This window comes from Cyprinus carpio, chromosome A11 (assembly GCF_018340385.1).
Source record: "Cyprinus carpio isolate SPL01 chromosome A11, ASM1834038v1, whole genome shotgun sequence".
In the NCBI taxonomy this organism is placed as follows: Eukaryota; Metazoa; Chordata; class Actinopteri; order Cypriniformes; family Cyprinidae; genus Cyprinus; species Cyprinus carpio.
This window is the reverse complement of record NC_056582.1, coordinates 7,510,624-7,784,281: the sequence shown is the minus strand read 5'-3', so window position 1 is coordinate 7,784,281 and position 273,658 is coordinate 7,510,624. Positions and strand designations below refer to the sequence as shown.

The following is a 273,658-nucleotide window of genomic DNA, read 5'->3' as shown; positions in this document are numbered from 1 at the left end:
CTTTTGGAAAATACTGTGAACTGACTTTCCTTCACCCAGCACATCGCCCAAGGTTTCAAACAAAAGGAACTGCAGCAGCAGCTGTTGGACCCTAAACTCCAGGGGGGCGGCTGAGCTGATGCGAGAGGTGGAGGAGAAGCAGCAGAGAAAAAGAAGTTTGTGGTGTCCTTGTCATAATCCTAATCCTAATCCTGAGATTGGCACCTGCACCAAGGAGATCTTTAGTATTTGGATTAAGCTATCCTATCCACTAGTGTTCCCATTCATCACAATAGAAGTTGCTTGCTGGTGTGAGAGCTTCTTTGCTCTCTGGCACTCAGTTTCTGCACCAGTTGATTTGAGCCTAAACCTCCTGGGCTGCAGGAAGATGATGCCATTTAGATGTTGATCTGTATTCTCTGTTCAGCTTCTGAAGAAGCGACTGAGTCCAGACATAAATTGAGCTGATGAAGGACAGGAGCATCAGTTAAAGCAGCAGCTCACTCTGTACATGGACAAGTTCGAAGAGTTTCAGACCACCCTCGCCAAGAGCAACGAGGTCTTCACCCACCTTCCGACAGGAAATGGAAAAAGTTAGTGTTTAACACAGGTCTCTCAAGCTCACCAAGGCTGCATTTATTTGATCAAAAATGTGTAAATTGGGAAATATTATTACAAATAAAAATAACGTTTTCTATTTAATACATTTTAAAATCGATTTTATTCCTGTGATGCAAAGCTGAATTTTCAGCATCATTACTCCAGTGTCACATGATCCTTTTATTAGTAAAATAATATTTTATAGGTAAGGATTTTAATATTAGTTGTTCACCTTCACAAAATTTTCCAAATATAAGCTTTCTGACAATAAAATGATCGTTCCTGATGGTTTTGAAAGACAATTAAAGTCAAATGAATATGGTCTTGTAGGCCCATGGAATGACCATCTTTGTTTTTGACTTAATCAGATGACAAAGAAGATCAAAGCTTGAGAAGGAGACCACGCTATGGAGGCCCAAAATGGGAGCCAACAACCAAGACTCGCCCTGCGATTTCAGAAGAGGTTGTAGGAGTATAGAGCTCAGTTTTTAGACATGACAGTATTTTCTAATTCAGGGTACAGCTGTGAGGAATTATGTTGTAGAGCAATGTGTAGATGAAGGGGAATAAACATTCACAACAGTGTTATTTATAATTATCAGAAATATTATTTAAAATGGGAAATTCTTTTCCTTGCAACAGTTGCAAAATTTTGGTTAATGTTTATTTTATTTCAAGTAACTTAAAAATGCTTGTTTTTTTGTATGCTTGTAGTTTTAGTTTCAGTTAAAGTGTAATAACCCTGATTCACACAAGTCATTTTTAAATCAGAAACTGGAGCAGAACGCCTGAGGCGGCTCAGAAATCGCGTTGCTTCTCTCTTCCGGTTTTAGGACTACAAACCGAACAACGTAGCACTCATTAACTACAATATCGTTCAGCTTAGCCGCGGTACAGCTCAGCTTTTGGTTGAGGCAAATTCTTATAAATAAGAGATGGGTCAGGACTTTGTAGATCTTTACACTACTGTTTCGGGGGTTTAGTAGGGGTTTTTAATCTCGTTGGAAAGACAATCTCTTTGCTCACCAATTGTTTGCATTTATTTGATCAAAAATACTGGTAAAAACCGTGAAATTGTGGAAATATTACTTACCAATTCAATACTGTTTTCCATTTCAATACATTTTAAAATTAATTACTCCTGTGATGCAAAGTCGGAATTTTCACAGTCATTACTAACTCCAGTCTTCAGTGTCACCTGCATCATTCAGAACATTTCTAATATGCGAGATTTTCCTGCTCAATAAACATTTCTGATTATATCCCTTGTTGAAAAACAGTTTGCACAAACTGACTACATTTTTTTTTCAGGTTATTCTTAAAGACTGGTGAATTCTAAAAGACCAGATTTATAAAAAACATAAATCTCTCTCTATACAAATAACTTCTTATAAGTTATTTGCTAAAACTGATCATTTGTTTTAATAAATTATCAATTCTGCTTAGCGATCCGTTTTAAAATTCTAGTGTGGTTAAAATTAAATTTTTTCAAACTTTAGATATCAAACATATTTATTCTGTCTCTTTTTGCAAAACATTTAGTTGCAACTGAATACCTTGAACAAAAATCATCAGGCAACATAAAACTGACTCGATTAAAAGCTGTTTGTGTGCAAAATAGAGTTGCACAATTCTAGATAAATTGAGAGATTTGTATATTTTTTTTTTTTTTTTTTTTTTTTTTTTATTCCGATGAATTACATGTTTTTTTTTTAAATTAAGTTATTTATGAATTGTTTGTTGAATGACTTAATTTTTATTTGTTTCATTATTGGATAATTCAGTGTTTTTGAATGAATCTCTTGAATGAATGATTCAAAGACAAATTAATTTTTAGCAACTCCTTTTCGCCACCTACTACTGGCACCAACACAAAGTATCGTAATCGATATTTGAAGCATCAAATTACTTTCAAAAGTTGATTTACTCTATTTTAATCGCTACCAAATTTACATCAGTGTTTATATCCAACCCAAACTTTTATTGCAATTAAATTAAAAGTTTAAAAAAAATTAAGGCTTTGTCATGCTGGTGGTGACACCTCTCTTGCAACAACATGTTAGCTTATCACAAACATTATATCTAGCAGGTTTCTGCTGATGATCGCAAGTGTAGCCAACACTGGAGTGCTTAGAATAGCGAGGAAGGTCCTGGCAGATCCCAGAGTCGGGTCCTCACAGATGCAAATAAGAAAAGATGCACACAGGAACGAACGGCGGAATCAAAATTTTTTAATTTTACAAAAAGTATCCCAAATTCTGGATGGAATCGATTTTCGCTCCCAACTAGTCAACTTTTGATCAGTTTTAAAAAAAAATTTATACTGACCCAAATTTTCGATTATTTCAGAATCTGTTTTGAAGTTGCTATTTTTGTTTGTCTCTAAAAAACGTGCGAACAAAAATTACCGGGCCCCCCAAAGGGGGAAATGGGCGGGGAGAATTTTGCGGGGCCGCGAAACCCCCGACCTGAACCAGAAACCCAGCCTTCGGGGCCCACAAAAGATCCTGGGAAGAATGGGTCCTCCCGCCCTCAGCCGCGGGGTAAACCCAAGAATGGAGAGAGAGGTGGAGGGTTTGGAGCTTCAGCCTGAGGAAGCGGGCACCACAACATCCAGACAACTCATTGGCGACTGAGCCTGGCCTTTCTTTCTTTCTTTCTTTCTTTCTTTCTTTTTTTGTGGAGGTATATATTTTTGTCTAACAATTATCATAAAATTTAGTGAGGACATTAGTGAAGACGCTAACTGCTCTATACGTTGGTGGAAAGCACTTTTTACTCCCTGTTTTCTATAATATTGTATTTTCGTAGGAAATGGTCATGTGGTCCCGGACGGCCTCCATGCAGCTTTGTTTTCGTATGTTTTTCTTTTTTCTCCCCCATTCTCTGCTCAGCTGTGCTGTGCTTGCCCGTTTCCGTTTCTCTTTAAAAAATTGTAGCTCTTCCCGGGACCTCTAGAATCTGTAAATCATTTTGGATGCATATAGTGTTAATATGCTATTTTAAAATAACCGAACTAGCCCGACAAGCCACCCCTAGATGACCAGATAACCTTGGAGACTTGAGAACAGGGCATTAAAAACAGAGACGATCATTACCCACTCAACTACCATTGGCACTTTAAATCCACCCAAAGACTGGTCCATACAAGGATGCTTAATTTTAATGGCTTTAAGGGAAAGATACATGTCTATAAATAAAAAGAGGGGTCAAACTCCTCGCTGCCTGGGACTGGTTTCAAAGGGGAAATCTGTTTTAAGGGCTATTTTTGACTTTGAAAAAGGGCCCTTTACAGTCTCGAACAGTTATGTGAAATACAAAGACAGGGTCGAACAGTCTCACACCACTGAAGTTTAAGAACTTTCTACGGGAGGGACTTTTTTTTTTGTTGCATGACAGAGAAAACTCTCATTATGCCACATGCATTTAAAATTTCTGTTAAAAGTTCATATCAGCTTTGCAACCCCTTTTATTTAAGAGACAGGGTATTGTTTTTGTTGGATCGGGGGTTTCCAAGCCACCTCAAGCCAGTCAACCGTTGGATTACGAACTGAACCTGATCAAACTGTAAATCAATCTGCTTTTTACCAAAATCATATCCATCAATTTTAAAAAACCCCATTTTTATTGATTTTTAAAACTTCTCTATGGGATTTTTTGGGAAAAAGGACATATTGTTTGCTGAAAGGGCGAAGATTTGTTTTAATTGTGCCTGCTGCTGACTGTTTAATTAGTCCGAAGAGCAGCATGTTGTGTCATTGAATTTGTTTGTGTTGGGGTGGTGGTGGTTGTTTTTTTTTCTTTTTTTAATGGTAGTTTCCACCCAAAAAAATTCGTGTCACGCGCTCATGGTCGGTACCAAACGCGGTGATGGTCCTTTTTCTCTTTTCTTAGGAGCACAAAATATATCGCAAAGACTATTTTCTACTGTCTCTATTGAAAGCCAAGTTAGGGTCAAAACACATTGGAGCCCCATTGACGTTTCATAGTAATGACAGACGCACAGCCTATTTGCATTTCTTATGGCATAGGTTTGGAGCACGTGAAGGTTTTTATAGGTACTTCCCCTATTTTTGATCTTGTTTTCTTTTTTGTCTGCTAAACGTTGGACGCAGGTTGCATTTTCCTCTCTTTAACGAACACAACTGACTCAATTCTATATCTTTTGAACAAGGGCGCCTTGACGTATTTGATACGGAAATATGCTGAATTGGGAGTTTCTTTCTTTTAGACTTTGTAAGTAACAGGATAAATGTCTGTAATTCAATGCTTTAATGTTTCGAAAGCGCAACATTTCTCATACTGCTAAGTAACGTATGTCGTGAGAACTGAACTGATGATCTTGTAGAAGTAGTCTTGTCCAGGCTCTAATCATGGCCACACAGGGCTCTTCTCAGAAAACCCTCAGCCGTGCCTCAGTTCCATCTACAACTCGTGGCTCTGTCTCATGTCCTGATTCTGACCCTTCTTCTCGCTCCCCCTGACCCCGATAACCTGTGCATAGCGTTCCTCAACGGCTGTAAATAAACCAACAAAACGCATACCAGCTTTTTTCAATTCAGACGATGGGCAATGACATGACATAAGTTTTTTTGTAAAACTTATCCAATCACCATTAATCTTACATTAGTGATAGAAGGACCAGAAGCCGGTGCTGTTCATTAAAACATGGCTGAATGTGTGGGGTGTAACTTGCCAAACTGGTAAACTGTAGCAGAATTGAAAGGTAGACCTTCACCACAGCTTCCCCAGAATTTTGGAATATCAATGTTGATGTTTTTTAAGGACATCTTTGCACTTGATTTGTGTGATTCCCGTAACATTTCACCTCACGTTAAATATTTTTATGATCTCTGCAGAAGTTAAACGTTTGTGAGCATTTTATTTTGACAAATACTCTGTGATTGGTGTTGAAGGGTTTGTTTGTTGCAATGCCCCAGTTTGAGTCTCAGGTTACTGCAAAGGAATCTACCTGCTTCATGTAAGACGTACTGTGAAAGACGCTCAGAGACCCGTTTCTTTCTCCCCCAGCTCCCAGGTCAACCCTCAACCTGAGATTGTCACAAACCTCTTGTAGTTCTGTCGTTGCTTTTCAATAAAACATTTGTCGGTAGAATTTTTCCCTAACGTGTCATACCTTGTTTCATCACAGCGTCTCACACTCCAGATACAAAAGCATTATGCACCGAAATTTCAGCAACTGCAACATTTCTCTAAGTCAAACATTTGAAGTGGGTCAAAAAAGTTTTTCAAAGTGTTTCCGAAGACAGAAGCGCAGTTTGGTTTAGAGGCAACATTTTGATGAAAGGGTTTGTGATCCACTTCAAATTGTTCCACTTCTGTAAAAAAAAAAAATATTATGTTAGATTTTTTAAATTGAACTGTATGACCTTTGAGAATTGCAAACAGAACGCAACATAATTAAACCAAGGAGGAATAAAAAGTAAAGGGCATCGATAAAGCGTAAGTTCTTATTCACAAGTGAATTAATTTTAGGCGGGTAGGAATCCGTTTCCTTTTGTGGCTTTCTGAATGTCTATATTTTTTTTTTCATCAACTATAGATTCTAAACAAACTTTAAGGAATTTGAAAGATGGGAAAAAAGGCTTTAGTAACGTCCATTTGGTTCTAATGAATATAACATTATCTACAAAAGCAATCAGATCCATAAATAATCCATATTCTTCTTATGGATACGTCCTTGGTAAATGACTAAACTGATGATCCTTAGGACAGTTGCAATTCAGTTACACTTATGTTACAACTCATTACCAAATAGAAGACGAACAGGGACATAAATGCACATAGACTCTCTTTCACATGACAAAAAAATAATTTATAATCTGTATCCAAATGCAAATTCCCTAATGTGCTTTCACAGGAATTATTCTGTGAACAAGTTCGAATTGAACACTTTATTTTGTTGTACAATAACCATAGAACTTTCCAAAAATGAACCCCACCCAAACAAATGAGAGGAATACAAATTATACCCAAACAATTTTGATGGAGGGAAAAGATAGTAAAACAATGAAATGGTATTAACTGTAACAATTTATCTAAAACCAAAATATTTGGAGACTTTCCTTCCTAAGTGTTACAACAATTGCCCCTGATTGTCTGAACCAGAGAAAGATGAGGCCTGAAATCATTTTTTGATTGCCTCGTGTCTGTTTTGCAGACTGCAAACTGACATGTCACGTGTGTGATGGTGACCCTAGTGCTATGGACAGCCTGGTTTCCACCACTTAATAAAAAGTTTAAAAAGGCAATTGTGACTTTGTTTTTCTCACAATTGTTAGTTATAAAGTCAGGATTGCAGAAAAAAACTCACAATTCCCTTTTTTTATTTTTATGGCTTTCCATACTAGTGCGGGATTAACATATGGATTTACCCTCGTTTTAATTACTGAGATGCATTCTTAAAATCACAGATCAGTCTTTTATATGTCTGTTCCTGTTTTCCTGTGATGCAATGGAATTTCACAACAGTTATTGTTTTGGCCTGCCACTATCGAAATAAGTTTTGTGCGTTGCTTTTAACCATAAAACAAAAGTCTCTCTTTAAAATTCTGTCAATTTAAAATGAAGCACAAACAACAATCAAGGGCACTTTAAAACACAATCACTACGACCTTTACTGCTAGTTTAGCATGAATAAAACATGAATGAAACATCAGAATGTTCGATTGTCAGCTAAAAAATTGTGTTTTCCAGAAGAGCATTTTGCTAATATAAGATTATATACAGAAGCGTTATATTTACTTACCTTTTGTCTTTATTCTTTAATGTCTGTTTTGAAATCATGTCAAAGTTTTTATTACAGCTGTTAATACGTGATATGCGAACAACAAAGGTGTAGAAACATTCAATCTTCAATGTTTCCAATAAACAAACGGCCTCCCTTTTGGTGGTTGGATTATTATATTTTCAGTTATTGGGCGTTCCGGCTGAGGGCATCCTGACATTTTGGTTTTCGACCGCAGGATTTCATTTCGTGCCAATCACTAACAGACTATTTGATGAACTTTATTAAAGCTCTTTTTGTCAGAGACAAAAAAAATCTAACAGTTGATCTGTAATTTATTTTCAACAACTGAAGTACAGACCGTTATCAACAAGTAGGAATACAAATCATTTAAAAAGTTTTTTTTTTTTTTTTTTTTTTTTTAATTGTTTTTTATTACAACGATTTATTGGCAAATTGACCCAGGTTTACGGCCAAAAACGAAAACTGTGATAAGCCCCCCTACCAGGCCGGTAGACGTCTCAGAATGTGATTGAATCAGTGGGCAGTCTTTCTCCAAACCATCTAGGCCAAACTTCTCTCCGCAATGGATGAGGGGTGAACCTTTTAGAAAAGAGTCTACAGAGCCCCTGGTGATGGTAAAGGATCTGGTATGTGTGGAGCAGTGTAATGTAAGAGTTACATAATTTTAACTGAATAGACTGCAAATCAAAAGCTGAGAAGTACGAGCCATGCAAGTGGTTTAGATCTTTAATAAGATCAGTTTACGACGCCGCCCCTCAGCTCATGACGCAGGTGTCCTGCTCTTCATCTTGTAGATGTTCTCATCCTACACAGAGAAATTTCAGTCGGAATGATGAATTAATACAAGTCGCTACATAGGCGGATAGACTGAATCAAAAACTACAATCAATCCGACTGTCGATTATACTTTCAGTCCCAAAGAGTAAAATCTTTAAAGTGGTTGCTGCACTTCCCACTTCCATAGAACTCATATTATGGTTGTCTTCTGACACAGAAGACAGATTACCCAAGGGTCATGTTGTGTTCCATAGAATCAGAGATCTTAGCTGTGTGCGGCCCATGAAGGCAACGGTCAAAAACAAATAATTCAAGTAATCATCCCCGTATCATCTATTCTGTTATTATATACCTACGTTTTTTGGAAAATATTTGATTGGATGTTCAGTAAAGAATTTTATAAAGTGTAATCCTTAAAACAGGAGTGTTTCTAACAGGTATCAGAATAGTACCATGCGTATTCACATTGTGCTGACGTACCAACTTACATGTTGCAACGATATTGATATTTATGAATCATTCAAAATATGTTAAGAATTTTTGTTTTTTTAAGTTAGTTTGTTTTGTTTGTCGGTGTTGAAAGACATTTAATACATATCCAGCAACGAACACATTCAACTGAACTGAAACGTGACAGTATACTGTTACTAAAGATATTTCAAATAAATGCTATCATTAAAGCAGCCCGACCAAATATATTACTCAGCCAACGGAAATCTTTAAGGCGGCAGAACCACTCTTTTAACATTATTAATGAATAATATGAAACTGTTTGTGGACACCGAGAATCAACAATAAGGGAACTGTATTAAGTTGCTGGAAACTTCAGAGCTTGCATCAGCAGAAGAAATAACACATGTTTGAACGATGCTCGGGTCAAATAGAAACAGCTATATTTAATTTGAAATAATATGAATAACTTAGTACTTTTTCACTGTATGTTGAGTGGAATAATGCAACCTTGGTGGGCATAAGAGATACCGTTCCACAAACAAAAAAAAAAACTTACCATTAACAAAATATTATTGAACAACCCTATTACTAGAAGAAGATAACGTTTAACCTCTTAAATAACCACTGGCAACGAGCGTGTTTTTGCTGTATGAATTTGAACGGTAACAAATCATGTCATTTGAACGGCTCTGTATGGCAGTGAAGATTTCAGGCAGGTCCTTCTTTACTCAGCCACACGCGTGGCCCGTCCTCGCGTCCTCAACAGCAGACTGCTCTTGCTTCGCGCTTGATTACTACGACGACAGTAACATACGTCAATATACGTTTAGGCATTTGTGGATTCTAAACACGTTAACACAATAATATTCACCCCTAAGCATCCGGAATGTCGAGTAAAGGGATACGGTGCACCCAAAAGATGAATGACCCCCATGATTTCTGCCCCTCCAGGCCAACCTAGTTGGGAATGACGTGCTTCGGTCAGACTATACAGTCGGGGGTAGAGGACGATATCTGATCGCTGGCTCCTTCGATATAGGCTTTACAGGAGGTGGACAGGTGAGCATGGGGCGTGGTTGTGGCGAGTGATTGGAATCAAATAAGTGCATCAATCCTTCAAAATACGTCCCCACGGCTCCGGGTTATAAAGGCCTTCTGAGTGATCGAGTGTTGCTTTGGAAACTTTATAAACTGTAATCCTAGCTTCCACTAACGTCGTTACGTGCGTGCACGAGAGATTGTCCGTTCCAGTGGATGCTTAGGCGCAGAGGAAGAGCAAAGGAGAGACAAAACAAAACATCCTGTCACAAATTGGTACAAGCAAGGTTTTATAAAGAAAAATGGGGGTGGTGGGAGTAAGTCATGGCGGATTTTGATTTTTTGTTGGTGAACTATCCCTGAAACAAAAAAAAAAAAAAAGATCAATTTCCAGGAATTATCCCAAATCAATTGAACAAAACAACAGAGAGAGTATAATCCGATCTCCTCAGATCCCAAACATTGAGGCGTCTGGCTGTGCCACTGGGAGGCCCAGGATGTCTCCGTTATGGGAGGACCACTGACCTGTCCAGAGTCATCATTATTATTTGCACTATTACTGTAAACATCCTTATGTGGATGATATTGGTACGAATGTAACGAAGTTTAGAGTGTATATTTTGAGTGCTACCTGGAAGATGTCACAATCCTTGTGTGCTCAAAAGAGTGAAAGCTTTAGCGACAGGTTACGCAGAATCCCGCACAATGCAACCGTCTACAACCAAAACAAAGATCCAACCCATGAGCGTCAAACTGATAGAGGAGTTCTCTTCCGCCCAAGAGAAGGATCTCCAAATCATAACTTTCCAACAGAATTGTGTGCATGTGTAGACACGTTCAGATCACATGCATGTACAGACCTTGTCTGCGAGCAGTTGCCAGAATGAACTCGCTGTAGGGTTTGAAGGACAGGCAGTTTGACTTCAGCCGTGGCCGTCCACAGAATGACTGGGCTGTTGCTGTGTTATATTGGATCGTGGTGTCCGCACGTGGGAAGACAGACGTTTATTTAATTGTGCCCCTCTTAGTTAAAAGGTCTCTTCTGCGATATTTAAAGTTCTATAGCATTTCGGCTTCTCATCATATTTATGAAAAACTGATTGTCTGATCAACCTGGCAACCAAACACATGGTCCTCTGTACATTAGGAAAAAAAAGCAATATTGACGAACACCACCCGCATAACATTAAGCTGAGTTTAAACGACTCTCTCTGAGATATTCTGCTCAAATAAAGGTGTATACAACTTCCAGCAGTCTCCGCAACTATTTGGCTATTAGCAACCCATGTAAAGCTACGTTTCCCTGAGGTCAATGAGTTGGCTTAATGCGGCAATGCATTATGTCAAAGAAAACACATGACTAACAGGATATATGTTGCGTTAAAGCATGTCACACCACAACATTGAGCTTCACATCAGAGTAACACATTGTCATCACTGCGCGGGCGCCAACATACAACAAAAGTATACTTATACAAAGGACACCTATAAAGTGGTTTTGATAAGTTGATCATGGCCAACGGGTCAGAACACTCGCCGCCTCAGGTCCATTACAACATCTGGCTCTGTTCTGTCCTGATCTGAACCTCTGACGATAACCTGTGCTTTCCCTCAACGCTGAATAAAACAAAAACATCCAGCGTTTTCATTCAACGTGCAATGAACAGATCATAGTTTTTTGTAAAACTTATCACATTAATCATGTCTTGTAATGGACGGACGGCGAAGTGACATAGTGTAAAGGACAACCCCTGTGCTGTTCATTAGAAACATGGGCTGAATGTGTTTAAACTTGCCAAACTGTAAAACTCAGCAGAATTGAAAGGTAGACCTTCACCAGCTTCCCCAAATTTTGGATATCAATGTTGATGTTTATTACAGGAACATCTTTGCACTTGATTTGTGTGGATTTCCTCGTAACAGTTTCACCTCACTGTTAAATATTTTATGATCTCTGCAGAAGTTAAACGTTTGTGAGCATTTATTTTGACAAATACATCTGTGATTGGGGTTAAGGTTTGTTTTTTGGCAATGCCCCAGTTTGATTCTCAGGTTATGCAAGAAATCTACCTCTTCAGGAAGAGTACTGTGAAAACGCTCAAGAGACCTTTTCTTTCCCCCAGCTCAGCCCGTGACCCTCTGAATTGTACAACGCTCTTGTAGTTCTGTTTTGCTTTTCAATAAAACATTTGTAGAATTTTCCTAACTGTGTCATACCTTGTTTCACAGCGTCTTCACACGTCCAATACAAAAAGCAGTTATGCACCGAAATTTCAGCAACTGAAATTTATATAGTCAACATTTAAAGTGGATCAAAAAAGTTTATCAAAGTTGTCCTAAGACAAAAAACGCTTTTTGGGTTTTAGGGCAACTTTGATGAAAGGGTTTGATCCACTTCAAATTGATCCACTTCGTATATTTTAATTTTTTAATTGAAATTTTGACCTTTAAGACATTGCAAACAGAAACAGCAAATAAATTTAAACAAAGGATGAAATAAAAATTAAAGTGCATCATAAGCGTAAGTTCATTATTCACAAGTGAATTAATTAGCATAAAATTCAGTTTTTTTGGGCTTTCTGATGTCTAATTTTTTTTTAATAAACTTAGATTCTAAAAACTTTAAAGGTTTGAAAAGGGAAAAAATAGGCTTTCAGTACTCCATTTGGTCTAATGAAATAACATTTTCTACAAAAGCAAATCCATATCCATAAATAATACATATTCTTCTTATGGATAAGTCACTTGAATGAACTAAACTGATGATACTTAGGACTAGGTTGCAATTCAGTTTAACACTTATTGTGACAACTCATACCAAAATAAAGACGAACAGGGACATAAATGCACAATAGACTCTCTTTCACAATTACAAAAAGAATATTTATAATCTGTATCCAAATGAAAATGCTAATGTGTCTTTCACAGGATATATTCTGTGAACAATTTCGAATGATACTACTTTAGTTTTGTTGTACAATAACAACTAAGAACTTTCCAAAAAGACCCCACACAAATGAGGAAGACATATTTACCCAAACAAATTTTGATGAGGAGAAGAGATAGTAACAAATAGAAAAGTAATTAACTGGTAACAAATTATCTTAAACAAATATTTGGAGACTTTACTTCCTAAAGTGTTACAACAAGTGCCCTGATTTCTGAACAGAGAAAGAATAGAGGGCTGAAATCATGTTTTGATTGCCTCGGTGTCTATTTTGTGCAGACTGCCAAACATGACATGTCACTGTGTGATGGACACTAGTGCTATGGAATCCTGTTTCCACCACTTAATAAAAAATTAAAAAGGCAATTGTGACTTTTTTTCTCACAATTGTTAGTTATAAAGTCAGGATTGCCAGAAAAAAACTCACAATTCCCTTTTTTTTATTTTTTTATGGCTTCCATACTAGTGCTGGATTAACAATATGGATTTCTCGTTTTTAATTACTGATATGCATTCTTAATCACAAGATCAGTCTTTTAATAGTCTGTTCTGTTTTCTGTTGACGCATGAATTTCACAACATTATTGTTGCGCCTGCCATCTAATCGAAATAAGGTTTTGTGCTTTGCTTTTACATGAAACAAAGTCTCAGCTTTAAAATTCTGTCAATTTTAAAATGAAGCACAAACAAACAATCAAGCGGCACTTTAACCAATCACTACCCTTTACTGCTAGTTATAGCATGAAATAAACATGAATGAACATCAGAATGTTCGATTGTCAGCTAAAAAATTTTTTTTCCAGAAGAGCATTTTGCTAAATATATGAATTATATAACAGAAGCGTTATATTTTTACTTAACCTTTTGTCTTTATTATTTAATGTATGTTTGAATAATGTCAAAGGTTTTTATTACAGCTGTTTAAATACTTATATTCTAACAACAAATTGTAGAAACAATTCAATTATTCAAGGTTTACATAAAAACGGCCTCCTTTTGGTGTTGATTATTAAATATTTTCGGTTTTGGCTTTCGACTGAGTGCATCCTGAATTTTTGGTTTTCGACCCAGGATTTTCATTTTCGGTGCATCACTAATAAAAAGTACTATTTGATGAACTTTTAAAGCTCTTTTGTCAGAGAAACAAAAAAAAATCTAACAGTTGATCTGTACTTTATTTTCAACAACTGAAGTACAGACCGTTATCAACAATTTAGGAATACAAAATCATTTAAAAAGTTATTACAAAAGATTTATTGCAAAATTGACACCAGGTTTATGCACAAAACTAAAACTGTGATAAGCCACACCAGGCCGTAACTTCTCAGAAGGATTGAATAAGTGGTGCAGTCTTTCTCCAACCATCTGAGGCCAAACTTCTCTACCGCAATGGATGAGGGGTGAACCTTTTAGAAAAGAGTCTACAGAAGGACCCTGTGATGGATAAAGTATCTGGTATGTGTGGAGCAGGAAGTAAGAGGATAGATTTTACTGAATAATACTGCAAAGCAAAAGCTGAGAAGTAAGAAGCCATGAAAGGGTTGTAGATCTTTAATAAGATCAGTTACGACGCCGGCCCCTCCAGCTCTGACGCAGGGGTGTCTGGCTCTTCATCATTGTAGATGTTCTCAGCCTACACAAGAGAAGTTCAGTCGGAGATATGAATTAATACAAAGTCCTAATATCAAACTGAATCAAAAACTACAAATCAATCCACTTCATTAGTGACTTTCATTCCCAAAGGAAGGTAAATCTTTAAAGTGTTGCTGCACTTACCATCTGCCATACTTGCATAATGTTGTCTTCTGACACAGAACAGATTACCCAAGGTTCATTTGGGTTCCAGGAGAAATCAGAGATCTTAGCTGTGTGCCCACCATGAATGAACTGTCAAAACAAATAAATCAAGTAATCATCCCAGTATCCTCTATTCTGTTATTATATCCATACTTTTTTTGTAAAATATGTGAGTGGATGTCAGTAAAGATGTTATAAAGTTAATACTTAAAACATGAGTGTTTCTACAGGATCAGTATAGTACCCATGTATTCAGTTGTGCTGACTTACAACTTAACATGTCAAAATATTTAATATTATAATACATACAATACTGTTTTTTTTTTTTTTAGTTTTTTTTTTGTCGTTGTTGAAAGACATTAATACATTTATCCAGCAAGAACACATTCAACTGAACTGAAACGTGACAGTATACTGTTACTAAAGATATTTCAAATAAATGCTATTCATTAAAGCATCCCGAACAAAAATATATTACCACAAAATATTAAGCAGCACAACTCTTTTTAACATTATTAATGATTATAAATGTTTGTTGAGCACCGAATCAACATATGAAGACTGGAGTAATGTTGCTGAAAATTCAGCTTTGCATCACAGGAATAAATTACATTTTAACAATATTCAAATAGAAACAGCTATTTTAATTTGAAATAATATTTTAAATTATTACGGTTTTCACTGTATTTTTGATTGAATAAATGCAACCTTGGTGAGCATAAGAGATCTCTTTCAAAAAAAAAAAAAAAAACTTACCAATTAATAAAATATTATTGATCAATTAATATATATTAACATTTAACCTCTTAAATAAACACTGCAATCTTAGCATGTGTTTTTGCTGTAGTATTGAAACGGTTAACAAGAATCATGTCATTACGGCTCTGTCTGGCAAGTGAAATATTTTCAGCAGGTCCTTCTTTACTCACCAGCAGCTCAGGTGGCCCGTCCTCTGCGTCCTCCGCAGACTGCTCTTCTCCGATTTTACTACAGGACATACATGTAACAATACAGTCAATATACGTTTAAGGCATTTGTGGATCTAAACACAGTTAGCACAATAAATAGTTCACAATAACATCAGGAATGTGCATTAAATGGTTAGTTTGCTAGTTAATGGAAATTTTTAAATGATTTACTCACCCTCAAGCCAACCTAGGTGTGAATGACTTTCTTCTTTCAGACGAATACAGTCGGAGTTATATTAAAAAAATATCCTGGCTCTTCTAAGCTTTAAAATGACAGTGAATGCTGGTCGAGATTTTGAAGCAAAATAAAGTGCATCCATCCATCATCAAAAAATACTCCACACGGCTCCGGAGTTAATAAAGGCCTTCTGAAGTGAATCGATGTGTTTGTGTAAAACTTTATAAACTGTAATCTCTAGCTTCCACTAACTGTCGTACGTGCGTTCACGAGAGATTGTCGTTCCAGTGGATGACTTAGGGCGCAGAGGAAGAGCAAAGGAGAGAGCAAAACAAAACACCGTCACACAAATTGAAGTACAAAGCAAGGTTTTATAAAGAAAAATGGGGTGGGGGTGAGTAAATCATGGCGTATTTTTTATTTTTGGGTGAACTATCCCTTTAAGAAAAAAAAAAAAAAAAGAGTCAATTTTCAGGAATGTCCTCAAATCAATTGAACACAACAGAGAGAGTAATAATGCCATACCTCAGATCCCAAACATTGAGGCGTCTGTCTGTGCCACTGGAGGCCAGGATGGTCTCGTTATGGGGAGACCACTGGACCTGTCAAGAACATCAGTATTATATTTCAATATTCTGTTTACATTCTTTGTGGATATTGAATATTGATACGACTGTAACAGAAGTTTGAGTTATATATTTGAGTGGCTTACCGGGTGTCGGGCGGGATAAAGTGTCAATCCTTGTGTGACTCCAAGAGTATAAGCTTTACAGCTTCAAGGTTCTGCATAGATCCCACAATGCAAACCGTCTACAACCAAAAACCAAAAAGCTCACCCAGTGAGCGTCAAAACTTAAGAGGGTATTCTCTCCCGCACAGGGAACGGATCATCCAAATCCTTACGCGTTCCACAGACATTGTGTGCCTGGGTAGCGACAATGCAGATCCACACGCATGTACAGACGCTTGTCTACTTGGATCCAGTGGCCAGAGTATATGAACTCGCTTCTTAGGGCTGTTGAAAGGTCAGGCAGTTGACTCAAGCCGTGTGGTGACGATCCTAATAAATGACTTGGCTTTGCTGTGTTGTGCTTGGATTGCGTGTGTCCCCAACTGTGGAAGACAAGACATTTAGTTAATTGGGCAATCCAGCTTAGGTAAAAGACTCTCTTGCTATTTAAAGTTCCTATATTCCATTTCCTGCGTCTCTCGCGATTTATTAAAAACATGATTGTCTGTGATAACCTGGCAACCATGACACAACACTGGTCTCTGTACATTAGGCAAAAAAGCATAATGAGCTGAAAACAAATCGCAAACATTGTAAGCTGGAGTTTAACGATCTCTACTGCGATTCTGCTCAAATAAAAGTGTAATACAAACTTCCAAGCAGGTCGTCCGCACTATTGCTAATAAATTAGCAACCATGTAAAGCTGACTATCTCTGATTTGTGCTTGGGACAGTGCAAGTACATAATTAAAAAATAATGGACTAATCATGATTAATAATTGCGATTAAAGGCATTTCACACCACAGGAGCATGCGCTTCACTCAGAGTAACTACATCATCACTGCAGCGGCTCCATACGCTACTATTCGATACTCTTTACCACAGACAACTAGCAAATTTGTTTTATATAAGTCTGCATCCAGTGTCATAAACTTGAATAGTCTTGAAAGTCTGATCACATCTGTGAACGGGTGTACCATACCTGTCACATGTGAACAGCTTTGGACATGTAATTTCAGTCATACTATAGACTCATATGGAATGTGCTGTATCAGCATAACACACCATTCGTAGAATGCCCCAAAGCGGAATAATTCAAAACACAAGAATTTTAGGTAAACTGGGGTAATCTTCTACCGAAGATACTTTTCCTTGGACTTACTTCTTCTTTTCCACTTTTCAGAGCATCTCCAATTCCTTGTTAAAAAGACACCAGACATCTTAGTTCTTTGTGGCATTAGTTAAGCATCTTTTTCTTTTTTGCAACTCACATATTTGCTACATAGGTTTGTGCCTCGCTTCCTTCAAAGGGTGCTTTCTCTGTATTGGGCGTGAGCACCCGGTGTGAATCACTCATTGTTAACAGGCACACCATTAATCATTTGATCCATTCCCTCTCTGCTCAGCTAACTCCACATCATGAGTTTCCTGGTCATCAGCCAAAGCCGAGTATCCGAGAGACCAGCATTCTGTAGAAGGTTCCAGGCACACGTCCATCCACCCACAGCTGTGTGCCCTGTGAAGATTGTCTTGGCATCCTACTATCCTTCCCCTCCTTTGGCAACAGCACTGATGCTCCACAGACCCAGAATCGTCTGATAGTTGAACAACAACACATGATCGGTGCAGACATACAAGTTTCAAATACACGATCTTATTATTGTTAAACTACACAAAAAGTAAACATTTTCAATTACTTTGAAATAAATGTTAAGGTGAAAATGTACAAAAAAATCCTTACATTTCTTTTATTTCGGCTTATCATTCACAAGGCAACATTTCGTCATTTTCATTTAGTTTATCTTATAGACCAAAATACATCAATAAAAAAGTCAAAAAAACAAACAGTAAAACGAACACTAATATGTGAAACATAAAAATTGAATTCAAATATAAAATAACAGAAACTAATAAAGAGTGGCTCTATGATAATAAAATAGCACTGGCTTTGGATGTGAATTCCCTCACATGGTCCTTCTTATGCACGGATGAGCAAGTTTCCAACTCCCAGGTTGGTTGGGGCCAGGACAACGCGTTTCCCCTGTACCTCCTTCGAATGCGCCTCTGCGATCTCAGGGCTGGACTAGTACACTCTCCACTGGTGGTGCTGCAAATCGACCACTCACGTTTTATGTATAGCCCCCCACCCACCAAAGAGTGCTTCAGCGCATCGTTTAATAGAAGGTCTTTCCAACAAGTTATCAATAATACATCTACACAATCTGTCACTTTAACAGTCGTGAATCATGGACATTACTATGGACAAAACACATCTGAAAGAGATTCCAGAACAGTGAGCTTCTGTGGGCTCCTAATCTGTCCCTAGACCTAAGTTTCATATTAACTTTGAAAAACAACGATATTTAAATAACAATGTACGTAGTTAACAGCGGTCTTGGCCCTGATTAGGTGTGCATGTCATACCCACGTGTCCCAAATCTCTCCATTAAACTTCCATACTTGTTTGGAACTGTTTAATTGTTTGGAGTTATAAATGCATAATAATGATTACAACATAGACCAGTGAAAATTTTAGCATTTTTTGTCTTTCCTTATCTTTAAGGCAAAGTTTTTTTGGCACAATGTTTGGGATAGTCACACATACATTCCCAAAACTAGAGTAGGTTCTTACTAAGCTGTCATTTGCTATATTTTTGTGTAGGACCAACATTAAGACAGAATACCGTTTTACTTTTTAAAGAAAATGGTAGGGACACTACGCCCAAGTTGGATTTTGTGTAAATGAAAGGAATCAAGAGGACATAACTCAGGGCCAAACTGCAATGATAATCCAAATTAATCGTATAATTTGCCTGGCTCTTCTTTGGATGTCAATCGTGAAAACACTGGGTTCGGCTCGTCCATGGCACTAAAGCAGTTGTTGTAAGCATTCGCCAGCAATAATATAAAAAACAGTGTCAGTATTTCAATACAGAATCATTGTTCACACAATGAAACGTTTCCTGTTTTAATGTCACAAAAAAAGAAAACCCCATGGTGGTACATAAACATGCACATTACTTGTGGGTGGCCTTCATATCGCCCGTACTTAAAATGCGTAACATATTTTAATGACACCATGGGACCATGGTCTTAAGTGTAAATTTCTTTAAAATTTAGACTTATACATCATCTGAAAGTTGAACTGAAATAAGCTTTCCCATTGATGTATGGCTTATTCATGAATTAGGCCGAGATTACAACAATTGGAATCTGAGGGTGCAAAAAAAATCAAAATACTATGAAAATCACCATTTAAAGTTGTCCAAATGAATTCTTAACTAATGTCATATTATTCTAATCAAAAATGAAGTTTTGATATATTTTAAGTTACATAAATTCTTAAACAAAAAATATCTTCATGGAACATGATCTTTAACTTATATCACTAATGATTATTTTGGCATATATAAAAGAAAATCGATAATTTTGACCCATACAATATTTTGTTTGGCTATTTGCTACAAAATATACGCCAATGACTTAAGATCAAATACTTAAGGTTTTCTGGTCCATGGTCACTTATATCATTTGCCAGTGAATGAGATTAGAAAAGCACTGTTATAGCTTGCTCTGAGAGGTTACTCTCTGGTCTGTTTGAGTATATTGCATCTTTCGGAAGAGAGCATCATGTGTTTTCTGAGATGGTGACGAATGGCTGTAAAGGAAAGGTTGTTGCTCTAAAGCCAAAAGAGATGGTTGAGGACTTGATTTCTACGCTCCAACAGCAAACCTCACGCACAATCGGTTACTCATATTCCAAATTCACTAGCATTAGGATATGTTTTTTTTTGTGCGGAAGATCTTCTGCTGTGTAGAAGTACAAATAATCCAGAAAACAGTTTTTATTAGTGAATGAGCCCCCTAGACCTGGTTGGATGGGTGTTTGGTGTTAGTCCGAACACCAGCACGTCAGACGTGGGGGTCTTGGGTGGCGATTATGATGCAGGGGTTTTGTGGCATGTATCTGGCTCTGTTCATACTTCTCCATTCATGGTTGCCTCTCTTAATTTCAATCCTCAATCTTTCCGCTCAACCTATTCCAAACCCTCCAAAACTCTGGGAATAAATTATAACACAGTCATTAATATGCCCTCCAAGTCTGGATCTCTACTCCTTCAGTTCCTATCAGCTTACTTAAGAACTCAGCAGTTTGTAGTCATTCAACTGAATAAAAAAAAAGTTTAATTTACAGTTACACTTTGGTATTAAAGGGATAGTTCAGTGCTCCAGCCGAAAGTCTCATCAGTTTTTCCACCCTCGGTACATTTTTGAAAACAACTAATGAAGATATTTTTAATGAAACGGGGGAGAGATTTCTGCCCCCTCCACAAAAAACCATCTAGCACCAAAATAGTCGTGATGCTTCCATACGTTAATAAAGAATCCATAGGAATTAAACGGTTCAATATAAAGTCTTCTTGAAGAGACACAGCTGTTTTCACATGTTCATGAACAAGATATAATACAAGCTTTTATTCAAACCGAACATGTAAACGTTGATCAGTGCATAAAAGCACATTAAAAAAACATTAAAACCGAAGTTTGAACATGGGCTTGCTTTTTTCATATACGGATTACTTTTATGAACTATCCCTTTACATGCATCTCGGGTTATAAATGCTTAATATACCGGCATAAACAAGATCCAGTCCACAGTCTGATGTGTGAAAATGCTCATATTTGTGAAATGATTCCCCTCTCATTCATCAAACTGAAGTCCTGATCATTACCTGCTGAAGAAACACACACATAATTACAATTTTAGTATAATGACTTCAGCTGTGGAACAAGAAATATGCAAGATCGTCATCTGGTTTCAGGGTCCGATCAGCTCCTTACCCGTACACTTCGTTTCTCGCTGTCGTAGTGGGACGCGTCAAACTGCAGCGTCATCATTAGTGATCTGAACACTGGCGATAAACAAGTGGTTCTGCTCACTCTGAAGTGTGGTGTGCCCAGCGCCAGCCGATGAACCACGGTAGTTCCTTTCCCTCAGGCCTGCACAAGACAGAACAATCATATAAAGTCATCTGTTGTGTTCAGAAGGTGTCCATGGTTATTTACATGGATTACCTGTTCACATCAAGGAAGCCACTGCACTGTCAGACTCGGCCACTCGAGGGCATGTGTCATGACTAGATCGTACAGGAATGGTGTGTTTTTTCTTCCAGATCTTGTATTCCTCATTTATGACTCTCTCCTCCACTAGAGCCATCGTCGTACGGGGTACTGACAAAAAAAAAGCGAGGTGTGGCATTAAATTCAGGACAAAACGCATCAGGCCAAATGACTACACATTCACAATAACTGCAATTATGGGGAGCGCACTTGATTTAAAAAAAAAAAAAAAAAGTTGCTGTATATGTCATGTAAAGCAGAAACTGAAATGTAACATGTTATACTGCCGCCTATGATATGATGGAGGGAAGTCAAGAACAACAAAAGTATCAAACTCCTTTGAAAAGTCATTTAATAATATCAGTAGTTTTAACTTCAGTGAACTGTGAGCATTTGACAAAAAAACAAAGACTTCGATGTGGTGACGCTCAAAATTCATTCTACAATGTCGATATGTGGGTCACAATCCATTAGCACTTTAGGCTAAAAGCTAACAAACTCTGCCAAAACAAAAAATCGTGCACGGAATTCACTAACGCGGAAACTTTACCTTTCTTTGTCTGCCATTTCGGCGTGCTTTTTCTGCGGGGTAGCCATCTGAATGAACATGGGGTTTACAGCCCGAAGCAGAAACAACAGCGTAGTTTGTCAGGGGGTTACTGTCCGTATTCACAGCGAGTCGTGCTCCTGAACCGACTCTTTTTATGATTCGGTCCAACCGCTTCATCAAATACACTGACGTGTGACGCGACTGGCGTGAGCAGCAGCAGCTCGATGGTTTCGACGGGCCGAGTCTTCAAATTAAGTGACAGCACACCTTTTGATGGACCAAATTTCAAAATAAATAGATGAATTTCACACAAAAATGTGCGTGTCTAGTGTGTGTGTCTTTTAACAAGGATTGCAGTATGCAGAAAGACTAAAATTAAGAATTATGCCTAGAATTATCTAGATGAAAAGCTAATAATTTCTTATAATGAATATTATAATGAATAAAAAATAATTTTAACAGCCATCCAAATAAAGCACTTCTCTAAAAAAAAATTAAAAATTATGTTACCAGTAACCCAGGTCAGGGAACCGTAATAGAGATCTGCATTTATACTCCATTATGGGCTGTTCACATGAATCAACTACTGTATTAGGGATGAAAAGAGAAATCCTGGAAGTTCCTTTGCATTATATGTACAACCTGATTTATGAAAATTATCCACGCCTGACTGGTGGGTTCACCTCTATTGTCTTGGTGCTTGACTTTCTAGAATTTTATCACCGCATATTTACCATTAAGACATGCGACAGCCACTATCAATGGATTCTTGGTACCATTAATTCATTGTTCTTCCCCATAGTGTCAGCTACTTTTAATTCCTCTTTTTCACCATAACTACCTTGATGCCCTTCCATTCTTACCGTGTGTCTTTTCACTTTGTGCACGGCGTAGTTGATCAACAGTTGTTTGAAGAATTCTTGCGATACCATGTATTTGTAACATCTTACAAATTGTTCATTATTGTAAATTTCCATATGGCTTCAAAATACCTGTGAAGCCACTCCCCGATAACATTGATGGGTCTGTGTTTCAATGTGCCACATTAAACGGACAAGTCTTCTTACTGAATTTGTATAAGCTGGGTAGACTCATTTTAAGAACATGAATATATTGAAAGCTGAAAAAGTTAGAAATTAGGGAGTAGTCAATAAATTAATGAATCATTTATGGGCTATTGTTCTATGTAATATGCTATTGTGGTGGAATTAATCATGTAATCAGATAAAAAAGTATTTTTTATAGTAATTTCATTTTATTACAAGAATTACATTTTTTGGAATCCTTGATTTATGTAATCCTGCTTACTACCAGCTCTTTTACATAATTATAAGAATCGTGAATTCAGGCTCATTTCACATAAAATCAAGAATGGAAATGCCTATGAGTGGAATAATATTAAATGGACATGAAAACAGTAGGCCTATTTGACAATATCTAAAATTAAAAGCAATACAAATCTATGCAACTGGTAAAATATGTGCAAATGCTTTTTTTTTTCCTCCATTTTTTTCTTTCCTTTTTGCATTTTTACATACCCCTGTCAAGTTTTGGTTATGAACTCGACAAGCCTAGATGTATTCTTGGTTTTTTTTTTTTTTTTCAATTTGTTTGAAACAAGCAAGCAATGCAAACAATACAACCAAACCAAACAAACAAACAAAACAAAAAACAGATGACTTTAGCAAGAAGACAATTTTTTATCATCAGCAAGCCATCATAGGCATAAGATTACGGGGAAAACAACAGTGAACAACGATGAAACAGTAATAAAGAGCACTACAATGAATGGTTCAGTTGTACTGATTTATTCAATATCTTTCGTGATACCATGGACGGGGTTCATAGAAACGAGTCATCAAACTGAACCGATTCGCGAGCGTGAATCGACTTCCTCATGCGAATCTGAACATGCGCGGCGTTCACACGCTTTTAGAGCACTACGATAATAGTGACGTCATCTTTGCGCGCGTGTCGAATGATGGGTAATGTTTTTTCCTTTAGCCAGAGCTTTTGTCGTTGGCTGTCTGCTTGCGCAAATGTGAAATAATGTTTTAAAATGACGGACCGATAATTGTTGCTCGTTTGAGACGCATAGACTCTGAATCGGTTAGATGAGTGTGAAGACTGCTTCTGTTGTGCTCAGGTGCTGTATGATGTTTTTTTCTGGAGCTTGCATAAAATCAATCAGCAGACTTAAAATAAATCCTATTCATTTATCACTCTTTATTTATCTCTTTTAGCAAAAACAACGACGGGCTGTTCTTACACCAGAGAGAAGAAGGAAAATGACACGTCAAGCTATTCTAAATTAAGATAGCTGGTAACCTTATATTTTTAATTATAGCTACAGTGTATACATGTTATTTATGTGTGTTATAATTTGTTCATGTGTTTGTGTATACATACACTTTCTATGCATGCATGTATACACACACACACACATATATATATTTATATTATATATATATATATATATATATATATATATTATTATATATATATATATATATATATATATATATATATATATATATATATATATATAATATGTGTATCTTTCACGTATGATAAACACATATTTTTTCAGCTCTAGATCATTCACAACACGGGGAGCACCAAACTGAAGATGAGGAAGAACAGCGGCTGATGAGCAGAGGTTTGTCCTTTAAAGTTCAGTATTATAAGATATTATTAATAGGACAAATTATTATTAATCAGACAAAATGCAGATATGTCACACTGTTAATCTACACATAATCTAGTGAGCGATTACACCAGGAATGGCTGGAGAGAGAGAGAATTGCACAGGAAGAATTCGGGCTGAAGAGAGAGAGAGAAGAGGCAGCGCAAAGAGAAAGGAGGAAGAAGAGGTGAGCGATCACTGTAACATTAAATCCATGACACTCAGGCAGTCATTCTCAATTTTAATATACATATAATGCTCAATATCTGCCTTTGTGGTCCACAGAGGAGGATCAGAGAGGAATGGGAGGAGCAGCAAAGGAAAGAAAAAGAGGAGCGGGAGCAGAAGGAACAGGAGAAGAGAGAGAGAGAGGTGATCCCTGCACTGGGAGGATAAAGATGCAGATGTCTACATATATCCTCTATTGCTCTTACACCTTATATCAACAACAGACATCAAAATATCTCATGCTCCCTGAGACAAATCAGCCTTTAAGGCTTTCAGTTTGTCGGTCATGGTTTTACACACATGCCTTGTGCCATAAGTCTGTGTTCATGTGTACAGTGTGTGATATTGTTTGTTTAGCAGAATATTATTGTCTTTATTTCCTTAACTAAGATACACAAAAATGATTAAGAATGCAGCAAGTGTCCACTTCCCGTGAAGAAACGTATCTTTCATGTCACTTGGGTGTTATAGTGATAATGTTGCTTATTGATGCTACAGAAGAGAATATAATTATTATGTGCTGTAAACCAGAGATTCTCAGTTATTACAACTTTATTTTTAAAGGAATGATCACACTATTATTTTCACTTGTGCAGCACTTTTCCAAAAAACATAAACAAAAAAACAATTGGGAATTGTTCAGTTTTCATTGAAATCACAAATCCAGAAATATTAAAGCATAGAAGTCAATAAATAAATAATACAACATTTCATGTTATTGTAATATTAAGTGGTTAATGTTTTACTAATTTATTAGATTAGACATGCTGTACATTATTAAAATGTAATTAAAAAATCGAAAAGATTTAATAGGGCCCTAAATATACAACTTTTGTTAAACTTTAATTAATTGTTGTTAAATTGTATATGTTTGTGATCTCAATCGAATAGACATGCTTTTTATTACTACTATTTAATTTAACCATGCATGTGCATAATCCTGTTATAATTATGAGGGTGTCCCCTATAAGGCCCCCCAAAAAGTTTGAGAACCCCTGCTATAAACAGTCAGATTTGAATTATAAAAATACCCATAACTTTAGTCTAAAATGTACAAATTATCTGACAGATTGTCTTAACTAATTCTAACAGACATGTGCTTGCACACCACAGAATTTCACCCGCCATACGTGTATGTTTGCACCATTTATAGAAGCTGTACAGAAAATGCTGGATCAAGCAGAGAGTCAGGTAACCTCTTGCTTTCCATGTCAAATGTAAGCTGGAAAATGCAGTTTTTATAAAAATGAAATCATGCAACGTCTCCATTATTTTATTGCAATTAGCTGGAAAATGGTGGTCCTTGGAAAAACCCTGATGCCCCAAAGGATTTTGGAACTGAAAAGGACAAGGCAAACTGCCCCTTCTTTCTTAAAACGGGTGCTTGTAGGTTTGGAGACCGGTACGTATTTATTAAGCTGCTGTTTCCAAGGAGTCTGTCACAGGGTTTTGACAGTCGAAATTAAATTTCTGATCAGGTTTTTGTTTTTAATAATTTTGTATTTTTTTTAACAGGTGCTCCCGAAAGCATGAGCACCTAACATCCAGCACCACTCTGATGGTGAGGGGATGTTTGTGACATTGGGATGGAGCAGAGCAGACGGGATGACTACGACACTGATGCCAGTCTGGAGTACAGCGAGGAGGAAATGCACCAGCAGTTCCTGGATTTCTATGAAGATGCTCTGCAGAGTTCAAGAACGCAGGGAAGAGTGGTGCAGTTCAAGGTCATTTTAATGAAAGACCCTCAAAATCATCAACATAAGGGGAAACAATAAATTAAAATAAAATATAATGTTTAAATCAGTGTTATTATAGCAACTAAAACTGAAACTAAAATTAAAACCATAAAACCTAATTTAAATTTGTTGATATTTTTCTTTAATAATTTATTTTTCGAAAATGGAAAAAAATATTTAGGTTAGTTGCCAAGGCAACATTTCTCATTTTCACATAGTTTAACTTAAATTGGTGTAAAATAACTCAAACTAAAACTGAAATAAAATGTAATAAAAATTATATAGACATAGACAAAACACAAAATTACTTAAATTTTAACTAAAAGGAAATTAAATGAACTGACTCAAAATTATAGCATCTCAGTGGTGCTTACCCTGGTAAATGAATTTAGGTTATATTAAATTAAATAAATGTAATATAGTTTCTAATTGCATGCTGAAATCAAATTCATAAATAAACAAAAATTTAATTAACAATCATTATTTTCCCATATTTTAATAGGTGAGCTGCAACTTTGAACCTCACTTGAGAGGATAAGTTTACGTTCAGTATGACCGTAAGTCCGGTGTTATTATATTAAAACATTGCTGCAGAGGAGAAATTACAATTGTTGTATTTTATTTTGATATGTCTGTTTATATGCCTGCAGAGAGGAGCAATGTAAAAAGCGTTCATGATGTTTAATGGCGCTGGGGCAGCTGGAAGACAACTGCAATGTAATTCTCCCCAGTAACTAGATGGAAAACAGCCATATGTGGTAAGGAAATCTAAATAGTCAGTCTAAATAAAAAACTATATTTCTCAATGTTTAAATAGTAGAACTTTCTTCATTTTATCATTATTTTTTGGCCTTTCTTTATATATGACTTATACGGTTATATTCTTTTTTTTTACGTTCTCAGGTCTTTTCGACGGCGGAAATGTCCAAGGGGAAACACTGCAAGTCAATGGAGACCACAACTGAAGGTGAACTATCCCTTTATGAAATACGTAATTACTACAATGAATTCACATTCAAAGGGTAACAGTATGGATATTTTAAATGCTGAGTACGTTGAGAAGGCTACTAGTCTATAGCCATAGACTGTATAAAACTCTAATGGGGACAGACCAGGTTCAACATTAGGGGGTGGATACAACCTATTTAAGGTGTTTAAACACTAGCTACACCACTTGTCCTTATTGGGTTGTCAGATAACAGTTTATCAGACATATAGGAATATGTCTCAAAACCACACGCACAAAATAAAGCATGGGATTGTGCCTATCCCTTTTTTTTTTTTTTTTTTTATTAAAGTCTGGGAACACCAAGTCTACCATATTTTATGGAAAGTGCGACCAATGGATCTGTAGTTCCTCCATGCATAGCTACACATCATTTAGTATGGTTTTCTAACCTTTTGTACACTAATTTCATAGCCTACCCAATCCAGGAAATCTCTGCACATCTGGGTTTTGCGAGCCAGCAACCATCTGAATGAACCTCCCGGAAGAATCTACTCTTCTTCTGTTGGTCCGACAGAGGCACGTACCATTTCTGCACCGCAGCTTTTCCCTGCCTGCTGAAGAGCAGCATCAACTGCATCTGAATAGAGCGTAGAAACAGAAAAAGACTTACACCTAACTCGCCGTGGTTTGTGCATCATATGCGCCTTCAAGTCCAACAAACATGTTCAGCATTTCCAGTCCATAAAGCATGGAAAAGTTCGTCATGTCGGCTATTAAAAAAACCAGTCCGTTCATACCAAACGGGCGCGTTGTCGTTTTGGGTAACTGCTCTGGATTTGTTGCCACAAAGAGGAGGTCCGTTAGCTAGAACCTGCGACCCGTGTAACGTTCATGTTAAAGATATGACTATCCCACTATTCAACCACGAGTGATTGCTCGAGCGAGTCCAAATAACCATAAATGCGTGAGATAAAGTTTCCGCTTTGTACCTGAAGTTTTATATTACACTCGATTCCGGTGAGCATGGACTATGTGTTCCTGATTGCAGTACCGCAGATGTGAGGATCCCGTTACTGTATCGTCCTATCCTTTCGCAAAATCCAAGAGACCTCCTGTCCTCTCTTGGCTCCGATTCCTCACCGATGAAACGCGTATTGTTCAGACTAGAACAGGTGGGTGAAGCTCCCATTCGCCAAAAAACAATAAAAAAAATTATAATAACACTTCCACACACATCTGCATACATACATACATACAACATACATACATACATTTAGTATATACACAAATATATTTAGGTCAATATTTCTGCCAAACGGATTTTTGTATATTTTAAAATGTTAGTGTTAAAAGCTTTAAAACGTAAATTTTACCCTGCATAATTTCATCCAAGAAATACTTCACGTCACATGGTAAAGACACCTCATTTTTGTCTTAACGTGTGTCAAGTACACATTTGACTAAAAATCAGCCATGAACAATATGATACATACTGTAGTGGCCAAAAGTGATGCCAGGAGAGGATATTGCACAATATTTGCTTTTACTGACACTTCAATGTGTCGGTTAAACAATCAAAATATGAGATTATGTTATATTGGGAAGAACACACTAATAAAACAGTTTTGACAAGTTAAAAAAACAAGTTTTTTAAACGGACAAAATTATTTGGCCAGAAAGGCAAACCACAACCTGTCATGGATAGATTGTATAGATTATGCAAAAATAGATATAAAGAAAATGAATAAAATAATAATAATAATATAAAGCTCACAGAAGATAAAGCATACACTGACTGCATGTATCAGTATTTGTTGTTCTCTTCTCTTCCACTTATCCAGACCGGTCGCGGGGGCACGTCAGTCTAAGCAGAGACGCCCAGACCTTCCCTCATCCCTAGACACTTTCCTCCAGCTCTTCCGCGGTATACCTTCCCTGGTAAAGGCTTCCAGGAGCATCTGGACCCAGATGCCGACCCCCTCAGCTGGCTCCTCTCGCGGTGGAGCTCTTCCCGATTGGCTGCGCTCCTCACCCTATCTCTAAGGAGCGCCCACCACCTAGGAGAATCCATTTTGGCCTCCTTATCTGTATCTTGTCCTGTCTGGCAGTGACCCACAGCTCATACCATAGTGATAAGAGTAGGAACGTATATCTGCCCGGTAAATCGGAGCTTCGCCTTGCAGCTTCAGCTCCTTCGTTACCATGACAGACCGTCCAAAGTAGGCCTATCGCACCCGGTGTCGAGAGCAATCACTGCAGAAGCTGCACCGATTCCTCCCGTCACTTCCCCCGCATCCATCCTTCCCTCTATCGTGAACAAGAGCCCAAGACACTTCGAACTCTTCCACTTGAGGCCGGAGCTCTCCACCAACCTGAAGGGGGCAAACCACCCTTTTTTTTGGCTGAGAACGATGGGCCTCGGACTTAGAGGTGCTGATTCTCATCCCAGCCGCTTCACACATCGGCTGCAAAACCGTCCCAGCACACACTGAAGGTCCTGGCTTGATGTAATCATCATCCTGCAAAAAGCAGAGAGCGAAAATCAGGTGGTACCCAAAACCCATAATGAACAGGACCGGTGATGAGGGCAGCAATGCCGTGAGGCCACCATGCACAAGGTCTGACTTACTGCCGGCAATGCGAACCAAGCTCCTGCTCCGGTTGTGTACAGGGATGGGACAGCGCCCTTAGCAGAGGGCCCTGGACCCGACTACCTCTTTCCCACGAGCAACCCCCCACCAGGATGCGGGCGAGGGACATTGCTCGGTCGAATTGCCCTTTTCCAAATCCCGACAAAGCATCATGTGGATTTGTTGGGCAAACTCCCATGAACCCTCCAGCACCCTTGGAGATGGTAATAGAGCTGACCAGTGTCCATTACCGGGACAAAAACTGCATTGTTCCACCTGAATCCAATGGGTTCGACATATCGGATGATATTCTCCTCTCCCATTACCCTGGCATAGTACTTGCCCGGGGAGGCTGAGGAGTGTGATCCCCCTGTGTATTGGAACACACCCTCCGTTCCCCCTTCTTGAAAGAGGGACCACCAACCCCGGTCTGCCATTCCATGCAGGCACATGTCGATGCTACGGAGGCTATTCAACTAAGACAGCCCCACAACCTCCAGGGACCTGATGTGCTCCAGGGCGGATCTCATCCACCCACCGTGCCTTGCCGCGAGAAGCTTTTTTACATACCGTCTGTGACTTCAGCTTGGTGATGGACGAATCCCACTAACTCCACACTCCGAGCCCCTCTACCTCTGCATTCTCAAAGGATGACATGTCAGGTGGGATTGAGGAGATCCTCAAAGTATTCCTTCCAACGTCTTTTCTTTTTGAAAAGAACCAAAACATAATCAATTTCTAGTTTCAGTTCCGAAAAACGGGTCTGGTGTGACACGAACCAAACGCTGTGGGCAGCCTTGCACCGCCGTGTTCCCATAAGGATGTCACAAACCAAATAACAGAATGCCTCTTTAATTACTGTGCACATTGTTTCCAATGATGCACAGTCCACAGACGGCTGCTGAACATACGTTTTTGCACGACTGTACACACACAACTGTGCCTGTTATAACTGTGCCGTTGTTTTTTGTCTGACTGTACATGTACTGGCAGCGCTTAGTACCTGCCGCCAATAAATTACATTATACACTCACCTAAAGGATTATTAGGACCACCATACTAATACTGTGTTTGACCCCCTTTCGCCTTCAGAAGTGCCTTAATTCTACGTGGCATTGATTCAACAAGGTGCTGAAAGCATTTTTTAGAAATCGTGTTGGCCCATATTGAGAGGATAGCATCTTGCAGTTGATGGAGATTTGTGGGATGCACATCTAGGGCACGAAGCTCCCATTCCACCACATCCCAAAGATGCTCTATTGCAGGGGTAGGCAAGTTCGGTCCTGGAGAGCCGCAGTCCTGCAGAGTTCAGCTCTAACGGGAAAAAAAAAACCTCACTTGCCTGTAGCCTTAGTCCCAATCCTGAAGACATTTGAGAGCTTGTTCAGGTGTGTTTGATTAGGGTTGAAGCTAAACTCTGCAGGACTGTGGCTCTCTAGGACCGAACCTGCCTACCCCTGCTCTATTGGGTTGAGATCTGGTGACTGTGGGGGCCATTTTAGTACAGCAAACTCATTGTCATGTTCCAGAAACCAATTTGAAATGATTCGAGCTTTGTGACGGTGCATTATCCTGCTGGACGAGTAAGCCATCAAAGGATGGGTACATGGTGGTCATAAAGGGATGGACATGGTCAGAAACAATGCTCAGGTAGGCCGTGGCATTTAAACGATGCCCAGGACTGCCGCATACTGGATGTTTTTCCCTTTTCACACCATTCTTTGTAAACCCTAGAAATGTTTGTGCGTGAAAATCCCAGTAACTGAGCAGATTGTGAAATACTCAGACCGGCCTGTCTGGCACCAACAACCATGCCATGCTCAAAATTGCTTAAAGCTTTCTTTTCCCATTCTGACATTCAGTTTTTTGGAGTTCAGGAGATTGTCTTGACCAGGACCACACCCCTAAAGCATTGAAGCAAACTGCCATTGGTTGATTAGATAATTGCATTAGTGAGAAATTGAACAGGTGTTCCTAATAATCCTTTATTGAGAGTATTTGTCCCATATTGTCATTAATATACATACTGACTTCAACTTGGACCACTAAATAAATAGACTGCTATTGTTATGCAAGTATGAGGGTTAGATTATTTAGTGTACAGGTGGAAAAATGTGGAAACTACTCATTGCATCACACCATCTCCTGACTACATTATTATTTGTAAAATAGGGGCTTTATGGAGTGTGTGTATACATGGCCCTCTCTGAGCTTGATGTAGGAACAGGAGCCTTCTCTGGGCTAGGATTGGGGACAGGAGCCCTCTCTGGGCTTGACGTGGGAAGCCCAGAAGTCCTCCTGTGACTCCCTCCTTTGGGCAGAGGTGAAAAGGAGTGCTGCGGTGTTATTAGTAGTTTCAGAGTTTGTTCCACGCTTTTGGGCAGGCTCATAGACTGAAGCAGACTTGGAATCAGCGGCCATGATAGGTGTTGACTTCAACAAAGGACTGGATGGAGTGGCTATCAGGACAGAAATAATCTTTAGAGGGGAGTCTAAGGATGTGGAGGATTCAGGTGGGGGCTTTGAGTCAGCTGGAGCAATCCATCTGCCACAGGATGGAACTGGAGAGACATCATGTGAGTTCTCGTCCGCTGCACGCTCTTTCAACAAACAACACAGAAACTTGAACCCATTACTTCGAGGACACGATTAATGAAATCCACCAGAGACCACTCATAAACATCCTGAAGCATAAGGATGATTAGCAGATCGTCATTCATCCCATTCAGCAAAATGTGATTCAGAAAGGAATCACTCCAACTCACCTGATGGACATGTTCCACAAAGTCCTTCACATAACTCTCCAGAGAATGGCCATCTTGACAGAGATGGAGGAGTAGATACTCCACGGGAGAGTCATTATTATAATCCATATTGGTGGTCTGGTCTTCTGTCAGCAACACATACAAACAGGGAACACATAGGTGAGTGGCAAAATAACAATTGGCTTTATTTCTGAAGAAGCAATAGAATAAAGTCAACAGGAGAAGGTGAGTATCAACAGTCCAGAAATGCAGGTAATATAACTTAGCTTAGTGAACGATCAGAGTCCTTATATTTCAGATGGCGATAGAGCAATGGAATCGTAGGAGCACTGGATAACAATGACTGGAGTGCAGGTAGGTAAAAGAGTCTGGTAAGAGTCCTGTTGTAACCTTAAGACCAGATAAAGATACTGGGGAGTGTGAGTGGCTTTATGGCAGGGATAGGCAACTTCGGTCCTGGAGGGCCACTGTCCTGCAGAGTTTAGCTCCAACCCTAATTAAACACACCTGAACAAGGCAATCAGTGTTTCTCATGTACTGGTCCATTTTCAAAGGGCTTTATAGATCTTTCCAACACCTGCTGCAGACATGCATCCCCAGTTCCATTATGTTTTTCCTGCCGTCCTTAATTGGGCCATACATGCATTTGTTATTAAAACACTTCAGTCATCTCCTACGAACATACCTGACACCAGGTTGTAAAATTTTAACTTGTCGGACTGCAGAACAGTCTCTGATCTTTCATACTCCAATGCTTATTTTCATTGGCTAATGCAAAGTGTCTTTAACAGTAGATAAAATTAATAAATGGTTTCTTTACTGGTACATCACCTCTTAATCCAGCCTCTTGTAGCTGTTGGCTTGCAGTTCAAGATGAAATTGGAAGTTCCTCGCAATTGCATGTCTCATGCAGGTCCTTAGAAGCTGTTTTGATGTGGTTCCACATTCAGATGATTTTCATCCTTCTGTCAAAAGTCTCACTAGTCTTCCTTGACCAGCCACAGCACTTTACATTCTGCATTATGGTCATACTGTGCTTTGAAATGATTATGTGGCCCTTGATACCATTCACATCCTTCATTTGAGCAAAATCAGTCCAAATGCAAAACTGACAGAATTAGCTATTTTAACAATAAACTCCTTGATTGAGGATAGTGGCTACAATCTGGCCATTTTCACTAAAAGCCACAAAATATCATCTAATAATAGTAGTTGTGTGCACACTAAAGTGCCCTGTCGGTCCAATAGGTGCCCCCGGACCACGATTTGTACTAAGGGGAGAATAATAGAGCTGTTACATGCCACTTAGTGGTTTATTGAATTTTAGGCTGGAAACGATGACTGAAAGCTTGGTATGACTGCTTGGCCAAAAACGGCATCCACCCAATTTGGTATGTTTCAGTGTATTTCAGTGAATTCCTTGCATTCTTAAGAAGACATCATTTCTTTACAAAAGTTTTTCTTCATTCAGTCTGACTTTCTATATGAATTTAACCATTACATGTTGCACTAGGCAAACATCACATAAAGAACAGCCTTCAAATACAAAACATTTATTAATTATGGTACAACATATATTGATTAGTCTAGTCACATCAGAGCGGTTGGTTGACTGGGACTTGGGTTCAAATTCAGGATAATTTGCTGACCCCCTTTTCCCTTGCTTTCCTGTTTGTCTCTACTGTCCTACCCAAAGACAAGGCCAAAAAATAGGTGAGGTAAGTGAACAGGTAAGTATAATTTTAGAATTTCAATTGAATAATTTTTTTTATTGTGTTTTGTGTTTGTTCTTTGACTGATGGCGTAATAATATCAAAGCTGTTGGCTGACAGGGACTGATCCCATTCCCCTTTCTGTCTCTACTGTCCTATCCAAAAACAAAGCCAAAAAAGGTGAAGAACTGAGCGATCAGGTAAATATAATTTCAGCATTCCATAACTGATAAATGAAAGATGTGTTTATTGTGATATCTGTTTGTCATTCATTATAGTATGGTGAGTTTACTAATCTTCAAAATTCTCTCTGATGCAGAGAGAGAAAGGAGTGCAGCTCCTCAAAGAGACAATAAAGAGACTAAACATAAACTGAGTGGTTTTTGCTGAGGAGGAATAAGTATTGAATAAGCCTATAAATTGGATGTAGTGTCCTCATGTTGAATCGGACAGGCTGGCATTATTTTTTTTTTTCTTTTTGACACCATAATAATCATTAGAGTATAAATATACACAGTCTCTTATGCTCACCAAGGCTGCATTTATTTGATCAAAAATAGAGTAATACTGTGTAATTTTATTACATTTTAAAATTTATGTTATCTATATAAATGTTTTCAAATGTAATTCATTCTTGTGATGCAAAGCTGCATTTTCTCAGTTTTTCTTCTGATTTTTTTTAATACTCCACTCTTCAGTGTCATGATCATTCAGAAACATTCTAATATTGTTATATTCATAAAATGTTCTGTGTTTATATTCGTTATTTTTCTGTATATCATAGTAAAGTAGTGTTTGAGATAAAGTGCTTTAATGTATACATTTGTAATCATTTTTCTCTTACTTTAGTGAAGTGAATGAACATGTAGCTGTGATGATGGACTGGAATAAAACTATTTAACCCTATGTAACTTGCACATTCTCCAAACAGTTTTTTTTTTAATCATTAAAGGGATAGTTCACTCAAAAATGAAAATCTTGTCATCTACTCACCCTCTGGGTTTTTGAAACCTGTCTCTGCCCTCTGAATAGCGGCAAGCTCTTCGCTCTTCAGATGGGGTTACATGATTCATACACCAGAGGGCGCTGTGAGCAAACTAGATTCAATGTTAGATGTTAAAATAAATCAATGATTTTATGCAAGGCAGTTGCTTTACATGAATGGCGTATCTAGTGAAACAACTAATAGGTGTGGTGGTAAAAAAAAGTACTTTGTGAGTCAATTAAAATTATGTTCAAACATTTATAAAAGTTCAGTTTTGATGATCTGTTTGGAGAGTAAAGCATTGTAAACGTTCCAGTGACTTGTGAAAATGTAACAAGTTTAAAAACTAATTTCTGCTGTGCTGCACTAGAGGGCGCAGTGAGCACTAGATCGAGTAGCAGCGCTGATGCTCGCAGCTCTCGCCGGGTGCAGTGGCGTGCGCCTGTAATCCAAGCTGCTGGGAGGCTGAGGCTGGAGGATCGCTTGAGTTCAGGGGTTCTGGGCTGCAGTGGACTATGTCGATCGGGTGTCCGCGCTAAGTTCGGTATCGATATGGTGTTCCTGGGGGAGCTCGGGACCACCAAGTCGTCTAAGGAGGGGTGAACCGGCCCAGGTCGGAGACGGAGCAGGTCAAAGCCCCCGTGCCGATCAGTAGTGGGGTCGCACCTGTGAATAGACACTGCAGTGCAGCCTGAGCGATACAGCGAGACTCAGACTTTTGCGCGTTTCATTTTAAGGCCAGACACATACAGGCAAAATCATGGTTTTTCATGCATTGATCAGTATTGTTTTTTTATTATTTATTTATTGTAGATAAAGTAGTTTTTTTTTTCAGACTAGACGATTCCAGAAAGAAAACATTCAAAATTCACCGTTAGGTGTTACTTTTCACTTCATCTCTTTGCATCTGTAGATTTCAGTTCCAGTGCATGTTCGTTTCACAACGATGATTATATTTTCTCACAAGTCAGAAATCTTCACTTCACCAAATTTTACAGTTTTATTCCTATATCAATACTCTGAAGGATTTACAGAGGGGTTTGGTCATATATAATTTGCCTGACTGATTTTACACAACATTTTAACCCTAAAGAGATTGTGAAAATGTATACATTTTTATTTTCTGGATATTCCCCGACTTTGTTAATGCTCTATTCTTCAGTGTCAAAATCATTATGAATCTTTATTGTTATATTCATTATTTTTTCTGTATTTATATTTGTTATTTTTCTAAACATCATAGTAAATTAGTAAGTTTGATGATGACTGGAGTGCTAGCTGACCCTATGTACACTTGCACAGGCTACAAATGTGTACAAACTGTGTTTTTTTAATTATTAAAGGGATAGTTCACTAAATATTTTAATATTTTGTCATCTTTAATATTTTTCAAAATTTTCTATGCCCTCTGAATAGCGGCAAGCTCTCCGCTGGTCAGATATGTTACATGATGCATACACTAGAGGGCGCTCTGAGCAAACTAGTGCAATGTTAAATGTTAAAATTATTAACGGTTTTTATGCAAGGCAGTTCATTTCAAAAATTAAGTTTAAAATCTAAATGTATAATAAGCTATTCACCCTGGAAGGGGGTTTTGTAAAATCTTACCTTGCAACAAAAAAAACTTTTACAATATCTTTGGATTGGAAAGATGCACAACATTCAAATGTCCGCAATCAAAGAGAACGCTAACACTCACGTGTGGAGCAAAAAACACTGCTCGGGTGCCGTTTCTGTCCACGCAAGTTAAGGTGTTTCAACTGCACATGTCCCAAATGTACTCAGTCTTTTAATTTGCAAGTGAAAAGGGTACTTCGTGATCAATAAAATTATCTTGTGGTGAAAAAAGTACTTTGTGAGTCGATTAAAATTATGTTCAAACATTTATAAAAGTGCAGTTTTGATGATCTGTTTGGAGAGTAAAGCATTGTAAACGTACCAGTGACTTGTGAAAATGTAACAAGTTTAAAAACTAATTTCTGCTGTGCTGCACTAGAGGGCGCAGTGAGCACTAGATTGAGTAGCAGCGCTGGTGCTCGCAGCTCTCGCCGGGTGCAGTGGCGCGCGCCTGTAATCCAAGCTGCTGGGAGGCTGAGGCTGGCGGATCGCTTGAGTTTAGGGGTTCTGGGCTGCAGTGGACTGTGTCGATCGGGTGTCCGCGCTAAGTTCGGTATCGATATGGTGCTCCTGGGGGAGCTCGGGACCACCAGGTCGTCTAAGGAGGGGTGAACCGGCCCAGGTCGGAGACGGAGCAGGTCAAAGCCCCCGTGCCGATCAGTAGTGGGGTCGCACCTGTGAATAGACACTGCAGTGCAGCCTGAGCGATACAGCGAGACTCAGACTTTTGCGTTTCATTTTAAGGCCAGACACTACAGGCAAAATCATGGTATTCATGCATGATCAGTTTTGATTTATTTTTTTTTTTTTATTTTTTTAAAGTGTTGTTTTTTTTTTTTTCAGACTAGACGATTCCAGAAAGAAAACATTCCAAAATACACCTTTAGGTGTTACTTTGCACTTCATCTGATTGCATCTGTAGATTTCAATTGCAGTGCATATCGTTTTCACAAAATGATTATATTTTCTCCAGAGTCAGAAATCTTCACTTCACCAAACTTTACAGTTTTATTCCTATATCAATAATCTGAAGGATTTACAGAGGGGTTTGGTCATATATAATTTTCCTGACTGATTTTACACAACATTTTAACCCTAAAGAGATTGTGAAAATGTATAAATTTTTATTTTCTGGATTTTCCCCGATTTTGTTAATGCTCTAGTCTTCAGTGTCAAAATCATTCTGAATCTTTATTGTTATATTCATTATTTTTTCTGTATTTATATTTGTTATTTTTCTAAACATCACAGTAAATTAGTGTTTGAGATGAAGTGCTTTAAATCTATACATTTGTAGGCCTAATCATTTTTCTCTCACTTCAGTAAAGTGAATGAACATGTAAGTGCGATGATGGACTGGAATAAAACTAGCTGACCGTATGTAACTTGCACATTCTCCAAACTGTGTTTTTTTAATTATTAAAGGGATAGTTCACTAAAAAATGGAAAATCTTGTCATCTTTACTCATCCTCTGGGTTTTCCAAACCTGTCTCTGCCCTCTGAATAGCGGCAAGCTCTTCGCTGGTCAGATGGGGTTACATGATTCATACACTAGAGGGCGCTGTGAGCAAACTAGATTCAATGTTAGATGTTAAAATAAATCAACGGTTTTATGCAAGGCCAGTTAATTTCAGCAATTAAGTTTGAAACAATCATAAAAATGTATAATAAGCTATTCATCGTGGAAGTTTATTTGTATAGCGCTTTTTAAAATACAAATCATTACTTGCAACACAAAAAAAACTTTTACAATATCTTTGGATTGGAAAGACTGTCAGCACAACATTCAAATTTCCGCAATAAAAAGAGAACGCTAACACTCATGTGTGGAGCAAAAAATCAAACTGCTCGGGTGCCGTAGTTCTGTATGTTGTCCACGCAAGTTAAGGTGTTTCAACTGCACATGTCTTCTCAAATGTACTCAGTCTATCTAATTTGTGGTGAACGGGGTACTTCGTGAGTCAATTAAAATTATTTGTGGTGAAAAAGTACTTTGTGAGTCGATTAAAATTATTGTTCCCAAAACATTTATAAAAGTGCAGTTTTGATGATCTGTTTGGAGAGTAAAGCATTGTAAACGTTCCACTGACTTGTGAAAATGTAACAAGTTTAAAAACGAATTTCTGTTGTGCTGCACTAGAGGGCGCAGTGAGCACTAGATCGAGTAGCAGCGCTGATGCTCGCAGCTCTCGCCGGGTGCAGTGGCGCGCGCCTGTAATCCAAGCTGCTGGGAGGCTGAGGCTGGCGGATCGCTTGAGTTCAGGGGTTCTGGGCTGCAGTGGACTAGGTCGATCGGGTGTCCGTGCTAAGTTCGGTATCGATATGGTGCTCCTGGGGGAGCTCGGGACCACCAGGTTGTCTAAGGAGGGGTGAACCGGCCCAGGTCGGAGACGGAGCAGGTCAAAGCCCCCGTGCCGATCAGTAGTGGGGTCGCACCTGTGAATAGACACTGCAGTGCAGCCTGAGCGATACAGCGAGACTCAGACTTTTGCGTTTAATTTTAAGGCCAGACACATACAGGTAAAAACATTGTATTTCATGCATTGATAAGTTTTTTTTTTTTGGAGCTAAAGTGTTGTTGTTTTTTTCAGACTAGACGATACCAGAAAGAAAATCTCCAAAATACACCTTTAGGTGTTGCTTTTCACTTCATCTCTTTGCATCTGTAGATTTCAATTGCAGTGCATATCGTTTTCACAAAATGATTATATTTTCTCCCGAGTCAGAAATCTTCACTTCACCAAACTTTACAGTTTTTTCCTATATCAATACTCTGAAGGACTTACAGAGGGGTTTGGTCATATATAATTTGCCTGACTGATTTTACACAACATTTTAACCCTAAAGAGATTGTGAAAATGTATACATTTTTATTTTCTGGATATTCCCCGATTTTGTTAATGCTCTAGTCTTCAGTGTCAAAATCATTTTGAATCTTTATTGTTATATTCATTATTTTTTCTGTATTTATATTTGTTATTTTTCTAAACATCACAGTAAATTAGTGTTTGAGATGAAGTGCTTTAATCTGTATATTTGTAGGCCTAATCATTTTTCTCTCACTTCAGTAAAGTGAATGAACATGTATGTGCGATGATGGACTGGGAATAAAACTAGCTGACCCTATGTAACTTGCACATTCTCCAAACTGTGCTTTTTTTAATTATTAAAGGGATAGTTCACTCAAAAATGAAAATCTTGTCATCTACTCACCCTCTGGGTTTTTTGAAACCTGTCTCTGCCCTCTGAATAGCGGCAAGCTCTGTCGCTCTTCAGATGGGGTTACATGATTCATACACTAGAGGGCGCTTTGACAGGTAAAACTAGATTTCAATGTTAGATGTTAAAATATATCAACGGTTTTAGGCAAGGCAATTACTTCACATGAATGGCGTATCTAGATGAAAATCGATTAGGTGTGGTCGATTAAAATTATGTTGAAACATTTATAAAAGCACAGTTTTGATGATCTTTGTAAACGTACCAGTGACTTGTGAAAATGTAACAAGTTTAAAAACTAATTTCTGTTGTGCTGCACTAGAGGGCGCAGTGAGCACTAGATTGAGTAGCAGCGCTGATGCTCGCAGCTCTCGCCGGGTGCAGTGGCGTGCGCCTGTAATCCAAGCTGCTGGGAGGCTGAGGCTGGCGGATCACTTGAGTTCAGGGGTTCTGGGCTGCAGTGCACTATGTCGATCGGGTGTCCGCGCTAAGTTCGGTATCGATATGGTGCTCCTGGGGGAGCTCGGGACCACCAGGTCGTCTAAGGAGGGGTGAACCGGCCCAGGTCGGAGACGGAGCAGGTCAAAGCCCCCGTGCCGATCAGTAGTGGGGTCGCACCTGTGAATAGACACTGCAGTGCAGCCTGAGCGATACAGCGAGACTCAGACTTTTGCGTTTGATTTTAAGGCCAGACACTACAGGCAAAATCATGTTTTTTCATGCATTGATCAGTTTTGATTTTATTTTTTTTTATTTATTTATTTTTTTTATTGTAGATAAAGTAGTTTTTTTTTTTTTTTCAGACTAGACGATTCCAGAAAGAAAACATTCAAAATTCACCGTTAGGTGTTACTTTTCACTTCATCTCTTTGCATCTGTAGATTTCAATTGCAGTGAATATTGTTTTCACAGAATGATTATAATTTTTTCCTCCCGAGTCAGAAATCTTCACTTCACCAAACTTTACAGTTTTATTCCTATATCAATACTCTGAAGGATTTACAGAGGGGTTTGTTCATATATAATTTGCCTGACCGATTTTACACAACATTTTAACCCTAAATAGATGGTGAAGGTGTGTATTTATTTTTATATTCTGGATATTCCCTGATTTTGTTATTGCTCCAGTCTTCAGTGTCATAATCATGCTGAATCATTATTGTTATATTCATTAATTTGTCTGTATTTATATCTGTTATTTTTCTAAACATCATAGTAAATTAGTGTTTTAGATGAAGTGCTTTAACGGAGGCTATACATTCGAAGGCCTTATCATTTTTCTCTTACTTTAGTGAAGTGAATGAACATGTAAGTGCGATGATGGACTGGAATAAAACTAGCTGACCCTATGTAACTTGCACATTCTCCAAACGGTGTTTTTTTAATTATTAAAGGGATAGTTCACTAAAAAATGGAAAATCTTGTCATCTTTACTCATCCTCAAAATTTTCCAAACCTGTCTCTGCCCTCTGAATAGCGGCAAGCTCTCCGCTGGTCAGATGGTGTTACATGATTCATACACTAGAGGGCGCTGTGAGCAAACTAGATTCAATGTTAAATGTTAAAATAAATCAACGGTTTTATGCAAGCCAGTTAATTTCAGCAATTAAGTTTAACAATCATAAATGTATAATAAGCTATTCATCGTGGAAGGGAGGTGGTGAAATGAAAATCTTACCTTGCAACAAAAAAAACTTTTACAATATCTTTGGATTGGAAAGATGCACAACATTCAAATTTCCGCAATCAAAGAGAACGCTAACACTCATGTGTGGAGCAAAAAACACTGCTCGGGTGCCGTTTCTGTCCACGCAAGTTAAGGTGTTTCAACTGCACATGTCCCAAATGTACTCAGTCTATCTAATTTGTGGTGAAAAGGGTACTTCGTGAGTCAATTAAAATTATTTGTGGTGAAAAAGTACTTTGTGAGTCGATTAAAATTATGTTCAAACATTTATAAAAGTGCAGTTTTGATGATCTGTTTGGAGAGTAAAGCATTGTAAACGTTCCACTGACTTGTGAAAATGTAACAAGTTTAAAAACTAATTTCTGTTGTGCTGCACTAGAGGGCGCAGTGAGCACTAGATCGAGTAGCAGCGCTGATGCTCGCAGCTCTCGCCGGGTGCAGTGGCGCGCGCCTGTAATCCAAGCTGCTGGGAGGCTGAGGCTGGCGGATCGCTTGAGTTCAGGGGTTCTGGGCTGCAGTGGACTATGTCGATCGGGTGTCCGTGCTAAGTTCGGTATCGATATGGTGCTCCTGGGGGAGCTCGGGACCACCAGGTCGTCTAAGGAGGGGTGAACCGGCCCAGGTCGGAGACGGAGCAGGTCAAAGCCCCCGTGCCGATCAGTAGTGGGGTCGCACCTGTGAATAGACACTGCAGTGCAGCCTGAGCGATACAGCGAGACTCAGACTTTTGCGTTTCATTTTAAGGCCAGACACATACAGGTAAAAACATGGTATTTCATGCATTGATAAGTTTTTTTTTTTTTTGGAGTTAAAGTGTTGTTGTTTTTTTCAGACTAGACGATACCAGAAAGAAAATCTCCAAAATACACCTTTAGGTGTTGCTTTTCACTTCATCTGATTGCATCTGTAGATTTCAATTGCAGTGCATATCGTTTTCACAAAATGATTATATTTTCTCCCGAGTCAGAAATCTTCACTTCACCAAACTTTACAGTTTTATTCCTATATCAATACTCTGAAGGACTTACAGAGGGGTTTGGTCATATATAATTTGCCTGACTGATTTTACACAACATTTTAACCCTAAAGAGATTGTGAAAATGTATACATTTTTATTTTCTGGATATTCCCCGATTTTGTTAATGCTCTAGTCTTCAGTGTCAAAATCATTTTGAATCTTTATTGTTATATTCATTATTTTTTCTGTATTTATATTTGTTATTTTTCTAAACATCACAGTAAATTAGTGTTTGAGATGAAGTGCTTTAATCTATACATTTGTAGGCCTAATCATTTTTCTCTCACTTCAGTAAAGTGAATGAACATGTATGTGCGATGATGGACTGGAATAAAACTAGCTGACCGTATGTAACTTGCACATTCTCCAAACTGTGCTTTTTTAATTATTAAAGGGATAGTTCACTCAAAAATGAAAATCTTGTCATCTACTCACCCTCTGGGTTTTTGAAACCTGTCTCTGCCCTCTGAATAGCGGCAAGCTCTTCGCTCTTCAGATGGGGTTACATGATTCATACACTAGAGGGCGCTGTGAGCAAACTAGATTCAATGTTAGATGTTAAAATATATCAACGGTTTTAGGCAAGGCAATTACTTGACATGAATGGCGTATCTAGATGAAAATCGATTAGGTGTGGTCGATTAAAATTATGTTGAAACATTTATAAAAGCACAGTTTTGATGATCTTTGTAAACGATTAGACGCTGTAGAATCTACATTTGTTATTGTAAACTAATTTCTGTTGTGCTGCACTAGAGGGCGCAGTGAGCACTAGATTGAGAGTAGCAGCGCTGATGCTCGCGGCTCTCGCCGGGTGCAGTGGCGCGCGCCTGTAATCCAAGCTGCTGGGAGGCTGAGGCTGGCGGATCACTTGAGTTCAGGGGTTCTGGGCTGCAGTGCACTATGTCGATCGGGTGTCCGCGCTAAGTTCGGTATCGATATGGTGCTCCTGGGGGAGCTCGGGACCACCAGGTCGTCTAAGGAGGGGTGAACCGGCCCAGGTCGGAGACGGAGCAGGTCAAAGTCCCCGTGCCGATCAGTAGTGGGGTCGCACCTGTGAATAGACACTGCAGTGCAGCCTGAGCGATACAGCGAGACTCAGACTTTTGCGTTTGATTTTAAGGCCAGACACTACAGGCAAAATCATGTTTTTTCATGCATTGATCAGTTTTGATTTTATTTTTTATTTTTTTATTTTTTTATTGTAGATAAAGTAGTTTTTTTTTTTTTTTCAGACTAGACGATTCCAGAAAGAAAACATTCAAAATTCACCGTTAGGTGTTACTTTTCACTTCATCTCTTTGCATCTGTAGATTTCAATTGCAGTGCATATTGTTTTCACAGAATGATTATATTTTCTCCCGAGTCAGAAATCTTCACTTCACCAAACTTTACAGTTTTATTCCTATATCAATACTCTGAAGGATTTACAGAGGGGTTTGTTCATATATAATTTGCCTGACCGATTTTACACAACATTTTAACCCTAAATAGATGGTGAAAATGTATTTATTTTTATATTCTGGATATTCCCTGATTTTGTTATTGCTCCAGTCTTCAGTGTCATAATCATGCTGAATCATTATTGTTATATTCATTAATTTGTCTGTATTTATATCTGTTATTTTTCTAAACATCATAGTAAATTAGTGTTTTAGATGAAGTGCTTTAACGGAGGCTATACATTCGAAGGGCCTTATCATTTTTCTCTTACTTTAGTGAAGTGAATGAACATGTAAGTGCGATGATGGACTGGAATAAAACTAGCTGACCCTATGTAACTTGCACATTCTCCAAACGGTGTTTTTTTTAATTATTAAAGGGATAGTTCACTAAAAAATTGAAAATCTTGTCATCTTTACTCATCCTCAAAATTTTCCAAACCTGTCTCTGCCCTCTGAATAGCGGCAAGCTCTCTGCTGGTCAGATGGTGTTACATGATTCATACACTAGAGGGCGCTGTGAGCAAACTAGATTCAATGTTAAATGTTAAAATAAACCAACGGTTTTATGCAAGGCAGTTAATTTCAGCAATTAAGTTTAACAATCATAAATGTATAATAAGCTATTCATCGTGGAAGGGAGGTGGTGAAATGAAAATCTTACCTTGCAACAAAAAAAACTTTTACAATATCTTTGGATTGGAAAGATGCACAACATTCAAATTTCCGCAATCAAAGAGAACGCTAACACTCATGTGTGGAGCAAAAAACACTGCTCGGGTGCCGTTTCTGTCCACGCAAGTTAAGGTGTTTCAACTGCACATGTCCCAAATGTACTCAGTACTCAGTCTATCTAATTTGTGGTGAAAAGGGTACTTCGTGAGTCAATTAAAATTATTTGTGGTGAAAAAGTACTTTGTGAGTCGATTAAAATTATGTTCAAACATTTATAAAAGTGCAGTTTTGATGATCTGTTTGGAGAGTAAAGCATTGTAAACGTTCCAGTGACTTGTGAAAATGTAACAAGTTTAAAAAACTAATTTCTGTTGTGCTGCACTAGAGGGCGCAGTGAGCACTAGATCGAGTAGCAGCGCTGATGCTCGCAGCTCTCGCCGGGTGCAGTGGCGCGCGCCTGTAATCCAAGCTGCTGGGAGGCTGAGGCTGGCGGATCGCTTGAGTTCAGGGGTTCTGGGCTGCAGTGGACTATGTCGATCGGGTGTCCGTGCTAAGTTCGGTATCGATATGGTGCTCCTGGGGGAGCTCGGGACCACCAGGTCGTCTAAGGAGGGGTGAACCGGCCCAGGTCGGAGACGGAGCAGGTCAAAGCCCCCGTGCCGATCAGTAGTGGGGTCGCACCTGTGAATAGACACTGCAGTGCAGCCTGAGCGATACAGCGAGACTCAGACTTTTGCGTTTCATTTTAAGGCCAGACACATACAGGTAAAAACATGGTATTTCATGCATTGATGAGTTTTTTTTTTTTTGGAGCTAAAGAGTTGTTGTTTTTTTCAGACTAGACGATACCAGAAAGAAAATCTCCAAAATACACCTTTAGGTGTTGCTTTTCACTTCATCTCTTTGCATCTGTAGATTTCAATTGCAGTGCATATCGTTTTCACAAAATGATTATATTTTCTCCCGAGTCAGAAATCTTCACTTCACCAAACTTTACAGTTTTATTCCTATATCAATAATCTGAAGGATTTACAGAGGGGTTTGGTCATATATAATTTTCCTGACTGATTTTACACAACATTTTAACCCTAAAGAGATTGTGAAAATGTATACATTTTTATTTTCTGGATATTCCCCGATTTTGTTAATGCTCTAGTCTTCAGTGTCAAAATCATTCTGAATCTTTATTGTTATATTCATTATTTTTTCTGTATTTATATTTTTTATTTTTCTAAACATCACAGTAAATTAGTGTTTGAGATGAAGTGCTTTAATCTATACATTTGTAGGCCTAATCATTATTTTTCTCTCACTTCAGTAAAGTGAATGAACATGTATGTGCGATGATGGACTGGAATAAAACTAGCTGACCCTATGTAACTTGCACATTCTACAAACTGTGTTTTTTTAATTATTAAAGGGATAGTTCACTCAAAAATTGAAAATCTTGTCATCTACTCACCCTCTGGGTTTTTGAAACCTGTCTCTGCCCTCTGAATAGCGGCAAGCTCTTCGCTCTTCAGATGGGGTTACATGATTCATGCACTAGAAGGCGCTGTGAGCAAACTAGATTCAATGTTAGATGTTAAAATATATCAAAGGTTTTATGCAAGCCAGTTAATTTCAGCAACCCCACGGTTATGAAAAGACCTTGCGTAGCACACTGTCAATTTTGTTTTCTATTTTTAGAGCACAGATTAACGTTCAATGGTATATGGCCCACGGTTATTGGAAAGATGCACAACATTCAAATTTCCGCGTATCTAACATTTATGAAAATCGATTAGGTGTGTTTCGATTACATGTCCCAAATGTACTCAGTCTATCTAATTTGTGGTGAAAAGGGTTGTCAATAAAAATTTGTATAAAAGCACAGTTTTGATGATCTGTGTAAACGTACCAGTGACTTGTGAAAATGTAACAAGTTTAAAAACTAATTTCTACTGTGCTGCACTAGAGGGCGCAGTGAGCACTAGATTGAGTAGCAGCGCTGATGCTCGCAGCTCTCGCCGGGTGCAGTGGCGCGCGCCTGTAATCCAAGCTGCTGGGAGGCTGAGGCTGGCGGATCGCTTGAGTTCAGGGGTTCTGGGCTGCAGTGGACTATGTCGATCGGGTGTCCGTGCTAAGTTCGGTATCGATATGGTGCTCCTGGGGGAGCTCGGGACCACCAGGTCGTCTAAGGAGGGGTGAACCGGCCCAGGTCGGAGACGGAGCAGGTCAAAGCCCCCGTGCCGATCAGTAGTGGGGTCGCACCTGTGAATAGACACTGCGGTGCAGCCTGAGCGATACAGCGAGACTCAGACTTTTGCGTTTCATTTTAAGGCCAGACACTACAGGCAAAATCATGGTTTTTTTTCATGCATTGATCAGTATTGATTTTATTTTTTTATTAATGTTTTTTTTATTGTAGATAAAGTAGTTTTTTTTTTTTTTTTTTCAGACTAGACGATTCCAGAAAGAAAACATTCAAAATTCACCGTTAGGTGTTACTTTTCACTTCATCTCTTTGCATCTGTAGATTTCAGTTCCAGTGCATGTTGTTTTCACGAAATGATTATATTTTCTCACAAGTCAGAAATCTTCACTTCACCAAATTTTACAGTTTTATTCCTATATCAATACTCTGAAGGATTTACAGAGGGGTTTGGTCATATATAATTTGCCTGACTGATTTTTTACACAACATTTTTAACCCTAAAGAGATGGTGAAAATGTATACATTTTTATTTTCTGGATATTCCATGATTTTGTTAATGCTCTAGTCTTCAGTGTCATAATCAAAATCATTATGAATCTTTAATTTGTTGTATTATATCATTATTTTTATCTGTAGTGTTGTTTTATATTTGTTATTTTTCTAAACATCATAGTAGTGAAGTGAATGAACATGTAAGTGCGATGATGGACTGGAATAAAACTAGCTGACCCTATGTAACTTGCACATTCTCCAAACGGTGTTTTTTTTAATTATTAAAGGGATAGTTCACTCAAAAATTGAAAATCTTGTCATCTTTACTCATCCTCAAAATTTTCCAAACCTGCCTCTGCCCTCTGAATAGCGGCAAGCTCTCTGCTGGTCAGATGGTGTTACATGATTCATACACTAGAGGGCGCTGTGAGCAAACTAGATTCAATGTTAAATGTTAAAATAAATCAACGGTTTTATGCAAGCCAGTTAATTTCAGCAATTAAGTTTAACAATCATAAATGTATAATAAGCTATTCATCGTGGAAGGGAGGTGGTGAAATGAAAATCTTACCTTGCAACAAAAAAAAACTTTTACAATATCTTTGGATTGGAAAGATGCACAACATTCAAATTTCCGCAATCAAAGAGAACGCTAACACTCATGTGTGGAGCAAAAAACACTGCTCGGGTGCCGTTTCTGTCCACGCAAGTTAAGGTGTTTCAACTGCACATGTCCCAAATGTACTCAGTCTTTCTAATTTGTGGTGAAAAGGGTACTTCGTGAGTCAATTAAAATTATTTGTGGTGAAAAAGTACTTTGTGAGTCGATTAAAATTATGTTCAAACATTTATAAAAGTGCAGTTTTGATGATCTGTTTGGAGAGTAAAGCATTGTAAACGTACCAGTGACTTGTGAAAATGTAACAAGTTTAAAAACTAATTTCTGTTGTGCTGCACTAGAGGGCGCAGTGAGCACTAGATTGAGTAGCAGCGCTGATGCTCGCGGCTCTCGCCGGGTGCAGTGGCGCGTGCCTGTAATCCAAGCTGCTGGGAGGCTGAGGTTGGCGGATCGCTTGAGTTCAGGGGTTCTGGGCTGCAGTGGACTATGTCGATCGGGTGTCTGCGCTAAGCTCGGTATCGATATGGTGCTCCTGGGGGAGCTCGGGACCACCAGGTCGTCTAAGGAAGGGTGAACCGGCCCAGGTCGGAGACGGAGCAGGTCAAAGCCCCCGTGCCGATCAGTAGTGGGGTCGCACCTGTGAATAGACACTGCAGTGCAGCCTGAGCGATACAGCGAGACTCAGTCTTTTGCGTTTCATTTTAAGGCCAGACACTACAGGCAAAATCATGGTTTTTCATGCATTGATCAGTATTGATTTTATTTTTTATTTATTTATTTATTTATTGAACTATCCCTTTAATAATTAAAAAAACACAGTTTGTAGAATGTGCAAGTTACATAGGGTCAGCTAGTTTTATTCCAGTCCATCATCGCACTTACTAATTTACTATGATGTTTAGAAAAATAACAAATATAAATACAGAAAAAATAATGAATATAACAATAAAGATTCATAATGATTTTGACACTGAAGACTAGAGCATTAACAAAATCATGGAATATCCAGAAAATAAAAATGTATACATTTTCACCATCTCTTTAGGGTTAAAATGTTGTGTAAAATCAGTCAGGCAAATTATATATGACCAAACCCCTCTGTAAATCCTTCAGAGTATTGATATAGGAATAAAACTGTAAAATTTGGTGAAGTGAAGATTTCTGACTTGTGAGAAAATATAATCATTTCGTGAAAACAACATGCACTGGAACTGAAATCTACAGATGCAATCAGATGAAGTGAAAAGTAACACCTAACGGTGAATTTTGAATGTTTTCTTTCTGGAATCGTCTAGTCTGAAAAAAAAACTACTTTATCTACAATAAATAAATAAATAAATAAAAAATAAAATCAATACTGATCAATGCATGAAAAACCATGATTTTGCCTGTAGTGTCTGGCCTTAAAATGAAACGCAAAAGTCTGAGTCTCGCTGTATCGCTGAGGCTGCACTGCAGTGTCTATTCACAGGTGCGATCCCACTACTGATCGGCACGGGGGCTTTGACCTGCTCCGTCTCCGACCTGGGCCGGTTCACCCCTCCTTAGACGACCTGGTGGTCCCGAGCTCCCCCAGGAGCACCATATCGATACCGAACTTAGCACGGACACCCGATCGACATAGTCCACTGCAGCCCAGAACCCCTGAACTCAAGTGATCCGCCAGCCTCAGCCTCCCAGCAGCTTGGATTACAGGCGCGCGCCACTGCACCCGGCGAGAGCTGCGAGCATCAGCGCTGCTACTCAATCTAGTGCTCACTGCGCCCTCTAGTGCAGCACTACAGAAATTAGTTTTTAAACTTGTTACATTTTCACAAGTCACTGGAACGTTTACAATGCTTTACTCTCCAAACAGATCATCAAAACTGCACTTTTATAAATGTTTGAACATAATTTTAATCGACTCACAAAGTACTTTTTCACCACAAATAATTTTAATTGACTCACGAAGTACCCTTTTCACCACAAATTAGATAGACTGAGTAAATTTGGGACATGTGCAGTTGAAACACCTTAACTTGCGTGGACAGAAACGGCACCCGAGCAGTGTTTTTTGCTCCACACATGAGTGTTAGCGTTCTCTTTGATTGCGGAAATTTGAATGTTGTGCATCTTTCCAATCCAAAGATATTGTAAAAGTTTTTTTTTTGTTGCAAGGTAAGATTTTTCATTTCACCACCTCCCTTCCACGATGAATAGCTTATTATACATTTATGATTGTTAAACTTAATTGCTGAAATTAACTGCCTTGCATAAAACCGTTGATTTATTTTAACATTTAACATTGAATCTAGTTTGCTCACAGCGCCCTCTAGTGTATGAATCATGTTTTTGTTGCAAGGTAAGATTTTCATTTCACCACCTCCCTTCCACGATGAATAGCTTATTATACATTTATGATTGTTAAACTTAATTGCTGAAATTAACTGGCTTGCATAAAACCTTTGATTTATTTTAACATTTAACATTGAATCTAGTTTGCTCACAGCGCCCTCTAGTGTATGAATCATGTAACACCATCTGACCATCAGGTCGTCTAAGGAGGGGTGAACCGGCCCAGGTCGGAGACGGAGCAGGTCAAAGCCCCCGTGCCGATCAGTAGTGGGGTCGCACCTGTGAATAGACACTGCAGTGCAGCCTGAGCGATACAGCGAGACTCAGTCTTTTGCGTTTCATTTTAAGGCCAGACACATACAGGTAAAAACATGGTTTTTCTTGCATTGATCAGTTTTGATTTTATTTTTTATTAATTTATTGTAGATAAAGTAGTTTTTTTTTTTTTCAGACTAGACGATTCCAGAAAGAAAACATTCAAAATTCACCGTTAGGTGTTACTTTTCACTTCATTTGTTCACTCAACTTACATTTTTTAATTATCTTTTTGCTTTGACTCAGTTAAGTTTTATTGACTTAATTTACTGAGTATGTTCAACTTAAAAAGTTTAGTTGACATAGTTAAAATAGTTGACCCAACAACTTATTTCAAGTAACCTGGACTTGTAAAGATTAGTTGAAATATGATAACTTACATTTTCAAGTTATCTGTACTAAAGTGTATGTTCATTGAACTCAATTTTTTCTCAACTTGCAATAGCACATTCAACCAAATAATTAACAGATTTTTCCATACAAACAATTTTATTTTCCCTTACAATTCAATAAATGTTAAGGGCAAACTCAGTTAACATATTCAAAGGATTACCATGATTTTTTTCTTTGTAACAACTTTTTAACTGTAAAATACAGCGAACACTTCTCTTAGTAGAAATTCTAAACAATTCGGAATATTTGTAAATACAAACTCAAAACTACATTATATAGTAATTACAGAAAAATAATTTCATTCCAAAATAAAACAATTAATTTGTCACATAAAATGGTATTGCAATTTCATAAAGTTTAATGGTGAAAATGTATTAAGAAAATGCATGGAAAGTGTATTCATTAGAATTATAGTTTGTTCACACAAAAATGTTAATACCATTGTTAATTGTTCACCTTTATGCCATCCAATACCCGTTAAGACTTGCCTTTGTTGGAAGACGAATTAATATATTTTTTTAATGAAATCTGTGAGTTTTCTGTCCCTCCTTTGACAGCCTGCACAACTAGCACTTTCAAGATCCAGAAAAGACATCCTTAAAGTAATCCAAGTGATTTCAGTGGTTTAAGCTCAGTTTTATGAATCATTGCTAGTGTTTCATACCATTTTATTTATTAAATAGTTTTCACCATCGCATGTTTACAAGAACATGACAGCACATGCTTCTTATTTGAACGCGAAAGCAGATACTGTTGCATGTAAACATATATAAACCATTGTAGTCACTTGGATTACTTTAAGAATGTCTTTTACTTCCTTTCTGGACCTTGAAAGTAGTTGAGTAGGCTGTCAAAGGAGGGACAGAAAGCTCACAGATTTCATCAAAAAATAACTTGTGTGTTCTAAAGACAAACAAAGGTCTTTTAGGTTTAGAGCAAAATGAGGTTGATTATCTAACAAAAGAATTTTCATTTTGGGTAAACTAACACTAAGACTTTTCACATTAATAATACCCCTTAAATTCTGAAATAACTTTAAAACACATGAAATCTTGTAGAAAATAGATGTCAGGCCATCGATGCAGAGAACTTAGAAAAGAAAAACTGTAAAATGTTCAACAAACACAGGCCTTTGGTAGTAATACACAACACCTTACCTCAACAACATCTTTAACAATGTATTTTTAAGGGAGTGCACTCTTGCACTGCAAGTATTCCGCTCCAGTGTTCATCAGCAGCCGCTGAATTTTTTGGGTAGTTTATGTTAAGAGCATAAAGCAATCCCATCATGTTCACATACGCATTTGGTATGTCACCAAGTCCTCGCAGAACAACTGCTTCCTCTATAACAAGGGCCACATCATTAGAGTCGCATGGAATGGGGTCTGTCACATCTTCCACCGCTGTGATGATTCCTAGAGTCATGCCCCCGATCATTTCTTCTTTGGAATCTGTGTGCTGTATTAAAAAAAAAAATGACAAACTTCAAAATGTGCTTTCACACATATAACACTGAAGCTCAAAGACTTAAACACAACATGAGTATTATTGTTAAGTGCTAGCTTCACGACAAGTGGTGCTCGAATACTCATTTCAATCACTTTGAGAATATCTCTAAATCATTCTCTAATATATCTCTAAATCAACTTTATTTGGATAGTAATTGTTTTTTCATGGGGTTGTAAGTAAATTTCAACATTTACAAGGGCTAGTATGTGATTTTTTTTTTCTCCAGTGTGAATAAATCATCATACAAAGGCATGGGTTTTGTCACTGAGAGTCCATGAAAATTAATTTTTAAGATGTTCCCAAGGGAAACAATTACAGTCCAAAGAATGCTATTGCTGATATTACATTGTCCTGTACCATAGCCTCTGCTATATTTAATCTTATACATACTCAATCCACATAGTTAGAAATGATACATTAAAGGGATAGTTCACTTTAAAATGAAAATTCTGTCATCATATACTCACCCTCATGTTGTTTCAAACCTGTATGAATTTATTTCTTCTGCTGAACACAAAGGAAGTTATTTTGAAGAATGTCAGTAACCAAACAGTTAATTGGTCCCATTGACTTCCATAGTAGGAAAAAAATATATACAATGGAAGTCAATGGTTACTGACATTCTTCAAAATATCTTCCTTTGTGTTCAGCAGAAGAAATAAATTCATACAGGTTTGAAACAACATGAGGGTGAGTATATGATGATAGAATTTCCATTTTAAAGTGAACTATTCCTTTAACTTCAACTATTCAACTGCCTCCTTACTTTCCACATACCTCACAGATCTTTATGAATTGCGATGGATTCTCATGCATGAACCATGGCAGCCCCTGCAGTACTGCAACCCTCTTTCGTTGGTTTGATGCCTTCCCCCAAAGAAAAGAAGAAAAAAAAGTTTAATGATACCGTTATTAGATGTTTATTTACTTGCCTGCTGCATTGAAGCGGTTTCACTTTTTACTTTAGTATTAGTTTTTTTCTTTCATCTTCGGAACACAAATTAAGATATTTTTTATGAAATCTAAGAGCTTTCTGACCCTGCATAGACAGCAAGGTGTTGTAAATGGTTGAGTGGATGCAAGTGGGTCGACTGAGCTGCAAGGAACATAGGGTTCTAGGAGATAGGGGCTCACAGTGGTGTTGAAAGAGAGAGATGTGCTTCAGATTCTTTTATGCACTGCTTCTGCTTTGTGACACAGAACATTGAGAGAACGCCTGAGGTTAGCAAAAGGTAGTACATTTGACACTGGACCTCCTTCAGGACTTGTTTGCAGTGTCCTTGCACTCTCCAATATCCTACCCGCAACCCCCCCCCAGGGGCCTCGTCTAACCGAATCGATACTGACCACGAGCTTTATGACTCCACCCCTTTGTTGCCAAGATACCCATAATTCTCTTTCCCTAGGGGTTCAGGAAAGCATCACACAGTCTTCTTTAAGTAAAGAGAGAGCAGTGAATAAGGCTTCTCGTACACACTGCTAACTGGTTTCGTAGACACACCATACGTACAAATTAAGATATTTTTTATGAAATCTAAGAGCTTTCTGACCCTGCATAGACAGCAAGGGAACTACTCATGTATGTTCAAGGTCCAGAAAGGTATAAAAGACATTGTTATGAACGACGTCTCCGTTATGGAGCATCCAGCTTGAACACCGGAGGATTCTGATAATTCTGCTGCACCACTCACACAGTTTTACATTAAATTACATTATATTTGTCAGCTCGTTGTAATCGTACTCACGCGTCGACACTGCTTTCTTTAAATGGTGATTAGACTCGCTGATTTAGGCGCAAAGAACATGAACACGAGTCGTTATTTTTTTTTGCCACAAATTTCCCGCTCAGTCTCTGGCGCACACACACACACACACACACACACACACACACACACACACACACACAAACTGAATTCGGTGCAGATATTTCAACATTACTTTGTCTATTGTGATAAATTATATTTTAAATACAAGAGGATCGATATATCCTGAAATTAAATCTAACGTTAGCAACCACCTCATTTTGTCAACTTAATGAAATAATGTAGCCTACGTTAAATAAACAAAAGAAAAAGAAGTAATAGTTGGCTAGTTTTATAGATTTTTAGCTTTAGTTTGCGGACTATAAACTAGCTCGGCTACATAACTGGACAAACTGGATTAGCAACGATCCAATGCGATCAATAAACATTGATAGTGTAAACAAATACATGGATGATAACTTCATAGATGTAATTTTACAAGTAATTACACAAATATGAACGAATATTTACTTACCAGATTTGATGATGATAAATCAGATTTAAAATCAGATTTTGATGAAGATAAATCTGCCGAGTGCCGCCAAACTCTCCATCTGCCAGCAATGCCGATGAACGAGACCTGTTTCGCGCTTCACGTGATCTCGCGATAAATAATGAGAACTTATACCTTGGGTTCAGCATATGTTTTTAAGTTGGGGCGACACATACTCTAGTTAAGTCAACTTACAGACTAGTCGAGATGGTGAAAACTTAACAAGTTAAGTTGAACGAACAAATTAAAAAACTACAAGTTGTATCAACTTAAAAAATTACATTGAACAAACGAAAATGTGGAATCATTTTTTGCAGTTTGTTTTCACAGAATGATTATATTTTCTCCCGAGTCAAAAATCTTCACTTCACCAAACTTTACAGTTTTATTCCTATATCAATACTCTGAAGGATTTACAGAGGGGTTTGTTCATATATAATTTGCCCGACTGATTTTACACAACATTTTAACCCTAAATAGATGGTGAAAATGTATTTATTTTTATATTCTGGATATTCCCTGATTTTGTTAATGCTCCAGTCTTCGGTGTCATAATCATGCTGAATCATTATTGTTATATTCATTAATTTTTCTGTATTTATATCTGTTATTTTTCTAAACATCATAGTAAATTAGTGTTTTAGATGAAGTGCTTTAACGGAGGCTATACATTCGAAGGCCTTATCATTTTTCTCTTACTTTAGTAAAGTGAATGAACATGTAAGTGCGATGATGGACTGGAATAAAACTAGCTGACCCTATGTAACTTGCACATTCTCCAAACTGTGCTTTTTTAATTATTAAATGGATAGTTCACTCAAAAATTGAAAATCTTGTCATCTTTACTCATCCTCAAAATTTTCCAAACCTGTCTCTGCCCTCTGAATAGCGGCAAGCTCTCCGCTGGTCAGATGGTGTTACATGATTCATACACTAGAGGGCGCTGTGAGCAAACTAGATTCAATGTTAAATGTTAAAATAAATCAACGGTTTTATGCAAGGCAGTTAATTTCATCAATTAAGTTTAACAATCATAAATGTATAATAAGCTAATCATCGTGGAAGGGAGGTGGTGAAATGAAAATCTTACCTTGCAACAAAAAAAACTTTTACAATATCTTTGGATTGGAAAGATGCACAACATTCAAATTTCCGCAATCAAAGAGAACACTAACATTTATGTGTGGAGCAAAAAACACTGCTCGGGTGCCGTTTCTGTCCACGCAAGTTAAGGTGTTTCAACTGCACATGTCCCAAATGTACTCAGTCTATCTAATTTGTGGTGAAAAGGGTACTTCGTGAGTCAATTAAAATTATTTGTGGTGAAAAAGTACTTTGTGAGTCGATTAAAATTATGTTCAAACATTTATAAAAGTGCAGTTTTGATGATCTGTTTGGAGAGTAAAGCATTGTAAACGTTCCAGTGACTTGTGAAAATGTAACAAGTTTAAAAACTAATTTCTGTTGTGCTGCACTAGAGGGCGCAGTGAGCACTAGATTGAGTAGCAGCGCTGATGCTCGCAGCTCTCGCCGGGTGCAGTGGCGTGCGCCTGTAATCCAAGCTGCTGGGAGGCTGAGGCTGGCGGATCGCTTGAGTTCAGGGGTTCTGGGCTGCAGTGGACTATGTCGATCGGGTGTCCGTGCTAAGTTCGGTATCGATATGGTGCTCCTGGGGGAGCTCGGGACCACCAGGTCGTCTAAGGAGGGGTGAACCGGCCCAGGTCGGAGACGGAGCAGGTCAAAGCCCCCGTGCCGATCAGTAGTGGGGTCGCACCTGTGAATAGACACTGCAGTGCAGCCTGAGCGATACAGCGAGACTCAGTCTTTTGCGTTTCATTTTAAGGCCAGACACATACAGGTAAAAACATGGTATTTCATGCATTGATAAGTTTTTTTTTTTTTTTTTTTTTTTTTTGGAGCTAAAGTGTTGTTGTTTTTTTCAGACTAGACGATACCAGAAAGAAAATCTCCAAAATACACCTTTAGGTGTTGCTTTTCACTTCATCTGATTGCATCTGTAGATTTCAATTGCAGTGCATATTGTTTTCACAAATACACCTTATTTTTTTCTCCAGAGTCAGAAATCTTCACTTCACTTTCACCAAACTTTACAGTTTTATTCCTATATCAAAGTTTTATTCGATTTACAGAGGGGTTTGGTCATATATAATTTGCCTGACTGATTTTACACAACATCATTTTAACCCTAAAGAGATGGTGAAAATGTATACATTTTTATTTTCTGGATATTCCCTGATTTTGTTAATGCTCTAGTCTTCAGTGTCAAAATCATTCTGAGTCTTTATTGTTATATTCATAATTTTTTCTGTATTTATATTTATTTTTCTAAACATCACAGTAAATTAGTGTTTGAGATGAAGTGCTTTAATCTATACATTTGTAGGCCTAATCATTTTTCTCTCACTTTAGTAAAGTGAATGAACATGTATGTGCGATGATGGACTGGAATAAAACTAGCTGACCCTATGTAACTTGCACATTCTCCAAACTGTGCTTTTTAATTATTAAAGGGATAGTTCACTCAAAAATGAAAATCTTGTCATCTACTCACCCTCTGGGTTTTTGAAACCTGTCTCTGCCCTCTGAATAGCGGCAAACTCTTCGCTCTTCAGATGGGGTTACATGATTCATACACTAGAGGGCGCTGTGAGCAAACTAGATTCAGTGTTAGATGTTAAAATATATCAACGGTTTTAGGCACTACAGGCAAAAACATGGTTTTTCATGCATTGATCAATTCAGAAAGTTTTTTCTTTTTTTTGCCTTTTTTAGCTAAAATGATATGTAGATTTTAATTGCAGTGCATATTGTTTTCACAAAATTATAATTTTTTCTCCCGAGTCAGAAATCTTCACTTCACCAAATTTTACAGATTTATTCCTATATCAATATCCTGAAGGATTTACAGAGGGGTCTGTTCATATATAATTTGCCTGACTTATTTTACACAACCGATCAGAGCAGTCCATGTCCCAGGTCACCTGAACTCAGGAGCCGATTTGCTCTCGAGACAGAGTCTGGACTCTGGAGGATGGAGAATGGAGATTGCACCTCCAGGTGGTGGATCTCATATGCAGAGGTTCGGCCGATCGGAAGTGGACTTGTTTGCTTCGAGTATGACTGCCCACTCAGGTTTTCCCTGTCTCCCCCATCGCTTCTGGGTCTAGATGCTCTGGCCCACGAATGGCCTAGGACCAATCTTCATGCTTTCCCCCAATCCGGTTGCTCACAGTAATTCTGTTCAGGGTACGATCAGACAGAGTGGAGTGCTTACTGCTGGTGGCCCACTCAGTCGTGGTTCTCGGTCGGACCTGGTCAGTCTGCTAGCCAGCCCTCCATGGGAGGTTCCCGTCAGACACGATCTGTTGACACAAGCCCGGTGCATGATTTGGCATCCTTTACCAGAATTATGGAGGTTATGGGTGTGGCCCCTGAGCGGAGCATGCTAATGTCTTTACCAACACTATTATAAAATCTAGGGCTCCCTCCACAAGACGCTTATATGCTTTCAATTTGAGACTTTTTGCCTCTTGGTGTAGACATTGCATTCTAGATCCAGTATATTGCCCCATCGGTTGAGTACTGGAATTTCTTCAAAGTCCTCTTTCTGAGGGAGTTACCCCCGCCACTCTTAAGGTGCATGCACTCGTGGGAGGTGTTTCAGTTGGTCGACACCCCCTGGTCTCCTGTTTTATGCAGGGTTTGAAATGGCTTAGGCCTTTCCGCCCAGCATGAGTGCCTTCTTGGGACTTATTGATTGTTTTGGAAGGCCTGACAGGCAATCCTTTTTAGCCATTGGAGTCTGTGTCAAAGAAGCTGTTGACCCTCAAGATGGTTCTTTTGGTGGCTTTATCCTCCCCTTAGAAAGTACGGGATTTGCAGGCTCTCTCCATCAGCCCTTCGTGTATGGACTTTGCCCCAGGACTGGTTAAAGACTTTTTGTGACCTAGGCCTGATTATGTTCCTAAGGTCGCGTCGACTCTGTTTCGCTTTCAGTGGTCTTGGAGGCCTTCTCCCCTGCTGATGCGGGGTCAGATAATCTGAGTCTCTGCCCAGTGAGGGCACTTAAGATCTATGTCAACCGCACAGCTCAGTGGTGTGGACCAGTTGTTTGTGTGTTTTGGTGGTAAGAGCAGAGGCTCTGCTGTCACTAAACAGCGAATGTCACACAGGATAGTGTAGGCTATTTCTCCGGTCTATGAGGCGTGTGGCTTGACTTCGCCTCTAGGGGTGCGTGTTCATTCTACAAGAGCAGTGGCTTCTTCTCAGGCCTTCTTCAAAGGGTCCTCGTTGGAAGATGTTAGTGCTGCGGCAGGAGGGTCCTCTCCTAGCACCTTCATCAAGTTCTGCAGTCTGGACGTGAGATCGGCTCCTGGCTCCCGGGTCTTATCCGCTTGAGCAGACGCTTTCCTTGGTCTTCCAGCTATCTAAAGGTACATCAGGCCTTATTGTATAGTGTTCCCATAGCGATGATGTCATCGCAGCATCGATGTGAACCTATGAAAGGGAACATCTCAGTTACGTATGTAACCTTGGTTCCTTGAATAGGGAACGAGATGCTGCGATGCCGGCTGTTCCGAACCTTTTTAGCTATTCTTTAGTAAACAAGCGGAAATCTGATGAAATAGGGTGCAGCACGCTGATATAGCTCATCTACATGAGCGCTGGTGCTAAGTGCTATTTGGCCAATAAATTGGTGTGATGGTATAAAGGCTTCAGACATTCGTCACACTGAAGATGTTCCTATAGCGATGATGTCATCACAGCATCTTGTTCCCTATTCAGGGAACCAAGGTTACATATGTAACCGAGATGTTTTATGCAAGGCAATTACTTTACATGAATGACATATCTAAATGAAACAAGTGTTAGCTCATTTGCATATTTAAACACATTGTATCCGAAATCAGAAAACTTAAAACACAAATGTAATTTACGCTAATACAAAAAGTTTTGCGATGCTTATAATGTCAAAGTGATATCTCTTAGTTAATTAGTTATTTTTTTAACCTGTTCACCTGGGGTCTTGCCTTCATTAACCCGCAGGCTGAGCGTTTCAGTGTGTCCTTCACGACAAAAAATTGTTAGACCTATAACCAAAATGTTAATCTTAATCAAAATCAACATTTAATCTCCTGCTGCTTTTGGATTTGCCGAATTTTTGAAGTTTGTACCAGGGGCGGTTCTATGTGTGAATGGATATCTGGGGATTAGACATTAATGTATCTGTCAGAATACACGGGATACACTTCAACCAAAATAGGCAATGTTAATGGCTTAGTGGCTTATTTTTTTTTTAAAGAGACAGTTATAATTAATTATAATTTGCACTAACAAATTGCATAAATAATATTATGAGATTAATGTTTTAAATATAAAATTTAGAAGACAGAAATATTAAATGATAGAAAAAATAGAATGGTACTTTAAAAACATGAGACCAAAATTACCAGTAGGTGGCAGCAAGCCACCGTCTAAACGAATGAGTCGTTGAGTCATTTATTCATTGGATTCATTCAAAACGGCTGATTCATTCAGGAACGAAGTAAGAAACCTTTTATGACCTCCTCTATGACTTTTATTTATATTTATCATTGATTCAATGCGTTCAAAAAAGGCAAATTCATTTACTAAAGAATTGACGCTGTGCAGAGATGCACAACATGGCATTGTTTAGAATAATTTTCACGAAAAATATCACAAAAAGGCAATATATTCTCTATGAATTAAATCACTTAATATTAACTTATTGTTTATTATGTGTGTGTGTGTGTGTGTGTGTGTGTGTGTGTGTGTGTGTGTGTGTGTGTGTGTCAAAATCTGCGCATATAGTACCATGATTAAAAATCTATACTTGTTACAGTAACAATAATCTAATTTTAACAGATGGTGAGATCTGTATTATGAAATTATAGGCCACAGAAAGTTTACAGATACCTGAAGCAGCTGCATTTTGCTGTTTAAGTGCTGGTTTAATAGATTTTTTTTTAATCCGCTAGAAAACTCAATCTTGATGCGCTCAAGACATTGTAATAAAACAGCCCCCTTAACCCACCCCTAGCACTGCCCCTGGTTTGCATCATTGAAACGATCTCTATTGTATTGAACTTGAACACGTGTGGATCATTATATCATTTTTTTTATTGCAGCATAAGCACATAAGCAATACTTACTTGACAGCAAATATCAAATTAACTGATATGTTCTTAAAAATGAATGAATCTTGAAGAATATATTAAAAACTTTATTAATAATGATTGTAGTTTTCCATGTAGTTTTTAAATAAGCCTACAGGACTTGATTGGTTGGATCAGGTGCGTTTAATTATGGTTGAATCTAAACTCTGCAGGGCTTTGGCCTACAGGAATTGAGTTTGACACCCCTGATCTAAGATGTCTAAGGATTGTCCAGAACTGTGAGGAGAGAGGTTTTCTTTCTTCAGCGGACGAGAACGAAGGAATGTCATTTCTTTTGGGGGGGCTGGAGGAGGCAGTGGAGGACCTCAGAGGTGAATTATTCCACAAAGCAAGCATATAATTCTTCCTTCTTGTTCTTTGTTTCCACTGGTTCCTCGCTCTTTCTAAGTTCTTCAGAGGCTGGCTCTGTGGCATCAGCTTTTTTCCAGTCTGCAATAAAGATGTGACTTAGCTTAGTATCACATTGTTGATCCATGTTAAAAGTATGGGATATGTAGTGCTGCTTCTGTGTGTGACTTACAGGTTTCGCTGAAGGAGAAAGCGCTCTCGCTAGTCTTTTCTTCCTTTTTTCTTCCAGCAAAGCTTCACACCCCTTACGAAAAAGAAGTTTATTCAAGTGTGCTATTAGTATACTTCTTTTAAACTAAAAATAGGAAAGTATGCTTTTAGTTTACTTTTTATGTACTTCTTAGAAATGGGCTTTATGTACTCCTCAGAAATATACTTAAAATGACATTTAAGTATACTTAACTTATACTTACAAAAAGTCTAAATATACTTGAACTTTACTTAAGTATACTTAATAAAATAAACTTGAAGTATACTACTTTTTGGTAAGGGACCTAATACATTTCTGTTCCTGCTCACTGTGGAAGAGAGAAAGCAAGAGTTTAGCAAGAGATTATCAAGAGGTTTTAAAGGGCCACTCAATCATGCAGTTGGCCATTATACTGACAGCACTGCAGTTTTAATAAAATTATAACTGCTGATGATCATCACTTCATGTCATAAAGATTTTTATATCTCACCTGATTTCATAATGTTTGAAACTCTGCTTCTGTAATTTGCAGAGCTTCTCAACTGGGATGTTTTCGATCAAATCAAGAGAGTCTAAAATCCAGTCCTTGAATTGGAGCATTATCATCAATGGATATGAAGGGCTGTAGGCTTGCTCCCCATAGCTCTCTGTGACCATCGCAACCTCCTCACACAAATGTTAATTACTTGTGCTCATTCTTCAGGGGATTCAAATCATGTAAAGAGGCTTCAGTTGACCCAGTCTTGTTTTGCCCTGAGCTCTGTTTGGGACAAGTCTCTTTCCTCCTGAGAAATTTGTTGGGTCTGAGCATGCAGGATCTCTGTTTTATTCAACGTATCAATCTGAGAATGGAGCAGAGAGAGAAGTTAGAGAGTACATAAGCCACACAGATGAAAAACCAGATCCACACAATTCTCATGTAGTAGATATTTCATATAACATATACAATTATATATTTATTTTAAAGTGCCCCTATTATGCCATTTTTAAGGTTGCTAATATTGTTTTATGAGTCTTCTAAAACAAGTTTACATGCATGCAAGGTCAAAAAACATGTTAGTTTTCTCAGAAAATAGATTTAATTTTACCTCTTATCTAAATGATTCATAAACGGCTCATGCGAAGCAGTTCAAAGAATCAGTCTCTCTAAACCCCCCCTATGGCTCTGGATTGGTCTACCGTGTACAGTGCGTATCGGAAACGAAACGCCAATTGCCTTGACAGAATGACAGCTCTGGAGACTTGTCAATACATAGAAAAGATAGTATCGATTGTACCTTACCAACTCAAGCTGGAGTCTGATGATGAAACGGTTGAAGTGGTTGATTGACAAGAGACTGATTCACAAGCATGACTGGAGCAGGACATTTCTCAGTGGTAAGTGTCAAGTGTTGACAAGTTTGTGGTAATTATGAGATGTGATCAAACTAATTTACTCTCACAGTGTAGGATACAGCATCTTCTCGAAATGATGTTAACCACATAGAAACTTTACTTTGTTTATGGGCAGGCAAGTTGGCAACCTAAAACGTGGGCGGACATTATGCAAATGTGTTACTTCGTGACGTAGAGCCGTAATAGAATAAGATTCAAATTCCTGATGACGTATTTCCACAATTGCTAGTCGACTCTTTTTTTTTTTTTTTTTTTGACAGATAATAACTTAATCTATCGTGCACTGTGATTGCACGTCTGATGGCAGATGGAGTATTCTGATGATGACTTTCATATCTTTTATGGACCTTGACACTGTTATTTACTTGGCAGTCTATGGGATGGTTAAAAGCCTCCCGGTTTTCATCCAAAATATCTTAAATTGTGTTCCGAGGACAAACTGAGCTTCTACGGATTTGGAACGATATGGGGGTAAGTGATTAATGACAAAATTTTCATTTTGGGGTGGAGTATCCCTTTAAGGAAGAAACAAATATAGTTTCATTAGTTTGACAGGATATTACTGGATCTATTAAGCATCCTTTATGATATGGTAAGGACGTTTTGGCTCGAGCAGCAGGTGTTAAAAAAGCATGCAGTGTGACAGCGGAACAACCTGGTATTGTTCATTTGGGAGTCACACTTGTGTTGTTCGCGATCAAAAGTGACCGGACACCTGAAATGAAACTTTTTTTTTTTTATTTTCAGTGAAATCACTGACCTTAGACTGTTTATTGACTCCTGTTTGCTCGTCTGCCGCCTGACCACCGCCTGGTAACCATTTCTGATTCTGGATATCCTGTTACATTCCTGACACTGTTGTTTGATTTCTGCCTGTCTGACCTTCCACTAATAAATAAACTGAAAATGGATCCGAACTTTTCTGATCTGCATCACATTTTCTACAATGGCAGTATTTCGTTAAAATAGAGACAATGCCTTTAAAATCCAGTTTTTGGAGGCAGATTAGTTCCATTTGGTGGGAGTTAAAAAAAAAAAAAAAAACATCTGAAATTCTATTAGCCACTAGATTCCTACAGAGCTCTATATAAAAGGCTTATAAACCTCTAGTTGTTTTTAGACATAAATACTTTTTTTTAAAGTTTTGGATTTATATTTAGACATTCTCAAAGACAACTTTTTGTAAAGGTTGAAACTTTTTTTGTTGAAATGTTAGTTTGAAATGTCAGTTTTTGTATTAATTTTACTACAGTCAAACCTGAAGACAAAGAAAGACATTTTATTATGCATAACATCAAAGTTCAACAAAAATATAACAAATATGAACAGTAATGCTTTCTCAGAGGTTGATCAATCTGATTTCAACCTCTTATTTGAGTCTTCGGGCTGTTTTGCACTCTTCTGATTATGCAATAAGCATTAAAAGAAGCTATTGGGGCATGCTATCACAACATATAGATTATGTTTTTACAATGGGGTTCTGCCAGTAGACTAGCTACATTCACATTTAAAAAATAATCTGTACTTGTTCTTGAAAAGTATTTAATTTACCTTCATAAACCCTGAGTTCAGCTTTTCAGTTGTAATTTTCTTTCACTATACAGTATAGTTTACTCTTGCCTCAGTGTTCTGTGTTAAATGTAAGGCCAGCCAATGTGGGTTGAATATTTACTTTTTACCAAGCAGCTATTAGAAAAATAAGATGATACTGAAATTTTAATCTGGAGGACATAACCTGATTTACTGTAGAATAGATGTGAACTAGGTGTGTTTGAGTTGTTCTTGAAGTATCATCATGTTAATGCTAAATTTTAAGCCAATTAGATTTTACATGAAGCATCTTTGAAAGTAATTAGTGATCTCTGTAATTGAAGACAGATGATTTGTGAACACACATTTGTTTGCTTGCCTTGGAAACCTCCATCCTTTGACCCACTGCTGACCTTTAACCTCGGCCCCAGAATAGATGAGCTCATGACCCAGGAACAATGACCACTTTATTTCTGTACATGAGGTTTTAGATAAAAAATTTACATTTTAAATGGACACCCTTACATAAAATACATTTCAATAAAACCCTGAGAATCCATTTAATTCTCAGAACATTAAGTGCATTTTCCTGTAAATGGAATGATTCAAAAACAAAAGACCTTCTGAGGAAAATGTTTAGCTGTTTAGTTTTCTTTCCTGTGTAATTCCCCAAAATGCTGAAAACCGCTAGACTTAAACTTCTGTGTTTGTTTTTCCAGAAGAGCTCATGGTGAGAGAGGCGAGTTTCGCAGAACAGCACAAGACCTCAAGGTGCGCCACATGGAGCTCTGGTCTCTGCAAGCTGGAATTCAACCCACGTCTGTGAATGCAATTATCGGCAAACAAGACTTACCACATTAAACACACCAACCTAAATGTGTGCAGAACATCTATGATGTAAGAGTCCGGGACTGAATACCAAAATAACAGAATAAATCAGCTTTTTAAAAATATGTAGATTTTTTTTAAATATTTGGTTATGCAAGACATAACATTGTATAGTTCACCTGTAATATTAAAAATAAATGTGATTTGTTTTTAATGGGGGAAAACAAAGCAAAATCTTTTTTTTTTTTTTTTTTTGGAAACACTAAGACTTTTTATAATAAAAACACTTCTATCATTTGATTACTGGATAAAAGTAAAAAGTTGAGCCAAAAGTGTGGACTGAATTTATGTTTCTTGTGACCTTAAAAATATGACCTAAAGGACTGTGCTTTTAAACCTGTTTGGCAGACAAATATACACATATGAATTTCTTTTCAAACTTTTTTTTTAAAACAAATGGGTTTAGTGAAAGATAAGCAGCCAAAAAGTGTTCAGCATGCATGGAAACTCCTTCAGTGTTGTTTAAAAAGCATCCAGGATGAACCTCATGAAGCTGGTTGAGAGAACTGAGCATCTACACAAAAAGTTGAAGAAGTTAAAATATAATACACATTTCTATACATAACTGTATTATCATTTTTATGAGTCCACTATTATTCTAAAACGTGTAAAATAGTAATAATCAAGAATATTACATACCTTCCCCTGCTAACAAAGGTGTTTTATTGGAGTTGTAATGTTGTTATTATCATTTTTATGGTCATTTTAGGTGTTATGTTGTCAAAATCTTATGCAGAAGTATTAATTAAGAGATTTTCACACTGAGATCATGTTAACAAACCCATTGAATATGCCTTTCACATATACTTTTGAAATGTTTGGCCCTATTGTTTGTGTCTCACTGTTGTTTTTTGTTGTTGTTGATGATGCTGTTGATTGAGATTCAGAATATTCCTATAAGATTTTGAAGCAAAAACCTATATAATCACACATATTGGTGAAAACTCAAACTGTACTTTTTCATAAGACTCAGAAAACAAGCACCTCTTGATCATTGGTTTGTGTTATTTTTTTTATTTGTGTGTGACTCAAATTCAATAATTCTTTCCTGACTTCTACACATGAAACTTGGAATGGAATGAACGGTGTGATCTGTGAAGAACCAGACTGCAGATGACGTCAGTGACGTGGTATAAAAGCAGAAGCGACAGAGACAGGTCACTGCAGACACGGCCGCTCAACATGCTGTGGACTCTCTTGTTCAGCTGCAGCTTTTATCTGCACAGCGCTCTGGTTTCTGCTCAAGGAATATCCAGAGGTGAGTTGACTTCTGCACGTTTGCATTTTCTTTCAGTGAAAGAATAACATTCATGTATTCAAGGTTTGCACACTTTTTGACCAATGCACTTCTATGACTTCTCCTGAGAGTCCATAAAATGCATACTTTTTCCATGACTTGTACATATTCATATATATAATAGAAGACTAAGTTTGACATGTTCACGTTAATGAAAGAATAAACTGTATTACAATTTACATTCAAACAGATTTTCATTGGTTGAACTCAGAACTCGAACTAAAAAAGTCCTATAAGACGAAATTCAAACATCTTTGTAGGGGATGATCTAAAGTCCACTGCAAGACTGTTCCAGAGAGAATATTCATATTATATTTTCTGGATTATATATAATGTCCTGTTTTCCCCTCCTAAATGAATAACTTTATTGTTATTATAATTATTTTTACAAAGCTCTAAGCTAAGAATCTTTTAACAGATACTGTTTGACGAGTAAAATGAGAACTTGTCATGTTGGCAGATTTTGGTATGTATTATAATATAATACTGCTGAAAGAACATTTACATTCTATGCAGCTACACGATAAAGATCAACATTTTAAGTGGCCGACCAGGCAAGATGAATAACAGATAGGTTGAGCTTATTGAAGCCTGGAATGCATATGGAAAACACTGATGCTGCTAATGGAAAGAGCACACTTCCCTTTTGTTTGCCTGCATTGCCCTCTGGGAGGGGAACCTCTGACAGAAGCCCCTCCTATTAAGTTTGATCTTAGATATTTTTTTTAATTAAATTTACCACAGTCATCAGTGGAGAAATGCTAAACCTAACCCTCACTGGGACCCTAACCCCAGCTCTTAAGCTGAGAAAGAAACGCTCTCGAGTTGATTTAATCATTCTAGTGTTGCTGCTCCTGTGGCTCATAAAAACCAGCCTCATAAATCACAACTGCAACAGTTAATCTACTGTCATAACAGCATGTTCACCCAGGAGATTAATCATGAATGAAGCATGATTTTTGGATTACATGTTATGGTCATGCCTAAACACAGAAAACAGGATCCAACATTAGCCCCTGCCAAGGCAACAGACTTGGACTGGGCTTTGCTCTTCACAAACACACAGCATAAACAGTCGAAGTGAGTGAGTTCTTGGCAAATTACTGTAATACATTTCCTGACTGCTATAATGTCAGATGCTGAAAAATCATCCACATGGCCTGCGCCCTGCGGGAAAGTCACTATATTTTGAGCGAAGCTTTATATGCATTAATCATGAAACCGTCCTGTTGTTCGTATGTAGTTGATACAGTCTTAAAGGGGCAGTTCACCCAAAAATTAATTTTCACCCTCATGTCATTCCAAATCTGTATGACTGTCTTTCTTCTGCAAAAGAAAGATATTTATCAGATAACATAACCATAAAAGTATTATAAAAGTGCTCTACAGGTGCATATCAATAAATTAGAATGTTGTGGAAAAGTTCATTTCAACTCAAATTGTGAAACTCGTGTATTAAATACATTTAATGCACACAGACTGAAGTAGTTTAAGTCTTTGGTTCTTTTAATTGTGACGATTTTGGCTCACATTTAACAAAAACCCACCAATTCACAACAAATCGCAAATCTCAACAAATTAGAATACTTAATAATACCAATAAAAACATTTTTAGTGAATTGTTGGCCTTCTGGAAAGTATGTTCATTTACTGTACATGAACTCAATACTTGGTAGGGGCTCCTTCTGCTTTAATTACTGTCTCAATTCAGCGTGGCATGGAGGTGATCAGTTGGTGGCACTGCTGAGGTGGTATGGAAGCCCAGGGTTCTTTAACAGTGGCCTTCAGCTCATCTGCATTCTTTGGTCTCTTGTTTCTCATTTTCCTCTTGACAATATCCCTTAGATTCTCTATGAGGTTCAGGTCTGGTGAGTTTACTGGCCGGTCAAGCACACCGACACCATGGTCATTTAACCAACTTTTGGTGCTTTTGGCAGTTTGAGCAGGTGCCAAATCCTGCTGGAAAATGAAATCAGCATCTTCAAAAAGCTGGTCAGCAGAAGGAAGCATGAAGTGCTCCAAAATTTCTTGGTAAACAGGTGCAGTGACTTTGTTTTTCAAAAAACACAATGGACCAACACCAGAAGATGACATTGCACCCCAAATTATTAAAGACTGTGGAAACTTAACACTGGACTTCAAGCAACTTGGGCTATGAGCTTCTCCACCCTTCCTCCAGAATCTAGGACCTTGGTTTCCAAATGAAATACAAAACTTGCTCTCATCTGAAAAGAGGACTTTGGACCACTGGGTTACAGTCCAGTTCTTCTTCTCCTAAGCCCAGGTAAGACGCCTCAGGAGTGGCTTAACAAGAGGAATATGACAACTGTAGCCAAATTCCTTGACACGTCTGTGTGTGGTGGCTCTTGATGCCTTGACCCCAGCCTCAGTCCATTCCTTCTGAAGTTCACTCAAATTCTTGAATCGATTTTGCTTGACAATCCTCATTCTCTCGGTTGGTTGTGCATCTTTTTCTTCCACACTTTTTCCTTCCACTCAACTTTCTGTTAACATGCTTGGATACAGCACTCTGTGAACAGCAAGCTTCTTTGGCAATGAATGTTTGTGGCTTACCCTCCTTGTGCAGGGTATCAATGATTGTCTTCTGGACAACTGTCAGATCAGCAGTCTTCCCCATGATTGTGTAGCCTAGTGGAACCAAACTGAGAGACCATTTTGAAGGCTCAGGAAACCTTTGCAGGTGTTTTGAGTTGATTGGCATGTCACTATATTCTAATTTGTTGAGATAGTGAATTGGTGGGTTTTTGTTAAATGTGAGCCAAAATCAACACAATTAAAAGGACCAAAGACTTAAACTACTTCAGTCTGTGTGCACTGAATTTATTTAATACATGAGTTTCACAATTTGAGTTGAATTACTGAAATAAATGAACATTTTCATGACTTTCTAATTTTTTGAGATGCACCTGTATTTTGTATTCCAAGCCATGAGATAGCTTTAAACAGAATGATCTTAATACATTATTGCTGAAATTCTTGACCCGAAGTTGAGTAAATTTGAGATTGTTTACTACAGATGGAGAGATTATCAAACAGATTAAAGGCACAAACCAGGAGCTTGCTGAAATCAAAGAACTACTGAAACAACAGGTAAATCATAAACCTCTGCTATTCACTCACACAGAAATATATTGTCATAACATTCTGGCCCATTAAAAACCTAAATCACATAGTAGTTCTTATACATTTTACCTAATTCTGAAATCTTTGTTTTACAGATACAGGAAATTGTTTTCCTGAAGAACACGGTTATGGAATGTGAAGCCTGTGGTGAGGAATTGTAAGCTTTTGATTGCATTAAATTCATAATTGAGAGTGTTTCTGCTAAAACTTGCATGCTCTTTCTCTCATGTCCCGCTGTAGGTATGAGACCAGTAGATCCACAGTCTTCATGTGTTCCCAACCCCTGCCACCCTGGTGTTGAATGCATAACGACACCCAGCGGAATGAAGTGTGGTCCGTGTCCAGAGGGCATGACAGGAAGTGGAACTCACTGCACAGATGTTGATGAAGTGAGTGGACTGTTAAGGTGATTTCCAATTGGAAGTGAGCATCCCTTTGCCCTACTCACTCTGAAGGGAACAGGGCGATAGTGTCTCATATTGAAGCTGTTTGGAATGCTCTTGGCAAAAGCATCCAGTCCACTTTACTCTGGACTAAGATTTTTGTTCTCTACTGATTTTTGTTGTTTACAGTGTGCTGTAATGCCATGTCACATGGGGGTGAGATGCATTAACACATCACCTGGTTTCCGCTGTGGCCCCTGTCCTGCTGGGTACATGGGCCCCCAGGTGCAGGGGGTGGGACTCGCCTATGCATCTGCCAATAAACAGGTATAATTTTTCTATGGCAATCTTTCAGTTCAAATGCAGGCAATCAATGGATAAAAATGCTTGAAATTAAATGTAAATTCTTATATGCAGGTCTGCACAGACATTAATGAGTGTGAGAACTCAAATGGCGGCTGCGTGGGGAACTCCAACTGTATCAACACACCAGTGAGTGATGCAATATGTTCAGTTAGTCACAGAGCCAGAGCACCATCTGTTCTGGTTCACAAACCCCCCGAATAAGTTCTGTTCTGATACACTGTAAAGAGGGACTTCCAGTATTTACCTTAAGGAGTGATTTCTACCTGATCTGTCCCTAGAAATGCCCTTTATAACTGAATGAGGTGAAATTGGTTTAGTCATATTAAGGAATATTTTGGCTTCAATAAAACCAGTTAATTTAGATCAAGTAAAGCATTATTTTAGGTTACCTAATCATTTTTACAGTGAGAGGGTCATAGATATGGGGAAAACATCGAAGCTATATGCAATAAACCATATAATCATGCATTTAGGATAGCGAAAGTTAAAGCAGCTCTGTCATTATTGCTAAATCGTGGTCAAGTTGTACTAGTCATGGCCACATTAGTACACATTAGTAGTAGTATCAGTAAAAAATCAAGGGAACAAATGAATAAGTTGTGGAAAGTAATTCCTAATTCATGACCAAAATATCCGCATGTATTGAGTACTGAAGACACACAGTGAAAAATTAGTAATGAAAAGGCGTGGACAGTTATTTTTGAGGTTAATCTTATTGCATATGCATTAAGGAGTTTCCCTTTCAGATGCCAAATTTATGGGAGGAGAGTAAATGAATCATGAATCATGCAACATGATTTACTAAGATTTGCAGTAGTCAAGTGGCTGGTATTTGCACCTTTATTTAATGGCAAAAAAAGCATATATTAACACATTTTGCGCTTGACATGGTTGCGGTAATTGCTAATTTACGCTGCTCTTGCTAGATTGTGTTGGTCATTATGGAAATGTGCTGACTGCATCTGTGATCCTTAATTTGTGCATTGTTAGTAGATCACCTACAGAACTTTTCACTCCCATCTGAGCTTCTATGGTATTGCAGTTTTACACTAATTTGCCCTCTTTATTAAATCTGTCCTGTTTCCCTTGTCTTGCGTTCATGTCAAAGTATATTCAACCAAACTACACTCACTGACCACGTAATTATTATTATTCTATGGTATTGCAGTCTTACGCTAATTTAGCAGTTTTACGTTAATACTGTATCAGGTTGGACCCCCCTTTGTCTTCAGAATTGCCTTAATTTTTCATGGCATAGATTCAGCTAGGTGCTAGAAACATTCCTCAGAGATTTTGTGAATCTTTTGTTCCTTCACATCCCAAATGTGTTCTTTCAGATTGAGATCCTGTGACTGTAGAGTCCGTTTGAGTATAGTGAACTCATTGTCATGTTCAAGAAACAAGTTTGAGGTGATCTGAGCTTTATCACATGATCCTGCTGGAAATAACTGTCATAAGATGGGTACACTGTGGATGGACATGGTCAGCAACAGTACTCAGGTAGACTGTGGCGTTTAAATGAAGCTCAATTGGTACTAAGGGCACAAAGTGTGCAAAGAAAATATCCATTACACCATTACTCCACCACCAGCAACCTGAACCGTTGAGGATGGCAGGATGGATGCATGCTTTCATGTTGCTTTATGCCAAATTCTGACCCTACCATCTGAATGTTGCAGAAGAAATCGAGACTCATCAGACCAGGCAAACTTTTTCCAATCGTCTGTTGTCCAATTTTGGTGAGCCTGTGCGAATTGTAGCCTCAGTCTCCTGTTCTTAGATGACAGGAGTACCACCTGGTATGGTCTTCTGCTGCTGTAGCCCATCTGCTTCAAGGTTTGATGTGTTGTGTTTTTGCAACTAGTGGTTATTTGAGCTTCTATTGCATTCCTGCCAGCTCAAACCAGTCTGGCCATTCTCCTCTGATCTTTATATCAACAAACCATTTTTGCACACAATGGATATTTTCTCTTTTTTGGATCATTCTCTGGAGATAGTTGTGTGTGAAAATCCCTGTAGATCAGCAGTTCTCAGGCCAGCCCGTTGGGCACCAACAACCATGCCTTGTTCAAAGTCACTTAAATCACCTTCCTTTACCATTTTAATGCTTGGTTTGAACTACAGCAAAGCTTCTTGAGCATGTCTACATGCCTAAATGCATTGAGATGCTGCCATGTGATTAGCTGATAAATATTTACATTAACTAGGAGTTGCTAACATGGGCAGGTTGCGATACATGACCTTATCCTTAAAACTGTGAACATAATTGTGTAAGATAACAAAAAAAAGGACCCAGACTGCATGAAATACCAGTTACAGATTTGGTATTGTGTTGGGCCAACAAAACATAAAAACTAACCAAACCACTGACTGGTCTTTAAAGTTTGAAAAATGGATTCAAATCAGTTGGATCATCATTCTTTTCAGTCTCCTTGTTTATGTGAGTCATTGTGTGTTCATGGCAGGGCTCTTTTCGCTGTGGCCACTGCAAGGCTGGTTTTGTTGGGGATCAGGTGAAAGGCTGCAAACCTGAGCGGTCCTGTGGTAATGGTCAGCCCAATCCTTGCCATGCCAGTGCAGAATGCATTGTTCACCGTGATGGACAGATTGAATGTGCAGTAAGTCAATGATCTTGTGTCACACATGAAACACATAGTCTACAAGGTCTAACTGATATAATCTGCTCTAGTGTGGAGTTGGATGGGCTGGCAATGGATATTTATGTGGAACAGACACTGATATTGATGGCTTCCCAGATGAAAAGTTGGAATGTGTGGAAAGAAACTGTGCAAAGGTAAAAAATGAAAACAAGAATAAAAATGTATTGCACTACACATTAAGTAAAAGTAAAGTACTTGTTAACTAGAACTTTCTCTCAGTGGTGAGATGTAAGTTAAATGGTTTTCTAGGACAATTGCCTCACTGTTCCAAACTCTGGCCAAGAGGATGCAGACGAGGATAACATTGGTGATGCATGTGATGATGATGCAGATGGAGATGGGATCCTAAACACAGAGGTCAGAGATCACCACACCACCTTAAGTAAATGCAGTGTAATAATAGAACCAGATATATGTAATGAAAATGCTGCATGTAAAGTGTGTGGGAGACTAGTCTCCTCCTTTAATGCTTAAAAATAGAATTTGGCCAAAAGCTATCATAGAAGGTTGCTGCCTACCTTTTGGAACAGACTTCATGTTGGGATTATGGCCAATGCCGTCTAGGTAGGCAGCTCACTAAGATATGAGGGACTGTAATCTCCAACTACCACTTCTCATGAACTTCTTACTGTTTACTTCTCTGACAGGACAACTGTGTGCTCGTACCCAACGTCGATCAGAAAAACATTGATCAGGATGATTATGGAGATGCTTGTGATAATTGCCGTCTGGTAAAAAACAATGACCAGAAGGACACAGATGGTGATGGTCAGGGTGATGAATGTGATGATGACATTGATGGGGATGGTAAGACTTTAGATGTTAACTTCATTAAGATAATATGAACATTTGCATTGGTCAAACTGAAAAGTTTTGTTTTGCTTTCCAGGAATCAAAAACAATAAAGATAATTGCAAAAAGGTGCCAAACCGCGACCAGAAAGATAGAGACGGTGATAATGTTGGTGATGCTTGTGACAGCTGTCCCTATATCAGCAACCCTGATCAGGTCTGATTAACACCCTACACTCTCTAACTCTGAAGGTGATGGAGATGGAACCAAAGTGATTCCATGATATTGAGGCATTAAAAGAGCCTACATAACCCCCATTTCTCCTTCTTTTTTGCCAGACGGATGTGGATAATGACTTGATTGGTGATCCTTGTGACACGAACAAAGATAGGTATTACATCACTCCAGTTGTTGGTTGTCATAGGCCACACCCCTAATCATAATGTTGAATCCAATACTTTGGTCTCTATCATCAGTGATGGAGATGGGCATCAGGACTCTCGAGACAACTGTCCTGCAGTTATCAACAGTTCCCAGCTGGACACCGACAAGGATGGCATTGGAGATGAATGTGATGATGATGATGACAACGATGGCATTCCTGATCTCCTTCCACCCGGTCCGGACAACTGCCGTCTGGTTCCAAACCCACTGCAGGAGGACTCAGATGGTCAGACTTTAATGTTTGGAAGTCTCACTTTACATCAGAATGTTGATATTAATCCCATTATTCTGAATAAAATAATCTCCAGTTGAAAAAACAGCTTATGTTGTGTTTTGGATGATGGCCCTTAATATCTAATGCTGGTGTCTCCACCAGCTTTCTTAACTAGATTAACCAACAAGATTTCAAAGACCAGCTTGATCAACGCCTAACCAGCATTGAAATTCATTCTGATCTAATTTGTTACGACCCAGCTTGGAAATGGATCTTCAGTCATTGTCTGATCTTGGTGACTTGTGATGAATGTCAAATCACAATCATCCGTATGATTTTCTTGACATTTGATTTGCAGGTGATGGGATTGGCAATGTTTGTGAGAATGACTTTGACAATGATACATATAGCGACTTCATCGATGTTTGTCCTGAGAATGCTGAGGTCACTCTCACCGACTTCAGAACCTATCAGACTGTGGTTCTGGATCCAGAAGGAGATGCACAGATCGATCCAAACTGGGTGGTGCTCAATCAGGTCTGTCTGTCTCTTTTTGCCTCATGGATGGTTGCACTCAAAGTTCTCACAGTATAAACTTTACCAAGGAATGCTAATCTTTTTCAACAGGGAAGAGAGATTGTTCAGACCATGAACAGTGATCCTGGACTGGCTGTAGGTAAAGGACAATGACAAAAAAAACAAAAAATAGATGTGCTGTCAAAAGTTTGTTCCAAGCTTGTTTCCTTTTGGGTACTCTAACAGGCTACACAGCCTTCAATGGTGTGGACTTCGAAGGGACATTTCATGTGAATACTGAGACGGATGATGACTACGCAGGCTTTATCTTTGGCTATCAGGACAGCTCGAGCTTCTATGTGGTGATGTGGAAGCAAGTGGAGCAGATTTACTGGCAAGCCAATCCTTTCCGTGCTGTAGCTGAGCCTGGCATCCAACTGAAGGTGTGAGCTGGTTTCTTTAAATATAGAGCGACAACTTATTTAATTTCTTATATATGATATAATATTTGTTTCTGTATGTTGTTGGTAGGCAGTGAAATCAGACACGGGCCCTGGAGAAAACCTGCGGAATTCACTCTGGCACACAGGGGACTCGACAAACCAGGTGAGACTCTTGTGGAAAGATTCCAGAAATGTTGGCTGGAAAGACAAGACCTCCTACCGCTGGTTCCTGCAGCACAGACCCCAAGAAGGCTACATCAGGTATAATCAGATTGGACAATGTTTCATGTGCAAATCATCCTCTCATTCATCTGCAATATTCCTATGCATGTTTAGGTAAATACTCTGCATATATTGCATACAGGGTTCGGTTCTATGAAGGTCAGCAGATGGTAGCAGACACAGGAATTATCATCGACACAACCATGAGAGGAGGCAGACTGGGAGTTTTCTGCTTCTCCCAGGAGAACATCATCTGGGCCAACCTGCGCTACAGATGCAATGGTCAGTTCTTTTAACGAAATACCTTTTGCATACATTAAAAATGGAAACAAGTTTACACTCACTCAAAGAGCATAGTGCCAGGCCTACATATTAATTCCCAACACTGACAAAGTTCTACAGTACACAACCTCGGCCGCTTGTGTGTTCATTTATTTATTTTGGCTCATTTGAAAATACACTATATGGACTAAAGTATTGGGAGACACATCTCTTAGTTATTGAATTTAGGTGTTTCAATCAGACCCATTTCCACAGAAGTATAAAATCAATTACCTAGCTTTGCAGTCTGTATTTACAAACATTTGTGAAGAAATGGGTCATTCTGAAGAGCTCAGTGAATTCAAGTTTGGTATGCCACCTTTGTGATAAATCAGTTCATGAAATGTCACCCTTGCTAGATATTCCACGGTCAACTGTAAGAGATATTATTGGAATGTCGAAGCATTTGGGAACACCAGCAACTCAGCCATGAAGCAGAAGACCATGTGAGGTCACAGAGCAGGGTCAATGAGAGCAGAGGCACATTGTGCATAAAAGTTGCCAATGCTCTGCTAATTCCATAGCTGGAGAGTTTTACACTTCCACTGCCATTAATATCACCACAAAAACTGTATGGTGGGAGATTAATGGAATAGGTTTCCATGGCCGAGCAGCTGCATGCAAGCATCACATCCACTAGCATCAAATGGAGTGGTGTAAAACACACAACCACTGGACTCTAGAGCATAGGAATCCTGCTCTGCAGAGTGACGAATCATGCTTCTCTGTTCAGCAGTTTGATGGGCCAGGAGAACGTTATCTGCCTGATTGCATTGCGCCATCTGTAAAGACTGGTGGAGAGCGATAATTTGGTGGCTGTTTTTCAGGAGTTGGGCTAGGCTCCTTACATCCAGTGAAGGGAAATCTTTTTAGCATACTAAAACATTTTGGACAACGCTATGCTTCTGATCCAGCATGACTGTGCCCCAGTGCACAAAGCAAGGACCATAAAGACGTGATTGGATGAGTTTGGTCATCTTTGGTCATCGGCGGCCATCTTTGAGATGCCTTTCGGGCATTTAAGTGCAGCTCTTATCTCTTTGAATGTGGAAACATCAAATTCTCCAAAACTGTTCGCCAAGCTTACGATTAAATTTCATATCTGAAATCACCACTGAAATCTGATGACATCTGTCTCATAATTGTTTATCCTTTTGCTCAAATAGTGTTAAAAAGCTTATTTTTCAGGCTAGACCAGCCAGTGCACATGCGCAGTCCTAAGCATGTGTCTTGGAATGCTCAATGTTTCTATAGCAACCGGGACTTCTAACGGCAGCTGCAGTGACTCAATTATTTTACCGATTGGCTCTTTTACTCAGAAGGCGGGGCTTCCATTGATGGAGTGGCCATATTGAGCGTAGCATTTTTTTTTCCCATTCAGAACTATATGCGACATGTTTTGGGTATTCTATAGTCTTTGGTTTGGTGTTGAAGACCTTGACTGGCCTCAACCCCATTGAACACCATATAGTGAACTTCAAGCTGCCAAAAGGAGTATAGTGCTCCCAGCTCTGCTGAACACATTTTTCTATTTTTAAAGTTATCATAAAATGAAAATTCAATCTATTTATGTTCTACTTTATTGATAAACATTTCATGTCTTTTTAGCATTATTCGTTGGAGCATGTTTATGACAGAAAGTAATAATTTCACAATCAGTCTTATTTAGGTGGCCTCACTTTTCATGATCCAGTTCCCAATTTATTTTCTTTGAATTTAATATAGAATCCAGCAGATTTTCTCTAGAAGTCATCTGGGCCTGCTCAGTTTAGTCTGTTATCTAAATGAAATCTGTTACTAGGATACAAAATTCACAGTCACATCTGAGGAGACAATGAATAAATCAGCTGTACTGTACTTCTTCTTTTTTTTAGATACAATCCCTGAGGACTTTGAGACATTCAGAAACCAGCAAATCCAGCTTTTTTAAAGCCAAACTCAACATCATCACTCAAGTTCGTTTTTCTTTCTTTTTTTTTACACGATTAATGAATGTGAGTTGTATATTTCCATAATGTGTGTCATATTTTATACACCATTTTTTATACTTTGCGAACCTTAATAAACAAGCTTTCCTCATAACCCCCTAATGACAGACATTAATTGACAACACTGCATTAGCACTGAGGTCACAAATGCCAGAATTCAAATATATATATGTATATATGTATTTTAAAAACATGTACAGAAATACAGGTTACAAAATATAAATGATATAACAAGAAGGCTCTGATATATGCAGCTGGGACATCATGCACATCCATATTTAGCATATTTTTTTTTTCTGAGAAAGGAAAAGGTCCAGCAAAACGACGAAAAGACGAAAATCAGTTCCTTCTACAATCAGTTACCACAAATAGGGGACAAAGATGACCACACCAGCACAGCGACTATAGAACCGGACGTCTGGATATATCCAACCCAATAAAAGCTCTAGACAACCACAAATTATATGCCCTAATATACTGTTAACTCCAATAAAGAGCGAGCACTGTTTATGCTCACAAAACGAGAGATCACAAAGATTTGATGCGCATTCTGTAACAATACTCTCATGAGTGGGTTGTTTACATTAATAATGTCTTCTAATACTTATTAAACCTGCCTTAAGTGAGATGACGGTTGACAAAATAAAGAAAATAGATCATCTTCACAGAAAGAAATCAATGTAGATGGCACTTAGTTTATGCTAATGTTGTGATTTAAGGGGAAGGGTTGTTACTGCTCGGCTCTATCCTATGGGTGACTATCATTATGTTTATCAAGAATACATCTCATCTAGTCAGCTACGTCCTTATTAGTCTTAATGGTACGGACATGGTAATCATGGTAACTAACTGCTCAGCAGTTCTATTAAGGCTTAAAGGGGAATTTACTCTAAAGGGGGTTTGCTCTCACACAAATAATCAGGACACAAATGAACGATTCCAACATTCACATAAGTGCTGTTAGCTAAAACCGCTCCAGTCTGGCTGCATGCTGCATGTGCATCAACAACAGATTATTTGACCAATAAACACATGCAGTCTGCCCACATCTCCTAATGTTTCACATGTTAAAGCAACAAACAGACTGAGCCCTTTTTTTCGGTCTGCATTGGGATGTCACATATACGCTTCCAGAATTGTTTTCACTCTGAATTATCAGTGCAATACAGAAAACAGTTCACAAAGAACATCTTCACGATAAACTGGGAAGGAAATGCATGTACAGGGTTGAACAGTCGGCATTCACTGAAGGTAAAACAGTCCAAGTTTCATGAGCAAAGCCGCAGCTGAAGTTTCCAGGAGCAGCAGCCAGAAGATTTAGAAGAAATGCACATACATCAGTATGAAAGCTGCCATATCTTCGAGATTTCTGACAGGATTTCAAACAGAATCTCAAGATGCAAGGGCCGAGTGAATCGACAGGGCAAGGGAATGACCCAACTGAAGATATCAAACATGCTACAATCGTGATGAGCAGAAAAATGCTACCATGACCTAAAACAAAAAAACAGCAATATAACAGATCAGGAAAAAAAACAAACAAAAAAATAATAGTGCATTGGTCAAGCATTGTCAAGCAGGTCATTTGGTGTAATGCACTAATGCACTAACTGTATAGATCATAACATGGAGCCCCACAAATACATTCTGTTTCTAAATATGATCATAGATGTGGTAAAATGACACCACTAGCATTAACTAATACATGCACTGTGTCTCGGGGGTCTATATTGTTTTATGTGCAGTGAATCTTTTTACTGGAATCAGCCAAGCTATTGAAGACCTCATACCAAAAAGCTAACGAAGACCTCGTTCTAAAGGTTTTTTCTCATTTTGACATGCAGTCGTCATATTCCAGTGATAAGCTTTATGTACACTATTTTCAGGAAAGAAACACGCTCATGGAAAACATATGAAAACAACAGGAGAAATATTCTGAATGGCACAGTTTGAGGAATAAAAATTTAAGTGAGTATTGCGGTTTTTGTTACATCTAATAAACTACACTGTATGCACCATCTGAGCCAATCCCTGTTTCTCAGCCCTAAGAATACTATTCATATTCAACCAGAAATATTCCAGATTGTTTGGTTGATTAATGCTTTTAGTTTGCATAGGAATCACAAATTGGATTTGCACAGTTTTAAGAGTTATTATTTCCTTGAAGGACCCAGATGACCAAAATATATCTGGCTCAACCAAAATGACTAAAACTTTAGTAGGAAATATTTCGTTTAATTGCCAAAAACTGTACTTTGCTATTCATCCCCAGTATTATAAATATATTGTTTATTAGACTGACAAGTTAGATACAGTGGGGTCCAAAAGTCTGAAAATGACAATGCTTAACTTTAAATAAAAATCTAAACTGTTATCGATGGAAGTTTGTTTTTGACATGGGATAAAAAAAAAATTGTTGTTTTTTTAGCAACTAAATAAAAAAAATAAAGAAGTTAATTGCATCTTGTTATCTCATAATTTTAAAAGTATGAATTGTTTGATAAAAATTCAAATTTTATTTTTTATCCCATGGCAAGCTTCCATAATTATCAATATACCAGTTTGAACAAAAAACACCTAAATTTCTTAGCATTTCTTATCGTCCCCTTTGTTTCAATGACAGTATGTACACAATCAACATGTTACATCATAATTGTCTTTGTTTTTGATCATTTTCATTCCATAATGTGTTTTTTTTTTGGACCCCACTGCATATAAAGCTCACAACTGCATCACTAAATTGTAAATGAGTGATTCCTTAATTGCTTCCTATAGCACTCAGGAAAAACTTGATCACTTGATCAAGGTGCGACAGGGCATGAACATACGCATGAGAATGACAAACAGAATAAGGAGCATTACTCTCCCCAAGCCAGATGATGGACATCAGCTTCACAACAGAGCCTTGAGTTATGTTTGGCAGTACAAGTACAAACTATACAGCATTCAACACTAAACAAAATGGCATTGTTAAAACAAGAGTATCGTGAGGAAAACACTTTGGAGACGATTAGAAAAACATGTTAACAGTTAAAAACAGCATTTTTTTCATATAAGGCAAAATCAGGTCCTCTCACAGTGAAGTGTTCAGCAGGTTTCTGCAGCAGCTCTAGGGTCACATATTTACTGACCACCATTGAAGCATACATTACAGCCATAACAGATCTTCATTTTGAATAAATAACATATGCAAAACATACGGAAAGTCACATGACAGTTCACAAATCACCAAATTATGGGTTATATTCCTATCGAGAGACTGCTGTCCTTCTGCAAGGAAAATCACAGGCAAATATAAAAAAACAAAAAACAAGAATGATATCCATACACCAACTGTGACATCTTGAGATGTCTGGATGATACAAAATGCTAGCAAAACGAAATAATGGAAGCCATTTTGTAAAAGCCAATTTTATGCCTTCCAGTGTACAGTGAGCAACGCTCCCTTTTGTCTCAGCCCACGGACCGTGAAATATTTAAAGTTTGTGGCATAGAATCTTTAAAATACATCCGAGAGTTTTACACACTGGTCTGTTGTTGTGGCGACATTTCCACGCCCCGAAACGTGAACGAAGCGAACTGTGATTGGTTGTTTGACATGTCGGTCAAACGCCCTCATGGGTGGGCCTTGGCCAATGAAAGCTGCCATGAATTCCAGACCTTTAGCCGTCACTCTGAAGGTCTGGCTACGTGAGACTACACTCCCTTAAACACTGGATACACAATCTGGGGGAGTAGTGCTCCTTACATAAATATAATTAAATTTTATATATATATATAAAATAATATGTTGATAAATAATATGTTGATCACACACACATAATTACACAGATGAATATTTCTTCAAAGACATATGGCATAATTATGCAAACATTTAAAAAACAGATGAAACTTCACTTAATGTTACAAAAATAATATAAATATGAATCAATAAACATGATCCATAAAATCATCAGATTGAATAACATAAAAGGAATAAAAAAAATCACATTGGGAATGAACCAAGACAACAAAACATGAATACATGAAGAGAGTGGATGGTGGATGGTATTGCGCATTGGAAACTATCCAGTGTGGATACAGCACTTCCAACCTCCACCACCCCCGCCACACCCTCGCCGCCACCACCAGCCCCTTGCCATGAGCGGTTTGGCAGCCTGCTGTTACGTGGGTGGTTGGGGGGACGTGAATGGCCACTGACCAGATGGTAAACAGAGAGGCCATGCAGCGGAATGTCTCGCTTCGAATTGCATTCCAGGGTTCACAGTCGATCCATGCGGAACGTGTCCTCAGTGGCCGGGTCAGCCAGAACCATGTCTGGGTCGTTGAGCATGTGCAGTCCGTCCAGTGTTAAGGGGTCGATCTTCAGCTCGTCCAATGGAAACTGAGAGTCTGCATCAAAGCTGACGTCACCAACACTGGCCAACGAGCTGGTGAGGTCTTTGGAGAGATTGGGCGGAGATTCTCCCGTCACTAATGTGAGACAAATCAAATTGTCAGCTGAAATGGCTAGTCTACTTTTAAATCCACACCTGCCGTGGTGTTTCTATCTTAAAGGGATAGTTCACCCAAAAATGAAAATTTTATGTTTATCTGCTTACCCCCAGGGCATCCAAGATGTAGGTGACTTTGTTTCTTCAGTAGAACACAGAGATTTTTAACTCAAACCGTTGCAGTCTGTCAGTCATATAATGTAAGTGGATTGGAGTCACGGCTTTGAAAGTCATAAAACATACACAAACATAACCAAATTAAACCCTGTGGCTCATGACGATACATTGATGTGTAAAGACATAAAACGATCGGTCTGTGCATTAAAAACTGAACAGTATTTATATAATTTTTTTACCTCTGATTTTCACCAAAATGTCTGAACTGTCCTGAGCGGTGCCTGTCGCGTCTTCTTCTTCTTCTTGCTTTATGGCGGATTGCAGACTTATAACTGCATTACTGCCACCTATCTCTCAAGTGGACCATTGACACTCCCAGTTGAGATTGTAGATAGAGTGTCAATGGTCCATTTGAGAGATAGGTGGTGGTAATGCATTTATAAGTCTGCGATCCGGCATAAACCAAGAAGAAGATCGTTTCGTGTCTTTACACATCAATGTATCGTCTTGAGCCGCAAGGTTTAATTTGGTTTTGTTTGTGTTTGTCTTATGACTCTCAAAGCCACGATTCCTATTCACTTACATTATATGACCGATAGACTGCAACGGTTTGAGTTAAAAATCTTTTTTTGTGTGTTCTACTGAAGAAACAAAGTCACCTACATCTTGGATGCCCTGGGGGTAAGCAGATAAACACCAAATTTACATTAAAAAAAAAATTCAAATCATCCCTTTAAATGTCATCTCTGATAAGACAGATAGCACAAATGTACATCACCATCACCAGCACTCTGTTCCCCTCATAACTTATATTGCATAAGACCCTATGTAGCTCTGCCCCTATTCAGCACTGCACTCATTGTCTTGTCTTCTGGATTGTATTTCCACAGCATGAAGGTAAGGTCTTACAATCTTTTTTTTTTAATCTTCTCAGTCTACTGACATTTGTTATGACATCCGCTTTGAACATTACAGTGCCAATGATAACTTTTGTTAACTCTACAGTACAATAACTTAACCCACTTCACCAGCTAATTACTCTTCAACAGAGATGCTATAGAGCTACCGCTAACCTTAAGTTTAAAGACAACATTCTAAAGGTGTCTGTGCACTTGTTTCTCTGACGCATAAGGTGCATAGGTCAGCATTTCTCAAAGGGGGTTATATCGCCCCCCAGTGGGTATAGTGAGAACATCAGGGGCATTAGAAGTATTACTTTAGCCCCTTTCACACTGCGATTCCGGCAAATACACGGGTAATGTGTCCCGGCATTTGTACCCGGGTCGCTAGATTTTGCACTTTCACACTGCCAGTGATTACCCGGAATATGTGCGTGCGTTCACACACAACCCGTAAAGGTCCCGTGAAGACACGTGATATCAGGGTGTGACGTGTAATGTATGAGTCGAAAACGCTAGGCACGTTAACTTTCACTGAAGCTGATGAACGATCTCAGTTTCAGCGCGTAAAGTGAGGAACTAACTGATCTCTGCTTCGTTACACTTTGCGCATATTTTTTCGTCGCGAACGTTGATCTGCCTTCAAAACACGCTAAAAGAGTCACGCGATAACGCGCGTCATCACTACGACACGGCATTAGATCTGGCTTTTGTTCACACAGCGCTCGTTCTGGGACTGAAACCCGGCAATGTTACTAGGTCCCCGACCCGGGTTCAATCCCGGAATCAATCCCGGGATGTGTTTGCTTTCACACAGAAGTCGACCCGGCAATGTTCCGGCAATTTGCCGGGTTCGACGTGCAGTGTGAAAGGGGCTTTTGTTTTTTTATGGCCAGTTGACACCAGAGCTGTTGCCGCAGTGTGGTCTCATGGTTCATATAGCTCTCAATAGCTCCAAACGAACTAGTGCTGTCAACCTGTATAAATGGGTTTAAGTGGGACAGATGGCAGCAGCTACTATATTTGTAGCAGTTTATGATAAATATTAATGCATAATGTTGTTATGCTGACTACGTTTATAGTAGCATTAATTCTTTTTATTGTTTTGTTTCATTTTGGAGGGAAGGGGGACTACTCCCATAACACGGTATGCATTTACAGTATGCACACTTTAATATATTACTTTTTTGTGCTACTATGGCCATAATTACTAATATTCTAATGTTACCTTATGAAATTCACATAAATATGCACAATAAATGAATATTAGTACCAGTAACTGCTCAATATAACCTCAAAAAAGTTTTATCAGTAATAAAAATGCTAAATATACAATGCAACTAATATATTTATTATACAATATATCCAGGTTTTCCAAGTTTTTCATTGATTGGGCAGTCTTCATAAAAGCTTATTCAGGGTTTAATAGTAATAAAAATGCAAAAACTGCAATTAATTTGAACTAAATGACCACCTCCACGGAGGACTCTAGAATAGTTAGTTCGGCTGTCTCCTGCCGGTCCCCTGTTACAGGGCACCAAACTAGCTGCTCTGATTACACCAGAGGTCAGTCTCGAGAGGCTGATTCCCTTAGTAGACTATTTGGCAGCGTGGAAACTACTGCCAAATGTGTCTCAATGGGTCCTGCACAGTGTAGAGAGAGGCTACAGAATCCAGTTTTTCAATGGGGTTATTCCCACTCTGGTGGGTCCCGAGCAGGCTCTGGTCATGGAACAGGAAGTAGACACTCTCCTGAGGAAGGAGGCCATCGAGGTGGTCCCTCGAGTCCGGGTTCTACAGCCGGTACTTTATAGTTCCAAAGAAGGATGGAGGGTTGCGTCCAATTTTAGATCTGCATCAATTGAACCGCTCAGTCAAGCAACTGAAGTTCAGGATGCTCACTCTCAAACAGGTCGTGTCTCAGATCAGGTCTGAGGACTGGTTTGTCACGGTGGTCTAAAAGATGCAAACTTCCATGTCTCCATCCTTCCCACTCATAGGAAGTTCCTTGAGGTTTGCTTTTTGGGGCAAAGCGTACCAATATCGGGTTCTTCCCTTCGGCCTTGCACTCTCACCCCGCACTTTCATGAAGTGTGTGGATGCAGCTCTGGCTCCTCTGCGAGTCCAGGGCATCCACATACTGAACTATATTGACGATTGGTTGATTTTAGCTCAATCAGTACAGACGGTGGTTCGACACTGAGATGTCGTTCTCGCCCCCATGAGAGAGCTGGGGTTAAGACTAAATGGCAAAAAAGTGTGCTTAATTAATAATTAGAATAATTAATAAGAATGTTGCTTGTATGGGGGGCGAAAGGCCTCGGATAATGGATAGACTCAAAAAAGGTTGAGAACCACAGGTATAGATAAAGACCATCAGGGGCGAAAGGACCCGGATAATGGATAGAATCAAAAAAGGTTGAGAACCACAGGTATAGATAAAGACCATCAGGGGTGAAAGGACCCAGATAATGGATAGAATCAAAAAAGGTTGAGAACCACAGGTATAGATAAAGACCCTGAGTGCATTTATAACATACCTCTGTGACATTTCTTGGAAAGACATTTGCATAAAGAAGTTGATGTTGAAGCAAAAGACACAATACCTGTGAGAATGATGTTGGGGATGTTGCCATGGCTACTGTAACCGAGCTGCTGCATGTCCTGCTGACTGCTGTGGCTCCCGGTTAAACCCATCATAGCTGCCTGTGTGTAGTTCAGCGTTGAACAGTGACTAGAGCCGCCTGGATTCTCCATCATATTCATGTTGAACTGCTCCAGCTATAATCAGCATTACAAAGTTCTCAATTCAACAATAAATGAAATCAAATTTGTAATACAGCATTCTATCTATCTATCTTATTTGAATTTCTAAATAAAGAGTGATTTTAAATGGAGCTCATGTACCTGGTTGGATAGGGCATTCGTCTGTCTGGATGGAAGTTGCTGATCATAGAATGAATCCCCGAAGATGCTTCCAACCACCTGAATATGCTGTGAAGACACATTATTAGCACAATAATAATAATAATAATAATAATAATAATAATAATAATAATAATAATAATAATAATAATAGTCTCTTATACTTACCAAGGCTGCATTTATTTGATAAAAATATTATGAAATATTTTTACAATTTGAAATAACTGTTTTCTATGTTAATACATTTTAAAATCAAATGTATTCCTTTGATGACAAAGCTGAATTTTAGCATAATTACTTTAGTCTGTCACATGATCCTTCAGAAATCATTCTAATGTGCTGATTTGCTGCTCAAGAAACATTTCTTATTATTATCAGTGTAGAAAATAGCTGCACTGCTTAATATTTTATGGAAATGGTGATGGACTACTATTCAAAAGGCTATAGTAGGCTAATTAAAAAAAAATGAATACTTTTATTCAGCAATGACACATTAAATTGATCAAAAGTAACAACATTTATAATGTTACAAAAAAATTATATTTCAAATGAATGCTGTTCTTTTAAAATTTGTATTCATTAAACTTCCTTTATCATTATTTCAACAAAAATATATTTTAACATGGATAATAATAAGAAATGTTTCTTCAGCAGCAAATCAGCATAATATAATGATTTCTGAAGGATCATGAGACACTGAAGACTGGAGTAATGATGCTGAAAATTCAGCCTTGGTGAGAAATGAAGAATGAAGCCAAAGAAGTGTTATACTTACTTGTGGTGAACCGCCAGGCGAGAAGCCCTGATTGGACACAGGAGATGTTGGTGACTGATTGGCTGAAGAGCCTGTCTGACTGCGGTACTGTCGGGAGAAAGAAATATATTTGATTTCTTGCAAAATTGAAATGACCATATGAACCTAAAGCAAAATGTGTACAGCAGAAGAAAAACATACTGAGTTGGCAGCTCCGCTTGTGGCTGACTGTGATTGGGTGGCAAGAGAGGGCTGGGTGGTGTTGGGGGTGGAGCTTACAGTGAGAGGCGGGAGGCGTATGAGACGGATGTTCTGAGGGAAGGTGTGCGGCTGTTTCTGCAGGTCATTCAGTAAACTCAGCAGTGAGTACTGAGACAACTGCTGCTCCAGTGACAGGCTGTCCATCGTGATTGGCTATGATGACAACAGACATTATACAGGGTCACAAACTCAAACATTTATTATTACTTTGTTTACATTTATTTACTTTCATTGTCAATGATGCAGGGTTATTATAGTTGGCTAAAACAAAAACTAAAACCATGAAAAACCCATCTTCGTTACTTGAAATAAAGTAAACATTAACTGAAATAAAATAGAATGAAAAAAAATGTTTTATTTTAGCTAGTTGCCAAGGACTAAAACTTTAACCAAATTTAAAACAGAAAATGTAGAAAAAAATTCTAAACAAATAAAACTATAATAGTATCTCAATGATATTAAAATAACATGGCAATGATCACATAGTGTTCACATGTAAGTTTTTAAAAAGTACAAAAAGTGACTAAACATATAATAGAAAAAAATAAATAATCAATCAATGAAAATGCAATTATTAAGCCGATTATTCAGAGTGATTATTCAGAATGCCATCTCCCAAAACCAATAGTTTTTGGGGTTTTTTATGGTTAAAATAAATAAATAAATAAATAAATAAATCTCTCCCATTTTATCCTGCGAACTACACAGGGAAGCTTCTTATGTGGTACATTATTATGATATTGGAGGTTACAATTAACAACAAAGCCCAAACTATTATATTCAACGGCTATTTATTTTCAGATGTAATATTCACACCCAAACAAAAACTGAAATGTTTGTATACAACTCTATTGACCCTTTGCAAAAACCCATCCCCTTAGTTACTGTTGCTACGTCCAACAAGCCATAGCGCTCTCACGCCACAAATCACGCAACGACAAATGTATTGCGGTTCAAAGAGGACACTGATGACAAGCCGAGAGACAAGACAGAGCAGGTTACTTTTGGTATGAAACAAAGTCTCAGCTTTTAAATTTTGACATTTTTAAGAAATTCAAACAACAAATACAGTTTTGTGGCTCTTTGATGTGTCGTGACAGATCGCAGTTGCACCTCAGTTCAAGCGGCACATAAACTGATCATCTCTTCCTCTTTACTAGTTATAGCACGAAATAAACATGAATGAACATCAGAATATATTGTGTTTCGTGGAAAGACATCAGTAAACACCATTTTTAAAATTCAAATCCACTGATGTTAATCTACTCTCCTTTCTAGTTTGTTTCTCAGACAAAATGACAGATTCTGCATTATGATTGGTCAGATCACCTGTCAATCAAACTCCCGGCAAAGGGAACATGACATGAGGTAATTTCCAAAATTAACAGTAAATAAACTCATCTCTAATGATTTTTTTTATTGCTAACTAACTAACTAACTGTGAACTGATGTTCATTCATATTTATTTTGCACTATACCTTATAAGTGTAAGAGACTCGCGCTTCACGCTGCCGCTTGAACTGAGGCGCTACAGTGATCTGTCAATCCACATTAAAGAATGTCAAATTTATTGTTTGAATTTTGTGATAAAATGCAAAATCCTTGTGGTGTGGATGACACAGAAGAGCATACACAGCATACGGTGATATGAAGAGACACAGAGGAGACCGTTGACAAAGGAATTATTGAATAAAGACCTTTTTTTTAGTTTTCTTCACTTACAAAAAGTGTTCCCGTCGCTTCATATAACCCAGATTGCACGTCTGATGGCAGATGGAGTATTCTGATGACGACTTTCATACCTTTTATGGACCTTGAAACTGTTATTTACTTGGCAGTCTATGGGACAGTCTCAAGCTTCCAGGTTTTCATCCAAAATATCTAAAATTGTGTTCCGAAAACGAACGAAGCTTTTACGGGTTTGGAACGACATGGGGGTAAGTGATTAATGACAAAATTTTCATTTTGGGGTCGAGTATCCCTTTAAGGTTAAGGTGCAAATAATATTGGGGGAAGAAAAAATTAATTAACAAGCAAGAGAGCTGATTATTTTCCCTGAATATCTGCACAACTGCAAATGTGATATAACTTTTTCAATGAACAATAATTTAATATTGTTATATTTTAGACACAACATTTTTAACCTTGTCTGTTTTTGTGCAAGTTTGCCAATAAAAATAAAGCAGAACTGTTGTGTGTCTCTGATATTTACTGAATCAATCCACAGGTGCAGTCAGACATTTTTTCCCGCCCTCTTTTGATTGATAGAATAATATCAGCCCTAATCTATGGCTGTTTTTAAACAACGGCAGATAATTGCTTTTTTCTGAGATAGGCTATGATTAATGGTTGATACATGAGTGCAACACTAAATAGAATCAAACTTTCATGGGACCCCACTGCTAGAAATGAAATGATGACCCTTTAATCACACATATTATGAATTTAAACACATGCCGTGCTGTTTAGGGAGGCTGGAGGCTGGCTTACCTGTGTGATGGGTATTTGGGGTGAGATGGCAGGTGGTAGCGTGGTGGCAGGCGGCTGTGGGCTGATACTGGGTGAAGGGGCAGGCCCAGTGTGCTGGGCAGGAGGGGAGGGAGGCACATGACTGGCAGCACTGATGCCCAAGTGTGTCAGGTTGGTGGTACTGCTGGAGCTGGATGTAGGGAAGGTAATGGGGTCATCTGGATCCAGTGGGGTGGGGAGAGGAGGAGGGAACTGGATGTTTGTCAGATCAGGTAAAGAGCCGCCGGTGCTGTGAGCAGATGGCATCAAAGAACTATTCATTTCCTGATCAGGAGATGGAAATATGCTGGAAAAATCAAACATAATATATTAGAATAATATATACAAAAAATATTTAGCATTTGATTTTAAATTTAGGTAATAAGAATTTGGAGGGAAAATGCACACATTTTTCATAAAATGAATATCACAATGTAAACAACAACAAAAACAGGCTTCATTCTCTTGAAGCAAAACATAATTTCTATGTTCTATTTCTATATTCACTTTCTGTATTCTGTCTTAATACCAGCAATAAACATTTTGGTAGAACTTAATAATTAGGTTCCATTAGTTACAATGAGCAATGCATTTATTACACTATTATATAACTGTTCATTGTTAGTTCATTTTAGCTTAGGTCTATTAAATAATAAAATAGATCTAAGATTAATGAATGCTTGAAAATTATTGTTTGACTGTTAATTCATGTTAACTAATGTAGTTAAGTGTTTTTTCCTCTCTGTGAAACTGCAGCAAAACTTGCTTAAAACTTGCTTAATTAGATTTTTTTGTCACAGACGTTTTCTTTAGGATGAAATTTGTACAGTATTTTTTATATCAGCAAGTCAGAGTATCATGTAATGTTGCCGTTTCTAATAAAGTTACTTGCCCACTGGCAAATTATGTGCTCAAGCTATATATTTTTTTCATTTGATTTTTTTCATTCAGACCATTTTTACCTCAATTTGGCACATTGTGAGTGTTAATTTAAGATCTTGTATCTAAAGTTGCAGTCATTTGTAGCCAGCCTCATTTTCTCTATATTCATGCTAGGTCAAAGCTTATCTAAGTGTTGCATGTACACAGGAAAAATAATAAACTCACTTAATCCCAGGAACGTCACACGACTCTGTATGCAGAGATGCTTTGGGCTCATCTTTCTCCATCTCTGATTCAGTGTCCTCTGTATCTGGAGGGGTGAGCAACAGCACTGCAGAAAGAGAGGGAGAGGGAGAGAAGGATGAACTCCTACCAGGTCATTGTACATGAGGAAAAACAACACCTTACAAATACATGTGGGTCAATGACAAATAAAGATTCAACAAAAAATTGTATTTAAAAAATCATATTAAAACACATGCCAACTTCTTAGAAATGTTCTTTTTATATTCATGTTAGTTTTCTGTTTTTACTGCGTTTACACATATTCACAGTCTCAGTCATTTAAGTGTACTTGTGAGTATAAATCATCTTAATTATCATGTACAAAAACATATTTTTTTTCAATAATCTTTTTATTTATTAATTCATAGAGTAAATACTATTTATGTTTTGAGGAGTCACACTAATATGACATTTTACAACCTGAACTAACCAGCCTTGTCATAAAAAGGTCAAATTATCTGATATTTTATTGACTTTTATTGATTTCTTCATCAGAACAGATTTGGAGAAATTACATCAATTGCTCACCAGTGGAACCTCTGCAGTGAATGGGTGCCGTCAGAATGAGAGTCCAAACAGCTGATAAAAATATCAACATAATCCACAAATAATTGACACAACTCCAGTCCATCAATTAATGTCTTGTGAAGTAAAAGGCTTCGTGTTTGTAAAAAAAAAAAAAAAAAAAAAAAATCTATCATTAAGACATTTTTTTTACTTTAAACCGTTGCTTCCAAATATAAGTCCATGATCCATAATAGTGATACAGTCCATACACTGTTGTCCTCTCACATCACCATCTTCTCCACCAACATATTTGTTTAGAACTGTTCCGACTGTTTTCTCTTGTAAACAATGTTTGATCTGTGAATATTTCTCTCCTGATTCAGAGGAGATGACTTTTCCATAGGAGAAATCAATATGGATTATGGACTCATTTTAGCTGGAAGCAACGGTTTAAAGTTAAAAATGTCTTAATGATAGATTTTTTTCTTACAAACACAAAGCTTTTTACTTCACAAGACATTAATTGATGGACTGGAGTGGTGTGGATTACTTGTGGATTATTTCGTCTGACGGCACCCATTCACTGCAGAGAATCCACTGGTGATGAAAATGCAAGTGATGAAATGCTAAATTTCTCCAAATCTGTTCTGATGAAGAAACAAACTCATCTAAATCTTAAAGGCCTGAAGATGAATACATTTTCAAGGAATTTTAATTTTTGGATAAACCATTCCTTTAAAAATGCCATTTTTAATAAATAATAACAAAGTATGCCAAACTACTTAACTTTTTTTTAAAGAATTTTGTTATTCTAATGAGTTTTTTTAAATCATTATTATTAATGTTTTTGACTTTTTGCGCTACAAAAAAATATCCAAATTAATTAATTCCATGCAGCATAGAAACAGCTCATTAATTCTTACAAGTTTTTACTCCTTTTGACTGTAGTTCCTGAGATCCACCAACAAAAGTATCCTGTGGATCTGGATTCACAGCGCTCTGGTGTAGAGCTGAGTCAGAGTTGGTTCTGCAGCACACCAGCGGAGGTGGGAACATGTAAAAACACAATGATTTATGACCTTTGAGCATGTTTTGTTTATTAGGTTTTGAGAAAAGCTGCTTTACCTCCTCCAACTTGTGTCAGGTGGTGGTGACAGATATACGGAGCCGTAGGGGCAGCTGTCAATGTAATTAGGGTTAAGGACAATGTCTCACACAGGGACGGTTTCTCCATTATGGCAAAATAAACAATGCACCACCAAAGTGTGAAAGGGAGGGATTTTTTTTAAATCACATTCAACCACAGTGTTATGCTAGCTGTCACTGTTCTAGATTGTTTGTTCTGCCTCTGGATATATAGTCCAATTTTAGTATGGTTTTATTTTTTTTTGTTTTTTTTCATTTTTGGTGGTTTTTGGTTTTATGTTTAATCTCTATGAGCTCAGGGAGGGCTAGCACTAATGTGCTTTCGTCATCATACGTAAACTTAACTTGTACAATGATTGGTGGGCCCAAAACCATACCTCTATTAATAGGAGATATGAAGTCAGGACTAGTCTGTATGGGCTGAATAAAGCAAACCAGTGGTTTTGATGGATGACGATTGTAATGGAGGTAAAGACGATTGCAGTGACAAACAGGAGCCATACATTATTAGACACGCGCGAGTCTGTTATTATTAGTGTGCAAATAAATAAATGTGCTCTCTGACAGCTTTTTGCACAAGCACATTTCAGTATGATCGCATGTCTGGCAAGTGTTTTATAATGGACACTCGCTGAAGAAATGTTGCACTGTATACATAAATTGTGAATTATGGAAATTAACAAATGTTTTAATTTATTTTGAAAAAATCTTGCAGAAAATATAGTTTTGTGAGAATCATCCTTAAACTTAATCTTGAATTTGGTAAAACAATTATCTTTATTTAAAATGTTTCAAGTCTTAATATTTTTCCTTTGGGATACATCATACTAGGATGGATGCTAAAATTGTTGGACGTGGCGCGCTACCTTGAAATCTTTCCACCAGCCGCCACTGGTCTCTCACACTCACATACAAAACTTCACATCTGTTGAGTAAAACTTGTGTGTCTAGTAAAGTTAAAGGATATCTGACGTCCATGCTTGTCTACAGAAAGAGGTCTACGATGCGGAGAAGCGTTGCGGTTCCTGTCACGATACACGCGGTCCACCAGGCCATGATGTCGTGATGTCCGACTGGTGTCTAAAACCGTTGTCTGGAAAAGAACCTGATTGGTTTAAATGATGTTCAAATGTATTTTCGCAAGAAAAGGTATCAGAACTTTTTGCTGCAGTGTTGGGCAAATAAAAGCACAGAACAGGCTCCACACAGAAGATGGACCAGCAGTATGAAAGCTTAGAGCAATGAGAACCATCTCATACATACTTATGCTAATGTATCATAAATGAAGAGCAATGATAAAGAAGGAAATGACACTTGTGCAAATGCATGTTTCCATCGGCTTTGTTACATTTTACTAATTAATTAAAAAGGTTTTCTGGACACAGACAATGATATGAATCTTTGGTTAATACTTTGTTTTAGAAGGTGACACAGCGCATTTTCAAGTCCCCATCATATTTTAAAGTGTCCCCAAAAAGTATTTGGACCTTTAATCCACACTCAAAGATGTCTGAATGTTTTTGAATTAATTAACAGAATGTCAAGGCAAGTGGTTGCTCCAAAGTTTTTTTTTAATTTCTGTCACTGATGGAGATTTAAAGCAGCTTTAACACAATCTGTATTGCATTAAGCGCTAAACAAATAAAGGTAAAAAAAAAAAAATGTTTTTAGTACCTAGGAAAGCTCTTGAATTACTTTTTAAGTGTGACCTGGATCTCCAAAAGTGTGAATTACATTTTGGGACCACTGTATGTCCGAGTATTGAACTATACAGTACATTATATATATTTGCCTAATCTTTATTGAAGGTAAATATTAGTTTTTCTTTTATCAGTAATGAGTGTCCCAATAAACAAAATTTTAACATGATAAACTGGCCGTTTATTAAGAAACATTCCAGATGTTTGTTCATTGCTTTTCTATCTTTAATCCTAAAGCTTTCAAACTAAACATCAAATCCTTTGCTTTGATGATATTGCAAATATGATATTTTCCTGTGTCCTCAATATCAGTTTCCATTCTTTTAGACTTTTGTAACATCCCTTTAATTAAGTAAAGTCCTAATAACATCATCTTCCATGAAGTGACAACATTTTGGTGGCAAAGGAATACCACAGACATCTAAAACTATTAGCCTCAAACTAAAAGCTGTTTGTTTCTGATTACAGAACTTGTCTGACAATATAAGGAATAAAACAGCACACACTCATGCAAGCGAACTCTCAATTTTTCACTGAGTAATGACTAACCTGTCTATCCTGTTAGGTTCCATATGGTTAATTTTCTTGCTAGGTGTGTAAATAGTTATAATAACTAGAGTTATAATTACTTTTCTGGAATACAGAAATACATCACAAGCTTATTCTTTTCTTTTCATTTAAGTTGCACAGTTGAAAAGGTACTATATAAATTGCAGTAACATGGAAAATGGACCATCTTCTAAAAAACAGCCCATTCCATTGACAATAGTGTAGAGATGTATGGAGCACTGCTCACATAGACGTCACTTTCAAACCAAGCAGTTTTCTGTTGGACAGTGTGGCAAATTTGCGTGACCAACTTGAAGTTAAATTTATAAGGGGAACTTTTTCACCTTCACACAAAACTCCCAAACACATGGATTCCTCTTGAAATGAATGGAATTCACCCACAAAATTTCACAGAGAAACTATAAGCGTGACCGCACCTAATAAGAATGACCCATCTAATGCACTTTGAGTGTTATCCAGTTAGGATGTTTATGAAACTGTGATTAGATCATCTGAAGGGTAATTCATTCATAAAGTGACAGCATAGTGTGTACGACAGAATTTTCAAACTTATGAAGTTTCTAAGGTCTCACCTGAAAAGGGAGGTCAGTGTTGCTATTTCCAATCTGATTGACATTGGGCAGTGACCCTCCATAGCACTGAGCTCGATTCTGGCCTAGTTGCAAATACTGGGTCTTCTGTAACTGCAACTGTGCAAAATAACAGTGCGTGAAAAGCAGCAGTGAATGACTTAATGAATGCATGAATGAAACGTAAACCAGACACTGTGGAGTAAAAACACTTTATCAAGTGAAGAATGAAAAAAGCAGACCAGTGAGAGCTAATAAAAGTAGCAGAACATGGGTATTAACTTATGTGGCGCACACTAACATGTATCAAAGTTCAACACCAGGGGACTGGATCTGATATGTAGTAAGAGGGTGAATACAGAGACCGGTGCAAATTGCTCTAATATTTTACTCAAAGGAATATTTGTCGGGGTTAGTTTGTTTCTGAAAGTCAATTTCTGTTTAAGCACAAACCTTGACATCATGATTTTTTTTTTCAAGTTTCCCAGGAAAGTTCATTTTACACACATTGACCAATATGTTCATAAACAAAAATAAAAATGAGAAGTAGCATGCAAGAAAAAAAAAAAAATACCAAAACCATTATTTTAGTCAAATTATAATTTACTGAATTGTTTAAAATAATAATATTTGGCAACTTGCCCTGACCTGACAATCTATGACAAACAATACTACACTAACAATGATCAGTGGTATTTTAGTATCACTGATATACTATTCTGGATTTTGTTAATATATTGAATTAGGTTTTATATTTAGTTTTTCTGTGTTCACTTTAATTTTAAATACTTTTTTCATTTGATTTTCTAATTTTCAAGGTCACTGCTTAGTCCTATTTAAAGTTATCCTAACAGGAATAGAAGGTAAGTTTTTTTAAGCATATTTCATGAATTAATTGTATTATGAAGCACAGTATAAAAACTTAAATGAGATATTTGAAAAAAAGAACTCTGATCAAAATCAGAGAACACTCACTTACAGAAACCCCCAAGTTATTGGTGTTAATCTGGCACCTGGTGCTAATTTCCTTCATTATATGACAAACCCTTTAAACTGGCAGCATTCCTCCAATTTTCACTGAGATTGCAAGATGTCGGGCTGCTTTAAGGTGACTGAAAGCCTGCGACAGACCCTTTCAGCCAACGCAAAGAGAAGCTGGTCATTCCAAAACTGTTTATTTCTAGAATATTGCAGCTTTACAATGACATTAATTCATTAAAGTCCCCCAAAAAGCCTGGTCGTCCATGTAAGACAAATGCAGGAAAAGACAGGATAAAGCAGAGACCATCAATGAGGATTCGGTTCAACACTGCAGCTGGAATTGCTCGCCAGTTCAGTGATAACCAGGGTATGGATCTGTCTCGGCACGTTTAAGAGAAATCAGACTGAAAGTGCACTCTGCAGTGACAAAGCCACTCATCAGCAGAAAGAATCAGATGGGAAACATTTTGTTCGGCATTAAACTTCGGCATTAGTTCCTTGAAGCCAAGAACACTGAAATAATGAAATGGCCGGCCCAGAGTCCTGATCTAAACCCAACAGAAAATATCATGAAAATTCTTGGCGACAAAGTTATGGCAAACAAACCCACTACAGTCAACCAACTATGGAAGAGAGCGGAAGAAGAGTGGACCAAGATCACAGCAGCACAGTGTGAGAAACTAGTGATGTCCTGCGGACACAGATGTGCTGAAGACATTCAAAGCAAGAGCCTCTACACTTCCTACTAGTTTCTGACAACTGCAACCCTCCAAAATAAAGTTTTTTGTTGAAATGCCTTGGTTATTTTGTCAAATGTGTAAATATAACAGTGGCATACCCACAGCTAATATTCCTTCAAATTTTAAGCGATGAAGATGAACAATATTTCAGAAATTAAAGTGTTTTTAATTTTTGTTATATTATTTTGATTTTTGATTTATGTAGATGTCAAAAATAAGACAAAGATTATTGGAGAATGTTTTACAAGAAAATACTTTTTTTTTTTTGGTAATTGTTTAAATGAAACTTGTTTCTACAGCATTTTTTTTAAACTAGCTGAAATACAATAAGTTTACATTTTTTATATTTTATTTCAGTTATCATTTTTTTTTCTTTGCTTGTTTGTTTAAATGTTTTTAGGTTTTGGTTGGTTAGTAACAATAATAACCCTGACTCTATCTTCATTATAGTTACCACTGTATCCCAATGTGTTTGTACTGCATTTAGGCTCCTTGTTTTACCCCACAGCTTTTACAAAAACATAATACTGAAATCCTAGCTGGATAGACTACAAAAAATACAAAACTAGTGCAACAAAATATGTGTAATTAGACTTTTAATTTAAAATCCTATAGTTACATGGATACACATTTTGTGACAACTTGCCCCGGTCTCCTCTATTTGACATTTCATCATTCAATAAGTAGCTACTATGGCCTGTTACACGCAACGAGAACGAGAACTAAAAGACCGACAAGCAATCACAATCCATTAAAGGCCAGGACAGGTCCCTGTGCAGATGTGCATAACATCTGTCCGGCCAGTGGCCAGCATCTCTCTCTCTCCAGCAGCATCCTCAGCATCTCTGAGCGCATGCATCCGATCGGCCTCCCGTTACGCTCAACCACCGGGACACCATTATCGTCCTTCACCGATTTGTCACGGCTCTCGGGCGACAAACAGCTCTTAAATCAAATACAGGCTATATCCTACACAGCAGCGGTGCTATGCGCGCGTTTAGCCGCGACACACGTACCCGTCTCTGACACACGTACCCGTGCAGCTCGCGTGATGCTCAGGTCTTTCATGACCTCCTCAAACGCCGCGGTCTCCTCCGCCTGCTTCTGGTTGTGCAGGGCGATTTTCTCGCTGAATTTTCGCGGATTGTTTGAGCTCGCCATCTTCCGTTGTTCTCCAAAACACAGAGCGTTGCGTGAGACGCGTTGTGCGCTGCGGCGTCATCACGGGAAGAGTTGTGGGCATTGGAGTCCAGCGAGAGCTCTTTTAAGATACTCCCCCACTCTCCTACAGCTTGGCTTGACTCCACTGGAGGAGCGCACATTGATAACACACACACACACACACACACACACACACACACACACACACACACACACCTTCACTAGCTGAATGAAATGTCTTCATGTGCATCTCGTGATTGAAAACATTTATTTATCCTTAAAAACTATTATAAGTTGCACTAAAGGCGCTTATGAAAAGGCTGCTAATGTAAAATAAAGATTTATTTATTAGCTTAAAACATTTTTATAAAATTGTTGTGATTAGTGTGTTAAAACTGAAATCTTAAACATTTTTAACTAAACTTTATGATTATTTTTTTTTACTAAACTTAACATTTATATTGAGTTTTAATATTCTTCATTAAAAAAATAGCCTACATATAGATTCTTTATTCACATTTCATTATTCATCAGTCTTTTTTTATTTGTTCATACACTATCAAAATCTATCACTGGGCGATAACACTTTTGTACACTCAAAATTCTGGGTTATTTTTTCAACGCAAATGCTAGGTTGAGCTTACGGGTCTAATGACCTTTTAAAGACCGAGCAAAGAGAATCAAAGGAACACAATGTGCATTAGCAACTCTCTCTCTGTGTGTGTGTGTGTGTACACTATACTGTATGTGTGTGTGTGTGTGTGTGTGTGTGTGTGTGTGTGTGTGTGTGTGTATATATATATATATATATATTCAGATAACGCCACAAAAATGTGATGTTCTTCATCAGTATATATTTCTGTCTTGTTTGTTAGTGTAAATAAAGATACGTTTACTTGAGAAGCTGAATGAATACTTGTTTTCTGTGAGGCTGATCAAAATGAAGTGATTTCAAAGTGAGTTTATGATTAAAAGAAAAAATATCTGCCAATGGGCTCAGAAAAAAAAATCATAAGACAGTTTATACATTTATATACAAAAGGTACATGGTTATTGTAAATGTCAGGCAAAGATCACAAAAAAAAAGATTTTTTGTTTTGTTTGTAAATCCCACAAATTTTAAACTGCAGTAAAGATGAGTCCGTCATAATCTCATGCTGCAAGGGAAACATCATTTTTGTAATAGTACATCAATGAAAAAATGAGAACATATTTGTGTGTATTTTTATTTCGATCACATTGCAACAGACAAAACATAGCAGATGGATAAGAACACAAATGTAATTTCACAAATGGAAGACAAATGTGTAAATAATTGCAAAAAGTGCTACAAATACAAAAACATTAAGTGTTATTAACTATACCACACAATATTTTTTTTTTTTTACAAATTTCTACATCAAAAATTTGAACGGGATTTGTCAAAAAACGATTGAATTTTTTTAAATATATAACCACATGCTATAAATTTCAGACATTCATAAATGCACGTAAACAAAGAATTTTATTGAAATCAAAAATTGGCAAAAAAAAATAAAAATAAAAAGAGTTGTTAAAGCTTGTGTTGAAATCCCAAACTTAAGGAAATGGTTACGTTTACACAGAATCAAACAGCTCTTTAAGTGCTTTAAACAGACTGATTAAGGCTGATCTGTGACAGAAGTACTAGACTGAAGGCCATTTGTTCATAAGACCCAGCTGACTTGCTCAGTACCAGATACTGTCCAGATTTATGTTTCCATCTTACATCAGCATGTAAATGAACCCTTAGTTAATGGTGACAGTCATTTACTGCTGTAATCATGGTAAATTACACATCTATATACATACACCAAATGTGATTGTGTTGTTGTAAAAAAACTAATGTTTCTAACACCTTAAAGAATCTAAAAAAATCCATTAACACACGTAATAATCAAATAAATGCACAAAAAGCACCTTAGGTAGTTTCTAGAATGTAGTGTTTTTGACATTCATATTCTGATAGAAAAACATGCAAACACAATATCATTACAAAAAATCTGTATAATACTGTATATACTGCGTAGATTACATGTTCAGAGAACACAATGCACCTTTTATTTGTTTAGTTTTTAAATCACTGATTCACCATGTTGAATATTAAAGTGCATACGAAATGTGCTTGCTTAGTTTGAAAAAAATTCAAAACTGTATATAGGTTAAAAACACTGGTAAATATAACTGTATATGCAATGATAGTAATGTCTTTCCAAAAAGGAAAAAAAAAATAACAATATTTTTTACCTCCACTGCTAAGTTGCAGGTGGTGTATATTGTTTTGTACAAATTATCACAAAACAAACATGGATTCGCATGAAAAAGTGCAAGATATATATCATTTTATATGAATCTATAAGAAGATCCAGAGCCAGCTTTACTGCTTTACAGTTACAACATGCTAATTAGGAAAACAGGTTCAATATTTTCAACCTAGACGCTCTTCAGGAAGTGCTGGCAAAGAGGACAATGTTGTCCAAATTGTAGCTAGCAGACCAAATTAAAAATATCATAATTCAAAGTTCTGCCAACACTTTTCCAGAGACAATTTTTTCCCAACCAATTCATTCCTATATCCAAAATTTCAGAAAATGACAGAAATTTGGATAAAGTTTAGTTGTAAAAATCTCTTGTAAATAGTTTTTGTTTTCATGTAATTTAGCCATACCAGTGAGAACAGGCCATAAATCCTTCATGAAGTCATGTGTTGCTGGCCCATTCAAGTCTGTCATCAACGCAAAACCCACAGGCACTTGTATGAATCCCTTATTACTATGAAACGGGACAATCTAGACAACATTGCTGCTTGACAAGTGTGTAGAAAGATGCCTCACATTCTCAAAAACCTAAGCAAAAAACAGCAAATGTAAGACAGTATGTGCTTAGCATTCGGTGATTTTTTGTGGAAGTATGATACAAGCTACATCCGCAAAAGATTCTGGAAAATGAAGATCTCTTTCACATTCATCAGTCTCTGTAAACTTGCAGTTTAGGATGTATTGTGAATACATGTAAGATATTCACAAAGATGAATATGTGATGACATTGCCCCAGCGCTGCTGGTCCATTCAAATCTGTCATCAATGCTAATCCCACAGGGACTTGAATGAAACTCTCATTAGTATGAAACAATGCAATCTACATGAAGGGCCAAAGACTACATTACTGCTTAAGAAGTGTACAGAAAGATGCTTCACATTCTCAAAAAGCTCAGTAGAGAGTGTGCTTTCATATTCCCTCACACAGATGTGTTCAGGCCTTCAATCATGCATACTTCAAAACTGAAGACATAACAGTCCCTTTTCAATGAGAGACAGCCAATTATACCATTACTTTTACTACTGCTTACTGGTGCACACTAAACCTTAATCCTAAAACAGCAAATGTAAGACAGTATGTGCTTAGCGCTGGGTAGTTGTCTGGGGAAGTACGATAGGGGTACAAGCTATTCCTGCAAAAGATTCTGGAAAATGAAGATCTCTTTCCCACTCATCTGTCTCTGTGTTATAAACTTGCACAATACTTGTGACGTTATTGAGGTGCCAGTTGAATCCTCCAACTATATAGATCTTTTTATCCAGCAGGCAGCAGCCAGCCTCTGACTGACCAGCACGCATCGGACTGACTGTTGTCCATTGATCGGTCTCTGGAACGTAATACTCTACAGCTAGAACATCAAAGCAGCGGTCAACATGGTCCATTCTGCCACCAAGTGCATAAATACGGTTGTTTACACTGATCATAGCATGCAGGACTCTTGGCTCGTTCATGGGACACTTGAAGTCCCACTGATCCAAGGCTGGATCATAGCAATAGAGAGTTTTCTTATCCTCTATAGACACCCCATAACCTCCAGAGACGTAGAGTTTCTCTCTGCACGTCGCTCCGGCATGACCCCAGATTCTCCTCTTCAGGGAATCCACATAAGTCCATTCATTTTTCCTGGGACAATAGCACTCTACAGAGGACAAGCTGCCAGACCTGTTGCGCCCCCCAGTAGCGTAAAGTCGTCCATGCAGTACATTGAGCTGAAACTGAATGCGGCTTTCCTGCATGGGTTGGATTCGAAGCCACTGGTTCAGATGGGGGTCGTAGCGGAAGCAGATATCAACTGCGCCCTCTCCACTGCGATACTGTAAGTGCTGCCCACCCACGATGTACACAAAATTGTCAAGAACCGACACACATGCATGGCTGCATCCCATCTCCATTTCGGTCAACTCTTTGAACTGTCGCACTGTGATGTCGGGCAGAGAGTAAACTTTGGTGCTGACTGTCCGATCGTTGTCGGTGTAGGGTGTTCCACCGAAAGTAATTAGTGACGTGACGTCTGAGCGAATGGAAGTTCGCGGTGATTGCATTTCGTGCTGTCGGAATGGAAGGATTTGATAATTAAAGGCCTCTAGAAGAAAGTGTCGACACTGCACATCCTCCACCATGATGTCGACAGTTTGGACACAGTCCACAAGTTCATACGACTGCATTAGCGGGAAGCGGACGTGACAGAGCACTTCACTGGCTGCAGCTCGTCTGGATGCATCATGTTGAAGCCAGCGGATTGCCGCGTGGAACAAGTCGATCTCACTACAGTTCTTCAACTTGTTGCTCTGAAGAAAGAAAACCAGTCGTTCCTTTGGAATGTGAAGGAAGTCGTCCTCCTGAGCTATTTGCAGGAAGTGACGGAATGTGAATGCATCGACCGACTGCTTAAGGGATGAGAGGCTGAAAGTGGTGGCCATCTGGCCGATGTTTAGACAAGTTTCAACACTCATGGCTGATTTCAGGAACTCCTCACAAAGCTCCACCACAGGCACCATCTGCAGGAAGACGGCTGCACCAAGAACATCCTGAATGCAGTCCAAGTCCAGAGTGATTTCAGAACTGTAGGCAAAATCAATAATGTGCTTCAGTCCTCTGGCTGAAAGACCTTTTAGCTCTATGGTGTTCTGGTTTGACTCCTTCATTCCTCCAGTAAACATGGCTCTGTATGGATTAAGAAGACAAAATTTTATACCTTTATTCAAATGTGTGGCAAAAAGAGGGGATCTCTATAATTTTAAAATAAAACTTATAGTGCAACTGTGACCGCTCACTTTTTTAATTTTGTATTTTTAGCAGCTTTGGTTCTGGAAATATTTTCCCCATTCATTTTCTATTTTAATAAAGAGTTCTAAACCTTGAACCAAAACAAAACTACAAACTTCCATTTGTACATACAATCTCTGGCCGATTGAGTGCTTCTTGTTTTTAATGGGTAATACATTTCCTGAGATGTTAACAAATAGGGACTTAACAAATAAGCAACAGGTGCTGATGGAATGGTAAAACTGTTAACTGCCATAGCCAAGGTACATAAAAATCACTAAGAAACAACAGAGAGGATGGCAGAACAGACCATCATTTACCAAAGTTACAAAAAAAGGACAAACCTCACACCATTACCTAATCTGTTACTTAAATTCTCCTGAAGTAGACGTTTAGAGTTAGGGGTGGGCGATACGGCAAAAATATCATATAAATGTTTTTTTTTTTTTCAGGAAAATCATGATTTTATCACGATTCTTTGTCATTTGGTTTTACTATTTTGCAAATTGTCTGAACAGCACAGCCAAACTAATTTCCCTATTTTAAAAACAAAGGTAACAAAATATAAAATAAAAAACAATTGCAGATATTTAGGCCAAAGTGGGCGAAGGTAAAAATCTTTGTCATTATTTTATCTTTGTTATTTACTTTGTTTTTACTTTCACATTAGACATAACCAACTTTGTTCATATGTAAACCTTGTGTGTTTTTGAAGGTAATAGCGCAATCAGACACGAAAGATAACTTAGTACAGTAATCAGGCACTATTTGACAGGCTTTTTAGTGTGTGTGTGCTTCAGGTGTACATGCTCAGAAAAAGCGCATGTCAGATCAGCACACGGATGAACTGTTTAACTGGCAAGGCTTTAAAGCACATGCAATTAATGTACTTTTGTGATTGCAAAAAAGTGCCTGACCTCTGCAGAAGCATCCAATTGCACCAAGTCTGGCTTAATAGACGTGCCCAGATAGCTGGCTTGTTGCTACCATTCAGAATGCTAGAGGCTCTTCTACACACTCTCTTTATGATTGCAAGTGGTGTGGGTTTGAGGAGTGGTGCGAAGGGCACTAGCTGATATCAAATCAGTGCTCAGTCATTTATTTATTTATTTATTTTTGTAAGACCTTATTGATGGTGGAAAATCGTTTTCCACTACTAAAATCTACTTATTGGCTATCGCTGCATGTCATGTTGGGCACTACGGTGGGGCAACATCTCCTTATTCATAGATTTATGAAGGGTGCCCACCGTTTCCTTTCAGTCACTAGAAGAGGAGTTCCAGAATGGGACCTCTCCGTGGTGCTGGAGGCCTCGTCTCAACAGTCTTTTGAGCCCCTGGGAGATATACAAGACCTCCTGTCTTTAAAAACAGCTCTGCTCCTGGCCTTGGCATCGGCCAAACTTGTCAGTGATTTGCATGTACTCTCTGTTCATCCCTCATACACTAAATTCTCTCTCAGTGAAGATAAGGTTTTTCTCTGGCCTAACCAGGCCTTTATGCTAAAATGCTTCCTAGCATTCACTTGTGAGGTACTTGAGCTTTCTGCTTTTCACCCTCCCCCATTCTCCTCTGTGGAGGATCAGAGGCTAAATGCTTTTTGTCCTGTTCATGACCTGCGGGTTTACATCAACAGGACCATCCCTTTCAGGTGGAGTGATCAGGCCCCCCATCAATCTAATAGAGAGAGACTCAGAGCACACTCCACTAGGAGCATGGCAGCCTGGTGGGCTCTGTTTAAAGGGGTTTCCCTGCAGGACATTTGTTCCGCAGCAAGCTGGGCCTCTCCACATACATTTGTCAGACACTATTGGCTTGATGTTATCCATACCCCGGTAGCTCACTCTGTTTTAGGTATGGGCTCTTCGTAGCCTTGTGCTCTTAGACCCTCTACACCTTTTAAGCCTGGGTTATCCAGCTCAGCTTATTCATGTCATTAAGCAGGTCATTTATACCCTCCCGACACCATATTATAAATTTATATATGTGTGTGTGTGTGTATATGGTGTACAGGGCCTCACTCTGAGTCTACTGGACAACTGGAAGCTGTACATATCTCCCATAGGTGGATCTCAAACATGACATGATGAAAGAGAACAATAGGTTACTGTTCGAGAACCCCAGTTCTCTGAAACATTGAGTGGAGAGATCCACCAAGTTTATCCTGCTTTCTGGTAGCGCGAGCAGGGGTTTTATGCGCTAGATTAAGGGGCAGTCCCTTACTTGCCATTGGACATGCACTCATGTCTGTCAAGCCAGACTTGGTGCAATTGGATGCTTCTGCAGAGGTCTGGCATGTATGCCCTTCCCATATGTGGATCTCCCCACTCTATGTTTCAGAGAACCGGGGTTATGAACAGTATTGTTTACTGACACTGTCAGGGACTATTTTTTTACTATTTTTTTTTAAATGCCTGAAGGATGGCATTTAATGATTTAACATAATAAAAAGTAACATATTAATAAATCAATTTAGCGTTTAATATATGTATTGTGTGGTAACTATTTTATAAAAGCAATAAGCCCTGTTAAGCTGTGGTTTACAGTGAGTTAAGGTAACAATGCCCTTTAACTCTACAAAATTCACTGTAAACCATGGCTTCACGGGGCTTGTTGCTTTATCAAAAATTTTTGATCTCCTCCGACCAGATAGAATTATAGACTGAAGCTAATAAATTGGAGTCTGTGACCATCATACACTACGCCATTTCCTACGAAATCTGTCAAGTCTAATATGCAGACTGGCTCTGACTTTCGGCAACTCGTCCAGATTGTAAATCAATGTAAAATCCAGTAGCATATTCCATCCTATAGTAATGAAGACAGAACTTTCATCCAACATTTTCAGTGAAATATATCTTTAATTTTTCGTGGAACCAACTCACTAGTGGTTAAGCTTTTATCTTCTTTTTTTATTCAACAGAAGAAAGAAATTCATACAGGCTTGGAACAACTTGAGGGTGAGTAAATGACAATTTTCATTTCTGGGCGAACTATCCCTATTAGTTTATACACACAGTAGTCAAGTCAATATTCATTTGGTCTAAGAACATGGATTAACCTTGTAACTTATTTTATTAATCTCGTCATTTACATCTCAGTTGGCTGGTGCTAAAAAACAGTGTAATGTCTCACCTGAAGTAGTCACTGCAGGAGGCCAAAACCACTTTGTGAACCTCAAAGAGCTGGTTGTCAATGACCAGAACCACATCCAGCAACTGACCTTGATTGCGTAACGCAGACAGTCCCCTCAGGAGAGTGTTGCTGTGGCTGGGGGCTGAGAAAGTACAACAGAGCGTGCTGTTCTTGTTGTTAGCCATGCTGGAAGAAAGAGAGGATCAGTTTACAAGGAACTGTATCTCTCACCACTCCCTGATCATTGTCTCTGGCTACACAGTCAACAGAAATTCACAAGTAGCTTGATGAGTCTGCTGTATCCTGATGCTCCACCAATAGGTCTCGGTTGCTAAACTGGCGCAGCAACATGATCCCTGTAATGGCACCTATTTTTAAATTAATCAATAGAATGGATAAAGAACCTTTTTAAATACAGTACCCATAAGCCTCACAAATACCAAGTAACAAGTGACCCAAACAATTACCAATGTCAAATGGTTCTTATGATGACAGTGCATATGTTAAACAAACGTTAAACAAAAGAAAGTTAAATACCTGTATTGTCATTGATCCTAACCCTCACATTCTTTTGAGAAAGACTATACAGTGCACAACATAAATGAGTAAACCTCCTCTGAATAAATATAAATAAATTGTTTTCTTAATGATCACTAATATAATTCATGGAAAGATGGCAAAAATGAAACGTATTAAACATATACTTAATAAAAACAACAAAATACATGCCGATATTTTCTGTAAGATAAGTAAATTAGCCAATTTCGTTTAAATGAAGGAATGCAGAAATGAGTACACCCTAGATTTAATTTTAGAAAATGTATAATATTCTATTACTTAGTGTGTCCTCCAGAACTTAAAGTATACTGCTCTGACCCTTCTTGGCACTGAGTTTACAAATTCATGACACATTTTCACATCTGTCCTGTTTAACTCCTGGACGACCTCCTTAAATGCTCCGATCTTTAATGGGGAGTTTTGCTCAGATCATCTCTAAATAATCCCCCATAGCTGCTCAAGAGCATTAAGATTGAGTGAAATGCATGTCCACTGAAGGACTTTCACCTTGGGATAATGAATATCTTCCTGGTCATGCTGAAAAAATGCCCAATAATGCAGGGAATGAGGAGAGGGTAATATCTTCTGTTTCAAGATTTTGTATTACATCACAGAGTAGTGTGTGAATTCATGCCAGCATTGATAAAACACAACTCCCTCACACTTTCAGCACTCATTCATCCCTATATAAAAGCTTTACTACCACTGAACGTCACTGTGGGTACCAAGCACTTCTCACTGTACTCCTCCTCTAGCAACACCAGAACATTTTGGATGCTTTTGGATCCAAAATGACTGACTTGGTCTCTTGAGACCAGAGTATGGATTCCCAGAAGTCTATATTTTGTAAATATGGGCCTTGGAAGAGGTTAAATGAGTTTATTTTGCTTTAGCTACAGTAGGTAATTCTAGTTGTAGTCTCACGTAGCCAGACATGGCAGCTTTCATTGGTCAAGGCCCGCCCATGAGGCCGTTTGACCGACATGTCAAACAACCAATCACAGTTTGTTTCGTTGAGCGTCACGTTTCGGGGCGTGGGAATGTCGCCACAATAACAGACCAGTGTGTAAAACTATCGGACGTAGTTTAAAGATTCTATGCCACAAACTTTAAATATTTCACATACTTTTGAAACTCCAGTGTTTAGTTGATCCTGATAAGCACTCGTCGTCACACTACGGCATTCTTCTTTTGTGAGGGGGGTTTGGTGTCACGGCATCTTTGTTTCGTGGCGGAACGTTAAGGAACGCGACACACACGTCTCCCGAAAAATCCTGTAGAATTCAACCAATCCGATGACGACTTTGACACTACTGAAGTGTTTCCACTTTTGTGTCTCATATGCATCAGACGTTTACAACACTTTTAATTGCCAGGAAATTACTTTTCTTTAAATGTTTTGTTTCAATATACTTACCTGTTGCTAAAAAATAGCCTTAAACCTCTACATTTATTTTTATTTATTTTTTTTATTTAGTAATTTTCAGGAGGGTGTACTCATATTTGCAACATAAAATTGTATCACTTTGATAAGAAAATCTTATTTTGCTAAATAATTTTGGCAGTCTTCTTTGGTAATTGATCAAGTAGGCTTGTTGGAACATTATATCTTCAAAGAACCATAACATGACTTTTAAGTATAGAGTAATTACTGAATTTGTTACGTTTTAGAGAAGGTGTACTCATTTATGCTGTGCACTGTATATACTTTAATGTTTGGGGTCCTAGATAGTGCAGTGTTATATATACACATATAATGGTACGTTTATAGCCAAATAATAATAATAAACAATACATTTTGGAATGGAAAACAGGAATCACCATACAGTCTAGTGTGATTATTAAACTTTAAAAGGTGTTGATATCAATAAATAAATGTGAGCAATGTTCAAAATCAAAGTGCTGTACTGTTGCGCAGACAGTGGGCTCACAGGTTCAGAGCATTTATGCCAATAGATTGTCAAAAATAATCATCAGTATATCCTAAGCAATGTTTACTTTATGGTGTTTATATTGTAATAAATTGTAGATGGTTGTGAGAGTGCTTATTTTATCTCCCTCAGCATACAAATTTCAAAAGAGTCCCAGTGTATTTCAAAAACAGTGTAATGTCACATTATTTCATCAATTCTCATTGAACCTCTAACGTTTTTATGCATACCTAAATGTTTCAATTTAGGAGCACATGTGCTCCTTTGGAAAAAAGTAAGTGTTGAGCCCTGTATTGACATGTTAAAGTGCCCCTATTATGCCATTTTGATTATTGCCTTTCATGCGTAATCCAGCTGTATGTGAATGTAAACAATCTGAAAAGTGCATGATAAATAAAGTTATAGTCTCCCAAAATAAAGAATAGACTCTGAACTATGAAATGAAATGAGTCGACAGTAATTTTGTGATGCCTACATGTCACTGCAGACTATGCTACAGCCTATATGTTATCATATTATGACCTAAAATAATATAATAGTTCTATATAATTTGTCAAAATAAACTAAAAATAAAACATTAAGGGCCAGAATTATTTAACAGGGCAAATTAGAGACTGTAATCCCATAAAAGTGGTGATGGGAGTGGAAAATTCTGCGGGTCATCAAAATGGGTTAAGACATACTTTTTTTGGGTGCAATCAATGATGGCGCAAATACTAGTAAACTGACTACCGTAAACATGGCATTATTTACTGAAATACTCTCCTCCCGTACATTTTGGGTCTAAAAGGGAAACTCCTACATATGCAAATGCAATGAGTTCAGTCGCAAAAATGACTGTGTCCACACTTTTTCATTGCTAATTTTTCACTGTGCGTCTTTAGTAAATCCTGGCAGCAGTTTTTAACACCAAAAGAGGGTTTGCACTGTTAGTGAATCTGGCCATGTAACGAATATCAGTAATCTTGAATACTGCATGTGAATTTTTGACATTCCCAACATTCTGATGTAAAGTATGAATAACGGTTATTACATTAAATGTTAATAAATGATTGCTTTTTCAAAGATTAATTTTAAATGAGTGTTGGGAGGCAATCTAAACCCTCCTAAAACACAGGAAGAAAAAGTATGCACATCTACATATCCAAAATTAAGCGATATCAATAATTGTATAAATAAATAAATACATAAATTCTAATTTGTTGATAACCAATATGGTAGAGATTAAATGGCATTGCTACCCAGCTGGTCATGGGATGCCAACTTAGTAGTGCCCATGATGGCAAGACCCTCTATATGCAGAACAAAACAACATTTTCTAGAAAAATGACCTTGAGCCTCCATCTAAAGTTGAGGTAAATCATTGTAATAATATTTTTAAAAGCGCTTTTCATTACTTTAAATATAAAACATTAAAAATCATTGAGTGAACCTTTAATAATAATAGCACAAAGAAAGACTGCAGAATAAAACTTTTTTTTTTCCTTTCCTAATATTAGCACTTAACCCTGCTGCATTATGGGACAACCTCTCGCATGCAACATCTGATGCTACAAGCTTCCCTACCTGCTTTGAGCTCGATTCAGACAGAGTTCCACACCGTCTGACTCCGCCATGCTCAGCGAGGGTGAGGGTGAGGACGGTCATCGTGTGTGGTAGCCCAAATTACCGCTAATAAAATATTAAATACAAGACAAAGCATTAACAAAAAAAAAACAAAAAACAACCAAAGAACCCATATCATACATTACAGTTTCAAATGCATGGAGTGCTACGAGACAACGAGAGCATTAGAATGAAAAGTAATGATTTCTACCTCATTAATAGCTGTACTCGAGGACAGTCCAGGTGCTGCTGACAGAGTTCAGTTTACCTGCGCGCGCCTCACAACCTCTGCGCGACCCCGCGGTTGCTGCTGCGCGCTCACGAGCACACCACTCGCATTACGTCTGCCACCAAATGACACAGCTAATCAGAATAAAACACATGCATTCATCTTACGATGTTTTTATGTAGCCTGACGGTTTAGGTGCGTTATCATACATAACCTCAGTCGCTTATTTCGCTGTCAAAACCAAAACGCGCAGCTCTTCTTGACCGTAAGGGGCGTGGTCGCCACTGATATGTCAGTGGGCGTGGTCTTTCTCTTTTCCGCGCGTCATCACATGACGTGTAATTCACGCGGCCGGCCTTCACAGATTCGCACGAGGAATCTTGTTGTCGACTTTTAAAGGGCATTTAACGGCGCTCAAAGCAACGCTAAACCACTCATTTATGTTTTGGATATTTCGTTTTTAAACGACCTGGTGGGAAATGGCCACTTTTGAGTCTCTCGGGCTGTGTGAGTGGTTGATCCAGCAGTGTAAGCAGATGGGAATCAGCCGACCGACCCCGGTTCAGGAGAAATGCATCCCTGCCATATTAGAGGGTAAAGATCTGTAACTGCTTTAAATATTAACAGTAAAACTAATAGAGTGAAAGATTAGATAAATAGGCTTTACATAGATAGAACTCCGGATGGGTGAGTACATGTATTTTACTCGCTGGATAGCATGGCCATGGCATAATAAAACAAACTGCACGTCTCCTAAAGAAGCTGTTTGACTTGTTTTTTTTTTTTTTTTAAATCAGTGATGAGTTATTTATTCAGAATGAGGCTATTGTGCCTCAATCAATCAATTTATGTGACCCTGGACCCTCTTAATATTTACACTTAAGACTGGTTTTGTGGTCCAGGGTCACATATATATGTACCAGATGCATCTATATTATGATGGATTTTATAGACCTCTACACATTTAAAAAAATATTACATGAAATCAAGTCAGTCTTCACTTTTGAGTTATAGTACCCTCTGTGCAAAATGCTTCAGCAATTCTCTTTTTAGACCCTTTCAACAAATGTGCTGGTGAAATTACATCTTAATAATAAAGTATGATTATGCTGTTGTCTTTCATCAGAAGAAAATGTTTTTCCGGTCATGTTTCCCCCGTCTTTCACACAGGTCGGGATTGCATGGGCTGTGCAAAAACGGGAAGTGGTAAAACGGCAGCATTTGTTCTTCCAGTGCTGCAGAAGTTGTCTGAGGACCCTTATGGAGTTTTCTGCTTGGTGTTAACACCCACAAGGTTTATTTTTTTACTTTATGATGATTTATACAGCCACATTTGAATCTTCATTTGCATGTAGATGTTTCAAACAAATGAAGTTTGTGTCTGTTTTCTGTCCAGGGAGCTTGCTTACCAGATCGCAGAACAGTTCCGAGCATTAGGGAAGCCAATGGGCCTGAAGGACTGTATCATTGTGGGAGGAATGGGTACGATAACTTTCAAAGCTTTACTTGGTTTAAGTGTTCAGGGCTCATTTATTTATAAAAGCAAAAACAGAGGTAAATGTTTATAGAAAACTGTAATTTATAGAATGCATACTGAGTAGGAGACGCACTTAATTTTTTTTGTATTGTTTCTTCCATTAGACATGGTCACTCAGGGCTTGGAGTTGTCGAAAAAGCCACATGTTGTTGTGGCCACACCGGGACGACTTGCTGATCATATCCGAAGCTCTGACACAATTAGCCTGAACAGAATCCAATTTCTAGTAAGATTCTGACATACGCCTTTTTTTTAACATGTGTTTTTAACCAGTTTTCATGGAATTTTTGTGCGTTTCTCTGCAGATCCTGGATGAAGCTGACCGACTCTTAGAGCAGGGCTGCACAGATTTCACTAAAGATCTAGAGGTCATTCTCAGTGCTGTGCCTGCAAAACGTCAGACACTGCTGTTCAGCGCCACGCTCACGGACACGCTGCAACAGCTGCAGAGCATCGCCATGAACAGGCCCTTCTTCTGGGAACACAAATCAGAGTAAGTCACGTTTGTCAGGAAAATTACAAACCTCCTGAAACCACATAATCCCCCTAGAGCCTTCCGCTCAGAAAATGATAAACGCCTGGTAGTGCCTAGGACAAACTATCATCAGAAAGGCAATCAAGCTTTTGGCGTAATGGGCCGAGACTGGAATGAGTTGCCTCTACATATTAGGTCTGCTAAATATTTTTCAAAGCACTGTGGTTATCCCTGGGTTTTTTAGTAGTGCTTCATAAATAAATAAATAAAAAAGAATATGTTAAAAAATTTAAAGTGCAGAACTTCGCTTCCTTGACAGAAAATGTGATTTTTGGGCCAGAAATATAAAACTGGTATATAACAATTAAGCTTGCTTTAATTATGTAAATATAAACTTGGATGTAAACAGGCAAAAGCTATTTCTAATGGATCACATACAGATGAGTGTCTTCTGGGGCTTTGTTAGACTAGTGGACTAGTGGGCTACAAAATTTCTGTTTAAATGTTAATGAAATTAGAAATAGCACACATCACTAGTACAAAACTAGATTTATTCCTATTGCACACTGTGACGTAATGCATTGCACAATTATAGTTGACAGATATTCAACTAAATGTGCAATTGGAGACATCGATGTAGAGTTTTAAAAAAACAACAGCATTTATTATAAAAAGAAATATTTAGTTTTTACTGTTACTTTTGATCAAATAAATGCATACTTGCTGTATAAAAGTATTAGTATATATATTTTTTTAAACACTGACCTCAAACCTTTGAATGGTAGTGGGTGTATATATCTGTATGTATGTGAAAATATACACACACATATATATATATATATATATTAGGGCTGTCAAATGATTAATCACGATTAATCACATCCAAAATAAAAGTTTTGTTTACATAATATGTGTGTATACTGTGTATATGTATTATGTATATATAAATACAAACAAATGGATGTATATATTTAAGAAAAATGTGTTATGTTTATATATTATATTTATATATAATATAAAATATAAGAATATACATATATAAATGTATATACATGTAAATATTTTCTAAATATATAATTTATGTGTGTGTATTTATATATACATAATAAATATACACAGTATGCACACATATATTATGTAAACAAAACTTTTATTTTGGATGTGATTAATCGTGATTAATCATTTGACAGCCCTTATATATATATATATTATTTTAAGAGGCCTATCATAGACATTAAAGCATGTTTCAACAAAAGCCTACTATTATTTTTATGTCACATGGCTCTCTCTCTTTCTGTCAGCGTGCAGACGGTTGAAGAATTGGATCAGAGATTTATCCTCACTCCTGAGAAAGTCAAAGATGCTTACCTGGTCCATCTCATCCAAAAGTTCCAGGATGAACACGATGATTGGTCTATCATGATATTCACCAACACGTGCAAGTAAGTTTTCAGTTTCAGGAAAAAAAACATTACAGGGTTTATCAATTCTAATTAAGACAAATCCCTATAAGTCTTCAAATTTACATCATAACCCATACATAACCCAACTGCTTGTGCAGTGGGCGTTAATGATTCCTCAAACTGGGCGGCTTGTTCACTTGGATTTAACGTTTTCACCTGGAGGGCAAATCCCATAGAGTTACTTTAACCCTCGTGGTGCATTCAAAATCTGTATATGATTTTTTGCATACCAGGTCCGTTTGGACTTAAAGAATCTGTGCTTTATAAAACTGTCATAATTGAAATCTTATCTCTGAATATATAATTGTATGAATTTTTCAAGAACATATAATCTGAGAATTACAAGTATTAACCCCATTGGAATGAATGGAATTTAATTCAATTCCTTTGTCTTTATAATTCATGATTGCTCAAAAACAGTCCAAATTTATGAAACCTACATATTTATTTCTGACAAAACAACATAAATATTACTCTGAAACTTAAAAAAAAAAAAAAAAAAACATTATTTTTTTACTTGCACAAATGTTCACTTTCATATGAAAAAAAGTGATGAAAGTGATTTTTTTTTTTTTTTTTTTTTTTTTTACAGTAAATAGTTAATGGTACTCCATACATACCTCGGTCCAAAATGGCCCAAACACAAAAAGTTTAACTTTTTTTAAAATGGTTATATCTCTCTTACATAATAATTGTCAAACAAACAAACAAAATAATTGTGTTTTTTGAGGATCTCAAAACACTTGCAAAATTTTGTTCCCTTTATTAAATACTATGCAGTTTGTAGAATTTTTTTATGTATCTCTTTTGGGTCAAAATAGACCCAAATGCATTATGATGGTTAAAGGATAAAACTGAATCTCAGAGACATGAATAAAACCAAAGCTTTTGGTTTTGCTTTTATGATTTGAGCGCTAAGAAAAACCACCAGATCATCCAAACAACCTCATTTTTACATAAAAACGTAAAAATCTATTACAGATATTATAATTGTATAATGTATATTAATGTTCCAGGAACTGTCAGATACTCACAATGATGCTGCGTGAATTCAATTTCCCAACCATCTCCCTGCACTCAATGATGAAGCAGGTAAGTGACATGATACCTAGCTGAAACTGATACTCACTCAGCGCCTAATGTCTGTACTAATGGATTTGATGTTCTTCTGCTTTCAGAGACAGCGTTTTGCCAACCTTGCAAAGTTCAAGTCTAACGTATTTAAAATTCTCATAGCCACAGATGTTGCTGCAAGGTACAGAGCACATATTTCTCCACACATCTCACAATCGCTCATCATCTCTTTGCTGTTTTCTAATTTGCTCTACTTTCGTGTTTTTGTGTGTTTGTTCTGGCCTTCTCTGAAGGGTTTGGATATTCCTACAGTGCAAGTTGTTATTAATCACAACACACCCGGTTTGCCAAAAATCTACATCCACAGAGTGGGACGAACCGCTCGAGCCGGTGAGTTTAGAGCTCTTTAACAGTGAGATCTGGAGAGTTAGGTTTACGTTCATCGAAACGATTGAAACGTTACTATATCATTATTAGATTTTTAGTAGGCTGGAATACTATATTGTCAAGTCCACATTCAAAACTGGACCCTCTGTTTTCTAATGTCCTTTTTGTTTTGTCCAGGCCGAAATGGTGTAGCAATCACACTAGTGACACAGTATGACATCCATCTGATCAGTGCCATTGAGGAACAGATCCGTAAGTTCACAACTAAATCTGCTTTCGGCTTAAAAAGAGAGCACTTTCAAATCTTAACGTATACTGCACTGCGATAAAAGCACCTTGAATGCTCAGAAATGCTCACTGGAGTATGAAATGACTTGCTGTAAGTGTACATTTGTTTGATTGCTGCTTTGTGTGTTTAGAGGCGAAGCTGAGTGAGTTTCCTGTTGAAGAAAAAGAGGTGTTGAAGACCCTCACGCAAGTCAATGTAACAAGACGACAGTGTGAAATTGTGAGAGATTACTTTTTCAATGTACATATTTTATATATTATACGCTGGCAATATCTTACAGTTTGTAATTCTGTTATAGAGACTGGAATCCACTGATTTTGACGAGAAAAAGAAGATAAACAAAAGAAAGCAAATGATTCTGGATGGGAAAGTGAGTTGTTTTATTCTAAATGCATTCTTTAAACATTATACTACACTATCAGAAAAGATTATAGGTGCTATATATATATATATATATATATATATATATATATATATATATATATATATATATATATAAATTATTAAATATATATTTTAATGAATTATTATTATTTTTACTTTATTTATTTATTATTTTGACCTAACCTTTTTTTATATCGATCACAGGATCCAGATTTGGAAGAAAAAAGAAAACAAGAACAAGAGAAGATCAGAAGACAAAAGAAGAAACAGAATAGAAAAAAGGAGGCGAAAAAACACAGTGCAAAACCGATGGCAGTGGATTCTTGAAGTGTTGATATTGTAACATTAAGATGTGCGTATATATAGCGTAAAAGTGCCATAATCCAATGTATAAAATAATATGTAATCAGTATTCCAAAATAAACTGCATTTTATGAGCGACGTTGAGTGTGGTGCTAAATGAACAGATATTCAATATTATTGCAGTAAATATCACAATGCAGAAATCGCAGCAACATTTAGTATGGGGGCTTTTATTTTGACAACCTCCGCTTTCACCTGGATGTACAACAGTACAACAAACCACTTTGTGTTGCATAGAAGATTTACAACAAATCCTCGTGATTGAAGACTTTAGATGATTAAAACTTGATTGGAGATTTAAAAGAGACTGATCTGCTGACATGGTAAGCGACGTCTTTAAACTCGAGGCTTGTTAAACTGGAGCTCAGTTGCTGTGTTAGAGAAGTTGCGCTCAGGTTACTGGAACACGTTATAAATTACTACAGACACATGAGATGCACTTTAATACTCAACAATTTTTGGCTTTTCAGTGTCTAATGCCAACGAAATTTATTGAAATGACAGCCGGATAGATTCACATAGTTTCCGAACTGAATATAAGACTTTTATTTTACACACTATTTACTCTCATCACTAAGAAATATTTGTATGATGTGTTATCCATTGACAAGGCTGTCAGTAGATTTTGACACCATCATTCTTATATAATTAATTCTATATTAATTGCTGGTCTTGTGTTTCTTGATTGCAATCTCTGTTAATGTTTTTAAAATCTTAATTGAGTAATCATGATTAAAAACAATTCTTCCAGAGCACTGAGGAGAGCTTTCATTTGCTTTTATGTAAAATATTGTCATCATCACCACCCTCAATGGTTCATTTGATGATTTCTTCTCTGCAAGCTCCCGTTATCTTTACTGAAGACAGCACAGAACCACCCTATGGTGAGTATGAGGCAGCTCACATCACGTGTAACAGTTAACAGAACACACGTGGAGAGATTTAGGATTACATCACCTGCTTGAATAAATTAAATGTAAAGTATGCAACTCCAAAGTTTTCGCATAGTGTTTTTGAAATGTTGACTTTATATTTATTTTTTTCTACTTGTTTTTTTTAGTCAAGCACTTAAAGTATTTTCAAACCAGAGTCTGTAATGTTATACTGGTTGGTTTGGCTTAAAACTATTAATTGAAGAATTTTTGTAAATATGGTGAAGATGAGAAAAAGAACCAAGGTCACTGAAAAGGGGTCAGGCAGTGAATACCATCTGATGCAATCACTGTACTGCCACACTACATTTTCATAAGGGACCAACTATGCAAAACAAATAAAAAGAAATTGCGTTTAATAAGTTAGTCTGCTTTTATTTTCAGCTGGTGGAGTTAAAGAATGGTGAGACGTACAACGGCCATCTGGTCAGCTGTGACAACTGGATGAACATCAATTTGAGAGAAGTTATTTGCACCTCACGGGTAAATAAAACCGCTTTCCTCGAGATACAGGGTTCTTTGAAATATTTGAAACGTTTTTGATCGCAGAAACGTGATTGAGTGATTATGGCATTTGTGTCTGCGCTGGAATGTAATTGTTGTTTCTGCCTGCTCTGAATTGCAGGATGGAGATAAATTTTGGAGGATGCCAGAGTGCTACATCAGAGGAAGCACCATTAAATACTTACGAATCCCTGATGAGATCATAGATATGGTGAAAGAGGAAGTGATATCAAAGGGGCGTGGCCGGGGAGGCATGCAGCAGAACAAGCCACAGGGAAAGGGCAGAGCAGGTGTACCTGGGAGAGGCGGTGGAGCCGGCAGAGGTCAGACACATTTCAGAGCCCTTGTTAAAGAAATAAGGGACAGAAGTTTCATTTATGGGTGAACTTAAAGGGACAATGAAAATTCTAAATTCTAAAATTCAAAAATGAAAATTCTGTCATCGTTCACTCACCCTCAAGTTGTTCCAAACCTGTATGAGTTCCAATCTTCTGTTAAACACTAAAAAGAAGATATTTTGTTGGTTACTGAACAGTTGACGGTAGCCATCCACTTCCATAGTATGGAAGAAAATACTATGGAAGTTAATGGCTACCGTCAGCTGTTTGGTTACAAACATTCTTTAAAGTATCTTCTTTTTAACCTGTTAACTGTCAGTCCCACTGGGCATAGACCACAAAATGACATTTCTAACTTAAATAGTTGTAAATCTTGAATACTTTGGAACATAGATAATATGGAGCATATAACAATACTCTTCCAAGTATCAGAGTGGGAAAAAAAAGTAAAAAATTACAGTTTTATATTTTATATAAAACATCTGTTGCAAAATATTTTGGACTCTAAAACTGCAAGAAGGACAAAGCCATAAAACTAATCAAGCTGTGTTCCAAATTTCAGGTTGATATTAAAAAAAAAAATAGCTTTCAGTAATATTTAGTTTGGGCGCAGTTTTCCACTAGATGGCCACCAAGGTCCATTAGTGATCCATATAAGCATGTGAACCATAATTTTTTTTTTTCATATTTTCACACAATGCATGAAGTAGACATCCTGTTTAGAAGTAGTATGGGCGGTATTGTATTTAAATTCAACCTTAAACAAACACATAAAAGACATACTGAAACAATATGTTTACATGTAACAGTTTATATTGAAGACCTGTTGTATCATAAAGCTATTTTCTTATAAAAAAATTTTTTTAAATGGATGTTATCTTTATCTTTTTGAGCATGAAAAATAAGTGTTGTTATAAACAGCTTTTGCTACATAATTTCTTTTATCAGGTTAAACATTGCCGTCATGGTTTCCAAAATGCATGCACGTAGTTGACTTGTTTAGTTTTTCTTTTTAGGTATTTTTGGTGGCCGTGGCAGAGGCATGCCGGGAACTGGCCGTGGACAGCAAGACAAAAAGCCTGGAAAACCACAAGGTGTCAAAAACCAACACTAGATACAAAACACATCCTTCTTTCATGTGTTAGTTTAAGTTTGACTCCCTTTGGACACGAGCACCTTTTCAGGTCTCTTGACATTCACACATTAACATTGTACGGTTGAGTATTTTCTCTTAGAGACTCATTTACAAGCATTGTGTTCGATAACTTTTTTGCACTGAGTTTGTTGTAAACGCCCTTAATGGAAAAAACACAGAACCTTTGTCATGTGAATTTTTGACAATCTCATACTTTTTCTGTCATCTGCTTTCTCAGTTTGATCATCAACCAAAAAGGAGTGAGTTTCATTTGAAATGGGCGTCCTGGATCTCTCTGAAGTTGATGTAAAGATGGTCTCCAATTTCGCCAAGTTGTTTTTATTTTCTGTTCTCTCACATTTTGGTGCATGTTTTCACATTTGCTGTTTTAATTTGTTTTGTTTTATTTGTGCTTTAAAATATAACCATTGTGTAACTTATGTATAATGCACTTGTGAATAAACAATTTTGGTTAAATATTGTAATTGCTGTTGATATGTCTGTGAGTCTAAAGTAATGAGTAAATAAGTAAAATATTTGCCGGGAATGAAAGAACGAGGCTGTGAGGGATAGACGTATTGGACATTCAATGGATTGTACTGTTGTTTTAACAACATGATGGTTGTTCAGCTGATGAAACATTTTCCCGGAGTAAAAAACCTGTTCAGTAGACAAATACTCCTGAGTTGGGCTAATTACGTGATCTAGGACCTTTGAGACTGTAAACACTAAGTCTGTTCCTCACAGACACAGCTTCGTTTTCATTTCTAACCTGACATAGGTCTACTACTGCTGACTAAATAAATTCACAAACACGGGCAAAGATGCAACATAGTCGCAAGTAAACAGCACAAACTTTTATTTTTATAAGTTCAGTCATTTTCACAACATAGACAGTTGATTTGGTAAATTTCATCACTGGACACTTTGACACCAAACCCCTTATTGTAAGTACAGTACATTTACTACTGCATATTAGTGTTTTTTCCTTGTACATTACACTTGATTATCAGAAAACAAAAAAATCTAATACAAAAAAAAAGAAAATCACAATGAAGCATGAATAAGAACAATTCTAGATAAAAATGTAGGAAATGGAGAACAAACTTTTAGTGATAAATGATAAACTGATCTGAACGTGGAGCGGATACCTTACGTGGTGAGCTGTGACGTTAATAAAGATTCAAACTTATTCTCTTCTCATTTCTGATATCCAGGGTCATGAGAGGGCCTCACTAAGGTCCTCTTGTCTATATAAACTGCTCATTAGGCCTAAAAGAGAGGGGACCCACCAACAAACAACTTGTCTCAGGCCTAGTGAATGTAGCAATGGCTCTGCTGACATCTACATTAAATTTAACATTTTAATTTCAACACAAGCATTTTTTTTAACAATGAACAGCATATGCCACAAATACAGTCAGGCGTTTGAATTTCTGCAAACTTGCTCCACAGTAGATGTGACGGTCAGTCTATCTGCCTGCTTTGGTTTACAACAGTACTAGGATTTAATCCACTCAATAAAACAATCACATTCCCATTACATCCTACAAAAATGTTCTGTTTATGTTAACAAAACGGTAAATAATCTGCAACACATGAAAAGGTATTTTCTTCAATATTGCTCTGTAATAAAGTGACATTCATTCACAAGCAGGCATACACAACAGCAGGGAAACAACATCCTTTATATCCTCTTCTGTAGCTTTTTTCTTAATATCACCTAGATTTTTTTATTAAAGCCCATAATCGGTACAACAGTCCACACATAAAACCAAATGTATTTACAGTAAGTTTTCACTAAAGGAAGACAGAATAGCAAAGGAAATATGCAGGAATAATCAGGGAGGATCTTGCACATGTAAACGTTAATACTCATCGGGACACAGGACACGCCAGTCTAGAAAGTCATTATGGGAAATGCCAGTCAAATCTCAGCCACTTTTGCTAAATTCTGAGAGCGCATATATTGTTGATGGTACGTAGGTCGAGCTTATGGCTCTGCTGCTATAATGAAATAAGCAACAGCATGGCTGCAAATCAAACTCAGATTCTGACTAGGAATACACTTGACTAGACCTAACAAAGCATTGAGAAAGGAATCCTACCACTATTTGCCTAAATGGCTTTATTTCCTTCCATGCAAATTTACATTAAGGAATGTTTGTGTATGATATCTGGCCTTCAGTCCCGGGACTGAAGTTACATGAGGCAAGGCAGTGAACAAGATACAATGTCACAGATACAAATAAGCAAGAAAGGTTTGTGACGAGCACTGCAAAGAATTACCACGGAAACAGTATTAACTGACTTCTCTAACTCTCTTTGTATTTGTCAGAATTGGTAATTTTTTTCAAAAATAACTAAACATTTTAGATATGTATTTCTAACTGTATTATTTAAATACTGAACTGTATTTATGTACACTTTTTTTGGAATAAACATACAGAAATCTCTCTCCATTTCTCTTTTCATATTTGTTCATAAATAATTTAAGGATATGGTAGTGTAGAAGAAGAAAAATGTTAAAATATGAAGTGAAATGAAGTCATCGAAAACAAAAAGATGCCAAACTAACGCCTAATCACACACTCCTAACATTTAAATATAGGCCTAATTATAAAGTCCTTAAAACATAATGTGGGCTTAATCATAATTTCAGGCCTAATCAAACCCTTAAAGGGATAGTTCACCCAACTATATGAATTTCTTCTGCTGAACATAAAAGAAGATATTTTGAAGAATATTTAAACTAAAATGTCTACTATTTTTTCCATACTAAGGGAGTCAAAGGGGAACAACAACTGTTTGGTTAAACATTCTTCAAAATATCTTTTGTTTGGAACAACTTGAGGGAGAGTAAACAATGACAGAATTCTAATTTTTGGGTGAACTATCCCTTTAAAGTGCACTAAGGCTTTCCTTTTAAAATTGAATGGATTGCACGTTGAATAAAATCATTTCAAAGTTTGAAATGTCAAAATGAGTATTCAGAGAGGAGGGGGAGGAGCTAGAGGGTGTGACCAGAGGAGGCAGTAAGGGAATTGAGGGTTTTATGTTTCTTGTTCTTTTTAAATACCTAAACTTGTTGTTTTTGTGTGTTGGTGCGAGGCAGTGCAGATACAGCCGTGGGGTTTTCAGCAGGCGCAGTCCTGGTGCGGAGCGGTGGGCTGCTCGGTGAGCTGCGGCCCCTGTTTGGCTCCCGTCACTGCAGGATCAGCGGCATCCAGGCTCTCTGACATCTTCTCACAGATTATGTCCACCAGCCGCTCGAAGGTTTGTTTAATGTTAATGTTGTCCTTGGCACTGGCCTCAAAAAACTCAAAACCTATGGATAAAAGAAAAAACCAAGTCAAGACCAAGACCTTGTTCTAAAACTCTGTTCTAAAAGTGAGCTGCCAACATTTACACATTCTATCATTTAAAATAAAAATAAAAAATTCCATACTTTTCCAGACTCAAACTTCTCTGTTGAATTTTTAGACAATATTTCAAATCTGATTTAGAAGGTTTTATCCAACTATTAACATGTATGTTACTTTCTGACTATGCATAATATAATACCAAATGTATTATGGCCAAATAATTTAAATTGCAATGCTAAAATTTAGGATTACGCTTCATGAAGAGTGATTATGCAGGGAGGGTGGGGATCTTTATTTCAAAGCTATCTTGCTATAGCTAGCCTCTCCAAAATAGATTTCCCTACCTTTAATATATTTAAAATTATAGCTGTGAATATTCGAAAATATTGCACCAACCTGGAAACATGACTTACCGAGATGCTCGGAGAGCTGTCGTCCCCTCTCAGAGGCCACAACCCTCTCATCCTCCATGTCACACTTGTTGCCCACAAGCAGCACCTGAGCGTTATCCCATGAGTATGTCTTAATCTGGGTGGACCTGCAGGAGACAGTCAGATTTGATTAAATGTTTTCCCTTTTGGGGCATTTGGTCAAAAATGATCACAATATTTTTTTTCCATATCATAGGATATCAATATTTAACACAATATTCATTTACCATTAATGGGGCAGAAAAAAGCTTTGCACATGTTTGTCAAACCTTGAACATTCACAATTAAACTTTACAGAGTAGCTATCTTTATTTATTTTTTCCTAAATTCTGTTTTTTTATTTTATTTTTTTCTTGTGTTTTATGATTAAATACAAATTTATTATCAAAACTGGTGTTTAATGAAATGAATTATTAAATGTTAAAAATTCATTCAAACCTTTAAAATGTTATCAAATTAAAATATAACAATTAATTTATAACAATTTTTTTATTTTTTGTCAAATGCAGTACTGCAAAACACAATTGTTTAAAACTTGGATAGAAATATATATTGGTTGTATGATATCCCTTAATAATAATTATTATAATAACAATAACAATAAAAGTATAATATTATGACTTTGAGAAGTATATTTGAATATACAATATTAATATATTTCTGTCATAATTTCTTCAAGTTAAACTTTTATTTTTGAGTTTCAGTGTGTGTTTAATGGTAGTTTTTCTCAAATAAAACGGTGTACAGCTGGTGAAGTGACTCTCAGAGCAGCTCTGGAGATGAAGTTCATGTGTTCATCACTCGTATCTCGAGACGCAGATGCTGAAAACAGCGAGCGCCACGTGTGTATGAGTTTGTGTAGTTGATGAACTGCGCCATTCATTAGTGCAGAGACACAAAGAACATGCAGTTTCGCATGTTTAGTGAACTCACCAGTCCTGCACAGCAGCAAAAGACTCCTCGTTGGTGATGTCATACATGAGGATGAAGCCCATGGCTCCGCGGTAGTAGGCGGTGGTGATGGTTCTGTAGCGTTCCTGTCCCGCAGTGTCCTGTGAAGGAACAGCCAGTAATGCACAAGATGAAATAGGAACAAATGCAAAACCAATCATTTACATTTAAAATATACAGAATATGCATTTGTTTGTTAGATCAAATCACGCCATTACAGTATGAACATACTATTATAATTAATAGTTTAAGATTTTAATGTTTTTATTCAGTTTTGCTGAATAAAAGTATTTTTTCTTTAATATTCCTTCAATGACCCCCAGCACTTTTGTTTTCACATAACCAGGAAAACAGGATTTAGCCGTGGTTTCGCTTTTAACCTGTAGCTACTCCGTTCAAGAAACTTGAGTGCGAGTAAAACAATAAGCATCCACTATGTAAGGAACTGATCTCTGCAACACTGCACCAGAGAAATGAGCCTGTTAATTATGAACACACTCGGTTCAGTCATTAGAGGCCTGACTTATGCAGGAGGCCAAACAAGAGCTTGTCTAGGTGCTGACAACAAACTACAGCTTTTTAAAAAAGGAGGAAGAAAATGGATTTCAAATTTCAAATTTCAAATCCTGCAAGAACATAGAAGGAACCAGTCTTTAGTTTGCACTGAGCACTTTGCACTTTTTTGGTTGCTAAAAGTTTTTTTTTTTTTTTTTGTGAGAAATCTTATACCACTTCAGTATGTTTTTTGAGTTTACGTACCAAAGTATTTCTTATGTACTAACTCCTTCAGTATTTGGAGTGGATGTTTTATATTTCTTTGCTTACATTTGAGTAACTCAAGCTGACTGAACCACAAAATACTTTCTGAGAGAAACATTAGGTTGACAGACTTATGAGCTTTACTATAGGTAGGAATCATGATACATCACGCATCCGCCTAATCCTACTAAAATAAACCAACAGACTAAATCCTCATAATCAGTGTAACCTCTAAGAGACTTCATGTGGTCAAAATGGTGTCTAGTGAGCAGCACTGATGGACCTATTAATATACCAAAAGATCTGTGAGACTGCAAACCTATGTCTGGCTCTTGAATCTGATACCTTAGTTATATAGCATCTTTTCAACTGTATGCTGCAAACCAGCGTAGAGTTTCTTTTTTCTGTTACACTGTCCCTGAACCATACAGAGCATTATGGGAAACAAGCACCTTTATGTTCAAATTCAATTTTGCATCCATGCTAAGCAAAAACCTATGGAAGCTCATTTTCGCCACTGAATAAAAAATAAAATACCACAATGCAATGTGCTTGATTAGACCTTCCATTTCTTTTGTGATGAATGAACTGTAAGCAATATCAGTTGCAATTCCTAGCATCTCTTGGGACATGACTTGATCAGACGTTTTTACACAAAATTTGATTAACCCTGAATATTTGACACAGAAGGCCAATCTTTAATGATTTTTATTAAGCAAACATAGGAAAATCTTAAATATCTGAAAATCTGTTAATATTTCAAGACAAACACTGTATTGTATTACTCACTGTATTGCATTGCATTAAATGTTTTGAAACTACAGAGCGTTGATAATAAAACTAATCATTTAAATACCATCTTACTAAGACATTAACAGGAAATATAGAGTGACAACTGATATTTATAAGCATTTTAAGAAAGTTATACTGTTATAAAGATCTCATTGATTCACATTACAGTCTATCAATATTTTAACATTTGTAATTTTATATATATATATATTTTAAATATATTTTGTCTAAAAGCTTAACAACCTGTTTTAGTCCAAAAAAACCCTTATATTTCCAAGATGACAACTGGACACCACTCTGTGAATCATGCTTGAGGTCATGTGACAATGTAGCATAGTACTGTCTGATACATTCATCATTGCATTACACTATTTTTAAGATATAGTGGGATTATATACTACATTTTATGTGGTATTCGATAAATGGCAAGTATTCCGTTCTGAATATAGCCAAATGTTCATGTCTTTTGTACCCTACACTGCATGATGCAGAACTCTATATTTTAACCATGGTAAAGATGGTGTGTGTGTGGATTTGCTCGGGTCTGTGGGGTGGGGGAGGGTTGTCTTCCACCAGAGGGAAATTTAAGGCACTGGGGGAGGGGTCCGCATACATCACAAGAGATTCTGATTGGTTACTCATCTAGCACATCAGCAAACCTCCCCAAACCTATTGGCTATTGACCCTCTTTCTCTCTCTCTCTCTCTCACTCTGTATTTCTGTACCAGTAAGATTTCTGCACTCCAGAAATCCTGGCATAGTTTATTTTTGACTCTTGATTTCATTTGAATAAATGTTTTTCAATTTAAAATGCAATAATTAAAATGAAAATCCAAAAATCCAATTAATGCTGAAAATCTGCATAAATATGTTCATTGTGAAAACAATTACATTTGTTTGTGGCTAGCTGTGAAACAAGCAATATTCAGTTAGTTCAAATGTATGAGATTGAAACAAATCGGATTGATTAATAAATATATAAACCTGGTTATTGTGTTTTCAACACATTCAGTAGATTAGCACTATTAGAGAAATGTTACTAGTTTAATTTTTGTTTAATTGACAAATAATGCATCACATTAAGTTTATTAGTTTGTTTATGTTAAACCTTTGAAATCTAAATGGATGGAAATTTTATATGCAATTCAAATAACATAAATCTTAAATTTAGGCCTAAATATATATATATATATATATATTTTAATGTAGACCACAACATTTCTCTATTAAACCACAACAGCTTAATTGGTTGATTTTTTGCTCTATTGGTTGATTTAAAATGTTTATGTTTATGGCATTTCTATCACAATTAATTTCTGCCATTTTACATGCTGTTAAACTCGATGGGTCCATGATGGTTCCTGCCCATTAAGCCACAGCTCTGTTTCTGACATTTAAATGAGATTTATAGGTCTGAGACGGACAATCAATATCAGTGACTTTAAACACCGGTGAAATCTCAACAGATCACCTACTATGGACCTTCCAGTAAGAAAACAGCAAGAATGCTGACTTTTATTGATCCATTATTCAAAAACGGAAAAGCAACTTTTACCTCTGTCTTCATTAAACAATAACCACAACAAGGCCTTAAACTGGCACAGATGTGTTCCACTTATGAGCTGATGGGAAACATGATCTCACCCAGATCTGCAGCTTTATCCTCTTGTCATTCCTGTAGATGGTCTTCACCTTGAAGTCGATGCCCACCGTGCTTACAAATGCTGGTGTGAAGGAGTCATCTGCATAACGAAACAGAAAGCTGGTCTTTCCAACACTGCTGTTTCCGATGATCAGGATTTTGAACATGTAATCAAAGTTCTGGTCTGAAGACTCCTTTTGTCCATAACGGTTATCTGTAGCTGAAGCCATCTGGAGGAAATAGAAAAAGAGGACGTTTGGACATATTTTGTGGCATTTAGGCCATAGCGGCATCAGTTTATAACCATTCCCGCCACCCCGTTCCCAAATGTACCATAAACATTTCAGAACATAACTAATATTATTATGTTTTCAACTATTGAAAACTGAGAGTAAAATACATAGGTAGCATGAACTGTAGCCCTGTAAAGCACCAACATCACAATTCCATCTAAGATACCTTCTTCTGTTCAAATTCCATTTGATCTTAAGTAGGATGCACCGATGTATCGGCCAATAATCGGTATCAGCGGATAAAAGCAATTATCTGCACTTTCAGCCATTGGCCAATTCTTTAAAAACAGCCAATTATATCATGTCAATCAAAAGGCTCAAAAAAAAAAAAAGGCTCAAAAAAATAGGTGGTGGGAGTAAATATAAATATATATATATATATATAAATATAAATATATATATATATATATATATATATATATATATATATATATATATATTCAATGTCTCAAAATAGGGCTGTCAAACATTGTTAAGTCTTAAATGAGATATCGAGACAGAGACACACTTCCAACTTCACTGTTACAAATTTAAATCAATAAGACCTATACATGGACAAATTCACAATCATCATAAAGAACATTACAGCCATGACTGAAGAGGAATAAATAAAGACAGTACTAGGAGAGGGATGTTAACTCAAATGTTCATTCAATTTGTTACACTGTTTATTTAAGTTTAAATTGTTATAATGTTGTCTTCTATTATTTTGATCTTTTCATTATTATTATGTTGCTCTACATATATACCAAGCTTTGACAATATTGTATTTTTTTAGTCATGCCAATAAAGCATTTTTAATGTAATTTTTTTTATTTTAGAATTTAAATTTAAATGCAATCTAAAAAAGAAAAAGAAAACCGTGCAGATTCTATTTGACCCTATATATCACCTGTAGTTCATGGCAGGGTTGCCAGGTCTGCAGTTTTCCTTCACTTAAGAAACAAAGTTGCATCGCTCAAATAATGTCCAATTTATCACAAAATTCAAGCATGTGCAGTTTTGACGCTCTTAAATGTGGTGTTACAGAAAACAGCAGTGCAGAGCGTGAGTCATTTTCTCCCAGTTATTGTAATACATGTGAACCATCTTGTGGTGTATACTTTTCCCTTTCTGTCATTCACTCTGTCATGTGTTGGAAAGACAGTATGGGGGTCCTCCTTGAGAGCCCCAATCACCTCTGTGAGTATCAGAAAAGCCCAATGAAAATTGGCTTGTAGAATTTGCATGCGAGGCCACACCTATATATGCGGGTATATAATGCTTGCAAGCTGCACTTCAGCTTTGTTTTTTGGAGCCAGAACAGCGCGTCTCATATGAGAACCAAGCTTTTCCGATCACCTCAATATACCACCGGATTATACAGCAAATTCAGTGGTCTATCTCCTGCTGCACAGATAAGTGTGTGACGATTGCCCTGGGTGTGTTGGTGGCTATTAAGAGCAAAATTTTTATCTATCAAGAGTAAATTTCCTCTAAAAGAGCATTTACACAGCAGTTTGCATCTTTTAAACATGCCATTCCGTGCGTGTTCTTCTGGATGCGGGAGATTTCGCTCTCCCTCCGACAGGCATGATCGCTGCATTCTGTGTTTGGGCCGAGCTCACGATTAAGCAGCCTTCGTGGGTGGATCATGTTCTCATTGCAAGATCATGACCATTGGAATGTTGAGGTCGTGGCTCTCATATGTATTCTCAAGGAGGAGATTGACAGCCTCCTCAGATGCTCCCCGTTCTGGTCCTTCTACCTCCAGGCACAAGGCCTCAGCGGTGAGCACTGAGGGCAAACTGGGGGGCTTCAATGGAAGTGCATCCGCCAGGTATGTCCTCACAAACCTCTCATTCCCCAGCAAGCTCTGTTCCCCCAGTTGAGTTTTTGGATGAGTTAGGCGTCTCATCCACAGGTGAACTTAATTTCTCATTTGGAGCTCAGGAGGAGAATAAAGTCTCCCTCGCAGCAATAGGGGGTAGACTCACGCCTTCTGATGTGGAGGACACTGCTGGGCTGCCGGCTTTAGGTGTTCCAGCCCAGTCTGAGTCTGACACGGAGTTGGTGGCTGTGCTTGCCCAGGCCACCGCAAGCATTGGGTTGGAGTACGTTCCACCACCCTCCGCCAAGCGCTCGCGGTTGGATGATTGTTTTCTAAGGTCGGGAGGCACTGGCCAAGTGCCCTCCCCCTGGTTCCCTTCTTCCCGGAAGTGCACGGGGAGCTCACATGGAATGTGCTGCTTTTGGCTCCTTCACAAGCTACCTGGTCCTGCTAAAGGGCAGAACAGGGCAGTCCCATCCTCAACGACCTTGATGACTGGCTGATTGTAGCTCAGTCCCAAGAGTTGGTTTGCGACCTGGCCCAATTGGGATTTTGGGTCAACTGGGAGAAGAGCAAGCTCTCTTCTTTGCAGAGCATCTCTTTTATCTGTGTGGAGTTGGACACGGTCACCATGACAGCACATCTTTCTCTAGACAGTGCTCAGTCAGTCAGTGCTGAATTGCTTGAGTTTTGAGTTGCACAAGACTTTCTTTTTTGTCTTGAACAAATACTTTCTGAAGTTCCTGGGGCATATGGCATCTTCAGCAGTGGTCATGCCACTCAGTTTGATACATATGAGACCGCTACAGCATTGGCTTCAGACTCGAGTCCCAAGATGGAATGAGATGATAGCACACATTGCTGTTGCCTCCTCTTCCGCTGTTGCCTGATCTGTTGCCTCCTCTTCAGCCCTTGGTTGGACATTGTGTTTCTATGGGCAGGAGTTCCTTTAGGTGTCTAGGTGTGGTGTTGTCACAACAGATGCATCCAAGACAGGCTGGGGCACCGTGTGCAACGTGCATGCAGTTTCAGGCTCCTGGAGAGAACCTCACCTGCACTGGCACATCAACTGCTTGGAGTTACTGGCTGTGCTGTTGCCTCTGAGGAGGCTTCGGCCGTTGATTCAGAGCAATCACATGTTAGTCCGGATGGACAACACAGCGACAGGGGCATATATAAATTGCCAGGGCAGGATCCACATGTCGTCACATGTCGTAACTCGCCTGCCATCTCCTCCTTTGGAGCTGATGCACTTTCACGACAGGTCACGCTCCGTGGAGAATAGTGACTCCATCTCCAAGTGATCCAGCTGATTTGGAGTAAATTCAGTGAGGCTCAGGTGGACCCTTTTGCCTCCCAGGAATCCTCCCATTGTGCTCTATGGTACTCCCTGACTGAGGGTCCTCTTGGCATAGATGCACTGGCCCTCTCTCTAAAGTTGGCCTTCCTGATTGTGCTCACGTCTCTCAAGAGGGTGGGGAACCTACAGGCTCTTTCAATTAGTAATTCGTGCCTAGAATTTGGACTGGACTTCACCCACATTATCTTGAGACCCATGCCTGGATATGTGCCCAAAGTTCCCATTACTTCCTTCAGGGAACAAGTGGTGAACCTGCAAGCATTTCCTGCAGAGGAGGGAAACCTAGTCTTGTCTCTGTTATGTCCAGTATGTGCTCTGCACATTTATGTTGACCGAACTCAGAGTTTCAGGCAATCTGGCACTCCGCCCGTGGCACTTTGGCATTGGCAGATGGTGCTTCGTTAGCAGACATATGTAGAGCTGCGGACTGGGCTACACCCAACACCTTTGGAAATTCTACAATCTCCAAATGTAACCAGTTTAGTCTTGAGTTTTTGGTAATATCAGATAAGATCTCAACGAACTGGATGAATGTAATGTTTTTGAGATAGTGTCTTTCCCCCCTCTGAGGTGATAATGTGCAATCTTAGTTCTAGAACGCTCTTAGGTCTAGTCCAGTATTAGAGACAGTGTTTGAATGTCGCTAAGCTAACAACATAATACCAAAAACATCTTGATTATGTATGGTAACCCTCATTCTCTGATGTAGGGAACGGAGACGTGTGTCTGAATGAGTTTGGGGACTGTCCTTAAGAGCCCCAATCACCTCTGAGAGTATCAGAAAATGCCAATGAAATTCTTTGGCATGCGGAATTTGCATGCAAGGCCACACCCGTATATAAGGCCGGCTGTTTGAAAGCTGTACTTCAGTTTTGTTCTGAGGATCTGAGGTAGCGTCTTGGCCTCATCAGCAGTCAGCACAGAGTTGTGGCCAGCGCAACACATGTCTCCATTCCCTCCACCCGGGAATTGTTTAATTTCTGCCATTTTACATGCTGTTAAACTTCAGTGGAGCCCACCACAGATACCTCCATATGTAGCACTCCCCTCTGGGGAGGCTTTAGGTGTATTTTCACATGATACCTCCCCTTCGGGTAGGATGTGGTCTTCGTAGCGTTCTTGTCCCTTTGGGAAAGAGAATGCTTTCTAAAGTTAACAACCAGGTGTTTGCGAGCTGTACACTTTTCAAGCTTAGGCTTGCTGCCTTTTACAAATCAGAAGAGGCCCCACAGCTGCAGTGACCTCTTGTGGTGAGTAGTGTTCAGTGAAGGAAACCTGAGGTTACCTACCCTGGGTGTTGGAAGGCTATGAGTCAGCGTTGTTGCACTTGCTGTTGGCAGATTCAAGTCCGCATTATCTCGTGACAGTGCAGTAGTTGTGTCTTAGAATAGGGACCTCCATACTGTCGTTCCAACACACGTCGGATTGAATGACAGAAAGGGAACATCTCGGTTGTGTATGGTAACTCTCGTTCCCTAATGGAGGGAATGGAGAAATGTGTCCTGCTGGCAACAACTCTGTGCTGACCAATAATGTGGCCAAGACTCTACCTCGGCGCCTCAGGACAAAACTGACGTGCAGCTTGCACGCAGCCGGCTTTATATAGCCTATCCATTTTTATGGGTGTGGCCTTGCATGCAAATTCTGCACTCCAATTTTCATTGGCCTTTTCTGATACTCTCAGAGGTGATTGGGGCTTTCAAGGATGGCCCCGATACTGTCATTCCGTTACACTTTTCCGTTTCCTCTATCAGGGAATGAGGTTTACCTTGTGTAACAGAGATGTTTTTGGTATTAAGTTGTTAGCAACATGCAAACTCTAACACAACTCACATGAGCACTATTTGTATGACATATGGAATTGCAGCCTATGAATAGAGCTTTCCTACATAGCTGCTTATGTAGTGAGCAGACAGCAAGGCAGCTAACTAGGTTTTGGAACACAACCATTGTGATTTAGTACATTTAGGAGCTTGCTGAGGATGGCAGACCATGCAAAAGCTCTACTTCACAATGACTGTTTATTTGGATTGATTTTGGCTTAGTGAATCTTTGTCCTTTTTACTATCTGTCACTCATCCATTGAGACCTGTGACCAAACAGCAGAAGTAGAGTCACCAGCTACTGAAAATCAGTCAAGCAAGGAACTCGGAACAATGAAACGTCTGCGTGTCTGCCAGGCCATGGCATTATTCGTACATTTTCTTTTGGTGTCAGATCAATATTTGGCACAGAACCTTCTGAATACAAAACATCGTCTTTTTAACACCTCCATCAGAAAGTGACAACAGCGGTGACTCCTACTGTCCGTCTGAAGTTCACATGAGCTGCTGTAATGATCATTATAATTAGTGACTGTGTACCTTTATGGCTGTAATAGTTTAAAATACATTAAATTGCTATTAATATCTTAAAGAGAAAACCAAAAATGAAAGTTTGAATAAAATGTTCTCACCCTCAGGTTTTCCAAGATGTAGATGAGTTTGTTTCTTCATCAGAACAGGTTTGGAGAAATTTAACTTTACATCACATGCTCACCAATTTATCATCTGCAGTGAATGGGTGCCATCAGAATGATAGACCAAACACCTGATAAAAACATCACAATAATCCAAAAATAATCCACACGACTCCAGTCCATCCATTAACAAAGCAAGTAAAAAGCTTCATATTTGTATAAAACAAATCAATCAAGGTGTTTTTATCTTCAAACTGTCGCTTCCAGACAAATTAAGTCCATAATCCATAGTAACACTTCCTCCAGTGAAACAGCCCATTCCCTGTTGTCCTCTCACATTAAAATCCACCCACATAATTGTTTAGAACTCTTTTGAACTGTTTTCACTCATAAACAGTGCTTGGTCTGTGCATATTTCTCTCCTGATTCAGACGAGATTACTTTTCCACTGGAGGAAGTGTTATTATGGATGTAGGAATTGCATTTTAGCCTGAAATAACAGTTTAAAGTTAAAAAAGTCTTAGATTAAGATGTTAATTGATGGACTGGAGTCATGTGGATTATTTGTGGATTATTGTGATGTTTTTATCAGCTGTTTGGACTCTCATTCTGATGGCACCCATTCACTGCAGAGGATCCATTGGTGAGATAGTAATGCAACGCTAAATTTCTCCAAATCTGTTCTGATAAATATACAAACTCATCTGCATCTTAAATGGCTTGACGATGAATGGATTTTCAGCTCATTTAAATTTTTGGGTGAACTATTAGGTTAACTTTGATTACTCATTAATCTTTTCTGTATAATACCAGGCCGGATATTGAAGGTGAGCAGGGAAGAAAGAGATAAAGAGAGTTAGAGATCTGGAGGACAAATGTAACATGAGTTTCCATGCTCTATTTATTGCAGTGACTCAACAGAGCATGGAAAAACAGATTGGGATCAAGTGAAAAGCAATAATCAGAACTCACGGATGTCTGACAGACACATTTAGCCTAGCTATAAAAGAAAATGCTGAAGAGATGAAACACTGCAAGCACATTGACAAGGACAGATGTTTGATTCTTATCAGGATTTCTCGGAAAGGTTCTACTTCTCATGAGGACTAACTGGCCATTCCACCTTTATATAAAGCTCATTCTGATAGAGGCAGTAAAATGTCAAATTAGAGTGATGTTTGTCTCAAGAAAGTTGTGTCATACATGTGTATGACACTAACTAGAGACACAACTTACTTAAGTGTTTAAAGATGCTGGAATATATTCGGAACGGTATGCAATTTTTTTTAATGTTTTTAAATGAAGTCTTCTATGCTTAGAAAAGCTGCATTTGATCAGAAATGCAGTAAAATATATATTTAACATTTTTACTTTTTAAATGCATTCCTGTGATGCATAGCTGAATTTTCAGCATCATTACTCCAGTCTTCACTATCACATGATCCTTCAGAAATCTATCTATCTATCCGCACAATATGTACATGTAGTTTTTTTTTTACACTATATAGTATACATACTGTGCACAGTGCACAAAAGAACAAGACTGTTTGATAGTATATTCTACAATGCAACATATTTTGACCTTACAATTCCAGAGACAACCGTAATGTCAGCTGTGATATTTAACATGTCTTAAGTCATAATTTTAACAGACTATGTTAATATGAAAATTCCTTCAAGTCTGTGTAACACAAAAGGAAAAATTTTGAAGAATATGCAGGTTGCTCATTTCCATGCAATTACAATAAAACTGAAGTGATCCATGTGATAAAGTTACAAAGTTTGGATAAACATGACAGAGTAAATTATTATTTTTTTAATAAAAATATTCCACTGCATAACTGGATGCCACATAATAAGTGTCCATACAATATGTACTGGACAGCAGAACCCGGAATTCATTCTGAACAGAGACAATTGGACTCAAAAGGCTCATTGGGATCAGAGATTTGCATTGTATTCAGGTTTAGGGCAACATGATCTTTAGATAGAGAACTCATAGGATGGTTGAAAGGAAAACTGAATGTTCATATCCTAACTGGTATTAGACATTTTTAGAAGTTTAATTAACTTCAGCGTTGGCCTGGTTCTATGTATGTTTATCACAATCAAAGCAAATTGCACCAGACGCAGCATAAACTCGACAAAAAGGCTTCTCCTCTGGAGACCCTGGGAGCAGATCTGCGATTCTGTACACTGTGTCTGGTCTGGTGTGTCTGAAAGATTTGCAGAGCACCAAAGCATAAAGTCAGCATCTCTCCTGATAACTCCAGCAAACTAAAATAGAGGCTAAATTTTAGACCAGCTGCTCTTTCAGCCTAACAAAAACAGACTGCCAGACCACTTTGGGGAGGGGGGTGGAGCACATCTTTATTGCTATACTGTTATAAAAAAAATAAAATAAAATAAAATGGTTTCAGCAATAAGCACTCTGCTCTAGAGAGTGCTTTTCTCTTCCTTTAGACTCAAATCCTCAATAATGCAAAAGTCAGTGTAATCAAGACTGACAGCACTGGACATCGTGTGGTCAGAGCTGCGCTGTCCAAGGACCGTCAAGCTGATTTGCTTCAAAATTATAATTTGAAATACTAGTCAGATAACCCATATAAAACAAAACACCAGTCTAAGATGGTTTGCTGGTCTCACAGCCTGACCAGCTGTAGTCACCAAAACCACTCTGATACCAGCCAAAAGATCAGCTCCAAAGACCATCAAGCCAGTTTAAAACCTTTATGAACAAAGCAACCGAATATATACAGTACCGAACGTGAGAAAATGGTCCAAAGCATCCAGAACATAATGACTAATAACAGCAGTTTTGCTGAATGATGGAGGACAATATCATAGACTAGCGCAACAAAACGCGTCTGCGATATCATGAATGATTTGATGAGACATAGCCTATACAATGTTATACTAGAGTTTTATATTACACAGTAATTACACAGTAAAATTATATAATACAGTATATAATATTAAAGTAAAATGATGGCCAGTAAAATATCAGAGCATCCTTACATAATAGGCAACAGCGAATGTACATGCAACATTGCTGCTGCGGAGGATATTTTCACTTGATTCACCATCTTCTGAGATTATGCTAAAGAACACAACGATTTATTATTATTATTTAGATATATAAAAGACGAAGAGGCAAACAATCTTTCGAATCCGTGCAATGCAATGCCAAGGCTTCAAAGGCTATGTGGCAGATGTGTCTTTGATGGGGAGTATAAATAGAAGCATATATGCGCGATGTCCATGTCAGATGAAGGTTATTCTTCGTACTTTGGGCTCATTTTTCGCAGCTTTCCCGGCGAAAAATACACACATACAGTAAATATTACAAATAATTTAGCGCAAAGTATTTAAAACGCATATCGCTGCCGTTGTCTTACCGTAAAAGCCGTGTTAAGCGTCACTTACGCCAATACTGCGCCTCTTCCAACACCTGCAGACACTTTGACGTCACTCGAAAGGCGTGTGACGGCAAGGGGGGCGGGGTCAGAGCTTTGATTGACGGCTCGGAGAACTAACGCTAACAATGCAGTCCCACCCACAGGACGTTAAATATTCAAGAAGCATTAAAACCAGCACCATTCATTATTTAGAAGCGTGGCTTTGGTCTCTCCATAATTAATCAATAAAAATGGTCGCAGAAAATGAGCAGCTGACACAGTGTTTTGTTTACATTACCGGTGCAGGTCAGTGTCCTTTTCACCACACTGACATGTAAGCAAAGTTTGACTCTTTATTGGTCATGTTTCTTATGACAAATCATCATGGCAACAATGGTTAACGCAAATACAGTATAGTTATTATTGTTGTTACTGTAAAATCATAATAAAATAATGTAAGACCTAATTTAAATTAAATGTAATACGCTTTTTGATGATAGTGGTAGCTGGTCCTAAATTACCTTCTTTTTTTTTGTACTAATAAAAACTGTGCTATTGTATTTTGATCAAAATATATTTTAAAAAGTATTTTGATTTTTCCTCTCAAGTTGTCTGAAAAGGGGTACAGCACGGTAACAAAGGAATATATAATATTATATATTGTTGTATATTCATTATATGTAATAAAACTAAATTATTTGTATCATTATTATATTGCAACTAACTAAATCTTTATCAGAATAAAAATGCAATGAGTACAAAAGGGGAAAATTTCATCAATGCACTTGTAGCGCCATCTAGTATTCAAAATAATATATATATATATATATATATATATATATATATATATATATATATATATATATATTATTTTGAATACTAGATGGTATAGAATACTATATATATATATATATATATATATATATATATATATATATATATATATATATATATATATATATATATATATAGGTTATATAAGGGAGAGCGGGGTGATTTGAGCATGCGGTTCTAGACAGCCTTAAATAAAATTGTTGATGTGACCACACATATTTGAAGATTTAAGCATTTTAGTCACCCTATGATGGAGAGAGGCAATGGAATACTACATTTAGGTTAAAAAAAGTGATTTTTGTATGTTCAAGGACTCATGCATCTTGTGTCTGAATAATTACAGACAAATCTGAAAAAATATCACACGTGTTTGTGCTTTAGGAGGTTATAATATGGGGCTATAATGTTAGCTCCAAACTGCTGGATAATAGTTTGTTAGAATGGTAGGAGTGGGGTAATTTGAGCCAAAGCTCCTGGGGAAAGTTGAGCCAGTGGCTCACCCCTTCTTATGATTATAATAAAGTATTATTTTACTGTAATTATACATTATATTTCATAAATTTTACACCAAACATGATTTTGATTTCGTTTTATACATTTTAAATAGGCCTTGTTTATGAAAATTGGCAAAAATTGGCCACTGAAGATTTAATGAAATTGTATTTCCCTGCAACATTTATAAGTGGGATGTTGAGTACAAGCCCATTTCTGTAAGGTCAGTTCCAGTCTTTTTTTTATTCTTCAATTTGAACTTTTTGTCCTGAAATTTTTAAATAATTGAAAAAACGCCTTCAGAGTTGTTAGGCTCCTTATTAGGGTCATGTGTTAATAAGTAATCAGTGCACATACTGTAGATTTTAAGAAGTCATTTTTATTGAGTTTCCCTTCCTTTGATATAGCAAGAGGTGAAAATGGCACAGTTTAACTCCATGTGGCTCAACTTACTGTACCCTCTCCCTAGGCTCAATTTACCCCTCTCTTGAACCCTCTATCTCTTTTTTTCTTTTTCTTCTTTTTTGGAAAGCCATATTTTGAACGCAGTTTATTTTAGATCCAAAGTGATTATTCCCAAGGATCACATCCTGAAATATATGTTTATATTTAAGTTGGACCCATACATGTCATGTGCTCGCTTTAAACACAACGTAAGTACAAACTGGCTCAACTCACCCAACTCTCCCCTATATACACACACACACACACACACACACACACAAACACACACACACTAGTGTAATGCTGAAGTTCAGAAAAATAGACCCAATAGACTAATCTTGCACATAGGGGCACATACAATTTTTTTTAGATAATCAAAGGCTTTCTAGAATGAGAATCTGTCATTATAAAAATGCATATCACCAATGAGGCCTGTAATACCTGGAGAGATATGATTAGCATTAGCATTGAAGCTAACAAGCCAAATTTGTACCTATCTCTGGTCTTTATTTGCTCAGCAGCAATTTATGAATGATTGCTTAAAACCACACATTATTTATTTTTTATTTTTTTATTGGCAATTCAGAACAATCTGAATTAAAAATTAAGTATTTTTGGCTCTGACAGTGGAGAACACAAACACACTGATAAACCAACTTTATCTGGAACATACAAGACCTCGACCCATAAACAAATATCTTTGACTATGTCAGTAATACTAACATACAGAGGATGCTTATAAACACATTATTACAGAGAAGTGGACACAGTTCAGTAATATCATACAGCAAATTCATTTCAGACACTATAAACGTTTCACAGTCGCTGCTGTAATGGCACTGAAACTAAAGGGATGTGCTTTAAGGCTCTTGATTTCTACACTGGCTTTTCTAATCTCTGAGAACGAGTGTGCCCAGGGCTACTGGATAAAGTGACACTCTTAGCATTTAACATCAATCTGGCTACAGGTTCTCTTCAGCGCTGCTGACTACTCTTAAGGAGGGAATTTATTTATTTATTTATTTTTAATTACAAAATGTATGTATCACAGTTCCATGTTTTTAACCTACTAAAGGTGAAGTGTTTAATTTCTCGGCTATTACGTATAAAAATAATTGTTTTAAAACCAGTTTCTCAAGCTTTTTCTGATTGGTCAAACCCCAAATAAATAAAACACATAATATTATCTGGAAATTATTCATATATAATCTTGTAATTAATCTCAATTTCCAACCATTAAAAGAATTAAGAATAGAATAGTAATTTTACATTTGGTAAATCTTAACTAATTCAAATGTATAACTTTTATTTATGTATTTATTTATTCTACACAATTTTCTCTGTCCACAGTTTGGTTTATGCAGTTTAGTTTACCATATTTCAAATGAAATTCAAATTCCTCTGTAATTTCATTGCGTGGTTCTGGCATATTTTGAGGCAAAGATCTCTGAAACTGATGACAATATGAGAGCAGGACCTTAAGCCCTTTATGTGAGGTGGACACGCGTCTGAGCAAGGGTTGTTCGTGCTGATCTAGACCAGAACTTCCTGTTTAAATCCACCTACGGTAACTATAAAACTGGGAAAGATGTCAGATCCACTTTACCACTTGATAGCACCCAGTGGAGGCAGCCAATTTTACAATCTCTATCATGGGCACAGGAGAGTAAATCAACATAAAACACTGATTCACTCGTAAATGTCAAATTTAGAGCTGTCAGCACTTGATGAACTGTCAGTTGAATAATTAATCAGATAAAATATAAACCTACTGTAATCATAATGTCTACATAGTGCTAATGTGTCAAGAGGTATAAAAGTATTTCAGTACAAAGACGCGTCTAAAGGGATTCTCCGTGCGGTCGTCTAATGAGCCCAATATTTAGGCTTTTAGATTACATTTTTTCTTTTTTGTTCAAAACAAGATTATAAACAGATAGTTTAGTGACTGCACTTTGGAGTCTTGCTACATTAAAATGAAATCAACATTATCCTGAGGTTATCAGCAATCACAAAGTTATGGCTAACCTATTAAGGCAAGACACTACAAGCAAAACCTTTTTTTTTTTTTTTTGGTAAATTCTGCTTCTTCTTTCAGACTAGTGGAAAGAAAACATACAAATTAATATTAATTATCTATTTGTGTCTGTAGATTTCAATTACAATGCATATTTTCAAAGGCCTTTTACTTAAAAGTCAGAAATCTCCACTTTAGCATCATGTATATACACCAAGCTTTAAAGTTGATTTATAAGGTTTTTACAGAGAGGTTCCTATCAATCATTCGCCTTATTTATATAACATTTTATTCCTAAAATCATAGTGAATTTATTATTTATTTATTTTAGTTTTTTTATGGCGGTTGACAGAATTTTCTGATTTATGGAGTGATAAAAAGAGAAATCCAAAATCCCCTCTGTAAAAAACCTTTGAAGCCAACAAAATGAATTTTGAACCAATGTTCAGATTTCTTTTCTGGAAATGAGTACAGATTTTAATTATATAATGCTTCATTTACATATTTTAACATAACATTTCAGAAAACTTGTAATACAAAATTATTATTATTATTATTATTAATCTACAGTGATTAATCAGCTGGGGAAGTATGGTGATTAGTTATTATTAGTATTAGTTATTTTTTTTTCTCTATTCACCTGTGGTGTCTTGCCTTAAATATTTCTCGCAGCTGTCCCGTTTCATTCAACTAAGTTATTTCTCAGTGGCAAAAAAAGCAAAAGCATAAGTTATCCGTTATTAAAAAGGTTCAAGGTAATAAATATCCTAGAGTCGAGAGGAAAACCCTTCACATAATGAGTAAATCAGCTTTCCTCTGCAGTTGGCACAGACAGTCACTCAAGGGAAGACTCATGTTTCTCCATGCAACTCTCACATGAGAGCACGAAAACATTCATCTACACCTTCGGCCTCAGTGCTTTCACAAAAGGTTGTGTCTGGGACACAAATATAGCTTAAAAACACAGGTTTATTTGGTCAGATAAACCTAGGGTCTGTTGTGTTTTTCGTTTTTAGTGTATGGCGGTTCTACTCAGCCCTAAAATATTCGTAAGTGCAACTAAGAAACACAAGTGAAGTAGCACTTTTAGTATTAGGCCTTGTTAAGTTTCCAACTGCAAGATGGATACGCTGGTCATTTCTTGGTCTAGTTCTCTTTCGCTGCTGTCTAAAATGGGCGTGACTCCGCCAGGGGGCGCTTGCGGATGCCTGGGGTCTGTCATAGTCCTTGATCTGTCTGCATCCGTCTGCTCTTCTTCAGCCTCTAGCTCCCCGTCCTCTTCCTCCAGAGTCAGCTCAAACTGGAACTTTTCTCCGGCTGGGCCTGCGACGCCCAGCGTGGCCCGGGAGTCCTGCTCTTCAGGGGTGGGCGAGGGGCTGCGTGGGATCATGCTCTGATACCATTCGCGGTTGTCCTCTAATGTATCTAGAATGTCCTGAGCATCTGGATGGACCAGATCAGCCCATGTCTCCCATAGAGGATGGACAATGTAATCGATGAACCCCACCTTAAGAAGCAATAATTAAACACAGTCGTCATTAGTACAGTATAGTACAGGAAAGGCTTTTTCAAACGTGTTAATCCCACATATGATGATTCATTTGTGAAGGAGCCGCTTCCTAAAAAGGCAGCTACATATATTGATGTATAAACACACATTTATACAGTGTGAGAAATATGGAGTGTGATATTTCAAAGATTTTTTAAAATAATAACTGGCTTTTATATTGTAATTTTGCAAATGATTAAAATAGTATCAGAAAGTTTGTTTTATGTACATCTATAGTCTTCTGTTATTTATTTATTAACAAAATTAAATTCAGTTTTTTGTTCCAGTTAAAAACTACTGCCAATAATAGAATAAAATATTCACAATTCATCTCATGATTTCACGAATCAAATTGAGTGAATGTTGAGTCATTATATTAAACACTTTTTATCTTAAATGCACATATTAACTATGGAAGTCCTACAAAATAATTTTTGTAATATTTCACTTTTTTCTCTCAATCTATATTTTTTCATGTAATGAAAATAAAGAACAATTTATACAGCGTGAGAAAAATATTAAGTGCAATATTATAAAGGCATTTTTTAAAGTACAAAACAGCATACTCAATGTATATTCTACAGTTGAAACTAAATGCATTTTTTTTTCTTACAGTTAAAAAGCATTTATACAGTGTGAGAAAATATTAAATGTGATGTTATAAATCCTTCTTGGAATATTTGGCTTTTGTAATTTCACAAATTATTAAAAGAGTATCAGAAAATACTTTTTATTTACATTCTATATTCTAATTTTTATTATTTGAAACATATTTTAATAATGTTATAAATACACAATTACCTTTGACAGTCTTAAAAAATAGTGTAATAGTGCCTTTTAGTTTTTTCTCTCAATTTTTTGCAGACCCCCAGCGCCCCCTTGTGACCCTCCCAGACATACCTGAGTTTTTTCCACCGAAGCTGTGTGTTTGTCACACATGGGGCTGATGTCTATGCCCTTGTCACGCTCACGGTCCCCCTGACTGAAGAGCTCCACCATGATGCGGTCCGTCCACTCTCTGTAGAGCTCCAGGGGTTTCGTGGGGTTGCTGAGGTCTGCACAGTGAACCATATTCTGAAGCACTTTGAAGAAAAGAATGAAGAATTTTTACAATTGTGCAAATAGAACTGAAAAGCCCAAAAATGGTTGACTAGTCACACAAAAATTGACCTAAATAGAGTTGTTTAGTAAGGCTGACTAGAATTGCCCTTTGTATTGGTAGAGAGAGAAGTGCACTACCTGTATCCGGTCTGAGTAGTTGTCCAGCAGCAAGACTCCCAGACTGGTCACTTTTTTAGTTTCCACCATTGTCTTCAGGTCAGCCAGGAAATTCATGTGTTTGGACATATCAGTGGCTAATACCTGTAGAGACAACGGGGAAGTTGATATTAGATCTACGAAAAACACTGTATTTTAAATGTGACATCTTAGAACTGTCATTTAGTTTCATTAACAGTCTTTACAATTAAAACAACAAAGAGAGACCGGAGTAGTCTGATTCACAAATGACAGACTCTTATGAACTTGACTCACAAATGAGTCACAGATCACTCATTACCTCAATGACTCATTTAGAAACAGATACTGAATCTGCGTCATTCACTCATACATCATTATTATCAGACATCTGGTTATGATGTATGATGGTGACTATATTTTCCTTAAATGGATAGTTTGAAAAAATGATAATTCTGTCATCATTTACTTACCCTCAAGCTGTTCCAAACCAGTATTCAGTTGCTCCTTTGCTGAATTTCTTTTTCTGCTTAACACACAAATGTGTGAATAATTGGTTCCCACTGACTTCCATTGTCTTTTTTTTTCCACACTTCGGTAGTCAATGGAGACCAGCAACTGTTTGGTTACCAACATTCTTCAAAGTATCTTATTTTGTGTTCAACAGAAGAAAGAAAATCATACAGGTTTGGTACAACTTGAGGCTGAGTAAATGATGATATCACACTCGCTGTGTTAATACTGCAAGCGGAGTAACACAAAACTGTAAAATGGCTGGAGTGCTGTTATCACTAGAATATTACACCACTTGAAAATGCTCTCAGCCAATCAGATTCAAGGACCTGAAAGAAGTGTTGTTATATATAAACATATAATGAAATGTTATAAGGATCAGCTATTTTGGGCTTGTTTAAAAGAACTAATAATAAGTGGAATCAGAGTTACTACTATAACAATCACTTCTAGTCTGTAAAGATTATATATCTGTATAAGTGTTGCACAATAATATAGTACAGTGATTTTACTTTGGCATATGATGGTTAGGTTTATGTAAGGGATAATGTACATCCAGCCAGTTCATGTCAGTGTCCTAATCACCCTGCTGGGGTTTATTCTGCAATAACAGCTGGCTAGATGTACATTAACCTCCTTACTTTAAACGCAAAGCTCTCGCAAAGAAAAACAATTCCTAACATACGGCCCACTTTTAAAGGCAGGGTAGATAATCTGGTTTTAAAAACATTATTATTATTTATTTTTTTTTTATGCTGATTGAAAGTCTCTTCACATCCTGATAGTAATCATTAGGTTAAGTGGTCTAAATGTATTTACATGTATTTATATCGTCTGTGGAAGGCATAGGACCACAAAATGTTTGTCCAATCATATCCCTCGGTCCAAGGGCTACAATAGGCTGTCTTTCCTGCCTGTCAACATATGTATTCACATACTTCTGCACACCCTGTTCGCACAGACATGATACGTCATCAGCGCGTTCCATTACGCTAATGCAGAACGAGCAAGAATGGAAGGCATTATTATTGTAATATTATGCACTTTGTACTGTAATGTTTTCTCACTAGTGATCTGACAGCGTTGCATTCGATCCTCCACCAACGCCGTCTCTCGCTGGTAAGTCTCTGGTGTGCTTGTGCGCGTTCATGGTTTTTGGAGGAGGCGTGGCTTTGCAGAGTGATTATGCAGGGAGGGTGGGATCTTATACTTTCAAAGCTAGTTTGCTATTTCTACCCTCTCCGAAATCACCTACCCTACCTTTAATACCGAAGTCCTGCGGTTTCATTTTATAGCAAATACAGTAAATAACTGAGGCACAAGATGATAGCAGCTGTGTTTGAATGAAACACGTGAGAGTGTTGTGGTGTGATATAAGAGACGTGAATACCTGGATAAGCAGTGTGTTATTTGAAATTGCTAATGACGATGATTGTTATCGGGGAATAACACATCTTGTTTTATATTGACTGACCAATCAGATTCAAGTATTCCTGAAAGAGCTGTAATAGACATTTATAAAAGTCTCACCATATCTATAGTCATCTGTCGCAGGGACTGTCGTTGTTTCTTGCTGAGGTTGTGGAAGATATCACAGTTCTCCTCCTGGAGAAGCTTGAAGCCCACAGCCAAGTGATGATTCTCCAACACTGAGGCATCATTATACATGAGAGCGAGTTCAGAGTCTGAAAGAGTGCAGAGAAAAATTACACGCTAAGATCCTGCTGGCTTTATAGTAGTGATGCACCGAAATTTTTGTGTATCATTATTTAAATAACATTTATTTTTGGTTTTGATTGGAATCTGCATTTTTGGTTTCAATCCCGAATTTTGCATCAGTTTTTAAATAAGCGTTGAATGGATGTGTGGATGGATCTGGGAGTTATTTTAATGGTTTGTCATTAAAGAGTCGTACTTGTGTTAATAAGGAACTGGTTAGACACTCCTGGATGGTCCACATCATGAATAGCACTCGCAAACAGAGCAGCCATGATCTCAAGGTCTGTGAACACTTCCTGAAAGTAAAATAATAATAATATCCTTGTGTTAACGATGGTCTGTTAAGAGGTTACTTCCCGTGAGCATTATGTATGTACGTGATCATCCATGCTGACCTCTAGGGCAGGTGTGGAGAGAAGAACGTGAGTGGACTGCACAACATCTGCTGCGTGGATATTGTTATGGTAGGCCACGTCCGGATGGTAGTGATCTTCCAAAGTCATGAGGAAAGTTAAGAAGGTGTCCGATGGGATCTTAAAGGTCTTGAGCAAATCTCGCTCCTGGCAATTACAGAGTATAAAAATATAATCAACTGTCAGGTAAATTATCTAATGATAAAATGATGAGATTTTTTTCTGGCAGTTTTTCTATCTGTTTTTTTTTTTTTTCAAATCTATTTATATTGTAGGAAATAGCGAACAAAAGCAAAGCAGTGAAATATTTATTTCAAGAGATATTTCTAGACAAATTAATTACCTGAAAAACGGTGTACATTATGACCGTCAGTGGCCGATTCCCAGAATACTCTGCTATCTTAAAAATATCTATACCCCAACGATTGATGTCCTCAAGCTCCTGAAGAGAAAAATACAGTCATTCTACTCCAGTGAAGAGCACTTATAATAACATGAACAATAATATTATAGCACTGTGAATCCATCAATTCTTTATCAAAATATTTTACTAATAGTAGTTTGTTAGGTTTGAAATAATAAAAACATTTAAAATAATTAACTAACTGAAAAGAAATATTGAAATAGTTAAAATAAATAACTGAACTAAACTAAAAATCTTTAAATCTTGCAATTATGTTTTTCTGTTTCCATCATGGAATAAAAAATAAAAAAGGTAATCACAATTTTTTGTTTATATTTCGCAATTCTGATCTACAGTAGAACTGACAAAGAGTGTAATGAAGGGACACCTTGGCCAGGAGGCTCTCATGTTGTGTGTTGACACCAAATCGAGGGATGGATGTTGGAGGGAGACTCGGAGTGGGACTCAGTTTTCTCACTCCACTTATCTGAGACATCGGACGGCGTTTTTTCTCCTCCTTACACGCTGCTGACAAAATCTCCACATCATTCTGTTTTTCTGCAACACAAACCCCAGAGTATTTGAAAAGCCCTGAGCTATATTCAGATTGAAAAGAAGACACAGTATGGGAAAACAGAAGAAAAATACTGAATATATATTCCTTTGAATTAATGCTAAACACACCATGTTATCATAAATCCAGTCTCTAAATTTGTGCATATAAATGACAAAGTCACTCACGTAAAATTGTGCTTGCTATGAACTCTGACACCTGGTTTCCTGACCGGCTGGTCCCTGACAGCTGAGTTAGTTCCCTGTTGAGCATTCTTTTAAACTAAAAATAATACAACACATAAAATGAATAAAACATTAGAAGCATATTTGCAACAGTCAAGTTCCAGAAGTAAAAACTCCATTCATTTTCTCCATAAGGAAATTGATTTTTAACAATAACTGAAAAAACTTTAAAGACAGACCTCTTGTGAGCTCCAAGGCTTTGCTTTTGCTGAACCCATATGTTCACATTAATTCAACTTATTTTTACAAGAATCATGTGTGATAGAGCAATTTGTGGTGAAAAACTACATTACCCATAATGCTGTGCAAAATGACATAATGAGTTGGTCTCCCTACTCTCTAAAAATATTTGTATAAATGCATATTTTGCAATGAACTTAAATATAGGATATTGTTTCTGTAGATAAACAACTTTAAATTAATAGTTTTATATTTCTCTGGCATTTTAAAATCAATTAATATCATTTGCAATGCTTCATGGGATTGTAGTTCCTTCCCTCATTAAAGCTGTTTTGTCAGATTCTCATACACTTTTTTGCTTCAAATTAAAGTCTGTAATGTTGTGATTCCCCTCGTAGCTGGTTAATTTGGTTCATGGCATACAACGCTTCTTTTTTTAAAATCCCTATGGGAAAAATATTTCCCGAAACCAGCGCTGATGAAAAAATGGACAGCCACTAATGTACTGATTTCAGTGTAATAATTACAACAGCAACTGATACAATGAACTGTAAGCAGTAGATGCAGAAAATTAATGTTATAACACTGCCAGTGATCAGCCGTCAGAGCCTTACAGCACAATCATCACACTGTTACTTGGTTACCATGGTAACTGAGTCCATACCAAAAGCTATGTGAGGAAACACTCATTCAGACATTACAGTACAGGGGTTATGTAATCATGAATCAGCAAATGATTTACAACTCTGGTTAACATATAATTTAAACTGAATATGGAGCATTGCAATAAAAGTCCAAAACAGAAAAAAAAAAAACAACAACAGCATGAGCAATTTTTTTTTTCTAATGAGAAACATAAATTCTGGCAAATAAGACCACACTTTTGACTAACAGTAAACATACTGTACTACACTGTGTCTCGTGCACTGTAATAACTGCAACCACTCTGCCAACATTGCATACGTCCACGTTTCTCTTTAGTATTGTACTGAAATATGCTGGGATTGTATTGCATTGTTGCTATCTTTATGCATGACTCTGGGTGTGGAACATGCACAACATCAAATGGGAATTTAATGTTATTATTAACATAAAGACCTTAAAATGTACTACTTCACTGTACCCCAAAACATATTAATAACCAATTTATTTCATTAAATTATATGTAATACTAGAAGTATCATAAAAGTAGCCTTCTGAAGTCATAAGAAGTCATAAGACAGCTCTGTGTGCAGTGCTATTTTAGTATTATTTATTTTTATTTTAACAATTTAATTAATTTTCATTATTATTATGAGTTTTTAAATATTTAAATATTTAAACATATTTTATTTCAGTTCGCTGCCAACGCAGCATTTAAAATTTTCATTTAAGTTTTTCACCTAATATTTATATTTTATTTTATTTTATTTCAGCTCTGTTTCAATGAACTAAAATGATTTTTATTAGTTTTAGTTAACAACAGCTTCGAAATGAGCAAATGAAAATTTGTATGAAGTACAGATCTTCATGACAAGTCTGCACCGCAAATGTCTTGTGAGCTAGAGCTGTGTACTAACACAGTGTAAAAGCTATACTGTACAGTGTGGCCTGTTTATAATGCTTTTTGACTTTTTAGGCAGTTTTGGCCATAAATACACTTTCACTGTATGGAAAAAACTGCTTATACATCAACTCTCTTGTTTTAAGGAGAACAAATGTTTCCTATTTTCACTTTTGACTGAAATATTGCTTTAAATACCTTATTGGAGGCCATTTCACTGACGGAGTGACGTGTTTGCAGGGTCTCTAGCTGGTCCAAACACCAGTCCAGCTCTTCAAGAGTCTCGACGGCCAGTTTCTGATATGCCTCATCTGCAACAAACAACCTCAGATGTCAGAACATCAATAATGTTGATGATTTTTAAAGCTTTACATCTCTAAACATATGGCTGAGGTGTACAGTAAGAAAAGGTCCTCATCTTTGGCTAGACCAGCTCATGCTCTTACACTCACCGGACAGGCTTGTTTTACAGGCCGACTGAGGGTTAGTGCCTGACAGTCTCCTAATTTACAGAAAAACGATTAAAGAGACTTCATGTGACAGTTGTTATAAATCATTTTCTTTTTAATCTTTCCATTCACTGACTGTCTGAAGGTGTTTCTGCTACAGACTCACTTGTTGTTTCTATCTTGCATGTGGGTTAAAGCTGCAACGTTACCCCTCACTGTACGCAGACTGGCAAGAACCTACAGGACACACACACATACACAGTGCAGAGTGACTGTAAGACATATTACACATCCACGTATCTACACAATACAATGGCCACAGAACTACAGAACCCCTTCTTACACAAATTATAAACCAATGTGCAGAGTACCATGCATAATTCTGCGAGCTCTTTGTGAAATTGCAAATATAATATGCTTTAATATATAAGGTCTGGCGATTTAACATTCTAGTTTGATTAATGGTTCATTCGATTAATTATCAAAGAAATAACGTATTAAAATTATTAACGCATTTAACGCTCCCGCCCGGCCCGGCCCAGACTTGCAGATGCTGATGAACATGATGCTGGAAATGACTGACTGTGAGATGTAGCCTATGAAAATGCAGTTGTATGCCCTAAAATTCAAGATATGAGGGCAAAAATGTTTGTCTTATATTCATATCATATGGTATAGTTTAGCAATATTACGAGTAAGAGTGCTGTTTTTCCTGATTTTCTGCATGAATGTGATATTAATTTTAGGTATAATATAAGGTAATTCTTTGTTAAATTTTAAGCAAAAATATATATTTTTTCTCAGTCTTTTAAAACAAAGCCACAGCTAAACTGTCGTTACTGAATAAACCCACATTTCTGAACAAATCGAATGAGCCAATGATTCAGTGAGTCATTCAAAAAGAAAGTCTTTAGAGTATCATATATCATATATAAATTTTACAACTTACTAATGCCAACTTAAATCCCATTAATCTCATAGCATTATCTATTGAATTCTAACAGCAGTGTAAATGTCTATTCAATGATTTTCTCATTTAACACAATAATGACTTTATCTTTTTTTTTCTCAGCTCGAACTGATGTGTGATTATTTTGAAAGCGGTACATCATGCAATTAATTTGATAAAAAAAAAAAAAAAAATATCTTTTGAGAGCCCTAATATATATCGCTAGAGGGCATATATACTGTATATATTATACATTTATTAAATCAATAACCAACTGACCTGAGCAAACGGCGTTACAATCATGTCCTCCCCATGACTGCAAATGAGAAGTCAACAATCATAATCAAATTACAAATTTAGCAAGAAATCAATATTGAATTTATTTTCTTAAAGCAATTTCATTGTCTTATTGTAAATGACTGGCTGGTGCATATTAATATTTTGCTCTGACTCTGAAACATCTTTCCACTTGAAAAGTTCCTCTTACTTTTTAACCCCTTCCCATTCAATCACGGATTAAATAATTTCCTGATGGATAAAATCTATGGAGAACTGGGATTGCCATATAAATATATACATTTTATACATAAAAATAAATAAAAAATAAATAATGTAATACATTTTTTTCCATTGCACTTTGCTGTATTTAAAAATACATTCTCCCTCTCTCTCTCTCTCTAGCCTGATATGTAAGATTTATTTCTTAATTCCATTTCTTTTTAAAAAAAAACACTATTTTTTTTTTTTTTTTGGAAATGCATGAGATTACAGAAGTAATACAGGTTGAGAACTGTATTTCCCACTGACTTTATATTTACAACAGGCTTTAGTTTTTATGAAGACAGAAATAAATTTACTGCTTTCAAGATCTGCATGCTGAAAGATGAACTAACAATTAATCGGCAAATCAGAAAAATATGTTGAGTCAGTCTAGTGACAGAGTACTATGACATATTGTGCTTAAGTGTGTGATGAAAGCTCACAGCTCGCTGGCGGTTGAGGAGTTTCTGGACATCGTCTTGGGCGAGAGGTCGAAATCTGAGTCCGAGCGGTAAAGGAAAGACTCTCGCCTCTGGCTGTTGGCCTGGAGGACCAGACCCGAGCTTGGACTGGGGTCCAATGGACTGCGCCCGATCGACAACCCATTTTCCACATCAAAACTGTAACAGAATGACAGGTGACAGAAAGTTAGTTATCTAAGGGAACATTTTGACAACCAAAAGAAGAAACTGCAAAGCATTCGATTGAATGATTGCTGAAAATTACAACAAACATTTAAGACAACGCTATTCTTGCAACTGCAAGGGCAAGTGTTATTTTTAATGTTAAATCTGTGATTATCCAACAGCAGAGGACAGAAAGAGTACATGTTAGCTTTTATATATTCTGAATGAAACATTTCATTTAGGGCTGCACAATGATGGTTAAATGGTTAATCACAAATATTTTGCTCATTATTATTATTAATCATGATTATTGCCATTTTTAATTTCTTTTTTCCACATTTTATCAGAATTATTGCACTTTCACATAAGCACAAATCAAGAGAACGTCAACCCACAATTTGCTTGCAGATTGAGTCACAGCAAAAAGCGCAAAGACCAAGTGAAAGAAAACAGACTGGCTCTATTACACTTTTATTTGAGCAGAATATCACTAAACTACAGCTTGTTTGCCAGTGTTTTCAGATCATTTGCATTTTTTTTTTTTCTGTGTGTGTGCACATGGTTGCCAGGTTGGGATGATTAAGTCAACCACTTGGGCAGAAAATGTATCTATTTATAAAAAAAAACTGATTGGGGGATTTAAACTTTTGAAATCTGGCAACCGCAACAATCAAGTTTTGTTACCGATGCAAGATTATGCAAATGCCAATTTAAAATGAAAGGATAAATAAGCAGTGGGCAAACATCACAGATGATTATGCATAATAAATCAAGTGAAGCAGAAGCTGTAACCAGGATTAAAAAATGATTTATTGTACATCCCTAGGTTCAATCATAATTGTCAGTCAGTGAAGACCTCTGGCCCACAAGCTGGTAACTGAAAAAGAGAAGGAGCAGGCTTTCTCTGGACTGTCTGTATGTCTGAATTCAAGGACTCTCTGCTCTGATTCAGACTAACTTGAAGAGCAAGTGAGCCAGGACTGCTTTTGGTTTATTTATATCTGTGGTGAAGGTTCAGCGGTTGAGAGTCTATTTTTAGTTTCTCAGGTAAAATGTTGCTTCTCTCCATTCAGAAATATCAACACATTCTCATGCTGTAAAGAGAAAACAGAAAATCTTCTGTTACTCAGCTCTCCTCAGGATAAGTACTGGTGTTCGCTGGTTGGGGTTTTTACAATTGCTCATTGGTTTAAAGCTATAGTTCACCCAAAAATGTCAATTTTGTCATCTTTGCTACAAGTTCTTCCAAACCGGTTTGAGTTCTTTCTTCTGCTGAAGATATTTTGAAGAATGCGAGTAACAAACAGTTTCTGCTCCTTGTTGACTTTCATCGTATTTTTTCTTTACATGCTATGGAAGTGAATGGGGACCAACAACTGTTTGGTTACCCACATTCTTCACATTCTTGGAACAAACTGAGTGTAAATGATGACAGAATTTTTATTTTTGAGTGAACTATCCCCTTAAGGGTCTTTCAGCTCCTTAGTCCTAAGTAATAAACTCAGACCTGAGAGGTAATCAAACTTTTATCTTGGAAGATGATAAAAACAAATGAAAAAATAAAACAAATTTCGTGAAGTAGAGGCCATATCTAGAATCAAAAATATAGAGGACAACTGCATAGTAGCATGCTAAAAACCATTCGAAACACCTCAGCAACCTTTGGGTCCGTAACAATAAAAACAGGTAAACAAATAAAATATTTTCATTACACCTTCTAACTTTATTTTCTCCCAGTATATTTCTAATAATGCCATCCTACTATAATATATATATAACATTATATATAACATTGTCACTGCATTTCAGCAAGCATATTATTAGACAGCTTGTACTGTCCATTGAAAACACAAGTTATTGAAACTCCCTTTGTTTTTTTAAGTTGTATGTGTCAGCAAACAGAAGGAGACAACACAGGTAAATGATGATCTCACAAAGCTTCATAACAGGCTTCCCTGCCGGTACCAAGACTCGAACCTGCTTCCTAACCATCGAGTTTTACTGTCACAGAGTTTTTAGTGAGGGTTGGAGCTGAACTCTGCAGGGCTGCGGCTCTCCAGGCCCGGAGTTCAGCACCCCTGCATTAGAGCAATGAGAAGATGATGGCAAACGACTACTGTAGAATGGGTTCGATGAACAGGTAGACAGAGCAGGTAAGTTGATGCACAATACTGAACAACAAGACCAGACACTGAGGTGGTGACAGGAAGGTGGCTTTATACTATGACTTGATTAGTGTTGACAGGTGAAGTGCATCAGGATTCGGGTGCTGGTGTCTCTGTGACAGTATGCTGTTTGGCTTTTGTTTTTGTCAAACATAAAAACACAACCCATTTTACTTACATAACCTGACATATTTCACTCGAAGAGGACAAAAAATAGGAAGATTCAATTTAAGATTTAAAGATTATTTTAGGGAAAAAGTTTTTTTAATCTCTTCAGTTAACCTTCCTCCTGATGTTCTGGATGGACTCTAAGCAGCTGGGTTACAGCAAGGCATTTATGAGAAGTGGTGAATTGGCACCGAGCCACAGATGTTGTCATAAAAGCACACTGTCTCTAAAACAACAGGGAGCTTTTTTGAAAATAAAGGCCAAACACAACCCCATTCTTTCTTTTATGTGGTGTGAAAAACAAGCCGTATAAATTTGTCATGGTGGGTCATTTAGCCTGACCTTGGCACTTTAGAGACGGGGACCCAGATGAAAAAACATGTGGCACAGGAAAAAACAAGATGGGTCAGAAAGTGCTGGCTTGTGTGGTTCCTGTAGAAATGATCCTTCAGGAAAAAAACAAAAAACAAAAACAAACAAAAAAAAAACTTACATTCTCTAGATAGCTGGACAGTATTTCTATCAGTCACATGTATATGTATACTTGATTTAACCCAAAAAACAAGCTGTATAAATGGGTCAGAAATATATATATATATATATATATATATATATATATATATATATGTGTGTGTGTGTGTGTGTGTGTGTGTGTGTGTGTGTGTGTGTGCGTGTGTGTGTGTACATATGTGTGTTTGTGTGTGTGAGACTAGTGACCTAAAATTGTAAATTAAATTATTGAAGTCAAAAATACTACTTAATATCGATGAGTCAACCTTTATAAAATAATTTACAACAACAAACCAAGTGTTTATGGATTTAATCAGGTAACAGTTTCATGGTTACCACATTTTACAGTGTAAAGGAATTAATATTTAGTAAATATCTAGTTTAAAAGACAATATCTGCTGTTCAACAACCAAATGAACAGAGTAAGAATGCTACAAATATTTTTGATGAATATACATGACTACAACTACTAATATTTATAATAAATGAAAACTCTTGACTATGAATCAGACTTGGAACTCTGAACCAGATGGAGATTTGGTTGAATAAGAATTATGATGTAAACTCTTAATCAGATGCAAACTCAACTATTTCAACAGATGCAAACTTAACATAGCTCCACTATTTAATGATATTGCATTAGACTCATTAGAGTAATGGTCCATTACTCAATAGAATTGTGCAAATCTTTTCAGTATACTTTAAAGCACAAGATAATGTCTGGAAATAATCTAGTCTTAGAAATAATCTAACTTCTAATTAATATATCAGAATTTTAGTTTATAATTTAACAGCTGGACAAATCAGACACATTATTATTTGTTATATTTAACAAATAATCCTCAAACACTCTACACCAAACAGGCAAACCATGAGGTTCTCTGGAACCCTTCGCAAATAACCCCAAAGGGACAGAACAGACCTCTGGTTACCACAGTAACCAGAAAAATTTTACAACCTGAAAAATGTAGAAAGTCTCCCTCTTACTTAACTGCCCGTAAAAGGACTATCTTTGATCAATTCACAGACAAACCGTGAATGTACATGCACATCCCCAGGACACTGTGTGCATCATTACTGTTTTGTATATTGTCTTTTGTATTGTTGTATTGTGTACAGTTTTATGCATGCCTTATGATATAATTATTACTTAATGTAACCCTTTTTTAGTCCACCTTCCATTGGTGCTTATACTATAACATGCATTATATGCTTTAATCAGAGTATAAAGCGACACATAACTGCTTGCCCACTCTGATCATGAAAAAGAGCCAGCTCTTTCCCTCCAAAAATTACACCTCTATTGGTCAAGCCAAACTCAGACGATGTGACCTTGCTAGAAGTTAAAAGGCTTCACTACTCTGTGACCTCCCGCTTTTCTTCTATTCCCTTATTTACTTCTCTTACTGCTCTTACACGCTTGCACGATCCCATGGGACCACCCTCGCGCCAACAGGGCCTTAAAGTTGCAGCAAGCCATGTTGCAACTTTCCACCTGGGAGAGAAATCTCCTGACCACCGATCACCATCAGAATAACATCTTTGGCGTTCATCACTCTCCAACCCAGAAGAACTCGTATGCAACTCCAACACCACCAAACTGTTGAACCATCAAGACTTTCATCCGAGACTGCATCCGGACGCTCGTTCAACAGCTAAGGCAATGCAAGTATCGTACATTTAACTGAACTAAACAGAGATTTAGAGTAAGCGGAGGACCCCATTTGATTCTGTCACTTCTTGTAAACAAAGTCAAGTAAACGAGCCGATCTTGCTACATGCTCTAATGCATTAGTATGTAAGAAAGTTCTTTACTGTGGCCACGAAAATAACATTTCCTAGAGTTCATATGAAATTACACTGCATGTTTGCTGGACGAACAGATTAGTTGATGGTATTATTAATTATAATTATTTCTGTACAGTTCTCTTTTGAGCTAATTTGTTACAATATTATCTAATAAGATTCAAATACATTCTAATCTATCAATGTCTCAACAACATCTCCCAAATGTCCTAATAACCAAAAGGAAATGTTTAGGTATGTAATGCTCTATTTCCAAACTAAAACACACAGGTATCAAATATATGTCTTGTCAACATGCAAATATGTTATCAGAGAAACAGCCAGTGTCAAGACAAGCAGGAAAATTATTCATGTCGTTTGGGGAAAAGAAGATATATAACAGAGCATACAATACTGAGGAAAATTACAGTACAGTACAGGTAGAGGTTTTTCTTTTTTAGAATTCAGTACTGTGTAGCAAAATCCATATATTTCCACAGAGAGGGAAGAGCAAAGTACAAAATACGAGTTCTGAACAGTAGCCTGACAGAATGCCGGCGTTTGTATAAAGCAGCAAATGTCAACAGTGAACTTACCACAGTATGTGCTTTTCACCTGATCTGGGTCACATTCGGTCACATTCACAAGCAGACTGCCATTCTAACTTTTAGTAAAAACCTTGGACACAAATCCAAAGACAATCTTACCATATAAATAGTTCCTGAAGAATAAAAATACTGTATATGTTTCTTACATTTCATTTACTAATTTAATTGGATATTTCTTTTAAGGATGTTGAATTTTTTTAAATCCAGAGACTAAAATCTGTAAATGCTGCAGCTTAATATAATGTTTTTACCATAAACACATACAGTCCTCTCTCTTCTTCTTGTATTTTGACTGCACACACACACACACACACACACGTGTAACTGCTTTTTGCCAACAGACAAGTCACAGCATGAGAGTAAAGCTGACAGATTTGGAGAATACCACAGAGACACACGTCAGACAGCTTCAGGATCAGACACGCTTAAGAAATAAAAATAAGAAACTGCATTTTGCCAAAAGAAATAGCCTATTTTTTACAATTATTTTCATTACAATTAAATACACATTCTAACCCAAATTCCCCTAAATATTACTGTATTTACTAGGGATGTAGTGATATACCAAAAATTATGTGTATTGGCCAATACCGATATATACCGATCCGCTACCGTTTTTTTTTTTTTTTTTAAATCAATGTAGACCTTCTATACCTCTTTGTGTTGACCTGATCATCACTCGTCTGTGTGTTAAACACAATCTACTAAATATAGACTTAAAACTTAATTTTAAAGAAAAATTACAAATGAAAAATTATATAATCATAATCTATGACAAAAATACTATTATAAACTAGGTTAGTGGATAATTCAGCAGCAAAAGTTACTGTAGAAAAATGCATTAGTACACAATAATTTGATAAAATCTAAAATATTTAGTGAAAAAAAATCATTTAAAAGTGAATTTTAAGTGTAGGATTAAATCTGGTAAAATGAAACATTGCTCTTTGTATTGTTGTAAAATGCATTCATGAAAAACAAATGTATATGTATAAGCCAAAAATGTAAAATATAGAATATATATATATATATATATATATATATATATATATATATATATATATATAAATATAATATAAAAGTAAGATTTATTTTAAATGTATATCACAGTAATAAGGCAGCAACATATGATAGATAGGACGGAACAAAAAATTTTACAACTATTAACAATCTTTCATTGCCCAAAACTATTAAAATATGAAAGGCCCAATACAGAGCAGCACAAAGCGTTGAATGATGCATTTAAAGAGACACAGAGTCACAGCACGCAACGCTCTAGATAGAAAAGTTCAAAGCACAAAGGGAAAAGATACTGATGCACATTATATTATATCTGTGAGATAGTTTATTGAGCCGTTTCTTTTAACAGTTTTAAATTTCCGTTATTGTGCGCATAAAGAACAATTCATGGTGCTCTCTACTCAAGTGTAGTGATCTCTAATAGACACCCGGTACAAAGTAACATGCTTTAGAAACAGCACTAAATCCCAGCAAGATAAAGTCCTTTTATGCAAAACCATTGATTTTATCTACAGGGCAATGGATATATTTGAAATATATTTATATATTTGAAATGTACCTTAAAATGTAAATATAAAATAAATGTAAATATATATTACATATAAATTATAATATAAACTGTAATTGCTATAGTCTTAAAACAGAATCTTTGTATATACAAAATCTTTCATTTTTTAAATTTTTGTTCTTATTTATTTGGGTTTTAAAGTACAGGCAGATTTACAGGTAATACATTATAAGTATCATCAGGATAAAGAGTTAGATTCGCTTAGTGAGAATGATTAGTACACAGTCACAAGTAAAATGTTTGTACACATTGTTTACTCAAGATATAAAACAAACTGCTTGAACAAATATTGATTTTGGAAGCAAGTAAAATGAAGCAATATGAAGATATGATTCTCATTTATATGAGCGATTCCAGTGAAGTGCATGGTTCATAATTCACAGTTGATGTCACTGGTTGTGAATCTTAACACATTTAGTTCACTAGATTGAGGGTTGTGCACAAATCTAAATTCAGCTCCTGAATCTGATTGTAGTTAAAATTTGGATTTTAAAATGAACGAAATTCAAAGTAATTATAAAAAAAAAAAAAAAAAAAAACTAGTTTTTAATATTATTTTATTTATTTATTATTATTTAATTGTATAAAATAAAAGAATTGTATGAATATATATTTTTTTATAAAATAATATCTGTTTTGACTATGAATTAAATAAATATTTCTAATCATTTGATGAAAAAAAAACGCATCTAAAAATCTTATTCTATATAATAGCATATTAAGTGATAAATAATATAAAAATTATTGAATTCTGAAAAACTGTTTTCAACAGTGATGATAATAAGAACCGTTATTAATTAAGAACAAATAATAATTTATAATAATAACTGAGCATCAAATCAGCATATTAGAGTGATTTCTGAAGGACACTGAAGGCTGGAGTAATGATGCTGAAAATTCAGCTTTGCATCACAGGAATAAATTACATTTTAAAACAAATTCAAATAGAAAACAGTTATTTTAAATTGTAATAATATTTCAAAATATTACTTATACTGTATCTTTGATAAAATAAATGCAGCCTTGATGAGCCTTGACGAGTAAATGAGCCATATAAATGAAAAACTATTTTCTAAACATTTTGTGTGTTTGTAAAAATAATATCTGTTTTGAATATTTAAATTAGGAAATATGTCTAATCATGGGCGAAAAAAAAGAAAGAATTTTCAGAATTTTGCCCAACCCTGACTAGACTACAATAACTCCACTAAACATTATGAAATGTAGTGACTCAGAATGAACCCTGGTTCTGCAGCTGGTGATTTTAAACAATTTCAGAGTCATTACTGTGTTTTTCCTAATCATGTGTGAGTCTGACGACTCTGAACAGGCAAACATGAGGCACTGGAGATGCCAATCCCACCAGGAGCTCATGTTATGAGAGGGATCTGGGATGCTGGGATCAATAAGCTCTTGGTGTGAAGGGCACAATGAGAGGTTTGTGGTAATAAAGGACAGTTCTTCTCCATCCTTCACCTGAACACCAGCTGTATTCCAGAGCTCTGACTCTAGTGTCTCTGCTGGCGTTGATTATGAGTTGGTCTTTATTTAGAACATTGCTTCGATCGTGACAGGACAGGACACATCACTTACAGAGCAGAGCCAATTAAAGTGCACAGTGGCCAGTCATAAAGACTCACTGCATGATGGGCCTAGAACAGCTCTGCAGAGAGGGATGGACCCCGATCAGAGGTGCGGATGTGGCTTAAATCTAAATGTTCCAATAAATGAGTAATTCAAGCATGCTCCACTTCTACTTCCTGCTCAAATTATATAATAATCACCCCCCCCCCCCCCCCAAAAAAAAAGAAGAAAAAAAAAAAATGCGGCCAGTTGCCCTGTTTGTCTCAATTGGGCTACAAAAGCAGATAAAGGATAATTTCACCCAAATTAAAAATCTGTATTATTTTCTCACCCTCGTGTAGTTCTAAACCCATATAAACCTGTGTTATAACAGTTACAGTTATACTTTCAGTTAGAGTTTAAAGACGCGTCTCTCAGACAGCGTGAGATCCCAATGTACACATACACACAGAAGCACAGTATTTTAAAAAAATATCAGCCTTGGCGATTATTCATCCAAACATTATCTATGTCTTCAGTGAACCTTTGGTTAACTGTTCAGAAGAAAAAAAAAAAAAAAAAACTTCTGATGTGTCTGTATATTAGATCCGTGCATTACAGTAGGCCTTAATATATAGACTCTCTATCTCAATAATGTTTATCAAACAACAAAAGAAAATCACTCACTAATTTATTTTTACTGAATACACTAAAGACTTTTTACATTTGATTGTTTTTCTCACTTGAATGATTCCACTGTGTATTTGCATCTTCTTTAACTCAATATTTTTTTTGTTTTTAACTCATTTTTGAAAATTTGCTTATTGTGGCTCATTTTGCCAGCACGGGTCACATTTAGGCAGACCAATGGGCGGAATATGTATCAATGTAGGGGGGCAGTAGTGGCCTAATGGCAAGAGAGTCAGACTTGTAAGCCAAAGGTCACAGGTTTGAGCATCGGTACTAGCAGGGATTGTAGTTGGGGGGAGTGAATGACCACCTTCATATCATAACTGAGGTGAGACCCTTGAGCAAGGCACCAAACCCCCAACTGTTCCCCAGGTGCAGCAGCTAAAATGGTTAAATGCAGAGCACAAATTCCAAGTATGGGACATCATACTTGGCTACACATCATGCCATATATGGAAAAGCTCTGATTTGGGGATTTAAGCTCTGAAATCTGGCAACTGCAACCATGAAAACCTGTGGACACTTGTTACCAATGCAAGATAACGCAAATGCCAAACTAAAATAAAAAATATTTTTTCACAGGTGATTATGCTGAAATTGAGAGAAGCAAAAATCGTGATCACGAATTAAAATACTGTTTATTATGCAGCTCTCTCTATGTTGACTGAAAAAAAAAAAAAAAAAAAAAAAAAAAAAAATATATATATATATATATATATATATATATATATATATATATATATATATATATATATATATATATATATAATCTAGTTGCCAAGGATACAATTAGTACTACAATAACTACAACCAAATCACAGAGATGCAACAGTTTTAAAACATTAAACAAATCTAAATTAAAACCAAAAATATAAAAATAAAAACTTATTTAAAATATTAATAAAAACTATAATAGAAACTCATTAATATGAAAATAACACACACACACACACACACACACACACACACACACACACACACACACAAACAATCATGCTCAGAGCCACACCAAATAAAGCGATCTAAGATCACTTGAATGAGGCTGTCTCAGCCTAATTGAAACTGAACACTGGAGTTGTTCAGTTACGGTGAGAAAACAGTCCGATCAGATCTGGTCACTGAATGCTTTTAATTTTTGGAACATTGAAAACAGCTGTTCAGACAATCAGCTTGAATGGTTTTCGAACAACTTGAGGAGAGAAGGATGACATTTTTGGGGTGAACTATCTCTTTAAAGTAATGTTGAAACAAGACTTCTTATTGTAGATTCAGAAATATTCCATGTGCACACAGTAATTACACACACACACACACACACACACACACACACACACACACACACACACACACACACACACACTTCTTTCTGTCTCTCTGTCACTAACAGAGGCCGATCATGGCAGACTGTGTTGCTGTGCACAGTCCAGAAAGTGACGTGAATTTGAACTGAGATAAAAGACAGCTTGGATGATGTATTTGAGATAAAGTCCTGAACCTATACAAAACTGCATCATAATTCAGATGAATTTCATCTGAATTCGTATCAGCGCAGGCTATACCATGGCATTTACACAATCCAAGGAACTTCAAACAATAACATGGAGTTACAGTACCCTGGAAATTCAATTGTACAGTGCATTTCTGACAGTGCAGTACCATTTAACTGCTTTGTGAATAACGTCATACTCATACCAAAAAAAAAAAAAAATCCTCTAAGAAAATTGTGGACTAAGATGAAATGCTAACCACATTTCCACTCACTAAATATGGTAACTGGTATAAAGATAAATAAATAATAAAAGCTCATAATATATATAGCAAAAGTATTTACATATACTTCTGTATTTATTTGGCCAAAAACTTAAAAGATCTAGACACTTTACATTAATGAGAATTTTGAATAAAATGGGCTTAATATTTTATTTATAATATAATTTATGTGTAATGTATTATTTTTATGACTAATTTATCCATATTGTTTTTAGACTGATGTTTTATGATTTGATTTTAGGGTGAACCTGTACATGTTTTTGTGAGATTCACTCCATCATTGAGAACTCTCAGGACCTGTAAAGGACAAACACAAACATCCTGAATAAACATCAGTAAAAGTTCATTTCTCTGATGTATTGAGCATGTGCGGGTCAGTGGGGAATGAAGGATATACATTTTAGTTCTTATTTAATTCGCACTACACAGACATTGACAAAACAACTGTCCAAATGCTAATAACACTGATTAATATGACTTATCCATAAGCTGGTAACCTGTTACTTTGAATTCACTAAAAGAACCAACTTCATGAGACTCGTTTTATTCGTGAATCGGGCTACATTGGTTGCCCATGTTGTATTTGAATGAAAGCCCAAAATACGTTAATATTATTTTGAGGTATATTTGGCCTTTTTATTGGATCTGTATGCATTTTATATTAAATGCACCAAGCTGTGGCATTGCTGTAAACATTTTCAATCTATTCAATTACAATGTCCAGGTTTCTATGAAGCACTAAACTAAAAAGTAAGTCTTTATATTTCATATAAAATACTACTAAAACAATGGAGTAAATCCCAACAGAACCAGAAAGGTCAAATTACCTTAAAAGAATCCATTTCAGTTAACTACAAACTAGCAACTGCATGCTAAACATAACTTTTACTCTATGTCATGATGGTGTTGGCAGCAAGCATAAGAATCAACTGCCATATATTGGCACCAGGTACAAGAAATACGACTACGCTGCCATTCGTTTAATAAATTGCTCACTGAATTAAACATTACACACAGTGAAAACACTGCAACCATGCAACTGTTCCTTGCCGCTGTCGCCTCTGGCTTGCTTAGTTAGGGACACTTAATATCCAGCGACATCGTCGACTTGATTGCACAGATACTATTTAAACTGAACTGAGCTGGATGCTGACATCACTGAATTCAACGATGAACTGCCTTTAACTGAAAATTGAGTGTTTACTATTGTCCTTTTGCATTATTGACACACTGTTTTCCTGTTTAATACTGTAAATTGCTTTGACACAATCTGTATTTTTAAAAGCACTATATATAAAGGTGACACACTGTAGCTATTTCTACCTGATTTTGCCCTTAAAAACGAGTTTTGTTGGTATAAATGAATATTAATTTAGGTTGATTTATTGATGTTAAACAATATTTTTGATTGCAATAAAACAATTTAGACATTAAGTGCCACTTAGCATAACAGAATCACATAAAATGCCAAAATAAAACTGTTCTAAATCAGACTGTTTCTACGTCACTTTTATAACCATCAAAAACAATAATTGGTTTCAAACAGGTTTTCCAAAACACTTTTATCTCCCCTTCAAACCCGCCTCCATCTGCTATTGGTCAGACAAACAATTAGGCCAACCCCAAATATATGCTATAGATTGCATTAGTGCCCATCCACATTTTCAGCATCGTCGCTGGTTCCGGAAGTATTATTTCCAGTTATTTTTCCCATTCCCAAAAGAGTCTTTGTTAAAGCATTATAAGCCAAGAACCAAACAATTACACAATACAAAAGAATTACAAACTTTGTTTTGAAGCAAAAAAGATCGATCAGCGAACAATCGCATTTGGCGGCATTTGAGCCAAACTGATAAATGGCCTGCGTGGCACACTGTTTCATCCACTTTTGGCACATCAACATTATATTGAACATTTCTTGAACATGTTATCGTTTTATCGAGGGAAAAATATATTGTGATAATTATTGTTATTGTTTTATCGCACAGCCCTACGACAGAGAAATATAAAACTATACATTTAAAGTTGTTGGTTGTACAGAACATTTATTTTAAGTTCATTGCAAAATATGTATAAAATACAAATATTTAAGTATTCTGAGATTGCGAGGAGACTGACTCGATGATTTGCGGTGCTTCATGGGAGTGGGTGGAGCTAAAGATTGCTTTTGCCATGCTTTGCTTTCTGCGACTCTCTGATTGGTGGAATTTCCTGTAGAGCATCCTGGGTAATATAGTGTTTTTACAGTGTTTGTTTCCCCCTCCCCCCACGAACTCCGCTATTAAATATGATTATTTTGAAAATGTTAAATGAATGCGGTTCAACAAAACATACAATTGATGAACAACCTCTGAGCTCACAACATACAGTAGGTTGAGCCAGTAGTTGACATGTCAGACTGCTCAAACAAATATTTTGATAGCTCCACAGAGTCTCAGTGTCACCCTTTTTGTGGAAATCAACCTACAGTTGGCTTATTTGGATTTCAGTTTAAGTCCCACTGCACTGGGAAAAAAGTATTTTAACATCTGAAAAAAAGCCAAACTTTTAATATTTAATATTTTTTGTTCTTAATTAAATGCCATTTTTAAAGTCTCAAACACTATTCCTGCATAACTGTCTCAATACACAACACAAGCAAAAATAAAAATATTCAATTACCGCCTGCGTTTCTGCACAATGTCAATCGGACAGTTGACAGCACATGGGGAGCCGCAAAGATTGACGTTCCGAACTTTAAAAGTGCGGTCAGTGGGTGGAAGAAAGAGACAGCCAGTTGGCAAACTCATATTTCCCTCCGTGTCTCTCACTCCTTTTAATGTTTCCTTCCAGAAATCAGCTCTTCCTCTCAAGTAGTCTGAAACACATGCTTCCCACCGCTGAGTTACTGTGGTAGAAGAGCGATGAACACATGGAGCCACGCTGAAATGACCGAGGTCCCCCAGACATCTCGTATTTGCCTAGTCGTCATCCATCAGATTAGAATTACATGGACTCCTTTTAATCCTCATAAAATTGAATTTTTTTTTTGTATAGTCTGGAAATCTGCTGTGAATTACAAAGATAATACACAAACAAACTTCCAAAGTTACCAGCGCCTGTCTCTCTCTCTCTCTCGCTCCCCTCCGGCAGCTCAGACAGATGAACTCATATACATGAGTTACACATGCTGGCCTCACATTGGTGTGTGTGTGTGTGTGAGTGCGCATTTGTGGTTATGTGTGTTTGTGGGACTGGCAGCTGAACATTGAGTCACAGCCCATGGAGAAGGCGGAACCACCAGATGACTAACTCAACATTAACTCTTTATTGGAGCAAGACATAACACAAGTGCATTTATAGTCCCTGTACATCTCGAACTCCAAAGGTATGAATATCACTGCAATAAATAACAAAATACCAAACCAAGTGACATTTATGCAAAGAAACAGCGCAAACACGCTCATAGAAAAAGTTCCTTGTGAAAAAGTACACTTGGAGCACTTATTGTGGAAATAATATACTTAAGTGCAAACTGAATGTAATGTTTTCAGACACTTAACTGCATGTTAATTACATGAAAATGCAGCAAAGTAAAAATATTCATTAAATGCATTTAATGGAACTTTAGAGTGCTTATTTGACCTACTTTAGTAGGCTTTAATGACATATTTATGTGCTTTCATAATTACTTCTATTGTCTTTGAAATATATTGAATGTAATGACAAGCATTTATGATAAACTAAAATATACTATAATGACATTTATATTGAAACTTGCATGTCATGTAAATAAATATGTATGTACTTATGCATTTGTAATAATGAAATTGTACATTAGAACATTTAAAGTATATTAACTGTACATTTAATATTGAATAACACACTACATTTAACATTATAATCAAATGCTTTACATGAGCTTTATGTTAGCAAACAAAGCGTATGACAAAAGATTAATAAAACAATAATACAGAAGAAACTTTAAAATAAAACTTTTAAATTGACATTATTACAAAGTGCTTTTTTAATGTATTTAAGTGTGTTAAGAAAGATGATGAAAGTGTCTCTCTTTAAGGACACGTAACTGGACTGCAGGGGGTCCAGTAAGGGTCAAGTAATGTCCTTCAGATAAGTCAACATCATTATTTATGTACGGGAGTATTTTGAGGTTTCATGAAAGGCAGAAATAAAAGAGCTTATATTGAAAAATATGCGGTTTTCGCCTCAGAAACGGATGTCTTAACGGCCTCTTTTACTGAACGGAAGTTAACGTTACTTTTAATATAATGTCCGTGAGTGTCATATGTCATATTTACATAAGATTTTACAATATCTGCACTTTTTGAGGTGTTAATAGGCGGTTATGGTTACGGTTACACTCATGTTAATTTGTTATCTTATTTTTCGCGGTTAAACTGAATGTACGTTAGTTTCCTAAAGTAAACAGCATTATGTAATAAAGACTAGCATAATTATTTTGAGGCTGTTGAAGTGGTAATTGTTAAAAGTAATGTTTTGCATGTAATATTTCAGACTTGTTGAGCTTGTGTCTTCATTGTGCCCGTGCCGGGAGTTAACTAACTCTCAGCTTCTTCAGAAGAGAGGGATAGATGGTTTTAAGGCAAGCAAACTTCACAATTCCATCATGTTATCATTTTTTACTAAGACTAAAAGAATGTTTGTTTTTGTAGATGTTGAAAGCCAGAGACAAGATAACTTAATTCTTTTGAGACTGATGTGAGTTATTTTTAGAAAATACATTTTTCTGTTGTTTCCTGCCTGTTTACTTCACATTTTGATGCAACAGCAGTATGATTACATGTTCATATTTTATTTAAACCATTGATGTCCCTTTTTTCTTTGCCGAACTCTAACTAACTTTGAGTTAAGGACACAGAAGCCTGCTTGTGTGAGGAGGCGGCGATTTTTTATTGTTGTTTGTTTTTTATTTGAAGAAATTTTGAGATTTTGTGAGCTTCTTTGTTTCATGTTATCAGTTTTTTTTTTAATAAGAGTCAAATAATGTTTGTTTTTTGTTTTTGTAGATGTTGAAAGCCAGAGACATAGGAGAGCATCATTCTTTTGAGATTTATGCAAGTTATTTTTAGAAAATAAATGTTTCTCTCCTGCCTGTTTACTTCACATTTTGATGCAACAACAGTGTGATTATGTGCTCATATTTCATGAAAACTATTTATGTCCGTGTTTTTCATTGCAGAACTCAAACCAACTTTGGAGTTGTCTGATTTGGAGAGTCCTCATTCTTGGTCTACCTTTCTTAAAGGAATAGTTCACACAAAAAATCATTTATTTGCCCTTTTTATTTTTTGGTGAACTAACCCTTTGAAGAGCAGCCCTCCACATACAGTACATGAAAATTTGTGAGGTATGTGAATGTCATGTCGGTATTAATGTTTCAGTAAAGAAGTAGCTTTCTGAAATCAAAATATTTATTCAAACAATATTACATGCCCTCACACTAGTGCTGCCATGATAGCATTCTAGAGCGCTGTGGTAGACAGAGACATTAAACAACCACACAAAGTGTTGAAATTATAAAAAAAAAACTATTTACTTATCCTTAAGGATGTGAATACACCTCTACCTGAAAATGGATAGAGTTTAATTAAATGTTTTATTTTTTCAAATGTGTTTCTCTTTTTAGGCCACTGATGAAGAGCAGGCAGTGACTGGGATGAATGCTGGTCAAAGAAGAGAATGTCCTTTCCCCTAAACTGATGCAACAATGGTTTTAAAGGAGGAGGCTGCCCTGGATGATGTAAAAGATGTCACATGATGTGCTGATGGGGCTTCTTCATGACTACATCAATTATGCTAAAGAGATCATGGAAATTGACAGTGATGCATGATCTGTATTCATGGACTATGAAACAAACTGTAAGTGTATATATAACAGAGTCAGAGTGTTGTTGCTCTGTATCTGTGATCTGATCAGCCAGCTGTTGCAGCGCTGCGTTCACACACGCTTGTGGAGGAATGTAAACACTTATGAGAATGAACGAGGAAAACTTCTGCGGCGAGTTGATGAAAAGCACTTCTAGATCAGGATAGCACATCTTCAGCACTGTTACATCTGTACACCACCTTTCGTTGATGTAAAAGCATGTCCCACTGCTATGCGATTTCCCTGCAGATTCTGTGCTGCGATCCGCTCTGAACAGCTGGAAGCCCGGCAGACATTACGCATTGTCCAGAATGGCTTCATTCAGCCAGGTTTCCGTGAAACACAGAGCAGTAACGTTTGAAAAGTCCTTATTTATTTGGGAGAGCAGAAGAAGTTTGTCCGTTTTGCTGGGTATAGATTCACCAGATGTGCGCTATTCTAAAGCCACTCTGTAGGAGCTTGAAGAGCGTGCTGGCTCACTTCCCACGCTTGCGCCTCTTAAAACGCTTGAACAGCGCCGCTGCTCCGCCAACTACAATGTCCAGCAAAACGTCTGAATAATCAAAACCTGGTAGAAGATTGTGTGGTGTGTACTGCTGAATGCTCAGCAGCTCATCACTGGTAAAACTTATTGTGTTTGAAAAACAACAGACAACAAAAACTAACAAAAACATTAAAACAACTGGAGAGCTCCACACAGAGGCAGCCATACGTGGCACCATCTTGATAATAGAACGTCTTGTGGCTATACTACTGAAACAGTAAGTATTTAACAGTTACAAATTGGCCCCATTTTCTTCCACTGTAAGAGCCTCACTGTAACCCAGATTTTTGTAGTAATCAACATATTGCCACAAAAGCTGTACTGAACCTGGAATATTACATTCATTTGATGAACTACACCTCTGGTTACTCTATTTCACTTCCCACAGGACTGAATCTGATCTCTGCTCATATCAAGGTAAATATTTACTTGTGCTGTCGTGTTGTGGGGGTTTGAGCGGAGGCCCTTCACATTCGTCCATTCCGGCTTTATGTCACATACACACACTGTCTGTCCATTCTGCACCGTTAGCAAATCTTCTAAAAAAATTACTTCCAGTCTGTGACAATAAAATGGTTGGTGATATGAAATATTCAGTCCCTGATGTTGAGTTATTCGATATATGAAAAACCCCATCAGTTTTATCAGCTAAGAATATTAATGTGGGAATGTCTTGTTTAGAGAGTTTTTTTTTTTGCTGTTTATTTGCAAATTTGTGAATTGGGTTCTCTGAGTGATTGCTAGGGCATTAGAGAAGGTTGATAGGGTGTTGTGGGTGGTTTCTAGGGTGTTTCTTTGTGGTTGCTGATTGCTGTATTTTAGTATTATGTACTATTATAGTATTTATTTGTATTTTGTAGAATATTTTTATTTGATCATATTTTCAGTTTTTCATTTTAATTTTAGATTTTTATTATTTTTAATATTTCTATTTAAATTTATTTTTATTTCAGTTTAAATTTTAGTCATTTTAGTACTTCAACTTATTTTATTTCAGTAAGTTGCCATGTCAACAGTACTGTTTTTAAATTTTTCAAGTTTTTTAATTTTAAGTATTTTATCTTATATTTATATTTTATGTTATTTCAGCTTTATTTCAAATAACAAAAATGTTTTAGTAATTTTAGTACTTCAAATTATTTTATTTTAGTTACTTGCCAAGGCAGCATTTCTAATTTTAATAATTTTATTTTATAGTTTTATTTTTTTTTATTTCAGCCTTGTTTCAAATAACAAAATGATAGTTTTAGTAATTCTAGTATTTTGACTTATTTTCATTTCAAATGTTAAGGGATTTTATTATTTATTTATTTTTTTAATTTAAGTATTTAATCTTCCAGTACTTATCGCTATATTTTATTTTAGCTTTACTTCAAATAACAAAACCGATTTTTACTAGTTTTAGTTTTAGTAATCCTAGTACTTCAACTTATTTTATTTCAAATGTTTTTAAAGTTTAAGTATTTCATCTTCTTGAAGTACAGTATTTACCTTTATGTTTTAATTCAGCTTTACTTTAAATAACAAAAAATATTTTTTAAATAGTTTTAGTTAACATACAAAACAGGCATAAAGTCTTTATACTATATTGTGCTCTCGAGATATGACTTGAGTTCCCCTTTTAATGTAAATCTATTTAATGTTTTCATTAAAATTATTGACTATTTATTGCAAGGATTTAAAAAAGTCAGTTTGCTTATAAAAATAGATTGTCTCTTCTCATGATATCAGATCACTGAAGTCTCTCTCTCTCTCTCTCTCTCTCTCTCTCTCTCTCTCTCTCTCTCTCTCTCTCGCACACACACACACACACACACACACACACACACACACACACACACACACACACACACACACACACACACACACACACACACACACACACACACACACACACACACACACAAACCCATAAAAGAGCTGGTTTAATAATCAAGCCCCCATGGATCCGACATACACTTTTATTTAAGATGGCTGGAAAGCAAATCTTATTTGTTGAAATCAAAGCATCAGAGATATTAATGTATGAATAGTGTGAAACTGTGAATAGGATCAACAGTGCTCTCTATTATGCGACTACCAAAGACACAGAGCTATGTAAACACACACACACACACACACACACACACACACACACACACACACACACACACACACACACACAAAAGTTTATCTTTCCACATGCAATACATTCCCAAAAGACTGCTCTTTCTCCTCTGTCTGTGTATGTTTATGTGTGCATATCACAGTGTCTTTGCTTACTATTCTTTATGGACTGATGGTGGATGAAACTCTCTCAAACCAAAGCATTGAGTCCAGACACTTCACACAAAGCAAATGTTCACCATTCAGCCAGAAGGGGGCAGCCACATATTGAGAACTAAAAAAGTATCTGAACTGAAGAAATTATTCACCTTCTTGACAGAACTAGACTCTGCAAAGGAAGTCTGTAATACATAAATAAATCATATTTTTAATTTGCGGTCACTTTTTTATTTTATTTTATTTTTTAAATCCAAAGCAACATACAGTTGCCCTACTGTGCTCTTATTAAATATTTTCAGTGCAATATGCAAATTTTTGTGCCACTAAAAAAACCAAAACAGTTTTCCAAACACAAGTCTCACATGACCAGACCTCTGACTGCAGTATAAAGTCTGGCCCACTTTTGCAGCAGATTTTATCCAACAACCACTCACTTAGACAGGAAGGAGCTCACTGGGAAACTTATTCCTTTTCAGAGCTGAGTTAATTTGATACTACAATAATAAGACCAGTTGGATAAAATACATTAAAATAACTGCATAGCTGGTCCAAAACAAATAAGAGTTGATTTATGACTAAATAAGAAAAATTATTTCTGTCTATTTCTAAGTCATAAGAATGGATTACTTTAGATAAAGCATGACCTAAAAGACATGGCATGAAATTCTGTTTATGGATGACTAGTTTACCTGCTAATATTGTTGCACAGTACCAACTTTTCAGTAGTCAAGGTACAGTATAAATCAAACGAATCAACATTTCAGGTATAAATAACAGTAAAATTTCACAGTTCTCTATACCAATTTCGGTACCATGATTGTAAATACTTTATTTTAATACTTTTATTTAACTAGGCTAAATTGAACTTTTATTTGAAAATAAAAATAGGAATTAAATAGAATTAGTTACATGTTAATAATATTAATAATTTCAAGTAAATCATAAAATTCAACATGAAATGGCTTGGGACTTGTTTCAATGATTCAGAGTCGACTCTTTCTTTCGAGAGTCAATAATTTTATACACGGTACACTTTCAGATTTAAAAGTTTGCAGGATGTTTTCATACACTTACAGCTGTTACACACTGCATGAAAGGTAATTTTCAAAAATCCATAATAGGGGCACTTTAACACCTGAAATGTACAAAATGTATAATATAATATAATCAGTAAAGCTCTCTAAACTGCACAATGAATCTCTTATTTACATCGCATCTGCACTTTGTTTGTTATGAGATGATTCACAGGCGTGCAGAACTGCAATGAAAAAGCACTCTTGCACTTTCAGTGGGGAGTGAATTCTGTCTAACTGAAACACCTCTGATTGGCCATTGCATTCAAGAAATCTATATTTCTGTGATTGGCTACATTGCTCAATGCTTCAAAAACACATTGTAAATAGCAACTATTGATATGGGGGGCATCTGCCCCCTTGCCTCCCCCTAATGTCGACCCTGGTTACAGGTATACTGCACTTAGACTGCAAGACTTAATGCACAGATCTATTTTGACACCAGATTTTTTTCCATTGTCTATAGTTATCAAAATGTCACTATTTTAACATGGATGTCATGTAGCAGCATGAAAGATCAAACTTGTATTCATATTATGAACAGGTTACATACAGAAATTAAGCGCAGAGTGCTTCTTTTATAATCAAATCAGTTAAGCTGCAGCACATGCTCACTGACGGAGTGAAAACTCACATTTGAATAACAAAACTTTCACTGATGTCTTTAATCAGTGATATTCCTATATTCATTATACCAAGAGTGTTACTAAAACATGGTGTCCTCAAACACAGGCTTAGTTCACGAGGACTGTGATGTCTGCACATCTGGAAGAAATTTAAGTTCACAGAGGAGTTTAGAATCACACCGGCCCTAAAAATAGCTCAACGCTCTCTGATTTGATTTGGTTTATTAGACAGAAAAGTAGTGAAATACACTCAATTCATCAAGGATAGAATTCATCAATGTCAGGTACTGACATTGCATTGCAAATACAGACATTATGACAAGATTCCATACTTATAAATTATACAAGCACAATTAAACACATACACAACATATACAAATACAGATTCATCAATAAAACAACCCACTTAAGAGCCAAATTTTAACTTTTCAACTAAAACTAGCCATTTTCGGAATACCCTTTATTATCCAGAGGTAACTTATTCCACACTTGTGCCCCAGACTATTCAAAAGACCTACAACAATGAATAGTTTTAAAATGACATAATTTAATATCCATAAGACTTTGCCTAGTATTATAACAATGTTGCTCATTTAACCTAGAAAAAAGGCATTAAAATATGAAGGAGCTATATTATCAATAATCTTATGTACCATTTTTAATTTAATGTGTTCTATTCTGCTTTCTAAAGGTAACCAATCAAGATGCTTAAAATGGGAAACATCAATGTGAAAAACGGCTAAACCCTAAAACTATCCTTATCAATTTGTTTTGAGATTTTTGTAACTTGTCCAACCAACCACAAGACAAATCAGACATCCAAGAATTACATGCATATTTAAATTGACATAGCACTTAACATGATGCAAGTAATTTTATATTCTGTTTATTGAGAAAACTAACATGTCTGCAAGAAATTCTGATCTAGCATTAACCTTAACCAGAACTTTCATAGCCATACTTACACCACTTAAATCATAGTCAAGGACACATCCGAGATAATTAACGGTAGTTCTGCTTGATATTAAAAAATCCCCTACCTCAATAGACATCTTAGAAACCTAATTAAAATTATCTTTAGACCTATATAATATGAATTCCATTTTATCTAAATGCAACAAGAGCTTGTTTTCAGAAAGCCAGTCTCTTACCTTACTAAGCTCTTCACCTAAATTCACTTGTATATTACCAACATCCTTGTTTGAAATTAATAAAGCAGAATCATCAGCATATAAAAACAAATTACAATCAAAAACTGCTTGCATGTCATTCATGTATAAGAGAATCAAAAGTGGGCCTAAAACACTTCCCTGAGGGACTCCATTTTTAACAATTTTCTCTCCATCGATTAAAAAACAAAACAATTTATAGGCTCTGAACTCTCCCAGTTAAATAAGTGTTCAACCAGGCTATCACTTTACTTGAAAAACCAATAACACTTAATTTATCTAAGAGTACTGAATGATTTACTGTCAAAATTCTTTTTGGAGATCCTAAAGTTCCATACCACACATTTTACCTTCATCAATCTGCTTCCTTATAAAATCTATTTAATAAAGTAAAGTATCAGCCAGAGAAGATCTCTTGAAACCTGATTGAAAATCATAAATTAAATTACTCTTGCATACATCTCTTGTATCTGTTTATGAACAATCTTTTCTAAATGGAGAATTTAGAATGGAGATCGGATAGTCATTTCCAGGATCGTATCTATTTCCTTTTTTGAAAAACGGAATGATTCTAGCTAACTTCATATCAGATGAGGCCATACCCTTTTCCAAGAAAAGATTAACAATAACTGTAATAGTTGGAGCTACACTATCTTTAGCATCTCTTAAAAATGTAGCTGGAATATCGTCCAGACCAGTTGATCTGAACACTTCTCAAGTAACATTTTAGTAATTTGATCTAAAGTAACTTTGGTAAAAAGTCCCATGCATCCCCTTAGACAAAGCAAGTTTTTCCACTAAGCTATTTGCAATTAATGAAAAGAATGAATTTAATTAGCAACCTTACTTTTATCAAATTCTGTCTTGCCTTCAGTATGTAATGTACCTTGGATACAGAAAATTTTGATTTACCAATTGACTGGAACCTATTCAGCACCTTCCACAAAGATTTAGAATCTCCCTTATTTTCTTGTATATGTTCCTTAATAAAAATAACTTTTTGCCTCCTTTATATTTAAATTTCTAAGTGCTTTAAATTTTATATAGTCCTCCTGATTCTTAGTTCTCCTAAAAATCGAGAGAGGCCTAGAGCCCTATTCCTACTTTTTAATATTTTCAGTACTTTCTGATACATCCAAGGACTAGTATAATATATACATATACATATACATATCATCAGGTTTTTTGATAAAAAAACAATTCTGCAAAGGATACATCTGTGTATCCTCACTCATAGCTCCTCGCCTCCTCGTGGTGCACTTAGAGAATTGAGATGTCCTTCAAGATTGTTGAGCTCGATTGGTTTCCGGATCATAGGATGGAGGTCGGAGGAACGAGGAAACGAGGAGGGATATTAAGAAGCACCCCAAACCTTGTCTTACCTGTCTAAGGTGGGCAATTCTCTCCACTACTTTAAGAAATAAAGCTTTTAAATTTATCCAAGTATCATCATGACCAATGAGAAATTCTGAATAGCATTCCATTTAACTCTCCTAAGAGAGTCTTTAAATACTTCAGTATTATATATTTTTTAACAATCTAATTCACACTGTTTAATGATTACTAAATTTTAATTTGCTGCATTTTCTAGTACAAAAGATAATATTATGATCACTAATACCATAATTCAACTACTCCTTTCTGGGATATATAATAAGACCAATGGTACTTTCCCAACCTTTCCAAACTAATTTACATAATGACTGCAGAGCACTGAAATTGTCCCCTATTTTTTTTTAAAGATATATTTGTATTAAAATTTCCCATAACAATGCATTCTTTTGTCAGATCATCATTATAATTATTTAAAACAAACTCAAGTCCTTCTTAAAAATTGTTTTGACTGGGTGGACGATAGCATTCTCCAGACAGTATTGGCATGCAAATGTTATTAGCCATGCTGTTCATATTTGGATCCATATCACTACATGATGCTCGTACATGCACAGCAGCCAGGTTACGTTCAGCCAAGTACAATTCTGAATCCATAACTTGACCTTTGTTAAAACATGTACAAACTTCCCCATTAGGACCTGGACATGAGTGAATGTCTCTTGACAATAACAGGCATGGAGTGATCATGAATTTTCCAGCGCTGGAGTGGTGTTTTGAGATGGAAATTTGCATTTGTTTTGCATTGCACAGGACAACAGACTGAGCTCCAGAGCAAAATACAATCATTCTAACATCATCACCAAACCCAAACTTTGTATAAACACTTAATCGAGGTATACAATACCCAAATACATGCAAATAACAACAGGTAACCTGTTTTAACCAGTGTTGGAGAGTAACAACTGTAACTAAAACTAGTGACAAAAAAAAAAAAAAACAGTAGCTATGAAAGGAGCTCAGTAGTTTCAAATTAGCCTTTTCAGAAATATTTCAATACAATCTATATCTATTCTATATTATATAGAACCAAGTGAAGTGAGGTAAAAATCAAACGATTTTCATTTTAATTTATTCTAGTGATCGTTTTGCACATTTGCATTTTTTTTGTAGTAATAAACAAAATAATAATATTTATTACAGTAATTGTATTAATAGTATAGTACACACAATAAATATTATAATATATACTTATATTATTAAATTTATATTCTCATTGATATCATGCCTATATAATATATTTATATTATGTATAATGTGTTGGCAATTTTTTATTATAAGCTTAAAGGGTTGGTTCAATGAAAATGAAAATTCTGTCTTTATTTTTATTTAAAGATTCATTTATGTGCTTTTTGATACCTTTATATGGAAAGAACAGTGTAGAGTAGATATGATATTTTTGGGTTTTTATTTAGGGGATTTTGTTCTGCAAAGGACTACGAGCAGGGATTCAAACTTGGGTCGCCGTGAGCACAGTATGTCACACACTAACCGTGAGGCTATTGGCGCCGACACTGCAGTTGTCATTTAATCACCTTCAAGTTGTTCCAAACCAAACATCATTTTTCTTTTGAACATGAAATTTTTTTTGTGTGTGTGTTTGTTCATCAGAATCTCATACAGGTTTGGAACAACTTGAAGATGAGCAAACAATGACAGAATTTTCCTTTTTGGGTGATCTTGGGTGAAACAACACAGATCTTGACATATGATCTGGACATGAGACATCCAAGGCGGAAAGTCTATACACAGCTGAGACTATCCATCTCCTGTGAAGTGTGCCAAAGTAATAAATCTGAACTGCACTCAATGAAAGAGCTTTTGCAGCCCTGCAGCGGCAGAAGACTCTTAGTTATTCCGTTCACACTGACCAGCCTGACCTGACTTCAGCAATCAAAATAACACATTTTGACAAAGCAGATCCTGTGGAACTTCATTTGTATCAAGCATAACGGTAACACTTTATTTTGAAAGTCCACTTTAGACATACTGACCACAAGTAACTGTCAACTAGCAGTCATTAGAGTATCAATAGAAGGTATCTACTCACACTTTATTTTAATGGTCCCCCAACATACACTTTACTGACTATAAGTAACTTTGCAAGTACATTTCAACTTATTCTACTAACACTAAACTAACAGGCTACTAATACTCTACCTACAGTTGCAAAGTTACTTCTAGTTATTTATAGTTACTTACTTAACCATAAGAGTCACTGAAAATGTTTTCTGTCATAATCTGTAGTGGATGACCAAACATACCCAATGCAAGAATGTCGTCTCCGGGTTGAGCCACAATTTAAGAGTGAATTCCTCCTGTGGATTCGAGGATCCTTGTGCAGCATTTCAAAAAGCTGTGGAAACAACTTTAAGTCTTGGTCTGTTACCAGCGCTTTCAAAACAGAAACATCCTCAGCGTTTCAGTCTATTCTAAAACTCAACAGAGTGAGCAGACAGGTAAAACCATGCATGAGCGAGTCTGACACCTTAGTCCATGACGTCTCGGCTACGTTTACAGGACCTCATCCTTAGGGTCGGCTGAAGAAGAATGTGAAGGCTATCTCATGTAGATCATTCTCCACAGCTGATGTTTCTTCTTCAACATGTCAGATAAGTATCATCAGAAACTCCTTCTACTTCCTAAAACTTGCTTTCATAAGTAAGTTACAAAACTCACAAATCTATTATGTCTCTCTTGTGAGAAGTAAAAAGAAAAGGAAAACTGCACCGCATCAGCTTGTAAACTTATTATTGGACTCCCTCGGGCCGCAGTTTAGAGGTTCAAGGTCCCGCTAAGTTTCCATATTAGTGTTTCTTTGGCTAAATGTTGGATGGGCAGGAAGAAGCAAGAGAAGGGAAAAGAAAGAGAGGGGGAGGTACAGAGAACTGAGCCTGGAGGGTGGTGTGCGGTCACACGCTGCAGCGTTTCATATACACGTGTGTTGAGAATAGTCTGCCATGGGTGGCTTCTGTTTGCACACCAACACCATCAGAGTAAGACGCTAACATACAGCATGAAGCGATAACAGCACACTCTCATAGTGGCGGGTGCTGTTCTGACATGCATATGTTATTATCTGCATAGCCTACTTGATTATTATCACATGCTCATTTTTTCCGACTCGATCGAAACTTCTAGAACTTTAGCTTTGCAATATGTGCAGTCTGAGCTTGAGTTCATTACTGTGTCCAGATGTTCAATCAGAACTGAATTTTGGCACAATATCAGCCTGGTAAACATGTCTGATCAGAAATTCAGTCTAGTATCGTGTTTGTTCAGAACTGCATCCAATTAGTGTTCAGATCTGCCAGTAATGTGTTCAGTCTAGCATTGGGTCCAACTTTAGTTTGCTATTCTCTGATCTGAATTTCAATTTAGTATTGAGTATGAGTGTCCAACTAGAACTAAAATTTCATACCATGTCTGAACAGAACTTCAGTTTATTACTGGGATACCAGTGACGGTGGTGTGCAAATTAAACATTTTTGCAGTTTTATGTGGATATTGGCACATGAGATAATCACAAAGCTTTGTTTACAAAAGAAATAACAGTTTAGAAACTAAACTGCAAACACTTGGATTCTTGCTGAAAGAGGGATACGTGAGCCCATAAATTTGTCTTTGTATTGTTTCTTGCAATCTGGCTATGTAAGCGTTGTTAGCAAATTTTACTGCTCAGGCTTCAGAAATATCTTGTGTTTTTCAGTCTTCATCTCTCCTCACATTGGATTTTAACATAGTTTGTATTTATTAGGCAAGGTATAAACTCAAGTTCATTTGTAGCCTATAGCACATTTCACAAACGCCGGTGTAAAATTTCAGTTTGCTGGACAATGCATTGATATACAGTAGATAATACAGAATGATAATCAGGCTAACAGGAACTACCTGTGCATTGAATGGCTTAAAAAATATTCAATATTCATATTCAATTGTAGCACAAAACCTCCAGTTGATTGGATCTGTAGCACCACAGTAACACAACACTGTAAATGCCACAATACTAATTACTGTGTCTAAGTGATCAGAACTATTTTTAGTATCGTGACCAAAAAGTCAGTGATCAGATGTCTGATCGGAGCTTCAGTCTAGAATTATGTTCCATCTATACTTTTTTTTTGGTTCTATTTCTTGTCCAGTGAGAAAATCAGTTACATACTATGCCAGATCTGGCAGTAAGTTTTATTATCACCACAGTTATGTGTCATCAAGCATGCAGTAATTCCTGTAGGAACATGACTCCACCACCTGGACCAGAGCCATCTAACAGTTTGGCCTAAATCTGCCTACTTCTCTGATCTGGAAGTTTCAGATTTCCTCTTTCTCACAGAGATGGGACTGTACAGATTGTTTTGAATGGTTTGAAATGAAGCAAAATGAAGCTAAATGATAACTTTGACCTATATTTTATCATACGGTAAACCATATTGTGAATATGCTGGAGCATATAGGGTCTTGGATTGTAGGCATGAAAACATCCAGGGTAGCTGTTTCAGATAACTCATCTCATTCAATCCTGATATGTGACCCTGGACCACAAAACCAGTCTTAAGTCGCTGGGGTATGTTTTTAGCAATAGCCAAAAAAACATTGTATGGGTCAAAATGATCGATTTTACTTTTATGCCAAAAATCATTAGGATATTAAGTAAAGATCATGTTCCATGAAGATATTTTGTATATTTCCTACCATAAGTATATCTAAACTTAATTTTTGATTAGTAATATGCATTGCTAAAACCTCACTTGGACAAATTTAAAGGTGATTTTCTCAGTGTTTTGATTGTTTTGCACCCTCAGATTCCAGATTTTCAAATAGTTGTATCTCGGCCAAATATGGTCCGATCATAATAAACCATACATCAATGAAAAGCGTATTTATTCAGCTTTCAGATGATGCATAAATCTCAATTTCAAAAAATTTTGTGGTCCAGGATCACATATCAGCTAATTACCTGAGTTCTGTTATCTGAAAAACAAAAAAACAATAGGCTTTCTTCAGCTGGTCATGACCTTTAAGTGGAAATGAGCCTGTCGTCAGAATCCAGAAAGAATTAGTGCAGTCCGTTTCAGCGGATTAGGGCAACAGAAATGTTTACATGAAAGTCAGTGTCACCAACATTTGCACAGCTCACTCTAACAGTTTTTTTTTACTGTGTGAGACTCTTTCCATGCATGCTCTATAATGCTATTTTCTCTGAATGTATCTCATATGGATCCCAATAAAAGAAAAAAAAATGAAAAACAAAGAATTTAACAGAACAAACAAACCCTAGAAAAATTTGACTGTTATGTTGTCTTTCCAAAAAAAAAAAAAAAAAAGAGTCTCAGAGAAGCGCTCTGACCAGGAGTAATAGGGTGTGAGGCAGCACCTGGGGCAGAGAAGATCTAAACCTGAAACCAACAAAAGCCTCCTTTCAAAGCCTCCATGTGGCTGCTCTCTTCAGAACTGTGTGTTCTTGCATATTTTATCATTTAAACCCTAGTTAACCCACAGAAAAAGGCTGACTCTTTAGTCTGGAGGACTCCGCGTGATCTGCAGAGGTGGAGGATGCATATCAAAACAAATCAAAATGTGACCACCAGCATACAAAAACATCATACGTGTAACAGAGATAGCCAAATCTTCAGTAAGCAAAGTATTAATTAAAGTTGTTAAATAAAGTATGGGAGTTAGCACTGAATAAGAAAGTTTCAGGATGCAGAAATTATTATTATTATTATTATTATTATTATTATTATTATTATTATTATTATTATTATTATTATTATTTACCAATATTGATTGTGTTTGGATATATATTGCAGCCAGTACTGGTTAACCCAAAAATGACATAATAATACATTAAAATAATTTCAAATGCACAGTTTGCAAAAGGTGACAAATGTTATTAAATCAACACTGCTAATTGCAATCTTTAGCAAATCATGCATTTACAATTATTTTAATTATTTAGACAACATATATAATACGTATTTTTTAAATCAGCAATTTATCTGTTTCACAGCAAATAACACATTAAATGTGGAATTTTGAAGTAGAATAAATCTGTTCTTGTAAAACATAATCCAATAATCTTTGTTTTATTCACTAGTGCCACTACTACTACTATTTACTCCTTGCTGTCCACTTGTTGTCTTGAAAGAATTGAAATTTAGTCATTTATGAAATGAAAGAAAGCTAGTTACATGATACTTTCAAATTAGCATTCTCTCATTTCATCAATAACTAATTTTTAATAAAATTGGTTATTGATTAAGTTATCTAAAACTTTCACAAACAACAGCATTTAAAAATAAAATAAAATAGTTTCCACTTAGTTTCAGCAGGCCATCAATGGAGTCACAGTGGAAAGAGTGAAATCAGATTCAGCTGTTTTTTATGTAATATTGAGATGGTACTCATACACTCCAGAGATAATCTTGACCTCCATCCTCATTATAATCATCTTCACCATCAGCTTTATAACAGCTGGTGCTCAACACCGTATCTACACACCCCATCTGTACACCATTAACTGTCACACTATGATTTCACAGCAAATACAGCTCTCAAATCAGCACAAACACAGCTGTTCTCACTAAACCTCACCAGCAGATGGGGCTCACAGAGACTTTTACTGACTTCAGGCTGCTCCTTTCAGAAACCTACTGAGTTACCTACTGTACATAGACAGCACGTTAAAGGGATAGTTAACCCAAAAAATGAAAATTCTGTCATCATTTACTCAACCTCAAATCATTCCAAATCTATATGAGTTTATTTCTTCTGTCGAACACAAAAGAAGATATTTTGAAGAATGTTGGTAACCAAACAATTGCTTGTCCCCATTGACTTCCATGGTATTTTCATTTCTGGGTGAATTATTGATTTAAGCCTTCATATTCACGCTTCAGATTGGAACTCAGTTCCAAAATGTAGCTGGTAACCTTATGTGCTTTCCAAGGTACAATTTATTTCTTGAAATTGGAAGGCAGAGTTGCAGCATAATGAAAAGTATATTTTTTTTCTTAATTATTACAATTTAAACTACCCAATATTGAATTGGGCAACTATGTTAGCTAATAATTTAAACTATTAAAAATTGTTTATTAAATTACTTTCCTGCTCATGTGAACTCATTCAAATGCTGTAAGACAGAACCATTCAACCACAGATAGTGTTTACTCCTGACGCTGCATTCAAACAGGGCTGCGTTTCACAAAACTATCATAAGGAAACATTTCCATCTCTGCGATCAGCACTGGATGTGATCATTATCACTTGTCGTTCTGGGAAATGCAGCCCAGAAAAATGCTTATCAGCAGACAGAAAAACATAATATGGAAATATAGAATATGGAATCATAATATGGATCCATTAGAGTTATTTCACAATAAAGAAACTGAAATTGATCTGTATATAATTTGTGCTATTAAATGTAACATTAAAAGTTCAAATGGATCACATTCTGTTCTATAATCATATAAACTTTAAAGCTTTATCTTTATGGGTGCAACAACTTGTCACTGGCAGCCATTTATGAAAACGAACCAGTTTTACTACAGTGACCATAGATCTACTAGTATTTAAAGTAAAACTGCAGTAACCAGTAATTTACCATGGTTAGCACTACAGTAACCATATTTAAAACATGTAAACAAAATCAATCTAATAATTTGCAATTAAGGCCCACTGAATGTCAAAATGCCTTTCAAATATAATGTTAAGTGGGCATCATTACTTATTTTACTCTTGGAAATAATCTAAAAGTTCAGTTTAGAGGTGTCAGTATCGACAACATTGACCTTCAAATCAAATAAGTGGTATTGCACATCCATTGCATATGTAAACTGGATGGCAATTTTGTGCCCAACATCTGTGTTGGTGTGAACAGGTCCTTATACTGAAGGAGGGACTGGTGCCAAATCTAGAAGCATATCTTTTTAGCAACAACCTAACAACCACCTAGTAACCATCTACGGCATCTTAGCATTGTGTCGGCAACATATGCTTCCGAAAATGTAAAATTCTAGTTTGCAATCCTGCTTTAGGTCACCGTGAATCCTCCTGATTCCTTACAGGACGTAACAAAGGACTTTCCCAGTCATACCCCACCTGAAAATTTTCTGTTCAAGGCCATCACCGTAGAAACACGCTCTTTTTGCCCAGCATTCAATTCAGATAGTCTAACAATAAATACATGCGGTAAGAGCTTGTCACAGACACTGTTCCCTCGCCTCTGCTAAAGAGACCTGTGAACATTTACATGTAGATATTTATACTTTTTCTCACTCTGCTGTATTTTCAGTAAGGAAAGAGAAACTGATGATTTGTGCTTTGGAGAACAGGTGGACATTGCTTCTGTCATGGAGAAGTCTGGCTGGACCAATTGTTTTGTACCATCAAGCCATCTGCTATCGTCGTGAGACACCGTGTTGGTCCCATCCCCCTGTGGATGAATCTGGATTTTGTCCCAGTGTGTTACTGATGACATGATGACCCTAACCAAGCAAATGCTGTAAAAGCTTTCAACAGCATTTCAACAGCAATGAACAGCCAGATATGAACAGAAAAGCTCCGGCATAAGCCTTGTAGATGAACGTCATGTGACAACTTACAGTACCTTTACTACATTTCATCCTTACTATAATTCATTTCTGGCCAACAACTAATCTGCCAAACTCTAATGAAGGAAATAGCACAAGAAGATGTAGACCCAAATCAAAAAGAGTGACAACTGGTAATGATTCAATCAAAATTGCGCCAGTGTATTATGTGAAACGTTAAAAACACTGCCCTCTTGTGATATATGATATGATTTTTCAAAATTCCTCCTTTTGTTTTCTAAAGAAAAACAGCATACAGGGTTGAAACAACATGACAGTGAGTAAATCATTTTCATTTTTCAATTTTCATTTTTCGGTGACCTATTATTTAAAAAAGAAGCAGTCAGACAGACCAACAGGACTTGGATATTTAGGATGAGTAACGATTCTTGATGACATTGATTTGGAAAATAATCACCACCACAGCAGGGTTAGCATTTCGTGCACACCTGAGCTCTGTTCAAAAAGATGGGGGCCATATGTGTGTGTAAATGAGAAGAATGCTGTCGAAAATCACCATGTCTGAGATCCACACAACATATGGCAGATTGGAATGAAACATGGAAAGTGCACTCATTAGACAGACAACATGATCATATTCTAATTGGGACAGGAAAAAAAAGAAGATAAAAACCTGTCTTGTTTTGTTAACATAAAACCTGTCTTTCTGCTGACATGTCTGGGAGGAGACACCGCTGGATATTGAGAAAAGGGCACATCTGGTTTTATTTTCTGTCTCTGCAGAACGATTATAAATTTGATGATTCTAGTAGCAAAACACACACTTCAGACCATATGGCTATTATGTTTTGCAGCTGTATATGTCTAATTAGGGGGAGGTAGTATATATACATGCATATACAGACACACACACACACACACACACACACACACACACACACACACACACACACACACACACACACACACACACACACACACACACACACACACACATAAGGAGAAGGTAAGGGAAATGGTGGTGCTTAATTGTCAAAGATTGATTGATTGTTTTTAGTGAAATATGATCTGAACATTGACAGGTTCAACACGTTCTTACTCTCAACACATCACATACTGATGCTTGGTCAGGACCCCTTGGCATCACTGTTCAAAGCTCAATGCACCCCTTTAGCATCACTTTTCGACGTGTAGGGTAATCCGTTGCTTTCGACTTTATGCCTTATGCATCAGATCAATACGCATTTAATTCTTTGCATGCAGCTGTAAAAATAAAAATGATTTTGTATACATTTATACTAACCCCACCCCTCTAAACCCACCCACTTCTCAACAATTTAAAACAATTTACAGGCAAATAAAAGTAACGTTTCTTTTCTGCATTGACTTCAAAGGTTTCTTATTTAAAGCAATGGAGTACACTGGACGTCCAAAAACTTGACCAAGCATCAATATGTGACGAGTTGCGAGTGAGAACGTGCTGATAGGTTTAGTGAGACTGACCCAGTCGTGGTCTGAGCCCCTAGTTAATGTCTTTTCTTTTCTTTTCTTTTCTTTTCTTTTCTTTTCTTTTCTTTTCTTTTCTTTTCCCTGTCACACAATTTTAAAACAAATAGCAAACCTCTCAACAAACCACTTGATTTTTTTGGTATCATTTACATTTGTAGGACAATCTGCCACAAGTTATGCTGCAAAGTCATTTAGAAGTTAGTTTAAATCACTAACCCTTAATATGAAAAATAGTAATTGCGCTGCTTGCCTTATGAAATGGCACAAATAACTGATAAAGAGTCTGTTTGACATCTGGCTTGATGGGTTATTTAACAAACATTGTCCTGTTTGCTCAGAGAATTAGTTCTGTTCTGGCAACAGCACCTTTTACCCAAGTCTGAGCATTAATCATTATTAAGGCAAACAAAGCCTGTGCTTAACACCATCGAAACCCTCAAGAGCACACGCCGTATTAGCAAACATCACCGCTCTGTTCAGAACGAGCATTATGGGATGACAGAGTGGTCTGTGGCACCAGGCACACAGAGTTTGGGATGTGATCAAAAATAACAGTTCATTCACCAAAATTTTATTATGAGACAACCGTGAAAATACAGACATGAAACATGAATAATACTGGTCAAAAGTTTGAAGATTTTGTAATTGATTTGAGTCTTTTTAAGTCTTTTTTTTTTGGTCTTTTTTTGTGTGTGTGTGTGTGTGTGTGTGTGCACTCACCAAGACTGCATTTATTTGAAGTTTGTGAACAATTTGAAGTTGCCTTGAGAAAGCCAGTTTGAAGCAGTTGTAAAAGCTTGTAGTTTAGATAGATTAGATATATGTTGATAGTATGTTGCTAACATGATTTAGCATGTTGTTAACAGGTTTTTAACATGATTAGCTTGTTGTTAGCATGGTTAGCATGTTGTTAACACGATTAGCTTGTTGTTAGCATGGTTAGCATGTTGTTAACATGTTGCTAGCATGTTCATAGAATGATTAACATGTTGATAGCATGTTTTTAGCATGATTAGCATATTGTTAGCCTGTTGTTAACATATTTCTAGCATGAGAAGCATATAATTAGCATGGTTTTAACATGATTATCATGTTGTTAGCATGTTTTTAGCATGATTAGCATGTTACTAACATTTTTCTAGAATGTTGCTAACATTTTTCTAGAATGATTAGCATGCTGGTAGCATGTTGTAGCCTGATTAATGTGTTGTTGGAATGTTTTTATTATTATTAGCAAGTTGCTAGCATTTTTCTGACATGATTATCGTGTTGCTAGCATGTTTTTTTTGATTAGCATGCTGCTGGGATGTTATTGGCATGATTAATACATTGCTAACATGTTTTAGTATGTTGCTAGCATGATTTACCATGTTGTCCTAGGCTACACTGCCTTTGGCAATTTGATTAGGGACCAGGATGCTGTAGTAAGTCTCATTGTGCAAAAGTTTTGACCCCCTTAATGAAAGTCTATGGGACTTTTCGTAGATTTGATTGTCAGTAGGTCCGATCAGTTAGAAAAGATATACTGTAGCAACCCGAGTCAGACCAGTCAGAAGGTCTGACCCAAGATTGGTGGTTGTGGCTTAAAAACTCTAGGAGGAAAAACAGTCCAAATTTAGTATAAGAAGAAGAAGAAGCTTAAACAGCATATCAGAAGTTGAGTTTCTCAAGCCTTAACCATTTTCTTTTTTAATATATTTTAGAGCAAAATTTATTCCTGTGATGCAAAGTTGATTTTTTCTTCAGCTTTCTTGATTGTCACATGATCTTTGAGAAATCATTCTAATATGCTGATTTGCTGCTCAACTGCTTAATGGTTCTTATTAATATCCATGCTGCAAGCTTTTCGGCTTAATATTTATGTGGAAATTGAGATGCATTTTATTTTTCAGGATTGTTTGATGAATAGAAAGTTCAAAAGTACAGCATTTATTAAAAGTAGAAACCTTTTGTAACATTATAAATGTCTGTATTTTCACTTTTTTAATACAAAGTATTTTTTTAAGCCCAAACTTTTGAATCTTGATTTCCACAAAATATGAAATATTAAAATAAAAGCAGTTTTCAACATGGATAATATTATGAAATGTATCTTGAGCAGCAAATCAGCATGATTTCTGAAGGATCATGTGACACTGAAGACTGGAGTAATGATGCTGAAAATTCATCAAAAATGACATTTTAAAATATATTCAAATAGATGACAGTTCTATTAATCTGTAATAATATTTTAGTTTTTACTGCATTTTTTTTTTAATCAAATAGTGATAGTCTATGTCTAGAATGCAGCATGAAGACAAACACGCTTCAAAAAGACGGAGCAGCGATGAACAACAAAGTGAAAAAATCAACAGGGTGAAAAATGACATGCTCAGCTGGACACTGATGCGAGAGAGATTGCCAATGAGAGGAAGGAAATACAAACAGAATTAATGATTTAATAACAGTGATTCAGTGACGCTGCTGTCGGGTCAGGTGAACCTCAGCGAACAGACGTTGCTTGGAGATTCGGTCGTGACATAAGTTGGCCATTATTTTCCTCGTGGCCTGTGGAGAGAGGTGTCTGGCAACAGCTCCCCATCCTAAGCCCTCCACCTCCCCCAAATGAGAAATGCGTTTAATTTCACAGATGAAGCACCATGTGGTGGGCAGAGGGGGAGATCAGAGACCAAAGCTGTGTTTGGGTTCCGGAGCCGGCAGGCAAACGGAAGCATCAGTTATCAATTAGAATACCCTTTGAAACAATTGAAACTCATTTTACTCAATGGCATCATCTGCCCTCTTGACAAAATCGAGCAATTATATTCCCCTCATGCACAACACTCATTCAATTTAACACCAGGCCGTTCTTTTAAATAAAGCGTGATGCATATGACATGCTGTGTTTGTGATCTTGCATGGCTTACAACTCTGAATAAATCTAAATGTTCCTTGCCCTTCTCGATTCTGAGAAATGAGAAATAAAAGGGCAAAGCTGAGCTCATGGAGAAGTAGAAAGCACTGCCTGAAGACCATGACTGGATATAGAATATTTATGAGACATGAGAAAAATGATCCCGGTCCAGTAATGCTGCTTAGGCTTAAGTTTCACGGTTGCACAGGATGCGGTGAGATTGCAAGGTACATTTGCCATTTATGATGCAGCCATCTACTGAAGCATCCTCCGTCTTCAAGAGCCACAGCTGCTTATTACTGCTTATCTGTTTTAAAAGGTAAAATACCTACAACAAAGACTCAAGATAAAATACTCAAGGTAATGTGCAATGTGACAAAAAATGTTGGATGTAACTACTAGACCATAAAAAAGTCATCTGTGACTGAGAGCGTAAGAGCAGTATCACACAAGTGCTGTTTGTGTCCCAAATAACACGAGAGCAAATGTGATATTGATTGATTCAATAAATAAGAAGTTAATATTGTGTTACATTTTAGATATAATATTGTCTGTTTTTGCTCAGTTTTGCAAACGCAAATATTACCTACTATATTTCTACTTCATCTGACGTCAGCGAGTTCACGGATGTAGCATTAAGCTTTGTAAACACGCTAGCCGAACAAGCTACGGATACAATATCTATAAGGACCTTCTCTAATCAGAAACCTTGGGTGGACAGTACAATCCGTGCAGCAGTAAACAAACGCACTGCTGCTTACAACGCCGGTCTTTTGTCGGGAAACATGAGTGAGTACAAAGCATCGTGCTATGCTCTCCGACGCGCAGTAAGAGCCGCCAAACTCCGATACAGGGAACGAATAGAGTCACATTTCCAGCTCAATGACTCCCGACGCATGTGGCAAGGACTAAGAACCATCTGTGCCTTTGGAAATAAATCCTCTGCAGAGGTGAGAGCAGATCCGTCGCTGGCTGACGAGCTGAACACTTTTCTACGGCCGCTTTGAAAGCAATCTGAGCAGCGCGAGTTTGCCGATCAGCGCGTCAGGAAGCAGCATTCAGAGCAGCGATAATCATGTAATCACCGTGTCTGAGGACGAGGTTCGGAGGGCTCTAAAGCGAGTGAATGTCAGGAAAGCAGCCGGACCTGATGGGATTTCTGGCCGTATTCTGCGGTCCTGTGCTGATCAGCTAGCTGGTTTGTTTACATCCATTTTTAATGAGTCTCTTGCTACATCGGTGGTTCCCACCTCCTTCAAAAAATCTGTCATCATCCCTGTGCCTAAGAACAATAACCCCTCTTGCCTGAATGACTATCGTCCAGTTGCCCTCATATCAATAGTCATGAAGGTCTTTGAGGGACTGGTTAAAAAACGTCATCTGCTCCTCCATCCCGGATACTTTGGACCCTCTTCAGTTTGCTTATCGCCCCAACAGATCCACAGATGATGCCATCTCTCACATCCTGCACTCTTCTCTTACACACATTGACAACAATAACAGGAACTATGTAAGGCTGCTATTTATCGACTATAGCTCAGCTTTCAATACTATAGTCCCCATCACGCTAGCTTCTAAACTCATGGACCTCGGCCTGAATTCTTCACTATGCAACTGGATTCTTGATTTCCTCACCGGCAGACCTCAAGTGGTGAAAGTAGGCCTTTTCTGTTTTAAGTATGTAAAGGTGAGCGTAGGTTCTCCTCTGGTCTGTGTCCTTGGTCCCCTGCTCTACTCTCTCTACACACATGACTGCGTGTCTTCCCACAGCTCCACATCTATTATTAAATTTGCTGATGATACTGTGGTTCTGGGCCTCATTTCCAACAATAATGAGACCGCATACTTGGATGAGGTAGAGAAATTAACATCATGGTGCCAGGACAATTGTCTCTCTCTGAATGTGAGCAAAACCAAAGAGCTGATTGTTGACTTCAGGAAGAGACAGCAGCAGCCCTATACTCCTCTTATGATCAGCGGGACCCCTGTGGAGAGGGTGAGCAGCTTCAAGTACCTTGGTGTAAACATCTCCGAGGACCTGACTTGGACTACACACATTCAAACTCAGGTTAATAAAGCCAGGCAAAGACTGTACCATCTGAGACAGCTGAGAAAATTCAGGGTTTCACCTGCAATCCTGAAAACTTTCTATTCAGGGGCCATAGAAAGCGTATTGACTCAGTGTATATCAGTGTGGTATGGGAACAGCTCCAGTCATGACTGCAAAGCCCTGCAGAGAGTTGTGCGCTTAGCTGAGCGCATCTCAGGGTCTGCTCTCCCCTCTCTGCAGGACATCTACCTCAAACGCTGCAAATGCAGAGCTGTTAAAATAATCAAGGACTCCATTCACCCCAGTAACCATCTTTTCACTTTGCTGCCATCTGGTAAGCGTTTCCGTAGCCTGATGTCAAAAACCGAGAGACTTAGGAGGAGTTTCTTCCCCCAGGCCATCAGGCTCCTAAACTCAAAACCAGCCTCTTAACATCTTCATGTCTCCACTTAATTATTCACTTTATCAGTAAGACATTCATCATTCACTACCTCACATTGACATACTGAAAGTGTCAACCTGTTTGCACATTTGCCTCTTGTACATTCCTGTGTATCTTAATATTTAAGACTACAGTTTACTTTCATGCACATTATTTCCACTATATATTTAATTCTACAGTATACATCTCTTTTATATATTTTATATTTTATTCCTATATTTTTATTGTTTACTTTTATTTCATTGTTTCATAGCTATATTTATGTATATTTTCATCTGTGTTGTATTCTTTAATAATTGCACTGTCCATGGAGCGGACCTGACTCACATTTCACTGCTGGTTATATATGCTCTATATAATTGTGTATGTGACAAATAAAAAAATCTTGAATCTTGAATCTTGAATCTTGAATCTTGAATTACCTATTACAGTAAAGCCACAGAAGAACTGTTGTGTATCTCAGAGCAACACACAGTTTCTGAACAAATCCACGTTTATACGAATCGGGTGAACCAATGACTCAATGTCCCATTCATAAAGAAAGCCATTTACTTCATTACTGAATCAGCCTGAATTACTTCATAATAAATCCTGAATTACTTCATAATAAATCGGCCGTTTGAACAAATCCAATGAATGAATGAATGAATGCAATGATTCAATGACTTAAGACATTTACCGCCACCTACTGCCAGTTTTAGTTTTTTATTTAGAATATCATTTCATTAAAAATAATATTTATTTTTTTCAAAAATAATATTTACATATTAATAAAAAAAATAATCTATGTTAATTATAATAAAAAATAACTAATCTTGTCTTAGCAAGTGCCATTAAAAATAAGATCCTCAGGGGGCATGTCTGAGAAATACTTATTTTTTTCTTTTTTTGTACTGATGGACCTTGAGTCTGGAAATAGATAAAAGTGAAGTGAAGTGAAAGCACATTGAACACGTTCAGGTCGGTTCTTATGGGTCTTTGCAGCCAGACAGAAAATGGCCCTCTGTCTGATGGTCGGTCGCTGACAGATAAGTGCATTTCTGCAGTTACACTGCAAGCTGAACAGAGCGGAGAAAACTAAGCTTTCAGAAAAAGCACAGCTCGAACAACTTAAAGCTGCATATGACAGTGATCTCCAGTGATTCCAACACTATGTTTAAAGATTACACTTTGAAACGAATGGACTTTTATAAATGATACAAATAGGATCCTGCTGATAATCTTTAGTTCAGGGAACAAAATGTCCTTCTTTCAATAGGCCAGAAAACATTCAGTTCCTCTCTGGTCAGAAACAGCTCTCAGTTAGGCTTGTCTTATTCGTTTTATGTACTATACTCTACATTTATATTCTTACTGAAGTCAAAAGGTGAAGAACGAGCTTTAAAGAGTTACTCAGTTCACCAGGGGTGGCGTGATGAAGCATGTGCTCGTCTGATCCGGAACAGGAGGTATCATTTTTTCTTCTTCTCTGACCTATATTCCACATTGTGCCCTGAGGGTGAAACCTCAGCATGGCATTGACCACAAATTAGAAAGGACTTTAAAGCAAAATGGACGTCTTATATTTTGAATAGAATTGGACTAAATCTGCAAAAAGCAGACTTGGAGCACACATGACACTTGTGTTGTTCTTTAGTTTTCTGTGTGAATGAGTGTTGTAGTTTCATCTACTACGCGAACTCAAACACACTTGACACTCACAGTGTTTTCAGCCTCTGCGTCTTAATATGAGACATGAACTTCACTTAATGAGAATTTTACCATTAAATTTGAAAAAAAAATACTACCATCATATCATAAACAGAAACTTTACTATTGTACAATAGAATGTAAGTCTTAATGTGATACTACTACTAATAAAATTACTATTAAAGCTTAAGGAATAATCACTCCTCTGTTGTGCAGCACTTTGTTTGCCAAAAAACATGAAATTGTGTGTTTAATATTCATTTGCTTAAAATATTAATTAAATTAATGTTTTATGCATTCATTTTATTACCAGAAAAAAACAACAAAAAACAACAACACATAATTTCTGAAAAAATAAAAATAAAAAAAAATCATATGGCCCTATTACTGCAAAATAAATAAATAAATAAACAAACAAATAAAGACATGCTTTTGATTGATAAAATTAAACCATTAAAATGGGATTTAAAAAATATATAAATAAATAATGGAAAACAGCATTTGGTAAAAATAAAATTCAATTTGAGAGGAAAAAAAACCTTATATATTTCATAGGGCCCTAAATAATTTATTTTTGCTGAACTTTTCATAAATTGTTGTTACATTATGTAAGTTTTTTACTTTCAATTAATTAGACATGCTTTTTGATTAATTAACAATTAATTTTATCATTACAACAAAGTCAAGGAAAAAACAGAATTCAGAAAAAAAATGCAATTTGGAAAAATAGAATGGAATTTGGAAAAAAATAAAAGATTTCATAGGGCACTACATGATCAGTAACCTAACAGTGCTGGGTTGGGAATGCAGACATTAAAGACAGAATGCACATCACGCAGGTTCAAACACATATAGTTCTGTGCCGATGCCACTTCAGCTTTCCGTGCTGACAGGAATATATGTGTAAAATAAAACAAAAACTAACCGAAGCAGAGAGGAGAGACAACTTTTAAAATAAAGTTTCTTCCTGACTTTCAGTGCTCATGACAGACTTTCAGTCTATAGCTGTGTCCCAAATCAGAAGCTGCATCCTTCGAGGGCAGCATTTGAAGACTGAATGCATCACAGTAGCATGACGAAGGCCGTCCCAATTCGAAGCCTCCTTCAAATGCAGCCTCGAAATCTATCCTTCGTTTCTGGGGCCAGGAAGGACACAACAGTTAGATCCGGTGACAATAGGATCTTTAGTTTTTTTTTTTTTTTTTTTTTTTTGAGAGATTGTTTCTGCCATAAGGCAACATCCTAAATTTATAGGAACTTACACTTGACTCCTGATTCCAAGAGTTTGACATTAACATGTTGCTAAGCTAACAAAAACATACTCTAATGAGCAAACAATTCATATCACATACATGCATTGCGTAAACAGTCAGTGTTTGACTGGAACTAACTTATTTTATTGATTCTTGTAACTAAATATAAGTAAATGCATCTCTCTAACTTTGTCCACTAATGCATTGTGGGATTCAATTTCCCATAAACCTTACATGGAATGCTGCCTTTTTTTCTGGCCAAAAAGATGTATCTAGCTTTTGGGTTTGAATTGCTCTATAGCAGTTTTGGAGAAGAATGCACATCTCTGTAATCAGATGTGATGGCTAGACTACCTGTGAAAACAAACTAAAAACAGTCTTCAAACACACCCTCGCCATTAGCCACCCTGACACCAGCATAATGTCATTTAAATGTGTAAATGACTGCTGTGTGTCCAGATGTCTAGAGAACAGCAGTGCTTTCCCCAGATAATCCAACACATCTGTGCTACAGAAAGTTATGCATCTGATGAAAGAGATGGAGAAAATTCAATCCATAAGCCGCTAAAAATGGAGCCACTTTATTCAGCATATGTGGATCCTACTTATTCTAAGAGATGCATTATATTCAGCTTTAAAAACTTAAAAACTGTTTACAGTGATGTACACTCACATATACAATATTAAACTCATCATCAGGGGCCCTAAAAGGCTGTTTTATTCTACTTAAAGGTGGTTCACCCTTCATGGTGGTTGCCATGTTGAGATCACATGACCAAGCAAACATACATTATTTTGGCAAATTTAGCTGTGGAAAAGAAATCACGGAGAGCAAATAGGCTTGCTAAGTGACAACTTTTGCATAATACTGCAATAGGTTTCTTACTTATCAGCTAAAAAAAAAAACTTTACATTGTATATTTTAGACTATGATTTTTTTTAAACATATGCACCTGCTACTATCCAAAGTACACACACATCAACATTTTGAAATAACTTTATGCATATATTTAGCAAAATAGTATGGTTAAATCTTAAATGTTTTTTCATGTATCAGTTTTTTTGTTATTTCTCCAACGTCTGGCTCAGACCACATTCAGAACAAGCATCAAAAAGTCACATACTGGGCCTTTTCAGTTCAACACTGTTTCAAACCTTCATGGAGTTGCTCTTGAAGTTGCCAACTTGAAATGAGTCATTATTTCATCAGTGCATTTGCATGAAAATGATATGTATCATTGACAAATTTTCACAAAACCACATAAATTTGTACTAAAAAGGACCAACGGTTATAAAGCTATACAACAATGTAAATTTACTCAAAACCTTTGAGTAAAACTATTTTTCACATACTCATCTATTTATCCTTACAGTAAAATATAGCATTGGTGTGTTTGGTCCCATAATTGCTGCTTGCTTGCTTCATTTTACTCACTCTTGTTTGATTTTTGGTAAGAAGTCTTGCCAAAAAAAACATGGACAACTGTTTACAGAACCTTTACCCTGATGAACAGATGGAGAAAGACAAACTCATATAAACCTTGCCCACTCAACCTACTCAAACAAAAGATTATACAGAAGGATAAATTAAAAGACTATTAATTAATATTTTAATCGTCATCATGATTTATGGTTCTCTTGATTTATTAAGCATTTGATATGTGTATAGTCTGTTTGTACAGTATGTGTTTCAGATTCCACTGGTTCGCCAGCCTGTCATTCTTCCTGATGAACACTGACAACCAATCAGCTTCCATCTGACTTTAAAGAGCTCAAGCATTTAAAAAGGCAGACGACAAAATGGCAGCATGCACTTATAATAAACAGAATGCTTTTGTGCATTGGTGTGGATGCTAATTTAATTATCGTTTATATTATAGTTATCCTTCTTGGTGTGAATAGTTCTTTATACCTAAAAAAAATAACTGGTCTGATATACTTAAAACGCAACCAAGGCTTTCAGATTTGTTGGAACCAGCAAAACAGTATCATAAAAGACCATGATGCATTATGAGTCTTCAGTCTAAACACTTCCATTAAATAAGAGAATTATCACAAGCACAAGAGACTGATAGTGGATATGAGGAATCAGAGTCTCTGGAAAACACACAGGGATGTAAAACAGTTCCACACCGTCAGGAAAGAGTAATGCGAAGGAAAAGAAATGTTGTACAACTCTCAAAGCATGATAGTATTAATATCCTGAAAAAATCATAAAAGTTTCAATAAACAAGTAAAACACATCTATGAGTCACTTAAGTACACCTACTTCTGACTCTCTGTGATTCAGTGCTATTCAAAACTAAAAGCCGTACAATCAGCGTTCACGGACCATACGCTGATTTACCATCAGCTATTTTTAATACAACATCTCATGGCCACGTTGTGCATAACTTGTGCTTTTATTTTAAGAAAGCATTGTGTGGGTTACTGGTGAAAATGTTGCTTAATCACAAGAGGTTTAAATGAAGTGTAGCTACTGCTGTTTTTTTAACAGCAATATTTACTGAGGAGAAAAGAGTCTAAGATTCGACTGAAGAAAACATTACGATAACAGGTGAAAGGAATGCATATGACATGCTGATTTTACTTTGCTGTGTAGGGAAGACCAGGGCCTATTCATATTCCAGTGAATATTTCTCAGAGTGAGTTTATTTTGTACAGTCAATTTCTGTATAGAAACAGACACTCTTGAACATTTATACTGTTACTTTGTTATGAAAAAGTTTATAATTCATAACTAACTGTTCTGCCGGTGCATGTTTCACATTGACACAATGAGAACCTGCTGTTTATTAACACTGATTGGAGAATAACCCTTTTTTTACCTAGAAAAAAAAAGTTAAATAATATGAAAAAACACAGTTGTGTCTGTATTTGTTCTGCATATACTTCATGCATTTTCAGCTAAATTTAAAACAGTCATGAAATATGTTTTTGTATGCAAAAACAACAAATAATAATTATAATTAAACAACAATAACAAATAATTATAATTAAAGAAAAACTAATAATAATTAATAAAAAATAACTAAGCCATAGTTTTGGCTCATAACAAAATGCAACTAGTGAATTTTATAATATTATAAAATACAAAACGCTTGCGACAACTTTCCCCAATCAGACATCTATGAGCAATATTTTATTTAAACTGGCAGACTGGTCTAATTTAACTATATTAAAATCTACCTCCATTATTTAGTTGAAAAAAAAAAAAAAAAAAAACGATATTAGAAAAAATATGATATTAGAAATTCAGTTTAGAGGACAGAATGCAAATGTGCCCCAAATATTTCATTAAAGCAGGTTTTGAACTAGATGTATAAAAAAAAAAAAAAAAAAAAAAAAAAAAAAGCATTTGCGTAATTGGTCGTTTCAGTGAAAACCTCACAGATACTGAGATACAGACAACTATCACATGAGGAAGTTCTACTCTATTTCATTTAAAAAGAACATTATCTGCGATTTACCGTTTATTGAAAGAAGACGGCCAGGACATTCGTGGTTTTTTCAGACTTGGGCGGTGCTTCTCCGTGGCTCGGTTACAGCACAGGTACCGCTCGGTGTCGGAGTGGTACCGCTGCTTGATTCGGATGTGGGTTCGGGGCTGCCTCCAGAGATGCTTGGGCGGTTTGGCCAGACCAGCGCCTTCCCTGCTCAGAGCCGAGCACTCCATCACTGAACAAGTTCAACTGTCCCAAGTATTTAACAGTCGAAGTTCGCGGACGCGTGTAATTCCTCAATGCCAGAAGAGCTGTTCAGCGGTCAGTGGTGCTGAACCGGAGACACCGATACGCTCAAGTTTACACGGCTAACCCAGAAACGCTCAGTATAATACAACAGTAGAGGCAAAGTTACAGTCACTCTCCGCGCCGTTCAGGTGGAGCAGACAGAGTGAATTCAAACACTGTCTGAGACATATGACCGTCTCACAGCAAACAAAAAGGCGAAACGTGTCAGGCTGAAGTGAGAGAGAGAGCGCGCTGAGGCGGATATAAAGATCCAGCAGAGCTGCGCGCTACAGTGACGCCCAGTGTGCATTACATCACCAGGTGCTTCACACACCCTCGAACTGAGCACATACTGTAAACATTATTTTTTATTGCCTTGAAATAGAAAATTCTGTTTCTTTCCCGCGCTCCAACACATACTTATCTTCTGGGATGATGTAGGACTGGGTAGGAAATTTCGCAAAAAATGCTTTGTTGTTTTTATATGGTGATTAGGTATGATTGGTCAAAATTGGTCACATTAAAAAAATATGTATTGAAGAATAGTAATAATGTGTTTTTATTAAATTATTAGGGTCTCATATGGTAGCCTTTTTATATTGTATGTTGTAACCTTCTAGTAGGTGCTTTATGGGTTTTTGCTGGAACATGCTGGCCATTTCTCATAAACTGCTTCAAGCTGATTTAGAAAATGGACTACCAGCTGGTGGGACCGTGATCAACCTGACAGATCTTGATAAATCTGGTTAGAGCTGGTAGACCACCTTCCAGTAACAAACCAGCTGCTATGTTCCAAAAACAAGCTTGATCATTTTATAAGCTGTGAGAAATGTATTATTTATTGTGCTGTGGCAGCACAAAATCTATCAGGTGTTCCAGTGCACATTTAGCAAAAAGTTAAATATAGCATGCTAGTGTGTTCATAGTGGGATGCTATATGTTGAATTTCTGTCTCAGTGTTCATATGATCTCATTCCGAGTCATTGTGCCCTTTTATCAGATCAGTAAACAGAGTAGAAGCACCCAGGAGTTGTTCTCACCATTTACTCAAATCTCCATGATTTTTCCTTTGTTTGCTTTCCCAGGTTATTTTAACTAACAAGTAATTACAATTCATTATATACAAAAGAGGAAAATGTATCAGAAGTAACAGTCCAAATAAATAAAAAAATAAAAAAATAAATAAATTGGTCCATACTGTTCTCTACAATTCTCTTCATGCCCTATAACAGAACAGATCTTTGTATACATTTTCTGTGACATTTGACAAACACACTTACTGTGGTGCACACCATGTCGGCTTTTACATAACAACATTTAGTCACATGACTCACATTTTGCTCACAGTGTCAGTAACTGCACACTCAGTGTCCATTTTGGAAACCACTTGGCACATGACATCAGCAGTATGTCTTTGATTTCTAAGGATGTGCTTTAATGATCAGAAGTCTATTGAAGAGTAGCTGCGATCCAAATAGTTGGGATTTTGCACACTTTTATCAGCCACCTAAATCTAGTTGGCAGAGAATGTTATGGTGTGTAAGATGACTCACTCTGTTTCCTTTTGGACATCCGCGCAAGCCAGGGCTGATTTATACAGCGCTTCTAGGTCCTTTAACTTCTTGCCATCCAACGCGGAGTGTCTGCGGGCCAAAGGTGGAAGCAGGAGTGGCCCAGAGAACCTGCGTCGAACGGCATTGCTGGTTTTGGGTTGAAGCTCCAATATGTTGGAGACAAGAGAGTCATTTCGTCTCTGAGCAGAAAAATAGCCACAGGTCAGCTAAGCAAAATAATAGATTCAAGTGCAAAAATACAGCTGTTCTAGGAAATTTATGTCGTTTATCTACTACTAGAAACACTGATTGACTTTTTATAGATTGTGTATATTTTATAATATACTGGTAGAACACAAACTTTAAATACTACATTAAGACAAAATCACATACCATATTTTCCATGTCTACAGCTCTCACAGTGTAATTACTTCAGAGCCGTCTTGAGGATAATTTTAATTATCCATGAGAGAACTGCAAAACAAGCAAACAAACAAATAAAAATACATTTATGTTCCTCATTGAGTATATAATAGAATTTGACATTAAATCCCAAAATATACTGCATTTTTTTTACAAATACAGCGATGTATGTAATGTTTTGGACTGTACTAAAGCATTAAAATATTATTATGTTTGCAGATATTTAGGAAACATGCTAAATTCACATAGACTACTTGTTTCTCAGAGAAACAATCCCATATACAGATATTCTGATTTGAAATGTGCATTCCGTGTCAGAATGTCTGTTTTTGTTTTGGTCCGTGTGATTCCACCCAGCTGCCAATTTACCCAATAGTATTCTGACACCCTGGGTTGCCAGTTGTCGTAAAACACAGCAACCACTGAAGCCACTGAAGCCAGCAAACAAACTGGGTCAGAGATCACCGATTACAGTTTAAAGGGGACCTGTTATGCCCCTTCTTACAAGATGTAATATGAGTCTCAGGTGTCCCCAGAATGTGTCTGTAAAGTTTCAGCTCAAAATATCCAAAATACCATTTTGAAAATGCCCGTTTTGAGTGGAAGCAAAAACTCTATTTTCGTGCCTGTATCTTTAAATGCAAATGAGCAGCTGGTATGGAGTTTCTCTTGTGCCTTTTTTATTCAATCAAACATACAGTGCTTGAGAGTAAAACAGATTATTTTGTAATAAAAAAATTAAAGATTGCAAAAAAAGTTAAAAATAAAGAAATTGATAACACAATTCTTTGATAACACAACTCTTTCATATAATGCTTGCTGATTTTATGTAGAAATGGTACATCGCAATCTTGCTCGGACCAAAATGACTTGAACACACCTAATGTTGAAATTTAATTTCCCAGGAGGAATTGAATGCACCATCAGCTTCCGGTGACATTTCCTTCCAGTTAGTATTTCGATATCATGTTATCATAATACTTTATTATCATAATCATAAACACACTGGTTTGTTTTTCGTGTTAAAATTAAGGTGGATGCTTTAAAAGGCTGTATGCATACACATTCACGTCAAAGCTGAAGAATACTTTGGGCTTAATTCTTAGAGCCATCGAACAGAAGAGAGCCAATAAATGAAGTCATAAGGCACTGTAAGGTGTGAGGCTCAGTTTTCACAGTTAAACAACATGACATCCCAGAGCTTCTCAGAGATGACATCAGGATAGTCCTATTAACAAGAATCAAGGTGTCATTGATCAGTGGTCTGTGAAGAGTACAAACAGGTCCTCAAATCGACCCAGCAGTCTCTTCTCTAATGCTCCAGTTGAGCTGGTATCGGCTTTTTCCCTCGAATCTAACAAACAGTGAGGAGCCGCAGTGGTGACTAATATGAAGAGCAGGACGCCGTAGGACGTCAGCTGAAAAACTGTGGGCTTTGTGTGTTAATTGCTTCATGTAAGCTGTGAATCTGTGATAACTACAATGACTCAGTCTCTGAACTACAGGGAATCTCTCAAACAGACACTGGAATATCTAAAGATTGCCATTGTGATGAATGGTTCTGGGTCAGTTGATTAACAATACTGATTTTTCACTGCCAGTGATGGAAGAATAGTCTCATTATTTCACTGCCAATCAGATATCTCCCTGCTCCGATTGCTAATATGTACAGTAGAGTGAATGCAGATCGATGACTGTTTGTATTGAGTGCTTGTGTCAGCTGCTTGGCCTCCCTTCAGCATCCTGCCCCTCTCAGTTGATGCATACAACCAACTACTGCAGCCCATCTGCCCCAAAATACACCACAGACAGAGATGATTTAAAGAACATGTAGAACATGAGATGCTTCGATGTGTAAACATTCTAAATCTGCAAAGCTAATGGGAGCAAAATGTCTCACAATTTTATGTTCCATTAGATTTTGATGTCATTTTACATGTCATTAGATTCTCAATAGCACCATTTCGACTTGATAACTTGATAAATATAACCTTTTTCCCCCTTGCAATGATCATACTGCATTAGCACTCCTAAAGCCATTTAATATACACCACTGGTAAAAAGTTTGGAGCAATTATGATTATTTTAATGTTTTTATGTTCATTTAGTCTGAATTTAATTGATGTGAAAAATCATTACAGCATATTAGAATGATTTCTGAAGACTGGAGTAATGGTGCTGAAAATTCAGCTTGATCACAGGAATCAATTATATTTTAAAATATAATAAAACAGACAAGTTATTTTAAATTGTAATACGCTTTTCACAATATTAGTGATTTTATGGAATTTTTGATCAGATAAATGCAATCTTGGTAAACATAAGACTTCTTTCAAAACACATTAAAAATCATAATTATTCCAAACTTTTAACTGGTTGTGTATATACAGTACATTACTGTACAAATTTTACAAACCATTACTACAATGTTCTGATATAATTAAAGCATTCACGAAAAAAGTAAGTTGAAAAAAAATACAAATAAGGAAATATTAAACTATTTTCTCTTTCTATATTTCATGTCAATTTCTATAATTTCTATGATTAAAATAAAGTCATGCAGTATAATTTATCATTTATTATTAGTATGATAAATATTATAATTATAATTAAAAAATTATAAATATTATGAATAGTGTTATTAATTTAAATTGACTTATATTTTCTGTTAAAAGAATGACTTTGTCACAAAAATAAACTAGTCAATATTTATAATTAATATATATATATATATATATATATATATATATATATATATATATATATATATATTTAAGTGAGTACATGTTTTTGTATCTGGGAGTGTTGACATATTGGGTGAGGCAAAAACATATGTCAGCAAAAGTAAATAGCTCTGAACAGATGAATGCAATTATATATTTTGATCCTGGTACCCTGTACATGACTAGCTGTTTGGAAAATGAATGGATGGATTGATATTTTTATTTTTATATAAGCATTTATTTATTTACTAGCCTGTTTTGTCCCAGTAGAGAAGCATGGTTGAATGCTGATTCTCTCTCTCTCTCTTTCTCTCTCTCTCTCTGTGTGTGTGTGTGTGTGTGTGTGTGTGTGTGTGTGTGTGTGTGTATCATGCCCTGTGGGCTTTTGCACTAATTATCTTCATGAAATGCCACTGGCAAAGCAGCAGTCTCCATCAAGACTGTATGAATCACATCACAAAGAAAATACACCCAAACCATAGATTCATTATCTCAGTCAGAAGTATGACTGCGTAAAATATCTGTGCAATAAATCAAACTCTTAATTAAGTCACAGTTTTATTTTCTTTCTTTATCATCAGCTCATATTCTCAATAACCCCATAGCTGATAATGCTCATTTGTTCATACCAAGTATGTGATTGTTAAATACGCAAATTCTTGTCATAAAACCTACATATAAAGATGTATTATCTCTAATGAAAATACAGAATTGTACAGTCATACTGTCATAATAACAATACACAAGAAAACGTGTCTTACGCTCCCCTACAATTCTCTGTTTGGTGAAAATCTACACCAGACAGCTGATGTTTCTCACCTCAGTGATTATTCATCGACAGATCCTTTTTTTTACACCTCCAAAAATAGTGATTTTCTTTAAGTGTTAATTTCGTGTGTATGAATGTGTTCCTGCTTTTACAGCTCACCCACACTACAGACACTAAATCACTGTAAACACAGAACGACAGTTGTAACATATACAACACATAAAAAGTCATTAGGAGGTTTGTGAGTGTCTTTGTCGGATGATGCACATTCAAGCATTTTTATATAGACTTGATTATCTACACTTGTTTATTTTAAAGAGGAATACATTTTGTTTCTTTAGAAAAAAAAAAGATAAAAGACTTAATTTTTAGGCTGATCTGCCTCAGCGGACTAATAGCACTGGTAATGTCAAAATGATTGAGATGACCAATCAATTCAAAGTCGGCGGGGTATACAGTTCACAGATGCAGAGCGTGAATTCAAGTGTGAAGTGTCAGATTAGAGCTAGGTTATGGAAGGCTGATGGGGCCAGAGGTCTATAAATGGAAAACGTGAAATTTGACCGTGTCAACACTGTTTGTCTCTGTTAACAATGAAATTAAATTGCTGTATTTGAGACTATATTTGCATACGGTACATGATAGCACATATATGTATATAAACATCAGACGCCATGTTTATTCATGAAGAATGTTGTTACAGTACAATGGTAGGCATTTATTAGTTCATGAGGGATAATGCATTGCTAGGTTGTGTGTGATGTCAGTCTCATGTCATGATTTATTTCAACATATTTTTTCATGCAGAATTTACACTGTTACATTCATTAATTTACTTTAGAACAGTACAGTAGATATCAATAAAGAAATGTCAAAATGAAATAAGGATGAATATGTTGGTAAATCTATAGGTAAATCTGCTTTAAAAAGTATTACGTTCGAACACAATGCAATAAAAATGTGCATCTTTACAGGTACCAAAGAAACGCAGCAAAAACTGATGCCTTAACATGGCCAGAATGTGCTTGTCTACACACACATACAAAGAAACACAATCAAAAGTGCCGTGTTAATATGCACTGTCAAATTCCAGTTTCCCTTTATAGATTTTTGGCCCCGTCCACCTTCCATACTATGTAAAACCGAAGTAGCGAAACATTTAATGTTATAATAAGATAGATATGTTGAATTAAATTAAAAGACCAACAATAATAGGCCTACCCAGTAATGCAAACTATTTTTTCTTAAATTTCACCATAAACATATTAGGCACACAGAATGTGGTAATGTATGCACATATTAATGTGAATGTGTGTGTTATTAATTATCCAACTAGAATTCTATTTATTCATACTTTATAAAAAGTGTTCATTTCAGCTAGAAATAGGCAGTGAATTGTATATAGGCTACATTTATGGTGCTGCTTTGTTTTTGCTTTTTTTGTCCTGTTGTGTTTCAATAGTAATAATGTAACTGATGACAGAATGTTCAATTCTGAGCACACAGTTCATTTATGATTTGTAGTGGTGAACTCTCTCAGATTACATAAGGCTACAATCTATAACCTATGTGCTTTATTACTCCTTGAAAAAAAACTCAAATCTGCATCATCTCAGTTATTAAACCTTGATTCTTTCGTTACATTCAGCCCTGTGTTATCAGAAAGTGCTGTAAAAAAAAAAATCTGTGATGCACGAGTGACGCAGACTAACACACATCCTGCGTAAGAAGTTGTTGGATCACAATGGTTCTCACCTTTAGGTTAAACGAGTTACACTTTGTCCTACGTCATCCTGACCACCATTCACTGCTGTTATAAAGCTTGGAAGAACCGGGACATTTTTAAATATAACTCTGATTGCATTTGTCTGAAAGAAGAAAGTCATATACATCTAGAATGACTTGAGGGTGAGGAAATCATGGGGTAATTTTTATTTTTGGGTGAACTATCCCTTCAAGGGCTGAAGATGATCTGAATTCTGAAACACAACAGGTGGCTTTTGAGAGCCGCTCAAATGGCAGAACGCCTCAGAGAGACAGACGCTGAAATATGGCAAATGACAAACATATCTGCTGTTTCATCACAGCTCAGATCTGAGCAATGAGATTCTTCATAGCTGGATGCACAGAGAAAAACATTTACTAAGTTCTGTGGCAGATCAGTATAAAGCACTTTAATTAAAGAAACACTGTAATTAAATCGTAAATCTCTGTCTAGTCCTGAACTAACATTTCAAGGGGCCACTGAAAGAGAGAAATGAGTAACAGTGATCAATGAGTACATTCATCAACACTAAGCAACTAGAATTTCTCTAATGTCACATTACTTTAGTCATGTCTTAATTAATCATATCTTTACTTTGTGAGACTGGAAGGTGATCTGAGCTGGTAGATTATGCGCTTGGGAATACCTCACTCAAATACAAAAATCTCATCTTGTTTTATGGTTTTTCTTTCCGTCTTGGAACAAAGGGCAATGAAATAGTTTTAGAGCTTGATTGATAATAAAAGCAGTCTTACAAGATACATCAACACTTTTTAATCAGCATCTGTGTATTAACTGCTGTCAGATTTACGTCTCACTGACGTATGTTTTGCACACATGATATCTAACCTATGCATTTTTTTTTTTTCAGAACCATTAGAAAGGTTAGCTAAATTTTTGTTAAGCAAAACAAATTAGTTTTTCCAGAATTGATTTCTGCAGAAAGAAAAAAAATAAAAATTCTTATTTGGGGAACACAATGTTTTAAGATATCTACAGACGCAAATAGATAAAGCAATACTTAAAGTTTATTTTGGATGTTTTCGTTCAACTAGTTTGAAACAACATATTATGAAAAGCCAAATAGCCCAAAATCTCAAAAATGATTGTTTTCCCTATAGTGTCTCACCATAATTTATTTAATATACATATACCGTACATCTTGGAATCCAAAGTTATGTATTAGTAATAGTGGTGTATAATAATGCAAGGCCATAAATGTAAAACAAACAGCCGGAGATGCAGCATAATGCTAAAAGAGCATGAATATACCTCCTGTCATATTACATAGAGCAATGGATGAAAAAAAAATGGATTAAAAACTGATGGATGACAAGTCAATAAAGAACCTCACACGTGTCTAGCAGAATATCATTGAGACTTAAAGGTGACCTCTTGAAGGAGCCTAAAGGGAAAAAAACCCAGCACAGCCCTAGCAACCCATTCGCAAAAACTTAGAAACCCAGAACACCATAGCAATGCCATAGAAACCACCCAAAACAGCATAGGTCAGAACAACACAACCTCACCACAGAACATTTTGCACACGCATACAGCACTTAAATGATCTTTAAATGGTTTAAAAATTAAGTTATTTTATTATGACATTTCAGCATAATCCATTTCGAGGACTGTCTAACCTTTAGAAAAACCAAATGGCTCATGCATAAATCTCTTAGGCGCTTTTTAATGCTCACAGGCATTCAAATCTGTCTAAAGCACTCTTGATGTATCCAAATCTCAATGACTTATCAGAAACAACATACAGATAAACAGCTTATGATTACTCATGTTCTATGTCCATCATATATACAGTACATTCAGTTCAAATGGCATATGTGCATTACTTCCTAGTGCTTGTGTCATTATGATTGTTATTTTGCTCTACGCATGCTGATTTTGCTGCTGATTGATCATTAACATACACTTTTTCTCACTGGCAAATGCTTATGACTCATATTTCCATGCACTTTGTGCCTGTTTATTGCATGCAACCTAGTGTATATGTTGTGTCCGAACCGTAATATGAGCCAAACTCTTCTGTGTTGTTTTCAGATCACTCCTGCCTGAGTCATTTGACTGAATACAGTCATTCTGAGTGATTAGGCTGTTTCTGAAGCTGTTTCCCCCCACAGATTCTCTTCACGATGAAATAATTCTGTTGGACAAACTGTTGGCGAAGCACAATTGGTTTACACACCAGGTGATTTTGAAGTTTTATTACATCATGACTTTACTGCAAATTATTTTATTTGAGTTATTTTGTTGTTGTTGCGAATAATTCAGTCTTTAATCTCCTCCTCATTAAAATACATTCACTCTGGTGATTGATGCGTTAATTACTAAATGACAACCCGAACAGAGCGGTTAACATTGTCGGACTCAGAATTATGGGTTTCTATGACAATATTTCAGTATTAGACAAAACTACGGTACAGCAAACAACAGTGGTTATGCAAATAAATGAATACATCTTTACAGTACACATTATGTAGTTATATTAAACTATAGCTACCTTAAACTGCTCTGTAAAATATTGGAGCATGTTTTACCAGAAAATACTATTTCAGCTTTTCTTCTTCAAAATTTCATGTTTAATTCAATGTTACTTGCCGTTTCTTTGTAAATGTTTGTGAAATTCACTAGCAATTTCTGAGTGAAAATTGTACACCATTTGTTTTTTATTGTGTATTATATTTATTTTATTTATTTTCAGTTTAGTCTTACATTATTTAGACATTAACAATAGTCAATTATAGAAATTATTAAACAGAAATATTTCAAGATGACCACTTAGCTACATTTTATATACAGTATATCTATAGCTAAAAACAGGTCAGAATCTCATAATTATGGCAATTCTGATGTGGCATGAATGCACTATACATTAGAAATACTGTAGCATACTACAATATCACCCTTGCTTTGGCTACTAATTGGTGTAGGATTTACTTTTTTACTTTTACTTTTTACTAAATTACTTAACAGGACAAGTTTTAACTTCATATATATTTCATTTTTAATTCTTTTAAATTTACAGTACCTTGTTTTACTAAATACAGTACAAATTCAAATGACTAAACCACTGTTCACCAATTAAAGAACACAAGCAAAGGACTATCGGTTGTATTATGAGCTAAAAAAAAAAGAGAAAAAGGTCGTACAGTACATAAACCCTTCCAGACATATAAATTGTTTTACAAGTGGCCCCTCGAGTCTATTTAGACAACTAGTTTCGAATAGTATCATAAACTGAAACTGTCATTGAGCCATTGAGGTGAAATATTTCACTAAGACCCTGAGCTTTGTAGTAATATGTTAAATATACAGTGAAAATGTCTGGGAATACAACACTGTAAATGCGCCAACAGAAGTCTTAAAGAAGGAAGAACAGGCCTTACGTGTGAATTCCTGTGCAGTGGTAGGGGAGTGTCATACAGGTGTGTCTGATCTGCAGTCGTGCTCACATACTTCAGCTTATATATGAGGTGAAGGGTATTAGACTTCAAACTCTGAACTGCACACTCAATTCAGTGACGCCGGTCCAGTCACATGCTAGGAAATCTTGATGTAAACAATGAGAGCATGCTGTCCTAAACAGCAGCTAGCTCAAATGAGATGCCAAGTTGAATATGTACTTTCCGTTTTCAGGCCATAAGTAATCTATAAAATTACAAAAGGTGAAATATATACATACATATATATATATATATATATATATATATATATGTAATGAACTTTATGCATTGATGCTTAGGCTATTTGTCAACTTCCCTAAAACAAATTTTTATTTATTTACAATACATTTGTCGAGTTCATTTGAGGTGGTCCAAGGCCAAAAGTATTTGTTATTTTGAGCAAAAACAACTCTCAGTTCTCAAATAATGTTAAAGATACATACAGTACAACTGCTTGTGAACAATTTTGGCGCCATCTGGAGGACAGGCTGAAAATGTCACACTCCCATCAAAGTCTCTCACAAATATTGACAGTGCAATCCTCATTATGTACATTTACATTCAAATTATATGTATTCATTCAGCAGATTTTTTCAAAAGATAGTTTTAATCAAAAAAGGGCTTACAAGAGAAGAATATGGCATGAACAATACAAAAATATAGGACATAAGAAGTTAGATTTCTTCATTTGACTACAAGTTTGTCATTGGCTGTGGTATTTTAAGGGGAAAAAAAGAAGCACATGATCATAATCACAACTAATACACTATGTATTGCACATTAAGTCTGTAGGTTAAAAAGGCACATTTCGTTTCAAAACCAAAAAGCGAAATATCAGAGGCATAGCTACGTGGTTCACTGAGACAGCACGTATAAGAAACTGGCCTTTATTTTGGAGGGTAGCGGGCAAACGGTGCTTCCTCATTTACCTTGCCCTGGTGAAAGAAAAAAAGAATCAAATAAGTACAAATAAGTCACTTTTGTATTTCCTCCAAATAAAAATCAGATAATTAATGTCAGATGGATTTATAATTGACTATTGTTAATGTCAAAATGATATTCCAAAGGTTTGGATTTTTTTTTTTTTTTTTTTTTTTTTTTTTTTTTTTTAAGAAATTAATATTTTTATTCAGCAGGAGTGCATTAAATTGGTCAAAAGTGACAGCAAAAACATTTTTGATGTTTAAGTAATGGATGCTAAAAATTAAGCTTTGCCATCACAGGAATTAGTTACATTTTATATATTAAAATAGAAAACAATTATTTAAATTGAAATAACATTTCACTGTATTACTGTTTTCACTGAATTTTAATTTGATCAAATAAATGCAGCCTTGGTGAGCATGAGAGATTTCTTTCAAAAACAAAAACTTATTGACACCAAATGTTGGAGCGATAGTGTTTATATAGTGTATGTATATATACACACATACACACACATATAACCCTGACATATTATACTAAACTAAAACATATTATAGTATCTTCACCATTAGTGTGCCAAACATTTTACCATTCTGTGGGCTGCCAAAAATTCACAGCCAGAAGAAAATGCAGAAAACTTTGGTGCTTGGCCCATAATTATGATTACGATGCAGTAATGCTACTTAATTTTGAGACTTACCATAGGTACATCATCAAGCCTCTCAAACTGAGGTCTCCTGGAGCGAAAAGCCTTCACTATCACAACCACAACAACTACAGCCACCACAATGCAGAAAATACACAGCACTGCAACCAGCCCTGGATTTGCTGCCAAATCTTGTTCTTCTCTGTCTCCCAGAGCTGTACAGAGACAAATCAACCACATAAATCTTTACAACCACATAGAGGTTTACAAACTTGGGTCAGAAAGTAACTTTTCCATTAAGGGGCAATATTTGTTTTGCAACATTAACGATACAAAAGCCAAAGGCCATAATTGCATAATGTAAATAGCATATTGATTGTGTTATGAACTCATTAAAATTGGAAACAAAGACCTCAGTGGTCAGTCTTTTTATTGTGAAATCGCTGTATATATATATATATATATATATATATATATATATATATATATATATATATATATATTTAATATATATATATATATATATATATATATATGCATGTAAACACATATATATATATAGCAAAGTGAAAGTGTAAATCTATATGTAATGCTGCAGGCGAAACTTTCCATTTATTTCACATTTCACTTTATTCATGACAACTGTAGTAGACCTTAACTTTTTTGTTTGTTACTCTTTATCTTGAGTTTGGGGGGCATTCTTCATTTTGGTGGCATTTTTGCCCCAAGCCCTGTTATTTCCCGAACTTGGCAAAATAATCGATAGACTAATCTAGAACAGCTATGAAAACTGTGCAGGTGAATTTTAGTCTTCAGTCTTAATATCTGTTGAATCTTGTACCTGTGTTAATGGATGTGCTGTTTGGTTCTGCTGGAAATGTCATTTCACTAGAGTTGACGGTGGTGATTTTCAGTTCAGACGTTGTCAGTTCAGATGTCTTGGGCCAGGTGGATTGTGAAGTGGTTGACTGAGTGTTGTTTTTGACATCCATTTGTGTTGTTTGTTGAGCTATGATTAGTTGTGTTGTGGTCTGTGACTCAGAAGTATCTCGAGGGTTTGTGGACTGGACTGTTGAACTGTTGGGCTGCTGTGTCTCTATAGCTGGCATAACAGTGGTTGGGATTGTTATAGGACCTGTAGTGTAGTGTAAAAAAATTAATCAATTTGCCAGATTAGGATCAGTTATAGGAATAGCTCACTTAATTATGTAGTTTTTAGTCACCCTCATGTTGTTCAGTGGAACACAAAAGGAGAATTTTTATTCTCCATACAATGACATATAACGACATTTTATTGACCATGTGTGTCAAGTTTACGAAAGTGTCTGGATGTTAAGTTTTGGTTTGTTTCTCACACAGATCTATCATATGGCTTCAGGATACTTGGAATATAGTGTTCCAGTCATATTTTGCATGGTGTGTAACAATTCTGACACATTAGTAACAGAGTGAGTGAATAATGATTGTTGGGTGAACTATTCCTTGTATACACCATAAAGGCTATAGTCTTGTATAACCCTGAAGGGGGCTTGTTTTTCCATGTTGACCGGCTGACTATAAATTATGCCTCTCAGCTACTTATCAAATAAACTGATTTGAGTTTAAATTATGTTTCATTATGTGAGAAGAAAGAGGCTGACTGATACATGAAAGACATGAATAGCACACCTACTGTATATTGGAAATTGGACAATGGTCAGTAATACACTTTATGGCACAAAATACTATGATTAACCAATCAGAATCAAGAATTTCAGACACCCATGTAAATACTTACCAGAAAGTACAGTAAAAACTCAATTGTATTATATTTATAACACTAAAAAAATGTTGGCCTATAAGGATTTGTGTATTTTAATTAATTATAAAGAATACACAGTTTTAACATAAACTAATTAACTTATTATGATGCATATTTGTCAGTCATACATAAATTAAACAAGAATGAGGTTTATGTAACAGTATTAAAAAACTGCATGTGTTTTATATAGACAACCAATATATATATGATATGATATTTATTATTTGTAAACCAGTTTAACTAGTTAAATCCTACTTGTTCCTCAGCTAGCCATATTTAAACCATCTCATACTTGTTATCTGAATAAATGCAATTGTTTTCACAAGTAACAGATTTATTCCTATTCGGAAAAAATGTAATACATATTGAAAATATATAAATAATTGATAATCGAATAATTGATTGAATTGATTGAAATCCTAATAAATAATTGGATGATCTGAAAGATTTTCATTTGAATATTGCACAAACATAACATTTACATATCAAAACATTGCATTTACATATTAAACACTATACTTACAGTTCGTTTTTTAATTGAAAAATAAATCATTTGCTTTTAAGTTAAACAGCAACATTTGCAAGCATTTTGTCTTACCTTCTGATGCCGCAACAGAAATAAGTATGAAAATAACTACTGAGAAGATCATTTTAGCGATGCTATGATATAGAATAACACACAGGTCTAAAGCACAGCTGAGCTCCCAGCACGAACATACAACATATCCTGAACAGCAGGATGTGGACGTGTGGCAGAAGGAGTGGTTTCTGTCAGCTGGCAGGATGGATAATTGCTCAACTCTTTCAGAAGTGTTTGAACTGGCATAATGTAAACCTGCCATTACGTCATAGAAATCTAGTGACAGCTTCATATTGCAAACATCAAATATAATATTGCATCTGCTAACAGCTTATTTACACAAGGTACACAATGTTTGCATTTACAGAATTTTCCTGGATAGGTCTATAATGACTGTACTTGTATTGTTATAGTAGTCAAGTCATGTTAATTTAATTAGTATAGCACAAGCACATTGTTTTAAAGCAGCTTTACAGAAATTATCATGTTAATGTTTATAATACCTAATATACCTGACTGTCTACATTTAGCTGTTTAGAGCTAGCGATATCAATATAAACAATCAAGCAGTTGAGATTTGCTATATAGCCTACTATAATATATATTTCGCTTTATGTGAATGTACTGCATGTAGGCGGATATAGCTGGATATGGATGTTGCAAGTTGGATACATTATACAGTGATATGTAAATCTGTAAATAGTTCCACCGTTTGTTACAGTTAAATGATTGAACTGTGACCAAACCAATTAATCTCAGTGCACATAGCAACTCTTGTATACTTACAAAGTATCATTGTATAACTTTAATGTCCAAATGGCTATGCTAGCTACATTAAAACATGCAAGCAACATGTTAAATGTTGCAGCGCGCTAACAACATGCTAAAACAATGCTAGAATTGAGTTAAAACAAGCTAAAAAAAAAACATCAGGAACATGATAGCAGTGTGCTAACAAAACTAAAATGTAATAATATGTATGTTAGTGACATCTAGCAAATGTTGTTAAATCATTCTAACAACACACATAACATGTTAACAATGCCTAAAACATTTAAGAAATGGTAACTATTAGAAACATGCTTGCAATGCATAGATACGAGGTGTGTTTTTTTAGTGATATTATGAGCTTTAATAGGGCCTGAAGTGGTTTAATATGCACTGTAAAAAAATTCAAGCTGCTTCAACTAATTATTTAGTAACTAGTTCCACGGGTTTTTTACTTTCACTCAATTTCTCTCAAAGTATTACTTGAAAATTGTCAATTAAAATGTAACTAGTTATTACATTTTATAGGCCTACTGAGTTCACTATAAATCACTAAAAATACACATTAAAAAACATAATAGCCTTTATTTAATAACAATCTGCATTTATAACATTTCTCATACCGACTAAACATACATGCTTAAAGGGATAGTTCACCTAATTATAATAATCTCCTGTTAATTTTCTGTTTTGGGTGAACTATCCCTTTACAGTGCTCCAGTTGACAAACATTACATTTGCAAAATTAATTTAAAACATTTGCTTAATGAACTTAAACACTAAACAAGATAAACAAAATGTTTGCAAACAAACATTTACAAATATTACTTCAAAATTACATCTTTAAAATGAGGCAGAAGTCAGAAAAAAGTAATAACCAGGTGTTACAGTATATTAAATATTTACTAATAATAAACATTTACTAATATTCCCTGAACCTGAACTGAGAACAATAAATATTACATTTTAATTGCAGTGAAAATGCAGTTGTAGTAAAAAGTTCCTAATATTGCCTGGAATGAAAACAATAAAGTCTTAATCTTGCAAGTACACACATTGTAGCCTATCCGCCGAAAAAAAAAAAAAAAAACCCTAAACAAACTACAGGTAAACTCACAGACAAAGGGAAATGACTCAGGAAACAGCCATATACGCAATATTGGACATCTGATAATTGACATTTAACACAATACTGATTGAATTTCATTTAATAGTTCGCTGTAACCCATATATAAAACTGTGTACATAGACTAATTCAAAATAAAAAGTATAAACGCTTAAATATATGCAGTATGTGACATTCAAATTCAATATTTCGAGACGCTGGAGTTTATTTTCACAGTCACCAGAAGGTGGCGACATTTCCTCTAAAATAAACAAGCTTGTGTTCTAGACTGAACTCGCGTTTCACCCTGATTAACCTGATTCATGAGCACTTGAGCAAAGTGTTCGTGCTGATGCTGCAATAACGGTGCAAAAAAAAAAAGTTGTTGCTTAACATTAACATTCACTGAACTGGACAAAGCAAGACATTATAATTAAATATTCCCTCGAGGTTGCAAAGAAATAGCTTCTTTAAAGAATGAGATAAATCTTTGAAAGTTGCTTTCTTCTTTTCTTGCCAGTGCTCGCTTGGAATCTTTTAAGAAATTTGTCCTCCACTTTAAGTTTTATTAACTTGTGGTGAATCTTTAGCCAAATAATTGATATGACTTTATACATTGACAACTGATCAACATGTCTGTAAAAGTTCATGAAGCCAATTCAAACTGCTACCTTCTGCCTCCTGCATTGTAAATAGAGATGAAGTAGACTCAAGCTACTGTTCAGTAAACCTTTTGCTTACAGTACATGTCAGTTTGCCATGTTTCTTTAAAACATCTTAACGAACAATTTTCTCTATTCTGAACAACATTTACTCTGTCATAACTTTTATTAATTACGTTGATTCACAATTAAATAAAACTAATAAATAAAAAATATATTTTTTGATCAGTTTACACACTCATGTTTACAAATATAAGGATGGTGTTTGCATCTGAAGCTGTCAGTGTTTGATTGTTTTTTTTTTTTAATGAGTCCCAGTCCATCCACCTCTTTTAATGCTTGTTGCACAATATTTCAAAGGTGTCAGACATTGATTAAAAGCCTGTTATTCTGTCTGCATCATGGGGGAGGCCTTGCAACACCTTCACAACAAAAATTATTTTTGGCTGAATACCTCAAGCGTGTGACAGAAATGTTACGCCCCTTAACATACTGTGATGCGTGTCCCGGCACAACCAGACAAAACCAATAAAACCCATTACAAATGAGCCATTTGTTGCATCCAGTGGAGACATAATTACTGATTATAATGACTTACAACAACAATACTATAGCGAGAATAAAAGTTACGCCTTCTTTCTTTGCGTGAACATTTGGGCGGTGTTATGCAAATCTTCCCACAGTGACGCAGACATGTGGGGGGCATGTTTAAACGAGGCGTTTTAGGAGGCCATGGACGAGTCTTAACTTTTATAAAGAATATCTCTTTGGGTTTGAGACTTTAGTCTTTGCAACTTTACAGATCTTCTTTATGCACCAAGTGCTTCTAACACTCCAAAGAGAAAGGAAAAATTGAAATCGCATCATATGACCCCTTTAAAGACTCGAGACTTGACTTCAGATTCCAGCATAAAGACTTCAGACTTGACTCAGAATTCAGACGAAAGACTTGTGGACATGTCTGGTAACTAAGGTACAAAGGTGTACATTTTGAAAGGATTCCACCCCAGTGATAGCTTTTGTGCCCTTTTATTTCTGAGATTGCAGAGCCTACTGCTAGTAACAGAGAAATTTCCCTTTACACCAATTTCAGTGTATATTCAATGTATTTCATGAGTCTAATCTTTCATGAGTAGTTCATGAGACTTCTTTTAAACTGTCGAACACATCACTCTAATTCTTAGATCCCTTCACTGGTTGCCAATTTGTCAGAGAATAGACTTTAAAATTCTCCTCTTCATTTATAAATCCCTTCATAACAAAGCTCCTGTCTATTTATCTGAAATTCTTTATCCTTATACTCCATCAAGAAGCCTACGATCCTGTGACCAGGCTTTGTTGGTGGTCCCTCGCGTTAGGCTAAAGCGTAGAGGGGAGCGTGCATTTGCGGTGGCAGGGCCACGACTCTGGAATACCCTGCCTTTAGAGATCAGACTGGCCCCTTCCTTGTCTATTTTTAAGTCCTTGCTAAAAACTTTTTTATTTTCCTTAGTGTATTGACTACTGTGATTTGCTAAATTTTTAAATGGGTGGTTTTAAATTTTTGTCTGGTCTATTTTTCATGTATGTGTAATATTCTTGCTCTTCTGTAAAGCACTTTGGTCAGCCTGGAGGCTGTTGTAAATGCGCTATACAAGTAAAATTGAAATTGAAATTGAAAATTAATCAGATGTGATTATATAGGATATATCAGCTCTGCTGACCCTCATCCAATTTCTTCTCCAAGCAGCCTTGGATGATCACAAAGCCACACACTCCATTAGTCTCTGCATAGCTTTTATTAACTGAACCCACTTTCTAAACCAGATTTGTGGTTTCTCTCTGTACTGAACTTTATGTAATCGACCATGGTTAGAAGTTTAAGATTACTTCATGCAGGCAGGAATTATTTTTTCTGTTTAAATGTGATTTATTTATTTTTATTTTTTGCAGGTTTAAATTACTTCTAATCCTGTTTATTGTGCCTTCAATAAGTAAGCCACTTGTAGGTTGATTTCCCTGAAAAGTGTAAACAATTCTGACACTTTCAAAACATTCGGTTTGCTTCAGCATAGCAACAGTGACTCAAGTGACTCAATCAGTGGTGTGAGTTTGGGTGTGGGGTTGTCTGTTTGTCTGACCAGCTGCAGATGAGAGAGGAAACTTGTTTCATTTTAGCTCTAGTTATTTCACTATGTTATTTCAAATGGGTGTACTGTGTTCTTAGTACACTCCAAAATTAAGGGCAAGAATGTCTTATGAAAATGAAATGAGGGTGAATAAAGGATGAAAGGATTTTCATTTTTGAGTGTAATATTAAGTATTTATAATTTTTCAGATGTTATGTACCATTTATTTTCTATTTACTGTCAATAGATGTTTTTGTAATGTATTAACTTACTATAGATTTATAATGTAGTTGTAGTTTTCCATAACTGTAAATTCATTGCAATACCACAGTTTTATCACTGCTAGTTATTTGTTCTGTCCAACGTTTTGTTACACAAAGCACTTAATGGACTGTGTGCTCATGCACACTTTGGATGTCAGTACTGATTATAAGAAAACATCTGGAAAGTAGTTGTTTGCACTCATTGGCTGGAGAACATGCTGTCCAGATGTAAGACACTGACAAACCAAAGCCTGTGGGCAGCAGCTTGACCAATTAGTACTTGCTGATCCAGGCCACGCAAAGACCACGTCATGTGTGCAAGGCTAGGCTAAGGCTCTACGTAAGATGAGTGAAACACTTAATAAAAATATTTAATGATGCTACGTGCAACATTACATGAAAGAGACTTGAAGTGATTAGGTGGACTTACTGAATCTTAGTCAAACAATATTTTGCTTACTTATATACAGTACATAAAAAATGCATTGAAAATGGTGGGTGTGGAAGTTTCAGCTTATTATTTAGTTGCACAGACAGAACTGAATGCATAGCAGATGTTTTATAAATGTTGCCCAGAAATGCTGTTGGTCTTCCACAGTAGTGGCACATTATCAAAACTTCTCAGTCTCATTCTCTGAGTTGTACAATCAAGTGTTTTCGGTGGTAAACATGTCTGTAACATTGGCTGTGTATGTGGCCTGTTTGTTCCACATGTCTCTGGCTGAGAGGTGAATATGGCTGTAATCCCATGGCCTACTTCTCATGGGGTTGGAGGCCTATGATCACGTGACTATCAAGACACACTGTGCCTCTGCTGTCTGAGCGCTTTATCCCTGCATCTGGTGTGCAATACACATTTAGACCATTAACACTCTTGAACACAAACACCCATCCCATTTAATATTTTCACACCATTTAATCAGTTTTGCAGAGGGTAAGGTATCACTGGATCATGTCAGTAGCATTGACCGCTAGTCATTTGTGATGTGTTTTAACTTTTCCCTAGAGATGTCTGCGGACGTCACAGGAGCGGTAGATAAAATTAGACCCCACTTCCTGTCTTGAGTGAGTGATAGCCTTTGGCCATGTATCACAAACCAGTTTTCACTAACAGCACATTTAAACCTCACAAGTTCCTCACTGATACTGCATACATTTATAGCTGCTCCAACCTGTGAAAAGTTTTTACAATGGAAAATGTGCACAAGTAGTAGACCATGTGCAGTTTTATGATCCTACAGTACATGTGAGTCAAGCCTGTTTTGGAGGATTATCCTGTTATGTTTATTATAACACTGAGAAAAAAAAAAAACATGCAGCAGTGAGGTCTGAACTATCTAAGACCTTCATGTGCTAATTAACTTGTTTTATAGGCTGGATTATGTGAGTTGTTTGATGTTTATATATGTTCAAAATTAAAATCTGAAACTTGCAATATTTTACAGTATTACAGTAAACACATTTAAAGTACACACATTTCTGATTAAACATAACTCTTTATCTGTTTAAAGATACTGATGTACTGATTATCTACAGTTTTTAAAAATGCACTTTTTAATTTAATTTCGTATTTGTGATTTTCAGTTTCACCTTATGTTCTGTTAGTTTCATTTATTGTTTATATATTTTTAATAATTATTAAAATCATTCAATCTGTCTATGATGACGTGATGCTAATTAATGCAATTGGTTAACAATGGCTGCTTGTTTTAAATCAGACAAACGCCTTAATTCAGTCAGACATCTAAATCTTGATCTAAAAGTAATTCTCTGTCATTATATTGAGATTTTATCCATATTTTAGGGCACATTTACAATTTTAGTTTAGTTTTGGTTCTTTGCAAAGTCCCCATTTTTTTTTTTTTTTTTTTTTGCCTGCTTGTTTTTGTCTCAGTAATATCTTCTGTAATCAGTAACGGCTGTGTATTATCTAAATTGTTTTCACTGAGGGGCCAGACAACAAGAGCTAGATGACTGTGTCCGGCTGGCGATGGACTCAAAAATCAATCTGGAAAGTTCAGCCCAGCCTGGAAAATCGTTTGAACTTTCATTCTTTTTCTACACAACAATAACCTCATCTGGATGCAGGAAACCCCTCTATGCCCTCTGTGTGCTCCCCTCCTCTCAGATATGTGCTGACTGGGACCAAACTATCGTCAGACGCTGCGACCACAGGGGAGCCCCACCTGGAAACAGGCACTTCTATGTACAAACTGATTCCACGAACTGTTTGCACTCCACAGATGAGTGCCTCTCTCTGTAGATTTTTGATGTTATATTGCAAATGTTTCCAGTGGCTTTGAAAATTTAATTGGAACGTATTGTAACATAGCTGTGGGAGCCAGTTTGCCTTTTGTTTGCTTGGTTTAAACCCCCAACGCTAGTTTTATAATTGTACATTAATATCATAAATGATGCTTAAAATCATTCAGCATGTTGAAGAAAGATGCATTATTACATTTTTAAGCAATCAGACTTACAATTTCACCTATAGTGGATGATCTTACAGGTGCAAAAAATTTCATTGAAGGAGTGACCAAAGGAATTTCTATTGACCAGAATATCATAGTGTCACGGAGTCACCATCCACACGTTCTGATTCGCTGCACCTGCCCACACTCATCAAGTCACCCTTTATAAGCAGTCACTATGCACTCCACCATTGTCTGCTCTTGTTGTTACCCTTTCTACCTACCTGCATCTATCCTCCATCCGTCATTCCTCATCATCCTGTTGTGCTATCACTGGGGTGGACTCTTAAGACCTTACCATTACTCACCTGTTTCTGAGCTAAGTCTGCATTGCTCGTCCATTTGTCTCATTTACTATTCCATTGTCAATAAACACTTTATCGGTGGAAACTCACGTCTTGTGTCTCTCTGTCTTGTTAACACACATTCTGTAGAATATGAAAGTTTCCATATTCTCAGTTCATGGACTACTTCTGCGTTCTACTTAATACGGCTCAGGTGTTTCTGGAAACAGTGTTAAGCACACCTACATACAGACAGGAGAATGCAGATAACTACTTCAGTTTAGGGAGATCAGTTGATTAAAACAATGAATCACAAACAGTGAATTATACTGATCCTGCTGAAATGTTCCTATATTTTCTTTTCTAAATGTGCATTCTGAATAATAACTTTCCCTACTAATGTGCAGCAGTCTAGTGTTCGTTTTCTCATTAACAGTATTTTCACTTACAGATCATATTTCATATCTGTTGCGTTTCCATTTATAAATGAATTTGACTGATAAACAGGATTTGCTTGTGTTTGTGTTGCTTGTTAGAAAGTGGTACGTTGTTGTAACGATGTTAAACCTACTTAATTGTAAACAGTAGGCTAAGTCATTGACAGCGCTATTACTATAAATATCAATTAAGAATTTTGGCATAAATATGCAAATTACAAACAATGAAATGATTGTCAATGCAAAAAACTGAGTAATGTGTAACTTAATAGAAATAAACGGGTTTATTTTGATATTATTCATCAGAATACTTCTTCTGTCCCTGAACATGTCTGAATATTTAAGTCTTTTTGCAGACAGTCATTTTAAGTGGCATTTAGTCAACTAGGTGGCTACAGCACATTGAAAAAATACAAAACCTGAAACTAGCAAGATGTACTATTTGAAACGTCACAAAACACATTCACTGGCTCTAAAAAGTGTTCCAATCAATTGTAAACAAAAAAATCTCCTCAGAGATGTAAATAGCTGCGCACACAAGTTTGGCCTTGATACAGGGACAACTCTCTCACTGCATAAACACACAAACATACACACCCACACTCAATATTGATCCGATGTTGTATTCACATACCAACAGCACACTGTGTACAGCACAATATTCCAGAACGCATGCATTCCAACCAGGGGTCAAGGCAGCTGATTGGCTGTGAGAGATAAATCTTCTGATTGGCTGTGTGCGGTTGCTCTGGCACTGTGATTGGCTGAGACACAGAGCTCTGCTTATGGTCTGTGCTGTTTGCCTGATGGTGCCGGTAAGATCAGGAGAATTCCAGAATAGTATTGCACCTACAGTTTGTACTCTGTACCATCTCCCGCACTTTGTTACTGAAACATGTTGCTGGACTGTTTTTAGGACAGGCAGAAAACAGGAATTACTGTAAAGACTCTGTGTACCAGTTGCACCAGCTCAGCTTTCTCTGCAGTGCGAGAGTTACTCAAACCTGTGTCCTCTTTTGCACTTTCTGCAGATTTAAAGGAATATTTCAGGTTCACTATAGGTTCTTATGGACAGTATCTGTGACATGCTGTTGATTTTCCACAGAAAAAAAAAAAAAAAAATCACAGTTATCAAAAAGTGCACAATGGAAGTCTATGGGGCAAGACAGCACTACAAACATTAAAACACTTTTTGTAATTATAGCCGCAATACTTAAATGTTAGCTTGAGCCTAGCATGTTGAAATAAATTAATAGCCTAACAGTATAATTTTCCACTGCTGTCATGGTTGTGCAAAGTTAGCAGATTTTTGTCCATTCTCAAAAATGTCCATTCTCAGTAGTGCAGACTGCTTTACACCTTAAATAAGACATGAAGATGTAAATACGCTGTTAATGCTGTACGTTTTAAACTGTGGGGTGAATCGACATAATTCTGTGGTAATCTATAGAAGCTGCCCAAATAATTATTAGATTATAATGACATGAGGGTGAGTAACAATGATTTTTGTTTGTGTGTGTGGAATTATATTTGCAGTCCAAATATCACTGTGAAAGCGAAACTACATCAACTTTGCACTGAAGATCGCCGAATCAGCTTTCACCGTGGACGTCACATGTGGTTGCTGCAGAACCAAGGTACGCTCCTTCGTAGAATCCGCCTGCCGCACCGTTCTCAAGCCGTCTGCCTCTGCTCACTCAAGCCGGCCACGGTTCACTCTAGACCGCAGCTCACTCTAGACCTCCAGCCTCTGCTCACTCAGGGCCACAGTGTGTGACGTTGTTCTGATGAGAAAGCGAAACTACTTTGTTTTTGCCTTCCAAATGAAAACACGACTAGAAATCATGTTTATATCACGTTTATAGTTGGTTTTATGTTTTAGTCTCGTCGCTCTTGCCAGACAAGGCTTCACGATATGTTAAGAGGCGTAACATTTCCGTCTCACACTTGAGGCATTCGGCCAATCACAATGCACTGGATAGCTGGCCAATCACAGCACACCTCACTTTTCAGACCGATGAGAATTGTTAAAATCGACGTGTTTCAGAAGGCGGGGCACATAGGAGAAACAATGTACAGTATGTTGAAAATAAGTTTTTTTTTTTTTTTTTTACCTTAAACCGCATAAACACATTTCATACACAAAATAATGTTCTTTTTAGCAACATCATATGAACCCTTTAACTTGAGTGACGTGTTTTTAGATCGCAGTGTCATGCCGAAGACGCACGCACAACTTTAAAAAAACCTCAAGTAGACTGAGTGCTACTTTTGTAAACATTGTCTACATTAAATAAATAAATAAATTGAAAAGTAGCACATTGAAATGGAAAAACTCGTTCTGTGTGAACGGCCCCTAAGTCATATTAAATGTGGACCTCTGGACATTCTTTTAACACAAAGTGGTTTATTGGAAAATTTCTTGAGAGAACATCTTGAGTAAAAGTCCTGATGGTTCCAGCATGGTGGATGTATTAGCTTTAACGACCAGCAGGGGTTGATATAAGACCAGGTTTACGGCTGTTCCTGTCCTCTTTTTGTTGTTTAGTCTGCTGTGCAGGGCAGACGGCCAGGGCTGGATGAGGAAAATTCTTCTGCTGTTACATCAGGTCGCCAGTAGACTTTGACTCATCAAAGCGGTCTGAGATTTTCAGGGTCTGGTCTTGGAGCATCTGCAGGAAACCGGCGGGCTTGGACGGATAGACGGCTGTCTACAGTCTAGATTCCCAGCATATTGTCTAGATTCCCAGATATATCTGGCTATCCCCAAATCTGATTGAACATTTCTGTTAGGAGTTTTTGCATGAGGCTATTTATATTACAGGCAAAAAAAAAAAAAAAAAACCCTTCAGACTATTTTGTCAATTAAATTATTAATAAATAAATTTTAAATTTAAAAATGCGATTAACACCTACAGTTAATGCTGTTATTGTTAGTTATGTTTAGAATTATTTTAACTTCTGAATTTAATTTCATCTTCTTACTCTTATAGCGACATAAAATCAGATAACATATATCAGATAATATCTGATAATAAGCAGTAAAGCACTTTTGCATATATATGTCACTGCTTATTATTTCACTTTTTTGACCATTAAAGTTATGTGGTGCAATTCAAGAAAATCATGGCAAAAAATGCACATGCCAAAAGAAAAAAACATCTAACAGATTTTATACACCAGAAATTATGGAGTGGACCCCTATATGTCATTGAACTCTGTTGATTTTCCATTTGTGTCCATTGATTGCCTTGTTAAACTGTTCCAGCCATTTAGTTCCACGCTGGAAGAGAGATGGTGCTTGCTTTGTCATAGTTTCTCCCATTTCTTCATGACTCAGCATTAGTTTTACTTACACAAGGACTGCATGGCATTTTCTAGCCTGTGTTGGGAAACAACCCTCCAGTAGAAAACAGAGCAAGGACAAAAACACACTCTAAAACAACAACCACATAAACCCACTGCCTCCCCTCTCCCCTTCTTTAAAAGGTTAAGCAAAATAAGATCATGTTTTGATGCTGAACTTGTTTTGATGGTGTTGCAGCTGAGCTGGGAAGTCATTCCTGTTTTCGTCAGGCATACAGAAAGACCCCCTCCCACCCCATCACGTGTGGGCTTCTCAAAAACAAACCATCCAGCAGCGGCAGAAGGGAAGGGAGGGGACTTCTGTAAAAGGGGATGAAATTTGGAGAAATGCCAGTGATGATTTGTTGGGGAGATGTTTTTGTGTACATAGAGGATTGCAGAATGGTTGCCTCATGTGGTGCTTTCCCCATAAAAACTCACAGCCTGTCACCTGTCACCTGCTCAGTGCTGCGTAGTGCTCCAGTTCAGCCAGACACGAGGCCACAAGCCACAATAAACACAGCTGCTCATATGTGTATGATTTTGTTTACATTGTTTCCATAATACTGGGCAAGACACAAACATGTCAAAAAACCCTGACTGAGGTTGGCATTTTACTGCCCTGATGTGACATTTCCTACTGAAACGGGATATTCAAGGTGAAAAATACAAAGGGCAGAACTTGGTTTTATCCACTGAGAATTGATTGGATTCAAAATTGCCGATTCAAAGAATAAAGACGTAAATGCAAGTTTGCAGTTCTTTGTGAGAATATACTTAACTTTGAACACATTTCTCCACATTTCTGGTGGAGAAAACAGGGCACCTTGTAAATATCACACACTTCTGAGGAAGTGGAGTCTACAGTTCAATCAAGTCAGTCCTGTAGTACTTTTCAGCTTATCCTAGTTTAGTGTATTTTTATTATTTCTGCGTCAATCAGCATTTAAGGGATAGGTCACCCGAAAATCTAAATTCTATTATTTTCTCACCTTCAGGATGTTCCAAACCTTTTGGACTTTCATTCTTTTGTTAATTATTTAAGAATATATTTTGAAATATGTTGGTAACCAAACAGTTCATGGTCCCCATTGACTTCTTTGTTTTGTTTTCCATACAATGTACAGTATGTCAATGGGGACAATCAATTGTTTGGTTACATAGTTTTTTTTTGTTATGTTGCAGAAGAAAGAAATACATACAGGTTTGGAACAACCTGAGGTTGAGAAAATTTTGACTATGGCATGCATATGAAATCACATACGTATAATAACATATAATAACTAAGAGACTGCAAAAAGAGTGTAAATCGGGTCTATTTTGATTGAATGTTAACTTGAAAGAGTGCTTTCCATTTTGCCAGTTTTCTTGTCGTCTTTCTGTTCTGAGTGAGGAGTGATCTGTCCTCGCACTTTCATGTTCACATGTCTGCATCACAGTGTCTCGTACCCATGTGCTCCCCCTCCCACACTGCAACCCACGTCTGTGTGTGTGTGTGTGTGTGTGTGTGTGTGTGTGTGTGTGATGGATGTTTATGGTCTAACCTTTAGTGAGGTCCCTGCTTCTGTGAGAAAAGAAAGGGAGATTACTCGTTTGACCTTTCACTGCTGACAGCACGTGAATCATCATCTCGGCAAGTTATTCTGCAGTTGCTCTGATCTGCTAGATTGGACCACTTTATCTCCCCTTTTCTTAAAAAAAATCATATTGCAGAAATCATATTTATCATGAAGTCCCCATCACAATAAAACACAAGCCAAATGTCATACTAGCATCTCAAAAGAAACCAGTATCATAATCTTTAAACCTTTAATAATAGTAATAACATATATATATATATATATATATAAACAAAACAAAACAAGGCCTGTGATTTATTTTCATTTATAAACGTATATATGTTTCAACAAGCTGCATTGCATGATTCATATGATATGTCATATTATCCATGGTGGGAGGTGTATGTAAAACAAAGGCTCAGGAAGGTAAAGGCACATAGCTGACATTCCTCTTCATAATAAATTTCAGTTACAGAACATTCCGCTCTAACCGTCCCAGCTCTCGCTCTGCTTTCTCCCTCCGGCGTACACACTTGGTTATTGTTAGCTGTGGAAATGTAGACTAATAGTTAGGGAATGCAACATCCACCCTGAATATAAATGTGTGGAGAAATGCAGGAGAATATTTCTGCGAAATATTTATGGAAAGAATGAACAGCAGGTTTCAGGGCTGAAGAGAGTTGAATGTTGGAAATTAAACTAATTCAATTTAGGAGAGGCTGGAATTTTTAGAATTGGGGTCAGAGATCCTTTGTAAAGATTTCAGTCTGGACAGGGAATGTAAGAATCTGATGAAGCAGCAGAACGAGGAGCGACACTGAGACACATTGTCCGTATAGTCACACACACACTTATGTTAGTGTGTGTCTGTCCATGCAGTTACTCAAACCAAAAAAGGCTGGGCTTGGATCTGGCTGTCCATCCCTCAGTCCTCCCTATTTCACATGAAAATGCCGCTTCCCATGAATTATGATATAAGCAGAAACAAGGAAATTAAAATAAACATTTTGAATTCAAGAATGCTTGTGTTGTTTAAAGACTTGGAACTGATACTGAAACAGATCTCATAGTTCTTAAGAAATGTAAAATTCAACTGAACTTGATACAGTTCTTGATATTATATACATGATTTTTTTTCCTGCAAATTTGTTTGGCCACATGACTTTGCAGAAAAACATTTCAAACATTAATAGCCAGTGAAGAAGTTAAAATTTTATTTATATGTGTGTGTGTGTGTGTGTGTGTGTGTGTGTATATATATATATATATATATATTATTTATATGGTTCACATCTTGCTGCTGATGTGAATGATTCTGCATTGATGAATAAAAACAACATAATTGATTTATTAAAAATGCAGGCCTTTTTTATTGCAAACAAAGTACCCTTAATATATAGCAAAGTTGTGTATGTCCATTAGAAGGAAAGCACTTGCATCTGAGAAAAACAGGAAATTATGTTATTTTTATTTATTTATTTATTTTACTTTATGCACCACAAATCTCAAATAGAAGTGAATTTTCAAAGATAAAAGAAGAATTTTAATTAAGTAATTAATAATTGCATTTTGGAATACATGAACAGATTCAGAAAAAAATAAAAATAAAATCCTTCTGTGCCTTACACAGAAGATTCTTCATTGAATTTTATCAACAATAGAAGATACGGTTACCCATTTTATTTTATTTTTTAAAGGTGTCCTTGCTACTGTGCGATTTTACATTTAAGTGCTGAGTAATATTAATTACTTACTAAGTTGCATGTACTTATGCATATTTTCTTGTTATTACTATTGTAAGTACAGTACATGTAACATGCACCAAGGACACTGTGAAACAAAGTGTTACTGAAGATACAATGTAGTGATTCCCCTGTAAGATATTTTTATCAAGAATTCTCACATTACTAAGAATCAAGCCCATCACAGCAGGACATGCTGTTTATGAAACCATTTGTCTTCACTGACTGTGAGATTCCTCTGAACACTGATGAATTCCAGATTTATCTGACTTGCAGGTGAACGGTCACTTATTAAAGGAAAGTTCTGGGTAAAGTACACGTTAATCAACAATTTATGACGTTGTAAGTTACTTACCATGGAACATAATTTCTACTCATCCTGCAGTTGCAAAGCCAGTAAATTCGGTACATGCAAGGATTCACGAAAGTGGTGTAAATATCTGCATTTAATGACTCTTTTGTACAAAAATAAAAGGCTTTAACAAGTGTACAAATTGTAGTTCATTACTGATTACAAATTACATGTAGTTTGTAAAGTAATCTATTGGATTACTCATATTATGTAATGTATTCAGACTATTTTTGATTACTTTTAGATTACTTTTGACTTAACACAAAACTATTTTTGTTATCGTCATCATGAATTCTTACATTACATTACATTGGCGTTTCACAAACTGGGGTTCGTGAATTAACTGCAGGGGGTTTGCTGAAAAGCATATCATTCACTAAATCATAAAAATGTCAAATTAAATATAAATAACTCATTATAAATAAAAAAAATCTAAATAAAATACTTGAACAGTATTTTTATTTAAATATATTAATTGTTTACCTGCATGTCATGTGACAATTAACAAACACCAGAGAACTTTGAACATGTGAATGTGTTGTTAAAAATTATTGCTCTCATTTTGACGGCACCCATTCACTGCAGAGGATCCACTGGTGAGCAAGTGATGTAAAGTTACATTTCTCCAAATCTGGTCTGATGGGGAAATAAACTCATCTGCATGGATGGCCTGAGGGTGAGGAAACTGTTAGCAAATTTGAATTCTTGGGTCAACTATTTCCTTAAATATATTTCAAATGTATTAATATGCATTACCTTATATATATATATATATTATAAAAAGTCTTAACAATATACAACAACAATAAATTACATTAAAACAATAATTTAAAATCATTTTGTAAATTGCCCAAAATGTTTAATGTATTTACTCACGCTGTATGCTGTTGTATTGTAACATATTTAAATGCAGTGGCATAAGGAAAGCATTTTAGTGAATAAACATGCAAACCAAAAATTTTTGTAAGCAATACAAAAGCGAAAAGTGGACAGACAAAAGCAGTAATAGATAGACAAACTTAGAGCTATTCTGCTGAAACCACATAAAAACTGGGCTAATCGCAGATTTTCTCTGTTCACATCTCCTGCACCTTCATTAATCAAACTCTCAGAGACTCTCCCATGACCTGCGATGGAGGTGTCAACATCTCGGGATCTGGACCCCCAGTGAAGAGGCTTCTTCCCCCTCAGACAGACTGATAGATCTAACACCCTTCCACACACGCCCACCGCCACCTTTAGCTCCGACCAATACACTTGATCTGATCCCTGGCTGGCAGTAAGAGTGACAAGACGCGCTAGCTGAGGTGTGAACTCATAATGACTCCGTAAAGCCTCCCTCTTAATGATGAGATTCCCTGTAGAGAGAGATAACGAAATAAAACATAGCACTTCCCACACAGCATTAAGATCGTTCATACTACATTCTTAATTGCGATCTGAGGTTACTTGATTTGTAGCCATAACTACTATAGCTACTATCACAACACAACATACCCAGCTAACAAGGCTCTCTCAAAGTTATGAACAAATCTTCTTCAGGTAATGTGAATATAACATTTGTTTAGAGTTATCTGGTCTAATGTCAAAAAGGTTATCTGCTGTAATAATGTTCTCAAAACATTAGCACGTTTTTTTTTTATTATTTATTTATTTAATAATGTTGCTACCTGTACTTGTTTCAGAACATTCAGAGAACATTCAAAAGTAATGCTCCCAAATGTACACAATGGAATGTTCCCTTAATGTTTTGACAACGTTCCAAAATTAAGTTTTCATAACTTAATGGGATCATTAGCTACACATTTTTATTTTTGTTAGCTGGGTTAGCATTTTTTTTTTTTTTTTGGCCATGAAAATAATGAGTTTTAAAATAAAACTATAAAACTTTCATTGTATAAAAATAAAAATAAAATAAAAGTGTGATTTTTGTGGCAAATCTTTAAAAACTATTTTGTGTTCGTGGGTTCCACAGAAAAAGTAATTGGCATAAGAGTTTGGAATTACATAAGGGTGAGTAAATAACAGTATTATTTTAGTAACATTGACATTTTTTATTAATATAGATAATATTTATTAATATTAATATTTAATTATTTTTATATTTTCCATTTTAATTTTAAAGTTTTAGTAATTTGTTGCATTTTTTGTATTATTTATGTATGTCTATATAGTTTTTATAAATTTTTATTTAAGTTTTAGTCAGGTTTTTTTAGTGTCTCATGTTAAACTAAATCAAAAGCTTTGGCAACTAACTGAAATCTTTTTTTTTTTTTTTGAGGTGATTACCTGAAACATCCCTTTTTATACAAAGATTAAGAGAACAACTCTATTAGTTCATCTTTATATGATTTTTAAACTAATATTTTCTTTTATACACTCTTTGCTCATATGTATTATGACTTGGCCATTTTAAATGGTTTCTGCAGTTTCATATCTTTCTATTGAACAATAAAAACAAACATTTTGTTGCTGCTTGCACAACTTTCAAACTAACAGTGTGTTTCCATACCTCCCCTTTCCAGTAACTCACACATGCACACATTTCTGCAGGGACGCATCCTGGTGCTACGCCACAGTGCAAAAACTGACTTGCGAAATGTTTTCAAAATTCGAACACATGAAACCTTAGCTGCTAAGAGTCCCCTTGAGTGGATTTTCCTCCAACTAATATCTTTTCATTGAGGCGACGTGCAGCATTTCAGAGATGAACAGTGACTGGAACATGTTGCAAACAGCTCAGATGCTCACATTTGGCTGCATAACTTTTGGATATGGATACTCTTACATAAACTCATTTGCATGACTTGTGAAGAATCCCAGTGAAGCTCCTGTCTGGGAGCCAACAGTAAACCAGAATTTTACATTTTCTGAAGAAAACATGGTGCTTTCCCAATCAAAAATCCATGGTCAGGACGCAGGTGGTGTGAGTGGTTTGAATTATGTTGCTATGCAGTGTTCTGGGTGGTTTTTAGGTTATTCTTTAATGAAAAGAGCTGAGTTTCTGTGATAAATATGATTTCCCTCCACCTGGTTATCTGTATCATAATGTGTGCATTAGTCATGCTAACACTATTTTAAAAAAAAATTATTCATTTATGCTGCTCTTTTGAACTTTCTATTAATCAAAGAGTCTTGAACAAAAACATATGCAATATGTTTCTTGAGCTCTAAATCAGCATAACAGAATGATTTCTGAAGCATCATGTGACAATGAAGACTGGAGTAATGGTTGTGAAAATTCAACTTTGCGTCACAGGAATAAATCAAATTTTAAAATATATTCAGATAGGAAAAAAGTTATTTGAAATGTTAATAAATGTTAATATTACAGTTTTTACTGTATTTTTATTTTTGATCAAATAAATGCAGCCTTGGTGAGCATAAGAGCTTTTTCAAAACAAAAAAAAACAAAAAAAAATTACCAACCCCAAACTTTCGAATGGTAATGTAATCTTATCCCATGTATTCTGCCTGAGACTGATTGCATTATGAAAGTTTGAGCATGCATTTTACAATCACAGTAATAAAAGGGTTTACGATACTTGCATAGCAAACAGAAACTTACCCTCAATGCTGTTCAATGGAAAATATACTTGCACAACAACTTGGATGCTCTTCATAAATCTATCCAGACACCCTGCGATCATTAGTCCACACATTTAACAACTCAAAAACCAAGTAGAGAGAAATCTAAGATCATGTACTTAGCGACTAAATGAACAGCCTTGACAGGTGGAATCCAGGTAGTTTTAAAGCAATATTTCATCCTAAAGGCAAATGTTAATGGGCAGACATGTCATGGGCCACAGTCTATGTGTAGCTGTGTTGAAATATACACCATCTGACGTTCTCAGTTAATCTCTTAATGCGAGAGGTGAGAGAAACGGCTCTCCTTTACAGGAGTCAGAGGTGAGATCATTCACAACAAAGCTGCTGATTATTTTACTGACATCTCACCTGGAATCATGGCAACTGACGTCTTTAAATGCAGTTTAGAAGTGTGAGTATTTCATGTTTTGATCATCCTCATTAGATGTTAACAGTATATATTCTTTATCCATTCTTCCTGTGGATCTTAAAGGAAAGAAACTGAATTTAACACTTAGTGTCTTATGCATTGAATCCCATTCGACAGCGTTATGTTGCAGATTAATTAGCAATAAGATGAAACATTCTTCTTAACATGGCTACTTAAATACATAAATCAATGAAAATTGCAATGACACTGCAGTGTGTCATTGCAGAAATGAATATAGCACTGTGTATACACACACACACACACACACACACACACACAATTAAAGAACATTGTTTTTAACAGAACTGAAAAGAAAAAGATTGTTGCAGAATTTAAATTTTGAAATTTACAGAAAAAAACAAATAAACAAACTGTATTTCATTCATTCTTACTGAAGTACTAAAATCTGTTGTGTACCTTTATAATACACTGACAACCATTGTTGTCATTAAAAATATCTTTTCCACAAACTTTAGTAAATAATAATAATATATAGAAGGTGCACAAAGTATCATGCACACAAAAACAAAATAACTAAACACACAAACACACACACATGATAGATAGATAGATAGATAGATAGATAGATAGATAGATAGATAGATAGATAGATAGATAGATGAAAGTAGGCTACTTTATTATGTGGGAAGAAAGACACTGCAGATTGTCACAAGATAATATAACAATACAATTCCTGCTACAATATAATTCCACACTCCTGTGATCAAAATAATGATTTGACGAGGATGCTGTAAATGTTCTTGTGTTGGGGGAGAGGTGTGAATGCAGGTCTGTTTTCTGAGAGGAAACTTCACACTCCTGCAGCTGAGTGACCGGAGGGGGCCGAGAGCCGCTCCAATGACACTCAAATAAACGTCTGATGCTGGGAGAGAGTTCCTTTAATCAGGAGACCCTGAGAACTGACTGGCCTGCAGAGGAAGATCATTCAGAGAGAAGCTTTAGTACTACTATTTCTCATGGCTCAGTGACTTGACTCTCATTATTATGTGTTAATTAAAGGGATAGTTCACGCCAAAATGAAACATCTGTCATTTACTCACCCAAACCTGACTTTTTTTCCTTGTGTGAAACACATCAGTGTCACGATCCCAGTCTTGTTCTTCACTGTCTTGTGTTGGAGTTTCATTTTGATACATATTCCCCATTATTTCTGTGTTCTGTCTTCCTTTGTTTAGTTCCTGGTATGCCTCTTGTTCCCCTTGTTGCCAGTCTGTATCCATAGTTACCTAGTTAGTTTCCATGCCAAATAATCACCCACACCTGTCCCACGTCAGCCCTGGTTAACTTGTGTATATTTTCCTAATTGTTCATTTGTCAGTCTTCAGCTGCATCTCGCATACTTCTTTACTATACAGTAGGCAAAAACAGTATGTGACAAAAGAAGTATTCACAGTAGTCATAAAAGAGTAGGCAAAAAGTACATACTCTTTCGTAGTCATGAAGGAATTACTAGATAAAGCATGTTCTCGAGGGTATGCGATTTCGGTCGCAGCCATTGTCTCCTGTAGATGCTCGTGTTCTTTGTTTCCTCCTGCTTTCCCGTTAACTTATGCTTGTTCTATTTGATCAATAAACCTTTGCTACATCATATCATTTTCACTGCCTCGGCATTACAATAAGAATATATTTTGAAGCCCATTGACTTTCATTGTATAAAATGGAATTATATGATGGTGAGTCAATGATGACTGAATTTTCATGTTTTTGGTGAACTATTCCATTAATTCTGAATAATAATAATAATAATTTATGCAAAAATACAAAAAATGCACTTGGTTTATACGGTGACTTGAATAGCATGGATTCTATAATGAGCAAAAACTTTTGTCCATAAAATTAGAGTCATGAGTTGCAAAGAAAAATGATATAAAACAAGATATTATGTCATAGAGAGGTCAATAAGTTTCTTAAAATGTAATTTGACCCTTTGCAAGGACGGACAGAGGGCATGTGGGCAGATGTGTGTGTGAGTGTTCGCAGGGGCGTCAGTGGGCAGGCCGTATGTATACAGTAGTGAGGTGAAAACAATCCACCGATCTGCTTGTACACTCATCTCCACAGATGCGGTCTCCACGGTGACTCAGCTGCGTGTGACACACTCGCACAATGCAGAGTATGCACTAACCCTGCATTCAAAGCCCTCCTCTCTGCACCCACACGGGTACAGGATGCTACAAAACCAACAGCCCTCTCCTCCACCCCTTCTCTCACTTTCTCTCACTGCTTGCCCTCCATTTCTGATAAACAAGACCACTGTGATAAACAAGACCACTGTGGCAGCCAGTCTGCACATCAGGATTTTTATTTGTATACAGAAAATGTAGAGCACTGGAAAGTAAATATTAAAATATGCAACAGTCACGTCATCAGATATAAAGTTTCACAGTGAGATATAAAATAACAGTAAAAAAAAAATTATTTCTTGCAATTTCAATTTAATGTCTCATAACTGTGACTTGGTTTCTCGCAATTGCAACTTCACCCACAAGTGCAACTTTTTATTTGAATGATTTTTATTTTTAATTTAAACAGGCTTTCATACTTATGGGCTTACAAAAGAAATTGACATTATGCATTTATCCATAAAGCAGTTTTTACATGCTTTATGCTTAGTACAAACCCCACACATAGGAATTAGGTTATTGCATAACCAGAAGTTTTCTGTGGTAAGTGACAGCATGCCACAAATGTTGCTGAAAGAATACAGGCCAACCCAGAAATTGTTTTTAAATATTTGAATCATGCTGAAATGTTCTCAGTTTACCTAATCTGTGGTCCCTACTACTGATCTTATGTTTGGTTAGCACCTTATTTTCCCCTGACATTCACTGACACGATTTTCATTATTACGGGAACTTGGGGGCTCGGTACATTGATGCAGCTCATATCAAAAGTAAATCTGAAAGTATGAGACAGAAGACAGAACTGAGATAGATTATCATTGAATTTTCAGTCTTACACATCAAGAAAAAAAAAAACCTGATGACAGAAAAATGGCCATTCTGTGCAGGGCTTCAGGGGCTTTTCTTTATCTTGGTAAACTCTTATTTAAAGTCTCAACATCAGTCAGTAGAGTTATAAAGGGAACTTCCATTCAGGGGGCGAGATTCAACTTTACTTTATCTTTCTTGTATTTTACATGTGCTGCATGTGCATGAAATTTTCTAAATCACTAGATGATTTTGATAAAATATCCCTTATTACTTGTATATTTAACCTCAATGCTGTGATTCCTCACTCTCGTTCTATCTCACAAATATTTTTGATGATTTTTGTAATTTTTGGGGATATTTTTCCCCAAGCTTGGTCTTGGTCAAAAATGACCGACCTACAAAAAATTGCATATATTTTTTGTTAAGGGTTTTTTTTTTTTTTTTTTTTTTTTTTTTTTTTTACACCAAATATTGGATTAAATATTTCAATCAACTTGTTTTCTTTCAATTAACACAGGTTTTGTATTTGTTTTTGGAACTGGTTAATTAAAGGCCTCAATGATCTGAGTCAGGTTTTGAGTGAAGCTATTACAAATAATACTCTTTTTCACTCAAAAACTGACGTGCACGAGTTCAGATCAATGAAGAATACAAAGAAAAGCAAAACCTGTGCTCACTGAAAGAAAACAAGTTGACAAAGAGATTAGTTCAAGCATTTAAGCTCATGAAGAAAACAAATGCAAAATGCACAGGTGCCAATGATTGATAGCTCTCTTTCTTATTGGACGTCAGTTCAATCCAGTCCACGAATAACTTCAGGGTGAATACTTCCATCGTAAGATATTATCATCATTGGAAGTGAAAATGAAATGCAAAAAATACCAGGAATTCAAAACAGGCACCTGTTCAGACAGCACAAACCCACTGACCCAGTGTCCCATATCTGCAGCTGTGTGTCTAAACACTTGACAGTTGGTATGTTTGCAGCACTTAAGTTTACAGTGTTGTATCACCGGTTGCTAAGTGCAGCGAAAGGGGCCACATTTCAACATTAACACCGACAGAATAATCTCTTGTGTTTGTCTTGCAGGCTAACTGGTAATTTTCACTTTCTTCCTTATTGTTATTTTCCCTCACTCTTTCCCACCACCTGCCAACTCAAAATTGTTTAAGTGCACCCCTCCTTCCGTCCATCTGTTTCCCTCTATTTTTCTCTTTTACCCTCCAAGATGCAGTTCAGGTTACCGGCCAAGTTAAACATCTTTTTCTTGCTCTACCAAGCTATTTAATTCAGAGAGATTTATCCGATTGGAAAATATCATTCAGACCTTTGTAACAGCAATATTAGTAAACTCAGTTTATCACAGCAGGTGCATTCGGCAGAACAGTATCATTTATGATTCACGCTTATATTATTGCTAACTGGGAACGTCTAATTGGGAACTTTTCTGTCCCTCATTGACGTCTTTTCAGAGTGCAGTTGGGGGTGATTCAGCGTAGAAGAGCAGTTCAGACCGCCACTCGTTGTAGGAAATTTATCTTTGAAGTATTGTTTTAATGTGCAAGTATTTTCCCCATGTTTGTAATTTGCAGAACAATTAATCTGAGTGATCATTTCAGTTTGACTAACATTTGCATATCTATAATAATGAAGCTGAAATTGCTTCCTGTGAGCTAGTAGCTTACTTTAGTAATACATTTTAAGGAATTAGGTTATTTTCAGTCTGTTTTAAAATCATGACACAGCGTAAACATTATGTTGTTTTTATTTTCATATGGTTATGACGTCATTCGAAATGCCATATTTATGACCTTTGAAAAATGCACAGTAGTGTATCTCCAGATATACACTGCAGCTAAATGTGTTGTCAATTCACCTTTTAATGCTTAATCCTGTTCTGGACACACACTGTTCAGTAATTTACAGGAGTGACAACTGCATTAAACCAAACTGAAAAATTCAGGAAATTCTACGCACTGTTTACAGAACAGAACTGAAAAATGACGTATTAAATTGTGAATCAGAGTTTTGTCTTTTCTGTATGTGCGGTGCAAGAAATTACAGGGTATGTTTTGACTCAGTGTTGCTAGAAAAATAATTAAACAAGCCCTTATTAAACAAAATCTACAAGTTATTAAACTTATTTTTAAGCCCCTCCCCTTCAGTCACCTGGATTTATTGTGCAACCAGTTCCTGTCCCAAGTCCCACCCCACCCATTTATTGGAATATCTTGAATATAAAATTGGCTGCACACCGTTTCATAAGGTTTCTATTCTTCAGTATTCTTTTGTTATTTTACTGTCTAAATTCACGTTTGTTTCTGGGAGCACAAGTGGTCTCACAGATGTGAGTCATACTCACTGCAGGCGAACAAAACAACACTCAAGCACAATCACACATGCAGTGATGACATCAGAGCGGGCCTGCTGACCTCATCACTGCAGGTCTCATGAGAGGTGAGTAAGTGTGTGTCAGGCTTTAAGATGGAGTAGGAGGGAGTATGACACCCCCTTCCACCCTTCCCTAACCCGAGGGTCTAACAGGATTCAGAGGTTTTAAAGAGCTGCTCTGGAGTAAGATGGGTTTCCACATGCTCAAAAAGACAAATTGTTGATATGCTATATATATATAAATCCTGTTTAAATCTCAGTGTGTAAATGCAGCTTGCAGAAGCCTGGTGCCTGGCTAATTGCATTGTTATATCACAAAGTCATACTACTGACAATTATGCAAATTGCACTTGATGACTGGGACATTTAGGCTTTCATTGGCATATGGGCCTCAGCCCTGCAAATCAGCCAAGTAGGCTACCTCCTTTGATTTTCCACATTGGTAATAGATGAGCTTTAATCAGTGTGTTGATGGAACAGCTGACTGAACGGTGAAACCTAAGATTAAATTATCTCTGTAACCCTGACAATAAAACAGAAGAAAACCTTGCGTGGCTACCATAGCAACAGCCCTCCTTGTGCTTTATTAATGTTGGACATAGGCCGTGTTCAGTGAAACTGGAAGAGATAACAGTAGCTATTCACACAGCTGCACATATGTAGACACATATATGCATTCTATATATGTAGACACATATATGCATTCTATATATGTAGACACATATATGCATTCTATACAGACAAATATGCACATTCCATAAGCACATATCACATGTGTGAATGCGGAATTGCACATGCATTCACGTATTTGCACACACTTGCACCTCCACACATTTCAATCGATCGCTCATACACTTTAATAGATTTTTTGGTCTAGCAACTACCTTAGCAACTGTCGCCACTCACCCACTATCTTACAAACATATTTTCTCTAATGCAGTTCTAAGGGAAATCTCTGTGCTTGTATAGTTTTAAACAAATTTAACTGGAAATGATCTGACACCCCCTATCTGCGCAAGTTTGTGATATGAGCAATGTTTGAATTGAAGTGTACTTCCACAGATATTCAGAACTCAGTCAGTGTCTAGGGAACAGTGTGAATGGTCAGCTGTATTCTCTCACTGTCGTAAAGACTGAGGTGAGCAGTGTGGCTGTGTGTCGAGTTCACTGCTCAGCCCACTGTGTTGCGTAGCGGAGAATCTCGCTGCGTAAAGTGTGGGCGTAGCTGTGACGACTGACGCTTGAGGGGGATTGCCTCGCGAGTGGGCGGGAAAATGAGACCGCGAAAAAGCAAGTAGCGAGGCGCGCTCTATAGCGGAACGTTCTCGTGCGGTTACCATGACGCTGAGAGTGGGTGAATCCCGCCCTCTCGCGCTGTTCTGACCGCTGGCTTGGTATTTGTCTGAGGTAAACGGAGCTGTTCCAGAGGTTTGTGTATGTCTCTGTTGTGGGTGCGAGGGTACTAGATGCGGTTTAAGAGATGATAAGTCTACGATCTTCGTGTTTACGGTTGTGCTGCTGACCTCATGACACGAAGCTTTCCTGAAACATGGCGACGGTGTCTGAGGGCTTTCCTTGAGAGTTATGCTTTCAGTCAGTTATGATGATCCAGTTCTATCTGAATTCAAATTCAATTCCATTTTTTAATTCTGTGTGTAAAGAAACGTTTTGCCATTTCAATACCAAAATGATAAAGACTTAAATCGTGCAACTGGGGGGGCAAAGTAATTTCCTTCAGATGCCTGTGCTATTAAAGGGTTAGTTCACTGAAAAATTAAAATTCTGTCATTAATGACTCACCCTCATGTCGTTCCAAACCCGTAAGACCTCCGTTCATCTTCAGAACACAGTTTAAGATATTTTAGATTTAGTCCGAGAGCTTTCTGTCCCTCCATTGAGAATGTATGTACGGTATACTGTCAGCATCCAGAAAGGTAATAAAAACATCATCAAAGTAGTCCATGTGACATCAGAGGGTCCGTTAGAATTTGTTGAAGCATCGAAAATAAATTTTGGTCCAAAAATAACAAAAATTACGACTTTATTCAGCATTTCCTTCTCTTCTGTGTCTGTTGTGAGTGCGTTCACGACGCTGCTGACGTGTTTTCTGGTGCGCCCGATAACAAAGAAAACACGTCAGCAGCGTCGTACGTCAGCGGCATCACTGCAGTGTTGTGAACGCACTCACAACAGACCCGAAAGAGAAGGAAATGCTGAATAAAGTCGTATTTTTTGTTATTTTTGGACCAAAATGTATTTTCGCTGCTTCCACAAATTCTAACGGACCCTCTGATGTCACATGGACTACTTTAAAGATGTTTTTATTACCTTTCTGGACATGGACAGTATACCGTACATACATTCTCAATGGAGGGTCAGAAAGCTCTCGGACTAAATCTAAAATATCTTAAACTGTGTTCTGAAGATGAACGGAGGTCTTACGGGTTTGGAACGACATGAAGGTGAGTCATTAATGACATAATTTTAATTTCTGGGTGAACTAACACTTTAAAACAGGTGTTATCATTCAACATATTTACTCTGGATGCTGGAATACACTTCACTACTTTTAAAATCTGAATGAAGATTTTAAAATACTAGTTATCATACACTTGCTGAGAGAAGACTGGGCATCATACGCTAAACGACTGAGAATCACACACTACCAGGATTTCAAGTCGTTTATAGGAGGGGTGTGACAAATGAAAACAGTATGTGTTCTAAAGTCAGCTCAAAATATCAAACATGTTTAATCTCCAACAACTCTGACATTCAGCTACTATAGCGCCAACTTCTCTTGCTACAACACTGAGAATATAAAGTAAACTTGAGCTCAGTAAAATGAACATGCTGTTTTTAACCTGTTATGATTACTAAAAAAGTTTTTCCACAAGCTGCACTCAGTGTAAATTGTCCGAATGAATCGAACTAAATTGTAAACAATTTCACATCTTCCTGTAAACCCATTTAAGTAATCAGATCGAAAGTGATTTGCAATCTGACACCGCTAGTTATGAGTCTAAACAGCTGCTAGAAAATACACATGACCTGATTGCTGCAATATTTTCAGGGAAAATGATTCTCAGGTTGGTATTCATTAATCTTCTATAACACTTCATAATGAAACTTCATAATGCATGAACTCAAGCTAGTGAAGAGTATGTTTTGGTCCAATCATTAGGTTGTTTCCCAATATAAAGTGAATTCAGGTCAGTTTACCCAAATTCACCGTATGTTAAATTTTCTGCTAGAGCTCTTCAGAATATATGTTTTTATGCATTCAGTCAAAAAGTTCAATTCGCTTTTGATATTGTTATATAGGCCTAGTTTCTACATGCTTTCTTTTCCTCAGGTCCTGAATCTGGCACTAAATTTTAAAGTGATTTTTCTACTTTACTTTACTAGTATTTGTTGACAGGCTGCATACATGCAACTTTTTAAAGACAAAATTCCACCTATAATATATTACCACAGTAACCACAGTGATCACAAAAAAAAAAAAAAGAAACTGTTTTTAGAAAAGATTAACAAATATTTACTCTAATTTTGCAATAAAAAAAGAACAGCTCTTTTCTATTTTTGCATCACTCTCATTTACCAGAACATGTATTATGAACCTGTGTGCGATTGCACTTGCTTGCACAATGTTGTTGCTGTAAATGCCAGTAATCAGATTACAGCGTTTGTTAACATAGCGATTGGAAGAGCACCTCCTGTTACTCTTGCATGCTTCACATTTTAACTGATCAATAAATGCCCTAATGACACAGAAGAGAGTACATTTTGTTAGAGAGAAAAACAGAGCAGAAGGGAGGGGGGAGTGGAAGAAATATATTTCGAGACTAGAGACTGGAAGTCATGTGGTATTTCCACTAGAGGACCCCCTACTTCCTGGTTTCTGTCGAAGTCCCACCCTTGCCCTAATATGGTCACTGTTGAGAGTAGCATGAATAGTCACTGCTGAAATTATGCAGCTCCTTCTCTCTCAACCCCTCCCCGTCTCCTATCCACACTGTTTTTGTTCTCTGGCTGTCCTCTTATGTGCTGCCTTTACAAGCGACTGCTTGTTCTTCCATACAGGCCGTCCTGCCCTTGCATGTTACTTAACACATTTGAAAAGTGCTATTATTAGGATAATTCAAATATTGAACTTTAATCTGCTGTAACACAAAACTAAATAAATCCCCTTTTGCATATTGAATAATATACTGCAGTAGCATGAAGATGAATTTTCCTTTCTCATTAGAAGGCACCAAAGTTCACCCCAAAGGAATGGTATTTGTATTTGCATAAAATGTGAGATCCATATTTGCATAGAGAATCTTGTTGCTCGTGGGGAATTTCTTGTCTGAGTAATGCAAATTAAACAGAGCTTTGCAATGCATCGATTTGACTGAAAATTTAATGCATAATTTATGGAAATTGTATAGCATTGATCATAACTACTAATTTTGCCCTCCAGTTATATGATAATATACTAAACTGGATTTAGTTGATATTGTAAAATAATAGTTCAGTTTCTCAGCACATGAAATAATTAGTTGTGAGAAATTAACAGTGTAGATATGGGTGTACAAATGCATTGATACTTAGCAATGAAATTTCAATTGCATTTATTACAAATATGCCTATTATAGTATATTTTTAATATTGTGTTGTAGTAGTCACATGTGCAATGACCTTCAACAGAACAGAAATGAGGGAAGATGAGATGAGTAATTCATGTCAAATGTGAAGATTAGTTCATAATCTGTTTTCTGTAACCTGTCTGTGGTGTTTTCCACCAGCAGCTTTCTCTTTAGAGTGAGAGTTATTTTAGAAAACCACAAACCTATCTTAAAATTTATGTTTGTGACTGCATCAGAGGACTCTGGACTTTCGTTATAAGCCATGCTGTCATGTCACAGTCATCTTATGGAGGTCCACTGCTGTTTTTATCTGTAACCTTCTTGTAAACACTCTTCACCTACACTGCCCGTCAGCATCGCCCACTTACTGAGTGGGTCTCTAGGATCTTGTGTTTCTGGTATGAGGGACCTTTGAAAGCCCACATGTATGCAAACACGCATGCACAAACAACTGATGTTTGCTTTCTTATTCAAATGAGATACAAGGGATTGCCTGGACGGATATGAAAATGAGATACAAGAGGAAGAAGCTTCTATGGTGAATGAGGTTGTTTTAGTCTGCATTAACTCTGTATTTACCTATGACTTACAGTTGCAGCCTGCAGCCTCAGAGATGCAGTAAACAGTGTTTGCATGCTTTAACATGACACATATTAGCAGCCTTGAGTGCATTGAACTCGATGGTAGCGTCAAGCTACTTTGTTACCCCTGCTGCTGCATTGCTCACAGGTCAAGCAGTCTAACACAATGTTCAGAGTTCACACAACGTCAACTTTTACCCCATTTAATGACCTTCTGAGTGCAGCCAACAATTACCTAATGGTTCACATGACATATTATCCGTGCCAACTTGAAAATCAAAACAAGAGAGACTGATTCTGTGTGTATCAAGATACAGTGAGTACCCTGAGTACGACATCATCAAAGGCATATGAAATTATGGGTGCCAATAGTGAAATGCCCTTCTATGAAGATATCTCTGAGCCTTTTCATGTGAAGGTCAAAGCACTGTGAAGCTTGTAAGCTTTGGAAGTCATACATGCATATAGGGGTTGAACAAAATAATGTGAACACCTGGGAAATAGGCAGGTGTTTTACTACCATTTGCCTTTAATACAGTTTCCAACCGTCTTAGAATAAAAGTATCTGCCAGTTGCTTTAGAGATGTTGCAGAACAGATTCTTCTTTTAACTCTTCTCTTTAAAATTGCCTACAGTGGTTTGATAATATTCAACTCTGGTGATTTGTCTGGACAGGGTAGATGTTCATTTTGGTGCTCCAACTGTGTCCAGGTTTTATGATCATGTCACAATCTTTTTTTGCATATAGCATTGGTGTCTGAAATTAAAGTCAGCTCTTTCATGGATTTTGGCTTTGTGAAGTTCTGTGGTCATTTTTTGTAGAAATGGAGTCTTCAAGGTGAATCCCCTGATTTTCACCCACTATCTTCTTCGCTGAAGAAGTCTTGCAATGCTGTGTGTATGCAGTCATAATCATAAAGACTTTTGTTCTTAAAACACCAACCAAATGGGCTCCCATGATTTGTCCTCTTTGGAAGTTTGACAAGTCAATAATTTCACTCACAACTTGTACTAAACTTTGCACAACTTGCACAACTTAACACAACTTATACTACAGTACACTGATAAATAACCTAGAGAATACAGACTACAAAAATAATTTTTTTTCATTGTAGTCTACACAAATGAAATGAAACCCTATAATAATGGGTGTTCATATTATTTTGTCCGAGATTTAAAAGTTATGCCCTGTTGACATCTCAAGTTCTTAGATATTCGCTGTCTCTCACCTCTTCCCATTCCACCTGTGCTGAGCGTTTGGAGTCTGGCAGCAGCCATGGGCGTTATGCCCAGGTCAACACCTCGCAATATAGCGGACTCAAAGTGTTCACAGGGTGCAGCTCAGATAACTACTGCATGGTAGATCTGTCTGCATGAGTCTGTTTAAAGGATTAAATGTCCTCCATGACCAGAACTGAGGTCAGATTTGATGCAAAGATTTGAACAGTCAATGTGATTTAAATAAAAACAATAAAATTGAACCTATTTGCTTTCCTTTCAAGGGCATTTCTCAAAGGAGAGAGAGAGAGAGAGAGAGAGAGAGAGAGAGAGAGAGAGAGTTTGGGCGTCTTTGTGCACAGTGCCGCACATGTAGTGCATATGCAAATTTCCAGCTCAAGGGAACATTTTCTTCCTTAATAGAAGTCACCAAAGTTCATTCCCAAGGATAAGTTTTTGCATAAAAATGTGGGGTTGGTATTTGCATAGAGAATCTTTTGAAGTTTGCAAGTGTGCATGGGGAAATTTTGTTGTCTTAGTAATGCAAATTAAATTTAGGACAGTTTTAAAATGCACTGATCCATCAATTACAGATTTTTTATGAGTTATAATTACTATAACTATGGGCCAATTTATACTGAATTTTTATCCCTTCAGTTACATTTGTATCTTTAGCATATTTTTGAATAAAATCCATGACTAAATTTATCATTTCAAGATAAACTGCATTAATCAGAAAAGAACCATAAATATGTTTTCAGCAGAGCCACCAAGTGGATTCATCCACATTTTTGGTTAATGCAACATAACACATCATGATAATCCAGTCTGTTAAAAATCATCCTGGGAATTGCATGCACCAGCATGTTCTTCCAGCCTCTGTTCTCACACTTTTATGGAAGTACATTTTCACACACTCATTTTTTTTCTTTCTCTCCATAGGGAACAAAGCTTTCCCTGAATCCCAGTATTCTCTTTCTAGGTGGAGACATGTAGTTTCTGCCTGTGGGTGAGAGTTCTTCATCAACCTGAGCTGTTTTCTTTCTCTGCCTGACCTGCATGACTTGTTTTTCCTGCTGCAGTCCTGGAGGAACTAGTTTCTGTTTCTGAATGCCAGTCCGACTGAGAGGTGCTGAGGACTTGCGTGTGTGAGAGAGAGAAAAAGAATGAATCTCATTCCTGCTGTAACAGACAGAAAGTGCCATGTCTGTTTAACTCGGCAGGCCTGTTCTGTTACCCTACTTTAAACAAAACTGTTGTCATTATTTAGCATGGATATTAAGCTCAGATATGCTTGGTATTTGTGCCTCTTCCCAGAACAAAATGTGCAATTCAGATGCAGTTTCTGTAAATGTTTCTGTAAATGTAAATAATATATATATATACACTCTAAAAAATGCTGGGTTAAATATAACCCAGCGCTGGGTTAAAAAGGGACGAACTCAGCGGTTGGGTTCTTTTGACTCAGCGGTTGGCAGAGGTATAAAGTACAGAGATCAGAAAGTAAAAGTCCTGCCATATGTTTATTCCACCCATGAACTCAGACAGCTGATTTCACCTGAGGTGGAACCAAGTCTTTCCTTTCAAGTCACAAGCAAGTCTCAAGTCAAATCCCAAGTCCTCAAAGAGTTAAAGTTAATGAGATAATTAAGTGACTAATTAAATTATGATTGTGCATTAGTGATGAACACCTGCTATTTTTGAGAATTACAGAGGATGGGATGTTGAAGTTTTATTGGTTAAAATGATGCCACCATCATGGAGATCAGTGTTTGCTTTAGTTGGGCTATTGACCGTTGAGTCACTCTTAGATTTCTCTCTGTAGAAATGCATGTGGTGTTGTACAGTGGGGAGACATTAGCTGTTTTTATATGATGAGATAATCCTCATGAGCTGGCCTGACTACATTCAAAATGTCTTTTTTATTATTATTTATATGTTTAGGTTTTGCATTAACAACCCTGTAAAACTACAGCATGAAATCAAAGTGTTGCTCTAATCGATATAGTAAATTAACTTTAAATCTGTGTAATGCATATACAATTTTTGAAGTACTATAGCACTTAGACACACACAGACATCAAGAACCAGCATATGAATCTCAAAAATGGCGACAATCAACAAAATGATTCATGCTGCAATGCATGCTGGGTAACACCATAGTAAAAACTCCCGTCAAAAAAAATCGTCACCACTGTTGAGGATTGTATGATAAGTGTTCATGTCTAAAAGCCTGAGCCAATACAGATCTTTCTTTTTGTTCAGTATGGACGCATTACGGTGGTGTTTGTTTAATGAACTTTTTTTGCTTTTTTGTAATAGTTGAATGCCAGTTAACAAACCAAAGAGAGAAACCACTTTATGTTGATGTTTCATGATGTTCTTTCATCATGAATTGTAAGCAGAAATTGTAAAGTAATCTGCTATGCTTAGCTTTTGATTCAGCAATGCCCAAATGTTTGCTGTGAAATAATATTGCAATTGCTCAGAAACAAACTGCTTTGAGTTATCAAAAGGGTCAAGAGACTAACTAAAGCAAACCTTGACCAGAATAACGGTGGCATCGTGTCTGTCTGTGTGTGTGTGTGTGTGTGTGTGTGTGTGTGTGTGTGTGTGTGTGTGTGTGTGTGAGTGTGTGTTTTCAGTTGATTCCATCAAAGGCTGTGGCTGAAGTCAGTTGTAGTTCTTGTGTTTCTCTTTTCTTCAACGATACTGTTTGTTAACAGCAGATATTCATCACTAATGTACAATAATCATTTAATTAATCATTTAATTATCTCATTAACTTTAACTCTTTGAGGACTTGGCGATTTGACTTGAGACTTGCTTGTGACTTGAAAGGAATGACTTGGTTCCTCCTCTGGTAAAAACAGCTGTCTGAGTTCATGGGTGGAATAAACATATGGCAGGACTTTTACTTTCTGACCCCTGGACTTTACACCTCTGCCAACCACTGGGTCAAAATAACCCAACCGCTGGGTTTGTCCCTTTTTAACCCAGCATTTTTTAGAGTGTGTATATATATATATATATATAAACTTTGTCTTTCTATTTATTTATTCCTTCCCTTTCTAGCTTGTACTAATATAAAGAATGCCTGAAACTTGGTATTGCGAGCACTTCCTGTGACTGTTTGCCACTTTAAGATGAATTGCTTTATGTATTCCCCAACTGTAACTCACTTTGTATAAAAGGGTCTGCAAAATGTCTAAATGTAAATGTTTCAGTCTTTTATGGAATGTTGTTGGAAAATGTGAATGGGGCTTAGAGGAAGTACCCATCAAAGATTTTTCAAACTTGCTGATTTGAGCACATTGTCTAAAGTAGGAGGTTTAAGGTCAGTTTCACTTACAAATGGATGAACTATCTGACCCTATCAGTGTACAGTATGGAGAAAAGACACTCAGCACATTGGTCTTTTAATAACAACAGCAAGTCAAACTGAACATTCATAAACTCTTTTTCTTTGTGAAAGTTTCCCTTTGAAAAAAAAACAATTTCTGCACTTAGTCCAAAATAACAGATGAAAATACTCATTTCTGGTTTAAGGTCAGTGCTGTCCACCCTGCTTATTTCTGAGTCATTTGCTTTCATCTGTGTTTCCTGTTTTGAGTAAGGCTATGTTGCATTTGCAGGTGGTGGGAAATCTCATGCTTGCACTCTTCTCTCACACCCACATTGTGGCCCTCAAAAAACACTGCAGAAGCAGAAACATCTGCTGTAGTCTGTGGGAGAACAATGAATTAAATCTCAAAGCCCACAGCCCAACACAAATATACAATTTTAGGGTTTTTTTAGGGTCTTTCCTTTTCTGTTTGTGCATGAAACTGCTGTCAGCCACTCCGTGTGAAGACTGTGAGAGCTGAAATTATAAAAGAGTTCACATGACTTAAGCTGTGAGGGGGTGCTGTAGGAAAACAAGCATATGCCTGATGGCTGTGCTTCCACAAGATCTGATCACCACCTTTTGGAGCATAGTTGATGAGCAAGCTGTGTCCAGTCCTGCTCCTGGATGGCCAATGTCCTGCAGAGTTTAGCTTCAACCAGATACAACACACTTGCCTGGACTCAGCTGATTAGCTCAATCGGTTATGTTTAAATAGTGTTGGAGGTAAATTCTGCAGGACAGTGGCCCTTTGGGAACAGTTTTGGACACCCCTTTCAATAACAGGCCAGGGACTGGAGGACTACAGTACCTTTCTGCAGAGTTCAATTCCAAGCCACTTCAACACACCTGCCTGTAAGTTTCAACTAATCTTGAAGACTTTGATTAGCTGGTTCAGGTGTTTTTGATTAGAGTTGGAGCTAAATTGTGCAGTAAGTTACTCCTACTGCTACTCTTACAGTAGCTGATGTCACACCTATCAAGCTGCTTTTGAAATAGCTTCTTATATTTCTCACAAACACTTCCTATAGCAGTCGTTCCCATCCATGTTTCTGAATCCGCACCAACACTGCACAATTTGCATCTCTCCTTTGTCTGAAACACCCATTTCAGGTCTTGGAGTCCCTACTAATAAAATGTTGACCTGAATCCGGTGTGTTTGATTAAGGAGACCCTCAAAATGTGCACTGCTTATGGGTCTCCAGGTACGTGGTTGGGAACCACTGTGCTATAGAGTTTGCTTAGCATTTGCTAAGGAAAAGAAGGTGATGAGGCGTCAAAAACTTTGGACTAAATGCATTTTTTGGACTATAGCTTCTCTGCTGAACTTACACCTGGAGCTTACTGCTAAGGCCATGAGAGGCAGCCTAATAAGTCATCAAGAAAAGTCTAAATTACTAATTGTTTCCAGAGGCTATGAAGAGTTGGTAGGGATATTGGGTATTTAACTTCTGATAAACACCCTTGTGTACAAAAACTCCCTTCATTTTACAAATACTTTGTAAATTAGGCTCACAGCAATGGGAAGAATGGCTAGTGAGCTGCTAGTTTCTGAGGGTCTCAATGTGTTTGTGATAAACCACTCCTGCTGAATGAGTAACCTTCTGCTCTGATTTGACAGCTTCCCCTGGACCAGCTTCATTCCTTGGACCAGCCCTGGATTTAACATCTGGTATGCCATCCACAGGAAGATGATTTGGGATCCAGATGAACCTATTTTTGACCTTAGTCATAATGTGACCCATAAAAAGGTTTGTGTAAGCCAGAAGCCTAATTTATCTACTGACCTGAGTTAACCTGATGAGAGTGTATTCTTTTAACTGCGACCTAATTTGGCGTAAGAGTTTGTATAACGGTCCCCCAGTCCACCTGAATGCATGTATCCTGACTTGACCCACCCTTTTTAGCCTGCTAGAAATGTAAACCTCCTCAACACTGCTTTTGACTTACTAATAATCTCCACAGGAGCCTTGCTTCACAACACAGCTTGATTTCAGGACGAAACATCTAATTTTATTTCTCATCATAGTCAGCTTTGATGTTGCAGCAATGTCCTTAGTTGACTCTTAATGTCTCGAGAAGGACAGTGAGTGTATTTTATTTAATTTTGTTTAATATGATGGGTTTCTAATGGGAATCTGATTTGATTTCACCAAGTGATGCATCCATTTCATAGAACGCAGATGTTCCTGCAAGACTGATACTCAGCTTCCACTGTTCATTTCCAGTGGCTGCAGTGTCTGATACACTCTTAACATCACATTTGGTTTGTATACACCTTCAAATGAAAGTGCCAAACCCCTTTTTTAGTATTTCCACTGGCTAGCACTCCACAAATTAAGAGTTTGCCATGTGTATCCAGCTGAAACCCTATTGTTTATTTTGAAGTAGAGATGGTGTAGTTGTGCACAGCTGAAATATCATCCAGGCTGCGCCTCTAATGACACAGCACTTCAGAGAGCTGTTATACGCTGACCTCACTATCATTGTGTAAGTGAGATAGAATATTAATGATGTTGCTGCACCACCTTTGTTTTCAACTCTTCTCCCACGGTAGAGTGCTTGCGCAGGCCGCTGGCTATGTTTGTGTTTGGTTTGTGACGTCTGTTAAAGGGGTAACGTGCCGAGGGTCTGTTGTATAAACATTGCATTGAACATGAAGTGCATCAGGCCCAAAGCTGATGTCAAAGAGAAACTGGGAATCTCATAATGCCTACGCATATCATACACATGCAAACGTACATGCATATAGGTATTTGTGCAACTATACGCACTCTTAAGAACAAACATTTAAGTTACATATTATGTAAAGGAATACAAATTAAAATAATAATAATAATTTCATAAAGCAATAATAAATAACAATATATCAAGCAAGGTAACAGAATTTAGTTATTAAACATAACTGCATATAACACGTCCCATAATATTGCAAAATAAATAAATTAATAAAAATAAATAAAAATTCAAATCACTCATAGGCGACTATTTTAGCCTGCGGATATCTACTATTAAAAATGCACTCATATAATCTTCAGAAAATGTGAAAATCTAGTATACCCAATAAATAAAAATAAAATCTTAAAAATCATATCCAAAAAAACAAAAACATACATATGAGCGTTAAGTGAAGCAAGGTCATAGAATTAAAATATCAAACATCTGAATGACATTTCACACTAAATTTGTAATTTTAAAATAAAGCATAAAAGATTCCCACTATTTTAGCATGCACATTTGTGCAGATATTTCCTACTATATGTTTACTTCTATTCATATTTTCTTCAGCATGTTTTCCAAAGAAATGACATAAAACTTGTATCATAATCATAATTATTTTTTAAAAGTATGCAGCTAGTTATTATTCCTTTAGGCTCACACCATCCCTGTCCTGATCAGATCAGCACATCACCGTCCACCAATCACAGGAGATCTTGTATTGCACTGAGCTCATGCACTGACTCACCAATCACATGATTTAAAAGGAACCCTTGTTTTGTTTTTACTCCTCCCTTTCCTGCTTTTGCTTTGCCATCTCCATTTCCAATAACATGCATCTTCCGGGAAAGAGAGAAGGAGCAGAGATTGAGACTGTGTGTGTGTGTGTGTGTGTGTGTGTGTGTGTGTGTGTGTGTGTGTGTGTGTGTGTGTGTGTGTGTGTGTGTGTGTGTGTGTGTGTGTGTGTGTGTGCATGCAAGAGCGCAAATTCCCTCTTTTTCCTCCATGAGGTCAGACTACATTTTATGTTTGCTGATCTCAACTCTGGAAAAGTTGGGGGGCTCAGCCAACTGAGTCAAAGACTGAGGGTGTGTACGTGTGTGGACCTCTGAAGTGACTTCATTGTCTGCTTCACTGGACTGCTGCTATTACAATTCATTGTCATGCGCTTGTTTTCCATTTATGGTCATTTGTTGTGCAGTACTTTGTCAAAAGATTACAGATCATTCCAAATAGAGGGGCTTTCCAGCACCAAACACAAAGACTCTCGAGATACAGCAAAGACAGTGTGATATCAGCTCTGAGGAACTGGAAGAAGCTGCTGTCATGTGATGCTGAGTCAAGATGAGCTCATGAAAAACAAGGCACCTGACATGCATACTGTCTTACTCCAGATATTTGAACCTTATTGCCACATGCTGGGATGGCTGATCTGCTCATCACATTTGTGCTGATGTAATTTACAGGAAAGAGCTCTCAAATGCAGTAACTAAAGCGGTGCTTGCTAGAGTGCTGTTTACATTGAAAGTGATTAAATCATTCAGTGTTGCTCTGTGCTTCTAGTAAAGGTTCCTAATGCAGTATTCAAATGTATCTGCATTCCCTTTATTAATCGATGCATCACATCACTGTTCATTTCCATAAATTGGACTAGGGATGTAAAAATTTGTTTTTGATTGTTTCATTTTAATTGCATTCTTAACTTTGTGGTGAATTACTTATGATTTACTTTATGATTCCATCTGATCAGATTGGATTATTTTCTAACAATTCATAATTATTTCAAAAAAATATGCTGAAGACAAAAATTTGCACTATATACTGATAAACTTGTGCATTATGCTTTACATTTGCATTCTCCAAAACAGAACTTTGTATTCATTCATTCATTCATTCTATGGATTGACTGTAGAAATTAATGTATAATTATTATTAACTCAAATGAATAAATAATGTCTTGCTGGCAAACTAACATAAACAGACAAATACACTATGTAATATAGAAAATGTAAAACACATTTGCATATAATGTGATGGAAAATGTCCCAACAATTAATAATGACCATCTTCAAGCAAATTCATAAATTAAAATAGAAGAAAATTGTTAAAATTATAAAATGTATAATAACTATTTAAAATTATTTTTAGATTTTTATGTATTTATCTTAAACAAATTATTGCAATGAAAATTTAAATGATTAAGAAATCATTAAATTATTAAACATGTTAATGACAAATAACACTTAAACAAAAAATCATTACAAGTCAAAGTGCATTAAAACACATGAAAATAATAATAATAATTATACTTTTATACACACACACACACACGCAACACACGCAAACATATATATATTCCAGAATATGCATTGCAATCATAGTCCTTATATTCCATTACTAAATTTTGTAAACACTGAATGTTTTATTATAGCATTGCTGCATCTCAACAGATTTTTATGCCCCAATGTATTACATTGCAGAAACTACAGATCTGCTACAAACTGGTGATGAAATATCCTCTTTCTTTGAAACATGTTAGTTCTAGAGGAGAGTGTGAATGTTTTTTTTGTTTTTTTTTTCTACTCGTGATAGACATGTGGAACCATAGATGTGCACACATTCACTGTATTGGAAAGTAAGCCGGTGTCACAAGAGAGATGGTGTACTGGTCGTGGTGACATTACAAATCCAAGTCACAGTAACACCATGTGTGCAGTGTCACTCAGCCCAGAGCGTTCGAGTGTGTGTGACAGTCCCAAATCACATGCATGCTCACGGAGCGGTCTTGTGCATGAAAGATTTACTTCACAGGGACAAAATAAGCACCAGATGTTGAATACACTTGAATACATCCAGCCTCAGGAACGTCCTTTCATGAATGAACTTAGAGGTACAAAACATTCAAGAATCAAGCAAAACCAGCATGTTCTAGTACAGACTAAGGCTGATGGTAAATCATCTGCTTTGGTGATTCATTATCTAAGGCTGGTTTAAATCTGAAAGTCACATATGACAGTAGGATATTCAAACTTGTGATCCCACACAGTCAGATTTAGAACGATTTATGCAGAATTTAATTCAGACTTCCTAAGATCTAGAAAAACGAGATTTGTGATGAATTATTTTGTGTTCACCTTGTATTCTTATCATAATTTCAGTCATACCGAGCGACCCTATGATCACAGGCTGATTCAACAAGGTATTCATGAAAATCTACCGGAAGAAATAGCATCATCACCTAGCCATCTTTGGCATTCTACACGATCAGACAAAAGTTTGGACACTTAAAGACACAAGAAATACATTTTCCTTTAAGCTTTTAGCATATGCTTCGAATGCACCGATTGGGGTGCTTTTGAAGCTGCAGCCGCCAAGCAGGATAAGCCAGCCCGATCTCATGGCAATTCGTACATATTTTACGAGGTGGCTAATTCGTACGAATTCGTACGACCACACTTGTACAAATTCATACGAGTTTTGCCAAATCGTACGTATTTTACGAGTTGCACATTCGTATGAATTTGTACGAATTACCTACACCAAACCCCGCCCCTAAACCTACCCGTCACTGGGGTCTAGGCAAATCGTATGAAATCGTACGAGTGAGGTCGTACAAATTCGTACGAATTAGCCACCTCGTAAAATACGTACGAATTGGTCGTGAGATAGCATTGGATAAGCTCACAGAAACTGTAACTTCATATATCAGTTTCTGTGAGGATACCATAGGAATTTCTTACCAGAAACTTAAACAGCTTTGTCATGCCAAAGAGGACTCTTACAGAAGTGGGGATAAAATCTTGTCAGGTAAACTGTTATCGCTATCCTATTGATAGCGTGCTGATGTATAGTATTACAATATGATATGCTAGCTGCTCTGAGGCAGACCAGAGAGGGCTTCAAAGGATCATTAACACTGCAGAGAGGCGTTATATGTTAAAGAAAAGCTACTCTAATTTCATTGTTCATGGTATAATGAACATTCAATATGAAAAGTCAAGATTATCTAGTCTTTAGCTCTTTCAGCCTACAAATGTACAGCATATTGGAAATACTTCAGTGATGCTTAAATATGCTCAATTATAAGATTTATTTTGAACATTTTCTGGTCACTGGTCCCATACTTCCAATGGCATATTCTAAAAAAAAAAATATATATATATATATATATATATATATATATATATATATATATATATATATATATATATATAAATTATATTAAAGATGAGTCAGTGGGTCCAGATGTATTATGATTTGGAATTCACTAATTCGAATCTCACGTATGGTTTAGTATGTACATTATGCAAATTGTGACGCATACACTGTGTTCTTACTTTTAAGTCTTAAATATGCTGTTCATGATTTAAATATCCAAATTCTGTATATAATCCTGTTCTGCCACTTTTTTTTTTTTTTTTTGATTGAGATGCCAGAATGGGACAACACATCAAATCAAATCAAATCAAATCAAATCAAATAATTAAAAAAGAGAATAGAATCTACATAACAGAAACATTCTTGCAAAGACTTGTTTCTTTGCCACTTTAAAAACATACACATACAACACCCATGATGTTTATTCTGTAGCTTTATGTCTGTTAACAGCTTTACTGAGAATAGGAGTCTTATCTTATCTGTGGTCCCTACAGCTGAATTCCACATTTTTCCATATCCCAAGTGCTGCCTTTTCTGCTTCTGGGTAATGAGGAGACTCGCTGGAAAAAAGGATTTGGTGGTGCAAGCGTGCTAAACCCCATTGACAAACAGGTGTGGCTGCAAATGCCCTTTGATTTGGGCCTCAGACTGTCCCCCCAAAATTCATCCTAATGTCTTTATCACTCCCCTCCGCCCTCTTTACACACACTTGTTTGCCATGTGTGCACACGGTAAAGTGTGCAAAAAAAATGTGGCCTGAGTGACCTTTGACCTTTCAGAACCCAGTGACTCTGCACCAGCCACGTCCAGCGGGCAGATTGCATGCATGTCTTCCTGTACCGCCTGGCCACTCCCTGCATACAGGTCTGCACCGATACCAGCACACGCTGTTCAAGGATAACAATGATAGCAGTACAAACTAATCTGGACAGTTTGCACAACATGTACAATTTTGAAGCCAGTCCTGATCAAGTATTAGCACTCCCTTTAATCCAAAACATGCCTCGAGGGCTGAGCACAGTGCACTGAGAGTATTCGAGGCTAATGGAGGCATGTGCTTCCTTACACAACGCTGGATTTTCTCCAAATATCAATGTGCTAGAGTTCATTTAGGGCATAGATCAAGTTTAGATATACACATCCTGCAGCTGTGTGAGTGAGTACTTTATGGATGCATGTGTGTTTATATTTGGGAATGAACACTTTCTCCTGATAGTGAGAGTTTCTAGGAATTAGTCTAGGAATACTATGAACCTTTGCGCAGCCTTTTACCTGGAAAAAGGTTTCTGTGGGAAAGGCATGTAAAAAAAAAAAAAAAAAAACTCGCAGACACGCAGTACTAGTTCGTGAGGGCAGGCAGTTAATCGGGAATTTTTATATACTGATCCAAGAGCAATTTTGACACATTGCTCATAGAAATTTAGATAAAGGTAATGTTTGTTTAACTGATCAATTTGCAGTGCATACATGATAGAATTTTTACTGGGATTTGAACCTACAACCTCGGTGTTGGTAGTATTGCTTGCACCATTGTGGCACAAACAACATTTTTTTTTTCTTTGCATGCACTGTAAGTCGCTTTGGATAAAAGTATGAATAAATGTTATCACCTCCACCTAGCATGAAACGCTGCTTATATTTTGGGAAAATTCTCTGTTCTAGATGTTAAATTTATGCATTTTGCAAAAAAAACCTATCCAGAGCAATTTGCAGTGCATACAAGATACACTTTTCTGGGATTTGAACCCACAACCTTGGTGTTGGTAGATTTGCTTGCTCTACAGATATGCTACAAGAAAATGGAGCTAACAACATTTGTCTCTTTGCAATTTGCAGAGTATACAAGATACACTTTTTATTCATTCACTGGGATTTGAACCCACAACCTTGGTGTTGGTAGTATTGGTTGCACCATTGCTCTACAAGTGTTAAACTCTGACATGTGACTCAACCTCACCTTGTGCCAGTTACTGAGTAGAGGTATTTTACACACTTTACAATAAATATAACTACCCATTCAAACAACCTTGGGAAAAAAAGTAATTATTAAAAGTAAATATTTTATTTTATTTATTTTATTTTATTATTTGGGCATAGGTAAGTGATTGGCTAGTAATTGTTTCCTTTAATAGTTCATTTAGGTCCATGACACTCTGTTTGCAACAGATTACATTATCTAGTGTCTGTAAATGAGGCTAGATGAGCATTGGCCCAATTTAATGCATTTAGCATAGACACACATCCACAGCATACACTCAAACAGCTCATTTGCCTTGGCCAGTTTCACACATGTACAGACATGTCATGCAGTCTTAGGCTTCTCGAGATAAGCTGAAGACTGACCTCAGATGCTTTGGTCTTTTCAAAATCTATTCTATCTGTTCATTCAGTCCTCGAACCGAATTCACCCCAAATTTGGGTATAACCCTGCAGGATATATAACCATCCAGTTTTTGCACTCATCTCAGAGATGATTTGAGGATTTGGATCTTTTCCAATTTTCTGCAGGCAGCATGCTGCATTTTTTTTTCAGATGTCCTCTTCTGCACTCCTTACATACATGGGAAGACTATGAGAGTTTTTACACAGTGTGTGCTGAGTAGGTACACCCAGTACAGAGTGAGCAGGATGGGAGGGACTGATTTCCAGGTACAGTATGTCAAACTTATGTGACACACTATACCACAATAACATGGAAGATAAAACATAAAGATGTCTAATTTAATATATATATATATATATATATATATATATATATATATATATATATATATATATATATATATATATATATATATATATATATATATATATATATATAATGAAATAATACAATTTGGGTGTATGTTTGTGTGCATATCTGCTATAATTGTAATAGGGATGTATTAAAATAGTTTTACACAATCAGATCTTGGGAAATTAACTTACATAATCATACAACCTAATTTAGGTGTCTTTCACACCCATAATCAAATTCCCCATCTAAGTACCCTCTGCCCTAACTTATTTGCTTCATACAAACTTCATTAAATGCAATATCAAAATTTTAACGGCATCGGTTACTGTGTTTATTTAATTTCCTTTTGTAAAGGTTCTGATGTGTTTCTGAGGGGACAGTCTCCACGCTAATTGTATTTGTTGTTGTTTGTGGGTCACTCTGGGTTACGAGGGTTACGGTGAGTATAACAGGTGAGAGATTTCACGTGCCTTGGTCGCTGGCATTAGGTGATCCTGTGCTACTGTTGCCTGGTGTGTCATTTTACAGATCGCTGTGAATGTGTTTGGGTCGCAGTGGTTCCTATGGGATCAGTTTACTAAACACTTGAACTTTTTTTTATTATGTATCAATTAAGACAGACTGAAGGACAAATTAAGCGTGTGTGGGTGTTGGTGTTTTTATTTTTTTTTACAAGAATAAGTTGACTTAGACCTGAATCTGATACAGGACTCTGAATTCTTGTCATTGTTTAGTCTAATTCAATATAAGTTGAGTTAATATAACAAGTTATTGGATTAGAAGTACGTGGTCAACCAAGAGTTAATTGATTAGATTGTGACAAAAATGAATTGTGTTGTGTAACTTCAATGCAATCTCTCTGGGTGTCTTGCTAGGAAAGTCTAAATATGAAGGACACTATGTTTATAAATAGCACAAAAAACACTGGGACAGCTAAAGCGGAAATAAAGAGTGGGCTTGGACCCTTGTGACAACTGTTACTCAGCCTCACAAAAACATAATGTGAGCTGCTTGTGTATCTCTGTGGAGTCAGTTCTCAGTAGTGAGTGATAAATGTCACAGTTGATGCCACACTGGAGCTTTGTGACCTCTTGAACACAAATAAACACACACACATGCACACACAGTGTGTGCCTCATCTGAAGAGCTGCTTCAGGAGAGAGATCTCACAGTACTGTTCAACTTTATACAAACAGTACATGAGATCTTGGGGGAACTAAAGTATTGTACAGTACAACATTAAAATCAAACAGAGAGACAGACAGATATATAGATAATCATATTTAAATGTTATGCGTTAAATACATAATTATCACAATCTCATGACGCCCCTGTCATTCCATCTCAAGAACTCTGAATACAACTCTGAATACAATAATAATTTAGACTGTTTCCTGGGAAACCATGTGTGTAATTTTGGTGGTCATGTGACTTTCTGTTGTATGTGTGGTTTCTGTGGTTACTGGGCCAGTCAACAGTGCAGAGACTGTAGTGGGACGTCTAGGGGAGGGAGTGCTGACTCAGAGTTCCCAAAGACAGCTTACAGTCCTACTCAAACCATGACCCATAATCCCCTGCAGGAACCTGTGCCAAGAGAGAACCCTAGTGTAGTGAAACAAACCAAGTCAGGGCGAGCCAGCCGCCCCCTCCTTCAGCCGTCCCAAAGCAAAACGGTTACTAGGAACCTCTCCCATAGCAACCTACAACCGCTGCGACAGCCTATCTGATAACAAACAGGGCTGGCTGGAGAAATACAGGATTACATAAACTGTGTAGCAAATTCCAAATTCACCCGTATAAAGTTATAACAGGATATTTGTTTTCCTCCTTTAATTTCACTCTGGTTCTCACGATTATATTTCCATGGTGACCGACATAAGAGTTTCTTCTTGTCCTGCCCATTGATCAACAACCCCTCCAAGGGCTGCAGTAATTCTTCGGAAATAAATGTATTTTTGGAAATTTTCAAGAATAGGCTGTTCCAATGAAGTTTGGTGTGGATGACTGTCTTCTGGAAAGATCACATGAATAGGTTTCTGTTTTTAAGTGATATTCACTATTGTGTTCAAATGTTTGGGGTTGGTGACAAGAATAATAGAGAACAAGTTACTAATCTTTGCCGGAATTGATATAGCGGAGTTGATATGGCAATGGCTTTGAACAAGTGATTCACCTGTTTGCCCCGTCGTTTGGACTGCGCCAAAAAATTAACATTACTGTCTAAGAATAACCAGCTGCATTCAGGTAGTTCTCACAGATATATTTAGTAATGTGTGTGAGAGTGACTGTACTGCATGTGGATATGAGAAAATGAGAGAAGGAGGGGACAAATTCCATCTCCAGCAGGCTGTTTGGGCGGCAGCCAGTAGTCTGTGTGCTACAGTACAGTACGTCTTGGCATTAGGAAGTGACTATAAATATCAAGCAGAAGAATGACAAGAGAAGAGCTGTAGTGTGTTCTAGAAAAGGGAGTGTTTGTTTTGATGTTGCTAGATGCGTCTGTTCTCTGTGGGTGTCCCTTGATGATTGTACGTAAGCGGTTTCATGATGCATGACTTAGCAATTCCTCCAATAAAGGATTAATTTTTCATAATTTATTGCATGCCTATGTATTGCTTTTTCTGCATGCATGCTTTTAATGAATGTACATAACTAGAAAGTAGTTCTGTTCTAATAAATAAATAAATAAATAAATTGTGAGATAAATATCGACTGTAGGTCAGCATTGGAGAAGACATTCCCAGAGTGCACTGCTGTGATCTGTAGCATTCCTATGGAGTCATTAAAGCTACATTTAAGTACAGTCTTTACCTTTGTCTTTTTGACACTTTTTTGCTTGAAACCAAAGTTTGCTTGGTTCATGACTCTTTAGCAAAGACTTTTAAAAAGTCTCTGGTAAAAATGAATGGGAAAAATGCTTCCGGAACCAAGGCCTCTGAAAAAGTGGGCAGGCACTGAAGACTATCTTTAGCTCAAACAGTAGTGCATGGCACCAAAAACATCAGGCAAATTGATTCCTAATAAAATGGATAAAATGGATGCCTTGAATTCAATGGCAAGTACATAAATATAAAGCTTACATGTGATGATGGCTGACAGAATTAATGTTGTGTTAACTGACTGGGGTGTTTATTGTACTCCCAGAACATTCAATACCATTCAATACCCAAAATGTTACATTTAATGAAATGGACTTTAGCCAATATTTCAGTCCAACTCAGTTACACTGGGTTTGATTTCAATTAGTATAATACCTAGCAGCGGTAGACAGCTCATTGGGTTTTGGAACAGAGCTTAGAGTATTTGTAGACTTGTTCTGTGAGAGAACTGTCCTCTGTAACATGGATGTTGCAACTGACAGAAGTGACCGTTAAAGACCCTCAGTGTCAGAATGAATAAATCTAGCCTCAAGGTCTGTCACCCTGCACTGTTTTTAGCTCCTGATGTCTCTGTGCCTCCTTAGGTGGAAGCTGGAACTACAATGGATGCCGTTCAAAGAGCTGCTGTCTTCCATACCAGATCTTCCAACTTTGAAAAGTACACTTGAAGTCCGACTTCCAACTTGGAAAATCAGGATTATACATGATGCATTTGCAGATTTTAGCCAAAATGACATTGCATACAACATTTCATCATGTTCATGCATTCCATGATTCAAATCTATGATCTTGACATTGCTTGACATCGAGCCTGCAAGAAAATAAGCACATGTGTAAGTCCAGCACTAAAAAATAGCATTTCTTAGCATCGAATAGCATTATCAGCTTCAAAGACGGTATTGTGCATTACCTCTGAAGTGTCGGACAGCGAAATCTTTATGCTCATAGGTCAGCGACATCAATAGGAAAATCCCACATCCAACTTTGAACAGAATGCACTATTGAATTCTGTACAAGCATCAAGTTATATTTTGCACACCCAGCCATCTCATCCCCTTCATGCTTTGATTTATCCATTGTATGAATGTTAGTTCAACAAGTGCCTTGAATTCCAAGAACAATGCTGTAAGAAGACACCCACCACACCCCCCCAAAAAAGGGAAAATACCATGAATTCATGTTGCCGCCAAACATAGTTATCAGACAGCCGCAGCGTGTTCTTTATAAGCAATAGAGCACACTAAGAAATCATTGAAACAGCAATGAAAATCTCGATTAAGTGTTCTCTGCAGAACAGTATGACTGTTTCTTTACTTGAACACTATGTACAGAGAAGCACAGAGAGTGCTTTGATGTGTGTATCTGATGCATACTAGATTGCAAAAGGCAGAAACAAACTGTGTCCTGTTTTTTTCCACTCACAGGCTTTAAAAACAAAGGCCCATATGTTGAACCTTTTCTGGGAGAGGAAAAAAATCGGAAAAAGAAAATAACTTTCCAAACCCCTCCTGTCCACCCCCCCGCCCCCACTCTCTCTTTCTCACCTATTCCTGCCTATTTTTATGCTGGTGTTGTTTGCTGCGATATGTTACTGATATTTTCCTCATTGCTGTCGTTGCTGTCATGGATTCTGCACACACACACACACACACACACACACTACTGAAAGCAAAAAAATAAATAAAAATAAAATATGTATGCATTAATTCTGTTTATTGCAATTTTTACATTTAGATTTGCAGTGATCATCTCAGGTTGCTCCAAACCTGTATGAAGTTCTTTCTTCTGCTGAACACAAAAGAAGATATTCGGTGGAAACCAAACATTTTCTGGTCCCCATTTACTTTTTTGTTTTGTTTTGTTTTGTTTTGTTTTTTTCATATGGTACTCAATGTTGACCAGCAGCTGTTTGGAGATTCGTCAAAATATCTTTTCATAGAGGAAACTCAAACGGGTTTGGAACAACTTAAGGGTAAATAAATAACAGACTTTTCATTTTTGGCTGAACTATCCCTTTAAAGTGAAATCAACAACAAAATATGACACAACAACACACTGGATCCCCCACAGACATGTTCTCTTGGAAGAGGTCTTGTTGTGTACACATGTTAATTAAGCTCCTCCCAGAACACTTTGTCATGCAAAGTCTCAATTTCTTAGCATTTCTTAAAGGAGAAGTGTGCCGTTTCTTTGTCACTTGCATCCACAGATTTGTTTACCCAGCACTCCCCCATCTGCCGTTGGTGAGACAAACAAATAGTCCCCGCCTTAAATGCATGCCATTGGTTGAGCCACTGTTACTATGTCAGGTTGGTTAGGTTCTTCAAAGAAACAGGGAGATGTTTTGAAAAAACTGTTGCAGTAACATTGTTTAGGAAGTCAACATTCAAATGGCTTCTATACAGTAAGCACCTTCCAGTTTAATTGTTAAGTACTTATTTATGTTGTATTGCAAAACACTTTGGCTGCTATGGAGGTGGAATACGGGTAAGGTTAGGACAGGTTTCCTGGTATCGGTAGCTTTAAGGATGGGTTAAGGGAGTAGGGGGAGGGTGTAAATATAGATGTACCTACAGAAATTACCTAGATGTAATTACACTTGTTTTTTTGTTGTTGTTGTTGTTGTTGTTGTTTTTTTAAATATGATTGCAATATGAAAACATATATGTACACGATAAGTGCATAGTATCAAATTTTTAAAAGTTAGTAAATAGTAGTTAGGGACACTTAATATAAACTGTATCCAAATTGGGCAACGACAACGATGCATGAATTTAACAGTGGTATCATAAATGTGCTTCTTTAGCTCAAATCATGCTATGAATCTATATTTTTACAGTAAACAAACAGGTTAAATAATTTATTATTAATTCTTTTTTTTTTTTTTTTTTTTTTTTTTTTTACATATTTTGAAGAATGTGACCAAAAGCTGCTGGTCGACATTGACTTCCATAGGAAAAAAAATACTGTGAAAGTCAACTGTGTGTTGCATTCTTCAAATTATCTTCTTTTGTATTCAGCAGAGGAGAGAAAATTCATGCAGGTTTGGAACAACAACAAATTTTCATTTTGGGGGGAACTATCCCTTTAAGGGGCTATTTTTAAAAATAAACTTAAGATTTGAAGTGCACTATAAGTGCACATTTGAGACAATTAAGCACACTTCTTTTTCAAAAGGGGAACCTTTAAGTTTTTAGATTAATGGAAATTGCAAGTGCAACAAAAAGGTTCATGTACATGCACATAAATGCATGCATGTGTGTTTACATGTGTATAAACATGATGACACAAACTAAAAATGTCTCAAAACAAAGTTGTACAGTACTCTCCCATTGTTTCCTCTTGGAGGATATTGCACAATAGCTTTGGCCTATGCACAGATTAGGGTGGTCAGCCCTCCCTACCATGTTGTTTTGGCTGATACCTGCCGTGCAACTGGCTCAAACTGACTGATTGTAACCTTAAAAGTGAACAGAGTGAGATGGAAAGAAGACAGAACGTTCCAGAATACTATTAACTTTTTTGTTTTTTACTGGATGAAGGGGTGGAGGAGCATGCAGGCACTAAGCTAAAGGACACAGAGAGAGCAGTTTGCGGACAAACATCTGATGAAGTCTATAACCAGGCAGTCAGTGATTTATCCAGATGAACTGGATGTTTTTCTGCACAGGCGCCAGATATACAAGGTGTTCTGCAAATCTGACTGACTCTGACATTTCCACATTCATGCTTAGATCATGTTTTCTTATAATTGCTCCCATACACCCATATTAAAAAAAAAAAAACAGAATTATTTATTTATTTATTGGTGCAATATGATGGTATGCTAATGCATATCTGCAACGTTCAAGTATACAAGAAAAAAAATGTTGACAATGACCTGTTACAAGTCAAAATTCAATGTGTGACATTATTTGCATGTTTGTGTTATGAAACTAAGCAAACAGCTCCACACAGTTAACTGTTGCACATATGAAAGCAACACAATGCAGTGTAATGCATTTATGCAAGTGAGACTTGGTTCACCCAAAAAAAGAAAATTTGCTGAAAATTTACTCACCCTCAGGCCACCCAAGATGTAGTTTGTTTCTTCATCAGAACAGATTGGGAGAAACTTAGCATTATGTCACTTGCTCACCAATGGATCCTCTGCAGTGAATGGGTGCCATCAGAATGAGAGTCCAAACAGCTGATAAAGACATCATAATAATCCAGAAGTAATCCACACCATTCCAGTCCATCAATTAAAAAACATTTCGGAATGCAATGCATTTCATGCAAACTGCAAGCCCTTTTACTTATACAGTAAATGTGAAAAAGCTTTGAATGGAAAGCTTTACTAACATACCAGGTCATTGTGACATTTAATTTAATGTGTTGCATGCCAGGGAAAACTATTAACAGCAGTGTTCACATTGCATTATATAGAGGACAGTGTGTGATTTAAATGAGTACAAATTGGTCTGTCCACAGAAAGCTGGAATGAGCTGCCTGGCACTGCGTGGACCCTGATCAGAATGTGCTGGCCGGGTGAGATCACTCGCTCCACTGAACCTGCATTCCTCTACTGCTCTGTCAGTGCATTCCAGACATGAATGCTCGGACGCCTCTCATGACTGCTCGGAGTTCAGCCTGTCATACCTTTACACTGACCTCACTATAACAGAAACAGGTCTGAGACCAGGACTATGTCATCATTCTCAAAATAGAAACACTGAGAGTTTCTTTTCCTCTACTAACCCTGATGGATTTATGTAGGAGGCACACAGACATAGGGTAGGGTAGGGTATATGATTTCATGTTGGATCTGCACACAAAATCAAAAAAAAAAAAAAATCACATAAGGACTTCTCTTTTTTTGACATTGACATTTTTATTTTATTGACAATCCCCTTTGTTTAAATTCTTATTTTATGATCATTCTCATTAAATTCTACAATGAGGTGTGTATGCATACCTTTTAAAGATAAAATAAATTTGTATTTATTTATTTCAGTCAAAGTAGGATTTCTTGCAGAATGGGTGTCACTTGGGAATATATTAAAAAATAAATTGTTGTATCATCATTGTTATAAATTTCGAAGATTAATTAGAGGCTGAGATTTAAAATGTAAAAATAAATGATAAATAATAATAATTAATAGTAATAAAATGACAAAGCATAATAATAATAATAATAATTATTATTATTATTATATAAAATGACTTTTTTTAATTTGGGGTAAACTATGACTTTAGCACATTAACATAGTAGGCTAATCTAAACTTGAATAAATACTAAAATGAATGAATGAATTAATGAATTCATTAATGAATGAATGACAAATAAATATTTTTTTATTTTTATTTTTTGTAATTGCTGTTATCATTAACTATTTATTATTATTATTATTATTATTATTATTATTATTATTATTATTATTATTTCGTTCTTTTAATTTTAGGGTGAAATATGACTTGGACGTGCTTACATGATGTCAGGCTAATGTATTGGAAGCCTTATCTTATCTTATACATGCATTGCTGTGAAGAGAAAAACCTTGTCTTTTAGCATTATGTTTGTATCATGCTGCAGAATGCGTGAGAATGAGTGTGCTGAGCGGTGACAGAAAAGTCCCTTTCTTGGTGACAGCAGCTGAGGCGGGCGGGTGGATCATGGGAACGCAGCGGGATCATCCATCTGTCTGCGGCGTGGAGCAGCGCCTTCACAGCTGTTTAACCGAGGAAACACGAATGTGATTGGGGCAAACAGCGTTGCTTCTAATCGACGCCCAAACACGACGACTAATCTTACGACGCCCATATTAATTAGAGCTCAGTTGAATTCGACTAATCCCTAGACGATTTCATTTGCGCGCTACTGATACGGGCGTTGCAATGCGTCCGTCATGTGGAGGATAATCTGGGTTGAGCTTTGCGCGTCGCCGCTGCTGGTCCCCCTCATGTCGTGATGCGCCCAATGAGTCGTGACCGGAAATCATTTGCCACATGTCCAGACCTCCACTCCTTAAGCGCAAGACTAACAAATGACTCTTAAAGCTATTGGTCATGCAGGTTTGCACTGCAACCTTTTGAATGAAACCCGAGTAGCTAATTACTTGCAAAATATTGCATTTGTGTGCATTTTCATTTACTCCAGTCTTTTTTTTTTTTTTTCTGATGTATAAACATCTCGAATTAACTGTTGTATAATTGCAACTTGATAATAGAGTAGTGTGCATGACTGGGTGGAAAGGAACAAGCATCTGGGGTCACTTCTGCTTTTAGCATGTCATGTGCCAGTTTGAAGTCACAGCCATGCTCTTCCAATTAGTACAGAGGTTGAAACTCATTCTCCCTGCAAAGCCATGGCATGAAACCAGCACAAGTTATGTAAGGCAGCAGCTTTTCTATCTTGGCATGCACTGTGTTTAAGAATAGCTGCACTTCAAAATCGAATTAACTTTGTACATTGCACGTCAACATCCAATGAATCACAATGCCTGTACAGATCTGCAGAAGTGTATTATTCCTGCCTTGCCTGCCAAAAGAAAGAATAAGGAAGGATATGACCTTTTGCATGACATGTAAGCATTTTTCACACCCAAATTCTTATTTGTAATTACCATTTGATAATTATCATCAGATTTTTCTTAGAAGATGCTACAGTGATGCATGCAAATGTATTTATTTATTATAATTTGTTAATAATTTTATTTGTAAAGAATTTGTTTGTAAATTATTTGTAAAGAACATTTTAAAAATCTGAATAAACTTTTTTTTTTCTTTTTCACTATATAGAACCTCTTAAAAATAAAGGTGCTTTATTAGTATTGATGGTTCCATGAAGAACCTTTACCATTCATGGAAACTTTGGCCAAAGGTTCTTTAGATTATTAAAATGGTCTTCACACTAAGAATTTTTTTTTTTTTTTAAGAAACCCAAAATGGTTCTTCAATGGAATCATTGCGAGCTTTTGGAATTGGAACCATTCCATGGATGTTAAAGGCTCTTCATGAAACCATCAATGCCAATAAATAACCTTTATTTTTATCTATTGTATTGCAGAAGTTACTCATTCCTACTTGGCCCATAAACTTCTATTGTTATTGCATCACTGTAAACATGTTTTTTTAGACAATCTAATAAAATCATTTTCTGGCTTGTAATGCTTTAATTCTTGTTCGAATCAAACCTCAAGCTCATTGACAAGGTCTTGTGGGAAGTTCACACTGCAAAGCTCCTTTATGCTCTGATATTTATTGCCGTTTGTCCGCTATAGACCAGCTTCTGAGGGAGCATTATCTGTCATTCCTTTCTGGTTTGCAGCTCTGAGAAAAGCCAATGCCTCTTTCCTGCAGGATGAGGAGATCATAATGAAGTGCAGAGAGGTGGTGTGCTAGCCTTGGCTGTGCCTCCGCTCCCTATTCTTTATCTTGCCTCTGTGGGCTCTGTGTGACTCATTGTCATGCCGGTCAATGCTGAGTCCTGGCCGGACGGTTTATTCTCAGGTCTTGCCCTCTGCTGTGGGTCGGTACTGGGACAATGTGCCTTTGTCATTTGAGCCATGTTCACTTCCTGTCCTGCAGCCTCACTGTAGGACGAGAGAAGAGAAAAATGATTCCCATGCGAAAAATATCCTACAGCTTCCACTTAACAATGGTATTAAAATGGACATGAAGTGCACACAATAGATTAGTGCACTGGGAATTTTTACCGTCTGAACATGTGACATCATGGACCGTTCACAGAGACAACGATTTGCAGAGACAATTGGAAAGTCATTTGTTTTCAGTGAGAGTTTGTGATGTGAGGAGAGAGAGCTAAACAGCAATTTTACAGCTACTAATTACATTTTTAACCGTGTAATTAGGTTACTGTATTAATTATTCTCTCTAAACATAATTACATTGCAATGAATAATACAAAGATAGACATGAAACTGCTCTTTTAATTGTATCAAATAAATAATATAAAATTGCATAAATTATTCTTGAACTGACCAAAGTATTTAAAGGGAGAAGGTCATATTAAAAGCATACATTTTAATATCAGATGTTAAATTTTTATGTTTAATTCACTACTGTTTGATATAGAATTGTTCTATTGGTCTATACAGTATTTAATGCAATTACACCAGAAGTAACAGTAATTAAGTTGCAGAAAAATTAAGAGTAATCCCTTACTTTACTATTTCAAGGGAAAGTAATTAAATTACAGTAATGAATTACTTGGTAATGCACTACACCTGCATGCATGGATAGAATAAAAAATGTTGTATCGAAATCCGTTTCAGAAATTCTCAGGATTCAATGTAAATTTGATTTATCCATTAACAATTGCACATCTTATTCATGGTACAATGCATTATGCTTCTGTTTTGTTTTGTCTGGAATTTAATAATGTTCTCAGAACATTACAAAAATGTTATTTATTCATGGATTTTTTTTTTTTTTTTTTTTTTTTTTTTTTCTGAAACATTTTTTTTTTTTTTTTTTTTTTTTCTGAAATTATTTAATTTTGAGTTATATTTTAATCTTTGGCTTAATGTTTTTTTTTTTTTTTTGTAAGATTTTTTATATTATATATATATATATATATACATATATATATATATATATATTAAACACATAAAAAAAGTGCCATATCATTGATTCAGATGCTGTATGTCACTAATGGCCCCTGAAACTCATGTATTCACACACACACACACACACACACAATAAATAATAATAATTGCAGATGGAGATGGAGAATGACGTTTTGTTTAGTTTGGTCTTCTTGGCTCTACAGCATTTGCAGGTCTGTATTATTGCACTTTTAAGAAGCCAATGATAGGCCCTCATCACTCATGCACTTTGAGTTACTCTGGGCCCAACAAAATACTCCTGCTGTATTACATTAATCTCCATCTAGGACCAGATCATGTTTCCAAGGACGGTTTATCTAAATGAACTCAAAGACCTTGCGCTGCTCCAGAAGAACATTCTCTTATGTCCCTTCTCTGGTACTTGTCTTCCAGGAAATCAGGGTCAGTTAGCACTTTGCTCTTTAACTCAGCACAGTTTGTTTAGAGAGAGACCGGGAGCCTGTTTGGAGAAAGATAAGGACACGTTTACAGCTCCTCATGATGGACACACGTGCTGATTTGACTAATCTAAGATCCTCCAAGCACATCTGTGAATGTCATTGCATGCTGGAGAACTATAGCAATGCACAACATTCCTTCAGTGTTTTTTTTAATCTCTTTCTTATCTTACACCAATGACTAAGCAGCCCATGTGGCTGGTACTATGTCAAAAACAATGTGGAACATGTGAATGTGAAATGAAACTGTAAAAAACTTTAACTGCTTCATCGAATCAACCAATCAGAATCCAGAACTCAACACTGCTGCACTATATGTACAGATAGAAAGTGTGAACAGGCTTTCTGAATAATCATCTCTGTTGTGATCTAAATCATTGATATCATTGTGCTATTATTTAAAGATATTCATGAAGAGCTTCTCCTCCATGTCCTATTGTTAGGGTATCCATTTCTATAACCTTTATATAACCTTTAACCTTATTAAATGTAAGCATAATTTTTATGTACATTAATGTATTTATTCAATATATGTAGTCAGAATAATAAGACACTATGGGTCTTTTATAAATAACATCAACAAAATCCAGCTTTGCACTGCAGAAGTGGCACAGAAGCTGCCTCTTAAGTGGTATTTAGATGTATTTGCACAGTTTAATGCAGCTCAGAGATGCCATGAATGCATTTACTCTGCAGTTACAATTCATATATAATGTTAGGAGATTAATGTGTTGAATATAATACATACTGAATTGCTTTATTGTTAATGGTGCCCGAGTGCGTTTGACCCCCAAAGCCTGGTTTGTTTGACTAGTGTGATTGCTTCTTACCGTGCTCGGGCGCGGTTTGTTTAGCTGTCCCTGTCTCGGTTGCAAGAGTAGGGCCAGAGGTTCAGGGGTTTATGCGGTTCAGTTATATATAGATCATACTACTCCTGCTATACTCTTCTGCCATTGTAAGATGTGCTGAAAATAGCAAGACTTTGTATCTTAATATGCAGTTTCAAAATTAGCTTTGGTTTCTTACTGAATCACTGGCTCACTCAATTAAAAACGGTGAATCATTAAGGAACGATCATGAGAAAGAGTGCAAAAATAGTCCATATGGACAACATTGTGTCTAAAATGTACAAAACTTAATATTAACTTGAACATAACATTAACATTATTTATTTATTTATCATATACCATTGTATAAAGTATAAAATATCAATCTTAAAAGGAAGACACATGAGCATCCAGCTCAAGCCACTTTAGTTCATCTTAGCTCGAGAATCACAACTGATAGTGGTTCTCTTGTTTAATGAAGACAGGAGGTTTTTATGCTTTTGAAAGCACTTTTGAGATTTACTATCAAAGCCAAACATCAGATCTGGCCAATTTTCAGGCACACTGAGCACTTAGTGTACTGCCAAATCATCACAGCAACAGACACACTCAGCTTTTTGCATATGTGGGTTGTTGTTGGTCAAAAGGGTGTAACTGTTTATAAGATATGCCCTTTGGTAAGTTCAGTGCTGATGTGTCAGTGCTCATCCGTGGGAATTTCTACTTGAACTGGTCTTAAAATATGGTTTAAACATCCCAGCAACTTTTGGTCGTCTCTCAGCCAACACTGTGGGTTCTCCGTCAGTAGGGTTGTGTGGGAAAAGAGTGTGAAATGAGGGCGTGCGAGACATGAAAGGAAAAGATTAGATGAAAATGAATGCAGAAGAAAAAGAGAAATATGTTTTTGAGACTTTGGATGGGGAAAGTCGGAGACCTGAAAGGGAGGAGCAGACAAAAACAAACCCTCCTTAAAACCCAAGGTTTCTAAACTCTAAAATCTGGGCTTTGTCTGTATGCTGGGGGAAAAAAACAATGCCAAATGAAACAAGCTGAACTGAAATCAAAACTTTTCCATAGATGATTGCTCAGGGGCAGTTTCCTTTCAGATAAGGCTGTAAATAGGCCAAAGCGGTACCTCCACCTGCCGAAATTTCCATAAAAACTACACAAAACAATTCCACATAATTCCTAGTCATGTACAAATTCCCCATCCTTGGCGTGTTTATAAATATTTATCTTATATGATTGCACCTTCATCTAACAATAAACAAGTATTACTCTCAGTTTTATTGAGCACCTTTTAATGTTCAAACCCATTCAGAAGAATCTGGAGTAGTAAAACATTGTTTTCAAGGAACATTTCACAACATAAAATAGTTTCATTCTTTCAGTTCTTTCTCTGAACGTCATGCACTCTGTTTACATTTTGTATGTACAAGCACTGCTTCAACCATTTTCAAATTCTACACTGATGAGTCATGAATGATCGCTGTTGCGTGAAAATGATGTTTATTTTAGCGGAATTCCGTCACTGAGTTTGCTAACACACTGCTAACACCCTGTTTGAGGTAATACCAGCGACCTTAAGTTTCTGCCCTTGAGCTTCTTCCTGCGTTAAAGTGCTAATTCATTCATCGCTCTTGGCTACTGTGGGCGGAACAGGGCATCATTTGCACACACTTCTCACGCTTTTAGGGAATCCCTCACTTTTATTTTAAGCAGAAGGCCTGGCACTTGGGTATTTAAGTGAATGACTGACATGTAAAATATTCAAGGATCTTATCTACTCAGACACACAGAATGCATTACTGTTAGTGCATTATTATAATACAACCTAGCAACCTGCATGGTTTTTAACATAAACCATGCAGAATGTATAGCAACACCTTGGCATCTTGAGCACTCATCTTGAACCTAATAGTCAACTTCATTAAATGAAATAAGTTAAGTTCACTCAAATATTACTGAAAGTTCATTGCACCTCATAGAAAAAACTTACTATTTACTATTTCACAATAGATGTTGTGTAATATTGAGTATTGTCTAAAAATATCTATGTTTCTTTGGTTTTCAGGTTTTACCTGGAAAAAGACTTGAAATGTGATATCTATTATGACTGCCATGTATGCCTTATGTTGATATAATGCATTTTAATGAATGAAGGTAAAAATATTGTATCATATTGTATGTTGTTTAATGAAATATGATATATAATGATGATGATATAATGATTTTTAATGAATAAAGGTATATTCCATATTCTTAACATATTTTACATTACATTTTTTTGTGACTAGCGTCAGTGCTATGCCCAATGATGCTTTATATATATATATATATATATATATATATATATATATATATATATATATATATATATATATATATAGTGAAGCCTAATCTTAAATTGTGGAATTATGTGCACCACAGTGACCATTACGTGACCAGCAATTCATGCTCTTTTTTACTGTCCAGTCAAGTCACCTTTATTTATATAGCACTTTATACAATAGAGATTGGGTCAAAGCAGCTTTACAGTGTCAAACAGGAAAATTATTTGTCAATAATGAAAGAGGACAATAACAAAGAGTCATTTTTTTTTTCAGTTAAAGTCAGTTCATTGAAGATTCAGTGATGTCATCATCTAGTTCATCTTTCTTCCAATAGTATCTGTGCATCAGTAAAACCAGGTTCAGTCGGGCAAATGGCCAGACGTTCTCCTCTGGCCAGACGAAACCAGCATGCTGTGGTTTCATTCCAGGCTGCAACAAAGGTCAGATTGAGCAGAGGACTCATCTCGTTGCCATGGTCTTGTCCTGACGGCCGTCTCAGAATAAACATGAAACAGACTAATATTAATGTAGATGCCATTCTTCTTATGATGTAACGAGTACATCGGGTGTTATGGGAAGTGTTCCCAGCTGACTTAATCAATGCAGCCTAACAATCCTTTAATGGATCGGATTATAGAAATGTGATAGTTTCCCATTTTCCATGACCTAATCTAAAGTGAGATCTATTCATGGTTAATAAGTTAACAAAGCATTATCTAACTCCTTACATATGAGCTATTTAAACAATAATAACTCTGTTAGTTACAGTGACAATGAATGAAGAACTCACTATTTGTGGTGAGTCTATTAATGTATTAACTACAGTTTATAAACTATGAATTAATAATAAACTGATAGTTTGTTAATCATTTGTAAGTATGTTATTACTGTAGAATTATAAAGTGTTATGTTCATTTATGTATGTATTTATTGTTTGTTTGTTATGTTGGGATTTAAAAGGATTGCAGTGGCAAATCCTCTACTGACTATACCTTAGTAACCACTTAGCAACATCTGGGCAATAACCTAGATTACCAGAGCAATACCATAGAAAACACCTTAAATACTGCATATTAATTTGCCAAAGCCAATAAAACACCTTAGTAACCGCATAGCCCTGGCAAACACCAACAACATCCTGCCAAGTTTTGCACATGGAATTACTTTCATTTTCAACAAATAAAAAGTTTAGTTAATCTTATTCGTTTACAACTAAGGCCTTGTATAATTTATGCCCTGGAAAAAAAACAACAGCTTTGATTTCCTTCTATTGCTGCCAGTTCTGATAAGTGAGTGTATCCTGCATTACCTCTTACTTTCTCACGTGCCTGCTTATGCGTCTTGTGGTGGGAGACATGGTTGGGAGAGTGATTTATATCACCTGAGAAAGGAAAAACTGCTGACAGCTCTGGGAAACCCT

At 36.7% G+C, this 273,658-nt stretch overlaps 8 protein-coding genes, 1 long non-coding RNA gene and 1 pseudogene across 16 annotated transcripts; 4 read left to right on the top strand and 6 right to left on the bottom strand.

Annotated features, from left to right (window-relative positions):
* Positions 1 to 14,101: 14,101 nt before the first annotated feature.
* LOC122146552 lies at positions 14,102 to 21,458 on the bottom strand (annotated as a pseudogene).
* Positions 21,459 to 25,955: 4,497 nt separating this feature from the next.
* Positions 25,956 to 26,508, top strand: LOC122146697. Its single transcript, XR_006161212.1, has 3 exons — positions 25,956 to 26,016; positions 26,112 to 26,227; positions 26,341 to 26,508. It is a non-coding gene; the product is annotated as an uncharacterized LOC122146697 (long non-coding RNA).
* A 40,610-nt stretch (positions 26,509 to 67,118) lies between these two features.
* Positions 67,119 to 78,920, top strand: LOC109063977 (thrombospondin-4-like). Its single transcript, XM_042766121.1, has 19 exons — positions 67,119 to 67,245; positions 70,322 to 70,395; positions 70,524 to 70,575; positions 70,669 to 70,817; positions 71,001 to 71,138; positions 71,229 to 71,303; positions 73,643 to 73,795; positions 73,867 to 73,971; positions 74,087 to 74,194; positions 74,485 to 74,644; positions 74,727 to 74,845; positions 74,968 to 75,020; positions 75,106 to 75,299; positions 75,646 to 75,824; positions 75,915 to 75,963; positions 76,050 to 76,246; positions 76,335 to 76,507; positions 76,611 to 76,750; positions 78,664 to 78,920. The coding sequence occupies exons 1-19, from the start codon at positions 67,170 to 67,172 to the stop codon at positions 78,717 to 78,719; spliced, it is 2,250 nt and encodes a 749-aa protein (XP_042622055.1). The 5' UTR covers positions 67,119 to 67,169; the 3' UTR covers positions 78,720 to 78,920.
* Positions 78,921 to 78,943: 23 nt separating this feature from the next.
* On the bottom strand, positions 78,944 to 99,497 carry crtc1b (CREB regulated transcription coactivator 1b). Of its 2 annotated transcripts, none has more exons than XM_042766122.1 (13): positions 99,417 to 99,497; positions 99,150 to 99,373; positions 96,397 to 96,513; positions 94,522 to 94,659; positions 93,534 to 93,595; positions 93,332 to 93,435; positions 91,842 to 91,947; positions 90,717 to 91,041; positions 88,167 to 88,379; positions 87,987 to 88,073; positions 87,194 to 87,280; positions 86,893 to 87,067; positions 78,944 to 83,250 (listed from the first exon to the last, which is right to left on the bottom strand). In XM_042766122.1, the coding sequence occupies exons 2-13, from the start codon at positions 99,273 to 99,275 to the stop codon at positions 83,039 to 83,041; spliced, it is 1,752 nt and encodes a 583-aa protein (XP_042622056.1). In that variant the 5' UTR covers positions 99,276 to 99,373; positions 99,417 to 99,497; the 3' UTR covers positions 78,944 to 83,038. The 2 variants fall into 2 exon arrangements, with proteins under 2 accessions (XP_042622056.1, XP_042622057.1); XM_042766123.1 differs by having other exon boundaries at positions 94,522 to 94,647.
* Positions 99,498 to 100,396: 899 nt separating this feature from the next.
* Positions 100,397 to 112,119, bottom strand: LOC109063975 (kelch-like protein 26). Of its 4 annotated transcripts, none has more exons than XM_042766119.1 (5): positions 111,818 to 112,107; positions 111,568 to 111,672; positions 107,744 to 107,880; positions 107,513 to 107,654; positions 100,397 to 104,276 (listed from the first exon to the last, which is right to left on the bottom strand). In XM_042766119.1, exon 5 carries the CDS (start codon positions 104,270 to 104,272, stop codon positions 102,695 to 102,697), a length of 1,578 nt encoding a protein of 525 aa, XP_042622053.1. In that variant the 5' UTR covers positions 104,273 to 104,276; positions 107,513 to 107,654; positions 107,744 to 107,880; positions 111,568 to 111,672; positions 111,818 to 112,107; the 3' UTR covers positions 100,397 to 102,694. The 4 variants fall into 4 exon arrangements, with proteins under 4 accessions (XP_042622053.1, XP_042622050.1, XP_042622051.1 ...); XM_042766116.1 differs by lacking the exon at positions 107,744 to 107,880 and having other exon boundaries at positions 100,398 to 104,276; positions 107,513 to 107,698; positions 111,818 to 111,950; positions 112,045 to 112,119; XM_042766117.1 differs by having other exon boundaries at positions 100,398 to 104,276; positions 107,513 to 107,880; positions 111,818 to 112,108.
* Positions 112,120 to 112,172: 53 nt separating this feature from the next.
* On the top strand, positions 112,173 to 117,885 carry ddx49 (DEAD (Asp-Glu-Ala-Asp) box polypeptide 49). Its single transcript, XM_042766120.1, has 13 exons — positions 112,173 to 112,429; positions 113,006 to 113,129; positions 113,232 to 113,317; positions 113,477 to 113,598; positions 113,678 to 113,865; positions 115,149 to 115,289; positions 116,327 to 116,402; positions 116,489 to 116,565; positions 116,677 to 116,774; positions 116,949 to 117,023; positions 117,191 to 117,279; positions 117,359 to 117,430; positions 117,649 to 117,885. Exons 1-13 carry the CDS (start codon positions 112,315 to 112,317, stop codon positions 117,769 to 117,771), a joined length of 1,386 nt encoding a protein of 461 aa, XP_042622054.1. The 5' UTR covers positions 112,173 to 112,314; the 3' UTR covers positions 117,772 to 117,885.
* A 105-nt stretch (positions 117,886 to 117,990) lies between these two features.
* On the top strand, positions 117,991 to 123,067 carry LOC109050124 (U6 snRNA-associated Sm-like protein LSm4). 2 transcript variants are annotated; one of them, XM_019067793.2, is made up of 6 exons: positions 117,991 to 118,130; positions 118,650 to 118,691; positions 119,124 to 119,222; positions 119,365 to 119,566; positions 120,598 to 120,675; positions 120,955 to 123,067. In XM_019067793.2, the coding sequence occupies exons 1-6, from the start codon at positions 118,128 to 118,130 to the stop codon at positions 120,957 to 120,959; spliced, it is 429 nt and encodes a 142-aa protein (XP_018923338.1). In that variant the 5' UTR covers positions 117,991 to 118,127; the 3' UTR covers positions 120,960 to 123,067. The 2 variants fall into 2 exon arrangements, with proteins under 2 accessions (XP_018923338.1, XP_018923337.1); XM_019067792.2 differs by having other exon boundaries at positions 120,598 to 120,967.
* LOC109050123 (ras-related protein Rab-3A-like) lies at positions 121,559 to 138,110 on the bottom strand. Its single transcript, XM_019067791.2, has 5 exons — positions 137,976 to 138,110; positions 128,659 to 128,886; positions 125,446 to 125,564; positions 124,495 to 124,619; positions 121,559 to 124,044 (listed from the first exon to the last, which is right to left on the bottom strand). The coding sequence occupies exons 2-5, from the start codon at positions 128,884 to 128,886 to the stop codon at positions 123,854 to 123,856; spliced, it is 663 nt and encodes a 220-aa protein (XP_018923336.1). The 5' UTR covers positions 137,976 to 138,110; the 3' UTR covers positions 121,559 to 123,853.
* Positions 138,111 to 140,387: 2,277 nt separating this feature from the next.
* pde4cb (phosphodiesterase 4C, cAMP-specific b) lies at positions 140,388 to 209,311 on the bottom strand. 3 transcript variants are annotated; one of them, XM_042766114.1, is made up of 17 exons: positions 209,237 to 209,311; positions 200,549 to 200,629; positions 200,156 to 200,355; positions 152,498 to 152,674; positions 151,794 to 151,830; positions 150,732 to 150,802; positions 150,569 to 150,618; positions 150,315 to 150,427; positions 148,337 to 148,430; positions 147,984 to 148,153; positions 147,536 to 147,634; positions 147,175 to 147,339; positions 146,976 to 147,075; positions 146,591 to 146,745; positions 144,551 to 144,673; positions 144,212 to 144,394; positions 140,388 to 143,269 (listed from the first exon to the last, which is right to left on the bottom strand). In XM_042766114.1, the coding sequence occupies exons 2-17, from the start codon at positions 200,558 to 200,560 to the stop codon at positions 142,865 to 142,867; spliced, it is 2,154 nt and encodes a 717-aa protein (XP_042622048.1). In that variant the 5' UTR covers positions 200,561 to 200,629; positions 209,237 to 209,311; the 3' UTR covers positions 140,388 to 142,864. The 3 variants fall into 3 exon arrangements, with proteins under 3 accessions (XP_042622048.1, XP_042622049.1, XP_018923334.1); XM_042766115.1 differs by lacking the exons at positions 200,156 to 200,355; positions 200,549 to 200,629; positions 209,237 to 209,311 and adding an exon at positions 198,342 to 198,865; XM_019067789.2 differs by lacking the exons at positions 200,156 to 200,355; positions 200,549 to 200,629; positions 209,237 to 209,311 and adding an exon at positions 166,189 to 166,693.
* A 340-nt stretch (positions 209,312 to 209,651) lies between these two features.
* LOC109075446 (mucin-2-like) lies at positions 209,652 to 213,414 on the bottom strand. Its single transcript, XM_019091355.2, has 4 exons — positions 213,263 to 213,414; positions 211,705 to 211,998; positions 210,918 to 211,078; positions 209,652 to 210,228 (listed from the first exon to the last, which is right to left on the bottom strand). Exons 1-4 carry the CDS (start codon positions 213,312 to 213,314, stop codon positions 210,181 to 210,183), a joined length of 555 nt encoding a protein of 184 aa, XP_018946900.2. The 5' UTR covers positions 213,315 to 213,414; the 3' UTR covers positions 209,652 to 210,180.
* Positions 213,415 to 273,658: the final 60,244 nt, after the last annotated feature.

What these genes read in the sequence shown, in the direction of transcription:
- pde4cb (XM_042766114.1), bottom strand. An exon ending in CATAGCAAGCACAATTTTAC is followed by an intron (nt 148,154 to 148,336) that starts GTGAGTGACTTT and finishes TTTGTGTTGCAG; the next exon opens with AAAAACAGAATGATGTGGAG. An exon ending in ACTACTCAGACCGGATACAG is followed by an intron (nt 144,395 to 144,550) that starts GTAGTGCACTTC and finishes CTTTTCTTCAAA; the next exon opens with GTGCTTCAGAATATGGTTCA.
- LOC109063975 (XM_042766116.1), bottom strand. Translation starts at nt 111,617, where the DNA reads ATGGCGGAGTCAGACGGTGTGGAACTCTGTCTGAATCGAGCTCAAAGC. An exon ending in CTGAATCGAGCTCAAAGCAG is followed by an intron (nt 107,699 to 111,567) that starts GTAGGGAAGCTT and finishes TCTTTCTTCCAG; the next exon opens with CATGGCTAACAACAAGAACA. An exon ending in TCCTGCAGTGACTACTTCAG is followed by an intron (nt 104,277 to 107,512) that starts GTGAGACATTAC and finishes TAATCCATACAG; the next exon opens with AGCCATGTTTACTGGAGGAA.
- LOC109063977 (XM_042766121.1), top strand. Translation starts at nt 67,170, where the DNA reads ATGCTGTGGACTCTCTTGTTCAGCTGCAGCTTTTATCTGCACAGCGCT. An exon ending in ACTGGGTGGTGCTCAATCAG is followed by an intron (nt 75,825 to 75,914) that starts GTCTGTCTGTCT and finishes CTTTTTCAACAG; the next exon opens with GGAAGAGAGATTGTTCAGAC. An exon ending in CCCCAAGAAGGCTACATCAG is followed by an intron (nt 76,508 to 76,610) that starts GTATAATCAGAT and finishes TATTGCATACAG; the next exon opens with GGTTCGGTTCTATGAAGGTC.
- LOC109050123 (XM_019067791.2), bottom strand. Translation starts at nt 128,886, where the DNA reads ATGGCTTCAGCTACAGATAACCGTTATGGACAAAAGGAGTCTTCAGAC. An exon ending in TTTGCTGCTGTGCAGGACTG is followed by an intron (nt 124,620 to 125,445) that starts GTGAGTTCACTA and finishes TGTCTCCTGCAG; the next exon opens with GTCCACCCAGATTAAGACAT. An exon ending in ACAGCTCTCCGAGCATCTCG is followed by an intron (nt 124,045 to 124,494) that starts GTAAGTCATGTT and finishes TTTTATCCATAG; the next exon opens with GTTTTGAGTTTTTTGAGGCC.
- LOC109050124 (XM_019067792.2), top strand. An exon ending in CAGCACAGAACCACCCTATG is followed by an intron (nt 118,692 to 119,123) that starts GTGAGTATGAGG and finishes TTTTATTTTCAG; the next exon opens with CTGGTGGAGTTAAAGAATGG. An exon ending in AAGTTATTTGCACCTCACGG is followed by an intron (nt 119,223 to 119,364) that starts GTAAATAAAACC and finishes TCTGAATTGCAG; the next exon opens with GATGGAGATAAATTTTGGAG.
- LOC109075446 (XM_019091355.2), bottom strand. Translation starts at nt 213,314, where the DNA reads ATGATCTTCTCAGTAGTTATTTTCATACTTATTTCTGTTGCGGCATCA. An exon ending in TTCTGTTGCGGCATCAGAAG is followed by an intron (nt 211,999 to 213,262) that starts GTAAGACAAAAT and finishes ACTACACTACAG; the next exon opens with GTCCTATAACAATCCCAACC. An exon ending in GGCTTGATGATGTACCTATG is followed by an intron (nt 210,229 to 210,917) that starts GTAAGTCTCAAA and finishes TTCTTTCACCAG; the next exon opens with GGCAAGGTAAATGAGGAAGC.
- ddx49 (XM_042766120.1), top strand. Translation starts at nt 112,315, where the DNA reads ATGGCCACTTTTGAGTCTCTCGGGCTGTGTGAGTGGTTGATCCAGCAG. An exon ending in TGAACAGAATCCAATTTCTA is followed by an intron (nt 113,599 to 113,677) that starts GTAAGATTCTGA and finishes GTTTCTCTGCAG; the next exon opens with ATCCTGGATGAAGCTGACCG. An exon ending in TGCACTCAATGATGAAGCAG is followed by an intron (nt 116,403 to 116,488) that starts GTAAGTGACATG and finishes TTCTGCTTTCAG; the next exon opens with AGACAGCGTTTTGCCAACCT.
- crtc1b (XM_042766122.1), bottom strand. Translation starts at nt 99,275, where the DNA reads ATGGCGAGCTCAAACAATCCGCGAAAATTCAGCGAGAAAATCGCCCTG. An exon ending in CCTGACACAAGTTGGAGGAG is followed by an intron (nt 93,436 to 93,533) that starts GTAAAGCAGCTT and finishes GGTGTGCTGCAG; the next exon opens with AACCAACTCTGACTCAGCTC. An exon ending in CGAATGCCCTATCCAACCAG is followed by an intron (nt 87,068 to 87,193) that starts GTACATGAGCTC and finishes TGCTGATTATAG; the next exon opens with CTGGAGCAGTTCAACATGAA.